A 288,358-nucleotide genomic window follows, 5' to 3' on the forward strand; every position below is an offset into this window, starting at 1 on the left:
TTAGAAACTATGCAAGCCTCAAAAAATAAGTTGGAAAGTATTCCTACCTCTTGTATTTATGGAAAAGTTTGTGTAGGAGTGGTACTACCTCTTCTTTAAATGTTTGGCAGAATTCACCAGTGAAGCCATCTGGGCCAAGAGTATTCTTTGTTGAAAGGTTTTTAACTATGAACTCAACTTTTGAAATAGATTATAGGACTATTCACGTTACTCATTTATTCTTGAGTGAGTTTTGGGAATTTGCATCTGTCAAGAAATTTGTCCATTGCATTTAATTTGTCCAGTTTATGGTCATAAACTTCCTCATAATTTCCTTTGTTATCCTTTTAATGTCTTCAAGGTCCATAGTGATGTTCTCTCTCTCATTTCTGCTATCGGTAATCTGGGTCTTTTCTCTTTTTCAATGGTCAGTCTAGTTAGAGACTTATCAATTTTATTCATCTTCTCAAAAACAAGCGTTTGGATTAATTGAACCAGGTTGTTTAGAAGGAAGGATTGGAAAAGGAAAGCTACCCTGAAGAAGTAACAATGAAATTAAAACTTGAATGAGATAGTACCAGTGTCCAAAGAGAAATAGTAGATGGGTGAGTCCTAGCAATAGTATTTTTTTTAAAAAAAGGGCCAATGTGGTTGCAGTGTGGAAAATAGAGAGGGGACTGTTGCAGTATGAGAGCTAAGAGAAAATTAGAGCCTATATAATACAAACAATACAGTCATGGTAAGGAATTAAGTGTAAATTTATACCAAAAGCAAATGGAAGGCCAGGAGGTTATTACAGAGCAGAATGACATGATCACTGTGTTTTGAAAAGCTCAGTCTGGCTATATTGTGGGGATTGAATTGGGGAGGAGGAATAGAAATGGAAAGAAAGATTAGGTGGTGACTACAGCAGTAGGTAGAGCTTAGACTGGGAGATGGTAGAGAAATGGAAGGGTTGAAATGATGATGTGTAAAGATTGGGACAGAATTGGTCAGTTGCTTGATTAAATTTTGTATTGGTGGTAACAAAATATTGATTTAGCAGTTACCATGTGCTAGCAACCAGTCTAAGCATTTAGGTGACTTAATACAAGATGGTGTGGCTAGGAAGACAAAGAGCAAGGCTTGAAGGCAGGCAGAGCCTATGCCCTAGGTCCTTGCTGTTCCTGCCTCTTGGATGATAGGATTAAAGAAAAGAGAGGATACAGGAGGAATCCTTGGGCTTTGGCTCTAACAACTGGGAGCCATTTATTAAAATAATAAATATTAGAGGAAAGCTATGTTTTGCAGAAGAATCATGAGTTTGGCTCGAGACAAAACAAAGTAGACATATTTATTGTATAACCTTAGAAAGAAATCCAAATCTAAGGAAGTCCTTTTTATGGTGTAATGGTAAAGGGCTTACGTATATAGCTTGAAAATTATTAAAGCACATTTAGTGTGTGTGTGTGTGTGTGTGTGTGTGTGTATGTAACATAAAACTATAGGACAGAAACAAAATGGTTTCTTTGGAACTCCAGTTCTGATACCTTGTATGGGAATGACCTATACTCCTGCGAATAGCAATTATGACCTCTGGACAAGATATTAAAAATTTTTTAAGGTAATGGGGAGTGGCCAAAAGAAGGCATACACTGGAGAGGGTTTGACCCTTGAAAAAAATGGAACCACACTGAGTGAAATACATACTTATTAGGCTTATCGCCTGAAGGTACTCGGCTTATACTACATTGTCTGGAAATAAAGCGGAAAGTTACAGTCCTTTAGATAAGAAGAGTCAGAAAAAGGTGAATGATACTTTCAGAGCAGCTGTAAAAGAAGAAGGAAACGTTATAAAGAAGGAAAAACAGACGGGGAAGCTAAAAATCTGCATATCAATTCTCCTGAATTCTTGGCTGATCCCTAAGCTACACATGCACAGTTGGTAAGTCAAGGAATTCAAGGGGAAACAATTTCTGGAAGACTGAAAGGCAGGAGCAGAATTTTCAGGTGCCACCCAGGACAGGAGTGACAGAGTTTGAAATCACATCCTTCTAAGTTAGAGGGACTTGGTAAACATCTCAGCCTTTTGGTGCAGACCCCGGAGGACTGTGCTTCAAAGTACAAGTTACTTCCCAGAATTTAAGGGATTCACTCTAGGACTAGGAAAGTATTGAAAATAGACCTACCTTAAAAAAGAGAAACCAAGCCTCCAAGGTAACCTGCCAATAATTTAGCTGTTTTGTCCACCATCACTTAACACGCTTTGGAGAAAGATAGCAGAACCCCAATCTCAACTACCCATCACCCTGAATATCCAAAACAGAAATCATTACACAGGGTAATGTGATGTATAGACAAGGGAAAAGTCAGTCAAAAGAAAAGTGCCAATAAATGAACAAGGAAGTTAAAATAACTATGATTCATATGTTAAGGAATGTTAATGAATATAAGTTATTCCTCACAAAAATAGTAAAACACATCTCCTAAAGTGACTACTAAATTGAACCATTTTATCCATATGTATAGTAAGTTCTGGTAACTTTTGCTAAATTTATCAAATTTACAAAAAAAAAATCTACAATTTACTGCACTGACACAGGCTTTTCCCTACAGTTTCAACAAACAGAGAAAGTTAATAGATGGTAGAATATAAACTGCAATCAAATACAAGCAGCAAGACTCAGAAACGCAATCATAAAAGAGTATCTCCAAAAAATAATTGTAGTAGAAATGACACAGTTACATTCAGGAAAAAAAGAATGAGATGGGGGCACCTGTTAAAACAATGGCATTTCTAAACAATTCATCAATTTTGTTATTGTTTGTTTATATTTCATGCTTTTGGTATTAATACTGTAGGAAAATTAAAATGAAGGGTATGACTAGATCATTTACTGTAGGAAGATTACAACAAAAGAATATGGCTAGATCATTACATTTCTAGAATAGTTGCTGATGAACCCTAGAGGATTTGGCCAAGAGACTACTCTTCCTGTAGTTAGATCTGGCCAATCCAAAGAACCAATTACACCATATATTCTTGGGTGTTTGCATAAAGCTGGGTTTATTTGCAACCCTCCCCATTCCCATTCCCACTCCCCCCCCCCCCCACTTCTGGGAGGTAAAGGCCAGGAAATGAAAGGTTATTTTCTGCTTGGAAGGTCTTCTAAGAGGAACTTGATAGTTTCACACAGAGGTGCCCCGTACATAATCACAACACCTAACAATGAACTAGCTGTTCTGAGCTGCTTTAAATGCAAATGGGAAGACTAAGGAACATCTCCAAAGCATTCCTAGCCCCCAATCTCTTTTAAAAATCAATTGTTTTCAAAACCCCTCCTTATGTTTCTATAGCAAACAGCTGCACAAAATAAACAGTGAAAAATCACACAGTATACAGACTCTGCAGAGCTTAGATAAAGAAAGCTACAAAAGTGAAGAATTCTTTCACAATTTCTAACACACAATACAGGACAAGAGGAGATTATACCAGGCGTTACACCACCAGGTCTCAGAGCTGCACAAATGATTGAGTCTGATTCCAAGGTCTTCCAGATCTTGTGATTTAGGCATTCTGCCATATTACTCAAACTATCCTTGTAATATATACATTTATACCATGTCCTTTTTGACTACTCATTCAAGGTATAGCATAATAAATCAGAGAAATTTAATTGCAATTGAGCATAATTGATACACAATTTTTTAATAAACTCAAATGAAGAGATAATCCCCTGGTATATTCTTTCTTTTTAAATAAGCAGTAAGAGAAGTATATGCCTAACACATTCTAAATGAGGCATTTTATTACAGCTGAATTATTATGAAAGGCTTCTTTTCATGTCCTCATACCGGCTTCAAACAGCAAGGAATCTGTGGCTCACTAATAAATGCATGATAATCACATGTTTTCTTATTTTCTAGATGACTTCATGGATTACTTAATTTTAAATGTCCTCTACACTTAAAGGTGACTGAAAGCCAAATACTGCAATAACATGGAACAATGCATTCTATGGTTCATGTACTATGCTTACTTATAGTGAGATGCTTTGAAATATCTAAGAAACCTAGAAAATGGGAAACCTTATTGAAACTACAACTTTAGTCTTGAAACAATCAGGCCACAAGACCCAGTGCTGGTTGAGGTGGTGCTCATAAGCTTAAACTCCCCTTCCCATCTCCAGTCATATGACTCCTGTTCCTTCTCTTGTTGTTCTTATTGTTTTATCTTCTACTTATTTTATTTATTTTTTTCTCTTTTTATGTCTATGCCTTAAGATTGCCTGCCAGGGGATTCTTAAGCATGATATTCTCCCTTGTGGCCACTTCAGCTAGAAAAGATGGTGAAGTTGAAATACTTTGATCCTCTGCCTCTTGATTCATTAATTTATCCTTTCATTCAACCTCTACAGCAAAACTGTACCCTGCCATGACACGTATGTGTAACTATTATCAAGTAAGTAAGCAGCCTCAGTGATCCTACACAACTGAATGGCCAGACGGTCCAAAGGTCTGATGGCTTGTGGATGGCCATTGCGTCCTGTGTCTTCACACGGTCTTTTCTCTGGGCCTCTTTTAGACAGTTATGTGCGTGATTCAACTTTGTGTCCCCATATACCTCACCCCATGCCTGGCACACAGTAGTGGCAAATGAATATACATTAAATAAATGAATTTACACTTTCCTAGGTGCTTTTAAGCTCAATGAAGCCTACTGATTATTCTGTCTTCCTCTTTAAACTGTTTCTTCCTTTAATAGTAAAATATTTAATTTGGCCACATTGTAATGGTTAGTTTGAGCTCCTTCTTTCATATCCTATACTGATAAATTAGTATCCATGTATTGTGAAGTCTGATGGTTTTTTAAAACTTTTCTTCTTTCTTATATATAAGTCAAGTTTTTAGGGCTTTTTATTGGTGTTTTTCTATTATTCTAGTTTAGGGGAGGAGACTGTATTGTCTTGATTTTTACCAAATATACATATATTTTTGAAGACCAGACTCACGTATTTGTGTAAGTCCTTTTCAGCATATATTGTAAATATTTGGCAGACGACATCCCAATAGAAATTCTTACATGAATTCAATGGCTATTGACCATTATAAACCCAGGAAAATCATATTGTTCTATGTGGCACGTTGTTAGAAAGGACCTAAGAGAGCTTTAACTAAGGGGCCAGGGACATTACTATGCATTTGTCTATTTAACCTTGATTCAAGCAATAAGAGCATTATAAGCATTTCTATGGAAGCTCAACCACCCAACATAAAGCCTAGTAAGATAATAATAAAAATCCTCATCTATCTCTACAGGCCTCTTAACACCTGCCACCCAGCGAAGATTCCTGTGGTACCCAACTCCCAATTCCCTCCTCACATGCTTATTGTCGCTTACAACAAGGTCCATGAACCATTCTAAAGATGCTGTCCACCCTTTACTATCCTAGACAACCCTAAATTGTGCACAGCTGAGCCATCAGCAGCTAAGGAGAAGGTTCAAAGAATAGCTATTCATGGTAAAGCCACAAGATGCAACATGAGGACCAAAGGGCATCCAAAGAATGAAGCCGCAAAGAGCAGACTGTTGGAGTGAGGCAGAGAGGCTCTTGAGAGAAAAGGAAACTTTGAGAGGGCACTTTTACAAAGGATTGAGACAAGTGACCCTGTTTATCCACACAGAGGATTGCTTCCTTTAATTAGATTTCTCAACAGGAAGAATTTGTGATTCTGAGGACATCACAAAGGGCAGGTAATATTCAGATACATCTCTTAAGCCTCCTGAAAACCTTGGAGTATCCGACTATAAAAGCAACTTTAAAAAAAAAAGAAGAAGAGGAAGACAAAGAAGAAAGAAAACCCTGAGAATTTGTCAGAGGCGGAATTTCTGCCTGTTTGCATTCACCCAGATAGTTTCAGTGTATGTAGTTGGTATTTTACTACATCTAACTGTATATTGAATTCCATGTGATGTGTTTTTGAGGAATACAAAGTAGTTGTTCAATGATAATAGTATTCAAACTGCACCCTTCCTTCAAAAAATGTATGTGCCACAACAAAACCTGAGTATAAGTCGAGCACAGACCTAAATGCTTATGATTTTACATGCAGTCCATTGAACATTAATCATTCCAGTGACAATAATAGTAATCCTTTATTTTTATTACACTTTACAGTTTAAAAAGTATTTGGAGCAGGTGAGTTTCATTTAAGAAACAATATTTAAAGGAATTTCACAAAATTTTACAATGATTATATCTGATGGTAAAAACATGTTTTTTAATAAAAAATGTTTTTTTATAAAAAAAACATGGAAGAATTTAAAGAAGATAATTAAAAGCACTTTAACACCACACACACACACACAGAAACCAACAATAAAATGTTGGTAAATTTCTTTTTCAAGCATATCTCATATAATAAATTATATAAGTATATATTATAAAACACACACACAATATATAATTCGATTACTTGATAATCTATTATATGAGGTATTTAAGCTCCAATTATTTGCTATTATTAACTATAATCCCCATGCTGTACATCACACCCCAGGGATTATTTATTTTCTACCTCCAAGTTTGTACCTTTTGACCATCTTTACTCATTTTATCTGCCCCCACCTCCCACCTCAGGCGACCACCAATCTATTCTCTATATCCATGAGCCCAGGAGCTGAGCTCTTTTTTGGGGGGGATTCCACATATAAGTGAGAAAGTGAGATCATAGCTATTTGTCTTTCTCTGTCTGATTTATTTCACTTAGCACAATACCCTTAAGGTCTGTCCATGTTGTCACAAATGGTAAGATTCACTTTTTTTATGGCTGAAATATATTATTCATATAATATTATTATTTATATATGTTATATGAAATAAAATATATATATATTTCTATCTCACATCTTCTTTCTATCACAGATATCTATATCTCACATCTTCTTTATTCCTTCATCCATCAGCGGGCACTTAGATTACTTCCATATCTTCGCTATTGTAAATAAAGCCGCAATGAACATGAGGGTACATGTACACTTTTGGGTTAGTGTTTGTGTTTCCTTTAGATGTATACCCTGAAATGGAATTGCTGAGTCATATGATAGTTCTACTTTTAATTTTTTGAGGAAACTCCATGCTGTTTTCCATAGGGGCTGCATCAATTTATATTCCCACCAACAGTGCCTAGGGTTTCCTCTTCTCCACACTTGTTATTTCTTGTCTCTTTTATAGTAGCCATTCTAACAGGTATGAGATGACATTAGACTACAAGTTCTATAAGGGCAAGTCTCATGCCATTTACTATTCGAGCCAACACTTGATGATAAACCCTGGACCATTTTTCTGAGAGCATATACTAACAGGGGCTTCCAATTGTAAATCCTCCCTCTGTCTCTTTGAGATGTATGGGTGGTATCTCCTGAAACTTAGGAGTGTCTTTCTCAAACACCTTCTCAAATCCATTCCTTTAAAATGTAATCATCAGCACAGCAAAGGAAACAATCAGAAAAACTAAAAGGCAACCCTTGGAATGGGAGAAGATATTTGCAAACGACATATCAGATAAAGGGTTAGTGTCCAAAATCTATAGAGAACTTATCAAACTCAATACTCAAAAAACAAATAACCCAGTGAAGAAATGGGCAAAAGACATGAATAGACACTTCTCCAAACAAGACATCCAGATGGCCAACTGACACATGAAAAAATGCTCAACATCACTGATCACCAGGGAAATACAAATCAAAACTACAATGAGATACCACCTCACACCAGTCAGAATGACTAACATTAACAACTCAGGCAACAACAGATGTTGGTGAGGATGTGGAGAAAGGGGAACCCTCCTGCACTGCTAGTGGGAATGCAAGCTGGTGCAGTCACTCTGGAAAACAGTATGGAGGTTCCTCAAAAAATTAAAAATAGAACTACCCTACAGCCCAGCAATTGCACTACTAGGTATTTATCCAAGGGATACAGGTGTGCTGTTTTGAAGGGGCACATGTACCCCAATATTTATAGCAGCACTATCAACAATAGCCAAAGTATGGCAAGAGCCCAAATGTCCATCAATGGATGAATGGATAAAGATGATGTGGTATATATATATACAAGGGAGTATTACTTGGCAATCAAAAAGAATGAAATCTTGCCATTTGCAACTACATGGATGGAACTAGAGGGTATCATGCTAAGTATCACGCTAAATAAGAAAGACAAAAATCATATGACTTCACTCATATGAGGACTTTAAGATACAAAACAGATGAACATAAGGGAAGGGAAGCAAAAATAATATAAAAACAGGGAGGGGGACAAAAACATAAGAGACTCTTAAATATGGAGAACAAACAGAGGGTTGCTTAAGGGGTTGTGGGAGGGGGGATGGGCTAAATGGGTAAAGGGCTTAAGGAATCTACTCCTGAAAGCATTGTTGCACCATATGCTAACTAACTTGGATATAAATTATAAAAAATAAATAAACTATTAGATTATAACAATAATAATAATAAAATACACATTATAATTTTTAAAAAATAAAATAAAAAATAAAATGTAATCATTGGGACATATAGGGCCTGTGTATCTCACCTCTGTAGGAGGATAGAATCCCAACTTTGATAATTGCCAGCTAACAGACACAACTGGCCAAATCAGCATTTACACTAACCAATTCTTTGTAATTTTTTACTTCCCCTACTCTACTGAGCCCCCACTCATCCCCTTCCTACTCCCTCATTCTCTTTAAAATGCCAGGTCAACCCTGTACAAATGAAGTTGAGTTCAGTTCACACTGGGCCCTCTCCGCTCTTGCAATAATATATTTCTATTTAAAATCTGTCCTTATCAGAAAACCTCCAAAAGCATGAAGGTTAAAGAACACCCTACTAAAGAATGAATGGGTCAACCAGGCAATTAGAGGAGAAATTTAAAAATATATGGAAACAAACGAAAATGAAAATACAACAATCCAAACGCTTTGGGATGCAGTGAAGGCAGTCCTGAGAGGAAAATACATTGCAATCCAGGCCTATCTCAAGAAACAAGAAAAATCCCAAATACAAAATCTAACAGCACACCTAAAGGAAATAGAAGCAGAACAGCAAAGGCAGCCTAAACCCAGCAGAAGAAGAGAAATAATAAAGATCAGAGCAGAAATAAACAATATAGAATCTAAAAAAACTGTAGAGCAGATCAACGAAACCAAGAGTTGGTTTTTTGAAAAAATAAACAAAGTTGACAAACCTCTAGCCAGGCTTCTCAAAAAGAAAAGGGAGATGACCCAAATAGATAAAATCATGAATGAAAATGGAATGATTACAACCAATCCCTCAGAGATACAAACAATTATCAGGGAATACTATGAAAAATTATATGCAACAAATTGGACAACCTGGAAGAAATGGACAAATTCCTAAACACCCACACTCTTCCAAAACTCAATCAGGAGGAAATAGAAAGCTTGAACAGACCCATAACCAGCGAAGAAATTGAATCGGTTATCAAAAATTTCCCAACAAATAAGAGTCCAGGACCAGATGGCTTCCCAGGGGAGTTCTACCAGACGTTTAAAGCAAAGATAATACCTATCCTTCTCAAGCTATTCCAAGAAATAGAAAGGGAAGGAAAACTTCCAGACTTATTCTATGAAGCCAGTATTACTTTGATTCCTAAACCAGACAGAGACCCAGTAAAAAAAGAGAACTACAGGCCAATATCCCTGATGAATATGGATGCAAAAATTCTCAATAAGATACTAGCAAATCGAATTCAACAGCATATAAAAAGAATTATTCACCATGATCAAGTGGGATTCATTCCTGGGATGCAGGGCTGGTTCAACATTCGCAAATCAATCAACGTGATACGTCACATTAATAAAAGAAAAGATAAGAACCTTATGATCCTGTCAATCGATGCAGAAAAGGCCTTTGACAAAATTCAGCACCTTTCTTAATAAAAACCCTTGAGAAAGTCGGGATAGAAGGAACATACTTAAACATCATAAAAGCCATTTATGAAAAGCCCACAGCTAACATCATCCTCAACGGGGAAAAACTGAGAGCTTTTTCCCTGAGATCAGGAACGCGACAGGGATGCCCACCCTCACCGATGTTGTTTAACATAGTGTTGGAAGTTCTAGCATCAGCCATCAGACAACAAAAGGAAATCAAAGGCATCAAAATTGGCAAAGATGAAGTCAAGCTTTCACTTTTTGCAGATGACATGATCCTATACATGGAATATCCTATAGACTCCACCAGTAGTCTGCTAGAACTGATACATGAATTCAGCAAAGTTTCAGGATACAAAATCAATGTACAGAAGTCAGTTGCATTCTTATACACTAACAATGAAGCAACAGAAAGACAAATAAAGAAACTGATCCCATTCACAATTGCACCAAGAAGCATAAAATACCTAGGAATAAATCTAACCAAAGATGTAAAAGATCTGTATGCTGAAAACTATAGAAAGCTTATGAAGGTAACTGAAGAAAATATAAAGAAATGGAAAGACATTCCCTGCTCATGGATCAGAAGAATAAATATTGTCAAAATGTCAATACTACCCAAAGCTATCTACACATTCAATGCAATCCCAATCATAATCGCACCAGCATTCTTCTCGAAACTAGAACAAGCAATCCTAAAATTCATATGGAACCACAAAAGGCCCCGAATAGCCAAAGCAATTTTGAAGAAGACCAAAGCAGGAGGCATCACAATCCCAGACTTTAGCCTCTACTACAAAGTTGTAATCATCAAGACAGAATGGTATTGGCACAAAAACAGACACATAGACCAATGGAATAGAATAGAAACCCCAGAACTAGACCCACAAACGTATGGCCAACTCATCTTTGACAAAGCAGGAAAGAACATCCAATGGAAAAAAGACAGTCTCTTTAACAAATGGTGCTGGGAGAACTGGACAGCAACATGCAGAAGGTTGAAACTAGACCACTTTCTTACACCATTCGCAAAAATAAACTCAAAATGGATAAAGGACTTGAATGTGAGACAGGAAACCATCAAAACCCTAGAGGAGAAAGCAGGAAAAGACCTCTCTGGCCTCAGCTGTAGCAATCTCTTACTTGACACATCCCCAAAGGCAAGGGAACTAAAAGCAAAAATGAATTACTGGGACCTTATGAAGATAAAAAACTTCTGCACAGCAAAGGAAACAACCAACAAAACTAAAAGGCAACCAACAGAATGGGAAAAGATATTTGCAAATGACATATCAGACAAAGGGCTAGTATCCAAAATCTATAAAGAGCTCACCAAACTCCACACCCGAAAAACAAATAACCCAGTGAAGAAATGGGCAGAAAACATGAATAGACACTTCTCTAAAGAAGACATCCAGATGGCCAACAGGCACATGAAAAGATGCTCAATGTCGCTCCTTATCAGGGAAATACAAATCAAAACCACACTCAGATATCACCTCACGCCAGTCAGAGTGGCCAAAATGAACAAATCAGGAGACTAGATCCTGGAGAGGATGTGGAGAAACAGGAACCCTTTTGCACTGTTGGTGGGAATGCAAATTGGTGCAGCCACTCTGGAAAACAGCGTGGAGGTTCCTCAGAAAATTAAAAATAGACCTACCCTATGACCCAGCAATAGCACTGCTAGGAATTTACCCAAGAGATACAGGAGTACTGATGCATAGGGGCACTTGTACCCCAATGTTTATAGCAGCACTCTCAACAATAGCCAAATGATGGAAAGAGCCTAAATGTCCATCAACTGATGAATGGATAAAGAAATTGTGGTTTATATACACAATGAAGTACTACAGGGCAATGAGAAAGAACGAAATATGGCCTTTTGTAGCAACGTGGATGGAACTGGACAGTGTGATGCTAAGTGAAATAAGCCATACAGAGAAAGACAGATACCATATGTTTTCACTCTTATGTGGATCCTGAAAAACTTAACAGAAACCCATGGGGGAGGGGAAGGGAAAAAAAAAAAGAGGTTAGAGTGGGAGAGAGCCAAAGCATAAGAGACTCTTAAAAACTGAGAACAAACTGAGGGTTGATGGGGGGGTGGGAGGGAGGGGAGGGTGGGTGATGGGTATTGAGGAGGGCACCTTTTGGGATGAGCACTGGGTGTTGTATGGAAACCAATTTGACAATAAATTTCATATATTAAAAAAATAAAAATAAAAATAAATAAAATAAAATCTGTCCTTATCACTTTAGTGTCTGGCTTCATTCATCTCTGACAAAGCTTATCCTTGTCTTCTCTATCATTTCAGCTACTATTAGTGAACCAAATATCCTAACAAAGGTAGTTATAACATGATTCTGTAGAGTTTTATAACAAGGGTATCAGTCAACTGGCATTTTGCGTGTGGTTAGATATTTTCTTGCTTACGTCCCCCCAGAAGCATTGAGCTTACATGTGGTTATAAATTGAGTAACGCGTTAGACAACTATTTCCATGCATGAAACCCCAGTGGCCATTAAAAGTTATGAAGATTTTCTAGCATGTGCCTCAAACTTTACTATCAGTCTCTTCATCTGTGCCAAAAAAGTATATTATCTGTTCCAATCGAAAAGATACCAAATATCAAGACCATCTTTTTGAAGTTTTTCCATATTACATATTCCTTGTTTTCTACATCTGCCTTTATGTTTTAGCTGTCCACTGAAACATAGCAATAAATGGCTACCCTCAGCGGATGCCAACAGAGTATCACGACCTGTTCGATCTGTTCGAGGTGCTCCATGTGCTTCCTCTCAAAACCTACGACAACACAGTAAGACTGCTGTTCTCAAAGACAAGGAAACTGAGGCTCAAAGAGGCTCAACCAATTGCCAAAGATCACAGAGCCTGTAGATAACGGAGCTGTGATTTGAACATGGATTGTTTGACTTCAGAGTCTGTGCTTCACAACCTAAGTGGATATAGTCATACATAGATTTTTGGCTCTTTCATATTTCTCATCTTTAATAACTAGCATGCAGTCAAAACAAAAGTGAATATGAAGGAAAATTATATACAGAAGAAATATTGTAATTATAAAGAAAGAAAAGAGAAAAAGAAGAAAACAGTCAAGCTGTGGCAGAGCAAACTCCAAAGCAATCAAGAGGCTTCTACACCCCTAGTTTTCTTTAAAGGAGATGTATTACATTCCTTTGAAACTCTTGCTTTGGAATGAAGGTGGCATACTGTGGGGAGACCAAGGAAATTAAACTTTTTTAATCTTATTGATTCCTATTCCTTTCATTCCATCTGTTTCCTTGGCATGGCAAAGGGGGTGACGATCAATGCAGAGTAAGTCGGCTCTGTCAGTCAGAAGATGGGAGCTGACAAACCAGACACAGGCTTGGGAAGGCCTTCCATGAAGGAAAGAATCTGTGCCAGATGACAGGACTCACGGAGAGTCTGACAAAATGTTGCAGACAATCAGGAAGCGTCTGATCCAGATTTCATAGATAATAAGCAGACTCTTTCCCGCGTGCATGCGCATAGATTTGAATATTTCTGGTCAAGTGCCTCATTTTTGCATAGAACAGGAAGTAAATAGAACAGTAAAAAATAAAATGAAAGGGGACCTGAAGGAGGGTCAAAAATAAAGGAACGACAAACAATTAAATTGGTATCATACAGAAACCTTGAGTATTTGGGTTCATGGTTTATAATATAATGGTGTGAGGGGAAAATGCCTCATAAGTTAATATTTCTGCTATCATTACGAGAGCACAAACACACTGGATTTCAGGAGTTTTCTAATAGATTAGAATCTTCTTTAAAATCATATAGCATTCAGTTGCTGTTCTACCGTACAGAGCATATTTTGCCGTTTCTATAAAGTTGTCTCCAACATAAACTCTAAAATAGCCATTAAAAATGATGACTTTTGCACATGAAAGAATCTGAAGCAAATCCCCAGACAGCCTTGTGATTAAATTCTATTAAGAGATATAAATTCTATATGTCCTTAAGAGCTTCATGCAGAAGGGGCTTCTACTCTGGCAGAGAAAACACTAAAATGGAAAATCAGTTCATCACGGGAAGTTCATTTTGTTAGGAGCCAGAAGACCCATATATGGCAAAGCTGGAAAATGAATCAGTTTTACCATTTTGTTGCTCTCCTCTCCTCACCCTCCCTGTGAAGCTACTATCATCAACAAAAGGCATAATGTTATCTCTTTGCCTGCTTTCTCCTAGAGTTGGAGACTCTCATCAAAACAGATAAGAAATGTCAAAAACCGTAATCCTCTGAAAGCACAAGACTAATTTAGAAAATCCGCAAGTGCATAATTTGGTTATAAACCCCTTGATCAACCCTCACAATTTAACTGTTATGGGTTGAATTGTGTCCCTCAAAAGAAGATGATGGAGTCCTAACCCACAGTACCTCAGAATAAGACCTTATTTGGAGATAGGGTTTTAACAGAATGAATGAAGTTAAGATGATGTCATTAGAGTGGGTCCTAATCCAATTTGATGTGTGCCCATATAAAAAGGAGAAATTTGGATGCAAGGAGAGGTGTCACATAGAGAAGATACCACGGGAAGAGAGAGAATATGGTTCTTCACAAAGAGAACATGATGACCTATGGCCACAGAGAAAGGCTTGGAGCAACCCCTTTCCTTACAGCCCTGAAGGAGCCAACCCTGCATTTCTCAACCTCAGAACTGTGACACAATAAATTTGTGTTGTTTAAGCCATGCTGTTTGTGGGACTTTGTTATGGCAGTCCCAACAAATGAACATAGATTGTAGTATTGGGCAGTGGGGTGCTGCTGTAACAAACAGCTAGAAGCATGGAAGTACTTTGGAATAGGATAAGTAGAAGCTGAAAAAGTTTTTAGGTGCAGAAGACAAAAATGCCTTAATGGCCTTGAAAAGAATGTTGCTAGAAACATGAATGCTTGGGGCACCTGGGTGGTTCAATCAGTTAAGAGTCCAACTTCAGCTCAGGACATGATCTCACAGTTCGTGAGTTCGAGCCCTGCATCGGGCTCTGTGCTGACAACCCAGAGCCTGGAGACTGCTTTGGATTCTCTGTCTCTCTCTCTCTCTCTCTGCCCTTCCCTGGCTTGTGCACTCTCGCTCTCTCTCTCTCTCTCTTTCAAACATAAATAAACATTAAAAAAAAAAAGAAGAAAGAAAGAAAGATGAATGCTCACTGTGGAAACGTGGAGCATGGTATTAGAAACTAGAGGAAAGTCGGTCCTTGCTAGAAAGTGGCAGAGCACTTGGCTGGATTGTGATCCCTGGAATGGAAAGTACAACTTAAAAGTGATGAACTTGGATATTTAGTTGAAGAGATTTCTAAGCAAAGTGTTGAAGGCACAGCTTGGTTTCTCCTTGCTGCTTATAGGAAGATGCAAGAGGAGAGAGATAAATTGAAGAAGCAAAAAGGAACCAGAACTCGAAGATTTGGAAAATACTCAGCCGATCCATGTTGTAAAAACATGACAGCATGCTCTGGAGACAACTCCAAGAGTGCCACTGGATAACCATTTGCCACAGAGATTAGGCATGTGACTTGTGGATCTAAACACCCATCTCAGTAGAAATAGTGCCAGCCTGGTCTGAAGGGGACAAAGTCAGGACAAAATGAAAGAAGGCTGTCAGACTTCTGGGATTCTACTGGCAGGAAATGGGGTGACAGACCTATCCCACAATGAACATGTGTTCATGTTCAAGATAGGGAAGAATGCCCCAAAGGCAGTTCAGAGGCCCAGAGGGCAGGCTCAGGAGGTGGGGCTGTCTCCTCCTTGGTGCCAGAGGGCAGGGCCACCTCCTCCATTCCACATGGCAAAAACCAGCCTCCTGTTCATTTTCAGCTCCCCCGCTCGACTTCCTGGCTTCTGTGGTCTCACTTGCAGTAACCCAAGTTCAAAACCTGTCATCAGTGACCCCTTTCCTTTTACTCATACTCAATTAGGCATCTGGTCCCGTTGATTCTTCCACTCTTCACAATCACTGCTGTTGCTAAGGACTGTACTTTTAGTAATAACATGCATTCTTGGCTCTCTCTGCCATCTTTCCATGCCACAATAGTGGTGCACATGAATGTCCTAGCAGATGTTCTCAAGAGCATTAACAATGCTGAAAAGAGAGGTAATGTCACTTTCTTATTAGGCCATCGTCCGGTTTCTAACTATGATGATGAAGTATGGTGATTGATGATCACAAAGCTGGGAATATTGTTGTGAGCCTCACAGCCAGGTTAAACAAATGTGGAGTGATCAGTCCTAGATTGGATGAACAAGTCGAAGATCTAGAAAAATGGCAGAATAATCTGCTCCTGTCCTGCCAGTTTGGTTTCATTGTACTGACACCCTCATCTGGCATCACAGACCATGGAAAAGTAAGACAAAAACACACAGGAGGAAAAACGTTGGGATTCTTTTTCTAGAGATATAATACATATGTGCAAATACAATGCGTTAATGGGCAAAAAAGAAAATACATTCTTAACTAGTTTTATAACATTGTGCTAAGAACTTTATGTGACTTTTTTTCTTTAATCCTTATAACCATTTAATGTGATGGTGCACTATTCATATTCATTGTATAGGTAAGGAAACTGAGGCTTATAGAGGCACCGAATAACATATATTTGCCCAAGGTCACGCAGTGAAGAAGAAGCATCTGAGAAGCAAAACTTGAACCAGATCTTCTGGAGCCCTGAATCACACTCTTAACTGACACACTCCCTCCTTTAAACATCTCTATTTGTTTCTTCCTTTCCACTCCACAGTTGCCAACATAGTTTCATAACCCCTTTTATTCATAAACCATTACCTCACCCTTTTATTACTGCAAAAATCTCCTTGCATTTCTCCCTTACTCCAATCTATCCTCCTTCCAAATGGTCTTTTTTATCTCATATGAAAAAAAAAATTGTCTTCAAGTTACTTCTTAGTTCAAAGACTTACAGTGACTTCTCATTGCCTGTAGGACAAAGCTGAAATATCACAGACAGCTATTTCATAGTATCTTTACTCATAACAACACATGTTAAAATCTTGCCCACCTACAGGTGCCTACGTGGCCCAGTTGGTTAAGCATCAGACCCCTGATTTTGGCTCAGGTTGTGATCACATGGTCATGAAATCGAGCCCCATGACAGGCTCCATGACGGGCTCCATGCTGGGCATGGAGCCTGCTTGAGATTCTCTCTCTCCCTCTGCCTCTGCCCCTCCCCTATTTGCTCATGCTCTCTCTCTCTCAAAAAATAAATAAATAAATAAAATAAAAATCATGCCCACCCAAATGCCCAGACTCTTTGTGAAAATTTACCTATTAAACTTCTATCTGAGCATTTACTAGACAAATGCTTACAATCCTTGAAATTCTATCATTTTTAATATTCTTCTAAACCAACCTCAGGTTTAATATGCCAACCACAGAGCCTATGATCGTCATCTTCCCTCAAAAGTTCCTCTCCCAGAGTTCTCTGTCCATCTGCAACTACTCAACATTCACCTGAAACCTTATGCTGCTTTTGACTGCTTCTCTTCACCTTATCTGCTGCCAAATCCTATTTTTTGTTCTGCCATTAAAGGTCTCTTCGATCTGTCCCTTTCTCTCCATTGTCACTATCTCAGGGTCTCATTCATGCCCTTTGGACTTGAGAACATAAAAGACCTACCACTAGATTAAATTTCCACCCTAAAATGAGCAAAGATTGACAAGCCAGAGGGGCCAGAGGAAAGAGACTTGGGAGAGAGATAACAGCCTGCTTGGAAAGAGCTAGGCCTACAGAGAATGAAGGAAAGATAATAAAATCCAAACAGTTGGCATAGGGGTGAATCATAGGAAGTGCTAAAAGCTTAAAGATGAGGACTTTGAGGAGAAGGAAAGCCAAGGTGGGAGAGAGGTGGCTGTGATTAAGAATCAGTTCCTTTTTATTTACTTTGGAGGACAAGCAGAGTTTGGTATTCAGTTTAAGTCACATTTTGGCTATTAATATTGTGCCTCTTTGACATAGCTGTATTCTCTGAGCCAAGGTAGAGAGTCATTCTAGCTCTATCTTCTCTACAGCTAGCTCTTGAATGTCTACTACAACTACTTCTGCAAGGCATTTCAGGCTGTGAACCAACAGCTCCAACCCACCAACTGGCTCTAGCTCCCTCGCCCCGCCTGCCCCATCACTGTGCCCCCCAACTCCTTCTGGCCCAGTCACTGTGCCCCACCCCTGTTCCCTCCTCACCATCCCCATCACTGGTCCCTTCCCCCTCCCCACAACCCTCTCCAGCCCCATCACTGCATCCTGCCTCCCCTCCCTGCCAGACCATCACTGTGCTCCCCCTCCCCACGGCTGGCCCCATCACGGTGCACTACCAACAGCTTCCTTCTCCATGGGAGTCATTACCCATGCTCTTCTCCTCTGAGACTGCCTGCCTCTCAAAATCTTCTCCCTTTCCTAGAGTCTAAGGAAAATGCCACCCTCCCCAAATGCCTCATCTGGAATGCTGTTGCTTCCTGCTTTGAACACAAACAATACTTAGGTTTAAAAAAAAAAATTAGCTCTGTTTCTTTTCTAGCCCTTCTTGTCTCACACTGGGATATTCACCTGTCTTAGCTTCCCACTACTATGTACACAGCCACGAAGGTAAGGGATAGGTTTGCTTATCTTGCCACATCTAACCAAATATTGTACGTAAGTAGATCTCCCATACATATTTATCAAACTCAATGGCTTTTAGTCCCACCGGCCTTCTTTATGTTTGCCCCTATTAGGCAATGAGAGTTAGGTGAGTTTCCACTACATTTCTGTGTGAGAAAACTTCTCATGGAAAATGTTAGCCTCTTTGTTATAGATGAAGCATCAATTAAAAAGCACAAGGTGACACAGTCTGACCTTAGAATATATCCTGGGGCCCAGACCAAAGAAAGAGACAAATTTAAAGTTGTACAAACCAAGAGTGGGAGGACTGTCTATACTTAGTGACTAGTCTGTCAGAGTGAAAAACCTCAAGTGGGTTGTAAATATAGGGTTGATTCTTTGGGAGATTTTTCTTCTATTTGCTGATTCAGCTCCTACAATCAAGAGATTCTGTTGTTGTTCAATTTTACTTAAGGCAGACTAAATCAACTGATTTCATGTTTACTCCTGAGTTTTGTTTTTCTTACCTTGGCTAAACTCTGTGTTTTACAAGGCCCTCTTCAGTTTCCATGATCAGAAATATGCTTTCATCCTTTAATTTTTTTTTAAGTCATCTACTTCTTTGCTTGTGTCTTCTATGGAACACCAACTAATTTGTTACAAAATGTATTTTTTTGTTTTGTTTTAATTTGCAGGAATCCACAGGACTCTTGCCTTCTAACATTCTGGTTGGTGATATTGATGGATTTTCTTCCCAGCATTCATTAGGGCCCACTATGAATTCATGTCTGCACAACATTTAGATGTCTCACTGGTTGGTATGAAACAGTTGTTTAACATTTTGTATTCCCAAATATATCAGTGTAACTCCTTTCATGATTCTCATTCCTTAGAAATAGAAGGTAATATTGAAGGCATATCTTTCAAAGGACTGCTCATTTCAGAAAATCCAGTCTACCCAGTGTTTACTTACGTATGATGACCTTAAATGGGGAAATTAGCAAAACAACAATGATTAAAGTTTCCCAAGCATTGATTGGGCAGAGATTTTAAAAGGCTTTCTCCTAGAGCTACATGATATGGTCATTAGGCTTTTAGGGGAATAACTAGAAGATTAGACAAAACAGACCAGCACTCCCCTCCACCAAAGTTCCAGGCTAAAGAAAGAAAAAGAAAATAAAAGAAAAGGAAGAGCTCTTTTGGGTCCACGATGTGTTAATTACCAACAACCCATATTCTTCTTGAACAGTTTCTGACTTCCCCACCTTTCAACCATCTCTCCAAACTACAATCTTCCATACCTATGGCTTTGTTTTTTGATGCTCTATCCCTACTGCAGGCACCCACATATGCGGACACACATATGCACACGCATGCACACATTCACATACACACAGAGTTTTTCTTTCATATTTGGCTTTGCAGAGGGGTCAGAGGAAAAGGGAGGAAAGACTTAAAAAAAAATCCTCCAGTAAGTTTGATCTAAACAAAATGGTTATTCAAATGGGTCTCCTACTAATTTCACAAAGATGCGTGATAATACCCAACATATGGCTTTAACTATGTTTTTTAATATTAGAAATTGAATGCACATTTTAAGACACAAGTTTTGCTGATATGCTGTTGATAATATAGGAGAACTATTTTCCATTTGTTTCTAATTATCTTAAAGACAGCCTGGGGATCATTTACCCATGGTTTAAGAGCACTCAGATAAGTCCACAGATGCGACAGGCAGGCCTATGTGTCAGCTACTGCAGTGGGGCTGTGCGAGGGTGGTTTAGCAAAGACTATCTTCTTATGTCTGAAACCACTAGATACGGTTCCTAAGGTCAACCAGTACTGAAAAATAAAATCCTTCCTTTGTCAACATTCTTAGGGTGTGGGCTCTCGAGCCAGACTGCCTGGCTCCGCCATTTAACTGGCTGGGTAAACTTGATCAAGTTAGTTAACCTCTCCTTGCTTCAATTTCCTCATCTGAGAAATGGGGATGCACCTACATCATATGACCATCATGAGGATTAAAAACCCAGAATGGTGCCCAAAACATAGAAAGCGCTTGATACTTGATCTGGCACCAGTTTAACTCTCTCCTTCTTCTGTCTCTGCCTCCCCGGCCCCCAACTCCTTTCCCTGAATCTTGCCACCGAGATTTCTTCCAATTCTTGCAACACACTCTCCCTCACCTCTCCTGGAACACTTTCTCCTCTTCTGGGTAACTTGTGTTCCTCCTCAGGTCTCAGGGCAGACAGCACTCCAATCTGAGTTAGGTGGTCCTCACCTGTGTGCTCACAGCTCCCCAGGTTTCTACTATCATGGGTATATAACATACCATTTTAATACATATTGGTATAGCCCACTGGACTGTAAGCTCTGAGGCAGGAATTGAATCTGTTCTGGTCATTGTCATTATTCCCACCTTGCGAAAAAGTGCTTTACGCTGGAACTAACTGGATTTTTTCTTTGCGAACAAACAAAAAACCCTCCTCTATCGGTGTACTCATCTAAAGTAGATCATAATACAGAGGAAGTAGGGGGAAATTACATGCTTCCTTGAGAGCATTTTTAATATTAATTCTTCTTGAGACTTTTTGACCCATTTCAATCTGAAAACTCAAGTGTTTGTTCAGCGCAGGGACTCACACACATACACGTGGGCATGCACACACGCACGGGTGTGTCCGTACACTCACTCCCGTAACTGCTTCTTTTCCATTTCGTACTTTCTCTCCTTCAGGAGGGGTTATTAGAGCTCCTGGATTTGTCTTTCTTATTTTTTATCCCACCTTCTCACTCATGAGTTTTATTTCTTCCACTTTGTTTCTTTGCTATTTGCTCGAAATTGTTCTTCCATGGGAGCTTACAGATCACTCATTTTGTTTCAGTGGGATGGGTTCTTTCTCCCTTCCACTGGCGAACTGTTCCGATTTGAAAATTCTGGTTCTGCTGTCTGGTTCTAGAGCATTTCCCAAAGCATTGCTAAAGCAATCCTCCTTCTTTTTTGTTTGTTGTTGTTGTTTCAGTTCTCTTCTTTCTTAAAATATTCCCCCATGCATGGCAGCTCAGTATCTCATCTTCCAGTGAGACCCCTTTGCCTGCTCTGCCAGCTCATGTCATGGAGTAGGTCCGCCAGTAGCAAGCGGCTCAGGCTTCTGGAGCCAGGGCAGGGCGAGACTGGCGGACTGTGGGAAATAAGGGTGGAGTTTCTCCTCCAGGAGGCCTCTCGTGGAAGTGCCAGCAGGCGGCAAGGGCCTCTGTGCTGACAGCAGGGGCCTCCTGCAGTAGCCACTGGGTCTGCCTTCTCCTCCCAGGGCCTGGCAGCAAGGTTCCCCGCCACCCATGGCACTGGAAACATTAGTGCCCTGCACCTGCAACCCCCTCGGCCCCAGGTCCTGACCTTCTTCTTAAGGATCCCAGATCTAGAGCGGCTGAGTTTCTTTTCAAGCTGAGTATATCGTGTGGGGGTCCCAGGGGTAAGACGGTGGTCATGGGTAGTGTAAGGCTGCCATTTCCTCTTTTTTCTTTCAAAATTATCTCAAGGGATGAGAGTCCGTGAGGACTATGACAAAGCTTTCACTATTAAAGAAAGCTTTTTTTACACTCAAAAAAGTTGAAATGTTCAAAGCTAAAACAATCAGTGAGGAGCAATGCCCAATTTTTAAGAGAAAACTACAAAATTAAAACTCCTCTGAAGTTTAGTAAGATATCCTGCAAGACACCCAAATTCATATGGGAAAAATTAGCCTCAAAGCTTGATGTACTCTTTGAAATACAGTGTGGCTGTCCTGAAACACTGACTACAGACGCGGTGCGGTGATTAAGAACACAGACTTAGGGTGTGTTTCTTTCTCTCTTCGCCTCAGTTTTATCATCTGTAAGAGGGAGTTAATAATAGTACTCACCTCGCAAAGGTTTGTGAAGATTAAATGAGCATTGACTCACTTGGAAAGGGTTTAGCATAGTACCTGCTATAGAGTAAATGCGACAAAAGTGTTAAATAATATAAAGTAGAATAAGATAAAATAAGTATAAGATCGGTAGTTAAAGCTGTGAACACCATAGCAAATTTTGATATCCGGGATGTCATGGAATTTTTTTTAATCCTTTAAAATGATCTTTGCCATCAAAACAGGTTCACCATTGCCTATTTGAAAATGATGCTCTGATAGACGTGACACAGACTGTGGCACCGACAGTTCTGGAACGCCAAGAGTTTCCAACGAGAGGAAGGGTGAGGAAAGAAGTGGAAAGTATCAGTTTAAAATGTTTATTCGGGCATATGTTTTCATTGGAGTCCGTTTTCAACTTTATGGCAGAATCACACAGTCTTTCTATCAATTATCTAATATCAGAAATAGCCTGAAGTCTCACGTGTTTTAAGGGTTGGTATACTCTCGAGACACAGCGGAGGTATATTTTCCAGGGCACCTGTCCCTAAGCATGCCCCACACATTCACACGGTTGCTAACACTCTAACAGACATGCGGATACAAGGCGACCAGCCCGCTGCCCCTTTCCTACCTCTATAGGCACAAAGATGAGAGGAAGAGGAATTAATTATCAGGATCTGAACAATGACAGAAATGCCCCAAATCCTAGCACAATTAAAATTTTTTATTATAATAAATAACGAGCGCTAACATTCACAGAGGCACCTTGATGCCCACTTTACGTGCATTATGTCATTTGATTTTCCAATAAGTAGGGTCTATTTTACTTCTCTGATTACCGCTCAGCTCTCCGAGGTCTCTCAGGTTAGCTGTATCTTTCCCACTCCTACAGGCTAGGAAAGAAAACAATGAAGTCCATTACTTTAGTTTTAATAAATTCGATGAGCCAACTGACAGCAGAGTTTTGAGATAAAAATGTGTTTTTGATCTGTGCAGAAGAAGGGTGTTAGGTTGCAAGGCATAAATGGCTGACTACGAACGCTGAATAAGCTTCAATCAGCTGTATAATTCACGCAAAACATTCAGCTTAATCCAGACAATCGAGGACAATGCGGGATTTGATCCTCCTTGATCCAGAGTGGAAGCATTGACTCCTTACATTTACTGTCAGCCTTCTATGTTACTTAATGTCATGAGGAATCCAGTTCAAGGATAATCTTTTGGTAACATTTTTTCGAGAACAGCTGAGGCTCATGCATTCGAGAGAAAACAAATGCATGTGACACGCAGAGCCAGGGAGGAGGTTGAGTCAACCGCAAATTTGGATTTTCAAAGCTACACCATTGCCCAGGTCTTGACCCTAACCTTCTGTCTCCCACTGGCAAAGAGAACCAGAGTGTTCTGCCTCACATAACACGAGAAGCCACTCTTCTGTGTGAAATTCCCCATCAATTTTGCAGAGGTTTTCTGCCATTATCATAGTCCAGGTAGGCAGTTGTCACGAAGCATTAGAGCTGAAAGAGGCTGACAGCATAACTGCGGGCGAGCTCAGGGCTTAGCCGGGTCCAGCACCTGCCGCCTGCTCAGGCAGGAGTGTCCTCTGTCAAGACACAGCCTGGCACGAGGCTTCAGGAATCACTTTGTATCAGTGCCCTTCATTGACAGCATGCTGGAGGGCAGCCTGTCTAGCAAAAGCAGGACAGAAACCTTTGCCAGCCACCTGCCTGCCCCCATATGGTGGCCATTTAAAAACCCGTCACTTTTATAAAGAAGCTCTCGAATTATTCATTCATCAAGTGCAGTTTTGACTGGCCCAACTGCCTCAATGTATGATCACCTGATTCTGTAATTTGAAGAACTTTGTTTTCACAGGACTACATGTGGATGTCACTAAGGAAGAGATTGCTTAAATATAGCTGGGGGAACAAGGCAAGTCCATTCCACATTCTGAGCTCCCACTGCTCCAAGAAGGGCATTCCTGGGGAGCGACAGCACAGTCACACCCAAGTGGATTACAGTCACATGCCCAGGAGCCTCATTCGGGCCCATAGAGGGAGAGTCTGAGCACTCTTACAATGTCATACCTTGTTTCCTCCTTCACCTGAACCAGAGGCAGACAGCTATTAGGAGAGGAGGTGGAGGGAGTCTGTTCAGAAACCATAACAACAGCAACAACAACAACAACAGCAACAACAAATCAAAGGCACCTAAGTGTTCACCTGGAAGGTCAACAGATTCCAGAAATTTTACCAACTGAAACATACTTTAAAAGGGCCCAGAAATCCATTACTACTTGCACACATGTCAAAATTCTACCAAGTCTTTTCCTTTTAATTAAATTCATGAGATAATGTAGGTACATGGCAATATCTCAGTGGACATGCTGAAATTTTCTTGCTTCCATATTTTTTTATTATCTCTCTCCACCACCATGTAAACTCCACAAGATTAGGGGCCTTGTCCATCATGTACCACTATACCTTGAGGGCCTGAGCAGTACTCGACGTATAAGAGGTGCTCAATGAACATTTAGGAGGAAAAGTTGACAATCAAAATGCAAAAGAGAATGCAAGAATGAGTGAATGGCATCTGGAGTAAAGCACATGGCTTTTCAAATATTTTGCTGGGGTTGTGATAGTAGAAGTTGAGTACAGTTGAGTGATGAGAGTAATAAAGATTTTTTTAAATTTTAAATTAGGTTTGATACATTTTGGTTGAACATTTAAAATTAAAAAAAAAACTGGAATAATAAAGAATGAATGAATCAGTCACCTGAGAGTTGGACATAATTCTCTGCTGTTTGAAAATAAGTTTCATTATACATATCCCACCTCACAATGGAGTGCCTTTGAGAAGAAAAGCAGGTGAGTCTTTACATCCTTTCTTCTAAAACCAGCTGCTAATGCCCTGGTTCTTTTTCCTCACTCTCTTCCTTCCAGTCTCATCTTCTTTCTTCCACTGACACCTGTGCTCAGAGGATTTCTGCCCTGAGGTTTCCTTGTGAGATTGAGCCCCTTCCATGTATCTGCCTCCTAGGCCTCAAGCTCCACTCGGGGGTGGGGGGTGGGGGTCCCACAGACTCTCAAATGCAACAGCCCCAGACTGAGTTCCTGACTATCCTCCCACATCAAGTCCTCCTTCCCTGTCCCACATCTCAGGGAAGCTCAATATCACCCAATCTAGAACTCTGGAGACACCCAGGATCCCTCTTAGATTCCACTTCCCACACCACATCCAATCAGTCACCAAGGCCAATGGATTCTATGGCCTTAACATCTCTCTTTTCCATCCTCCCCTCCCCCTTACTTCAAATACTACCTTAGTTCAGGCTTTCACTATCCTTTCTGAGATTACTGCAATAGTCTCTCACTGGTCGCCCTGCCTCCAGTTTTGTCTGAGTGATTTTTACAAAATGAAAATGTGCACATTACTCCACCTTTTCACCCAGGTTGGCTTAAAACCTCTTTATGGCTCTGCATTGCCTGATGGTGTATGGTTGAGCCTCTGTTACATATGGCCTAGAAGAGCTTTTGTGATCTAGACACTGTCTTACCTCTCACCAAGACTCTTCCTTTGCTTCCTCTGCTCCAGCCACATAAACTACCCAGTTTCTCAGTGGGTAGGGTTGTTTCATCCATCCATCCATCCATCTACCAGGTAAGGCTCTTGCTGATGCATCTCCCTGTAATCCAACATGCCACTTCTGCCTTCAGCACCAAATGAGTTAGGCCTTGTAAAGGAAAGGCAGCACTCCAGAATGGAACTGTCCCCTCCCCCAAGGTGCTGGAATATGAGAGGTAGCTGAAGAGAGAAACATGGCCAATATTGGGACTGCTTGCTAAGAAACCCCACCAGGTACAACAACCCACAGAAGGCCTCCATTGTTCTTTGATTTTGGTGTGAGAAAGTATTGGTCAGACTCTCACGATTTCATGCCTGGGTCAGAAAAATGCCCTCTGAAGTGTCTCATCTTCAGTCCTCCTAATCCATCTTCATACTGCTGCCGACCATCTTCCCAACCCTTAAGTAGGTTCCCATGATACTCCAGCTACAACATCTTCAGTAGCTCCTCATCTTTGACTTGGTTCCTGAGAATGTCTCCCACATTCCCAGTGCACTACCAGGCATGCTCAACAACTTCCTGTTGAATGTCAGTGTTTTAGAAACTTGAAAACTGACCCAACTGTTTCACTTTTGAGTGAGAATAGACAGATTTAAAACAACAACAACAATAAATAGTGGCCAGTCAGAGTCTGTGACTCTGTGACATGTGCTTAGGGTCCATGGTTGAGTTGCAGACCTTGTCTCCTTGCTTCTCCCAAACTTAAGCAGCAGGAAGTGGGTGAAAAACTATAGGCTTTGGATGGCATGGACATGGTTCAAATCCTGGCCCCACTGCCTATGTGTGATCATGTACACATGTCTTACTGTGAGCCTTCGTTCCTCATCTGTAGGTGGAGATCATAATCCCTACATCATACGTCAAGTGATAATCATGTCATTTTCAAAGGAAACCTAATTCCTCTTCTCTACTAACACAATATGGCCACCCATTCTGATTACTTACCTCAAATTTAGAAGGCACTATGGTTGTTTTCTAGTTAAATACTATTGTTAAAATGAAATAAGCAAAAAATATAACAACAAGAATGTTTACACCACAGCTGGAAGTAAGATTCTGAGGCTTTGAAGGATAGGCTGGTTTTTGAATTCTTTCTCTTGCACAGAGGTTGGGTTATGAGTGGCTGGCTGAAATGGGTGCTACAGAGAGATCATGTGACAGAAGGAGTGGACTCCAAGGGAAGGAAAACCTTGTTTTTAATTCTTTTAAATTCTTAAGGTCAGCTTCAAATAGGGATTTGGAATAACCTACCCAAATTCGCTGTGACTAGGAAGTGACCCAAGCCAGGGAGCAAATTACTAGCTAGAAGAACCAAGTCACCTTTCTTGCAACCTCCAGCTGAGCTCCAGCTTTGTCTGCCTGTACTGACGCAGTGGAAAGTGTGTCCTCAGAGGGACCACCTCCCACAGAGGCCAGCTCCAGTTTAGGGTTCAGATGGAAGGTATTTAGATAAACTAATAATTGCACAGGGATGTGGTTTGCTCTGGAGAAGTCAAAACTGTGTTTAAATGTCTGAAATTCCTGGTGTCGCTAATAATTGTAACCTCTGCTTCAATAAAACACACAAATGATGTTACTGAAACATTTCCAATCACAAGGTATTATTTTTGGTCTAAAACAGATGCAGCCCTCGGTGCTTAAAAGGAGGATGTCTGGATGGATTTACCTCTGCTTGAAGGGAAACAAAACTCCTGGAACTTTGGCCAAGGCCCCAAATTGAGAGGCGTCTATTGGAGTGATGGTAGCTTAGCAGTGTGACTGTGGTGCCATTTCCAGCACGGTAAGTAAGGATCACATTGGGAGATCTATTTAAGGTGCCAGAAGGAATATAAGTCAGTAGTTTGAAGGCAAATGAACTGGCATTTTTGAACATTTAGTTGGCAGACTGGGCATTAATTAATATGGATTATCTCATTTAATCCTCCCAGCAACTCCATTTTACAGATGATGAAATTGAATCCCAGAGAGGCTAGAGCATGGATTCCAAGACATCCACATATTAAGCACAAAATTGGGATTTGACCTAAGGGCTCTCTATTCATAAAGCCTATGCCCTTTCCGTTCTATCATGTAGCCTGCGTCGGGGATTATAAAGAGCAGACACCAAACAAATGGGTACCTAGAGTCAGACTGTCAGGGTCCACATCTTTCCCCCATCATTTGCTATCGCTGTGACCAAGGCATTTAACTTCTCTGCCCTTCAGCTTCCTCATAATAAAATGGAAGAGAATACTAGGATCTACCTAATAGTACCATTAGGCAAATGAAAAGAGATAGTAAAGATACAATGCTCAGTGCTATGCTTCTAGCACTCTTGTACCAATCCGGACACTCAGACATCAAGCCATCAAGCAAGCAAACTTCAGCCCAACCCGCTAGGGATAACCCCTGTGTTAGCCCAGAGACCAAGGCCTAGTCCAACAGAGGACCTAACCTGCCACTAATTATCCTGCAGACAGCCATGGTTAAAAGCCAAATGCTTCATCCGCCACAAGGCAGTAGGTGTCTCCCAAGTTTTACATTACGTTGCCCACCTAGGCCTATCCTGAAGAACACTCCCCAGACTCTTAGCCTAGTTGCAGTCACACATATTTCTTTAGGATTTCACATCGTGCTGGAGTACACCAATAAAGATCTGCTGGGCACATGTGGAAAACATTAGTTGCTATGTGGATTCAGGCAAAAGGTAGTTAGTATCCAAATAAATCAGATTGATGCTTTATCTTACAACCATTAAAGCAAAGCCTGAATTCAACATGTTCTGGCTGTGGACAAGGCTTAATATAAAAAAACAATCACCCCAACTGGAAAGAACTAAAGTCTTTAGGTACGGTAGTGCTCTCTCTCTAGCCAAAAATTCATGTACACCAATGTTATACAAGTTAATATCTTGCATGGGATATATTAAACAAAGATAAGGTACACAGCAATTGTACGGAATTATGAAAAATTAGGCAGTGGGGTAAAAGAAATTCTTCCTTTTTCAAGTTAATCATTAACATTTCTCCAGGAAATAAACAACTGAGACTATTGTCTTATTTCCAAAGGTTGCCCAAGGGTGAGCAAAAAAACTAATTTCATTAGATGCAATACATAATCCAAGGGTGGTCATACAATCATTGCATGCATATGTGCCTGACCATAAAAATACCTCAAGGACTAGGAAGTTTCAAAGTAAATGTAAAAGTAGGATACATAAGGACACTTTCACACAGTGCTTAAACATGTATCTGCTTCAATAAAATGCACGAATAATGTATTCATTGTTTAAATACAGCCAACTGGCCATTATTCAATATATGTCAGGTGTTAGGAAGGCAGAAACTGACTTCCTCTTCAGTCCTGTTTCTGCACTCTGAGAAGGAGAAGTACAGACTCAGTGAAAACAGTACATCATACAAGGCAATCAAGTAAAGCAGCAGAGGGGGGAAAAATCAGAATGTTAAGTTTTTAAGTAACCAAGAATTTTTAAAAAAGCAATCTTTCCATATTTATTCTCAAAGTCACACAGTCAACAAAGTTATAAGTTTTTCACCACTACACATAATTATTCCACTAACTTTACAACGAGTGCAGGGTTCCATAATGTAAGGAAAGCACTTAGCACAGTGCCTGACACGCATAAGAACTTGGGACCCTTATTAACTATTATGCATTCCCTTTTCCTGAAATTGATCTTAACAACGATGTGTGTGCCATATTTTTGTGTGTTTCTTTGGATGTTTCTTTATTGAAAAGCAAACATTAAAGGAAGTTAGCTGCCTCCTCCTCAGGATAAATCCTGGAAAAAGAGATTCAAATCACGTTAAGTTGTAAGGATACACTTGACTTGCGCTCACAGGCTGTGGCCACACTCATTTGTTGAGGCTCCCGATGTAATAGAAACGCTGCAACAGGATCACAAAATTGATAGTGAATCCTAGATGTCGGCCCTTTGCAAATTTACATTTTTGACATAAAAATTGCAATGGCAGTGTGCCATTCACAATATCATGACATGGTTTACTTTTAAGAAATTGAAATGTATGGCCCTGTGGTTGGAGAGACATTTAAATTTTTCCAATGCCTGTTGTCCTCTCTCAATTCCCAAAATGGTATGTAGACCCTCAGAGATCCATCCAGTCTAAATATGAGGACATATTTAGGACATATTGAGGACATTCCTGGTGTTATGGTGTTAAATGTGTTCTTCTATAAAAAACATTAAAAAGATACATTGAAGCCCTGACCCCCCCACCCCAGTAAGTCAGGAGGTGACCTTATTCAGAAATAGATTCTTTACAGAATTAATTAGGTTAAAATGAAGTATGATGGGTGGGCCCTAATCCAGTATGCCTGGTATCCTTATAAAAGGGGGGAAATTTGGACACAGAGAGAGACACACACAGAGGGAAGACAATATGAAGAGATACAAGTAGGACACCATGGGAAGGCAGAGGACAGGAGTGATGTATTTAATAAGCCGTGAAGGCCAAAGATTGCTGGCAAGCTATCAGAAGCTAAGAAGAGGCAAGGGAGGATTCCTCGGTTTCAGAGGGAGCATGGCCCCTGCCAACACCTTGATTTCAGATTTCCAGCTCCAGAACAGTAAAACAACAAACTTCTGTTGTTTTCAGCCACCGTGCGTGTGGTACTTTTTTAGGCAGCCCTCAGGAACCATACACCTGGGAATTTGAGGCCTTCATGGTAGCTCTCGTGGCCTCTTGCCCTGCTTTGCTACCGACCACGGGATCCCTCCCTCAGACACATGAGGCAGCACGTGAATTCAGTCAATGCAACCTGACTCCAGCAATGACACTGGACTTTGTCTGCAGTGTTATGAGATGTGCTGTGCACGTGAACAGAACTAGTAGCTCGTAAGTTTATTTTTGTATATTACAAAACGAAAGTCCAAAAAGAATGGAGGTAACAATCCTCTGTTGTATGTTCACTTTAGTTATGAGGTTATAAATTGTCACGAGGCAGGTCTTTGATCTTTCTGTGATGATAAAAGTTAACATAATTTTATAAGGTTAAAACAGTTTCACATGGAGAGTGTGGTCAGAATATAGAGAGATACATGTCCACATCCCAACCTATGTCAAATTCATATGCTAAGCCAATCAGTTAGAGTATATTTGAGTATACACTCGGTTATTCATTTTTCTTCTTTTTGAGTAATTTTTACATTTCCTTTTCCCTTCAACTTCCTCTGCCCTGGAAAGAGTCCCTGGATCTGATAGAATAATGATTATAAGAACAGTGATAATAGCTCATACGTATCACGTGCCACCCACCGTGCCGGATCTTTTATGCACTTCCCTGCGTTTAAGCCTCGTGATGGTCTTTTGAGGTAGATACTATTATTTTTGCAGATGAAGAAACAAAATCAGAAGATAGAAGTCACTTGCTCAAGGTAAGAAGGTGAAGGAACAGTAGGGGCCTAATCTGAGCCCTGGTTTGTTGACCTAAAAGTCCCATACTCTTCAACACTGTACAGCCCCTCCTCTGCTAGACATTTCCACTTCTGATGTCATTTAGATGAGGCTAAGTGCTGTGACAAAGATACTTGGATGCTTCCTGTTTAGACTGAAAGCTCTCCTGCTCAACCAGTCCACCTGGAGTTCTGAGCTCTGCGTAAATCCCAACAAAAATCGAGTCGTCACTGGGTGGTGTTCATCCTTTCTCCACTCATTTGAAGTACTTCATTTCTAAACTCTCACTGAGTCCATTGAGGTTATTTACAGCATCATCTGATAATTTATATATACTTAAAAGCACCCAGAGAGTTCGTTTTGACTTCAGGCCAGCTATAGGTATTAATTAATAAAGTTACCACTCTCCTCTATGATAAAGGGCTCAAAATAAAATTTACAACAAATGCCCAACAAATACCTTACATGTCCAGGTCTCTGTTGATTCATGACATCAGGCCAACTCTGGATCTATTTAACTCTGTTGTACAGAAATATTACATCTATTGGCAGTATACTTTGATGGGAGGTTCTTTAAATAGGAATAAACAATCCAACAAAACAACAGGAACACCATCGGTCGAGTGCCTACTCTGACATTGGTTAAGTACCTACTCAACCAGCGTGCCAGACCTAATACTGGGCATTCTGTGTACAAAACTGATCATAAGGGGGCGCCTGGGTAGCTCAGTCAGTTGAGGGTCCAACTCTTGATTTTGGCTCAGGTTAATGATCCCTGGGTCATGGGACTGAGTCCCGCATTGGGGCTGCTGCTGAACATGGAGTCTGCTTAAGATTCTGTGTGTGTGTGTGTGTGTGTGTGTGTCTCTCTCTCTCCCTCTCTCTGTCTTTGTCTCTCTCTCTCTCAAGCCCTTCTTCCCTCTCCCTGCTGCTCTCCCCCACCTGTCTTTCTCAAATTAAAGACAAAAACTGATTGTAAGTTTCTCACTTTATAGATAGAGAACCTGACGCCCAGAGGATGTCAGAACTTGCTGGTAGGTAGCCTCACAGCCAGCAAAAGTCAGCACTAGAATTTTAGCAGAGGACAGTCTAACTCTTAACCATCTTGGTTCTCTAGCCACACTGTCAGGTGTTCACCTGGGGGACAGATAAAAAAGTAGTTTAGTCACCCAGGCAGCATCTGGAGTCCTGCCTCAAACTCCATTTAAATCATTTTTTCTATCCGGAAATATTTTGGTCTAGAGACAAAATGAAGAGAAAAGTTACCATCAATCATGCCTGTAATTTTCTCATTAAATAATCCTGCATCTGGAAAATCTGTGAGTTTTAAATCGAGATTATCCAAAATGACCAGAAAAATCACTCAGTTCTCCTCATTCATCATCTTCCCCAAGGACAAATCAGGAATATCACTTTGAGGGAATCAACAGTAAATACGTTTTGATGGCAATATCAAAAGTAATACTTTCATTAGTCAAAAACACATTTACTCCAAAGTGATCCTTGGGGCTGTCACCACATCAGTGCTCATCGAGTTATTTTGTGGATGCCACTAAACTCAGATTCGGTTACCTACTACTGGCCACGTCACCCCAGAAAAGGCCCTAATTGTCTCTATGCCCAGTTTACCAATTGGTAAACGATACCTGCCTGTTTCAAGTGTTAATATCAACAACTGTACACATTTGAAGTGCTAATACCACCACCATTTCCTTTTCCTTTTATTCTCGTTAATAATAACATAGCCCCTGTAGTCCACCACTAAATACTAGGAAAGTACTATTTATTCACATATTCTCTCATTTACTTCTAGTCGCACCTCAATTAGAAAAACTCAGCAATTTCTTTTCCTGGACCTTCACTCTGCCGTTCTTACCAGCCAGCACAGAGCCATCCATTAGTAATGTGCCTTCCCCACTCCCCACTTTGCCTCATCTACCTGGTAATAAACATACCTGCAATGGAAGCCCTGTCATTCTTGCCTTGCTAAATACTGTCATAGGGTTACATGTTAATTCCTCATCTCCATTACCTGTGAATTTCTTCCATTTAGTATGACTGACATCCCTTCTTACTGAGAAGAAAAACCAGTTAGCTCACTTTCTGCTTTACATTTATTAAGTGCATTCAAGTTTGTTTATTTTTAATTGATAGAGCCAAATCTCTCTAGAACCTCCTTTAACTTTTTTTTCCTTTTTTTTTTTAATGCTTTATTTATTTTTGAGAGAGAGAATACAAGCAGGGGAGGGGGCAGAGAGAGAGGAGAACAGAGAATCTGAAGCAGGCTCTGCGCTGACAGCGGAGAGCCTGATGTGGGGCTTGAACTCATGAACACTGAGATCATGACCTGAACCAAAGTTGGATGCTCAACCAACTGAGCCACCCAGGTGCCCCTTCATTTTCTCCTTTCGATGAAAAGGTAGGAAACTAGATCAATTACATCTATTCATTCATCCTTTTCTGACAAATAGCAATTATTTCAGTTTTGGCAAATCACTCCAAGTGTGAGGCTTACTAGCTAGTTACTCAGAGCACTAGTTCTCAAACTTGGTGGCCCACTGATATCACTTGGGGAGCTTTAAAAATGCCGATGTCCAGATGCCATCCTCATAAATTCTGATGTAATTGGTCTGGTGTGTGGCCTGGGCATTGGGATTTTTAAAAGTTCTCCACGGGATTCTAAATGCAGTCAAGTTTTGAAAGCTACTGATTTAGAGCTTTAGAAAAGCTAGTTTGAGTAGATTTAGCAAGTCAGGGGAGAAAATTCTGATAATAATAGGGATGAAGATATCTTGCTTTCTCTCCAGTAGGGCACAGACTTGGACTGGCAATTCCCGATATATTCCAGTACACAGTCGTGCAAAGTCAGAGGTTTATACTCCCTCTACAATTTCCCTAATAGCCTCCTTTCTTTCGGAGTTTACTCCTTGGCTTTCTTTGATTTTTATTTAGAGTGGAGATATTTTTTAAACATTATTGAAATCAATTCTGATCTTTCTTTTGCAATTCCACAACTTCTAATAAGGAAGATCAACTTTCAAACAACGTTGAAGCAAACAAACCCTTCTGTTTGAAGTTGCTTAATAAAAATTCTTCTAAATACCAATCCCAGCAAAGAAAACAGAGAGGACAACCTGAGGGAATGGGGATCATTTCTCTCCGAGTTGTGACTAAGTTGCTGAGTGTCAAAATGACAAGCCAAGAAAACACCAGGTGAAGAAAGAATCCTGGTCGGTAACGCTCACATCAATGTGGCTAAAAAGGCAGTGTGGTCCTGAATGTTTGGACTTAATTTGGAATTTCCTTGTTTTGGTGAATTTAAATCCTTAGCATTAATGTCATGCAGTTATTTTTGTATGGTTTATTTTCTTTTCCTTCTTTTGGTCATTCAATATTCAAAACAACATGAAATGTACATTCTTCTTCACACGGAGAATGAATTCAGCAACAACTCAAGCACATAATTCTTCTCTGCATGGAAGGAGATGCTGGACATCTGCTCACCCTAGATCTATAAAACACGGAGCATGGAGGAACTGAGGGAGGGGTCTCCTGTGAGGTTCCTCGCACCACACATTTCAGGAGAGAGGCAAAATACCGGCTATATTAGAGGTAAAAAGCCTATAATTACCTGAGTTTTTTCAAAATCTGTTTATTATTTGTCTGTCTGTCCCCTTGAGAATGAAGGTTGCAAGAGACCTGTATAGTCTGTTCAAGCTGTATTCCTGGGCTGAAATAATGCCTGGCATATAGTAGATACTCAATAAATGTTTGTTAACAGCATAAAGTGTTTCCACTTCAATATCAAATTACGAAGATGAAGAAAACTATGTATTTCCTTCTTACTCTCACTGCAAAGAAATGGGATTAAAACGAGTGTTTTCCTCCCAAATTCCATGGACAAGTTTTTGCGCATGGAAGGGCACATATTCTATTTTCTGTATACATTCTGCAGGCATCCTCCCTGGCCCGGGCAGTCTCAACCACTCTCACATCCCATCCAAGAGTGATCTCTTGGGGTGGACAAGCTTCCATTCAGAGCCCCAGTCACTCCTCCATGCTCTCAAAGAGAGCCTGCCTCCACTCTATTCCTGACTCGCCCGGACAGTGGTCCTCTAACATTACTACATGTCACAATCACCTAGAGGGCTTGTTAAGAAACAGTCCTGGAACCCCACATTCATACCACAACGGAATACACCTATTCAAGTCCTGCATTTGCACCAGATTAGGAAACCGGTTCCTGTTTTGTGCCTTGGCTCCTGAGTTCCCACCTGGGTAATATACTTTCACAGCAATTACTCCCAGCGTGGCTTTCATTAAGCCCCTTAACTTCTCTGAGCCCTGAGTCTCAGATCTCTCAGATTTCTTTGATATGGATGCATTTCTTTAAAAAAAAAAAAAAATTAATACAGAGAGGGAGACAAACCATAGGAGACTCTTAAATACAGAGAACAAACTGAGGATTGCTGGCGGCGTGTTGCGGGGGGGGGGGGGGGGGGGGAGGGGGGGGATGGGCCAAATGGGCGATGGGCATCAAGGAGGACCCTTGTTGGGATATGACATTTGTGGTATATGTACGTGATGAATCACTAAATTCTATTCTTGAAATCATTATTACACTATATGTTAACTAACTTGGATTAAAATTTTTAAAAAATATAACTAAATAAAAAATAAATAGACTGCTTTTTAGAGCAGTTTTAGATTTACAGAAAAATTGAACAGATAGTACAGAGTGTTGCTATATACACCTCCCCATACACACCCTCCCTTATTATTAACCTCTTGCTTTAGCATGGTATATTTGTTATAATTAAGGAATTGTTTCCATGTTCATTAGGGATACTGGCCTGTGATTTTCTTTTCTTTTCTTTTCTTTCTTTTTTTTTTTTTTTTTTTTTTTTTTTTTTTTGTGGTGTCCTTGTCTGGTTTTGCCTTGTAAAATGAGTTTGAACGTGTTCCCTCCTCTTCTACTTTTTGAAAAAAATTTGAGAAAAAACGGTATTAACTCTTTTTAAATGTTTGATACAATTTACCAGTGAAGACATGTGGTCCTGAACTTTTGGTTGTTGGTAGTTTTTGACTTACTGTTTCAAATCCTCACTAGTAATTGATCTGTTCAGATTTTCTATTTCTTCATAATTCACTCTTGGTAAATTGTATGTTTCTAGGAATTTGTCCAGCTTAGAAGCTGTCCAATTTTCTGTCATTTAGTTGTTCATAGTCTCTTATGATTCTTTGTATTTCTGTGGCATTGGTTGTAACATCTCCTCTTTCATTTCTGATTTTATTTATTTGAGTCCTCTTGTTTTACTTGGTGAGTGGAGCTAAAGGTGTGTCTACTTTGCTTACTTTTTCAAAAAAAACAGCTTGTAGTTTCATTGATGTTCCCTATGGTCTGTCTTTTAATTCCTATATTTAGACCATTCACATTTAATGGGATTACTGATACAGTTGGATTAATATCTGCTACATTTCTAATTGTTTTCTATTTACTGTTTTTATTTCTTTTTTATCTTTTCCTCTCCTCTTTGTCTTCTGTTTTTATTTGAGCATTTTATGTGATTCCCGTTCTCTCCTCTCTTAGCAGATCAATTATATTTCTCTAAAAACAATGTTAGTGGCCACTCTAAAATTTGCGGTATACATTTACAACTCATCTAAATCCACATTAAAGTAACATTTGGCTTAATAGTTAGTACAAGCACCATATACCATGAGTGTTCCCCATCTCCCCTCCCATCTTTTGTAACATTGCTGTCATTCATTTCCTTTCTCCAGGAGCCATAATCACCCAATGCATTGCTGTAGTTTTTATTTTGAACAATCATCTGTGCAAGTAATTTAGAATACTAATGGATTTTATTGTACCTTCATCTATTCCTTTCTTTTTGTAAATCTGAGTTGCTGATCTATACCATTTTCCTTCTCCCTAAAGAACTTCTTTTAGCATTTCTTGCAAAGTGGCCGTACTAGTAACAAAATTTCTTCACTTTTGTCCCAGAAAACCTCTATTTCTTCTTTACTTCTTTTTACTAAAGTATAATTGACATACAATATTATATTAGTTTCGTGTGTCTCTCCTTCACTTTTGAAGGATAATTCCATTAAATACAGAATTCTAATTTTTTTTCCTTTCAACACTTTAAATATTTGTCTCTATTCCTTTTCTGTTTGCATAGCAAGTCGGATATAATTATTATCCCTATTCCTCTATAGATAAGGTGTTTTTTATTCTTTGCCTTCTTTCATGATTTTCTTTCTTTCTTTCTTTCTTTTTTCTTTCTTTCTTTCTTTCTTTCTTTCTTTCTTTTCCTTCCAATTTGAATATGATATGCCTACAGGTAGAAATTTTGGTATTTATTTTGCTTGGTGTTCTCTGATTTCCTGGGTCTGTGGTTTCAAGCTCCTCAATAATTTTTGAAAATTCTCAGCCTTCAAATATTTTTTCCCCACCTTTATCTCTTTCTTGTCTTGCTGGTATTCCCATTATCAGTATGTTACACCTCTTAGAATTGTCTTCCAGTTCTTGATATTCTCTTTCATTCTTTTCCTTCTTGTTGCTCTTTGTATTTTACTTTGCAAAGTTTCTGTTGACCTGTCTTCCAGCTCAACTGATTTTCCACCCCCCTTAGGGCCTGTATTATCTAGTAAGGAACCCATGAAAGGCATTCTTCATTTCTATTACAGTTTTTTGATGTCTAGCGTTTCTTTTGGTTCTCTCTCAGAGTTTCCATTTCTCTGTAACATTACCTATCTGCTTTTGAATGCTGTCTACTTTTTCCATTAAACACTAATATGCTAATCATAGGTGTTTTAAATTGCCTATCAGATAATCCCAAAACCTGTGTTATATCTGAGTCTGGTTTTGATGGATGTTCTCTTTTTTCAGACTATGTTTTTCCTTTTCTTTTCCTTTTGGCATGCCTTGTAATTTTTGTTGTTGTTGTTCATGATGATGTTGTTGTTGGAAGCAGGACACAATGTATCTGATAATAAGGACCGAGGCAATCAGGCTTTTAGTGTAGGGTTTTATGTTCATCTGGCTAGTGGCTGGCTGCGAACACTTGGCTGTGGTGATAGGTGCCAGAGACCGCAGTTTCCTCTGGCTTCTTCATTGTTGTCTTCCTCTCCTTGGTTGTCCCTTAAGCTTCCCTAAGAAGCTCTTTTTCCAATAGAGTGTGTGTCTCTCAGCTCTCTCAGCTGGAATCACTGTTATTATACCACAGCCCCCTTGGTAGGGTGTCAGAGACGGGGGGCATCCTACTATTCTATAATTCAATCTCAAGTTTCTCAGGGGGTCTGAGGCCCTGAGCTGTGACATTCAGAAGAATTTCTTAGCCTTATTTTTTTTCTTCCACAACGTAAAACAAGAAAGCTATAGGAGGCTGGAGTTGTCTAATGGTCCTTTCCCTGATCAGATAAGGTCAGAGAAGGCTCCAGTCAGGTAGTTTCCCTAAAGGGGCAGGCCTTTGTTATGGAGAGTGCTCTGGGCATATTTCAAAATGGCTATTTTCCCCTCCCTCAGCTGGAAGCAGGAGGGAATTTTTCTCCCATCTTCACCTCAAGAACCTGGTAGAGGTTTTTTGGGGGGATGTAAATCCCACAAAAGCTTTTCCTTTCTCCACCAGGTCTGGGCCTCTGGGGGTTTTAAATCAAATCTCAGTCCACGTTCGGTCTCCAGCAACTATTCCACTGCCATTAACGTGTTCCTGTCAGTTGCTGGCCCAACTGCTTCTGTTCCCAGTAAGGTCGTCTGAGCTGTCATTTTCTGCATTCTCTTCTCTTTCTAGTTTTGTGGGGGGCAGTTTACCCTGTGACCCCAATTCTTTGAGGAATCTAATAAAAGTCATGGGTTTTTAGTTTTTCTTTTCGTGATGACTCCAAGGCCTTTACATACTGGAGACAAACACATTTCTTAATTCATAATACTGTTGAGAAAACTGATGACATAATGTGTATAAAAGGCCCAACCTGATGGCCGTCAAATAGCAAAGAATAATAATAGTAGACAACCACTTTCAAAAATACTTTACATGTCTTAACTCAATTAATTCTCAGAGCCATGTAATAGAGACAGAATTATTACCATTTTCTACCCGTGGAAACTGAGGTACAGAGAGCTTTTATACCTACTCAAGGATTCGAACCTGAAAAGTCAGGCTCCAGGACACAGGCTGGCATAATCAATCCCTCCTCTCCAGCCACACCTTCACCAGACCCTGCCTTGTCCTGACCAGTCACCCCAGGCACTGGACTCCTGCCTCTGTGTCTGTCTCATGGCTGAAGTCCTACTATTGCGGCTAGATCTCCTCAACTCTGTTCAGATCCTAAGTGGACGACTCTAGAGCCTTACTAGCCTTTCTAGATCCACCCACCAGGCACAACGGTCCCCTGATCTGTCTCACACCCCTGATTAATGGTCTGGAATTCCCATCCTGACCTCATTCAAGTTACAGACAGAAGACTTGACAAAAGGCATTTATATACATATATATATATATATACATACGTATATATATTAAGTGGGGCTTGAACTTGTAACCCCAAGATCAAGAGCCACTGGCTCTTCCAACCGAGCCAGCCAGGCACCCCTGACAAAAGACATTTAAAAGATGAGTTGTCAATTCACAAAAAATACTGAAGAGTATTGAAGAGACTGTTCAGTCACAGCTTTCCTGGGACCAGGGATGATAGAATGTGAATAAAGACAAACAAGGTAATTAATTTGACATAGCATTAAATTAAGGGTCTTAATGTTCCTGCCTAATTAGAGCCTGATCTCCTCTCCAAGGTGAAAGGGAAGACACTCTTGTTCAGGGAGAGGCTCCCGGTGATGGTGAGAAGACAAGGCCTCCCTGGGACTTGCTTTTCCAGGCCAGCCGACCTAATGGCTTCAGCAAAAATGGCGTTTACTTGCTTCTCTCATTGTGGATAGCACATACTTTCTGGGAATTGTTCTTTCCTGGGAACTATAGGGGAGAGGACCGTGTTCAGGAACTCCGCTGTGTTCACTCTTCCTTGCCGCCTCCCTGGCACATGCTCTCACCAAGGAGGGTTCTGGAAGAAACCACCTCATCTCTCCTCAGTGCCTCACCCATTGATCTAAACTGCCCTTTGTGAGCGATCAATTTACATCAGGAGATCAGTATTCTAGCATTGCTGTTCATTAGAATTCATTAACAGCTCAAATCAATTTCCCATTCTGTGACTTTTATGGCCCTGAAATCATCTGTCCAGCATAGCTTTCTAATAAATTTGATTCACTTTAATATCTACTATCCTACTTTTGCACTAACAAAAACCAGCAATGTCCAACCAGGGGTGTAGTGGTAAATGTTTAAAAACCAACTCTCAAAAAAAAAAAAAAGGGGGGGAGCACTGATTTGTAGCATTTGCCAATTTGTATGATATAAATACTGCCACTGTGACCAATTTCAAACTACCAACATGACATCACCAATTGTAGACTTGGGGAAGGAAACAAACAGTGCAGCATTATATAGTATTTCCACCATATATAATTCCACCAGTATATTATTTCCACCATACACACTGTGTTCCACATACACAGATGGAAATGACTCAAGAGCCTAGGTAACACTGGACAATAATTACGTGGTGATAAGTTTTGAGTATAAATTTATTTTAATTCATTTAATTGTAAGTTTATATAATTTAATTTTTAATAATGGCTATGTTTAGCCACTAGCTCACAGCATTCCAAAAAATGTAACAGCCATTAAGTTGGTTTGAGTTAGGCTCCCACATGCCATTGAAAGGCAGCATGGAGGAGGAAAGGAACAACCATGGTGGAAAGAAGGGCCCTAGAATTTAGCAAAGAGATCATAAGTGAACTGCTTAACTTTTTGGGCTTTAGTGGCTAGAGAAGGTAATCTCTTAAAATATATCCTATTCAAAGGGTGCCTGGGTGGCTTAGTGGGTTGAGCACCTGACTTTGGCTCAGGTCATGATCTCATGGTTCGAGCCTCACATGAAACTCTTGTACTGACAGCTCAGAGCCTGGAGCCTGCTTCAGATTCTGTGTCTCCCTCTCTCTTTGCCCCTCCCCAGCTTGTGCTCTGCCTCTGTCAAAAATAAATAAGTAAATAAACATTTATATTATATATATATATATAAATGTCCTACTTAAGCTATAGAACCCTGATTAACAGTTTGCCATCACCACCTCCAAGAACTCTATTCTTTTGCCCTTTGTACTTTATACTTGTAAGTTCCTTTCTACCCAAACACAAATGAAATTAATGAATAATAGTTTTCAATAATAGTTCTGTGTGCCAGAAATATTAACTTATTAAATCCCTACAACTCATTGAGATTGATACTATGACTACAACTATTTCAAAGATGATGAGTAAATGAATATACTGAGAGGTTCAACAAATTTCTGAACCTGACCTCTTTGGTTTTAATATTTGCACTCTAAATAAATACAGATGACATTTCCATTATGGAGAGGTCTTTTTTTAGGAATATCTGGAGTTAGGATTTCTAAAGGAAAACCTGATAAACAAGAAGGGTGTCTCTGGGAGCAGGTACACAAAAGGGTAAATTTTTTTAATGGCTCAAATTTTGAAAAATTTATTAGCATGGTGCATGGCCCCTTTGTTTTTTAATCTAATATCTATAATAGTTCCTGACAAAGGAAAGAACTCTTTATTAATTTTTAAAAATACTCCCTTACTATACAAGGAGAAAGATGGCAGCATTGAGTAACACAAATTTCCATAAACAAATTAGATATTCCTTTACCCCCCAATAAAATCTTATGAGAAACCACCAATTACTGTGAGGATTATCTTCAGTTTAACCATGTGGTTCTTCTGAAGAGAGAGACTATATGCACATGAGCCTGAGAACAAGACAGAGAACTGTTGTTATCTTGATATATTGCAACATGTGAAAATAATTGCTTTTAGTGTGGTTGATATTCCTATCACACAGAATACAACTTTAGGGCAAAATTCTTGTGTGTGTTCCATATAAATAATTTGACTCCAACATTCAAGTCTCCTTATATGTACAAAACTGACTAGACATCCTAAGACTGACTTTATTCTGCATAAAATCTTCCAAACTAACTTAGTAATGAAAACTCATACACAAGACAAATAGGGAGTTAGTCTATTTCCATAATATTCACGAACATGTAATTTGAGTTTCAAAAAAAAATTGATAAAAAATGTGTACTATCTGTGCTGCTTCTTCTCTCTCTTCCCTACAGTTCTATCCCTCACACTCCACTGCCCTGCCCTGTGCTGGAAGGGTGGCCTCTACTGTTTTCATCATCCAGAGCCCTCTGGCCACTGGCTTCAAGTTGGAACGGAAACACAGAACAAGTTGGAACTGAAACACAGAACAAGCACCCCATGCTTTGGTGTGGTCTAAGGGACTTCAGCGTCTGAGGCCAAAGATCCAGCCACACAGCGCCTCTTACCCCTCCACGCCTGGTCTCTTAAGTACCTACACATGGTAACAGCTTCCCCTGCTGCTCCTTGCCTGCGTGCCCAGCATCGCTTCCTGGTTCCTTTAACCGTAACCACCCCTCGATAAACAGACCCTTCATTAACCTCATTTTAGTTAAACACTTTGCATGTGGCATTGGTTCCCTGCCCAGATATTCATGGGAACACCATACTTCAAAGAAATTAGATAGGCATATCAAAAATGTTTTAAATGGTGGGCTTGATTTTTTGTTATATATGATAACTTGTCATTTATACGTGGGTGTGTACATATAGATATACAGATTTTCCCTTCTCAGTGTTCCTTTAAACAGAGCACAACACCTGAGTTACTCGATTCAGGTGAAACTGACTTAAAGCAACTTTTCAGGAGACACACTTGTTGCACCAATTGAAGTAGCCTGGAAATTCAGATTGTAGTTAGATGTTAAACAAAAAAATTAAAAATTAAAAAAGAATTGTTTTTTCTTTAACTACAGCTGGTCTCCAGCCATAGTTTTTGGCTACTAAATGGCTACTAAAACCTAGAGTCCAGAAGAAAATGGGATCCTTTGTATTCCACTGTATAGGACTTTGATTTCACCGTTTTCCATTATCACCTCAAAGAACTTTCTTTTCCTGCCTTTTGCACTTTATATCTATGGATTCCTTTCTAGTCAAACACAAATAAAATGAATTAATAATCACTTTCAAAAATGGGAATACCTAACATTTATTGAGTCAAATATTGCATATGCATATTAAAATTTGTTTATCTGAAATTAAAATTTAGCTATGTATCCTGTTTTTTTTTTTTAATGTTTATTTTTGAGAGAGAGAGAGAGACTGTGAGCAGGGAAGGGACAGAGAGAGAGGGAGACACAGAATCTGAAGCAGGCTCTAGGCTCTGAGCTGTCAGCACAGAACTCACGGCTCTAACTCACAGACCGCGAGATCATGACCTGGGGTTGTTGCGGGTGGGAAAGAGGGGAAAGTGGATGATGGGCATTGAGGAGAGCACTTGTTGGGATGAGCACTGGGTGTTGTATGGAAACCAATTTGACAATAAATTAGATTAAAAAAAAAAGACTGAGCCACCCAGGTGCCCGACTATGTATCCTGTTTTTAAAATTTTTTTTTTTTTTTTGTTAATTCTGGCAACTCTACACATGTGTAAGGAGCTACCACTTAGACAATGCAGACATAGAACATTTCTGTCACTGGGGAGTTTTGTTCTAGATTATTATGAGCTCGGTTTACATTATGTACTTGTTAATAGAAATCAACAATAACGGTATGTATCATCCTCTTGCCATCTGAAGAGCAACACATTTTGGTAAAAACAGACCTTCATGTGGTTGAAATCTTGAATAATTACATTTTCTTTATTTGCTTTGGGGTGAAATAGCAACTGCACCTTGACTACCAGCTCTCAAGTTAACATTTTAAGGAGTAGGGCAGTCATTTTCCCTCAAATTAACCCTTTGAGATAGTTTTCCTTCCAATATCACACAAGGCATTCTTCCAAAAAAAAATGTATTGCAAAATACTATCTCCATACATTAATGTATTTAGTACATTATTTGTATAATTTCAAAAATAATAGTAAGTCTTGGCATTCCTTTGTGGTATGTTAGAGGCTGGTTGCTCTTATGGGATCATTCCAGTTTCTTTCCTTATAGTTTTCTAAATCTGGCCAGAAATATTTTTCTTATGTTTTAAACACCCCTTCAATCAGTACCTGGTAAATATGTTGTTAGAATCCTCAATAAACTATTCAGAAACTAAAGAAATAGGTTGTATTAGAGGAAGGTATTAAGAAAATTGACCTCTGTTTCTCTAATAAAAGTGGGAGAGACAGGATCTTTCTCACCCAATCAATGCCATTAATTGGTTATTGGAGCAAATAAATGATTCTCTTTACCTGTTCTCCCCCAAGTTTAAGAGGAACTAATCTGCTCAATTAACCTTTGCCATCATGGATTTGAAGCAATTTGGAAAAAAGGTTATTTTTCATTCCCCTGGGCTATTCTTGTGTCCCATGCACTTTAAGAGAAAACTCTACCCAAGACATTCCAACAAATCCAGAAGGAAAAATTCTGATTCCCCTGATGCTTGAGAAGTGAGAATCACAAGCAGGCCTTGGGCCTTTATTTCTGGAGGGAGACAGCTGGAGCTAGCTCTCTCTGAGGGGCTAAGAGCATCTTGCTCTTTATTCGGCTTCTCTGATCAGGCCTTCAGTTGGGCATCAGTTTACCCATTGGTAAATGGAGTTGAATAATATATACTTACCACTCCATAGTAAATGAATATTGAAGATCTTTGGCTAAAGAGGGCTATGAATATGTAAAAGCACTGTGAATACAAATCAAGAATTCATGACTTAGTAAAAGCTCAATATGTTGATAAATCTTGAATTTTTGCAAATGCTGAGATGTTTCACTTTTATTCAGAATATATAATAGTTAGGGATTGAGGTTTAGCCAGAGAGGCTTTATGCAAAGGACACATATGTAACTACATACAGTAAAAAGCTGTACATCTGGCATGTTGGGGGAAATTGGAGGCACCAATCAGTCAAAAGTTCTGACTAACAATTTTTTGTTGCTTTTGGTAGCTCTCTTGTTTCTTGGCCTCTCTACTAAAGCTTAGAGGCAGAAAAAAAAGGTGGAGGTTCTACTGAGGCAAAGCTCTGTCGTAGCACAGAGTCCACTGACGCAGAGATGTAGCTTGGCCTCACGCCCATGCAAAGCCCAAGGCAGCCTGGGAAAGCTCCCTGCTCACAAATCACAAGATCTCTAGGTGTGGGATTCCAACATCAGAGGATAAAAGTGGACCCCCACGTGTGAATGGATTTGTGCGTGAGTGTGGGCAGAAGCCTTGGCGGCCCATTCTACACCTTGGTGCTAATTAGAAAGAAGGGCCTCTTTCTCTGGATGGAAGCAGACCACATAACAGAGCACACGGTTTGTGGAGCCTCCACCTGCCTCCTTACCTGGATATACAGCACGCCTGTGCTGTGAACAACCCGCATAATCATTATGAGGCAGTCCCGAATACGAACTCAGGGATTTCTTTGGTCGCTCCAGAAGGATGGATCTACCTGTGTGAAGACATTTCATTGGTTTTTAAATAACTTGCTACTAAAAGCTCTGTCCTCTCTAAGTTCAGGCTGCCGGGTAATTTCAGGTGTCACCTGCTTCCTATTTAGAGGTAGAGGGTTAATTCAGTAGCTACGAGTAACGTTAGAGTTCACTCCGAGCTTCCTAGTATCTAGGGCAAAAAAGGCAACTCAAAAAGTTCAATTGTGCTCATTATCAGCAAAAGAATATAACGTACCCATTCCACTGGAGGGACAACAACTTTTTTCACTTGCAACTCTAAAGGAAATTTCTCAAGTGGAATTTCACTTGGTTGCCAGGGACAGACATTACAGGCAACAGCTGCATCATTAGTTTCACAGCAAAAGAAATGGCACGGTCCACGTGGCAGTGGTTTCTTGTAACAAATCTTGATACCAGCAAAGCACAGTTGAGTTCACCCTTAGTAGGCTGAGCTCAGTTTGGTTTAAGTATGGATCTTCTAGTGCCTGTCTTAATCAAAAGGGTATCTGGGGAAGTAAATACCCAGTGTATTCCTCAGACCAGCAGTTCTCCAAGGTCACCTGCAGTCAAATTCTGGGCTGTGATAGAGTTTTCGCTGTTCCCCCAGAGAAAGAAGAAAAAGAAGACCAAGACATATACATTTCAGTGCAAATTGGTTAACTTTCCTTATACTTTATTCTCAGATTATGCCTCTCCAAATTTGATAGGGGTTAAAATTCTTTCCTCTGATATAATGTTGGTACAGCAGCATTGACCAGAATGTTGGTCATTTTATATTTAATATTGTTTGTTGAATATTTCATTTGCCAATATGAACTTGACAGCTCTCTATTGGTCCCTACATCTTGGGGCATTGGGTCATTACTGGTCCACAAAGTCCTAGTGTCTGGTGATGCCACCATGGACTGTCTTCCCAAAATAGCATTTTCCAAAGTAGCAGATAGTTGAGAGGCATACTTGATGAAGGCTTGACATAAGTCTTCCTGTTCTATGCTGATGTTGAAAATCGCAGAGTTTTCCCACTTCCCAATGCAATAGGCCTCCTCACTGGCACCAGAACTGGGCCTCAAGACCACCTGCAGCAACTTTGATTACATGCAAGTATTTTGACCCATAATTGGTTGAAACCCCATTGTTCCATTGTTTGAGTCTGGAGGCTTTCAAAGCAGTGTCTTTGATCTAGAGAAAGTTCTCTTATTTTTTGATGATCCTTCTGATGTTCAAGTACCCAAACTCGATGTTTGCCCACTATGGAATTATTTATAAAATGTGTTCCCAGATACTCTAATGAGCTGGACTTCAATTGGGAAATATTTAGTAATATCCAACTGAATACATAAAAAGGAAGAAGACTGATCGATGGATGTGATTTTACCCTTGACCAAGTTCACACTCAGTCATATTTTACAGTAATAAAATATCAGGACTGAATATAATTTGAAGCCACTCCTGGTTTCCACTAATAAAAGCAAACATCAGCACCTTGGGGGACACTGACCTTCCCATCCACAGTAGAATAAGTAAGTTGTTCCTTCTTGGGTTTTAGTATTTTGAGGTTTACATGTTACCTACCCACTGACATTTTTCTTGAAGGCAAAAACCATGACTTCCATAAACATTCCCACATTTTACAAAATTGGCCACTATACCAGGCACCATCCTTGGTAATATTAATACTAAGATATTGAGAGAAACTCATCATTTACAGGAAGACACTATGCTTTAGATGCTTAACTTTGATTCTCATACACAAAAATACTGCAAAGTAAGTATTATTTTCCTCTTTTTATTGATGTGAAAACTGAGATTCAGATTAAATAATAGCCCAAAGTCATAGAAAGCTAAGAAGTGGAGTAGTCGGGATTCACAACAGATCTTTCTGATTTCAAACCAAACACCATGTTGTTTGAATAAGACACAGTATTCTTTCCTCAAAGAGCTCATAGTCTAGCAGTCCCATTTGGCATGCTTTTCAGCCTGGAGTACTTCTGACTATGTCTCCTACATTTGGCGAAGTTCCCACCTATGAATCTATAGTTCCCCAAGATAGAAGACAGACATTCACATTCCCAATCCTCCCTGCACGTGACTTAGACGCCTTCAATCAGTTACACCTGCATGACACTTTGATTTGGAAGGGAGCACAATAACAAAAAGCATGCCATGTGGATTCCATTCTGTCAAGGGAAATGGTAGAGTCATCCAGCCTTCAGAGGCAGGAGGCACAGAGCCTCCACAGGTAGCATCCATGCTCAGGATCAGGGGACCAAGTCTTAACATCTGTGTCCCATGGGGAAGCAGTGTGGTCTCCACTAGAGAAGTCTGGAACATTGACTCTAACTTCTAACCCTGATTTTCTGACTCTCCCTGGAATTCTCTGAGCACTGTTAAGGTCTTCTAGTAAATTCCTTTTTCTGCTTAAGTAGCTTGAATTATTTCTGTTGTTGTCAACTAAAGATCCTAACTTTGTTCCCCTGACAGTGACTTCAATGTAATAGACATTTCATAAATTTGGTTTGTTGGTTGATGAATAGGAAGAATAAATTAATGGAAAATAAGCTTTCAAGGCCCTTTACCATCATGGTTACCTTCTGTCTTCTGAATATACATCCATTTACCAATATTTTTTTTTCCAAAACACATTATCTAGAACTGAGATAATGTTGTAATGTGGCCTGATTAGTTTGAAGAGGGTAGGATGATCACTTCCCTTGATCTAAGCTGTATTCATATGGTTTGAATGACATCAGCTTCCTGGATAGTCACATCACATGATTAATACAAGAAACCTAAGAACTTACGGGATTTTGCTCCACCATGACCTCAAATATGTGAGGTGATTACTAGGAGAGCAAATGCAGTCTTGGATGGCACCAATGAGAGCTCAGGGACAGAAGGGCTGAGCAAAGGTGGAATGGGCTGATTCCCAAAGGCCTTAGCTCCTAACCAGGGAGGGACAATGCTGCGTGGCCTCAGGCCAACGAGGCCTCCAACGTGAGAAGGGATTTCTGTTTGAATAAGAGGATGTGCTAGACAGCAAAATCTGTGCTACAGTGATTCTATCTTCCAAGAAAGCAGAGAATCACAGACCCAAATGAAGTACCCGGATGTGGGCTTACAAATGTCAGCCTTAGAGCTTCCTGAGGTGTCAAGTACCCTGGTAATGCATTAAAGAAATATTCAGAAAGGGGCGCCTGGGTGGCTCAGTCGGTTAAGCATCCGACTTCAGCTCAGGTCACCATCTCACAGTCCGTGAGTTTGAGCCCCGCATCGGGCTCTGGGCTGATGGCTCGGAGCCTGGAGCCTGCTTCCGATTCTGTGTCTCCCTCTCTCTCTGCCCCTCTCCCGTTCATGCTCTGTCTCTGTCTCAAAAATAAATAAAACGTTAAACAAAAAAATTAAAAAAAAAAAAGAAATATTCAGACGAAGTTTATCTCTATAGAGTAATTTAAATCCTTAATCCCCGCTTAAGCTCAAAATTGAAAAATCCAACTAGATAAAAACTATGAAATGTACCCCACTTAAACATTTATTGGTTTAAAAAAAAAAAAAACAGGCTCTGTGTCCTCCTGGTATTTTCATTGGAGTGAAACAACTGACAAAAACATGGAAAATAAGTAAATTATAGATTACGTTACAAGCTATGAAAAAAGTAAAGTATGATAAGATAAAAGGGACCCAGAAGCAGAGGTGGGGGCGGTTTGCAATTTTATTATTCTTTTTTTATTTCTTTAAAAAATTTTTTTAATGTTTATTTATTTTTGAGAGCACAAGAGAGAGACAGAGTGCAAATGGGGAAAGAACAGAGAAAAAGAGGGATTCACAGAATCGGAAGCAGACTCCAGGTTCTGAGCTGTCAGCACGGAGCCCGATGCGGGGCTTGAACACATGAACCGTGAGATCATGACCTGAGCCGAAGTCGGACACTTAGCTTAACTGACTGAGCCACCCAGGCACCCCATTATTTTTTTAATTTTATTAAAAAATTTATTTATTTATTTATTTATTTATTTATTTATTTTGAAAGAAAGTGTGTGCACAAATGGGGGAAGAGCAGAGAGAGAACCTTTAGCAGGCTCCACCCTTAACATGGACCCAACACAGGGCTCAGACCCACGACCCTGGGATCATGGCCTGAGCCGAAATCAAGAGTCAGACACTTAACCACCCAGGCTCCCCATAATTTGAAATAAGGGAGTCGGAGTACTCCTCACTGAACAGGTGACTCGTGAGCAGACAGCCGGGAATGGAGGAGCGAGACATGGCTATCCAGGGGAGGAGCTCTCAGCTTTAGCAGAGAAGTGGAAAAGCGAGGGAGAGAGTCAGCCTGCGTATTTCAGGCAGTGAGGAGATTCATGTGACTGGAGCCCGAAGCAGGGGGAGAGTGGAAGGGAAGGAGGTCAGGGAGGGTCAGATCAGGTAAGAGGATGATGGCTCCAACCAAGCTTGGAGCAGTACCGAAGCTGAAAGGTTGTAAGATTGTGAATATACTTTGAAGGCAGACCCTCCCAGGAACTTTGCTGCCAGATTGAATGTCGGGTGTTAAAGAAACAGGATAAAGAAGAATTCCAAAGTTTTGATCTGAGCAACAGGAAGCTTGCAGCTGCCATCAGCTGGGTGGGGCACATTTGGGAAGAGAAGGAGGTCATTTTGAGCTGTGTGAAGTGTGCCATCCAAGTGGCAGTGCTGAGTGGGCAATAGAACCTAACAATTTGGAGATCTGGAAAAGGTCTAGGCTGCAGAGACACACTGGGTATTGTCGGCATACGGGTACCCTAAGTATCAAGGCGGTGAATGAGGGAAGAGTGTAGATCCAGGAAAAGGAGGACCAGAAAGGAACCCCGCAGTACCCTGGCCATTGAGGCACTGGACAGAAAAGAGAATCAGCCAAACACACTGAAACAAGCAGGAAAGTAGCAGGAGGAAAACCAGAGCTGGGTGCCGTCCGTACTTCGACATCTATCTAATTCTGAAGGTTTCAGAAGGCTACTGACGCATCACATTCAGTTTCTCCTTAAGAAAGAAAACCATATTCCAGCTCTTGACAGAAAGGAGAGGGGAAAGGAGGCGGAAAGGGAAGAGGCTCCAATAAATGAGAATGGAGGGAGAAATGAGAGACAAAGCTGTCGCACAGTAGCCTTTAGGCACAAAAGCTTGAGATGGGGTAACAAGGACTTTTGAAAATATCAGAGTGGATCCCACTTTCGAACTCATCTGAATTGGCTTTAACAAGTCCTTTATAGCATTTTATAGTATCCTGCTTCTCTCTTTCTCTCTTAGAAGAGTGGAGGAAAGAAAGAAAGAAGTTGTTGTAGATGCTTCTACCTATTTAATAATAACAATTCTGAGATACACGAATGATCAGCTCCATTCCCCACAGAGGAAACTGTGGGTCTGAAAAATAAGCTGCAAAACCGGTGACAATAGGTACTAGGACAGTTCACTGCCCCCTCACAATCAACTGGAGACAGGATAAATTATAAAGAATTTTCCCCTTACGTCTTTCTTAAGCTGAGGGAAGGTCCCTGGGACTGCTCATTCCAAAGCTGTCACTGAGCCTCCCAGAATTCCTTTAGTCTCTGCTGTTTTATGTTAAAATAGGATTATGCCTGTTAATGGATAGTGAATAAATTATAGTTCCCTCTTTAATTAATCATTGCTCTGAACTATTTATTACAGTGTTAATGGGATAGTTTTGTAATTATTTCTCGATATGTGAAGGTAACACTTTAAGCCTTTCAAAGTGTTACCGAAGAAGCTGCTTCTAGATTCTTCTGGGGCAGTTTTAGTAGCAGAGCATGGTGGGTTTTTTGTTGTTGTTGTTTTGTTTTTTTAATAGAGCTTTCTTTCAGAACAAAATTCCATCAGAAATGTCATCCTCAGATAAGATTATGAAAAAGTGTGTAAAGAGAAGTGAAAAGGCCATGTCATATAAAGTATGTTGGCCAACAAATTGGTGTTCAGTTCATCCAGGCTTTCTAGGACATTCTAAGACATGCAGTGAGAGGTGGTGTGAGATGAGGGAGAAAATGCAAGCTGTGGAAGCAGGCAAACCTGGCCTTCGATCCCGGCACTGCTGTTTCCTGACAGCGCTGAGTCGGCAGCATTCGAAGTCAACATCCCTTTACTGCACATTTCAGTCTTCATTTCTGTCTCTGACTCAAGAGGCCAGTCCTGGGGACATGCTCCTCCAGAGAAGACACCGTCACACCTATCGCCACAGGGCCTGTGTCACCTCCAGCTGCCCACCCCTGTCCTCTGCGTGGGCAAATGCAAAGAAAGACTTCCTACGTTCCTGCTGAGCAAGCACGGGACCGCAACCACAGTGAACCGCAAGTTCTGGGACAGTCCTGTGACGGTGAGATACCCTGGGAATTCTGTGAACACACAGAAATTATTTGTAACCACACTGGCAGAGCAGATGCGGCAGATCAAGAAGGGTTTCCTGGAAGAAATGATGCTTGCTTGGGTTCATCCTTCAACTTGGCCAGGGAAAGAGCTCAGGGTGGTGAGGAGGAAGACCTGCAAGGTACAGCGAGTAACAGCAGAGCAAATGGGCCGTTTCACTTACCTTCCTGCTATCTATCGTGTCCAGCAACTTCCCTCACACCCTCTGCAGCAAGAGGCTGTTAGCTGCCTACCTCGATATCCATCTCTCCTTCCTTTTCTGTGGCATTAATAGAACAGCTAGAAAGATTTACTAGTCTCCCTTGCATTCAGGTGTAGGGCTTGAAGAAGTCTCCACAACAGAAAGGCGGTACGCCATTCTTTACTCCTCCTTCCATCTTGGTGTCTGGAAGGTGGGTGTGATGGTGAGAGCTCTAGCAATCATTTTGGACCACGAGAAAGAAGAAACATGGGAACACCAGGAAAAGTGAAGTTGGCAGTGTGTGAGTCCCTGACAACTTCATGAAGCCAGCTTACTTCAGCAATTTCTTTCTTGTAAGAAACAGGTAAACTTTTACCTTGTCTGTATCAATATTTGTCATTTTTTTCTGTTACATGCAGCCGTTCCTAAGTGATCCACCTTTCAGGACCATTCCAGCTCACACAGAGTTATCATTTTCTTTTCCAAATTCACAGCACGGGTTTGTACTGCTCACTCAACAAATACATCTCTGAATAGTCAACTACCGTATGACTATTTTACTTATATTAAACCTTTCCAACAAGTTATAAGCTTCATGAGGGGAGAACATCAAGTCACATATTTTCTCTTGTCACCTCAGTTCCTAGAAAATTATCTGGCATAGAATACATGTTCAATAAATATTTACTCTCTGATTATGCCATCATGGCCCTGTAGAAAAAAAAAAAACGCAGGGACTTTGAAGTCTTGGTTCAAACCTTTACAGAAAGGGGAGTAACAGTGTAAAGGAAAATACCTCCTCTAAGAAAAATTTTAAAAAGACAAAACTCAACCCATGAAGTGATGGCTCTGAGGTGCTATAATACGACGACGCTTTAAGTCAAGAAACCTCTTACTCTTTCTTGGGAACAGAAGTTGCTCTCACAGAGCCCGCCTTCTAGCAGAAACCAATCCATGTGTGGGCAGAGCCTCTTTCTCTGGAGTTTGTCACCTATGATGAAGTTTGACCCCTAAAAACACAACCTCATGCACACAGAAGCTACTTGTGCCTCAAGTCACATCCTCTCACACGTGCTTTCAAGTCTGTATCCCAAATGCAGAAATCACTCCCATTTGCATAAGTAATGTGTTTTGCTTTGTATTGAGCCTCTAATTTTTCTTTACGAACCTTCAGAACTCTGTGCTTTGGGTCTGTCTGCTTTTTTGCAAATATCCAGCATCTGTCCGTAAAACCTATCTACATGACCTGTGAGCTGTTAAGTATCATGGAATAAAAAAGTATTATGGCAAATGAAACTAAGGAAGAAAGGAAAGAAAAATTACATCTGTATGTTAACCAAATGCAAAACACGCAGACACACACACACACACACACACACACACACACACACAGAAAAGACAATTTACAATATCAAAAGAAAACAAAATCACTTTTTAATTGACTTTCTCTTTGCCAGTTCTGAAGTTAAGCACTTGCTCCTTCCTTATTAACTTTAGTCTTTTGAGCAATATTTTCCATTGTAAGCACTTTCTAAAAAATCATTTTCACACATTTCTCAGATACATCAATCCTTCCGGCATTCCTCTCTGTGCACATTATGGTACCCCAGCTCTAAATATAAAAGACTTTTATTATGTCCATTAACCATGGACATATGTGCTCCAAAAGTTTCCTGACACGCAGTCATTTGTGGGTTTTTAATTATAAACAGAAAATATTCACTAGAAAAATAAAGAAGCAAGCCCATAAATATATCTCTATACACTGGAGTTTTGTTTGTATACGGCAAAACGTTTGGATACACGGCTTTCCCCCTGGCCAGCTTCAGAATGCGAGCACACATACGTTTATAAACACACAGACATGTACGTAAATTCACATGTACAACTAAATCCATGCATCGTACAGGACTCAAACATCTGCAGTTACGGGTACTGCTGCCTTATTTCTAAACTAAGGGAGCGAATTTTTCTTACACTCACCAGGTCTCACTCCACACGAAAGTTTAAGTGGGAAAGAAGGCAATGCCCAGTAAAATACTTGACAAACGAAGTCATATTTATTGAATGCGTTTTATTTTAACAACCAAAAAATTCTAACAGCCTAACAATGCACATAAGTTAAAAATTAATTATCACTTAGTGATAACAAAGATAGTTGATTTACATGGAAAAAAGAACATTTACAATATGTTAATCCTTATTCACATTGTTGATACCGCAATAAAACACAATTTGTTTTTTCATTTCACAAAAAAAAAAAAAAAAAAAAAGGCGGGAAATTGTGCTTTGTCAAGAGGCACTACAAGAGAAAGTTTCTTCTTCCAAATAGATATTATATGACAGATATTGAATAAATAGACATATATGCATTGTAATTCGCAAAGATCTGGCAAGACCACAGGCTAAAATGCCCACAGATTCACTTAGAATCACTGCAAACTTGGCAGTGAAATTAAAAAATAAAAGGCAAGACTTAGCATTGAAAAATACCTAACAAATTTTTGGTTGAAGTGTAAAAGATACCAAATGCGGATGCCATCGATAGATGAACCACCTTGTAAGAGCTTGGCAACATCAGTTTCCATTACATGTACAGAGTGACCTTCAGCAACAGTGTAAGAAGACAATTTGGAAAGAGTAACTCGGAGATCAGGAAGCAGCAAGCGTGGACTTTCGGATTAAAGCTGCAGCATACTACGGCAGCAGAAGGATGGGCCCGGGGCTTAACTGCAAACAACCATCCTTTTGCAAAGGTATGTGACGCTCGTGTCAAGATAATTTTTTCAACATCGTTATTTGAAAAAGTACAGGAAAATGTCCCTTTAAAAACTCCAGAGGTTACTGAGCAGCTAGAATTAGCTTGTATTGCAACATGTCTTCTCCCTGTATATTGTAAGTTCTGAGTTAATATCTACACATAGAGGTTTTGTTTTTTTTTTAACTCCTACCTTTTATACCTTTCAAATATATAAATAGTATTAACAGTTATATTACAATGTCTGTGTAGTAAACAGAAAATAACTTTCAAAGTGATATTGCATGAGGTCTTTGACAAGGTTGCATGAGAGCAGAACTCCAAAAAAATCCAACCGTGTGGGACTGTCTGGCGGCCAAGGTGAAGCACGGGTTAGGTTTGCAAGGCCAGTCCTGCAGGTGAGGTCACCTCTTGCAATTACTCTAAGTACAAGTGGGAAGAAATGCTACTGGTGCTTCTGACAGGAAGCTACAGGAGGTTTGGAGAGCTATAGTAGGTTGCAGCTTTAATGCTCATTCCACTAAACAGCCAGTCGGCATTAGTTCTGCTTTACGTAAGGTAATTGCTATGTCGGTAACTGAGAAAATGTTTCCGTTTACGATGAGTAGGTGATTCCACCGAAATCGCTTCGCTTACTCTATTGCCTGGAGCTGCACAATGATTCAAAGAAAGGTTCTTATTAGGGCTGCCATACCAGGGAAGGGATGAGGCATGTGAGAGCAGAGACTCTAGAAGTTTGGTCAGGTGGATGGAATGTGGACGAAGAAGAGGAAGCCCAAAGTGAAACAGAAATAGGAAACATCTTTTGGGAGATGGAAGGATGGAGGTTTATTTGAGAGGGAACCCCTTTAACTGGGCGGCAACTTCTTTTCTAACTTAACATTACATTGAACTATTTTCTATTAAAAAAAAAAAAAGGAGAAAAAAGAAAAAGAGAAAACAGCAACAACAAACAACTTTTAAATGAGCAGGCTTATTCATTTTAAGATCTGAAGCCACGAACAGGTAAATAAGTTTCACAATAAAATGTGGCTCATACTATGAATTCCATACGTCCAACGTCAAAACGTCATTTTATCAAGACAAGTTTTCTCTGTACTGAATTTCAGTTTTACTCATTTGGAATTCCACAGAAATGCATCTGTTCACTACAGTAATGACAAGTTGAATAACGGAACACGTCGAGTCATTTTAAGTGTGCATTGTGTCTTAAGAGCAATTTGACTTGTATCATTTTAAGGTGCCCTGATTTTTTTTTCCACTTTCCTTTCTTCTTTCTTTTTGGCAGTGTTGATTTATTTTGTTTAAATACATACCTCAAAAATTACCCATCAAGCTGCCAGATAGGAAGCCATAGAATTAAAAAAAAAAAAAAAAATCAGGGACAAACACAGAAAATAAATAGGAATTCAAAAATAGTCACCCCACCCTGAGAGCAGGCCGCAGTTTATCAAAAAGCCAAAGCGACTCACTGTGAAGTGGTTTTTTTTTAATACATAAACAAGTCTCTTCTTTAAGAACTCATTTCACAGTCTATTCTTTCAGATTGTAAAGTTCTCTGTCCCATGCAATTTAATATATATATGTAAATATATAGATATATACATATACATATACACACACACTTGTAGCTTCCTTCATTTGTTTCGTAGGTCTTTTCGTCCTGGAACTTGCCTGATGTCTCTTCCGTAAGTGCAAGGATAATGAAGGCAGAGTTTCCTGTGATTATAATTACTATGATCCAGTCAATTGTAAAAGTGTAACACTTTAGTGTCTTTGCCAAGGCGATGTCTGATTCGGGAATACTGAACTTATTCAGTCTATAGGTGTATCCTGTGCAACAAAAAATGTCAAAAAAGGTAAGAAAAACAAAACAGACAAAAATAAAATAAAATAAAGCAAAAAAAAAAAGTTTTTAAAGAAATTAAAACAGAAAATCCTTGGACCGATGTATTGCTTTGCCTGGTAGGAGTTCACATTATCTCTGGTCGATTTCAGCAGGCGCGGCCTTGCTCTTTTCAGCATTTTCCTCCTCGGCCTCTACTTTGTACATCTCCTCAGAGCCTTCCTCACTGTCGTTCTCCTCGGACTCTGTCAGCAGCTCCTCGTCCTTATACTCAGCCACGTCCACCGCGGAGCCCAGGTGTTCCTTGAGCTTCCCATGATGCTTCACATGATACCGCTGGTTCTGGAAGAACTTGATGATGGTGTGTTTGGGGAGATCCAGCTGAGCAGAAAGCGTGTGGATAGCTTCCTGATCAGGGTACAGGCCCACATCATGAATAAAGCTTTGGAGGATCCCCAGGGCTTCCAGGGAGATCTTTGTGCGAGACCGGGGCTTTTTGGCACAACTGTCTTCAGTCGGAGGAGGTGGGGGTGGAGCTTCTTCTCTGGGAGGGGAACTCTCCTTGGCTGGCTGAGACTGCTGTCTATGAAGGACCTGATAATTAAAATTAAAAAATATATATATATTAACATTTGACGCAGGATTTTACCTTTCAAAAGCCATCATTCCTCTGAAATTGTGTTGTCTATCTACCTTTGGAGTCACGTAGTCATTTGGAAATTCAGGTCTTTTGGAAACATAAAAGAATTTCTGGTGATTTAGAGTCTCATTTACAAAACAAGAGGTTAAAAATAGTTTGCTAACGTGTATATTCTGAGGCGCAAAGAAGTTAAGTCATTTATTGCCCAAGGTCATTTGCTTTCAAACAATCTGGCTCCAGAGCCTTCCCGGCTGTTAACCAGCATGATAGGCCACCTCTCTAAAGCCTAAAGGCAAAGCAGTTGGACTCCGTGAGAAGTACTGGCTCTCCCATCAGACCTCATGGGTTCAAGTCCAGACTCTTTTGCTTAGTTGGATATCCCTGTATAAGAGAATAACCTCTTTAAGCCTCAATTTCATTACCTATAAAAGAAGGGTAGGACACTGACTTCCTAGGGATGTTGTAAGAATTAAATAACAAAACGGATGTAAAGAATAGTGCTTACCTTAAATCAGAGGTTGACAAACTTTTTCAGTAAAGGGCCAGATAGTAAATACTGTAGACTTTATAGGGCCTTACAGTCTCTGTTGCAATGACTCAACTCTATCTTTGTAGTGTGAAAGCAGCCATAAGTAATATACAAGCAAATTAGCATGGCTGTGTTCCAATAAAACTTTATTTACAAAAACAGGTGGCAGATCAGATTTGGCCATGGGCTACAGTCTGTCCACATCAAGCTCAGGGCAAACATTCAATAAATGATAGCAATTATTACCATCAGCCTCATGATTACTCAAGAGTATAACAGAGGAATAGTTGACATTTTGGCCAGAAAAATCAATACTTCGTAAAATTAGAAAGAACTTGTGTTTATTTTCTTTTAGCCCTGATATTGACCCTTAAACATTAATTTTTTTAAAAACATTTTTTTTAATATAAAAATGTCCAAATTAATTTAAAGATACAACATTTTTCTTAAATTAACAATTTTAAATGACTTTTATACTCTCATAGATGGGCCTTCTTAATATCACTTTATAAACTATTAAAATTCTGTTTGCACACACTCCCTATTTTGTTTTTTTAATTCTTAACGTTAAGGTTTTCTAGTTGTTGTAATTAATTTAAATTTCTCCTTTATATCTACATATCTCCCACTCATTTAAAAACAAAAAACAAAGGGATGGCTGGGTGGCTCAGTCAGGTTAGCCTCTGACTTAGGCTCAGGTCAGGATCTCAGGGCTCTTGAGTTAAAGGCTCCTGTCAGGCTCTGTGCTGACAGCCTGCAGCCAGGAGCCTGCTTTGGATTCTGTGTCTCCCTCTCTCTTTGCCCCTCCCCCCAATCACACTCTGTCTCTTTCTCAAAAATAAACACACACACACACACACACACACACACACACACACACACATAAAATAAAAACAAAAAACTCTAATGTTTAAATAAATTTCTAGCCCCCAGATAGAGATGCTCTTGCCTGTGATGCCATATCAGCCGACTGAACTTCCCAGTTCCCGTAAATGCTCCACTTGACCAGAAGCACAGTACACGGTACAGTGGGCCAATCCCCAAACCCAATACTCTATATTTATTTTCTTGTTCTTTGACCTTTCTAAATAAAGTCAGATATGCAACCCCAGACAATCACGCTCTGTTTTTTTGAAAATTAGATTTTCAAAATCTAGAATTGCCACTTCTAATGATCTGTATAAGCTGATCTTGCCCGAATGCCTCAGGAAGAGTGTTCCGCTGTTTGTGAGGCACCGTACTCCCCCAACCCGTGGATTGTTTTCCTTGCATAAAGGACACCAAACTCGTTATTAAATCATTTTAGTTTTGCCATTTGACACTAGTTAGGCAAGCTTATTCTTGATCTTCAACATCATCTTTCTGCATGACATAATTTCCCATTTTAATATTAACTTAATGAACTTCAATCTGACCGAAGAAAGAAAGCTATGCAGAGGAGACTGTCCCAACGACTTGCTCCTGCTGCCATCATAGGCCCATGTGAGATGGGCTCCTTGGACAGGGGAGAGGATCACTGGATCCTGGACAGGAGCCTAGCCACTGCTCGGACATTATAACATCAGCAACAATAGTATAGAATTAAAAGGCTACTGTGATAGTCCCCACTAAAAAGCATTATGTCAACTCCAAAGACAAAGACCACATTTCCTATACTCGGATCAGTGCCTAACTTTCTGGGTCCTCCCAAAGCCTTTACGGAGAGTGAGTTCCCATTTTAAAACACACACATTTCTCTTTTACTATTCTCTCATATTTTATGCAGTCTCTTTCAATGTTAAAGCAACAAATTAAACATTTTCCAGAATTCAGGGGGAAATCAATCCGATCAGCACACAAGGACACATGTCTGGTGACATTAAAGAATCAGTGGTACCACCATCCCCAGCACCCCTCCTACGACCACCACACACTCCTCATATGACCCATTCTCTTCTTCTCGGGCTAAGAAATATCAATAGCAAAGCAAGAGTTTAAGGGAAAAAATGTCTGCCATCTATTTCAGTCTCAGAGACCACCTGATGAAAAAAATAACTTCTTACCAATGTGACAATGTCAGCCTTTTATATGGAATTTAATAAATATCAGGACCCATCAAGTTGTTACCTAAGTAAGGTAACAACAAGCAGAAGAGGATGAAACTTTTCAAATAATAATTAGTAATCATGTAACAATCAAGATAATAATCAAAAGGATAATCAAAAGGAAATAAGAATATCCATCATAATAAGCTGACGGCTGGTGGCAGAAAGAAATCTAAAATACAGGACCATAAAACAGTGGCACTAAAGGTCCATATAATGTTGGCCAATTAAAATGAATGTTCTTGGCATTTTCTTTACTACTTTCAACTAAGAGTAAACTCATGTGGTCTGCTGTGGTAAGCTGGCATCAGCAAAAACATGAGAGCTCTGTTACTTCAACATCCTAATTATAGCCGGAAGGGAACGTAGAGCCGTGCTGTGGGCCTGTTCATGGCACTTTGATGGCAGAAGATATTCGCTCTGAGGTCATAATCTGGGCCGCCCGGCCATTGTCATAAATGAACCACTATGTCAACAGGTGAGGATTTGGGGGGTTTTGGTGAGAAAGAGAAAGATAGACACTGAAATTATATATGAAATATGTACTCAAAGAACATACATATACTCAAGCACGAGTACCCCCTATTAGAGCAATTGTGTTAATTGGAAAACAAAAGAGAATTAAAATGCCCCATTTTCTAAATTATGCTTGCCTTCTGTAGTAAAAGTCAGCATAATGGTTCCATTTAGTTAAATAATTAGATTGGTTCTTTAGGGGTTTTCCATTTTGCACTGGTTAGATTTAAAGAGATTTTCCAAAACTATACTTTGAAGTTACTATAATCTTTCTGCATGATAGGGTTTGTTCTTCTCCTGGGTCCAACCCACAGGCCTGCTTCACCTCCCCTTTCCCGGACTCTAGCAGTCCTAACGCACACATGTAGGGAAGCCACACATGAAATAGCGGAACAAGAATAGCTACCGCTTACTGAATGTTACTATGTGCCAGGCGGTTCTAAGAACTTTACACAGATCAGTTTATTCAATGCGCACAGTTCCTCCTGAGGGTGCTATTTGGATCAAGAATAACCTGGAAACATGCAGCATCTCAGGAAAACCCTTTATATTGGAAATTATACACATAGGGAGCTGTCAGCGTGAGAAAGCATGTGTCCAAGGGACAGTGGCAATGCCACTTTGGATCCTGTCTCTCTTTCTCTCTACCCCTCCACTGCTCACTCTCTCTCTCTCAAAAATAAAATAAAAATACAAAATTAAATTCTTTTTTTAAAAAGAAATGATATATAAAGAGAAATGTTTTATTTCAGGTCAGACAATATTCTATAATGAATTGGGTGGCATGACAATATTTACATGAAGATTAAGTGACATTTCTAGCATCTTGAAGCACAAAAGGAGAGAGCAGTCAAAATAGAGAATGACAAAGTGAGAAGTTTTCAAGTGAAACTGTCTCACAAGTTACCAAAAGGGCCTGAGTGAAGTTTTTCAGTCACACTGCCCCTTTTCTTTGGCTGTAATTCTCTGTCAACCACAGTATGTGTAAGACCTGAGACAAAGATACTCCAGGTTGTGTCCTAACTATCTTCATTTCCCCCAAATGTTCTAATTACTCCAAGCAGAAAGTTGTTTGTCTCTAGACAATTTTTAGAAAGAAAAAAAAAAAAAAAAAAACAGAAAAAAAAAAAAAAACCTGCATAGATTTCTGCACTAACCAATTGCAAGGGCTTATTATTATGACAATTAAGGAATTTTTTTTAACACTCATTCATTTTTGAGAGAGACAGAAAGAGAGAGCTTGAATGGGGGAAGGGCAGAGAGAGGGAGACAGAATCTGAAGCGGGGTCCAGGCTCTGAGCTGTCAGCACAGAGCCCGACGCAGGGCTTGAACTCACACACTGCGAGATCATGACCTGAGCCAAAGTTGGACGATCAACCCACTGAGCCACCCATGTGCCCCAACAATCAAGGAATTAATGTCATGCAGTGCTTCCTTCCAGTGGTGTTAAGTACTCTAGACAAAAATAGAGTAGAGCCTAATGCTTATAAGACAGTCTTTCTGAGACAAGGAGATCAATACAATCCTCTCTTAAAAACCTCCCATCTAAACAGCAGGGGTAGGAACTTTTCTTCATTTTCTTATATTTTTTCACCATTTTATTTATTTTAGAGAGAGAGAGCATGAGTGGGGGTGAGGGGCAGAGAGTGAGAATTTTAAGCAGACTCCATGCCCAGGGCAGAGCCTGGCATGGGGCTTGATCCCACAACCCTGAGATTATGACCTGAGCTGAAATCAAGAGTCAGCTGCTCAACCGACTGAGCTACCCAGGCATCCCATTCATTTTCTTACATCTCAAGTAAGTAATGTCAACACTTCTAGCTTCTTTTTCGTAGGATAGGTTTCTGAATTTCCGCTTAACTGAATTTTAGTTTTTCTGTTTGAAGTTCTCAGCGATGCTCAAAATTCCTTGTTGGTTAACTAGATGAATCAACTCTGGTTCCTGTTTCAACCAAGTACCCTTAGTAACTTGAGTGTGAGGCCAGGCCACTGATTCCTGCTTGATGGACATAGAAGTTGTCCTGATCCTCAGCTCATTTGACAATTCAGGCATCTATTTCTGGCTGATGATTTTTTTTTTTTAAACCACAAAATTTATAATTACTTTAACCAAGATGGAGAATGCCCTGCCAATTGAATAGAAATCTATGTTCTTTTCATTTATTTTTTACGTTTATTTATTTTTGGGACAGAGAGAGACAGAGCATGAACGGGGGAGGGGCAGAGAGAGAGGGAGACACAGAACTGGAAGCAGGCTCCAGGCTCTGAGCCATCAGCCCAGAGCCCGACGTGGGGCTCGAACTCACGGACCGCGAGATCGTGACCTGAGCTGAAGTCGGACACTTAACCGACTGAGCCACCCAGGTGCCCCAGATCTATGTTCTTTTCTAACGAGTTCTTCACACAACCACATTATTGTTTCCTGGGACTTTTCTTTAAGTTAGGGTTAATGGAGTATCTTCCCAGTATTTATATATATATTAAAAAAAAAAAAACAAAAAAAAACAAAAAACTGCCCAAGTCCACAAACTTTCCAGTCTTATCCTTTTTCCTCTTTTACAAAATGGGTCCAGTAGTTGATTGTTTCTATTTGTAACATCCACCATCTCTCTTCATGTGATCTTCCTAAATAACAGAATACATCCTTCTGTAGAGACAGCCGTCCACCCCTTTACTCTTGACCTTTGCAAACTGAAGCCTTACCATTCATTCTAGCTCTATTTCGGTTTAGATTTTTCTCCGTCACAACTGAACTGAAATCAGTCTAGTCAAGAATTCATTTCTGATAATTTCTCCAAAGGGTTTTAGTTCACAGTTTCTCTTGTGGATTTTTCAATATGACAATTAGTGTTCATAGCACTGAAGTGTCTAAGTGGTTGCAATAATAATGGTGGTGGTAGTGACAGGAGTAGCAGTAGTAGAACTCATATAAAGTGCACGAACCAAACACTGGCCTAAATGCTATCAATGTTAAGTTTACTTATTTTACAATAATCCTGCAGGTAGGTATTTCACCCCATTTTATAAGAAAACTGGAGTTCAGCAAGTATAGCTAATTTGCGTGAGGCCACATAGCTTGTGAGTGGCAGAACTGATATTCTAAAACAGATCCGTCTGATTTTAAATCCCATGCCCTTAAACATTGTGCTCTCCTGCCTTCTACTGAACAAAGTCTCTAGACTTTGAGACGACAGAACAGAAGTAAAATATCAGGAAGTAATAAATTCTATGGGCAAAAAATTAAGTAATGCATAAAGAGGAGAACTGGGGAGAGGAAAAGTCATTTTTGATATGGTGACTCAAGGAAGCCTCCTTAAAGACGCAGCATGTGAGCAGAGGTCTGAAGGAAGTGAGGAACAAGCCGTGCAGAAGAACGTTCCAGGCAAAGGCAACAGCAAGCAAAAGGCCAGTAGGGAGGAATACACTCGGTGTGTCTGAAGAATGTCAAGGAAGGCAGCATGTTAGAGCTATACCACCTCGTACAGCAGCCAGTAGCCACATGTGCCTATTTACATTTCATTAATTAATTAAAACTAAAACCAGAACAAAATAAGACTCAGTTCCTCAGTCACATTAGCCACATTTCACGTGCTTGATTACTGCATTGTGTAATACCATATTGGACATTTCCATCATCACAGAAAGTAGTACTGAAAAGCCCTATGCTAGAGAGAAATGACAACTGTCAGGTGGCCAGGGCCAAAGCACGTAAGGCTCTGCATTCTACCCTCAAGATGACGGGATGCCCTCACAATGAAATGCAATCATAATCTGATTTAGCCAGAAATATAGTAGAGCTTGAAACTGCCACTATTACTAGAGAAAAGAGAAATGTTCATATAGTCACATACTAAGTAAGAAAACCTCAGCTTGTAATATATTTCTGGACTTTCAACAGACTATCACAAATAGCAACACTATCATAAAACAACTAGAAGGATGCATTGGTACTTCTGTCTTCAAGAGAATAGTTAATTGACATTTGCCTGATGGCTGCCTTCCTCAGGCACCTTCTTCAGAGGTGCTTATCATGTCTAAAAGGAATTATGTTGAAGACAATCCACCCTGGGTTAAAAGAGTAAAAAAAAAAAAAAAAAAAAAAAAAAAAAAAAAAAAAAAAAGTTGATTTATCAAGTATTTATGGAATGTCTATCATATTATCATGTTTGCATGTATTAATTTACAAAGCTTTCTAAATACATACTCCTATCTCCAACAATTATGTGTTGATGAATAAGTTGTGGATAGGATATGAACAAACAGAAAGTTAAAAGTCTAATAAACTCTTTATTTATTTGCTGAAATCTCTTTAGGCTGAAATATGACATACATGTACATAAATGGACATAAAGATAGTGATGAAGAAATAAAAGTTGTAAATATATTCAAAGGAGACATCAATTTCAAAATAAAACCCCAAATTTCCTAGCCCCGTGACAAAGCACAACCATAATATGGGCACATGTCTTTTCTCTGCCTTCAAAACTGAAAAGTTTGAAAACACAAGGACAAAATGGTACCATGACAAAAGTCTACCAAGAAAAGATAAAGCAGCTCTTCTTAAACCTCTCAGTGTTCAAATAGGTTTTGAAGGCCTCAATGAAAACCAGCTGGGAGCCATGTGTAAAATATAATGGTTTTTGCCTGCAGGGAAGGAAGTGAGATCTTAAATGATTAAGTTCAGGAAAGTATATAATTCACTGTATCATTATGGGGTGAACTGGATTACTTATAATAAGCCAAGACTTTGTGGTCTTTTTTATATAGAGAAAATGAGAAATTATTAGGAAGGTGACTGTAGAGGGTGGCTGATCCAGGGTGGTAACAGGTTAAAACAGAAGCTTCTCAGATGCACACATCCACCTCTCTATGACAAGACTTACCCAGAGGACTGAGCCTTACCCAGAACTTCAGGTCCTAAGTGGTGATGCTCAACAACAGGAGATGAGAACACGAACAAGATGACTTTTGTCTCCATTTATTTTGAGTTAATATCAGAATTATTTTTACTTGTCTAATTTGCCTCATCTATGACAACAGAATATAAAATATTTGATCCAAAAAAGGAAAACATGCTTCCACTAAAAGTCCTGAGAAAATATATTTCACAGGCAACGAGAACAATTGGTTGGAACAACTGAAAAGTCCCTGTGCCTAACTCAATTAGAATTTGTTAAGTAAATAAATGAATGAGTGGTGCTATTTAAAGAATAGATTATATATAAAGTATCATGTAATGGAGATATTTGTCTCAAGTTTCAACAACCTAGCTCTACCCCCTAATATTCCCTTTTCCCCTAAATCAGCATTTAAGACAATTAATTTTCTCAAAAATTCAGTGGGAAGAACTTAGCATTAATGACTGCTAACTAATATAAATATTAATGTAACCATTATACATCTATCTCACTTATTAGGTTGTGAGCTACATATCAGCACACCATACGTCTGGCAGACAGTAAGTGGTCAGTATGTCTTTGTTCGGCTCTTCTGGATTAACTCCATATTCTTTCTTATTTTCAGACCAGTTATTATTCTTATTTTGCATAACTTGTTATTATTTTTCTTGTTATTGTTCCATTTTAGCAAAACTACGTTAAAAAGTAAATAAACTGTTATTCATTATAGACACATATCTAGTGGGTATCTGAGAGAAAATATGTATATTTTTTTTACCATTCCTTCATTAAAAAAAAAAAAATTTAAGCACCGTATAACCCAAATGATGGCATGATATGTAAATTGTGAGCAGGAGCTTGGGGGGGGGGGGGGGGGGGGGGGGGGGGGGGGGGGGGGGGGGGGGGGGGGGGGGGGGGGGGGGGGGGGGGGGCGGGCGCGCGGTCACAAAGTTTTGGTTGTGAATCCAAGCACATCTGCTTACTAGCCTTACAATTCTGAGCAAGTTACTTTCTCTGAGCCTCCCAATCTGTAAAATCTTCCTTCTAGTGTCATGAGGATTCAGTGAGATGATGTATGCTAAGTACTTAGCAGAGTGCTTGTCATAAGCAGGATCCCTGTAAATAATAACTACCCTTAAACAATGAGAGGGGGATGTAAGAATCAGTAGTATAATGCCTTGTGTATTTTTCTATCAGTTATGTTTATTATAAAAATTAGCAACAAATTCAGAGATCTGTCTGTACTTTTCACTCCAAAGATTGAGAGTTACAAATGGGCATGTCTACCGGTAAGTTTTCTTACTTCTTTCACTTATATTCTACATACCTCTTCATTCTTTAACATGACACCTAACACACGGAAGTTGCCTTTTAAGCATCTGTCACGTGGAATTATCTCTCATAGTCATAGATCCGTTCAAGGTGACACCTTCTATATGCACAGCCTAGGATCCTTTTAGGAAGACATGCTTTAACAGTGGCTCTCAAAATGTGATCCACGGACCGCTGGGGAAATCCTGATTCCCCACCAAGAGGTCTAGGACATCAAAAAGAAGACCGTATTTGCTTGTTTTGGTCATGCTGAAATTTGTACTCATGGTACAAAAGCAAGGGTGGGAAAACCGCTGGCCTGTTGAAATAAATGAAGTCAATGGCACCAAACTGTGCTGGTGGTTGTAGGTCTTCACTGCCATATGCACACAGTAAAAATGCCACTTTCGTTTAAGAATGTCCTTGATGATGCAGTAATATATTATTGATTATATTAAATCTCAACCCAAGTATACCCCTTTTTAAGAGTTTGTGTGAGGAAAAGGGGAAGTACACATAGAGAACTATAGACAACTGCAGTGAGATGGCTGTCGCGAGAAAGAGTGCTTGTGTGAGCATGTGATACGCGAGCTAATCAAGACACCTTTGTCATGGAATATCATTTTTACTTGAAAGAACAACAGACAAACTATGGTTATTCAGACTCGAGTATCTGGCACACGTTTTCTTAAAAATGAAGTGATCCTGCCACTTCAAAGAAAATAACCTGGTAGCACTTTTGCCAATGACAATATTTGACCTTTCAAGTGAAAATTGGAATTTTGGAAAACATGTAGCTGCTACTATAAGCTTAACAGCTCCCAACACTAAAGACGCTCCTGATGATATTGGTGGCAATTTAACAAAATTTTTAAAATATGTCATACTAATGTGTCAGCATTTGGAAGGTCTGCATCATCTGGCAGATCATTATCTTCCAAATGACCAACGCATGACATTAAAAAATCACGAATAGGTAAAAGATCCATTCAAAGTGCAAGGCAGACCAATGAATTATAAAGTCTGAAAGTTTATCAATATGAATTTACATTCCACTTTGCAACTAACTTTTTTTAACGTTTATTTATTTTGAGGAGAGAGAGAGCACACTCGCATGCGAGAGCAGGAGAGGGGCGGAGAGAGCGGGAGAGAGGGAATCCCAAGCAGGCTCTGTGCTGACAGTGCTGACTCTGAGCCTCGATGCGAGACTTGATCTCACAAACTGTGAAATCACGACCTGAGCTGCAATCAAGAGTCCAACGCTTAAGTGATTGAGCCACCCAGGCACCCCTGATTTTTAAAAACTTTTAAGAAACTACCACTGGCAAAGTTTTCCTGTAGTACCAAAGAAAAATATCACATTTACCTAGAGAGGCTATTAAAATATTCCTCCCCTGGGGCGCCTGGGTGGCTCAGTCGGTGAAGCGTCTGACTTTGGCTCAGGTCATGATCTCACAGTCTGTGAGTTCGAGCCCCACGTCGGGCTCTGTGCTGACAGCTCAGAGCCTGGAGCCCGTTTTGGATTCTGTGTCTCCCTCTCTCTCTGCCCCTCCCCTGTTCATGCTGTCTCAAAAATAAATAAACATTAAAAAAAAAAATTAAAATATTCCTCCCTTTTCTAATCACTTGTCTGTGTGAGGCTTGACTTTCTTTTACTCCAACCAAAGCCACATATTGCATCAGGTTAAATGCAGAAGCAATTATGAGAATCCAGTTGTTTTCCATTAAGCCAAACATTCAAAATATTTGCAAAAAATATATATAAACAATGGTACTCTTCTCATTTTTTGTTTTGCATACACAGTTATTTTTCATTAAAATGTCTTGTTTACACATATGTACATATATTTACAATCATTTTTAAATTAACATTTTAGACTTTCTCAGAATTAATTTCTAACGTGGCAAATATTGATAGATATATATTACTACTGGAGTCCTCAATAGTGACAGTGAGAGGGGATACTGAGACCAAAAAAGTTTAAAAACTCTGAACTATATGAATCACACTCAGTATAGCCCTGTCTTTCTCCTAATGAAAAGAAAGTGTTTAATATAAAATGCAAAATGTACCCTACAGTTAAAAAACATCCTTATTTGAGCCAAGACACCAAGGAAGGTCTTAGAGAATGAGTATAAGAGAAATTACATGTGCATTATGATTTGTCTCTTGATTTTATCAAAGACATTTTCACAGGCAAAACATTCTTTTGGATACACAACTCAGCACTATTTCTAACTTCAAATGATGTGACTTGAGTTGACTCTTACGGTTGTAATTTCACATCCTAACACTATTGTAAGACTTATTAAAAACCATGGTTTAGTTTTGTTGCTTTTTTTGGATTATACAGTATCCTAAGGTCAAAACTCAGGAAATCTGTTATTAAAAAAAAAAAAAAAAAAAGTATCCATGAAGTGATGACAAATTGCAGACTACAGGTGTTAGATTACATTTTGACTCCAGGCAGGTTTAATATAAGTTGGTTTCCTTTTACAATTGCTCTTAGCACATACAGCTATAGGAAAGGGATTTAAAAGAAAAAAAGAGAGGGAATAAGAAAAAAATTAAAAAAAAAAAAAGTGGTGCTCAATAAAAGAAGACCACGTCAAGAGAAATCAATACAAACAAGCAAAATGGTAAGAAGTTTGACATGGAAATATGTGTTCAATTTCATCCAGCCTTAGTCTGCGTTTCCTTTAATATTGTAACCAAGATGGTATTGGAACATCGTGTATGTTTTTAATGCAGTTTAATAATTGTTTCTCAAAATAAACACTTTGGTCAAAGATAAAAGCATAAAAACGCTGTGACACAATAATCTGTTAAAATAAACTTAGGGGATGGAGGAAGCATAGTTCTTAAAACAGCCTTTGGCTTATATCATTTCCTCTTTGGTAACAAATTGAGAACAACTATACCAACAACTCTGGTATGGTTTGCGGGGAGTGGTGGGGAAGAGTGTTGCAATCATTAATATGACTATTGGGAGTGGCCAGAATCTGCAAACACTGAAGAGGTGGCTGGGTGAGCTGCTTCTTCAATATAAGGAGATGAGCTGACAGAGAGTAAATGAAGCAGGCTCCAGATGACTCTCTCATTCAAACAGACACCACACCAATACAAAACAATCATCTCTCCTGTCAGAATCCAACAAAGGTAAGATGTGGCCATATATTGAACCTAATGGTAATGATATCTTTCTCTTCATCATTATTACCTGTTGAATAAGTTTATTTGCTCATTTAGGGCCGAACGTGACCCAAAGCATTCTGGAAACGTGACAGATATAATCCATGAGAGGTTCCAGGAAGAACGAACTCTTTAGGATGGTCCAGTCCACAACTATGTGTCCTTCTGGCTGGGAGAAACCAGCTCCCAGCCCATCCACCCCAATCTCATTTGACACTCATGAGCATTCATTTCCTCTCTGTTCCCATACACCTCCACTACTTTTCACAATGTATTCTCGAAACACAAAACTTAGCTTAAGAATTCACAGAGATGGTCTATCTCTTACAGACCAGATTCAAGGTACAGGTACTAAAGTATCTTTAGAGACCTTATATTTGAGTTACAATGAGATAAGAGTAGCATGGATGTGACCAGAGCTGGCAGTTACCTCTGGAGTTCTGATTTTTAAATGAATGCATGATTTGTCTCATTGGTATAATCGAGAGAGTGGCTTTTGCACCAGCACAAATGAAAGAGGAGCTTAAGTCAGGTTAAAGACACGAGGGTAACTAATTGAAATGGGTAAAAGTTAGGATGACCTGAGTACCAAGAATTCATAATGATATTAAAAGAACCAACCTGGAAATTCATAATACCTCATCAATGGCAAAAGACCAAGAGAAAAAGATGTGCAAAGGGTCCAAAATAAAAACAATCCATTAAAATTCTTAAACTAAGTCTCAGGTAAAGTAAAATGCAGCCCAAATGAAAACAACTTCATCAGATGCCAGGAATACATGACCCAGGGAGATCTGAAATTTGATTTTTTAAAAGAAATTCAAGGTAAGCTTAAAAGAAAAGGTTACAGACTCTTTCAGATAAATAAATATCAACCAATAAGTTTAACCAGAGCAGAGTTCTGATTCCTTTTAAGTGAAAACAGGTTAAGTTAAATGAAGGTAGAGAATAGACGTACTTTGCAAGAACAGACACCATGTAGCCAGCCAAGGACTATGTCAATGAAGACTTATAGAATGATTCCTAAGGTAAAGCACTAGAGTAAATTCAAGCCACTTCCAACAAACTGAAATAAAGCCTCACTCTTCCTTGACTTACATACAGATTACATAATGCAGCTTGGTAGTCATATGTCAAATTTCTATAATTCTTTAAATCCTGTAATTTTGATATTATCAAAGTGCTTACTATCTTTTGGACTTCTTATTTATTAAAAACAACAAATTAATCTCACAATGTCGATGGCTACCATTGCAATTATTTTTCAGAGGAGGAAATGAATATATGAAATTGAGATCTGACCCCCAAATCACAACCCCTGAGACTAACATGTAACAAACATGCTTCCTGCTATTTAGCTGGTAAATGGAGAAACATGCAAAACTATGTTCTGTTTAAATGAAAGTTTTAACACAAATTCGTGTTAGTGTGAATAAATGTCTAATTGAAGTATAAAAACGACACTAAAAATGGCGGAAGATACTACCGAAGTTTTCAAGTGTAGAGTTAAAAGTAAAGACAAAGAAGCTGGGAAAAATTAGAATACATTATGGAGAAGTTCCTCTCCTAAATGTTAATTTTGCATGGGTTATAAAGGGATTGTTACCTTTTTTGTGTGTACCATTTTGAAAAAGCACATACCCAATTTTGTCAAAATTTGCTGGTATAAAAAAGAGATACTCTTTCTCACAAAGTTCAGCCAGGACTTGGTTTAAAATTAAAAAAAAAAAAAAAATCTCCTTAATTGTGATGGCATTTATGTGTTAACACAACTCGTGACACTGCAGTTATGTTGTTCTCCAGTTTCTGAAAGAAGAGGGTTTAAATTACTTATGGAGAGAGGGTGTATGGATTAGATTCTTAACAAGTAGGGGGAAGGGGGGAAGAAGAGAGAAGGTAATCCATGTGCTTGAGGCCTCACATGGGCTATTTAGAATCCTATGATAGGCCACATTTTGTGTGTAATTTTTACAGTTGGGGCACTCAGAAGTCAGAACAATCTGACAGTTATGGTTAGTGAAAATATTAGATGTTCGCCAATAAAATACTACCTCAGCATATTTTTTGCTTTCTGAATGTAACCACTTAATAACAGGACTTGAGAAAACTGTACTGTGTGAATCAAACACATAAAAGTACAAATATTCCTTTTATAGAAAGCAAATCTTAAGTAGTGCATTATAATCAACCATTCTGGTAAAAGACAAAATATCTAGCATTACCACACCACTGACATGTTATGGTTTATTATACCCTAAAGTCCAAACTGGGTAAACAAAGTCAAATGATCAAAGAGGGATTTTTTCTCCTCAGACTGTGACGTGGAGGCCATTGATCTCTACGGAAAATGCCTTGTGGTTTACCCATGAAAAGGTGTCAAATGAGAGCTTATCGGACACCTTAAGTTTTCAACTTCATTTATTTAATTTCATTGGAGATTGGCTTTCCTTGGTGTTATTTTCTTTCAAGAGAAAAAGAATATGGAAAAATTAAATGATGTGAGGTAAAACTTCCCAAAGGTCAATTCTAGAGTATTCTTTTAAGTTCTAAACCACTTATAATCCATTACGAGGACACTGGGTTTACATCCTCCACATTAATGATCTTACTAACTGAAACCAGGTATGGGGAAACTTTTGCTTCTAAACTTTGTGGTAAGTACATGGGGTGAGAGGTGGCAAACAGACAGGACCAGGCACTCTTATTTAGACAGTGGTTTCCTCAAGAAAATAAATCTGTTCCCAGAATACCAAGGATGGTCACTGGGAAGAGAAATCACAGTTCCTAATTCCCTGGGGCGAAGTAACTAGATTGGCAATTCCTTTTCCCACAAGAAAATTCCAGTCTCCAAGCTGGGGAGGAACCATTATATTTCCAGAAGCCAGTCATGCAGCATCCTTATCTACCCAGATTCACAAAGCAACTCCAGTCTTGTCTCTGTGTCACATGGCCTTAGCTTTCCTAAACACACTCGCTTACCTCGGTGTAGGTCGTCCTCAGACACGAGAACTGTCAAATCATTATACTTTCAAATGTGAATTTGCTTAGAGGAGGACTTACTTTAATAGCTGAAAACTCAGTACAAAACAAACATACTTACAAATGACATTCACAGGGAATTAATCATTAATGCTCTCAGCTGGTGCCCTAAGACCTCCTCAACCCAAGTTGCCTCAGCCAGGATCTGAGAGTTCTTGCTGACTCTTCCCCCTCATCTGAAATTCCACATCTAGTCAATCCCATGTGCTGTTGATTATTGCTTTTAAACAGTTCTTGGATTATTTTTTCCTTCTATGTACCCCATTGCTGTTATTCTGTCCTTTATAATCTCTCTTATCTGAATTACTACGACTTCCTCCCAGTAGGTCACCTGCCATGGCTAACAGAGCATCTTGCCAAAGGCCTTCAGTGACTGTAAGATGGGTCAAGGCCTCTTGCACATCCAGGAGGGCTCTGTGACCTGACTAGCTTTTGTTCCTGTTCCTGTCCTTGTTCAACCCTCGCCTTTTGGGCAGTGCTCTAAAGCTGGAGCCCCACCCTCTGGTCCCTCTGATCTCTGTGCCCTCACTTCCTCATGTCCCCTTTATCCAGAAAGCTCCTCTCATGAGGAATTCTCTAAGGGACCCTGAGTAGCACTACTCCCCGGGAGCCTTCTGGCTCCTCCTGCTCTCCAACTAAGGGCAAACATGGCCCCCTGTGCTTTTTTTCTCTGTATTCACACACTGTATTACAGTCATCTGTCCTTGTACCTGTCTCTCCATGAAGCTACGTGTTCCTTAGGGGTAGAGTCTGTGTTACGTTCATCTGCACACACTCAGCACAGGGTCAGGCACTGTGTTTTGAGTGAGCAGTTGAAACCTAAACTTTATCCTAAAATGTCCAGAATTTGTCTGTATTGGTAATAGCCAATTTGGTTATACAAACCAAAAGTCTTCTTAAAATTTGGAACACATCTAATAGCTCTAAGGGTTTGGAAAAAAAAGGGGCAAGTTCACACAGGCACTCATTAAAAAATGGTTATTACTGACAAGAGTTGAATTCCAATAGTTTGTAGTAACGCATTAAATTCACAATACACTTTATATGGCTAACAATAGCATAAAGTGGCTCATGTTAGTTCTTTAATTTCCCCCAAATCATCTGAAAATTACTAACAGTCAGAGATATACCTTTAGTGGGTTACTAGTCTCAAAACTGATATATTCATCAGTTTGCTTCACTCTCCTCCTCCCCAATCTGTAGAATATTTCTACTATCAATAGAATTCAAAAGGTCCACAGCAGTTTCTATGGCAAAAAAAAAAAAAAAAGTTGCTAGAGGGGAAAACAGCAAATAGCAATGAGAGAATCCATACAAAAGTCAAAGAAGGGGAACCTTTAAAAAAAAGAATAGACAAAAACTAGGTATATTTGCTTTAAAACAGATCATATGTATCACAAGAAAAGCCTGAGACAAAAATGGCTATTAACTGAGTGAAATGTGAAAGAATGTTGCCTATCTACAAAATACTACTGAAAGCACTATAGGTCTTTTTTTTTTTAAATCAAATACAAAAATGATGATCTTTGGAGTATAAGGAATGACATTAACCCACGTGTGAAGAACCAACAAAAAAAGTAACAAAATCAATTCAAAGTCTATAATTTTGTCCCCACTTTGATTCAATCTTTGTAGCTCCAACACCACACAATCCAAAGTAAGGCAAATGGTTTAAAGTTCAAGCCAGATACTGCCTTTGCTGTTTCCTACCCGCTTTGGTAGGCTTATTTTAGATTTTGTTAAAATTTGTTTTTAAAATATTCAACTAAAACTGGGGCACCTGGGTGGCTCAGTTGGTTAAGCATCTGACTGGCTCAGGTCATGATCCCATGGTTCATTAGTTTGAGCCCCACATTGGGCTCTGTGTGGACAGCTCAGAGCCTGGAGCGTGTTTCAGATTCTGTGTCTCCCTCTCTCTCTGCACCCCCATGGCTCTCACTCTCTCTCTCTCTCAAAAATAAATAAACATAGGGGGCGCCTGGATGGCACAGTCGGTTAAGCATCCGACTTCAGCCAGGTCACGATCTCGCGGTCCGTGAGTTCGAGCCCCGTGTCAGGCTCTGGGCTGATGGCTCGGAGCCTGGAGCCTGTTTCCGATTCTGTGTCTCCCTCTCTCTCTGCCCCTCCCCCGTTCATGCTCTGTCTCTCTCTGTCCCAAAAATAAATAAAAAACGTTGAAAAAAAAATAAACATTAAAATAAATAAATAAAAATAAATAAATAAATAAATAATAAATAAAAATATTGAACTAAAATTAAATCAGGGAAGTATAGAAAATCTAGAAGCTAAATATAAGGCTGATATCACACTGATACTTATGGAGACCAAAAAGCATTCGGCTCTAAAGAATGTTTTTTGTTTTAAGGGGTAGTGTTTAAGGTAATACATAATCACCCTTACTAAAAGTATAGTTTTTAGCTTTGTCAGGGTCTCTGTTGGAATTATAATTCCAGACTGAACAAAAAATTGTATCAAAATTCTCTTATCATATTAAAATACTTGATCATGTGTTCCCTCAAGATTCTCAACTTTCTATTTCTGAGAAGAGAACAGATTTAATGAGATATTTTCAAAGTAGAGCTGGTAAAGGGAATATTTGTGAAAAGCACTGCCAAAAGACAATTCATTTGGTAGACACAGAAAAGGCAAAATTTACCACAGATACTGGAGGAATTAATACTGGGTATTAAATAATCATCTCTGAATAAACTCTACAAATCAATATGGGCCTTTTGGTCTAAACTAAAGACGGCATTACCTAAAGGAACTCTCTAAGGTCAACCGGCAATTAACTGAAAGGTTTTGATTGAAAATGCTATTGACTGCTTTCATATCAGACAGCTTCCTGGCTATTATACTTCATGGGCTAAGTAGGTGCCAAGACATTAAACTGTCAATAATCTATTAATACTGGATGGTTACGCTCACTCTCCCTGAATCTGCAGGCTAAGATACTCCAGCCAAGTACCTGCTTAGAACTGATGCAAATTCCCCAACCCTGAGAGGAAAATCATATCTTTATTACCTCCCAGCTTAAATGCCTACAAGTGTTGACAGAGTGTTAAAAAAAAAAAAAAAAAAAAAAAAAAAAAAAAAATCCAGATAATAGATGCTTATTCAGAGGAGTTAAACTAACATTTGTTTTTCAAAAAATTGCTAAAGGGATGGTGAACATGTCCTGGAATCTGACTTTCTTTCTAAGCCATATTTAACAGTTTCTAAATTGAATGTAATAAACACTTTACAAAGAGGAATGAGAAGTTATTTAAAGTGAGGCTCATAGGTCCCTGCCACTCAGCATCTGGAAAGCAGTTATACTTGGGGGCTGGGGGGGGGGGGGGGGGGGAGGGTGACTTTTAATGAATTTAATAGAGAAAAGCACTTTAATTAAATGCTGTCAGAGTGGATTGTATTAATGACTGCACACAGAGGAATTTAAAGCAAGCCAAGTTTATTTAGCAAATAGAAACTGGGCGCTCGAGGCCTGCAAGTATTTATGTTTCTGCAGTTGCTGTACATCTAGAAGATGATGGTGGTGCCAGATGAAACCACTGAGTTATTAGATATGATTTTATTTATTGTGTATTATTAAAGTTTTGAAGGCCTCGGGGGAATGGATTTCATTTTCAAAATGAAATACCACATTTGATCCGAAAGGGTTAAGAAAGGAGAATATTGTCCCCCAATGTTTTCTGTGCCCTGGACTTCTGATACAGCTGAGTGGTTAATGGGGATGACCTTTTCTAGGTTTATCCAGTCAGAATTCACTCCACTGCACAGTAGTGGGAAAGAAATCGATGACAGTATTTCTTCTATGACTTTTTCTAATTTTTTTTCTTTTCAGTGATTTGCCACTAAACATAATTCATTCTTTTACACATAGCAATAAGCTGAAAAATGACCAAAGCTCCTAAAAATCTCCATGAAAATTTGGCTGCCATAACTTTCTTAATGAAAAACATGAAGAGCACAAACTTCTACAAAGGAAAAGGTATTGAATGTTTGACTTGGGGCAACAGGGAAGAAGGGGTTTTCCTCAGTGTCTTCTATTCAGAGGCTGACCACAGAACAAGCCTATTATTAATGATAATATTTTAAAAATAAACAAAGAAAATACGAGCCTTAATGCATGAAAGCTGTAAAAGATTGAAAAGCTGGTCTGGCTGGAAAATACTATGTGTGTGTCAAAATGATTTTCTCTACCGTTTGTAAAAATGTAATTATCCATGATATGCTATTATCCATGATATGCTACAAGGGTAAGGGATTTCTAGTAAATCCATTGGAAGCTGAGGATTCGCCTTTGGTCTTTAGTTCCTGACACCACCATGTCTGTGAGATCACAAACCACTGCCATGATTTACCACATCCTTCTTGCAGTTATATATACACTCTTTCAGTCTGTCTTTAGATTTTAATTCAAAACATGAGGAAGGGGGAGAAGGGAAACGTGAGGATGGGAGAAAAAAAACAAAACACAAAACCCAGCACCTATTTCCTTTCAAGAACAGAGTAATGATCACAAATGAAGACTTTCAACTTTCTAAATAAATAATCTAATTTTTAATCCCCCCCCATCCAAGCTATTTATTAATATCACATGTTAGATCTGTGTCTTTGTAGTTCTGGAACTTATAAAGCAACTCTGCATTTCCCATCTGTGCCAAGATGTTTCAGACTAGTCTTTGAAATGCTGCAAATGCAGATGAATACGACATAAAATAGGAACTGATTACATACACATTCTATATGTGAATAATGGCAACACAGAACACAGATGACAGGACATGTTCACATAGTGTATTGTACAATTCTGCTTCATATACGCAAGTATGTAGGGACCATCAAAGTACAGCCTGCTGTCTCTAATACGTCTGTTCTAGGAGCTCCAAATAAATTTGTTGATTTCTTCTAAATAAAATGACAAGAAAACTTCTTCTTCCCTGGTACATCAGTAGTTCTAATATGAAGTTATATTAAAGAATCATCAACTGATAGAACATACCGATGCATTTGATCCAGATGTGTTTTACAAGCCAAAGAATTCGTCAATTTGCTTCTCTCCTTTCATTACTAAGTACATGACTGTATTAACTACACACACTGCTTAACTAGTTTAGCTTTACCTCTCCGGGAGGCTTTTGTTTCACATGATGCATAAACTCAAATAAGGATTTCTCTCAAGAGTATATCCCTTAAATCATGCCTTACATGGAACTATTTGACATTTGTCCACCATAACTCCTTTCTACTCTTCTTTTCCCACACTTTGAGTATACTGTTGACACAAACTGTCCAAACACTGAAATGAGAAAAACTATATTTAAAAAATTATTTGCATGTAGATATTGTACTTATATACTATATGCTCACTTTAGCACATTCTGTTCATTTAGATCACAATAGAAGTAAGAAGATCTTTCCATATCCATATGTATTTCTTTAGGAACTCACATCATGGATTTCAGATCCATAATTTTAGAGTACCTTTTAAAACATAACTAACTTCCCATTTTGAAGTAAAGCATTCAGTTTATCACATCTAAGAAATTAACTCTGTTGAAGGGGAAAGAGTAGAAACAACGACTGTCTAAACAAACTATTTTTTATATCTGGGTGATCAAGTGAGCTGTATACTATCAATCAGCCATTCAGTTCTGGAAATACCTTTCTTTCATACAATGCTTTTTTGGTATGTCTTTATGAAAAATAAATACATGGATATCCACAGGGCTTTAAAAAAAAAAAAAAGTTAATTGGAGTCTCTTCAGTGTTGTACTAGTAAATGTGTAACAATGGGCTCTCCAGAGAAAAAAGCCCCGGTTGGATCATTCGCCTGTTCTCATAGTGTGAATAATCCCACCATGGCCAGCTCCATTCTAGTAAAGGTGAGACAAAATTTGAAAATTCCTGAAAATTCAACAATCAGCACTGCTAGCCAATTCAAGCCTACTCCAGCACACTCTGAGTCTGCTATAGAAAGTGATACCTGTCCCTTTTCTGCCTCCCAGACTTGCTCACTGGAGCTCCTTTGCCTGGCCTTACTTACCTGTCAGTTTCCTAGCCCCAAAGTGATTAGGATGATCCTGATGTGACACACAATTCAATAAGAGACTCCATATCAAAAGGTGAAGGGTTATATGGTTTGCAGTGAATTAGATCTAGAAACAACTTGTGAGGAAATTGAACTTATGACCTCAGAACTGTCAAATCTATCCAGTTTGCTTGATCTCCCATTTCTAGGGTTAAACTGAGTAATAATAAAATAAATGAATTTCAGAACTTTGGCAGTTTTCCTTTAATTGAAAGTGTGCTTTTCTATCATTACAAGGGGAAGTTCCAGACTTCAACTTAATAAAAATCAGCAGTAGTTTTCAGCCACATTAGATTTCCACACTAAATAGAAACAGCTGAGAAGCCACGGTAGGTAGGTTTGGTTACAATAGTTTAAAACTCAGTGGCTGGCTTTCTCTTGCAATTGCTATAACTATGAATCATAAGAAAACCAACTGGATCTCTCTGAGCAGATATAAGGTGTCCATCATCTGTTATTTTGTTGCTACTTTGTTTTTCCAAAACGCATTTGATCCTCCCAGGAGTGATATGGTTTTATTTTTTGTTTTCTACATTTTCATTAAAATACTCAAATGGGAATCAGAAATAAATAAACCAACTCATAGAATGAGTGTTTCAGATAGAAAGAGTCTTTGAGATCCCCTAATCCATGTTATAACAGTTTACAAAAAAGTAGAAGAAAACTAAGGGATAAAACCAATCATCCAAGGTCACATGCCCAGTCCCAGTGACTAGAGTCTATGTCACTTGCAGGGCCCTTTGCTTTACAGTATCTTTTTACCCATTTTATCAAAACAGTTCATTGAAAACAGAGATAGAAAGTAGTTTTTATTCTTTACAAGATGCTCTAGTTCCTGAGACAGTGAACAGGAAGTCTTGGCAGGTAACAAACACAAACAGAAATATTTTAAGTTTTTGAGAACTTTTTACTTTAATGCCATACTACACTCAGATTTAAGCAAATCCCAATCATCTATTTTAAATGTGTTTTAAAAAATTATAACCAGAAGGCCCTGCTTTCAAATAAAGAATTTGTTTGTTTCTACCATTATGTAATAAGCAAGACATCATGATTTTTCAAAATTAAAATCAAATGGTTGTGTTTATCATCAAATTCTTAACCCTATGATTTTCAATCATGGGGCCATCACTTATGCATTTGTTGTGACCTGCACTTCAAATAATTTGGTACCATCAAGAGCAAAATTTATAAGCATTTTACTTTTTGTCTTTTGTTTTTGGTAAATTAGAGTTGATTCTATATTCCTTCTACAATGACACTAATCATATATACTTTCACCCTTGTTTACTTGCATATGTGGGAGGGAAAGAGGTAGAATTCCAGTTAGTGATGGTAGGAATTGAGTCACTTACATGAAAACCACCCATTAGTATTTTCAGTATGAAGGACCCACTAAAAAGTATGCTAAGATCTTAGAGAATTTTGCATCTCTGCTCAACATATCATTACCTAGCCTGCTCTGCAAAAGTCTATATTCATTTCCCTGCTGGTCTTTAAGCAACTCAAGATCAGATAAAATTTATTTCCCCTTGTTTGAGTCCATTGGAGGCCAGTACAGAGCTGCTGATGTGGCAGATGCTTACTTAATACTAGACCAAAGAAACTCAAACATCATCACTGCATGGCATCTTCACAACTCTGTGGATCCTAACATGTTGCAAGATAAGAAGGACAGCAGAACTCCCAGAGATTATGCAGAAGCAGAGTGGTCTTTTTGCTTTTTTAAGCTTAAAAAAAAAAAAAAGTACCAATCTACATTTGTAATATCCAATTGCATTTAAAAAAAATTTTTTTTTAACGTTTATTTATTTTTGAGACAGAGAGAGACAGAGCGTGAACAGGGGAGGGGCAGAGAGAGAGGGAGACACAGAATCTGAAACAGGCTCCAGGCTCTGAGCTGTCAGCACAGAGCCCGACGCGGGGCTCGAACTCACAGACCGTGAGATCATGACCTGAGCCGAAGTCAGATGCTTAACCGACCCAGGCGCCCCTCCAATTGCATTTTTTAATCCCTAAAGGGATTGTATTCAGACCTGAGAAGAAAAGGTCTCACTTACTTTCAAGTAACTTATAATGACTTTTTTAAAAGAGTTTGGAAATGTAGAAAGATCAGGTGAAACCAGACAGCTCGGAGTTTCTCAGTCTGCCCCAAAACAAGTGTACAATGTGTACACAACGGAGGCAACGCACGCTCTCGTGTCTTGCTAGTTACAGAATCATATGCTGACATCATCCTTGGTTCAACTCTGAAATCTTCTGGGCAGAATTATACCCTTATTCACTACTCTTCTGAGTAGAATTCTCTCTCTGAGTAGTATTATTCATACTAATAATGCTAAGATACCATTATTATTTCTCAGGTGCCTTCCATGCAATCCCCTTCTCATGTAAATCTCAATCCTAAAGATTTGGGATCGTTGCTGTTTGCAGAAAACTTAAGTGGTCTCTGCAAGACCAGAGTGCTCCAATTCCAGTGGTGGCCCTGGAATCCGCATCCAGCTCTTCTGTCGGTCCAGGGCCCCCTCTCCTCAAGCTTCTGGCAGAGCCATGGTTTCGATCAACTCGGATAAGCTCCTTGACAATTTATATCGCTTATGTTTCAAAAGAAAGAAAAGGAGGTTAAAAGAAATCTAACTTTCATTTGGATATTTTACTTTCTACTGAAATATTTTTGAATCAGGCAGCCCAAAAACTTACAAAAATGGCTGTATTAGTGTATCTGTGGGTCAAGTTTGTCGGTTCCATCAGCTTCCCAGCATGAAGCCTCTTAGTCTCAAAAAGGCCACTGGGACCGGGCTTTCCTGGCCACCCTCATACCCTGCTTCAGCTGCAACTGCCTTCCAGATTTATGAACTTGTTTGAGTGATTAGGCCCAAATCAGAGTATGTGAAATGAGCACGTCTGCTCTGACCAAATAAGGAGAATTTCATCCACACGGGGAAGCCCTTCTCTGCACATGTGCATACCTGTTTCCTCTGTAAAGATGATGAATACCTCTCAAACCAACAATTACGTATGAATGAGAAACACTCTGGTAGAAAATTTAAGGAGAAAATGTGAAGCAGGCTCCTAAAACTGTATGTGTTTTATGCCACATTAGCTCGTTATTAAGAGACACTTGACACTCCGCAGACCACAGCTTTATCAACACATGCCCAGTGAGCGGTTCAGTTGAAGGACTCGGTTCAAGTACTAACAATGAATTAGCCCACACCCCACTGCCAATAGGGTAGTTACTTGGAGAAGTCGCCCTAGGCAGAGACAATGAACATGACCAGGGCAAAAAAGGAAGTGTGTGTCTGTGTGGTCGAGGAGAAATTAAGGAGGAGTGGTCATCGTATTATCCATTCGTTTTCCACCAAAACCACATTGTAAAATGCCACTCAATCACTAATCTACATATATAATTCTTTCTAGAACTATGTAAATCACTTCAGACTCTAGAGAATAGATTCAGAAAATCTGCTTTGATACTTTCAAAAAGCCATTTTTTTTAAGGTAATATCATCTCTGAGAAGCTAAACATGTTTTAAAGATGTTATCCAGTACATTCTGGAAACAACTGGAAAAGTTGAAGAGATGGTACCCAAAGTCAACACCAGAGAAAGAAACAGAACCTATGGATCCCATTAAATCATAGTCTTAATTCTAAATTAAGTTAAGGTAGCCAGAGGGAAAACGAAATCTGTTTAAAAAAAATGCAACTCTGAGTGAAGGAGAAAACTGCTCAATGTTGTGTGAAATTTTATATGTTTTATTCACTGTTGTACACGTGGTGCCTAGAATTAATACCTAGCATGCTGAAGGAGCTATACAAATACTTGTTAAATAAATAAGTAAAAATGTGAGAATAAAAATAGCCAGACTTTTCAATCATATCTATAACTTGAGGCCTGAAAACACTTTTATCAAACAATTTTAATCATCTTTACCAAAAGCCAGACTTAGCTAGATATCTACAGAAGTATAAAGGAATGTATTTTCCTTCTCACAGATCAAGTGTAATGAGGCCCTTGATTAGAACAATGACATATCGATATCCACAAGTGCCTTAATGTTAGCTTAAGTTTATTGTTTTTTGCGGGTGGAGGAGAAGGGAGGATGTGTTCCAATACACTACCTTAGGCTATTTATTTTGTCTCCTTCTTTCTCAGTCTGCTCCACATTGCTCATATTTAACCAGTCTGTCCCTTCACAAAATTAGCCACTGCCCCATGTTCTTTCAGATTAAAAAAAAAAAAAAAAAAGAAAGAAAAAAAGCGTTTCAGATTATTGAAAAGAAAAGAAGGAGGGTAGGAGGGAAGAAAGGAGGGAGGAAAAAATAGTCACAATGAGTTGGCTAGTAGAATAGCAAGAATATCTCCTAACAAATGCCACAGCAATATTTTTAAAAAGACAACTAAGCTTTATGTTCAAAAGTATTATCTTTAGTCTTATTTTCCTATAAGAACATCAAGTATTGGCCAAGGTGCTAAAGGTTTTATATTATACCTCATTTCATTTAATATCAGCAGAAGAAAAAGACTATGACAATGTGTACAAAGAGAATCGTGCTGTCCCAAAACTTGAAAAAAACAGACACAGAGATCATTTACATTAGTGCTTTTAGTGGTTTCTGAGTGTGAGCACTGCAGACACTTGTATCAACAAGGAGCTATTGTACCAATGGAAATGACACGGTCGATCCTTTTTCTTCCCTTTACCTATCGAGCAGTGTTAGGCAAAGTGCCTTCTCTTCAGTTTCAGCATCTAAAAAATAAGGGCTGTATCAATAACCAACAGCATGAGCTGAAGGGACTGTGCTGCCTCTGAAAAATGCAAAATATCAAAATTAGGCTAGTATTTAAAGAAACATAGCAATCATAGAAGAGCAAGCTACTACAGAGACCAAGGTTCTCTATGTTCCCACAGGGCAGGAAAAGACTGGAAGAAGGGGAACCCAGCTGTTTGACAATTCACTTCAAACCAGTAGCTAACCCTGGACATTTAATTTGGAAGGCGGTGTGTTATTAAGGTTCAGCCACTCATAGGGAGAGCTCTGCTTGGCAAAAACACTAGAACAACCCCACAAAGAATGAGAAGCAGTAAGCTAACTCCAATTATTAAAATCATAAGCCTAGTAAATTGTTGAACCCACTTTAAAGACATAAACAGGAAGACCCAGATTACTATAAAATTCTACGTTTAATTTCTATGAGTATCTATAGCACAGTGCCTGAACGCATGGAAGGAAGCACATGATAAATGTAAGACAAACTGCAATAAAATAAAAAGGCATAATACTTTGGTATACACAGAACTTAAAATAAATCTTAGGCATTTGTTTCCTACTGCTTATATGTCTATAGCATTTCACATTTAAAAAGTCATATAAATCTCCCTTGATATCAGAATTTCATATGAGACTTGTTAATCATTACTACAACCATCTACTCTGATAAATGCAGGGTCATAGGAGCCGTGATCTACTAAAAGGCTCTAACTTCCTGGCCCAAGGGCAACCCATTCACAGGTCATGTACAGATGGTCTATAGCCAGTTAGCTTTCTACTTCCCATTCTTTTGACTTTATTCTAATATTTTCCCAAGCAGAGTTCCTCCTTGAAAACGCAGTGCCTTCTAAATTAAGCACTGGTATTACTATTTGGAAATGAAATGTCAAGACAGTTTGCCTTCATGAGGGTAAGGTGGACCCGTTAATTTCTCTTGTTATGAAATTTTAAAGTGGTAGTAAATATAGAGTGGGCAAAAAAAAAGCTGGATTTGATAAATAGAAAAAACTCAGGAGGTAGAGCAGAGGTCATGGATGGGCAGGTCAAGTTCTGAGGAGGCAGAATGATAATTCAGAGAAACTGTGAGTAGCAAATAGAAGTTATAAAATAGATAAAAATATAAGTGATAAATCAGATAACGATGGGAAAGAAAAGCTTGACAACAGAAGGAATCTGACATGGGGAAGAGGTGTGTTATATAAAGGATAGCAAAGGAGAGGATGAGCCCATGAATTTCCATGAGTGCTGAATTCCCAGTTCCAGGTGTAGAGAAACCTAACTACATTCCTAGCCCATACATCTGAATTTTCAGGTTCTATCACTGTCAATTTCCCTTAATATATCTCCAAAAATTAAGCCGGAATTTCTGTCTTGACACACACACACACACACACACACACACACACACACACACACACACACCACACAAAACCAAAACTTTAAGAAACTTTTAAAAAGCAGGCAACGAACTTACTTAAATCTCTAGAAAAGAACAAAGCCATAGGTAATGTCTAATCTACTCGCTTAGCTACCAACTCTAATGAGCTTCTTCAACTTTCTGACATCATTGCTGAAAGAAACCTTTCCACTATATTTTGAAAGAAATGGTCTCAAGATGGAAATGTCCTTTTATCTAGAATAAAAAAATTGGTTGTAAATGACCTCCAAATCTCTTTATATTCCTGAATGGCAAATTGAAAACTTTGAACATGGTAAAAAGCTAGAATGCTCTTCAAGTTGAGGGACGCCTGGGTGGCTCAGCTGATTAAGCATCTGACTCTTGATTTCAGCTCAGGTCATGATCTCATGGTTCATGGGTTCAAGTCCCACATCAGGCTCTGTGCTGACAGTGTGGGACCTGCTTGGAATTTTCTTTCTCCCTTTCTCTCTGCTCCTCTCCTGCTTGTGCCTTCTCTCTCTCTTTGTCTCTCAAAATAAATGAATAAAAACTTTCTAAAAATGCTCTTCAAGTTGAATAAATACATGCAGGATGACATAATGTTAATATGAAAAAAGTTAGTGTGGCTCCTCATGGATGTTAAGAAACTCCAAAAGTTCTCCCAAGGGAGGACCCACTTAGAACCAACTGCTGCAATATGTCATTAAAAATGGTGCAGCGTTCATGTTCATCTGTCCTCAGGCCTACAGTAGGGCTTCAGAACTCTGGGCCGCCCTTAGCACCCCTTGAATAGCAGCTTGTAAGGAACCCAAGAGGGGAGAAATTCTAGTAACCTGGCTAGAGAACTTGCAAACATCCTTAACTGGTTAATTAATTAGCCTACTTATTTTGTAGAAGTTGTTCTTTCGGAAGCAAAGATATGGCCCATACAGACGGAGTAGAAAGGCATGATTGAATTCACACAGCTTAAAGATAGATTTCAAGTACACTTACACATTAGCATTGAGAGTCATGTTCTAAATAAAGCTATCTCAAAAAAGCTGATGAAAACTGCAAATTTCAGTCACGTCAGTTCTGTGACATCACACTAGTGAGTTATAGGTTTCACTGTGTTAAGTTTCCCGTAAAGAAGAAAGCTCACAAAACTAAATCTATTCAGTAGAATGCTTAGAAATTAAATGGTATACATAAACGGCTTTGCCTAATACCAGACACCTAACAATATGTGTTCAGGGGATGCTGGTTGCTGTGTGTTGGCAGTTCCTTCCAGCACACAGATACAAGTCAGACAAGTGTGGAATTAAGGTCTCACTTTGAGCACGTTACTTAACTTCTCTATGCTCCAGTTTTTTACATGTGAGAGCAGGCAAAAACCACCCTCCTCTTGGTTTTCCATAAGGTTAAAAGAAGACATATACAAATCTCACATTTTGAGAGCCTCACACCCAAAAAGGCTAACTGCTGCCAAGGAAGAATCAGAACCATCACCGACACCATCATCATCCTCATTGTTGTTATTATTCCTGGATTTAATACAGGAAACACAGAATCATCCTCATAGGTACTTATAGTTTTGCCTGTTTGTCTGTTTTATCTTATGGTGTTAGGCAATGAGTGGTCTATCTATTCCAGAGTGTCCCCACCCCAGCACTACTGACACTGTTCACAGATAGGTCTTTGTTTTAGGGGGCTGTTCTGTGCATCGCAGGGTAGACGGCAGCATTCCTGGCCCCCACCCAGTAGATACCAGCAGCATCTCCAAGTTATAATAACCGAAAATGTCTCCAGATGCTGCCGAATATCCCATGAAGGGCAAATTCACCGCTGGTTGAGAACCACTGGTTAATACCAATGACAAGGGATTGTTGGCTTCGAAAATGCTGAGAATTCTCTTGAGTGGGCGGCAATCCAGACAAGCAGAGGTACAATACTGGTGTCAGCTGTCACCCACCAGGTCTCACATTCTTACTCAGTGTATTGCATGGAATTTTAAAACAATTCCTTGTCAGGAAACCACACAGCAGCAAGCTCAGAATTCCTGAACTTACAAAATAAGCCATGGAAACACTGTGGTGGAAATATAATAAAGCAATAAAGCACAAACTACACAGACATGAACAATTTGGCAAATGTTCCCCAATCAACCCCACTCAGTGACCTAGTCATAGCATGAGCAATGTCCTTTCTTCTTTCTGCATTAAAGGGGGAGTGTGGTCAGAGGAAACACTGGATGCCAAAAATGCCTGTGTTTTCATTCAGCTGGCGAGCAAGGTTCAATGTCTCCGCTCTAGTCTTTCCAACTGTAAAATGGAGTTGGTAATAAAGAATACCCTGACCTAACTAGTTTTTGATTCTAAGTTGAGGATATCCATTCACTATAGGGCCTCAGGTCATAATAACCACCAGGGGGAAAATCACTATAACCATAAGAAATAATTTTGTCTCTGACCTTTTAGAATGAAAAAGTGGAATTTATTTCATCTTTTTCATGGAATGTTTTACTTTCCCATGTCATCTCACCTATATTGGTCTTCTCACCATATCTATACACGGACCGAAAACATTATGTACATCAGGATTTCACAACCTTTTTTTTTTTTTCATTATTAACCACTGAAGGAAACTTCTTAGGCATTCCCCCAACCCCCCAATCATCTCCCCTGCTTCATGGAATATTCAGGGATATGCTGAATATCTCTTTATTTACTGTGTCCCTTGGGAGGGCCACAAACTATTGTAAAGTGAAGATGTCTATGCTCCCCAAGAATCCATTTTCACTCCCTAAGGCAATATTACCCCTCCTGAGGGTCATGATAAAGACGGACAGATCTAGTTTACAACATGTGTTCAGGGCTTGAAAAGTCACCTTTTACATAGCAGGGACTTTCTTTTTTTTTTTTTTTTTTTAAGTAATCTCTAGTAGTCCCAGTGTGGGACTCGAACTCACGACCCTGAGATCAAGAGTCACATACTCCACAGACTGAGCCAGCCAGGTGCCCCTACACAGCAAAGATTTAAATGAGTTTCTGAAGAGGCTTAGAATACTGGAAAGAATATGAAGAAAACAGGTAACCCCATATGACATCAAAGCTGAACCTCACCTGGAGAGGTATAGATTCCTAACCTCACTCCTCTAGGACCACAGTGCCTTAGGGCTGACAGCACCCCTAAATGGCCCCAAGCCTAACTTGATCTCAGCTATAACCTAGCTTCATCTCTGAAGGAAAATTCCATCAAACACACATCTCTTGGTAAACATGCAAAGGATTCTGTTAGGTATTAGAATTATAAAAATAAATGGCATATAATGGCTACCATGGAAGAAATCAGAACCATGGGCAAAGGCATGTGCAGCTTTAGTTTGGCACCTTTGGGTGTAGAGCTGGAGTCACAGAGGCAAGGTGGCCTTACCGGGGCAGACATGACAGGAGCAAGGTCTAAATGAATCAAGTGGACAGGATGTGTGTGCACATACACAGTGTGAGCAAGGGGGATCTTGCAGCAGGAGAGTGACTGTGTGTCTTGCGTAGAGAGTATCAGCTCCAGCCAAGTGGCCTAGTGGGTCAGATCTGAATTTTCTGCATTGTTACACAAAAGCTGGATTTTATGTCAAATCTCCTGATGTGGAAGTGTAGGCTTAAAATTTTAAAACCTTTTGTGGCTTAAAACAAAGAAACACAACTGCAGGCAATATAGGACTATCAATATGTAAACTATTTGCAAACAAATGACAAGAAAAATGTCCTCACTTCCTTGAGCAAAGAGGCTCAGATTCTAAGGTACTTCTCACATCACAGAAACCACTGAATGCTGATCTGAAGCTCCTTCCTTTATCTAGTACATCAATGAGGCCCTAATTCAACAGACTAATCTGGTGGGTAATTATGCACAATTGGTCATATCTTTACCATTTAAGAAAAATCAAGGAATGGTATACCCTAACTACTCATAAAGAAATTTAAATGGCACCCTTCTCTAACCACAAGTGGAGTAGACTTCTGCATGATTTTAGTATATCAGGAGCTCTTCATAATCACTGATTTCACCTATACTTAACGGTTTAGTGATGGTGCATTTTCTGCCTAGACAAAGTGTAACATCACAAAACTAGTATTACCCTATGTATGCATTTTAAAATTCCCCAAACATGTGAATAATTATATTTCCCTAAAATTTTAGTTGATATAAAGGCACAAATGAATCATAGCCCTGGGCCCAATGGCTTAGCTTTTTCATAAATATAAACATTTTTTAGTAGTTTGAAATCTTTTAAAATACAGTCCCTCCTAAGTCACAGCAGCTGTGCCAACTGTATTCTCCAATCTCGGGAGTTCTGCCAGTTAGTTCCATTTATTTTTCTTCATTTTTTATACCATGACTGTAATATAAAATTAATCCAAAGTTTTGTATTTTGCTGACAAACAAATGCAGGATTTCAAAGCAGTGTCACTGAGAGACTAGAACGATGTCAAAAAAAAAAAAACCACAAAAAAACAAAAAAACAAAACCAAAACAGTAATGTATTGAAGAGTTTTATAGTAGTTATGGGATCAAGATCAATGGCCAAGACAAAGTCAATGCAGAGAAAATTACCTTATTTGTAAACTCTTTAGCTAAGATCTGAATGATAGGAATAGCCTTTTATATAATAAGTGAATTCTCTTAGTGATATCAGAACTTAATGTTAATAGCCGCGAAGTGCTATTACAGGAAAATTACAAGCTGACTCTTTCCTAGTCATTAAATATTGTTAGCACACTCTAGTTTTGACATACTAACATAAAAGATAATAAAACTCATAAATCAATTGATGGTCTGCTTCTAAGATTTACTTTACTCAAATTGGTCAGTTAGAATATTATACTGAATATCCTTTTAGCTACCTAAGCATAGGGACCTCATAGAGATGAGAACTTCTGAACAAAGAATGGAGAAAGAAGTGTATAGGAATCATCATCCAAATGAAGGGAGATCCTTAATTATAATGGTTTTAGAATTTTTATCTCAAATTTCTCTAAATTTCCAACTGTTATCTTATGATAAAAACTGAATGCAATAAGTGTCTACGATCAATCAGTTTTTCACTTCTGCTCTGTTTCTACTTCACCTAGACTGAACTAAGACGGACCCTGAATGAAAAGTCCAAAGTTGGTAGTTCCCTGAAGCTAGTCCTTGGCCTGTGTTGCTTCAACACAGAAGTTTTGACTAGTTCACATCAAAACAAGAAAAACAAGGGTGACAGGAAGTTTTTCATATGGCTGAATTTATATAGTTTGTAAGATTTTTTTTTGTTCTGAGGCTACCCTTTTCATTAATTTGTTGACATTAAAAAGTTTACTTTATAAAATGATATGGATAATAAATTGGAGCTTCCCTTGAATTTTTCAAGTGAATGTATTTTTCAAAAGACAAGGTTGGTGAACTTTTATTGGCTTTCTCTTTAATTTTAATTTCTACTAAATCTCAAAATCTAAAAACCACTGCTTTGTGTGACTTAGGATATTTGTCTAATTATCTATAGGAAGGTACCCTGGTGCTTGGACAAGGCCTCTGCCAGGAAAGGACAGGACAGGGAAAGGGGAAGGTGGGTCCTGAAGGGTAAGCCCTGGGGCTTACCTCCAGGGAATGAGTTGCCCCCAGCCCAAGTCTAAGACCAGGACAGCGGGCTTCACCACTTAGCTGTGTATTCTTATCACCCACCTGCTCTGAGTTCACTGTGACCATGTTAAGAGGCTGCTTCCAGGTGCTTCTAGTACGAATTCATGAGTCTAATCATTTGGGCAATTCACTCTGTGACTTTGGAAAATGACCAATGACAGCATGAAAGCACTGACTGAGATGTCAGTATTGGGATGAGAAGTGATATAATGGACCCGTTGACTTCTGGCTTCTCCTCCAGGCATGTGAGACTGAATTGAGGTGAAAGGAGTCAAGGAGACCTCAGGGTAGAGCATTTTGCCAAGTCCTTGACCACCTCTCCTTTGATATCTTGATCAAGAAACACACTCCATGCTTCCTTCATTCTCCTCATTTTCTCTTCCATTCCACACACACATGCATGCATTCCTGCTTTCTTCTTGCTACACAAAAGGAGGTTCAGACAGAAACCCTGCAGGGTCCTCTTTGGTGGTGTTTGAGACTGTGATAGGGACAATAGGACAAACCTCAAAACCTACAAAAATTTGTGGCCAAACTCAAAGGTGTCAGACCTTGGGATATTAACCTAGTTAATATTTCTTCCTAAAAGTCACTGATTCTAGACTGCAGCAAGACTCAGTGGCTAAACTCAACTGCTTTCAGAAAGAAATATTATTTCTCTCAAAGAGAGTAAATACTAACCAAACAAAACATGCAACCCAAATGAACACAGATTGCTAACAGAGAGGAAACCAAAAACAGCAAAGACTCAGCATAAAATACTAAGAACCTATCATAATTTCTCAAAGGTTCAGTTGAGTTCACTGGTATTTTCTAGCTCAGGTGGATATATCTCTTTTCCTCAGCCTAATCAACCATCCCTTGAGGGATTTCAGATTAATTTATTAGCTACTTCAGATTTTTTTTCTTTAAAAAAATAAACAAGCTGATAGAAACTATGAACTCTGTTTCCTGATTGGGAGACTGAATTTGCCACATGTGCTCTGGCTTCACAATCCCACAAATAAAACACACCCAGGAAAGCAGCTGCCTCTGGATTCGACTCCTCACCCATTTTTCCCCACATGAGCATGTGCACGTGTGTATGTGCACACACATGCACGCTGTGCCCACTGCGAGAACAGGGTGCCCCATCTTCAGGGACATGGCAGGAGACACCTTCCAATGGGAGGTGGCATGGTGTGTCCCTTGACCCTTGACATTTGCTGGCATCAACAGCCTCGCTCAGGTTGGGGGAAGAAAGGGGTGCTGACCTGTACTGGCTCAGGGGGAAGCTGGACCACGTGCTGCATGCGCTCGCTGTGGTGATGCCTGGACTCTTCCTCATAGATCACATCCCTCTCATGCTGGGGAAGGTTCAGGAAGCGACGGATGGTACACAGGTTCTCCCAGAGTGTGCGGTTCTCTGGGCTGGGGTTCTCCTTCCAGCGGAGCAGTTCACACAGCCAGCCCTAGAGGGAGAGAAGGTCACTTGAGTTAATGTGTAGGGTGCAGAGCAGCAGAGGATAGCCTGACTGAGGTCACAGTCTGACAACTCTGAAGAACCAACCAATGACCACACAGGTGGTTACACCAATGCCCCAAAATCTTCATTCTTGTTAATGATCTTATCACCCTTCCTACTGAATATATTTTCAACTAATTTACAGTTCCTTTTTGTAAAAGATACTCAAGCAAGATTACAGTTATCTGATTCTCAAAAAAAAAAAAATTCATTTCATGTTGATCAGCTACAATTTTTAAAGACTGCCCAATTGGATACTTTCCATTCTAAGATGAACAAATATGTATTGACAACATAGTGAATTCTAAAGAAGGAGAAACATTTAAGTGTAAATAGCACCGAATTCTCTAGGAAGGAAATAGTCTTAGAATTATCAATAACTCCACAAAATAAAAACAACAACCTTAGCGAGAATGAAAAAGTTATATGTGTTTTCAGTCTCTGAATGCCTTGGGCCCTAGGCCCACTTAACCATCACCGTCCCGCCACAGCCACACCTGCAGGAAGGTAGGCAGTTGGTCGGGTCACACCTGCAAATGTGCTCCCAATTCTGGCATCCGGATGTTCTCTCGCTTGAAACTGCACGAGAAAGAAAATGTAATGCAAATAATGATGGATTATATGAAAATAATACAGAGGATGCTGTCAACATCGCTCACTGACTCATGTCAAAATATTTTACCCAGTAGCTTTCTAACCCATCATTTCCAAGCTACATCGCTAATTTTAAAAACAAGAATTGTCCCACATCATGCCTCTTGCAAAAGAGTAAGAATTTTTCTGAAAAGGTGCATAAAGAAACACAAATGACTTTGTAAAAATTAAATCCCGAATCCCAACAAATTCTATATCATAACTTGTAAGCCAATGAAAGTTCCTGACATGCATTATAAAAACCCCATATAATATCGTAAGCTGTTGTTTGTCTAACTCTCCACTGTGTCTTCTGCCTTTACCCAAAAAAAGGCAAGATTTGATTATCTCCGCTGCATCAGCCAAGACAGCAACACCAGCTGTTCTCATTGTGCAGCCTCTTCCTCGCGGCCTCCATGTTAATAACCTGATCATTCCATTTTCTCCTTCAACTGCCGGCTGCAGCACCGCGAAGAGACAAAAACCCAGGCCCATCTGCAGCAGCTGTAGGCACTGAACTGTGAAGCCACTGGGGATTTATAAACTAATCTGTAACACAACACTGCCTTGTTTTTACAAGTGAGAGGCCACATTTGCGCAGACCTGATCTTTTCTTGCAATAAACTGGGAGCTGGGGAGAGTTAGAGGGTTAGGAAGAATGAAAACAAGATATCGAATCATTTGCTTGGAAATGTTTTTCCAAGTATTTCCATAGATTTCTTTCAAGTCAATTGAGAGACAGGTAAATGCTGATTTTCAAGGTGCAACGTGTATGAAAACTGAAGACAATTAAATTTTTTATCCCTATCAGGAAATAAACTATATTTTTAAAAAGTCTCCTAGTCCCAAAGTGTTTCCTCAAGGGTTTCTTTGTACAAAGGAAAGAATTCTTGAAATGGAAAATAAACCATCTGTGGAAAACTGAGCTCCTATTTCTCTATCTCTATACAGATATGAGTCTCCAACCGAACTCTTTCAAATGTTTCAAACAGGTATGTTTAACATGTCCCAGGGGAGGCTATAGCATAGAGACCAATCATTTAACAGAAAATAAAAACAAAAACCTACATCTGTTAAAAGATGAAGTTCTGAGATACCCAGACCTTAAGGAGGACACAGCACCTGCTGTTCCGCCTGAGGAGTGAATTGCATTGTGGGAAGCTGCAGCTTGAAAGGAGACAGGTGACAGCTGAGTGGTATCTCCACTTATGATACTCGGAATGTCTCGCACAACATTCATTGCTGCATTTGATTTATATGCGCTGTTATAATCTGCACTCATTACAATCACTTAGAACAAACTACAGGCCTCGTTATGGACTGTGCGCTGTCTGCCATCAGTCTTTAAGAAGTGTGGTGCTCAATTTGCCCACTGACATGCAAGGTCCTGACCTTGAAGCTATTAGGGAGCAGATTAGACACAAGTGTGATCATGTGTGCAGGCATAAGCAAACCAAATTAATTTCTGGCACAGGGAGGTAGCCAACAAGACCCTGTTCTTAGGGAACCAGAGAACTTCCTCAAATCCCTGATGGAGCTGAGCTAATAGCATGTTTAAGGGAACCCGGTTTTGAAGATGAAGCACATTCATGGTATTTAGAGGGTTATTAATCTAGTTTCCCCACAAAGTGTTTGCTTGGCTGATCAGATTAAGGGATGGAGCCTTCCACAGTGCACCCCCACCACAGCAGGCCCCAAGAAATCTGTGATACTTCACAGCCTTGGACATATTGCACCATGTGTACCCAGCTGCTTCAATAATTAGCTTATGAATGTATCAGCTGGTTCTGTGATTTTTATAAATAATAACTAACCTACAGAGCAGAAAGACTGTCGAGAGCCTTACAGTAGCACAAAACTGCAAGGTGCTCCTAACTCTGACTTGCTGTTCCACTGAACGCCGATATCCCCTACTAGTGGGGCTCCTGTAATGCCATTTATAAATATTTATTTTGCATTTGAAATGGCCATCTATGTGTGTCAGTTTTCTTCACAGCAGCCATAATTTACTTTCCTTTTGCTCTGGCTCACCACTCATTCCACATATTTGTAGCCTTACCTTCCGAAAATCTATTCTCCCTCCCCACTTCCCATCTCACCCTCCATCTTTTTATTTACTTGATCCTTCCACCGACCCATTCGGGATGCCTATCTCTGTTTTCTCAATGGGGGTCTCTTATTAGCTTGTTTAGTGGCTAATGAATGTGTGAGAAAGTGCCATGTTGCTGCATGAACACACATGTATGAAACTGTGAGTGAACCCACCACAGAAGAGATAAAGAGTCCCCACATTGGGATTTTTTTTTCATTTATATAATTTTTGCATGCCGTCCAAGAAAGTTTTGCAGTATCAGGAAAAAAAAAAGTGTAAATGTCAAATAAAACAGTGACAGATGACAGTATTCTCTATTGAATAGCACTGTTTCTGTCGTGCATGTTCAATGGGAACTCATGAATTATTAATAAACAAATCTCCTTTTTCTGTTAAAAATCTCAAGTAGGTTTTTTGTTGTTATTCCCTGCTGTGTTGTGTGGAGAATTCCAGGAGATTTATTTTCATTTCAGAAATGCTGATACAGAAGTTTATCTGATTTCCAGTCCTGGTCAGCACTGGGAGCAGGCACCATGAACTGCAGGTATATACCTATCTGTAATTTCTCTTTTAGTCTGGCTGTAAATTCTGACCAAAGGTTAGTTACATATTCATATAGTCAGGTTAGGCTTTCTAGTATGGTAAAACTGAGGCTAAAAAGTGAGTTACGGCCAGGAAGCTCAGAGAATTTTCAACTTTGAGCCCTGAGACTAACTGCTAAGTTCCTGGTCTGACATTAAATGATTGGGTTACCGTTGGGCAAGTGGTTACCCTCTTACAGCTTCTGGAATATAACCGCAAAAGGAGGGGTTTACAAAAGATGGTCTCTAAGTTCCCTTTCCAGCTCCACATTCCATGGTCTGTTACCTTGTTATTTGTCAGAAATAGCAGATAATAATTAGCCATCAGGGTTAAAGTACAAAGAAACCACCTTAAGCGGGTGATTAAGGGCAACATCACCAGTGATAACATATGGACATCATGAATCCTGTGGTATGACGCACTCCAAAGGACACAACACAGTATCTGCAGAAGTCTTGCCAAAAATGCATAACCCCAGTTGAATCATGACAAACCCAAATTGAGAGATGTTCAACAAAATAACATATCAGTATTCTTCAAAAGTGGCACTGTCATTAAAAAAAAGAAAGAAAGAAAGAAAAGAGGAGCGCCTGGGTGGCTCAGTCGGTTAAGCATCCACCTCTTGGTTTTGGCTCAGGTCATGATCTCACAGGTTCGTGAGTTTGAGCCCTGCATCAGGTTCTGAGCTAACATCGAGGAGACTGTTTGGGATTCTGTCTCCCTCTCTCTCTGCCCCCCACCTTGCTCATGCTATATCTCTCTCCTTCAAAATAAATAAAAATAAACTAAAAAAAAAAGAAAAGAAAAAGGAAAGACTGAGGAATGGCCACAGACTACAGAAAACTCAGGAGAAATAAAAACCAAATGCAGTGTGATTCCTGGATGGGATCCTGGCACAGAAAATGGATATTAGTGGGAAAACTACTGAAATTAGAATAAACTTTTTAGGTTAGTTAATGGTATTAAAACAATGTTAATTTCCTGGTTTTGATAACTGCACTGTGGTGATGTAAGATGCTAACAACAGAGGAAGTGAGGGTTATATGGAAACTGCACTATTTTACAACATTTCTGTGACTCTAAAAAATTTGTTAAAAACAAAAAATGTCAAAAAAAACTTACGTAGAAAAATATCCATGGAGTCTAAGTGTAATGATGACAAGGAATTTATGATTAAAACTCTTTTACCTTCAAACTCTGAATCCAGAGAAGGAATAGAAGTTTAAAGTCTGCATCCTTGTAATCAATGGTTAAAGAGTTCCCAAGCATTCAATGCATAAGTATCTATAACATCTCATTTTAGCCATCTAATCAGCCTTTTAAACAAATGTTTCCTTCAGTCAAAAACACAGCTCTGACCACCCTTTCCAACTATGCAGGTGAGGAGACACTCATACCATTCAAGATATAGTTTGTTTACAATCCATATGTTCTGGAAAAGTTGCCTGCCAATCTAAATTTACAAAGCAAATCATGTTGTAAATGTATTAGGAATCTTTACTACTTGAAGGAATGTGCCATTGTTTCTTTTTAAAAGATGAATAATCCCATAGTTTATCTTTCAGTGAATGGACAGTTTTAATTAAAGATCTACTTAAATGAGACATCCCTATTTCCCAATTCAAAAAGCATTTAAAAAGGCAACAATAAGAACCGTCATTTGCTCCCGTTTTTCCTTCATGGTCTCGTCTCCTATCAATTTCTCTATTGACTTTGTGCTCCAGCCATGGTGAATTACTCCCAGACTCTGAAGATATTTGGTATTCCCACCTCCAGGCATGGGCTGTGGGGTATATACCTACCCATCTGTGATTTCTCTTTGGTTTCAACCAATGGCTGGCTGTAGTTGCTTGAGCATTTTTAGTATGGCAGAAGGGAGGCTAAGTGAATCATAAGCGTTTTGAGCACAGCTAATATTGCTCATGTTACTCCCTTGGCTGGAATGTCTCATATTCAACCTTCTGTCCCCCATGAGAAGGTACATGCCAAGGCTCAGCTGACAAGGCCTCACCTGATCTGTGAGAACTGTTTAGTCACTCCTGTATGACCCCAAACCATGTTGCTTATACTCTTCTACAATTTGATGATGATGATGATGATGATGATGATGATAACGGTCAGCCTCTTGGGGTGCCTGGGTGCTCAGTTGGTTAAGTGTCTGACTTCAGCTCAGGTCATGATCTCACGGTTCATGAGTACAAGCCATGTGTCGGGCCCTGTGCTGCCAGCTCAGAACCTGGAGCCTGCTTCAGATTTTGTCTCCCTCTCTCTCTGCCCTGCCCCCTTCTCATGCTCTGTCTTTCTCTGTCTCTCAAAAATAAATAAATGTTGGGGGCGCCTGGGTGGCTCAGTTGGTTGAGCGTCCAACTTCAGCTCGGGTCATGATCTCACAGTCTGTGAGTTCGAGCCCCGCGTTGGGCTCTGTGCCGACAGCTCAGAGCCCGGGGCCTGCTTCAGATTCTGTGTCTCCCTCTCTCTCTGACCCTCCCCCATTCATGCTCTGTCTCTCTCTGTCTCAAAAATAAATAAACGTTAAAAAAAATATTTTTAATAAATAAATGTTAAAAAATTAGAAAAAGAAAAAAAAAGAATTGTCCGCTTCTTGATGGGGGCGGAGGGAAAAAGTTGGTTTCTGGCTCATTTTAGCATTTTCAGAGCAGTGTGATCCTTACACAAAAAAGACACTTTATAAATGCTTATTAGATGTACTGAAATTAGCTGAGTGCATAGAAATTAGCCTACTGGCATGTTTTACAGCCTCAAATTCAAAGAGGTATCGTTGAAGAGGGGCACTATTTCTCTGAAGTTACCCTGTCAATGTTCTGAAGATTGTTCTCCCATCTCTAATGCATGAATACAATAAAAATGGGATGATCCAATTTACATTATATATTAATGTGTTATATATAATATATAAATGCAAATAATGACAGGTCTCTCAGAATATTAATTCAGTTTGTAATCTTATACTGAGCACCCATCTACTATGTGCCATACAATGTGCTGGTATGTTACATACATCATTTGTCTTGATTACTTTTATTAAAAAGGTGAATTGAGATCACCAGCAAGGAAGTGAGTATTTGGACTATGAAGCTCAGGAAAAATATCATCATAGAGAATATGACATGAAAGGTGGATCTTGAAAGATAAAGATGGATTTCACTAGGTGGGGAGAGGAAGTAATCAGAAGAGATAACATTACCAGCAAATGCATGGATTTAGAAAATTATCACACCCCAGGAATCAGAAGAAACTTTGCAGTCTAGAAACAGAGGTGGGGTCAGATTATAAAGAATAACATGCAAAGAAATTTCATCTTAATCGTATGGGCCATGGGAGCTATAGAAAGCTTCTAAATGATATGACAAATAATTAATCTTTCTTTCTTTTTTCTTTAAAGTTTATTTATTTTCAGAGAGAGAGAGAGTGCGTGTGAGTGGGAAAGGGACAGAGAGAGACATAGGGAGAGAAAGAGAATCCCAAGCAGGCTCCACACTATCAGGGCAGAGCCCTCCACGGGACTCAAACCCACAAACCCTGAGATCATGACCTGAGCTGAAACCAAGGGTCAGACTCTCAAACAACTGAGCCATCCAGGTGTCCCTTTTCTTTCCCTTCCTTCCTCCCTCATTCGTGTCTAACAAGAAGTCCTTAGAGAAAAAACTATGATAAATAAAGTCAACATCACTTATCCTAGCCTAGATATTTTTTTTTTCCCTGACAGTAAAATCAGGACTCACAATGACCTGGTAATGGTAAAGTACATAATTCATATGTTTCACCCAATAGGAGTTTTCATTCTCACACAAAAAATGACATATATCATAAATACTACACTATATCAATAATTCTAAAAAATCTGTTCTCATTATTCTAACCATTTTCCTTTCTCTCCGTGTGTGTTCTTATTGTTGTTATTCACATGAGAATTTTTTTACATCTTTCTTGGATTAAAAAACGAACCAGGAAGGGCAGTATCTATTTTACTTATAGAACATTTTAAAGTTTTAAAATTTTCAGGTAGACAGCAACAGAGTGACATTCTGCAAACTGCATACCAAAGGCTGAGAATGTCCAAATAACCAGGGAGGTCTTTCCCAAAACAATAATATGACCAGTGTTTGAGTGTGGACCCCAGTAGATATGGGTTTGAATCCCATAAGCTCCAAACCTTCCCTTGAAGTGATGGGGGAGGGGAAACAAAAGGGAAGAGCAGTGTTTCTGTCCGTGGTACTGAAATGTCACTGTGTACTGAGTGATTTTCCTACCCCAGGACACTGGTAATGACTCCAACTTCTCCCAGGCCCCATGTTTTTTCCTTTAAAAAGTCTAAGTTTTAAAAAGTTTAAGTGTTGATGACAACTTTCCTAGTTTTTAAAATATTTAAGAATAAATACAAACCAGCATTTGCTTAGCAACAAACACAAGTTTACAGCCTAGTCTGATCTACAAAGAGAGAAAGTGAGTGAGTAAGTAAGTAAGTAAGGTTGTATTTGCCTTGAAGACAGGGCCTTGTCACAGTCATTCTGTTGTAATGTGCCCTAGGGGCCTAACACAGAGCTGATAAGTGAATTCAGCCTAGAAATAGTAAGAACCCCCCAACTGCCACCACACCCCCCCTTTGCCCCTCTAGGAACTCCAATGAATGAATAAGTCAGCAAATGAACAGTTCTTTAGGAGAATGACTCAAAGCTTCTTGCACAGAAATGTAAAAGGCCATTTACTCACCCACATCCTCAATACAGAAAATGTCAGCATATGTAACCAAAAGGAAATGTTTTCTGAGTGTCTCAAAAGAAAATTCATATTATTAACCACAGACAGTCGCTTTCTAAATGGAAGCACATAAAGTCCCCAAACAAACTTTTGTAACTGTGAAAGGATTTCTCTTCAGCTGGTTGAGACTCTTCTGAAGTGTGAAATGAGCCAGATAATATTCAGCTCTTGTTTCTTAGTCACCAAATTCTCTTTTCATGAATCCAATAAGTGTCTATTAAAATAAATAAACCCCCTAATGATTCAAGATAACCTAATCAAGAAAACTGAAATGGATAAAAGGCTAACTGCAAGGGAGACTTGTCAAGGGCTTCAGTGACTCCCTGACGAGGAGGTCATCTAAACCCGAGAAAGGTTTGTGCTTAGCATTTGGTTACAGTTCAAGGTTAATTATTTTATACCTTGAATGTGGTAAGTAAAAATGATCTGCTTCTTTTTGTATTTTTCAAAATTGTACACTAAGTTCTAAACTATTTTCATGGGGACCAATTTTCAGCTGTCTCTGGGCATGTCTCTCACATTTCTATGGATGTGTTTGTAAAGATTGAATCTGTAATTGAGAGTAATGAAAATTTTATTTCAAAACAACTCCTTAACTTCTGTTACAGAGGACTCAAGACAAAGGGGGATTTCATAAAATCTCCCTCCTTGCCAAAGATGCATGGGAGAAACAAAGCTATATAATAATGTGGAGACATGGTATGATTTTATATAAATATGTACACACATACATACATGCCTACATGACAATATGCACCTGAAAAAGCCATCCATATCTGTCAAAAAGATGAATGAATCTGGAATTTTCTACTTCTCCACTTAAATACCAGAAAGGTATTAATAGCAAAATGTTCTAGGCTAAAACATCAAGCAGAAAAGAACCAAAATATTTCAAGTCCCTGACTTCAGGTCCAAATTCCACATACCTGTGACATAATACTATATATTTTTCAAACTGCCTCAAAAATTTGTAAGTGCAGGGGCGGGTGGAGGAGGGGAACCCAGACACAGAGGAAACTGGGAATAAGAATTTTTTTTTTTTTTTTGAAAGATCAGAGCTGGGGCCAGAGTGAGGCAAGCAAACAACTAATGCACAAAATTTAAGGAGTGCGGCTCTGAAAGTGTGTGCCTCCTTCACATTAATACCTAGGACCCAGCTTGCTTCACCCTGGTCTTGGCCCTGTGAAAGGAAGATGATTACACAGTTTCTACAGCAAAGTGGTAGGGGCTCTTCATAGGCACAAACATTCTCCAGCTATAAGAACCCTGATTTAACTCAATGTGCTCTTTGTAAGAGGGCTGGAAGAGTTTGGAGAAGTAGTTTTAATAGGTCAACCTGATTTGCTTCACAAGCAAGTTTACAAAGGTGACATGCCATGAACTGGAAAAATAATGTAACTCAAGGATTTCTGCAGTAGATAAAGATGTGCTTAAAACTTGTACAAAAACTTGAGCCATGGGTAAAGGTATCTGACTTTTAAAAACTGCCTATGAACTCTGTGATTAATCTTCATTGATATCTAAATAAAGGCTTCCTTAAAAGCTACTTTTAGAGCATGAAACATTAACATAATTAATTGTGGGTTGGTAAAAAGAACCCCATACTATAAGATTGGTACAAAAACTGAGACCTTGAGGGAATTTCTGCTGATAATCTCAACAGAATGTAATCTTTTGAGATTATGCTGAAAAAAAAAAAGGCAGAGAATGAAGGGCTCAATCTGACGCTTAAACATCATTGTGTTGACTGCCTGCTTTAATCTGGCATTTGAGAATGTTGAGAAATCTAATTTCTTCACTACTTGGCATAGTAACTTTTTTCAAATGGTAATTGTAGTGTAAATACATTAATTTTTTTCTATTTGAATTTGGTGGATACGCCTGAAATTGTAGTAAGTGACAATTGACAAAAGTAGAAAGTTCTCCTTGATAGGCTGTCGATATGACTGCATTACTGAGAAAGCAGCCTGGCAGGAAGGGGCGGCTACTGAGGATGGCTACATGCCACGTTTTAGCCTGCCTTACATGCTAAATAGGAGATAGCAAAATCATTAAGAGTGAGACTGAGACCACCCACTCACATGGCTACCACTTCCTGTCACTTTTTATGCCAGAGAGATGGCGCAGCCAAACATGTACTCCTGATAGCCTGAGATATCCCAGCTCCAGTAAAGCCATTCCCATAAAGGGAATGTAGTAAGTTAAGATAAATGTCAAACATCTTTTTGAGCAAAGTGGCAAAACCTTGATCTCTGTGTGATATTTCTGAAAGGCTAAGAAACTAATGATGAGATAAAAGGTAGTATTTTATACTTTGTAAATTTACTCTCCTACATGAAAAGCTGGGCTTAAAAAAAAAATTATAGTTTTAACTTGTCTTACAATTACGTGTTGTACAGCATGATCTCAATTAGGATATAACATGCATGTGCACATCCACACACACACTACACATTAGAAAGAAAGACTCTAAAATGTTAATAGTGGGGTGCCTGGGTGGCTGTCACTTAAACATCTGACTCTTGGTTTTGGCTCAGATCATGATCTCACAGTTCATAAGTTTGAGTCCTGCATCCGGCTCTGTGCTGACAGTATGGAGCCTGCTTGGGATTCTCTCTCCCTCTCTCTCTGCTCCTCCCCTGCTTGCGCTCTCTCTCAAAAAATAAATTTAAAAAAAATTACGATGTTAATAGTAACTACCCCTGCACTGTAGAATTACAGGTGATTCATGTTTTTACCTTTATACTTTTCTTCATTTTCTAAATTTTTAAAAATAAGAATGTTATTACTTAAGCAATCATAAAATAGAAGTTTTTGCTTTAAAAAAAAGAACTATGTACAACTAAATTGTGCCTGGGCATTTTTAAGAGACACAAAAGCAAAGGTTAATGTGATAGCCCATGACTAAACGAAGAAAACATCTTAGTACATATACTGAATGTGATGTTTTTCTTTATGTAGAGGTGTCTATCTTTCCTTTGCTTTTGCTTTATTTTAAAAGGATCTGTCGTAAAGAGCTGCATATTTTAATCATTCAGTGTTAAGCAAATTAGACCATGTATAAGGGGAGATTTTATGATAGGAAAGAAAGTTCATAAAATCTGAGTTTGTAATCTACATCTAAAGCTAAGTAGCCTTCTACTCAGGAATACAATTTATTAAGTCAGTAGGAACATGGAATATAATTTTGTTGGATAGAAACATAAGTAGTAAGGAAGGAATAAAGGTCAGTACACAAAATCTACTTAATCCTAATGTACATAAAGCGTAGAACATACTGAAACCCAATCACCATGGAGCACACAGCTTCTATACGGAACAGGATTTCAGAATTGTGTACTGGAGGCCAGAAACTCATCTTCCCCAGCTATAGTAAGATCATGATTATGGCTCCCTCTCTGACTTCTCCATGCAGTAAGAATAAGGACTTTCCTATCCCTGATCCTAGTGTTAGCTTCTGTGGCTTGTGGGAGTGGAGAAGTGTGTGTGGCAGGGAGGGGAACTCCAGGGTCTTTTAACTCTTGGTGGAGATGAGGACATCCTATGTCATCTCACCAGACAGCCCCGTGGGTCCCTGTTTGTTCCCAGATGACTCTCTTTCTGTTACCCCAGCAGCCTCTGGGGTTGGCCCTTCCATTGCCACCATCTGAGATTTCACAACCAGGTTATCTATCTCTCCTTTTTGCAGTGCCTCAGCAGCTCTCTACTTTCCTAATATAGAAAGCAAGCCCTCACCACCACCAAAAAAAGGGAAGGAAACCCAGTGCCTTGTTAAAGGTTTTGTTCATTTGTTGTCTTTTATATTTTTAAATGGGGACATGGGAGAAGAGAAATTAAAATAAGCCCCTTCCCATCTTTCTACCTACTCCATTCTTACCCAAACATAGTAGGAAAAGGCAGTCACGTACATAGAGTTGGGTCTCTGGGTATACAAATAATAAAGAAAGACTCACTCTCTTTGCCAAAAAACACCAACTTTAGATCATCCTCAGCATTCAATGAGCTGAACTACTGTAGACTATAAAAAGGAAAAGAGGTCAGTATATGAGAGAAACAGTAAATTCATTCCTGGGGAAAGGAACAGTTGACGTCAAGGGAAAGAAATGTGGCTGAAGATGCTGTCACAGAGCACATGGTCAGCCCTGGAGGACTGTAGTGGGCTACTGTGCTTCATCTCTCTGGATTCCCACTTCCCAGATCATGTGTGATAGGTGCAGTTGGGGACAAAGGGAGAAAGCAATCCCACGGAGTGTAAGAGGAAAAAGGAGAGTACAAGAAGCAATGGAAGAACAAGGAATCCTGTGGCCACTCAAATTGCACACCGGGGCATTCATTCCCTGGTGGCTCTTTGTATGTAAGGGTCATACTGAGGTGACACAGAAAATGTTCTGTATGATTTTAAATGATGGTTCCTACTGAGGACCCCTCCTACTAAGGACTCATAATTCACAGAGAACTTCAATCACTGACCAATAATAAAGACCATCAACAATCTGAATATTCTGAAGAAAGAAAAAAAACAAAAGGATAACCCTCAGGATTCTCTCTCTCACACACACACTGATCCTAAATTGAAAATGAGGTGAAATAAACATATGCATAACCATACCTTTCCCCCTGATTTTTTTCTTCTGCTTTTCCTTCTTTGACTCCTCTCCAATGAAGAGGAAAACAAGGTCAGATAGGAGACACTCAATGGAATTCGATGATAGACTGGTCATGCATGACAAAGGAGCTAGAGCTGAACTGGAGAAAGAGGCCTACAAATGCATCCTGACGTACCACACAAACATACTTCCAGTAATATATTTTTGCCAACAGGACCATAGACAAACTGTACGAGGTAGTCACCCTTTCAACTCCTTTTCTGAACCCCTCTTCCCATTGTGTCCCTAAACACTTACAGCCCTCAAGGACCACCCTAATCTCTCCAAAATTCTCCTTTCTTTGTCCCACTTCTCATTCAAAGTTTGCCTAACACAAAGCTTTAGGTATTATTCTTAATAGCTGATGACAGCAATTCAGAATAGAGAGTGGATGAGGTTTAATGGAGGGTTCACTTCTACTTTAAAAGAAATTTAAAATGGAAGGGAAGGGGTTGCTCTGCATATTTGAACTGAGCCTTCACAAGGTTCCAATCTGACTCCGGTTCATAAGAGTTCCTAATTAAAGGTCTTCTAATTTTATCTCCAAGACAATAGAGAGCCCTTGTTATTTTTCTGCTGCTTTAGTCACTCCAAGAACTTCTGATCCCTCCAAAGAAACATGAAGGGAAGAAAGGGAATGCAGAAGAGGAAATGAAAATCTCTGTATTCTCAATCTTCACAATCCAATAAAGAGGGCGTGGCCACTTCCCACTGCAGCTTGGAGTGGTTAAGTATTTTGGCCACACACACACACACACACCCCTTATGGATGACATGCCAAATATATATATATACAAGGTACCAAATACTGCAATTAGTTTCACTAAATATGCTCTTTACGAAGTAAATGATGGTATTTACAAAAGGGAGTGAGTATCTTATATCTTATGTTAAATTGCCTTAGAAACTATCAGGTAAGTTCACTTTGTTTGGGGGTACCGTTTTTATAAAATCTTAGAACCTGATTTGCCAGTCTAGTCAGCTATCTACAATAAGGTTCTCCATTCATAATTGACAATGAGGTTACTGTCCCAACGAAAACCAGAAAATCCTCAAAGCAACTTATCCCCACTGAGGCTCAATCCTCAATCTTACCCTTTAGCATATTAATTCCCAGAAGTACATTTTCCTCCAGATTCTACAAAATCAGGGCTACTGAGTTCTTCAGGAGGCATCAAAAATTTGGAGAGCCAAGCCGTGCCAACTGGCAAATACAGCTTCCAATCAGCCACCTGAATTATTTTGGGAGGCTGGAGGCATCACCATTTCCAAGAGCCATTGGTGCCAAGTGAGCAGAAAGGTTACAGGCAGTTTGAATCAAGCTCTTAGACTATGGGTTTCAGTTTTTCTTCAAAGCTGCTTATGAAAGAAGGACTGAGTGAAACGTTGATATTTACGTCAAGTCACAACTAAGGGGAAGGTTTGCAAAATCAATTGTGCAGCTTTTATACTCACTGCACACTTACCACATATGTCCTTTATTACACAGTGGAAAACCATTAAATGCACAGTAGTTTTGCCAAGTGGCATTATGCATTTAACAGCTTTATTCGTTTAACAGCCCCAACTCTCATTATATTTTGCCATGTGGTACATGGGATTTTATGCATTTAACAGTTTAAGAAGGCTCTATGGTGTTTTCTTTTCATGTATTTCATACTATGGTGGACATCGTATCTTAGCAAACTGTATTTCAATGATTTCATTGGTGAGCGAAGAGAAAGAATAATCAGCAAAAATGACTATCCTTAAAATAAACAGGGAAATGAATATTTCAATCCTCTTCTAAATTCCTTGATATTCTACTCCGTTCCCTTTATCAACATCTGAAAAATAAGTAAGGTTACTGCGAAACTACAGAAAAAAAAAACAACTATACAGTATTTAACTATCATTTTAAAAATGGTAACTGAATTTTCATTGAAAATCTTCCTGCTTAATAGAAATACAATATTCAGTAACTCCTTTTCTTTACAGCACACAACAGAAGATCTGTTAAGGAGATGCTGGACCATTATACCATTTACATATGTGGGATGAAAACATTTGTCATGCGAGGCCACAGAGGAAATCAAGCTCAGAATCAAAGGATCCTCAAAATTATGCTTCAGCTAACTTTTGTTTCCTCCACCCTGCACTGGATAATTATTCATCCTAGGGATAAATAAGTAACCACCTCAACCTAACCCATTCGAGGATAGGGTGGTAGTTGTCCCTTTAAACGAATTGAGACAGATAGTGAGTCCCATCAACTGTTGCTGCTTACAGAAATAAAAAACCTAAGCATCTGTCTCCCCTTCTCCCTGGAGTATTCCATTCCCCACAATCCCGACACTGAGAAACTGTACTGGATAAGCTTCTATGTTTTTCTGTTATGAATTTTAGCACTCATTCTGGACTCCCCCACCACCCCACACATGTGTTTTTTCCTGGAAAAACAACTGTATTCTACACATAAAAGAAACACCTGACATGGCAAGGTGTCTCTGGGGCTGGAGAAAAGAGGTTATTATAACAAAGTCAGCAGTTCCCCTGGTGGGAATAAGAGAAGGGATGAGACAAGATTCCAACTAACTGAGTCTCAGGAAGATGCTATTTTGTACATGCTAAGTTTTGCTCAACATAGAAAGAAAGAAAGAAAGAAAGAAAGAAAGAAAGAAAGAAAGAAAGAAAGAAAGAAAGAAAAAGAAAGGAAGAAAGAGAAAGAAAGAAAGAAAAGAAAGAAAGAAAGAAAGAAAAGAAAGAAAAAAGAAAGGAAAGTGGATACACAGCAGTGCTTAGAATTATGAGAGAAATCATTCAAGGTTGATTCTATTTGAAAAAAAAAAAATCTTTAAAAGAAAAAAATCTGGATTTTAACTTAGTCTCTATTTTAAACTCCAGTGGGAATAAAAGCAAACCATAGAGCAAAAGGCAGAACATGACAGGTTCCCTTGGGATTATTATTGTTATTATTATTATAGGAACAGATGTATTTTTATTGGTGGGAGGAGAATGGTCTAATTCCAGCCCTCGCTTTTGCTCTTTTAAAAAACCACTCACCTGACTTTTATTTGCAGCCACTTTGGCAAACAGGGCTTGAGACACCTTGGCCCTTTTCATCTCCTGTTGGATCTCGTCATAAATGGCAGCTGTGATGTTGACGTTGGCGCCATCCACCTTAATGGGGAGGTCTGTTGTCGGTGTCGAGGTTTTGGCCTACCAAGAGACCATGAAAATAATAATTTAAAAAGTGCTGCATTCAGCCCAGCCATCTGTGCAGAAATTATCAAAGGATTTCAGTCAGCTGATGCCAAACTGCATTAGCTACAAAGGGACACTTCCTGTCCATTATTCTAATCAGGTTAATTGTGATTGGAAATAATTGCAGTGCATTCCTATAGGACATGCAGAGTCCTGTCAACCCTGTTCTTTTCCTCACGGTATCCTAGACGGTTCACAGGTACGATGGCTACCCCAGGTACCAAACTATAAGAGATCACCTAACTGGAAAACAAGCATGCAGAACACACACAGAGTTACCTCTTTCTTTCTAAAAATGGCACACCTAGGAGGAAGAGTCAATTCTTCCAGAAAAAAAAAAAAATGAGTAAATGGGTAGAGGTCTCTAAATAATAAATTATTACTCAATTTAATGCACTCCCCCGAGTCTCGCTCATTCTTTATTAAAGCTTTACATATGTCATTTGAGTATGTATGGTTTCCCATCACTATCATCATTATGCTACCCAGACAGTCACCTAATTTCACCTAGGAAATCAGTGGAAATGAAACAAAATTTCATTTCATAAAACTAGGCTTCAGAATGCCTTTGATGTGCCGTTTTCATTTTCTTAAACTCATATTGTGGTTTTATGTATTCTGCCGTGTTCGTTTTAATTGAATGATTTCCCATCAGCTTCAGAGACAAATGAAGGACAATATAGAAGGTGTTTGTACTTCTTGGGGTTGAGATAACCCTAAAACATTTGCATCTCCACGATCCAAAAGACTGCCAGAGCATTTCCTCTGGTGTGTAATGAGGGGTGGGGAGGGGGCAGGGGGCTGGGAAGCCTTCTCAGAACCCCAGGGAGCAGGACTGTGGGCAGAGTGGGCACCAATTTTTGGCACCTGAGCACAGCTGGCTGATTTGAACTAAACTGAAATTTTTCTGTCTGCACTCACCCTAGAATCCCCAACCAAGGCAGTTGTCACCAGATCATTACTTTCCTTCTATGGAGGCCCTGAGCTACTCCCCCACTGATTTAAGCAGCACGCAGATTTGGAGAGGGACACAGCATGCAGTCTGGATACTGTGGGATCATTCTCCGTAGCATCTTGAAGCCCAAGTTAATGTCCTAAGTTTCTATGAAGGCTTTAATTCATAAGATTGCTCACTGATTTTTGCATTCTCCTCTCTCCCTGTCTCCCTAAAACTCTAGTTACTGCAAGGTAATAATAACTGTAAGGTATGTGATACTTTTTATTTGCCAGGCACTCCAGAAAGTGTTTTTGCTTTTGTTATTTCATTTAATTATTTGAAGAACCCAGTACATCAGACTTTATTATGTTCATTTGACTAAGGAAGACAAGTGAAAATAAAAGAAGACACTTAACTTCCTGGAAAGACAGCAGCAATTGAAGGAACCATGATCGGAACTCAGGAGTTTCCAGCTCCAAAGCATTGGCTGGGGACCACTGTGCTATCCCACCTCCAAAATCTCCAGTGTAGACTGGATACTGTTTTTACAAGCATGTTCTTGCTTTCTAGTTTGGGGTCTTCCCACAATAATCCAATTTTCTGTCATTTTTTTTTTCAAGAAACTCCTTTTTCTTCTCAAAATTTCTAGTTTAACTTGCAGTGCTTTTCCTGCTAAGTGCATATTTTAGCATATCATTTCTGCCTTTCCCAACTGAAATTTCTTCATTAGCCTCACTGACTATCTCATCTTATTAGACTGGTCAAATCTCCTCTAGAACCCTAGAGGCTAAAGAAAAACCTCTCAGGGCACTATAATATATGGTTAGGAGCCCAGGCCTTGGAATCAAAATAATCAGTGATCAAATCCTAGCTCTACCACTCAATCATGTGACCTTGCACAAATTACTTAACCCATTAAAACCTTAGTTTCCTCATCTGTAAAATGGGAATAACAACACAAAATGGTGAGGATTGAATTCATGCAAAATGCTTACAATACCTGACACACAGTTAGTGCTCAGTGTGATCGTTTTTATCCTTATGCTGTTGTTTTGTCGTCATTAAGTACATCAAGAAATACTGGCCAACTGAAAGATTATAAGATGGGGCTCTGAAGATTTGATTTTACATTTTAAATTTCCTCCATTTGTTTTAAACTGGTAATAAAATGTTGATGGGGTCTAGGAAATATTCTCCATCAACCTACATGGGGCTGCCTGGGTATTTTAGATTGCTGGCTCCAACTAAAAGCTTAATCAGTGGGTATTCCTATAATATTTGTTCTCACAAATGAAAGCTTTACTAAGGATCTTTACTATTGAGATATGTATGTAAAGAAGTTTAAGTAAGTAATCATGAAATGTTTTAAAAGACTTTAATAACTTCCCTTTCTCAATGTTTAACAGAAAAAGAAAGTTCCAGAGAATGTACAAATGCCAGTGGCATGACTATATTCTCAAAACTATTTTGAGAAGAAGATTTTATATTTATATTCAGAAATCTCAAAACTGTGAAATTAAATGATCAATTTCCCTGTTATTCTTGTCCCCAAAGGGCACTTCTACCTGGGAATTTTCTAGATGAGATTTTTCTGCTGTTCAATACAGCAAAATACTGACCCTGGTTGTTTTGCCTGATAAATTGGTCTGGCTCTGAAAGCTTTCAGGTCTTTGAAAAGGTGCCTAAGATATAATTGCATTAGAAAAATATTACAAGGAAATGGAAAAACAACCTGGACTTATTTTCTAACAAGTAGAAATGACTTTTTGAGAAGAGCTGGTTAAATGGCCATGAAGCATGGCTGGACTCTCTATAATGATTTAATGGGCTTCAAAAGTGGCAACAATATTGGTGAATTTAATAGAAGTAAATATTAGTGCAAATTAACAACTCGTCCAACTCCATAGCTCAATATATATGCCTCAAGATTTTAAAAAAATAAATAAAAAGAAAAATGTTTCATTACACTCATCCAAAGTAAGCAGTCAAGAGACTTATTTTTGGTTTAACAGTACCTAAAACTCATAATTCACCAAAGACTAAAGTGAAAGTATCACAATTTGGCACTACATGACAGAAAACGATCTTCAATTAAAAATCTATTGCAGAGTTAAAAAAAAAAAAAGTTATGACGTGTGAAAAAAAATGGATGTACTTGAGAAAGCTCAAGTATTTCTACTAGAATAAAATCTCCTATGTTTAATCAGTTCCTTGGAACTTACCAGAAAACACTCATAACACCAAAACTAAGCAAAACAAAACAAAAACAAAACAAAAAAACAAAAAAAACTTTGGTTACAAAGTGCCCATTTTTCTGATTTGTACAAATGCATACTTGTTAAGTATTTGTTTTGAGACATAACTTGCAGTCATCCTGGCAACAGCGAGTCAGATGGTTTTATCGTAAATCTATTGACCAGTAACAGTTTGGGAGAAGTAAAAAGTAGGCTAGAAATGAATGGGCTCAGACGTGAAGTGGAAAGGACACTTGGCTGACTTGAGATGTTGACCATTTAGTTAGGATCGCTGACGCTCACAGCATTACCAGACATGTGAATTTGCAGAAGGACCTGAGAACAGAATGCTTTTAAAGTGTGGGGAAAAAAGGAGAGAAGGAAAGCTGAGTCACTGAGTCCTGTAGGGAGATCACCCAAGGAAGGAAAATCATTAAGGTCTGCATACCTTCCCACTACCATTTTCTAAGGGATCCCTGAATGATCGCCCAAACATTCTGATCCAGCCGCTCCATACGCGTGCTTCAACCATACACAGATTTCTCCTCCATTTTGTCTTTTTCGAAGTGCATAAACAAGAGCTTGGATTGCTCTCCTTGTCCCTGTCCCCAGCCCTAACCCACCCCCCTCCGCCGATCCCCGCTTCCAAGCTAATATACAGTTTAAGGAAAGTAGTGTTCTTACTACGTAAACTCAGCTTCAATTCAAATCCCCTGACTCCATCTTAGATAACTAAGTAGCTGTGTGTAAACAGTCTGGAGCCTACCTATCCACCCACTCCTGCCCTTTTCTGTGTGGAAGAATGGTACTTTCCTCAAGGGACAGAAATACCATATGACACAGTAAAAGATAACCATTCTTACATGGTCAGAGGTTCACATTCTCAGATCAACAAATCTTTGAATTATGTCTCTTAGTTTTTGAGAGAAACGCAGTATCAGTGAAGGCAAGATGTTTCCAAGGCCAAGACTGAAAAGTCAGCGGAGCAAAAATATCTCACCTGAGGGGTTCGGGAGGAGCTGGGACTGCTAGAGGCTGACGAGACCATGCTCACATTGGGATTCATGCTCCGTTCCCTCTCGTCCTGGTAAATGCGATCCCGCTCCACTTCCGGCAGATTGAGGAAATTCTGCATGGCCCTCAGGTTTACTAAAAGAGACTGAGAGGCTGTCCGAGGGTCTTCTTCCTTACGCAAAATCTCAGACAACAATCCCTGATTAAAAGGAAAAAAAAAGAAAAACAGGCCAAGTCATATCTGCAGGTACGTGTGTGGTTTCCATCATCTGCCCCCTCCCCCTTTGTTGGTATTACCAGCTGGCTGTGATGTCAAGAACCTCAGTCTAATTGCTGAGGGTTCTTCAGCAGTAAGATTCTGTGGGACTGTGCTTGCCTTCCAGGGCTTTGCCTTAATCTGGACCGTTCTATTCTGACACTTTATCATCACTGTAATAATCGTCAGTGTACAGAGATGCCAGCTAGCAAGGTAGGCGCTCGGAAGGCTTGTGAAACTGCAATTACCACCAGGTGCCTCCTACAAGTATTTCAGGAACTGTTAGAACTCTCTCTGCTTGAAACTGGGAACACTTGGCAGTCCTGCTCAGCTTTACAAATCTGCCAAGTTTGGTAAATTTAGTTCCGACATTTAAACAGCATGGGAGATTTACATCGACTTAAAAAAAAAAAAAAAAGTTTGGCTGAATTTCTGTGTGACCGGCCACTGTTTTCAATATAGATGTTTCTCATGGCAAAAAGAAAAAAAAAAAGAGAAAAAAAAAGACACAAAGCAAATGGCCATAACTTGTGTTAACCCTCTGATAGCTTCTCAATCCACATACATAATTGGTATCCTCGTATATGTACCAGAGGGCACCCAAACTTTTTTTCATGAGATGCCCTCCTTGGGGCAGCTCTAATCCCACCGTCGTTAAAACAATGGAAATACAGGCACAGCTGGTGAGGGGTCAGAGCACACATCAGAGAATGCCATGTATAGACTCAGATAATTTCTGAATATGTGACTCATCCAAAAAGCTTTAAATAGGAAATTGGTGTTTTCATGTGCTCGGATGGCAGAGAACTCACAAAGGAAAGGAAAATGTTGACAAGTCTAGAGAAAAGTAGTATACACGTAAGAAAAGGGCTAGAACCGGAGTTCTAATCACTGAAGTAATCTGGGCAAAAGCTAAACAATTTCCATTCTGAACTCTTGTTAAATTTTCACAAAGAGACATCACTTTCCACCTTCCAATTCAGGGTGTCTCTTCTCAGGGCAATATGAGACCAGAGTCTAGGATCATCCTCCAGGAAGAGCTGAAATGCTAACTTCTGTATCTTAGAACACACGGGGCAACCCAAAATTGCGAAAAGTAGGTGCCAAAGACATTTCCACTGAGGGAAATATGAATGCAAAGAAAACACTATCAGATTTGTAAAGTATGGCTTAAATATAAAAAGGTGTTAGATCCAAGAAGAATATGCCACCTCTGGTTGGAAAGAAATCTTCAGGGTAAGGTAGGCAAGTTTTAAAAATAAGTAATGCATTTGTAATGTAGTGAAGCAAATATCACAAGAGTGTGCATCACACAGCTATTAGCACTTTAAAGAGGTAATCACCACTCAAAGTATCATGCAAGACAATTTATAAGGATGTACACGTAGTACGACATATGATAGTTCTGCAATACGAGTGTCATGTTGCTTTGATTAGAGAAGTCTTTGCAAACAAGAATGAAATAAGCCACACAGTGAAGCCAGAAGAAATGTTAAGTGCGTGTCTGTGTGCATGCATGCCCAAGGAAAGGAAAAGGTAGGACATGAATGTGAAAATACTGTATTGGTAAAATGAGCATAAGAAAATCTAGATGTATCATGCTTTTAGAAGCAAGAGACATTTGTCTTCCAGAAAATGTTACACAATCTAGGTATGGATTCTTTTTTGAAATTCAAAGTCAGTTCTGCCTTAAGTTATCCTACTTTCCACTTGCATGAAGCAACTTGAAATATTAATAGTGAATTTGTTCTAAGATAAAAATCTCTAAATTAATATGTAGAGAGACAAGAGGGAAGTGGATTTAAAATCAATACCAATAAGACACTAAGATTGATGTTTTCTGAGCTTTCTTTAATAATGAACTCAGTGCATACGGGATGAGTCGGTCCCCTCCTCCTCCTCCTCTCCTTTCTCTCTCTAGCATAAGCAACTTTAGCACTTTATTAAATCTCAGACTGCCAAACTGGGAGGAATTTTAGGGGTTGCATGGATATAGTCTTTACACTAGTTATTACAACGATACTTATGGTACTTCAAAGGCAGTTTGTAAACGTATTCTTCTTCTGTGAAATTATTTTTGAAAGTGGAGTACATTATAGTAAAGATCTTACATACAAAATAGTGAAATAACAAAAACTATTGTTCTAATGGACCACATTCAAAATAGCAAGTTTGTTCATTCATAATCAATAAAAAAATTATTGCAAAGCATAGAGGTCTTTTACTTGTTTCTCTTTTTGGCTTGGTTGACTGTTTTTTTTTCTTCCCCCACCCCCACCCCCTCCCCCACCCCTACACTGAAATCCTTCCCCTACATTTTTTACATGTTGGACAACCTTATGGGGAAATGAATCCATCTCTAAGAAAAATCAAGACAAAGCATCCTTGTAAATGATTGCTCATCAGCATCGTTTCTGAAGTGAGTGGGACACGATGTTTGTGTTTTAAGGGGCTGGTGGAATATACTATTGCCTCTGTTTTATTTGCCTAATTGAAGATAAAGTCTCAAACCAACAAGGTGGTCAGTGCTGCCTCCGCTATTGCCCCAGAGAATGAGAACACTGTTCTAAATTATTTACTTAAAGTCTCATCTGTGTAGCCATGGTTCCAAAGCAGATTCTTTTTACCTCAGACATTTTCAATAACAAGTGGCTAACTGGTGAGCACAAAAAGAGTTTTAGTTGTTTTGTTGAGTCTTTTACATTTGGTTATTTATGTGCTCCTCGCTGTTTAAACTTGAATTAAAAAAAATATATAGTCCAAATTCTGCAGGCTCATAAATGTAGAGTGAGTTTATTTAGTTAGCTGAAAATCATCATGGCGAAAAAAAAAAAATCCAAAGAAAATCTATGGCATAATTTACACTACAAACCACCTTATCTAATTATCAAGATAAGTAAATGTTTATCATATTGAAGCTGTCTTGAATAGAACATAAATTAATAATTTATCTCACATAAATATTTCTAAAGCCCTTGCCACTATGCTGTCTCGCATTTTAATTATCAACCGGCCAGGCGGGAGGTGTCACTTAAACATTCCCAATATGCAGCCTGAGATACAGAGAATGTGGCATGGCACCTGGGCACTGAGGGGGGAAAAAAAAAAAAGTGTACTTTTATGAATAGAAAGATCATGAATATTGAGAATGTGAAAATTGAGGGAAATTAATAAATTAACCGGGATATTGCTTATTAAACTTTCATATCAGTAATCACATTAAAACATATTGCAAGTATTGAGTAAAGTGGTCATTAAGAATTTCTCTCATTGTAGGCAACAGAGCCTTCTCAAGGGAGAGATTATCACAATTCCCAGCATGGTGTTAGCTGAGGTTATGTAAGACCAGGAAACATGTTGACTGAAAAGGAGTAGCGTGAACATCTGCACAGGAAAGAAAGCCACCTTGCACAACAGCTCTTGGGTTACAAGTCACTGAAAAAAGAACCGAGGTGGGAAAAAGAACCTCAAACTGGCCTTCTTCCTGGACTTTTAATGGGGGATTTTGTATATGATGTTGGCAGAAAATTCAATAAAAACAAAATAATTGAAAGCACAAGAGATAATATGATGCCATCTAGCTCGGTTGCTACTAGAGGCTATCTCCACAAACAAAACAAAGAATTTGGGCTGATTTTTAAAATGAAAAATTGATATACTTATTATTTTGAGCACTTTAAACAATATTTCTATGTGGCAAATGAAATGACCTTATAGTTTCTGAATCTGCAATTTCTGTTGATGAGCTTTCTTGTTTACATTATTATGATTTCCATATTTCTTCAACAATTTATATAGTTTGCCCCAAATTGTTCCTGTGTAAAATACATGCTGATAACTCAGAAATGCTTGGGAAACATTACCAGGACTGGCTCCCTAAAATTTAGTTCTAAGTTCCTGCACTAGCCCTTGCGGCCTTGTCTGGGACAGGTGAGAAACTGCTTATGCTGAGCGTTAATTCTAAGAGAGCAAGAAGAGAACCAAAACCTGGGCCAGGTTTTACAAACGCTAAGTCTGAGCCCCTCAGACCTTCCCAGGCAACTCCAGAACTTACAGCAACACTGGAGGTCATTGCTGCCTAGATTTTAACAGACACTTGTTCTGGATATCTCCCAGACCTTTAGTAATTCTGTCGGATCAGGCTCTACTATCCATTGCTCATCTAGGAAACCCCCAAACTCAATGTACCCATTACCAAAAAATGACAGATCAGTCTATTAATTCATTTCTTATTTATGACTTGGTATGAAGCTCAGAAAGGAAAGAAAAGATTAAGAAGACACAGATTCTGCTGCCAAGGAGTTCACTGTATGATGGTTTATAAAAACACAATGTAAAAGATGACAAGTGTCATAAATTCCAGATAGAATGAGTGCCGGCTCAGTTCAGAAGAGGGTAAAAGTATTGCCAACTCAGGGAAAACATTTTGGAAGAAGTGGGACTTAACTTGGCTGGGATTTGAAACATACATAGTACATAGATATAGAGACAACGATGAGACTAGCCAAGGGAGGGATTGGCCAGTATTAAAACCCTGGAAGGAAAAAAAAAAAAAAACAGCATGGCTGATCTAGAACACCGAGAGAAGTGTCCTTTTCCTTAAAAGCTTTAAAAATAGGTACAAAAACTGATAAAGTTTTGAAGTGAAACTACTATAGTCTACATTAATATAATTCTGAACTACTGGAGTATACACAAAATAACCAGCAAACATTACCCCCAAAATGAAGTGATATTAGATAATCTGTTCAGCCTTTTTGTCACCTGCAACAAATTAGGCTTTCAATATGCAAAACATCTTCCTTCCAGAAAAACAAATGATCATGATTCCATTTAATTGTAATTTAATGAGGCATAATTTATTTTTTAAAGTGATATATACCAGGTGTGTACTGAGGAAACTGGCCCAGCAAACCCCGGTGCTCCCCCTTGGAAAAAGCTTCAAGCTAGCTGGAGACTGTTTTCATTTCTGTAAATTACATTTCTGTTTGTGGCAGTTGAAGTGGGAGGTATAAAGGGTAACTTGCACTGTTCACATATTTATTGTAACATATACCTTTGAAGTAACTCAACCAAAAAATGCTCATTTATCATCTAAGCAAATAGTTTCAAAGTGTTGAGTTCCAATCTGAACAAAGATAGATTTTAGAGAAAATAAAGCCCATCCCCTAATAACGTTTTTTAATTATGTATTGTTGGATGTATGAACAAAGTATATAAGCTATTTAATGATGATCTTCAGAAATCAAGCTACAACTCTAAGGATACATGAATTGAGACATATGTATTATGCAATGGTGAGTCTGAAAATATATTTAGTTCATATTTATATATTGCTTTAAACAAATGATGTCCTAACCAGTCAGCAAGGTCCAAAGACATGTATACCCCCATTTTACAGATTAAAATCATAGAGGGTCAAAGGTAGAAAGGATCTTGTCAGTCATATCGGCCAACCCTTCATCCTACCCCTGAGTATGATCTATCACATACTTCCCTTTAAAAACAAAACAAACAAAAATCCTCCAAAGGTACTCTTCACATCTCAATCTTCACGACTTCCCTCTTCATGCTTGCATGCTCATTTGTCAGCCTTACTTTTCACACAATTCTGAAATGTCTGGTTCCAGCTGACATGAGAGCCAAAAACTGGTATTCTTTTGTGAAGACCAGGTAATACAAAATTCCCAGCCTAATCATACAAAGTGAGCTTTTCTATTCCAGGGACTAACACACAGTTACAGAAGCTGGGGAGCCAGCTGCATGGCTGTAGAAAGTGCTGACATCCTATAGTCAGAAAGCGGACCTAACAGAAGTGATTCTTCCCTCATCTCCAATCTCCTTTCCTTCTAGACACTCCTGAGAGGCATTTCCCCCTCTGCTCACGAATATAAACAGGTTTCCCTGGGTTCCATATTCATAATCCACAGCCCCACTATGAACCTGTATGCTGAAATTCATTTGTGTAATGCTAAAAATACTCACCCTCCTTTCACCCCCTAGAGTACTGCTCAGCCATGGAGCCAGAGTACTTAGGCTGATTTGAATAAAAGGTATACAGGGCACAACAATGACAATTTGATTTTTATTATTAAAAATGATGTGTTAAATCCTCAAAGAAAATGTCGTTATTGCATTAGTTTAATAAAACCTCCCTTTATTACAATATTTCTTTATTAGGAGAGGCAGCCTATGCATGTAGCATGGTTGTAGGATGGGGGTGGATAGAATTGAGCATCTAAAGGGAATTAATGTACTCTGCAAATATAAATGCATATACAAAAGTAACATTTGCAGACAAATGTTGTTGCTGTAGAAATGTATTCTGTAATTCACTAAAATACTATGTACATATGTGTGTATGCATATACGCTGCAGTTGGCAATAGTCTCTCCCTCCTTTGAACTGAGATGGCACTCGTTCTATCTGGCATTTATGACACTCATCATCTTTTACATTGTGCTACTAGAAAACCTCTTCTCTTCATCATACAGTAAACTCCTTGGGAGAAGAATCTGTATAATTTGTGCTTAGTGGTTAGTTGGGAATATAGAGGGATATAAAGCTCTAAGAACGCACCAAATGCATTTTTAAAAACTGGTCTGAGATGGGGGAGTCCTGTGTTTGCTGAAACGCCAGGAACAGGCCCTGTTGGACCACATATTACACTCAAGATCTTTTCATTCAACCTATTGTAAACACCAAGATAGTGGAAACTGAAATTCTTGGCCATGCAGACTCCACTTTAGACCAAATATTTCATCTACTCCCAATCTGCAATTCATTAAATAAAACACTTCCCTCAAAGACAGCTTTCTTTCTAGGGGACATAATAAAACTATACTGTGCTACCTGACACATCAGAATATAGTACATGCAACACAGAGTGGGTCCAACAAAACATTCTTGAAACCAAAATCACCTGTGCTCTCCTAACAGCAATCCCCTCGTCGGAGCCACTCCTGAGCACATACAGTGAAGGAATTTAGCCAGAAACAGATCTCTGGGAACTTTACTATTTTTACCTACCTAATCAATGCAAAGATAGATGCAATTAGATGAACAGTTTTTTGGTTTTTTTTTTTTTTCTTTTTATCCCTTCCATTTTTGTCTTTAGAAACTCTTAGGTATTGGAATGGGGGGGGGGGGTGCAGGGGGCGGGTTATGCACAATCCAAGCCAAAATTTTCTAAACACATGAGTACAAAAAAGCAAAATCAAATAGAGAACTGAACAGGTTCCCTTTAGAAACATTTACCAGTGGTGTTCTCAGCTCTGGGCACATACATGGTTTCTACTAACACCTCAAGTACCTGGCACATGACTATTGCATTCACAAAGTTCTGGGCCCTGGTTATTTCTAGTTTCTATGTGTATTGTGTGAAACAACTGTTGGCAAACTGCCCCCAAAATTTACTAGCTTTGGCTACTTTGTCAAAACATTGGCAAAAATAGTACTTTCCCAAAACAAAACAAAACAAAACAAAAACATACATTTATTGAATATTTATATCTCAAATGTATCAAATGCATTCAGATATAAAAAGTAAAGCAGTCTGTTAACATATGAGTTGACTTTGTCCTGAAACAGTTATAAAATATCATTTTTTTTCCTGCTGAAATATTTCTGCATTAACTTCAATCACCTCCAAGGTCAAAAACATGTGTTCTCACACAGTACATGTAACATATCGCAGTACTTAATATACCACAACAGGATTACTGGTTTGAAAGCCCGTTTAACCCCTTCAACCTCCTTGAAGGAGAAATTGTATCTTTCATGTTCTGTTCTATGAGATCAGAAATAATTGAGAATAAAGTGGTCGTGAATGTGAGTTCTAATGTCAAAATTTCTGCATTCAAAATAGGGCTTCAATTAGCCAAGGATTAATTCATCTTCCTATGGCACAGTTTCCTCACCTGTAAAACTGATAAAATAATTTTACTTCCCTCATGGGATTCCCTAGAGCTTATAACTGATACATGTTAAGTGTTCAATAAATGTTAGCCTCCATTAAAAGGTCTACCATAGTTTCTGAATGCTTAATAAACATTTGTTAATTGAATATAGAATATACAGAACTATATCAAATAAATACAGAACTAATACACAATACAATTCTTATTTTAAATTTGCAACTTCAAATTTTCATGGCCCTCCACTTACATTTTGCTGTCTTCCCGCATAGAAGGCAGAAAATGTAAAGGATACATTTCAGGAAGAAGAAGAATTAAAATTATTTGGAATAGAGGAAATGTAAAGAAAAATTTAACTAATTATATAAACTGGAACGATCATATGGTAATCCAGCATGTCACTAAACCAAGATACTCTTTTTATACCTCAGAAAAGTAAAACAACTTTTCCTCCCTAAGTAACTCTGTAGTCATTTAAAATAAGCATTAATTTGCATCACTGTTTAAACATGGGTCATAACTATTAGTAGATGATAGATTTCAGTAGATCATAACTAGTTCTTTTATAATGACATGCAATTCAGTAGATTGGAAATTACCAGGGTGTTTCATACATGGTACAAGTATTATTACCCGAAGCTTTTTTTTTTCTTTCATGAAGGTTTTGCTTTAGAATATACAGATAGACAAAAACACAGGTTGAAATGAGATGGAACTCCAGACGGACATACACACGTATGTGCACATGTGTGAGTGTATGTACCAGCTCATGATGTAAAAGGTATTTCTCACTGGGTGCTGCAGTCAAAGATGTTTGAAAGTAAATGCTGTGATGTACACTGATAATTTTAGGTACAAAACTTGTAGACAGAATGTAAACAACGTTGTAATCTCCAACTGACTTCAAATTGATTCAGTTATATTTTTCTCACAGCATTTCTGGCCTTTAAACATAATTCGTTTTATTTGAACAAACATGCACTTAACCCCAGGCCAAATGGTCATCATTTCAATCAATGGCCATGAAAGGAACACTCCTTGTGTATTTTTTTTATTACTTTAAATAAGCAATGGTGAAAAGTATATAAATAATGGGATCTAAAGCTAGTGTTCCTTGTATTTCTTCTATAAAAATTCTACTTTAATTGTAAACATCACCCAGGATTGGAGGAGACTAAATACTAAAATAAACCTTCACACTAAAAATATAAGTCTATATTGAGACACACTCACAGGAGGTAAAAGAAAGTCCTTATTGAAGGAAGAGACTCCTTATCTGTGTGAAAGGAGCTGATCACCCCTTGTCAGAAAAAAAAAAAGTGACAAAAGCTTGTAAAACCATCCCCCAAAGGAAGACTTTTTTAGTTAAAATGGAGAAAACTGAATTTTTTATAATTAGTTCAGTAACTAATTTCTAAGCACTTGGACACTGGTCAGGGATAGGAAAAGACAGAATAGGGCTCTGTCATCTTTGGTTCCTCTGATTCTTTGGTACCAGTTTTGTAAAGGGGCGGTGGGGTCTTTATATATTCTTTTACACAAAATTTTCTATTTCAAGTAGATATAGGAATGAGGAGACAGTTATTGGGGCACCTGGGTGACTCTGTTGCTTAAATGTCTGACTCTTGATTTTGGCTCAGGTCATGATCTCCTGGTTTGTGAGTTTGAGCCCTGCATCAACCTCCCCTGCACTGACAGTGTGTGGCCTGCTTGGGGTTCTCTCTCTCTCTCTCTCTCTCTCTCTCTCTCTCCCTCTCTCTCTCGCTCTCCCCCTCCCCCCCACATGCATTCTTTCTCTCTCTCTCTCTCAAAATAAATAAACATTTAAAAGGAAATCTTTACCAAAAAAAAGTAATGAGGAGGGGGTTATATATGTTTGACAGTTACCGAGTCAACCTTCTCTTTACCCAGAACACAAAGCCAGTATCTCCTCCCTCCTTTTCAGCTGGAATTGCCTAAAAGGTGCTAATTAATGATAGTTTGTATATGTGCAAGAGGAACTAAAGTGAGACCACTAGCAAGAGGCCATCCTTAAGACATCTAAGAACTTGGAGACACTGCTATACTGAGAGATATTAATATTATTATAATCTTTAAATCTATGAATTCAAGCCAGTGGTTCTGAAATGAAAGACTGCCTATTTTATGAAGCAAGCAGGGCCATCTTTTCCCACTTTATTAATTTAATGTTGAAATCAAAAGAGGGTGTATTATTTGCTTCAAAACCCAATAACATGTTCATGCCTGATCTGCAGCATTTCATATATACAGGCCACCTTTCAGTGGATGGACTTCCTTTTTCTCACAGGCTTCCTTGTCATTTTATAAGCAGCTCACTGGACCATGGAGTCAAGACCCCTGGGTTTGCATTGTGTTCCACTCCTGTATGACTTGTGGAGTGCCGTATCTCTATTGCATAGTAAGAAATAATGATGACTGAGACCAGAGGTTGGCCGAGAAATAATGCTGAATATCTTGGAAGTCAAGTTTTCTACAAATATAAACTGTATGTATAATTAAATCATGCCTATCTTTGGCTAACAATATGTATAAATCAAACGTAAGACTTTCTCCTTCCCCAAATGGACTGGTAACCCACTTAAGTTCAGATTTCCAAATATTTTGGATACTAAAATGTTCATGTTGTTGCTACATACCCCTTCCTAACTGTGCCACTTCGAAGTATACCGTTTAGCAAGTCCTTAGTCACTTTTAACCCAAATAACACGGGTGTGTATATACTATAAACATGGTATCGATAAAGCATAAAAGCAAAACCCATGTCATTTCACACACACGTGTACATTTCTAGCCATTGACCTTACTGCCAACTTTCCTGATGCGTTGTTCAATCTAATTTTCCAATCTGTTGAAAACATTCTCCAGTTGCTGAGTCACTTTATAAAACTGTATTTATGACCCTGGCCTTAAGTTTCTTCAAATGATGTGGCTTTGATGAGTAAACAGCAGACTCTTTGCAAAATCTCATAAAAAAAAAAAATTGTCAAATAAGGACAGGTCCACCAAATGACTTCCTGAAGGATTTTTTAAATCCTCTTCTCTATCAGATAAGACCCACGATGAACAACTTTCTCAAGCAAAGCCTTTGACAAAAGGTTGCAAATTGTGTAACTCAGTGACTTTTGCATCAAACAGAAGAAGGAGCACGATACCAAATTAGAGTCCTACTGGTACAGAATAGCACATTTTGTGAAACACATCTGTGCATCTACTGAAAACATGTTTCTAAGAATTGGTTCAGGAGAGCTACCTGAAACAGAAAATGGACCTGAACTTTCTGCGTTATGATGTAATGTGCTAGAGGAAAAAGAACTCTATTATATAAATAATGAAGGTGGAAAAAGCCTCATTTCCAAACTGTAGAAACTTCTTACTGTTGATTCCTTATGTAAGGGTATTTCCTGAACTCTACCACCAAGGAAAGGGGATAGTGATGCAAAGAAGGAACATGGACCACAACTAACTTTCCCTTTCTAGCATTCTAATGCTCCCATTCACATGTGGCAGGGCAGCCATTCCAATGGATTTAGCCTAGTTTGGATCAAAGCTTCCTCTACTTCATTTAACAGATTTGCTCAGATGGAAGGTCTCGGAGGAGAAACAATGTTAGTAAATGAAGGATTTCTGAACATATGAATATGTAGGTCATTGGATTTTTAAATAAATTAGAGAATAGTTTATCTATTCAGGAAGAGTCATTGTACATATTTTATGAAGCCATCCTTATTATAGGTCAGTGGGCATCCCACAACCATTCCTTCGTAATATTGTCTTTTAAAATACTGTCATAAACCTTTTCACACTGTCACAAGCCTCTGATTAATATTTTCAAGTCCATAAAGTGACAAGGGGCAAAAGAACACTTAAGGTTAGGATTCATAATCAAACTGTCAAAAAAGCACAGATGTGAGTAAACACAGTAAATAAGCGACTTATTTAATGTCCATAAGCCTAGGAAGTGAAAGTATGCCAACACTAACATAAATTTAGGATATTAGCAAGGGAAAATGAACTGCAGAAGAAAAGAAAAGAGAAAAGGGAGGGAGCAAGGGACAAAAGAAGGAAGGAAGGAAGGAAGGAAGGAAGGAAGGAAGGAAGGAAGGAAGGAAAGAAAAAAGGACAGAAAGAAAAGAAAAGGAGAAGAAAAGAAAGGGACAGAAAGGGAGGGAGGAAGGGAGGAAGAAAGAAAAGGAAAAGAAAAAAAAGAAAAAGAAACTAGATAGAGCTCGGGTCCTCTTATTTCTTGAAATTATAAGTCCTAAAAACACCACTTGCATCACTGACAGAGCACTGGGCAGAGCGAAGGAACAAAACTACTCTGAAACTCACGTGAATTACATAATTCACCATTTAGACTTGGTAAGGGTGGTTTTCATTTAAGTCAAGTTTAGAAGATCTCATAGGGCTTCAAATCCAGTGTCCATTTCTGTTTCATTCCCTCTCTTTCTCTTTCCTGTATTTGATAACCATAAGTAAATCTTCCCAATATCAATATCAGTCCATTGAATTCAGAGGGCTTTAAACAATAATAGTGCTGATACTTTTCAAGAGAAAGTAGTACAGTAAAAACATCTATACTATTCCCATAGTGATATCTTACTTTATATTTGGAACGTAGTAAGGCATAAAATTGAAGATAAGTTTTATTCAAACTACTACCCCATAATATAACCAAAAGCCTATTTAGACGAGCAGGGGCACTGATCTATAATCTGGGATAAAAATCACATCTTGAGATAAAGATTCCTGTGCAAGTGATTTATTAAGGAAGTACAAAGGGAAACTGGTGAGGCAGTGGGAAAAGTGGGACAGGGAAGGGAAGAAACCCAAGCAGTCCCTGTCTCAGCCTCATCTGCAGAGAGCTCTAGAGTAAAAGTCACACTTCAGTGCTGTCCCTACTACTGGAGGCAGGGGAGCTGGCCTTTTACCCCCCTGCACCTATCAGACATTGGTTAAGTATTACCAGCTCTCTGCCTGTGTGAGTAAAGCAAAATCCAATAGTCCGAGGAAAGTCCTTTGAATGAAAAACTGACCAGCAGTCACTAGCTTCTAGAAGTAAAAGTATAGGGGAGTACAAGTGGGGGAGAAATAGAACACCAAACACAGAGCAGGCATGTTATCTGCCTCGGCTTACTCTGGTGTAATACCCACAGCACCTCACTTTGTGACCATAGGTAATAGAAACACTTAGAAATATATCACAGGAATTTCCTGGAAATTAATGACCAGGCCAGAAAACATCTGATCTCTCATTTGTCATAAAAGTCTTCAGAGACAAAAAAAGTGGGGTTAACCTTTTCTTCCAAAAGACTAGTAAAGAAGAAAGTGACAATGCTCAGAATGTATTTTCTGCAAGGTCATAATGACAAAAACAGGCTTCTATCATCCTGATGGCACAGACAGGATGTGATGCTCTGCTATACCCTGCATCTAGAACTACATTACTACATTAGTCTCGTGCCCATGCTGATGAAATGATACCCTGGCATTGCATGATCTCAAGACACACTGATTAAAATAAAAATGTATTAAATGCAAGCTCTTGAGGGGCGCCTGGGTGCCTCAGTCAGTTAAGCGTCTGACTTCAGCTCAGATCATGATCTTGCGTTTCATGAGTTTGAGCCCCGTGTCAGGCTCTGTGCTGACAGCTCAGAGCCTGGAGCCTACTTCAGATTCTGTGTCTCCTTCTTTCTCTGCTCCTCCCCCACTTGTGCTCTGTCTTTCTCTCTCTCTCAAAGATAAATAAAAACATTAAAATTTTTTTTAAAAAAGCAAGTTCTTGGAAATATAGCTCTATTCCCTCGATTGTGTTATTTTATATCACCAAATGATATAGTGGCAATAGATCAGATATACAGAGTAATTAATAGTTTCTCCTTGGAGAACTGGCATTTTCAAATGCTATTTATTATGAATTTCAGTTGTTCCTCTGGAAGTTTTAAACATGAAAAACTAGGCCGATGTGGTTGTTTTTTTTTTCCAGCTTTAGCTTCATTTATGAATGTTATACATGTGATTTGTTCTATACGCACACATACACACTGTCTCTAATTACTAGTTGTTCAGGGTCCAATCACTGAGCACAAATCCAGAAATACAAACTATAGGATGACAAACCAAAGTACTTTTTATTGAATTTGATAATAAATGAATAATAGAGATCATGAACTATTTCTAGGAAATACTCAGTGTACTGAAGGTATATTACATCTCACTAAAGCAAATGGACACAAGATTGATATTGGCCTTAGGTATTCATCTAAAATAAATGGTTCTGATCCTGTTTGCTTTGAGGAAAAAAATGGTGAGATTCCTTTCTATCCAAAAATTAATACTTCATTTACGTTGTTATGTATAAAGTTAATTTTTGTTTATTATAGCCGGCAAATCATGATATCACCCATAAATGTCTGATTCCACTCAAAAAAGCCTAACATTTGGAAAATCCATGGTTGGTTTCACGGGGCACAGTACGCCATGTTTTCCATTTAATGATGCTGCTGGTGAAACCCAGCTGTCCAACCTTGCTGTTAGCAACTACAGTATATACAGCAAAAACAATCTGCCTGCTGACCTCCAGCTTAAGTTCAAACTATGTCATTCTGTCAATACCATCTACCTTGATTAGGTTGGGCTTTATACACAACAGGTTATGATCCCAGAGGGATGAAAAGCTTTCCCAAATTAAAAGCAGAATTTTAAAAGGAAATACTCATACATTCCTATGCATTTTCCATTTGATATCCTCAAGGCTGGCCCATGAACTCAAGCTCATGTTGATTGAAAGTGAATGTTCCTTTCTGGGTGTAGCCATCTTACAAATTTAATGGCAGGAGGAAAATAATAAAATGTGTTCCATGCTTCAATTAGACCTTTTATAACTTGGCACTTGAACGATGGCAATGCCAAAGAAAAATCATTAATCCATAAAAATAGACAAAAAGGATTGTGGAGGAGAAGACAGACCTCCAGGAGTCTAGGGCCTTGGCAGAGCATTCTCTCACACCAACAAGGTCTGTCTTTTGTCTAGCCTCTCTGTGAGTCTTCTCTCAGGCTTCATGCTATTTGGATAAAATATATACTGTATTTGATTCTAAAATCCAGAGTAATACAACCATGCTTTCAATTTTATCCTTAGCCAAAGGAACTGTATATATAACCAATAAAATGTTGGCTAGCTATGAAATGCCTATTCATGCACATGAATGATACATGAAAGAACACACACACATACACATGCGCACACACACACACACACAACTACACATATAAACACAAAATAAAGACTAAAAGATGCATCCTTCCACTTTGTATTTAGCAATAACATTTAGTAACACACTGGCTCAAAAGCACCAGAATTTTTCATAGCCCTAGTTCAGATAACTGTGGACACACAAACGCTGCTTTAGTACTTTGAGTCAAAAAAGAAATCATAGAGTGCTATCTGGAACATGTGCAGACCTCCGTGGACCTCCAAACTCATTTTCAAATGCTGTAAATGGAGTCTGTCAATAATAGAAAGCGTAAATCAGCGAAGTCAAGGGGGCAGGAGATCTCACCCTCTTGGTCTCCTGCCACACCTAATCTTTCAGCACCAAACCTCAAACCATCCCACTGTGCTTCTTCCCTGCTCCCACTCCTCTGGTTCCAGCATTCCTGAAGACTGTTACCAAACCACAGTGCTTGGTTCCATCACTAGTTCATGCCTGTTAACTTCAGCTGAGATCCCAAACTACTTCACAATTCCTTCTATCTCAGATCGACTCCCTATCACATTCAAGCTGTCAACACACTTCTGACCTCCTTTTCAACACCAAATTTCGGAAAGAGTAATTTGCAGCCCCTGCTTCTGTATCCTCAACAGTTAGTCACTCCTCAACTCCTAAATTCTGGCTCCTGCCTTCTCAACTCTAATGAAATTACACTCTAGGTTTGCCAAAGGTCTCTCCCAACCAATTGCCAAATTTCATGGCATGGTTTCAAGCTTCTCATGCCCAGACGTCTTAGTTTTGCTCACAAGGACAAGTCTCCTTCTGCAAACTCTTTATTCATGTTCTGTATACTCTCACTACTACCTCCCTATTCTTCCATCTCCACCTGCTCCCATCTCTACTGGCATTTCTTTTACCTCTTTTCCTGGTGGGAGTAGTGGTGATGGTTTCTCCTCTTCCTTCCCTCGACTCTCTAAATCTCAGGCTCTGTCAGTAAATTTCTAATCTTTCTCTAACCCTGAAAACTCTTTTTAGCACCAAACTCATATTTTGAATGACTTCTGAATACCTTCATTTGAACAAATCTGCCAGTACAGGGTGCCTGGGTGGCTCAGTCAGTTCAGCGTCCAACTCTTGATTTCGATTCAGGTCATGATCTCATAGTTCGTGAGTTTGAGCCCTGCATCAGGCTCCATACTGACAGGGCAGCGCCTGCTTAGGATTTTCTCTCTCCTTCTCTCTCTGCCCCTCCCCCACTCTCTCAAAGTAGATAAATCAACATTAAGGAAGGAAGGAAGGAAGGAAGGAAGGAAGGAAGGAAGGAAGGAAGGAAGGAAGAAAGAAAGAGAAAGAAAGAAAGAAAGAAAGAAAGAAAGAAAGAAAGAGAAAGAAAGAAAGAAAGAAAGAAAGAAAGAGAAAGAAAGAAAGAAAGAAAGAAAGAAAGAAAGAAAGAAAGAAAGAAAGAAAGATCTGCCAGCACTTCGGAGTCAAAATAGCCTGATCCAAAATAATCACTAAACTTATTCCAACTATCTGTTTCAATGTTCTTTTTGACTCTCTAAATAATTACAGATTTATTCTCAGCCACAAGGCTCTAACCTTGGCATTATCTTTATTGTCCATCCCTCTTTATCCATTCAGGTGGTTGCACTTTCTGTCAATTTTACTTCCACAATTCTTCTTGATTTTGTACTCTCTATCCCACCACCACCAGCCTAGTTCAGAACTTCTACACATTTCAGCTGGATATTTATGGCTGCCTTCTAAATGATATTCCTACCTTCTTGCTATCATGAGAGAGAAAAAGATCTTCCTAAGGTCCAATTCTGATTATTGGATTATAGCATATTCCTACATAAGACCTTCAATGGCTTCTAGTGCCTATTAAATAAGGTTCAAAGTTCCTAGCATGGCCCTAAGACCTTTTTTGATCTATTTCCCCGTTTAAGTTTTATTATCTAGCTTTGCTATCAACTACCAACTATTCCCACACATGCCTGACTCAGCACTTTTCTTGTTAATTCCTTTAGCCTAAAGTACCCTTCTTCTCCATCTTTGCCTGTTAAATTCTATTTATCCTTCAAGGTCTAACTCCCCAGAAACTTAATATTCAAGTCAGGTATTTACATATGGTGCTTGCCTATGATCTTTTTCATCTTTGCATCTGCACTGAGCTTAGCTTCCTGCCTTGCATTTAGTAGGGTGATCAAATTTAAACCTACTGTCCTCTTCAAGACTCACTATATTCATCCTACTATAAGTATTCCTTACCCCCAGCTCCCCATAGATACCCACTACAACCATCATTATTCTCCTACACCACTCACCTTACTTCACATTTTACTTTTGTTATCTGAATATATTTTGGTTTTTTTACTACTAGGTCATTAGCTCCTTGAGATTGGCACTTTTACTTTCTAGTTACTCATGTAAGGACCAAATTAAGGGTTCTCAAAATATGGCTACCAGACCAGCAGCACCAGAATCACCTGGGACCTTGCTACAAATGCAAATTTCTAGGTCCTACCCCAGACTATGGAATCAGAAACTCTGAGGTGAGGTCCTCAATAGAATAAGATCTACATAGATAAACTGTTTATCTTTTTATTGCTTGGTATTATACTGGCATGTGATTACCTCAAAATATTGAAAAATATGAGTAAATTATCCATTACCACCTTAACAATATCTTTTTTTTTTAATGTTTATTTATTTTGTTAAAGAGAGAGAACATGAGCAAGCAGGGGAGGGGCAGAGAGAGAGAGGGAGAGAGAGAATCCCAAGCAGGCTCCACACTGTCAGCACAGAGCCTGACACGGGGCTCAACCTCATGAACAATTAGATTACGAAGTGAGTTGAAATCAAGAGTCAGATGCTTAACTGAGTCACCCAGGTACCTCCCCCACCCCCACTTTATCAATCTCAACTCTAACTTGTATATTTTGAAAAACTTAAAAAATTATAGAAATTATGACATACAATGATATTCTTTTTATACAGTTCAAAAACAAAGTAAATAGATTGTGCGTACGTAAGTAGTTTTAGAACTAGTTTTTAAAAAACAAGTGAACGTTAACCACAAAATTCAAATCAGGGTTATACCTGGGGAAAAGCAGATGAGAAGATAAGGAAAGAAAGGAGCACGTAGGCCCAAAGCATTGATAACGTTTTGGGTCCTGAGTTGGGTGATGGGTTCACAGATATTCATTATTTACTGAAATTAATTAATTATGGCTATGCACGTATCAAGTATTTCCTGAGCTAAGGATTACTAGTTAATTCTGTGTGCTCTGGGATCGATAAAGTTTTTTTGAAGAGATAAAGAGGATGTCACAATTCTGTCCTTAGTATCATTTCAACCACCAACTATCATGTGCAATGCTAAGCATACCTGTGTGCGGTTGAATGCCACTCTTGCAAAGACAGCTTGGGACACACTGGCCCTCTTCAGCTCATCTCTGACTTGCTGGTAGATATCTGGAGAGACTTCTACAGAAGAGTTGGTTGGCTCTGGCTTAACTGCTCTGGGAATGGGTGGATGGTTCAGGAACTGCTGGTTGATGGCTTGAGGATGCTGGTGAGCCAGGAGCCGGCTAACGGCAATCTGTTGGTTTATCAGATGGGCCATGGCTATTTGTTGCCTAACAAGTTGTGGACTGAGCTGGGGAGAAAGAAGACCAGGGCTCATGATGGGCTGTAACGCGGGCACTTGGTTTCGGATTGGAGTACTGTGGTGGATTTGGCTATGAGGAGACTGTTCGTTGGTTTTCCCCAAGGATGCCAGCTGGTTCATATTTGGTAAATGCATTGGACGCTGGCCCAGAACACAATAGTCTGAAAGGTTTTCTCGTTCCACTCTTTCCACTGTTAAGAGATAAAAAATGAAAATCCATCATTATTTTCATTGGTGCAATTTATTGCTAATATATGCAGTACAAAATTGTCATATTTTTGGTATATTAATGACATAAACTTTTTTCATATGAAGCTGGAAGCCCAAGAGTAAAAGTGAGTTTTCCTTCCTTGAAAAATGTTATAATAATTTTTTCATAGGTGATATGAAAGCAATAATATTTACTACTTCATTTTTCTTCAGTTCCTAAAAGTAGGCATTTTATTGAATAACTAAGACAGAAACCACTAAGCGTGATCAATTCTAAATCCTCTCGTATTCCCAAGCTCTCTCATCTCCCTCATCACCCTCTGTTATAAAAACACCAGCTGTTCTCATCTTCTGTAGTTTGTGGTTAATGGTGTAGTTCATGGTTATCAGGAAATGACAAGGACAACATCTCCTGCCAAATTAACTGCTACCTCCTAATAAAAATCTCACACAATAAGTATTATACAACTATGGGAACATTCATAGAAAATATGTGCCATGAAGTATATCCTTTTATCTACTCACTTGCTATCTTTGGTATAGGAATATTTCTGTAAAAATTGGATATGTTAATGATTGTTCTATGCACAAGGATAAGGAAGAAACAATATTTATAACATCTTCTTGACTTTTCATTAAATAAGATGCTTCCTCCCCGCTACCCCCCAGATAGCTACCTTATTACATTTTATTGCACTTTACTAGTGAAGATTTAAGGAATAACCTGGAAAGGCAGAAGTAAAAGAAAGTGAGTATCATATATGTTCAAGCATGAGGCAGAATTTTTTCCTCTCCCAAGAATATTTCCCAGGAAGGAGTGAATTAATCACCTCATAGTTAAATCCTTGTCTAAATCTCTGTATTATGTTATTATGTAAAACAAAGGTTTGTTTGGAGAAAACACATTTAAGCTGAAACAACCTCCATCATTCCTAGTTTTAAATCCTTGCAGATGTAACTTAACAGTATCTGTTTTTTAAAGTAAAAATTCCAAACAGATTTAGTAATTATTTGTTAGAGTTGCAAATGTTAGATATGATCATGCAAAAGACTATTAAGACTTTAAAGAACACTACTTTATTTTTTTTTTAATTTTTTTTTTTTAACGTTTATTTATTTTTGAGACAGAGACAAAGCATGAATGGGGGAGGGTCAGAGAGAGGGAGACACAGAATCTGAAACAGGCTCCAGGCTCTGAGCTGTCAGCACAGAGCCTGATGCAGGGCTCGAACTCACGGACCGTGAGATCATGACCTGAGCCGAAGTCGGCCGCTTAACCAACTGAGCCACCCAGGCGCCCCTAAAGAACACTACTTTAGATGGTTACATGCTGAAAATAAGAAGTAGTCACCCACAGGACAAATTTTTAAAAATAATTGTCCCATTATTATGTAAATGATGCTGTAGTTTGGTATATGGTTTGGAGTGTCAGAATCATATTTTTATCAAAAAAGTACTAAGTCTCAAAAAGAACTTTCACAGAAATGGTGTGTGCTAGAAAATCAGGTGACTCCAAACACGGGTTCTGTAATGGCAGAGACATGAGTGCCAAATCACATGAACTTTAAGGGTGGAGAAAAGTAGTATTTTTAATTAATATTCTATGTAATATGTGATTTTAATATACATAGGTGGAAGTTAATACATTAAAATATAAGTAAATATTTGACCATTATCCATATGCCTAATGGTTATTTTATATATTCAAAACTTCTCATTTGGGGAAATAAACATTAGTGTCTTGGGATCACCTTATATTGAGACATATACAGTATTTATTACTGCTTTGCTTAAAAAAGCAAAGTGATTGCTTAACTTTCCTATGAACCCCCAAGTAAGTAAAGTTTACCTCAGACTTCTTTAAAGTCTCAGTTGCTAACTTAATCTTTTCAATGTAATTCGTATCATTGTATTCACCTTTCCTTCACATCGTTCAAGGTGAACAAATTATGTTAATCTTATCCTTTAAATGTAAGCATTTTTCAGTCATTGTATTAATTAAACTTTAAGGTATACAATCCTAAAACCAAACCAAGCACATGGTTGAGAGCCTTCAAAAGGTAATCTAACACAGTTTGCCCAGGACAGGAATCACTCTTATGATTCCTTTACTAAAAGAAGTGCAGAAACCATGGACTGCTTCTGAGTAAAACTGTACTTTATAGACAGAAATACTTGGCCCTAGTAGACACTTGGTTCGTTTTTGTTTAATTCCTTTTGAATTCAGCCAAAATAAAGGCAAATTAAAATACTAAATTATGTGCTCAGGTACTTAAGATGTAAAACTCTTGTCCATTTCTTTTTCTACTTATATATAGAACCATCCTCTTACAGCATGCATTCTTTGACCAAAAGCTAATTTTCCAAAATTTCAGTATTTTCATTTCTCAATGGCTTAATTGATTGATTTGAGTAACTCAACTTTGATTGAGTTACTTTCTTGAAATATATCTAAATCACATCATTAATAAAAAGCTCTATTGACACACAATTATAGTGTTATAATTATGCACACAATTAAGCATTAACATCAGAGCTCCAAGAAACCTGTATGAATTGGTGCAATATGAATCTGAATAATGTCATTCCATATTCCTTCAAGATTATGCATAGTATATTCCTTTTCTTATGAGTTCTCAGATCCTTAGAAATTCATATAATTAAAAACCGGACTGTGGAAGTGTCCTTACAGACACGTAGTAACACCATGAAGTACTAAGTACTTAGAAAACCATAATGAAGGAATTGCAAAGGCAAAGGCCTACACCTCCAGGTGGAGGAAAATAGCCAGAGAAGCCAACCGCAGAGGCACAAGGGGAAGTAAGGGAAAGCCTGCCCCGTCCAGAGGAAGCAGACACTACCTTGCCTCAGCCAGTTTTTGTCTTTCTCATATTGTCATTTCTTCAGATTTTTTTTCAAGAAAATGGAAAATCTGGATTATTACATGATAGTGCCTATTATTCAAGCATTGGCAACTAAATCCATTTGCAATAAACACCAAACAAAACATTTCTGAAAACCAGACACTGCCCACAGACTACGAGTCTTAAAACGTTGCCTATAAGACAAAAGATACCCCTTAAGTTGTTAAAGAAAAAAATACTCAATGGCACTCATTAAAGGTGGTAAGGCAGACCTCATCCAGGACCATCGCAGTAGGTAAAGGGATGCCTGCAATGGGATTTTATAGTGGGGGAGAGAGAAGGGGTTTAATCCTAAAACAGCATAAACACATGGGAATTTATAGACAAAGAGCAAGGTAGGGATGGGTGGATGGAAAATTACTAAGAGGCAACATCAGGAGTAAGGGGAGTTCTGGCTAAACTGACCTAACCTGCTTCTTTGCCAAAAACAGGCCAGGGTGTTCAAACATCACCTGAGGGGGATGACAGGAGATGAGGAACCCAATTAGATATCGAGGGGTGATCAGATATCAAGGGTGGGGGTTCAGGTTAAACTGACTTAACAGGGTTCTTGCTCAAACTGGATTTTACAAGGAAATGCACAGATGGGCCATGGAGAAGATTTAAAAGACTGAGTAAAATTTGGTCAAATGAAGAACCTTTGTCAATGCTTTTCAGTCCCTGATAGCTCTACAAATAAAAGCCAGGAGAGAAAGAACAAAGGGGAGCCTGGGTGGCTTAAGTTGGTTAAGCCTCTGACTTAAGCTCAGGTCATGATCTCACAGTTTCTGAGTTCAAGCCACGTGTTGGGTTCTGTGTGGACAGCTCAGAACCTAGAGCCTGCTTCGGATTCTGTTTCTCCCTCCCTCTCTCTGATCCTCCCCTGGTCTCTCTCTCTGTCTCTCTCTGTCTCTCTCTGTCTCTCAAAAATAAATAAATAAACATTAAAAAAAGAAACAAAGAAACAAAGAAACAAAGAAAAAAATCATCATCCTCACTTTTAAGAAGGCCTCACTTTTAAGAATGCCTAAAAATCAAATACTCATCAACAAGCTACATCTCCACTGACCAGAGCAGTAAATGGTTTCAGTAAAAATTTGTACAGACTTTGCTAAATTTGAAAAGCTTTTTCATTTTTTTTCTACCACTCTCATAAAAATATCATAATAATATTTTAGCCTCTAAAGCCACAGCAGGTGAAAGACAAATGCTTTAAAAAAAAAAAAAAAAAAAAAAAAGGTAAGAGGAGCATCACAATGCACAAGACTCCATCTAAAAATTGAGTTTGGACATTCATTATTTCTTTTCTATTTCCCTTCCTTCCTTCCTTCCTTCTTTCCTCCTTCTCTCCTAACTTCCTTCCTTTTCTTCCCTCCCTCCTTCCCCTTCTACCTTTCTCTTCCTTCCTTTCCTTTTTTAACATTTATTTATTTATTTTGGAGAGACAGAGGGAGACAAAGCCCAAGCCAGGGAGGGACAGAGAGAGAGGGAGACACAGAATCTGAAGCAGGCTCCAGGCTCTAAGTGGTCATTACAGATCCTAACGTGGGGCTCAAACCCACGAACCGTGAGATCATGACCTGAGCTGAAGTTGGACGCTCAACTGACTGAGCCACCCAGGTGCCCCTCTCTTCCTTTCTTTTTAAATTTATTTGAAAGTAATCACAATGGCTGAGGTGTAGACCTAACAGCAGTATGTGATTTTATGTTTTTTTTCTTTACTCTAAGGAAACATAATATTAAGTCTGTCTTAAACTAAACCAAATTCAGAGACAACACCTTGGCTCTGAGGGTCCATCTCAATGTCTGCAATATTTAGCTATGGGAAAAAAAAAAAAAAAAAACCTGAAAAAAAGTGAAGGACAAATGGTAGTCCTGCCTCTGATGATGAAAGCAATGTTCACATTCACAACCAAAAATCTTCTCAATAGAGCCAAACTGCTTACTTATTAAAGAGACATAAAACACACCACTTCTAGGGCTTTGAATCAGAGTTGTAACTTAATTCACAATGAATTTGATTCTACTGTTGCCAAAGTCCTGAAGGTGATCTGTGTGCCTGGGAAGGAATCATACCTCCAGCTTCAAGTTCAAGTTTCTAAGTAGGATGTGGCTTGAAGAAAGAACTGTCAAGGCAAGTGGAGCTGAAATATTTCTATACCTGGTAGCTTTAGAGGCTTTCTGTAGCTCTTCTAACCTGTGGGAAAGGGTCTCCGTCTAGGGGCCTTGCAGGTGAACAGTTCAGATCTGGAGTCAGCTCAAGTTTCTGAGGAACTCAGAGTTCCAGGATATCTTACAGATTCCTCTGAGCTTTCTGTGACTGAGTTTAGGGAATGCGAAACCATTATCTAACCACTCCCTGAGCTTCTGGGATTCCATTTAACTCTGAAGTAGGAAAGCCCTTTGTAGCCCTGCTTTAGAACTGGAGGGGTTCCTAAAGCCTCCCCAAGTTCACAGAGTTGATGTTCTAACCAAGTGCACCATATGAACAGTAGCTATTTAGTGGCCATGATTGCTGGCTGCGATTGGTTGTTCACAGACTAGAAAGTCACACTCCTCCCATGGAGTCTGCATTACAATTAAAAGATATTTGGTGCAAAAATCTCATTTTTTCAATGTTTATTTATTTTTGAGAGAGAGAGAGAGAGAGAGAGGGAGTAAGGGGAAGAGAGAGAGGGAGACACAGAATCTGAAGCAGGCTGCAGGCTCTGAGCTGTCAGCACAGAGCCCAACAAGGGGGTTGAACTCACGAACCGCGAGACCATGACCTGAGCCGAAGTCTGACGCTTAACCGACTGAGCCACCCAGGCACCCCGCAAAAATCTCATTTTATTTCAAGCGATTTTACATTATATCCAGGAAGTCAAGTATTTAATTATAACAAATCCCTGATATATACTTATGTTTTATATACATTGTGTATTTCAGGTCTCTGCTGTATAGTCCTTGAACCATCAAAATCCGTATCACCTGGAAGACTGTTAGAAACACAAATTCATGGGCTCCAAATCAGAATCTCTCCAATGATTCTTACATACACGAAAGTTTAAGCACCAACATCTATATCATCTTTGTTTTTACTGATTGTCTTTTTTTTTATGTTTATTTATTTTTGAGAGGCAGCAAGACAGAGTGTGAGCAGGGGAGGGGCAGAGAGAGAGAGGGAGACACAGAATCCGAAGCAGGCTCCAAGCTCTGAGCTGTCAGCACAGCCCAACACAGGGCTCGAACTCACAAACTGAGATCATGACCTGAGCCGACGTCGGATGCTCAACCAACTGAGCCACCCAGGTGCCCTTGATTGTCTTTTGAGATGGGTAATTTTTATGTATGCTAAAGTTTGAGACTCACTGTTCTATGTTGTCTTTGCTTTTATACTGTTGTCTTTGAGGCTACACCAGACACTTATTAACTGTCAGTCTGTTGTCCTGTATTTTTTTCCTCTAATCTTACTTAACATTCACTATATTATAAATGTATAAGCATTTAAAAAACTTTATCTGGGGTGCCTGGGTGGCTCAGTCGGTTAAGCATTTGACTTTGGCTCAGGTCATGATCTCACAGTCCGTGAGTTTGAGCCCCGCGTCGGGCTCTGTGCTGACAGCTCAGAGCCTGGAGCCTGCTTCAGATTCTGTCTCCCTCTCTCTCTCTGCCTCTCCCCCACTCATGCTCGCTCATGCTCTCTCTCTCTCTCTCAAAAATAAATAACCATTTAAAAATTTTATTATCTGTGAAAAATCTTTAGTTTTGGTTGATGATAAATGTTATACTGATTGGACCTGGTATTAAAAAGCTGTACTCAAATCCATACCTCTTATTAGCTGTGGGGCCTCCTTGTGGGGCAAGGTGGAGATTCTCTGGACATCAGTCTTACCACAGGAAAAATATTACTATCTCAGAATTGTATCAGTAAAGTTTAGATGATCAGTATCTATGTGAAAGATCTTTGTCAAAGCACTACTGTAAGTTTCAGAAAATCTCTGTATAATTATGATTAACAGATTAGGCTTCCCATTTCAAAACTTCCTGATTAAGACACGCTGACAAACATCTGCTGTTTCTCAAAGGTCACCTAAAGAACTGCAATCTTCTCTTGTTTTCAAGTCACTATGCCATGTTACATCATATCACTTTTAAAAATAATTCCTATACTTCAAAAGAATTCATTATCAATACAGAATCACATGGCCTCACACAGTATACACAGGGATATGTTGCTGTTCAGTTTCTCCAAATGAGGCTTAATAGTTCATATTCTGGCCTTCAAATTGGGATGCAGAAGAATAGACGGGAAATAAAATGATATAATCTCACAATTCTTGAAATTAAACTTATAGAAATGCTACGCAAATACAGCTTTAAGTTTCAAAAGTTAATATAATAAAAATGAAAAAAAAACTTAAGGAATAAAATATGCTCTAAATGTGTACATGTTACACTTACATCAACCAAAAGAAGGAAAATATATGTTCTACAGTATTTTTAAAAAGCAAATGTTTAATGTCTTATTTGTATTTCCCGGGGAATAAATAGGCATCGAAAATGTCCAAACTTAAACACACACACACACACACACACACACACAAGTTTTCCTCTTTAGTTTACTGCTTCTCTCAGTTGTATTTCATTGTTTTTATTATGTCTATTTGTTATAGATGTTATGTAAAGTAAACCTAGTAAAATTTCAATATTCAAAATATACTCCATGACTAACTGCCCCAAAATATACTCAGAATTTAAAAGTCAAAGGAGAAGTGTCTGATCAGCATACATCAGACACCTGTCAATCACAGCAAGCTGGCATAGGATAGGTGTCAGAGTAAACTGGGGTTTTTAAGGCCTGGGTTCTAACTTTCTGAGCGATATATAGATTACCTATAAAATAGGGAGGATTATCTGCAAATTGGTTTTAAAGCAACCTTCCAGGTTACTTACCTAATAGTGTCTTAAAGAGAATTGCTGCTAGGATTTTCAAAACAATTCCCTTTCTCAGAATACCTGCTTCTGCTTCTTGACTCTTTATGGCAAGAATCTAAGACTTTCCTAAGACATCTCTCTTTGCCAAACTCCCTATTGCAACAAGAATAATAGCAGTTTATGTAGTGACACTCACGGTAGATGTAGTATTGCAGGTTTATCTACCAATACTGCTTAAAAGACTGATACAATTTCCAGAACTATGAACCTCGTATTTTAATGCAAACCTTAACACAGTTGCTTTTGTGAAATAACTCTTGGGGTCTGTCCATACTTAGAAAGCATACAATGAATTGGGTAAACGGTTTTGCACTGAGAAATTTCTGGCCTATGGATTTTTTTCCTTAAACTATTAAGATGCTTATGCAAATGTAAACGGATTAGCATGAATGAGTGCTAATAGATTCCCTAATAAGATAACACTCCAGTATTCCCTAGAACCTCTCTTAAAAGCCCTGGGTAGAAGAATATAAGCCAAAGAAAGCGGGGTGGAGGGAATGGCAAAATTTCTGTGACTCCTTCAACTCAGAAAGTACTCTGGAGTTGATTCTATAAAGGTATGACACAGGTTTGCCCCTGACACTCTTGGTAGAAAAGTTGCCAATCAAGTTGATAATTTCGAATTGGTACCCAAACCTTGGAGTGTAGACAAAAGATATTCCTGAATATATCACTGCTTTGGATTTCCAAACCTCCACCCCAAGTTCCTTGCTCCCCAACCCCTTAGCCCCCAAAACTTGGAGCCCAATTTTGAGACAATGATCCCAACTAATATCAGAGAGGTCAGGTGATCTGTTCAAGGTTGAATAGCTGTCCAAATGTAGATAAGTATTTAGAAATATTCAAAATGATTACAGCTGCTGGCTCTGAGCCTCATAAACATAACAAACAAACCACATGACCAATAAAACCTAGTTTTTTCTCTTTCTCTGCATAACTCAAAGTCAACTTCTCAGGGCCTAAATATGTCACAAATACTTTTTAATAAATTCCCTTTATAGGAAAATGTTTATGATGAGTGCAGAAATTCTCATATCTATCTTGCTCATGTACCTCTTTTACAACATACTGGCATTTCAGGCAACATGAAGCCCTACCTTTTATACAGTAGCTGAGGCACTGACCTAAGCCCTGGACATATCATTGTCATTGAACTCTCACAATAGTATAACACAGATATTATTATGACCACTTTATTGAAGAAGCTGAAGCTCAGAAAAAATCATATCACATACGTATTAAAGAAAGAATCACATTCAAACCTATGTCTTTGGGACCTTAAAGCCTTTGTTCCACGGCTTCTGCTAAAATGCCCAACTGGGGGCATGTGGTTATTATTAATTGTAGGATTTGAGTCAGGACAGATCTACTTTCCTACAGAGAAGTCCTGCTACTCTATTTGTATGTGTACACACCCTTGCACGAGGCATGTACACCCATTGGCAACATGAGGATGGATGGGCTATCTGAATGGTAAGGGTGCAACCTGATGCCTCTAGTATATGCCTTGTATACCCTTCTGATGTGACAGACTGAAAAAGTGGGTCAGTTCTAAAAAATGATGAAATCACTGATTCCTCAACAATTGAAGTAGCTAATCACTAAAACAGGATTATTCACACTTGTTTATTGTTTTAATTCATAAGTACCTATTAATCAACTGTTATGTGCCAGAAATGATGCCAGCGCCTACAGATACAGTACTGAGTAATATTGGTGTTACATAGTCAACCTATAGATTTGCTTCAGAAAATTTAACTGTTTGGTACACAGATGGGCCTGTAACACCTGCCTATAATTTAAAATGCATTTCTATGTGATGATAAAACATAATTCCATTCAATCCCAATTTTATTATTAGCAATTTATTCTAGTCATATATATATGTATACACACACACACACACACACAATACATACTTGTATCATAATACAAATTCACACTCATTATACTTATTTTCACGAATCTGCAATTCTTTTATTTTTCTTGAAGCCAAAAAAGTTTTGTCCCAAAATGAGTGTCATCAGTATGGACTCCCACTTGACTGATGAAAGACATGAATCACACAATTGAGAGCTTTGGCAAGTACTCTTTATAAACTCTGTAAATATGAAGTATTTCTTCGAAACATGTAAACAACAAGAAGTAAAAGGGGGTATACATAGTCACATAATACAGGTAAGAACCTGAAAACCCTGAGCAATCACAATAAATTCCTATATGATTGAACTATATGAAATTGGCAATATCTAATTTTAATCTATAAAAATAGCAATTTCATGTGGTTCAACCTGCTATTTACTTTGACTCTTCTCTCTGAGGTGGGTTACATATTATCACTAATTAACCATACTATCCACCCAAGTCTTTCACTGACTTAAACTGTTTTTAAAAGGTGTCATGACACTAATTTCCCTGACAAACCATAACAGCACCCCTATGCCAATACTGAATATATGCCCAATCACTGAAAATATTTCTGATTTATTCTGTTCTAGGCAGTAACTGAGGTACAAAGTCCATTTGTTATACAAAATCCATTTTCTGTTAACACATACAGACATGATTTCCAGAGCTAAAGCTAATATTCCATATATATCAAATGTAAATCCCACACCATTAAAACAAACAAACAAACAAATCTATTACCAGAAGAGTTTACTGAATATAATTAAAGAAAAATAGTAGGAGCTTGAAAAGACTGAAGGGTAAAAGGGGGAAAAATAAGCTAAGTTTTTTAGGACTATGAAAGTTAAAGATTTGTTTTTCTCTAAATTTGTTAAAGAGAATCTGTCTCTGGGTTGAGAACTTGCTTGCAAAGTCTCTGCCTAGAGCAAGATATTCAGAGCCAACTTGTTAACTCCTAATAAAACAAGGCTTGGAAGGAAAATGCTTCCAGCCCCATAAGCGAAGTATACCAGCCGGCATTGTGATAATACCATATGACTGGTTTTCTTAGGTGTATTTTCCCCTTATTATCAACTTCCTTTTTCCATCATATTAAGATCCACAAAAACATATATATCTACCATAAAGCACTTGAAGCCGGACACCTTGGTGTTTTGGCAAAAAAAAAGCTCATAGGACCTATTATGTTCCATGGAAAAAGTGAGTATTATCCCACCTCTACCCCTACTGTAATCTTAGCTGCCCCCTCCCCATCTGAACACTAGTGTCCCTTTTGGTTTCAAACAATGCTTTATCATAGTTTGATAACATTGGTCATTTTGAGTATTCCTGTAACTCTCTGTACAGGTTAAAGTAAGTTTTATCTATTTATTTTTGTTCTTTATTTTAATCTGAAACTATAATTTCAGAGGTGAATATACCATGATAGAAAAAAATTGCATTTCAATAACTTTATTGTTTAGGAGCATTCTCCCTTTGCCAATTGGCATTCTATGTGTATTAATTCTTAAATTCAGACTATTAAAGAAAAGTTAATCAAAGAAACAATAAACCCATAATTCATTCTTTTCCATTGGCCATTGTGTTTGCTTTTACAGGACTTAAATGTCTTAGGCCATTATTTTAAGGAAAATATTCAATAAACTAGCTGGAAAAACCTTAAAGGGATGCTTTCTGTAGGTCTCTAATTTTTACTTAACAAAGGTGTTACTGTCTCTTTCAGTGGAATTGACTATTGCTAAATCTTTACTTCAATAACTAATTAATACAGAAAAAAAAGAATGATTTTAACCCATTACTAATTTGCTAAGGGCACTTGTAATACAAATTAAAGGCAAAGATTGTATTTTTTCTCAATTAAGACATCAGATAGCAAATAAAATTAGTCACAATATCATATGTGTAAAAACAAAACTGTTTTAAATGCATACGTTCAAATAAGTTCATATATTAAATTCAATTCTATTATTATTTAACAAAATAAGTATCTACAATGTTCAAAGTCCTATGTTCACAGGGCTTTTGAGGAGGGCACAAAATGGATGTGTTCCTGAGACGTTTTTTCAAAAAACTTTTGGTCTAATAGGGGCATTATTCAAAAGTAAGTCAAAATTACTATAAAACATGAAACTTAGAAAGATGACAGCTTGGAAAGTCCAATGTTAGAACTCATAGCCTGACTTATATTCTGAGTCCAGATTTGTCTGTTCCCTTGGGAGTTCAGGATTCCTATGTTAGATAATCTCAAATTCTTGAAAAAGGTGAAATGAATGCCTATCATCATCAGGTGAATAGCTTGTAAAACAATGTCTAGCATAGGCAATTATCACGTTAGACCTAACATCTTACATAGTACTTGTACTTAGCTTTGAGCACCTCGTGAACTTGATAAGTGCTTTTCAGCTTTTAACTTTGTATATCCTCCAAGGAAAAACAAATAGTTTTTATTTAATTGATCTAGAAACCAAGAGAATTCTGATTCTAACCCATTGATTTCCCCCAAATAAGATGATGTCACCACAGTCATACGAGATTTTTAATCAGCTAGACACTTCCCAGTCTACATACAAAAACTCATTTCACAACTGTAGATTCTTCATTCAGCACCACCAGATCTATCTTTGTTTTTGAGTTTCTCATTTTGTTTCTGGGCAGGACAAATGGAAATCGGAAGCTTTGAGAAATCTAAAGCATACCGTAAGGAAAAGGTAAGAATTAACTGAAGAGACCTGAACCACTGTAAACCCTTAACTATGTCACCTTGTTCGGGTCCCAATGCTCCCATTGTTGCCTAAATATGGTTGGTCCAGAACCTATTTCAGGCATTCTCCTCACCAATCCCCATCCCAGCCATTCTCTCTTTTACTGATGGTTAATCACAACAGCTACCTATGGTATGATTTGCTTCATTCTTTACCTGTCACTCCATCTCCAAAACCTGTCTTCTTGTTCATCTCCTTTCCTTTCCTGCAGATTCTAAAGAAGATATGGCTATTTCTCTTTCTTTCAAAGGCAAAGCATCATCTGTGCCTCAGATCCCATCCCTTCCTAGTTTGAGAACTCTTGCTTAGCACTCTTCTTCCTCTCCAGAGTCTTTGGCCTCCATTGGCTCCATCCTCTTTCTCCTGAATACTGGAGAGGAGGTGGGGAGTGTAGTTTACACTTATTCCTAATGCTGTAGTTAGCTGCTTTTATATCCTTTCCTAAGTCAATATCTGCTCTCATTTCCATGCCATATTCCCTTCTGAGATGCATATATGTTCCCTTTGTTATCACACTACAAAGAAATGGCTTCCTCCAATGTCATTATGGTCCCCTTTCTGCCAAAGCTAAGAACCTCCAAATATCTCTTCTCCTCTTCCTGGTACCCTTGATAACATTTCTCCACTAGTAACCCATCTTGCCTTGGCTTCCATGAAACCTCACTTTCTTCCCATCTTCTGAACCCAAGGCCATTTTCCTTTCAAAGCTTCCAATCCCCTCGTGTTCTCATTCTCTTTTTTTAGAGAATGTTTTTGGTTTTTTTTGTTTGTTTGTTTGTGTTTTTTTGGTGGTATTTTAACTATCATGTCGAAAACATGGGCTCCAAAATTTATCCTCTGGTCCTGTCCTTTGGTCAGCTGGTTCCACATCTTGAATGGCCCAATGGATATTTCTACCTAGTTCATCAACTCTCACTGAAGTACCCGCAACCTCAATTTATATTGGCCTATTTCTGTCAAAACCATCAAAAGTCACTTATGCTCAAAACCTTGGATTCTACTTTGATTTCTTTTTCTCTTTCCCACACACATATTGCATTGGTCACTTCTCTCTTTTTCACTGCTGCCACCAAAAGCCAAGGCCACACTTCCCTATCTTCACTTCCATATATGAATGCAATAGACTTTATTTTGCCAACTTCCTCCCAGTTGCACATACTGCCCTTAACCTTCCCACCTACCTCCTCTCCTGCTATATACACTCACCCCCACACATAGTTTTAGATTAATTCTAAAAGAATTTATTTTTTTTTAAGTTTATTTATTTATTTTGAGAGAGAGAGAGAAAGTATGAGCTGGGGAGGGGCAGAGAGAGGGAGGGAGAGAGAATCCCAAGCAGGATCCATGCTCAGCATGGAGCCCAATGCAGGGCTCAATTCCACAACCCTGAGATCATGACCTGAGCTGATATCAAGAGTCAGACACTTAACCAACTGAGCCATCCAGGCTCCCCTAAAGAAATTTCTTTTTTAAACCACCATTTCCATCATATCACTCCCGATGATGGAGTGTTTTCACCAATTCTCAATATACCTCAACTGAACTTTCAGAGTTCCCCAAGGTAAGGTCGCAACCTTATTTTTCATCATTATAACACAAATGTTCCCTATAACCAGATCCTAAAAAAAGCTTTGCTTGTTTCCTACTGTTTGATGCTATCATTAACCCCACACCTAGCCATGCCCTACCGTTTCTTTTTCACCAAATGTTAGCCATTCTGGACATCTCTTACATGACAGTATCATGATAAATGTACTGTCATTCTAGAGACACTGGACAACCACCCATAATTTTCTAAATATCCCTGCTCTTTTGCACCTCTGCATCTATGCCCAAAAACTTGCAGTTGCCTAAAATATTCTTCCTTCTCTTTTTCTCCTTGCAAAATCCCACTGTCCTTAAGGTATAACTCATGGACTGCTTTTCAAATTACCCTCACCCACAACCTAACACTTATCAGGTAAAACTTATGGACCATTCTCTGCACTACCACTATATTCACTAGATAGAGGGCTACCTCCCCTGCTAGGTTGACAGCAATACAACCAGAGGTAGGAAACATATCTCATGTGTTTCTAGACATCTCTTGTTGTTTCTGGAACTGAAAATGGCCTGTCACAGAAGCACTCACTTAACATTTGTTTAATTAAAATTAGTCATTTAACTGTGACTGTAATTTTCTTACAGGGAGGGACTATGTAATGTTCCCCACTTAGAATCCTGCCAGGTACATAAAATGGATGCTCAGACTAATTTTATAGATGTAGGCCTTTGGAAACCAAGAACTGTATCTTCTACTTCTTCAAGCAATAATTATATATGATAGATGGATGGATGGATAGATGAGGAAGGAAAGGAGGGAGCTAGAAAAAATATCATTTCACCTTTCCATCCTTTTTTAAGCATATGTTTAAAATGGCATTATAAATAATATAAGCAGAGGAATGCCTGGGTAGCTCAGTCGGTTAAGCATCCGACTTCAGCTCAGACCATGATCTCATGGTTCGTGAGTTGGAGCCCAGCCCCGAGTCAGGCTCTGTGCTGACAGCTCAGAGCCTGGAGCCTGCTTCAGATCCTGTGTCTCCCTCTCTCTCTGCCCCTCTCCCACTCGCACGCGTGCGCGAGCTCTCTCTCTCTCTCTCTCTCAAAAGTAAATAAACATTAAAAGAAATTTAAATAAATAATATAAGCAGATAGGAAATTTGTTTCTCTTAATCTACAAACCACATTGTTGACAAATGACTGTTTTACATTTTAACATTTATGAACATTTAAGAACAAAGCTAAAGCCAAAGAAGCAGCTACCAATACAGCTAGAATGAGCTTCTTAAGATCCAAGTAAGGAATTGGCCCACACCTGAGCTTGGGTAGGGTCCATGGCATTTCCCACCCGCCATTTTTTCACTTGTTGACACGACCAATAAACTTTTTTTTTTTTAATGTTCATTTATTTTTGGGAGAGAGAGAGAGCAAGTGGAGGAGGGGCAGAGAGAGGGAGACACAGAATCTGAAACAAGGCTCCAGGCTCTGTGCTGACAACTTGACGTGGGGCTCGAACTCACGAACTGTGAGACCATGACCTGAGCCGAAGTCAGACGCTTAACCTGACTGAGCCACGCAGGAGCCCCACAGCCAATAAACTTCTAATGGGGGAGCCAAACAGGCTAAAAGTGATTGATGAATGCACATCAATGATTATCAGAGTAAAAAAGCACAAGGTTCTTCCAAATGTTGGGAAACCAGTAAGTGGTTGGTTGTGGAAGTGATGTTTCTATTTCCATGAATATTCGTATAAAATTTATATAAGTTCCAGGATTTATATAAAAGTCAAGGATTTGATGTTGGCATTACTTTAAGCAAGATGCAGTACAGGCAGAGGAACAAACTTCCTTGCCGAACACCTTCATTTAGATCCAAAGCTGAAAGAAAATTTCTTTCATGACTCAGAAAAATTAGGTAGACAAAAGTAAGCTGCTTTTACCTCATCAGAGCTAAACAACAGCAGAGGCAGAAGTACCGGCAGTTGATTAAAGGCATTGTCCTGACCACCGATACCACCATGGCTAAGCTAGGGCTGCCTTACGGAACCAGGTCAGGGGACATTGATTTCTCTATTCAACTCTGAGGCACCACTTTGTAAATGACACAATCATTTCTGGGTACAAGAGGTGCTTTAAATGTGGTAACATTATATCATTTCAGCTATAATGATCATAATTACTTATTTCTTTTAATCACAACCCACTTAACCACTTTAGTACAGAGGACTAGTTCAAGGAGTTTAATTTTCATTCAACATCTAATCTTTGTGTTTACTGAAACCCTTCACGGGCTTTGTTTACTGTCTGCTTGCTGGCCTGGACGTTTGATCTTGCAAGACTAGATCAGACAGGGTCAGATAAAATACTGATTACTAGAATAAACCAGGCTTGGAAAAGTAACACTGGTTTTTAAAATCCTCATTTCTCCCAGCGTTTTAATATTTTGCAAAATAAGTTCAAATAAATAAAATTAAGACAACTAACAATCAGGGGGTTCTTGAGCAATGATTAAGAAAAGAAAAGTGATGAGGATAATTTTGCTTTCTGGCCAAAATATGGGGTTTGGTTAGATCCATTCATTCTAGTGGTATTATTTTATGACACAAATAATTTTACAATATCCACTAGTATTTGTGTGAACTTTCAACGACCCTTAATTCTTATGACACATTAAATAGTTGAGATTGACCTCAGCAAAGATGACACTTCATTTTGCTTTTGGTGTCAGATGAAAAACACTTTAGACATAACATTATTTTCTGCTAATTCATTAATTTTTAACTAGAACACATTTAAAATACACGAGTCCTTCTTTGTTAAGGCACTTTCTTATTCTTATAAGATCCCCTGAAGAGTGGATTGCTATAGGAGTGTGATTTCTGATGATACTGCATGTATAACTGCCACTTAGTTTCACAGAAATGATGAGGCAAGTTTACATCTAAATAGTTAACATAAAAGAATTAGGCTAAAAAAATAAGTGTTTCATTAAAATGTGTAAACTTGTGAAAGAAAAATCGAAGGGTTAAATTCCACATAATCCAAAGAATTCTTGAAAATAACTTTGTAAGCATGACATTTCCAGGTGCCTGTGGATTATCCTTGTGTCCAACATTAAAACTCCTACACACTAAACAACTGCTAATATTGGTCTTTTCTTTCCCCCTGCTTTTATACAATAGGTACATTTTCTTTTCTTATACTTGCTTGTGAGCTCTTCACTGTAAAATCTAGGCCAGAAGCAATTACAGTATGAGATGAACAGCAATAAAAAATGCCATCTAAACCAACCTACTACCCTATCTACCCACTTAATTTTATTCAATTATCAAAATTCCCTGGGAAGCAGGTTCATAGTTCTAGACCTTAAAACCAGAGTATACAAACTCTCTCTCCCCATCCATCCTGAATTAACACTAATGTTAACTCAAATATGTCTGTGTCAACCATGATTGTCTTTGAAATTAAAGAAAAAAAGTAAACAGAATGTACTTTGTTGTGATCACTGGGGAAAATAAAGTTAACATGCTAAGCCAAACTAACTTAGGACTTTTTAAAGAAGAAGTGTAAATAGTTTAGCTATAATAACAACAAATTCAAAAAATGGACATTAAAATGTTTACTTCAAAATTCAGACAATTCCATTTGTATATAGTTTTTACATCTGTTTTTAATGATATCAAATTATTGATTGTTCATTTTTCTCATATTTATTTAAGCATTAACTATAGAATTTGCAATCTGATCCTTTTTTTTTAATCCTTCCAGTGGACTTTTATTTTTGCCAGGTTTTAGTCATATTTACTTTGATCTTCCAGAGTATATAATTATTTTACTGTTTATTTATTTCTATGAGGAGGGAAAAAAATTTGACTTAGGAGATCTATATGTGGCAATTTGTAACAGAATCACATAGCTTATGTCAGGAAATCATGGTTTTGATTAAGAAGCAACCATTTAGTTCCCACTGTTTTATTAAAACAGACATTAGCAGATAATAGGAAACATATTTAACAATGTAGCTGCATTTAGTTTGGGACATTAGTAAGTTAGCATGAGATTCTCTTCTACACATTATATCAGCCGGGATACATGTAAATTGGTAAGGTGGGGGTGGAAATGGGATGGGTAGGGGGGCAAGGAAGGCCATGGAACTCTTGACTTCCTGGGTTCTCAGGCAGAACCCTAAGGTAGAGTTCTGATGTTGCTACCACTAATTTCCAGATTTGAAACTCATTACTTCTTTTTCTCATTTTGAAAATGGATGGACACAAACAGAAATTTTACAAACAAAATCACTCCTTTCCCATGAGAAGTGGATTCTACTAGATAGGAACTCCCACAGCAACATCTATTCATAGCACAAAGCTTCTATCAAATGAAATGTGCCTGTATAGGTCCAACACTTCCTTTTCACTGAGGGTCGAAAGTTAATAAAATGTACTTCTCTGGGTGTTTATTTTCTGTACACCATTATACCTGCCATGAATTCTTTGTTTTTCCTCCCACTCCCTTGGTTGATGAATCAACACCACTTGAACTGTTTTACGGCAGCTTGTGTTTACTTCACACATACCTTAACCTTCCCTTTTCTCCTCCTACTGACACACACACATGCACACACACACTTTTCAACAGCAATGACTGGCTCCATCTCCGAATAGCATGTGTGCACAGTGTCTGGCAGCCTCTTCAGGTGTGGATCCTTGACCTCCTGATTGAAATCAAGGTCTCAGGCTGCTTTTACGGCACTTAAGATTTAACTGTGCATTTACTATCTTGAAAAAAAAACAGAGCTTAAAGAATTGAATCTCTAAGAAAGGAAGAAAAAAAAGTAGAAGATATAAGTGTTAATGTGTATGTGTGTGAACAGAAACACATGCGTGCACGCGAGCACACACAGACACACACACACACACACACACACACACACACACACACACACACATGGATTCTGTAGTGGCAATTCTGAAAACACTAGAGTGAAGAGTTTCCAGTCTTTCTGAATCTGGAATTATACTCAAGCCTATTAAAAGAGGACACTCTCTTCCTTTTCTCTTCTAACAGCAAGTAAATGGGATCTAACAAATGACCTTGAAGCTGCATGATTCTTTTGATGTTTAGCCAAAGAGGATATGTTCAAACACTTCAACAATCTTATTTTAAAAGAAAAACTTAGAGACAACGCTTAGAGAAAAGAAACCCTTCTGAACTACACAACCATGTCTTACAATGAGAAGGAGTTATTCATCTTATCCTGCATAAGAGTTAATATTAATAATATTCTAAAGCAAGTGCCCAAACTGGAATCTAAATGCTGCTAAGAATTTTAGAATTTGCGGAAGAGAAACGGATCTTAATTCAATTTTCAGTGTACTTAATTCCTCCTGGGTAGTTCAACATCTTGACTTTCCTGATAAAATGGGTATTTAGCATAAAATGCGCTCAGTCTTTTGTAATCATAAATGTTCTGTCAATGCTTGTAAAGTTCATTTCGTCAAAAGGTAACCTTGTAAACAAGCTCCCAAATACTCAAACACCAATAAGCATTACTTCGATACTGTCTCCCGAGAGGAAACCTGCAGGTAGTAAAACAAATAAACTCATCTTTTACTTTTACCTACCCACCATAAATTGTCATTTGAACCTCATATGGGGGCAGAGAACTGTCAGCAAGGCTATGAATACCTATAATAAAGTATGATGGATGATGTCATAATCATGCAAAATATAGACTGGAAGGACCCTTGAACATCAAGCAATTATGTTACCCAAAAATTCCCCAAATCCCCTCAGGGGCTCATAGCATTTCAACTTGAATAGCATTTGAATTGGGTGAGAACACCAGAATGTTTCCAACATTGACATATTTGCAAAGGCAAAATATCACTGATACATTTCAAGGGCTGGATGGTCTAAAGAACATGCCATTTATTATATAAGAGGCTATATTTTCAGGACCAGACACAATTCCACATTTAATATATGACTGCTAGTACTACTACTAGTAATTATCAGTATAGCATTATAGTATTATAGCTATTATTTAAGAGGCTTCCTTATGCCAGTATTAACTTATTTAGTCCTCACAGCTAGTGAGCGATTTAAAGACTTTTATTGTTTCCAATTTTCAGATGAGGAGATTGAACCTTGGTGAAGTTAAATACGTAATTTGTGTAAACACACAAAAACATGCTAGCAAATGGAGGCTAGAGATTTGAACACAAGTCTGCTTTACTGCAGAGTCCCTTTGATTTAACCACGCTCTGGAATTGTCACCAAATAAGCATGTCAAAACTCCATTTCTAAGCAAAGATTTCCTGCTACCACAGCATCATTTCAATTTTTTAATTGGTACTGCAACTGTAAGTGCTGATTTAACCTACAATGACTGCTTTTAAATTTCCATTAATATATTAATGGAAATGATTTATTGATTGAGTTTTTTAAATAGACATGCCTATCTGAAATAAACCACTTCAAAATATTTCTAAAAATCTTGGTCTTCACAGATGTGTCTTGTAAAAACTATAAACTTCATATATTATGCTAAGAATTTTACTTTAGTTCTAATACCGTCTTTTGTTTTGTTTTGTTTTGTTTTGGAGACAGAGAGACAGAGTGCAAGCAGGGGAGGGGCAGAGAGAGAGGGAGACATAGAATCTGAAGCAGGCTCCAGGCTCTGAGCGGTCAGCATAGAGCCGGATGTGAAGCTCAAACCCACAAACCGTGAGATCACGACCCAACCAACTGAGCCACCCAGGTGTCCCATAATATCATCTTAGTTTTAAGGAAGCTAATTAGGATCTCCGGATGGGAATATTAAGAATCTTACCTTTATAAAAATCATATATAATTTTATAAACATTTATAGCTAAAATTAGCATAAACGCCAAAGAACCAACAACTCATTGACCTAAGAAATTAAAAACAAGCTCTCAAAACAAAAAAGTCAGTTTACCTTTAATCTTCTTGTACTTCTTATACCATCTCCCAAACTCCTGGCACTTGGTTGCTGACACGTTGGCATAATATGTGCTATTTACAATGGATGAAATCATACTCTGAAAAGGAAAAATATATATAATAGTTAATTTTTTTCATAAATGAGTACTCCTTTTGGGGGATAAGAAAGGGCAGATTATAGCCCACACCAAACTCTGTTGTCTTTTAAATCTGAAGTAGTCACCCTCATGCAAACTAAACTATTAAACATCAAATACGACGACCCAAATTTACTCTTTCTTTAACTTGTACGATGACAGTGCCTTCTCCAAAAAAAACCAAACTGGGGGCAATGTCAAAGATGGAGGAGGCAGGACATACAGATAAAACACAAGGGGAAAAAACAGTTGTGTTTTAGGAACCAGAGTGAAAGGTGAGATCAGATGCTCCAGCATCGGTAATTCAGATAATGTCTTTCAGATGTTTCTGTTCTGCTTCCAACGGCAACAAGCTCACACAGCCAAGAATCTGAGAACATCCGTGCTACACACTGCAGAACAACATTTAGGGAAATAAGTTAAATTAATATAATTTATAGAAACGTGTGATTAGCACTTGTGTGAAAATTCACCAAATGAAAAAATTAACAGTGCTTATTTTAGAGCAGGAGAAACTAAACATAACACTTGCACTGTGTTTCAACCAAAAATGAATCAAAGCTAAAACTTTCTGAGTGTTTAAGTACATGATTCCTTCTTGCTCTTCATCCCCTGTCCCTCCTCAGGTCTACCCTTTAGCTGATTTGTAATCGGGATGAAAAGGAAAAGGAAGAGCACATAACCTGACCTACTGCTAAAAAATTAAATTATAATTGCACACCTTGAGTGAAATTTCCTACAGATATGTTTTCAGTCAATATGGCATGTTTGGACCAACATTTATGACAGATGTTAACTCACACCTGAATTGACTGTGATAATACAGACACAGATTTATACATAGATTTTTACTTCAGCAAATTCTGTCTAAAAGCAAATGGACATAAACTCAAGAGATCCAAATGACCTCTGTAAAGTTTTATATCTCGCCTTGAAATCCCATCTTTTTTCAAAAGATATGGGTGGAGCAGCTGAGCAAAATCTCAAAACTTCTAATGATATTTTTACAAAGTAATCGAGATAAAAAAGATAACAATAAATTGAGGCAATAGTAAGTTATTTACCAAGAGGTTCAAACATCAGCAGACAGTACTGCATAGACTCCCATTTAAAAGTTGTGTCGGTGAGCCCACAGAGTCCTTCTTTTTCAATCACTGTCCAGTACTGGTGGGGGAGGGGAGTCCTAATTCAATTTACAGAAACCTCTTTGGCCTTTTCTACATAGCAGATGGCTAACCTCTCCCAGTTGCTGATCTCTAAATAACAATTCTGTTCTCTAAGTGGAGATAGTTAGGAAAACCATTTTTATCTGAGGATCTGAACACAGCCCTGGAAACACAAAGAGCCAGTATCACCTGAGTGTATCACAGAACTACCAGAGCCTTACCTACCGCCTTAGAGGATCAGTGGAATCCTAATCTTCCTGAGGCAGGGTTCTGCTCTGTGTGTTATTAACAAAGAAGTAAAGATGTCTCTTGGCTAGCTGGGCTAGTTTCCTCTCTGGGCTGGGCTGAGTTTTTCTCTTTGTCTGTGAAACCCTTGAGGACAGTGACTGTGTCTGTTTCATTCCCCGCCTCCCCCCCCCCATGTCTAACACAGTTCTGATGTGGGACATCTGAGTCCCTGAAATAGAACAGATGAAAAGGGACAGAGATGAAAATTTAAAATGCCAAACTGAAATGTCATAATAATGAAAATTTTAACATGAAAGCAGCCTAATAATAGATGCACTAGCCACACTGGTGTATAGGAATAATTGCAAATGTACTTGTCATCTTTGTGTGTTGTTTATATGAATGTTATCTTCTAGAAAGGCATAGGATATATGGCCGTGATAGGAAACTGAGCTAAATCTTCTATTGCAAAGTGGTCTGGAAAGCAGACTAAAATGCAAAGTGTCTCAGTTACTACCTGGAGCTGTACCTCAACTTCCTAGCCCATAAGACTAGGCCACAAACCCACATCAGTGTGGCCCCAGAGAATCCACATTTCCCTCAGTCTTTAGCCTATTTTGTCCTTGCTCCAGATGCATTTCATTGACACTGCACAAGGCCAGAGTCAATCTATGTCGCAAGGAAGTTAATATCTGGGCTATCATGGTCTCCATCACCAGATTCTATGCTAGAGTCAGGTTCACACAATTCATTTAAAAAAGGAGAAGTTGGCTATCCAGAGCCTCAATCAGATTTATTCTTTTCCCCAGATTACCATAAATGAGTTTCCATCTCTACAGACCACATGGGGGAAAAACAGATTTAAAATATGAGTTGAGCAAAGGAATCAAGTAGCAAATAAAGAAAGTTTCCTAGATAATGAGAATCTTTAGTCACTCAAAGGTCTCTCTGAGTTTGTGGCACATTTTATTCATATTAATTCCCTGCAGGTCTTTACATTTAGTTGACACTCAAGCTAGTTCCACTGATAAGAATTTTTGTAATTCATCTTCAGTGAGACTTCAAAACAGAAGAGGTACACCTGGGGGATATTTTAGACAAAAGGTCATGTTACTTCTTATTATTCCATTTTCAAACATGGATATTCTCTAACCCTAAATTAGACTACTACATTCTCACAGTCAGTTTGAACCATTGGGCCTCACTAGAATATTCTGGATACATATTAAGGTCATCTTAGTGTCAATTTGTTTGTAAAAGATCAAAATTTACTTCATTATACACAAACTGAAAGGAGCTAACACAGACCCAGCACATACTTTTACTCTACTCGGAATATGTTTTCCAGAGGTCCTAGGGCAGAGAATCTGCATTTACCACATTTCATCCATTCTACAGTCACATTTTTAAAATACTTCAGTGTCACTGAAATTGGGATGCATCTTACAATCAACAGCATCTTAGACCTGATGAGATACAGTTGCTGCAAAAATGGGATGAGTAATGATTAAAATCTCCCCTACTTTCCACTCTGCCAAAAAAATCTAATTTCCATTTACTGCTTTTTAAAAATATGTATATAGGTTTGTATTTTATATTGCTCTTTTATGTTTTCCAATAATTCTAGAGCAACCACACAATTGGACTTTTAGGATCCCCACTTTTTTTTTTTTTTTTTTTTTTAACATACGAACAAAGATTTGAGTGGGCTTTTTCAACCAGGAATGTAACCACCTCCTGAGCACACAGGTTTTATAAAGCGATGCTGATACAAATGACCAGAAAGAGATGCGTATTATTCTTTTTAATACTTAAAGTGATTATGTTTTACTGAGGCTTACATTAAAATGACCTTGCATTTACTGAGCAAGCTTCACTTGGCAAGGTGGTGGGCTGTGGGAAGGAGACGGGAGAGCACACATACACTGGGCAATCAGGCAGCCCCTTCAGGTCCTCGGTCACAGCCATAAACACTCCATGAATGGTAATTGTAGACCAAGCCATGCTATGAAAAATATTATGTGTTAAAATAAATAGAAGGTTTAAAATGCCTTCCCAACTACAGAAACTTTTGGAAAATTTCAGGCTCCTTTGTAATTAATCATGAAATCTTAAATATGAAGATTTTAAGTGAAGAATAAAATGTAAGTTTCCTCATTTGCAGTCACTCCTACACATAGTTTTCCAGTTATATTTGAAAGTTATTTAAAAAAAAAAATAATAAGGTATTTGAGGAATTAAAATATACCAGAATCAGTCACTTTAAAGTTTACTAGCCAATTTGAATTTCCAACACACCAAACTGCAAGAGAATGTTATACTGTTTTAAACAGATATTGTTTAAACAATAAAATATATTGCTTTAATACTTATTATAGTTAGACTGCCTTGTCTAAAAAGAAATTTTCTTTTAGCCTCCTGAGACAAACTTTAAACTCACTTCTTTGTTTTTGACTAGCTCGGAGAATAGATGTCACCTCTGATATAGTTCCATTTTCTAAACTGAGGGCCAAGAAGCTCAGAATGAAGAAGCATCTTGCTCAAAGTAAAACGGCAATGGAAAACACCATAAAAAGACACTACCACCAGGCCACATTATTCTAGGAGTCTCCGAAAAGAGAAGTTAATTAACGAAAGAAAGGAAATATTCACCACCACCTCCATCAGCTAGTACAAACTCAGTAGCAGATACTACAAACAGACTAAGAAACAAGGTGACAAAAACAAAACATAAAGCTGTGACCACAGATTCCTTAGAGGGGCTAATTACGGAGTTTAGAATCAGATAAAACTAAAGAACCTAAAACCGATTTAGGGGCACTTGGGTGGCTCAGTTAGTTAAAGGTCTGACTCCAGCTCGAGTCATGATCTCATGGTTCATGAGTTTGAGCCCCGTATCAGGCTCTGTGCTGACAGCTCAGAGACTGGAGCCTGTTTCAGATTCTGTCTCTTGCTCTCTCTCTCTCCCTCTCTCTCTCAAAAATAAGTAAACATTAAAAAGAATTTTTTTAATAAAAAATAAAATAAATCTTAATAGGAGGGGCACCTGGGTGGCTCAGTTGGTTAAGTATCTGATTCTTGGTCATGATCTCACAGTTTGTGAGTCCGTGCCCCGCATCAGTCTCTGTGCTGATAGCATGGAGGCTGCTTGGGATGCTCTCTTTCTTTCCTTCTCTCTCTGCCCCTCCCATGCACATGCGCGCGCGCTCTCTCTCTAAGATGAAATTAAAAAACTTAGAAAAAAACTTAATAGGAAAAGCAAAACATTAAACACAGGTTAAAATGATTTGTACAACACACTTGGAAAGACAGAGACCTGACCACCCCCTTTTCCTCCCCAAGAAAAGAAAGGTAAAATAATTGGATATCCTTTACCACATTCTCCTTGGCTTAGTGAGATTTATTTGTTTGAATAGCAGTGTTATACTAAGAGCAGCTAAGCTGCAGACACATAATACACTTGCTATAAAAAAGAACATCTTAAAACCAAAGTGAATGGTTACACGTCTGTCAGTAGGAGTGCCCTGTCTTAGCCAGAGGAGCACCCGAGTGGGGGGAGCGAGGCTGCATCTCATAGCTTCCCTTTCCATGTCTACACAGCAGAGAGCATGATGCAGGCAATGAATAATATATGCGTTCTTTGCTCATTTTCAGCTTTTTTATTCTGCTTTGCGGTATGCTAAATTACATATTAAACATGAGATTATAATGATACTTCAATCAAGTACACTAAAGCGAAAAAACTGATTTGGAGGAATTACTTTGTCATGAAAAATTCAGTTAATGTTATCTGGCAGCCTTTTGCTCTCCCTTTCTATCGCCGCTTCTGAGCTATACTATCAGAACTGAAAACTTTGCCATTCTAGTTGAAGGAAACACTTCCCCTGGGCTTTGGAGTAGGGCAGGACTACCTCTGAGAGCTCCTCCCCTGAGGCGCGGCTGAGTGGCTTGCTTATCTGCTAGTGGCCCCCTCGAAGGTGAAAGAGGGATGTTGCTACCTGCCTCAGAGGGCTGGAAGGATTCAGAGAGATGATCCGAGTAAAAGGCCTAGCACAAGAGACAGACTCAATGAGTGTCTGCTCTCTCCTCTCCATGCAATCATTTCATACATTGAAGGCAATCACCCAGTGAGGGATTCTTTTCAAGCTGTCACTTGTAAGCCTCCATCAACAAGAGTCATGAGGTTGGGCCTAGAACTAAAACAAACTCACATGAAAACAACTTAAAGGGACAGTTGGCAACTGGTTAACACAAGGCAGGATGCATCCCCACTGCATATGTGAATTGAAGATTAAATGAAAGGGACAGTTGGCAACTAGTTAAGACAATACAGGTTCACACAGGTGATCAGCCACTTGACTGTAGATGAGCACATAGTCAGTTTGTGTTTTCTACCAACCCAACCAGCTGCTTGAGTTCAATGCCCGATTATTTTAGCATATTGCAGATTTGTGTTAGTCCTTTAATGATCCCCAAAAGAGCAAGGCTTGCTCAGGATGACAGAAATAATTATCCTACAGTCTATGTCTTAAAAAGACTATAAACACTGTATCACCATCATAGTAGAAATCTAGTAACATTTTCACAGTTCAATAACTTGTGCCAGTCATTTTGTTCCTCAAATATTTAGCCATAAAACCTCAGTTAAGGGCATGGAACAGAGCTGCTTTATTTATTTTTATTTTTTAAAGGGAAGCATTTAATTATTTATTTTAATGTTTGTTTATTTTTGAGCCAGGGGAGAGAGAGACAGAAAGACACAGCATGAGCATGGGAGGGGCAGAGAGACAGGGAGACACAGAATCCTAAGCAGGCTCTAGGCTCTGAGCTGTCAGTACAGAGCCCAAGGTGGGGCTCAAACTCACGGACCGTGAGATCATGACCTGAGTCAAAGTCGGACAACTGACTGAGCCACCCAGGTGCCCCCAAGAGCTACTTTAAAAAGATATCTATATGTTAAACAAAATAAGCCAGATAAAAAGACAAATATTCTAGGATTCTACTTTTATGAGGCATCTAGATTAATTCATACAGCCAGAAAACAGAATAGAAGTTACCTGGGGATCTGGGTGTGTAGAGGGGAATGGGGAGTTATTACATAATGGTTACAGACTTTGTGTTTGGCATGATGTAAAGTTTTGGAAAAATATAGACGTGAGGGTTGCACAACACTGTGAATGTAATTAATGCCACTGATTTATAAACTTAAACATGGTTAGAATGATAAACTTCATGTTATGTATTTTTACCACAAAAATAAGTTTAAAAAAATATATCTAGAGTCACAGAGAACATGTGGATGTTAAAGGGGTTGCAGGAAAGCACTGGAAGGTATATGCATTTGCAAATTACTTGTTCTTTCGTTGCAATTTTAAGTTAACAAGAGTCTCCTCAGTCTTTCCATTTGATCAACATAATAACCTATGAGGTGGACAAGGAAGGTCCTGTTAGCTCTACTTATTTTAATGGATCAACACCCAAAGGACCTGGGATTTTTTCTTTTAACTCTTCCTTGAGTAAAAACAAGTAAGCCACAGAAAGATGTGTTCATGTTTCCAAACTGGAACAGTTAAAGAAGACTATCTAATAAGAGACCTATGCCTAAGGTATGGTAAGTTAGGATGCTTGGGACAGACTATATGGCTGAAGGGAGAGGCTGCAAGTGGTAACTCAGGGGGACATCAGAGGAAAAGGATGAGGGTGTCAGCACCTAAGCACATTTGGAAAGCTGAAAGCAAAAATAAATACACAGATACACAAACACAACCTATCTGGCCAGACAGAGAACAGCTAAATCATGACTTCCCTCCCTTTAAATATATATGCCTCAGCCTGTAATTGTTGCCCTTTTATGGACTTTTCCATTTTTCTTTTCTCCTGCCTTCAAAGGCTGCTCTTTTGAACTGCAGGACACTGGATGTTCAAGAAAATGGATACTGGCCATTGAACCATCATTCCTTTATACAATCACCACATCTGAGAGAGGAAATACCTAATACAGTTTGGCCTGGGGATAATGAAAAATTATTTCAAAAAAAGTCGTTGTTTTTTTTTTACTCATGAGCTAAGTCTGTTTCACACAGTCCACTAACCTACCTTCTGCTTTGAAGTAGGTAGTATTGGATACTCCACTCTCGTCTTCCTAGGTTGAAAGCTGTATTCCTCTCTCATCTTTCCCACTGCATCCCCAACCCATTGCAAAGTGCCCGACTCCTAACTAGGACCCCAGTAATGTTGATGGAATACATTGTTGAATTATGTTTCACCTTCTCAGAACAAAAATGCATTCTTTTTCACATTACATAGATTGAACCTTAAAAATGTATGCACCTGTTCTATGACAACTTCAAACAAACTAGGTGAGCTTATTTCCACCCTGAAAGGCAACTGAGCTATGCAATTTAAGTGAATAATCTGGACTGTTTAAGGGTAATAACTGTAGGACTGATGCTGGGGCCCATATTATATGTCCATGCTCACTGAGGACTACTCCAATAAGATGTTCCATAATCACACAGCATACCAGAACCCTAAATCAAATCTCCCCCCAAATTTAAGTAATAGAATTGAGACCTGTTTGACTGAAAATGTACTGGCCATCAACCACCAAATTACTGTATTCAGTGTTTCTAGTTCAAAACATTTTAGAGCTGCCAAGAACACCATAAAAATAATAAAACTTTGCCGTTTATAGCACTTTCTAAAACATTTTTATATTTAATTCATTAAACACATTACATCAGTGGTTCTCAACCAAGAGTGATTTACTCCCCTCATAGGACATTTGGCGATGTCTGGGGACATTCTGGTTGTCACAACTGGTAGGGGAGGGATGGTGGCATGCTACTGGCACCTAGTGGGTGGAGGCCAGGGATGATGCTAGCCATCCTACAACACACAGGACAGCCCCCCACCACAAAGAATTATTCACTCCAAGATAAACAGGGCCAAGTTGAGAACTTGTGCATCAGAATAACAACTACTTGCAAGGCATATGTTGTGCTGAATGCTGAAGAAGTGCTGGTGGACGAGAGATGGCTTCTGCTTGCGGGGCAGTCCAGCAAGTGATGAGAACCAGCAGGTAGCACTGATAACAGTCTGTGATAAGCGCTGTGACAGGGGTGTATACAAAAGTCCACCAAGAGCAGAAGCAACTGCTTCAACCAGGAGGTCAGGGTACTTCACCAGCAGTGACTTTCCAGCTTGAATTTGAGAGATGACTTCATCAAGTACAAGAGAGCACTGCATACTAGCCAGAAGAAATCATATATGTAAAAGCAAGCAAGGATCAAACTGAAGGACCCTAACAACACCAGCATTGTGTACAGGGCTACCAAAGCCAGACATTAGCATGGTGTATCTCCCTGGAAGGCCAGTCTCACATGAACAGGAGGAGAAGTACAGGTAAAGTGATTTTTATGGCATCAAAAACAAATATCAAAAACACAGGTATATGGAGCAGAATATAAATTTTGCATGATTTTTTAAAAATATCACCAGAAGTTGCTTTGTTAGACTTGTAATGCTAAGGGTTGCTCCCACCCTCAGGAATATTTTGGGGACATTAGAGCAATGGCAAATGTTCTAAAGTAATTCATTCCATGTGTCTGGAGTACAAAGAGGATGCAGGTAAAAAGGGGAAGGTGGTGGCTCCGGTGAGAAGTCAGGCTGGATGGTGTCATGTGAACAATTCTTCTAGGCTATGTTAATGCAGTCTGTACCTCTTTTGGGCAGGGCAGAGGCAGTCACTGGAGGCTTGCAGAGGAGGAAATGGCAAGTTCTCAGTGTTGGAAAAGCAGATGATGGGACAAAGGTTAAAAGGTGGTTAAGTCTAAACGAGGAAATGGCACAAAGGAGGAAGATTTCAGATATGAAGGCAGTAGAATCCACAGGATCAAACATTAGAGTGATAGAGAAGAAACTTTTCAGGCTGGGCAACCAGCAGGGGTGGAGGAGGGGGTGTGGCGGCAAGTAATGAGAATAGAAAATGGGGGGGGAAAGAGGTTTTCATGGTGGGGATAAAGGTGGTCTCAATCAAACCTCAAGACAACCCTGCAAATTATGTGAAATATGCATAGATAACAATCATGCCCAGTTTACAAATGAATTCAGCGAGGTCCTCAAGGCAGGTGGGCTTGCCTGGGATCACACACCCAGCAAAAATAAATGAATGGGGGAGATGGCAGCTAGGGCTCTCAGCTCCCAGTCTAGGTTCTTTCCACTCATGCTGTCTCTCTAGCCACATATTACAGTGATAACTAAACTTGATAATCATGATAGATCAGTGATGGCCAAATTTCCATTGGCTCTAACAGCCCTGGATAAAATTCTGAATTGGTAATATTAAGTTAGGAGCTTGTCTACTTCCAAGTAAAGCCCATTTTGACTTCCATATAAATCCAAGAAACAATTAACTGTGACTGTAAAAGTCAGGACAAATGAATTATTTTTCCTAACTCTTCTTTATCCAATACCTGTATATGATCAGAATAACTTCAAATTTTTATTTTTATAACTACATAAGCAATCACACTGGAATAAATGAAAATCCTAGCAATAAGTGTTAGCACCTGGATACATACCTACAGGTAAGTACTGAAGTGGCCTGTGTGAAAGCTGTAAGCACAAGATTAAGTACATAACTGATGGTCAAGAAATACCAGTGTTCCTTTCTACCTAGCTACCTACTACTCAGATACATACCTTCTTGAATATTTGGGGAAAAAAAAGATTAATAGCATCTCAGAGGATTTAAATTCTAAAACATGCTCCACAACACACATGAAAAATATTCAGTTCACACCAACAATATCATGTCTCAATAATAATGGCTGATACTGGGGGTGCCTGGGTGGCTCAGTCGGCTAAGCATCTAATTCTTGATTTCAGCTCAGGTCATGATCTCACAGTTCATGGGATCGAGCCCCATGTCAGACTCCCCACTGACAGCACAGAGCCTGCTTGGGATCTTTTCTCTCCTTCTCTCCTTGCTCTTCCCCCACTCACTCTCTCTCACTCAAAATAAATAAACTTAAAAAAATTTTTTTTAAATAATAGCTGATACTGTTTATGCAAAATCATTGTATGCCAGACACCAGGCCAGGAATTTATGTGATTTATCTCATTTACTCCTCATTATATGACTTAGAACTATTACTATCCTGGTTTTACTGACAAAGAAAAAGGCTTGTAAAAGTGAGGTCATAGAGGCCTGTAAACCAGGACATGAATCCAGATCTAACTGATTCCAGAATGCATGCTCTTAACCAGCAGGCTTCCTGCTTCCCCCCAAAGACTCTATTATCCTAGAACACAGATCAGGGCACATCAAGTTTCTACATTCTTGTCACCTTCCCTTGAACTTGACAGACATGTAATTAGTCCATTGTCTTAAATCAAGTGTAGCAACTCACACAGGAAATGGATTTCCATTCATAGCTTTAAACAATGTCAACCCGAGTTCATTTCACAGCAGTCCTAAGCCGCTGACCATAGCCACCAAAATATTACCGCATCATTAGAAAAAGTGGGTCCCTTGCCCATGAACACAAATGGAAAAGGCAGCCCTTTCCCACTCTGTTCCTTCCTTTGATCTTGTCTACCTCTTATTTTTGTGCCTTTAGCTTCTCATCGCTTCACTAAAAATGGAATACCTCTTTTTCTCATGATATATTTTCATGTGGCAGAATCACAGCAGAAACTATACAAGTGTATGTGATGTAAAGATCATCTTTCTTTGCTAGCCAGGGGAAATGCTCAAAAACTAAACAAAAAAAAATTAAGATGGGTCTGACATAGTTGACTCACTCCGTTGACTAAGTAAAAAAATGAATGGTCTGGAGCCTGAACCTTGGGAGGGGAGGTCTGGATTAGGATCTCAACTTGCCACTTAGCCTACTGAGGAAGCCTGGGAAGGCAAAGTGCTTCTCTGAGTCTTGGTTTCCTGATCGATAAAGTGGAGACACTGATACCTACCTCCTGTGATACACGTGAGAAGTTAAAGACTGTGAATGTGAAATGTTTTCATGTATGCCCATTACATCAAAGCTCTCGGGAAGTGAAAACTTCTACGCTAAAACAAAACAACAAAAACAAAAACAAACACCACAACCTCCATGTTTTTTCCACCTAGAGTGCAGAGTAACTATAATAAAAGATAGAGGACAGCTGTCTGAGCAGGCGTGCCCCTCTTGCGAGAAAGTCCACCAGTGGCTTTCTTCGTTTCCCAGAACCCCACCTGGATATACTGACCTGGGAGAGAGGGCATTCTTTGGCTAATGTGCTCTGGTTCATCTCTTTGAGCAGTTCCTTTAAGGCATTGCGGACTGTGGCATGATTCCACTGCTCCGCAGGCAAGTCTTCCAACTTCGAACAACTGGGAAACAGAGCAAGAATGAACACCATGCAGACCTCAACAAAGGGCCCTGGCTGCAGGGGGTTCTGAGTGTGGCAGTTGCTCCTGGGTCCTGTGCCAGCAATAGGAAAAGTGCTAAAGATCAGGGTCCCGTGTGGGCCCTACATGAGGGAAGGAGAGCAAAACTGCTTCTCTAGGACTTGGACAAAGCCCCACTCGGTCTCTCTAAGAAAAATAGTCACTTCAGATATGAAGAACTGTTAACGATTTAAAATATGGCTTTTCCAATCTGTTGATGGGAATGGCATGGCAATGTGATTACAAACTTCCACAATACAAGTTCAGTTATTGGACATCCCTAACGTTAAATGTAAACAAATGTTCCTTTCAATTCAAAGCGTGAAGGCTCACTCTTCACTCTCATTGAACGATTCAGAGATGTTGCTTTCCTAACCAAAAAATAACTTTTAAGATAGGACACTAAAGCATTCCTAGGCAAGGATGGGGATGTTGGGTCCCCATTAAAGTACAGATTCTCCAAAATGAGCAAATTCAAAACCCTTACACTAAAGGACAACATCTCTTAAACCATATGACTTATAGGCATTACAATACAAGACTCTGCAGAGAACCTCTAGATTCTTTAGAGGCATAACTTGCTCTGGATGCTGTACCTGAAAAAATAAAATCACTTCCAGAACCTCTGCAGGCCGCAGAGTGTGCTTCTTCGAGGCAGCCACCAGAAAGGGAAGAAAAAGATGCCCAGTGCCAGCACCTTCCTGGGAAGCCTGCTACACTTGCACAGAAGTCAGCCCTCAAAACGCAAACCCAAAAACAGCAGAAGTGTTTATTCTTCAAATTGTATGTGCTAAGTGTTTAAACAGAGAACCCATTAAATTAGGGGCTGTGGAAAGTTCCCCTTTAAGGGCCACAGATTTTTAATGATTTATCAAGCTTCCCCTAGGTTACCACTTCACTGCTTCTGAAAACAAAACATAAAACAGTTGGAATGTGGACTATAAAGATGCCTGGTGAAGGGTCCCTCCTCTCTCTCCTTTTTTTCTCATTTCATCCAGTGTCTAGAAATCAACCAAGACAGGACGTGCTAATCTCTGCAGTGACTCTCTGAGTGACGGAGCAGCTCCACGAGTGCGGAAGGGCAGATGTTCAGAGACACCCACCTTTGTAATTGGATTTTCAACGTCACAACATGATAGACATCTTGCAGCATGTCGGCCACTGTTGCGTCGGGGGCATCTGTCACATAGCTGAGGGGGAGAGGGTTCCACCTCCCCAGCTTGATTATTCCTGCAAAGAGAAGAAAAACATAATAAACACATTTCTGCTATTTATTAAACCTTCTCATTGTTTGTTCAATGTTAAGAAGGTCATTCGATAGTCAACATTCAAGGCCCATTCAGAGATATTTTACAACCCAGTGCAATAACCTATTTCTTTCTGGCCGACAACTGAGTTAACTATACAGGAAGATGAGAATGAAAGGATTGAGGTTTAATCATGGACAATCAGTTCTTTTATGTTTTCCTGTTTCTTAAATTACTTAGAAAACCATACGGATACTTCCTTCCCCCAAAGTCTTGTTTCACATTCTAACTTAAGACTGATGCTAAATATACCGGACTGCTGATTTCATAGACAAAAAAAAAAAAAAAAAAAAAAAAAAAAAGCAAGCCTTAAGTAAATATAAGATTTGGTTTTGAATTGTACAAGAAAATTCCTGTGTGTGGGCTCAGCACACACACAGTCACATCCTGACTGTGGTGTGATCCCCAGTGCAAACAGCATTTGGAGCTGATGAACCAGTTAGAGTTCACTTCCAGATTCGTGTTTCACCAGGCAGAGGGGTTATTTTCCAATAGCACAATGACTGACCACAGATCAGAAATAGCAGAGATGCCTTCAGCTTCCTTTTTTTTTTTTTTCAATTTTATTCCTCTGCTCTTTTTAGAGTGACAATGGTTACCATTTCCCTGTGGGTTTCCTGCTGCATATGGTAAACATGCATGACAATGGAGAGAGAATAAAAATCCTGGTCAAACTTACACTATATAGAGCAGTGATTTTAGGAATACCCTTGTGACAAGAAGATTCTTCCGATAGCTTCAGCAACACGTGGTGAAAATGCTAACTTAGTCATAAGATGGACGCATCTTATCTGGTCCATATATCTGTGTCCATAGGGCACATATAACATTGATGAAGAAAAATAAAGAAAAGATCAAGAAAAACCCATTTCACAAACACAGAGGGACAAAAATTTTATTTGTATGCTGTGAAAAGCCCAATGGTCCCCAAGGTGTCAGAAATTGTCATACATACATTCCACTAAAACAGTTGTTTTGGTGAAAGAAAAGAAATAGAAATTTTTGACAATACAGGTGGGTCCAACTACAGTGTTCTTTCAAAATATTTTTTATCATCAAAGACAGAGAACACCTGTACACCCAAGTGAACTTTTAAAAGCTTCGCGAAATGATGCTTTATAGCTCTGGGGTAAAATTCCAATAATAGGAAATGAACTTTCTGGTCAGGGCGTGTCCTGTCCAAGATGAAATCAATGAATGCGCAATGCTTGACATAATGCTTGAAAACAGGGAATAAACAGAACAAAAATATTAAAATGATGCACTGTTTCAGTATTAAGATTTAACAATCTGGTGCTGAATATGCTGCAGTATAAATAGTGCCTGGACTCAGATCCAATAAAGTAACACAGCTCTCATTCATAGTACCGTATGTCTGCAGTTCTGGCTCCTTAAGTCACATTTCACTTGCCAAGAAAAGCTGTTTTCTTGTGGGGATAGTTTTCCTAACATTCTCTCTCATGACAATGAAAAGTGCACAGCAACGCAGCATAAAGCAGTCTCGTGAAATGAACATCCAGGGCTCACTGGACAAGCACCCATCAGAGCCTGGGTCTGCTTCCTGGCTTCCTTTACTCTTTCTGACATTTGAAAATACTAAAAAAGATAACACGCAACATGGCTAACATATTTCCTTTTTAAAAAATCACTACATTATTTTAAATCCCTTTCAAAAAATCATTATCAAGATAGCCCACGAGTTGAGTATAAATTGACCATGGTCTAAAGACACAGTATTTTGTCATAAGCAACTGGAGGGGAGAAAAGTGAGGTCAGCAATTGTGCCCTATGATAGACATGACAAGTGGAGGAAGCCGATTTCGTGGGTATTTTGGTGACTAAGAAGACAAAGGTAACATGAAGCAAACGACTCTGGAAGTTGTCATTGTGCAGTGCACAACTCTAGGGGAGGTTCACCCATTCTGCAGTGTGTATGTCACTGCTCACTCCTTTTTCTTGTTGAGTAGTATTCCACGGGAAAAATATGCCATAATCAAGTCAGACACAACAGAATATCTCTGTAAGATTTAATTTATATAAAAATACAAGAACAGGCAAGACTACAGGACTAACCTATGGGATTGAAGTCAGAAAGCGGTTACCTCTGGACGGCAGGGGCAACTGACTGGAAAGAAACATAAGGGGATTTTCTTGGTTTGGCTGGTGGTTGCATGGGTATAAAAATTGTCAAATTCATCAAATGCAACGCTTAATATGCATACATTTTACTGTATGTAAATTGTACTTCAATACAAAAAAGGGTATTGGGGGAGGGATCTCTGCAGGATATGATAGACAAATCACTCTCATGGAAATTAGGTAATCTAATCTCCATTTAGGTAAATTCTACCTCCCCCCCCCCCCCCCCCCCCCCCCCCCCGCCCCCCACCTTGATGAGCCGGAAGAAGGCTTGTCTGGGCTGGAATGAGGCACACACAGGTGTCTTTGCAACACTTAATACCTCCAGAGAGAGCAGCTGCTACAGGTTGGTTTCTGCATCTTGAAAGAGAGCTGTTGAGGCATGCTACATTCAGGCAATGGGAAGTGGCACGTGCTCCTTTCTCAACCATATTAACTCACCTGCATGGTCCCAGAAGTCACGTTCTTTGCTCTACTATCTACCAGGGTCAGTGCATGCAAGGTCTGCTGGGACAGCCATGTCCAGAAGGCTGGTCTCCTTGGAGTACCTCTTTTTCATAAGCCTTCCCCCCAAACAGGCACTTTGTCTGATGCATTAACCCTCTTTGGAAATACATTCCTTAGATACAGTCTTCCTTCCCCAATATAAAATAGATAAAAATATTTCTTGGGCTAGAAGTCAAATGTTAATTGAGGAAATCAAACTGGGAAGCAGTATAACAGTGACTAAGAATGCAGGCTTCCAAGTGAAATTGCCTCGGTTCACACCCTGGCTCTTCCACGGGCGATGTAACCTCAGAAAGTTACTTAAATTTCTCCATACCTCAAGCCTCTCTATATAAAACGGAACAACAGAAGTAGTGGCCACTTTGGAATACTGTGAAGATTGAATGAAAAGCCCTGACTTAGTACAGAGCCTGGATATAATTAATCTCAACAATTGGCTGTTTACAGTAATTATTTAGACATTTTTAACGCTTCTTTAAAAAAAGACATTGTCAAGTTATTTTTACAAATGTTGACTCAAAGTTCTTTTTTTTTTAATGATTTATTATCTTTTAATCTTTAATTGGGTCATAGGCCTGTAGAAGACGCTCATTATTTTTTAATGTTATTTATTTATTTTTAGAGAGACAGAGTGTGAGCAGGGGAGGGGCAGAGAAAGGGAGAGAGAGAGAGAGAGAGAGAGAGAGAACCCCAAGCAGGCTCTGCACTGCCAGCACTGAGCCTGACTCAGGGCTCCAACTCACAAACCATGAGATCATGACCTGAGCCAAAATCAAGAGCCAGACGCTTAATCAGCTGAGCCACCCAGGCACTCCAAAGGCCCTCATTATTTTAAATCAAAAAGGGAGACTGCATATGAATTATGTCTCTCCCCTCCTGTCCTATCTTATTCTACCCCTCCTCCCCTCCCTACTCATTTCTTCCATCCTTGCTCTTCAGTGCCTCCTTTCCTTCCACCCATAAGTAGGTTCAGATCTCCCCTACTTTAAAAGTAACAAAAACATTACAACAATCTCTTTCCCTTCAGTCTCTCATTTTTTGCACCACCAGATACATCGGAAGTGCATCTCCAATTCTCCATCGGACCTTCACCCCTAGATATCTATTTTCAAAACTCCAAGGGAAATGAAGTTCAGAAGGGTTGCATTACCATGGGTGGTATCACCAGGCAATCACTAAAACCAGATTCACTTCAAATACCATGCTCTCACTCTTCTTAGAATCCTGTAAATCACAATGGTTCAGGTATGAGGCACAGAAAAGACTGGAAAACAGCCTGGTTCCAACTTTGGAAGGCCTCGAATGCCTGACTCAGTAACACATTGTGTAGGTCAGAGGTCAGGAGCAAGTCCTAGAGTTGGTGCAGGCTCCTTTGCCTGGTAGCTATGAGACTTTGAGGAAGTTGTGTAGTCTCTCCAAGTCTCTGTTTGCATTATCTGTAAAATGGGGATAAAACACTGTCTGCCCTTGAGGGGTGCCACAAGGCTTTAAATGAGAATGAGAATTTAGCACTGGGGATTGACCCACAGTGAATGATTAGTAAATATTCGGGGAAAATAGATCCTTGGGAGTTTTTTAGTGTAGATGTAACATGACCAAAGCAAAGTGATAGGAAGATTAACCTATAGTGAGTGCAGGTGGATTAAAAGAAGGCACCATTCTAAGAAGGGAAAAGAGCTGAAAAGTCCAGACAAGTGTGTCTAAATATAACCACTAGCAGCCTCTTCCTAGCTCCCCCCCACTGGGATACAGACCCCACTGACTGTTACAGTGCAGCAAAGGAGCATGAGGAAGAAACAACAAGCCATGTACCTCCTGGGGAGATCTGACTTGCAGTGTTGGAGAAAAACTGCATAACTGTAAGTATACGAATAGAATTGTCAAACCTCATGCTTTATGATTAGGTTTTACAATCCCTATCTGAAAAGTGAGAAAAACTTATGATTCAATTAGATAGTGGTATATGCATGCGGGGCACATGTGTGCGTGCACACACACACACACACACACACACACACACCCCTCAAGCCCAGCCAGGCATATAGTAAATGCTCAATAAATGACAGTTCCCATTTTTTCCCCTGAATACATTTCACACTCAGTCTGAGTACGGATCCCCAACATTCACTTCAGGAAATCATACACATTCTTCAAATTCTCCTTGAAAATAATTCCAACCCTGATCAACCAAGCCTTTTCTCTACATAGCATTGCAGGAAATATTCTTGGTCAATCTGTGTATCTTATAAAGAATTTACTTTATCATAATACCCTTTTATGTTACTTTACAGTTTGTGAAGTTTTTTTTTTTTTTTTCAAAGCATTAGTTCATTTTCATGAGGACAGCAAGGGGTTAGTGTTATACCTGGATGTGAGCTGAAGAGTGACTTTTCAAGCACATCAGTGGATGACAGCCAGGACTAGGTCTGGGCTTCATCTGACAAGTTTTCTAGCTACTGGACCAAAAACCTTTCTTCTCAGCTCTGCTTATGTGCCAATGTTCACACATATGATGGGCCTCTGAAGAGTCTGGTCAATGGTTCATCCACAGTCACACATCAGACAGGGACTTGATATTTAATGTTAAACAACAGAATATGTAAGACCAACGAGCGAACAGGTGACAAGCACAGAAGACTGAAAAGCCAGCTACACTTGAGACTTCTCTAGAAGAAAACGATCTCCCACGACAGTGCCATTTCAGAGACACCATTTCCCAAGTCTGTCTTTCCTATTTCCAAGGAATTTATCATCTGCAAACATTTGCAAAATACCTGGTGCTGAGGACTATTACAGATGCAGTTTCAAGGTCTTTGAGTCACAAATTATGGGACTTTATTTGGGGTTTTAAATTCATAAAAATGTTAATGTGACTGAATCGAGCACAATATAATAAATAAAATTGTTTCTATCCAGACAAGTCTGCTCGCTAAAATACAAAGGATCTACACACTCTTTGTACAATGCCTTTAGACCAAATGACAAAATTCAATTGTAGGTAAATTCCCATTACTGACATAAAATTAGGTTGGAAATGGAGGCAATTTTTGTCTAAAATTAAAAAGATGCAGTAATGGAAACCAGTTTTTTTTACTCTCCCGATGGAGTATTCTGCCAGAGTCAAAGAGTTGACCTATCTCAAAAAGAAATCTCAAGAATGCTCTTTGTGTTCACATTTGTTATTTTTATCAGTGTGTAACCTATCTCACAGAATCCACATATTCTTCTCAGTGGAAGCATGCTCCATATCATTGGTATTATTTACCTCTAACTCTATGAAAAGAAGAATGGTGATTAATACACAGTATAGTTCATCAATATTTGATTCAAGTTTTCAGAAAGTCAGTCACTTCTGGGGATAAAATAAAATGTAGTGATAATACAATATAATCAATCAAATAGAAAATTTGTACTAACCACAAATCATCCATTCATTCAACAAATTTTTCTTTTGTTTCCCCAGCACAATTCACTATGATGCAAAGACAGCCCTTATACACACTATCCCTGTAATTACGGAGCTCACAATTGAGTAGAAAAGCTTATTACCACTGTATATATAGCTAAGTGAAACCACTCTTAAATTAAACCAAAGAGATAGCTTTTACTCCCCGTGCCTCAAAAATGAGAAATATTTACTTCATGAGGGCCTGCGACAGATTGCCCGGAAAGAACATGAGGATAATTCTCGTGGTTTGCCATGGCACATAGATGGTGCTGACAGAACAGTTATACATTGGGGGTACTCTAGAATAAAGCCCACAAGTCAATCTATGAGACAGATACACGAAGCCAGCACGATATCGGCAGTATTCTTATAAAACAGCCCAATAAATAATTTTCTTGTATTCTAGGTGCATTTTAACATTAAAGCAAAGTGAAAATTCAGCATGGGAAAAAACGAGACATTAGCTTTAATATCTAAAAGCTGGGGCTTACATACCTCATAACTCCCTGCAAGAGATCTCAGCAAAGGAGCATCAATAAAAACCCCAACCTTGGAGCTAAGCCTTGGGGCTTCTGATTCACAGTATTATTTCCACAATACACTAACTGCTGATGGAGCCCCTTGTAAAAACGGGAGAACTCATGACGTTGATTGCATCAGTTTATCCTCCTCGGTGGCCGTGTCCCTGTGGTACAGCATATAATTTTCTGTTGTTCAGCTATGCTTTGTTAAAGAAATTAAAAACTGTCTGTGCCATATAAGAACATAGAATTATTTATCCATAAATCAGTTCACACGAAATCACTACCCAGCAGTATGTAATAACTCAGCCTGGGTTTCTAACCTGGGCCTGACAGTGGTATATCATCAAATTGTAACAGCATAAAGGCATAAATTGTAGCTATTATTGTTAAACCTGTGGTGGGAATGACTTCTCAATGAGGAAAGAAAAAAAAAGGCAAAACAAAGATGGTTTCTGAAGTGTCCATGTCTTCTTTTGTAATGCATGGCTTAGCTACACCCCAATAAAATTTACTGGAACTTTTCTACACCTTCTGCTTAGCTTTTATTTTTTTTAATTTTTTTTTTAAGTTTTTATTTATTTTTGAGACAGAGAGAGACAGAGCATGAGCAGCGGAGGGGCAGAGAGAGAGGGAGACACAGAATCTGAAGCAAGCTCCAGGCTCTGAGCTGTCAGCACAGAGCCCGACGCGGGGCTCAAACTCACGGACCGCGACATCATGACCTGAGCTGAAGTCGGACACTTAACCAACTGAGCCACCCAGGCGCCCCTCTGCTTAGCTTTTAAAGACTATCTGTATTCCCAATGTTTTGCGTTGGGGTAAAAGTAAATGGAAAATGAAATAGCATTCCTCTGGCATTCGACATTATTTCAGGTACCATTATAACTTACACGAATTAATGAAACCTCAAAACATACTTGTCTGGGAACCTACAATACACTTAATCCCGTGTTTGTAATAATACAAAAGGAATCAACAGACAAAAATAAATAATTCAACAATTCAGAATAAATGTTGAAGCCATATTGTTATATAAATTTATCTAAAAATCAATAGATACACACATGCACATGCACACACACATGCTGAAAGCTCTACCTGGAGCAATTCAGGCATTATTGACAAACACAAACAAGGTGGGGTTTTTATTCTTTAAGAACATTAATTTTTATTCTTTTATTCTTTTTTTTTTTTAAGTTTTTTTATCTATTCTGAGATAGAGAGAGAGCATGTGATCAGGAGAGGGGTTGAGAGAGGAGAAGAGAGAGAGAATCCTAAGCAGGCTCAGCACTGTCAGCATGGAGCCCTTTATGGGGCCCAAACCCATGAACCTGTGAGATCATGACCTGAGACAAAAATCAAGAGTCGGACCCTTAACCAACTGAGCCACCCAGATGCCCCTAACTTTTATTCTTAAATCATACCTGTATCTTTCAGGAGACATTATTATCAGGAACATTATTAGCACTAAACTCTGAAATATGGGGTGCCTGGCTGGCTCAGTGGGTAGAGCATGAGACTTTTGATCTCAGGGTCATGAGTTCAAGCACCATGTTGGGGGTAAAATTTACTTTAAAAAAAAAACAAAAAAAAACAAAAAACCCTGAAATATGAATTCAGAGCATTTTCTCAATAGACTATAGTGATACATAGCTGTCTACCAATCTTTTCCGGAGCTGATCACCTCCTTCTGCTACAGAAACATTCTACTTAAAAAATATATACAGTACCATTTGGTGCCTTGTAATTCTATACATGGTTTTTACATTTCGCAGCATAAAGATTTTGTCTCCTGTAATAGATGCTGCTTCACATTTGGGAAACGTTATGTTATAACCCTGACTTTTATTAGATTATTTAATATAAGCACTAAGTAACTAGACTAAATTAATAAAGACCCTATTTAAAAAAAAAAAAAAACAAAACAGAAAGAGAGAGAACAAGATTATTCCACAAATTAAATAAAACTTTCTGAAGTTGGTATTTTAAAAACCTTTATTTAATTTTCAAAATTCCAATTCTTCTGAAAAACAGCCAAAATATTGGTCAGGATATGAAAAAAATATGGTTGGCATTTAGTTATTTGTTTCATAAGAGTGCCATTCAAAACTATTACATGGGGAAAGAGGACAAATGAGAAAGAAAAGTGTTAGGAGAAATTATTTGGGATCAGTTCTAAGCTTCTGACACTGGTTAAAAATTACTTCATCTGGCATATATTTTCTTATTATTGTTCTCAGTTTAATCACTATCTAAAAGAGTTTCAAATTAAAGGATTAATTTTGGCAGGTAACACAACCTTCTCTTTTTTTTCTCCCTTCTATTCAGGAATACATTTGCATAAAGAAATTTCCCTCTAGCACTTGTCCCCCTAAAATATCTTCAATAATCGAAGGCACAAGGGAAAACATATACTCTGTTAAACATACTTTGCTACATTCTAGCAGATGCTATTCATAACATGTTTAGCCAGTGTTTCTGCATCCTCTGGGGTAAGAAGTATCCACTGAAGATCTAAAAATACAGTTGCTGCACATATTTCCCATCCTAATTAATTACATGTACTCTTTTCAGATGGGAGCTCCAATGTTGCAGTAAGTTTTCCCGATGACCTAGCTTCCCATCACTGGACTCAAGACCTTTGGAAACCCTATCAACTGCATGCTCCCAATTATATATTCCAGAATTGCTCCTCAGGCATATTCTGTTTCCTATAATTTAAGGTTACATAATATCTGATCTTAAGGGCAATATTATGATGGCATGTTGATTATCAAAGAAAATGCTGCCATATAATATGCAGAAAAACATATACTCATTTATGTTGTACATTTTTATTCATGTGCCAACTAACCTGATTTCACAGTAATTTGTTAAGGAACTTTAAGACATGGAAGCAAATATGACTGTAACTATTACGAAATGGCAACTGCTTTTGGTTTGAAGGCTTTTTGTTTTGTTTTGGATCCTTTAAGAACATTTTAATAATTTTTACTTTCCATACATCTTCATATAGACTCTACCATTACATCTTTTTTTTTTTTTAATTTGTTAATGTTTTATTTATTTTTAAGAGAGACAGACAGTGGAAGTGGCAGAGGGGCAGAGAGAGAGGGAGACACAGAATCCAAAGCAGGCTCCAGGCTCTGAGCTGTCAGCCCAGAGACCGATCCGGGGCTCAAACCCACAACCGGCGAGATCATGACCTGAGCCAAAGTTAGATGCTTAACCAACTGAGCCACCCGGGTGCCACTACCATTACATCTTATAATGTACATGGTTTACAGGTTTCAGAGAGCTCACCTTCAAAGAAGTTCTGAAAATTCCCTGATTTCCACACTTGTGAGAAATGAACTATTTAAAGACAGCAAACCACACTTTTAAATATGGCACTACCATTTTAATGGCTCCGATACAGAAGCCAAGGATCCTATACAAAGGTGCTTGCTCATTAGGCAAATTTTTGTAATGTTTATTTATTATTTATTTTGAGAGAGAGAGAGCATTAGCAAGGAAAGGGCACAGAATGGGGGGAGGGAGAGAATCTCAAGCAGGCTCTCCATTGTTGGCACAGAGCCCAACACAGAGCTTGATCTCACAAACTGTGAGATGAGCTGAGCTGAAATCAAGAGTCAGATGCTTAACCAACCGAGCCACCCAGGTGCCCCTAGGCAAATGTTTTTTGAATCGAATCCAAAGTAGATCAGCAGTCACAACATACATGGTGATGAATAATGACAATGGTCTATCTGAGCCCCCTAAAATATTTAGCCATGTTAGAAAAATGCCATATGAATCAATGGGCAACTGAACCATGGTAGAGACCTAGCAATCATTCCTGACAAGATGCCTAGTTATCCCATGATAGCTAGGCCGACAGCTGGAGATGACGACCTGGAGGGGAGGTGAAGGTCAGAAATTGATTATTTTTTCCCCCAGGACTTTGCAGTTTAGGGAGCACTGTGCTATTGAGAGTGGTCAGATTAAGTGAATGGGTTCTAAATTCATCCCTAGAGCAGTTGTGGGCCCCACCCTGACTTCTAGAACATAAAGCTCCAGGGGTAGATGCCGGGAAATGCTGAGGATGAACCAAGTTTGAGAAGCACTGCCCAAGATGTCCAGTAAAAAGCATGAAACAAATCAATCCACTGATTTTCAAGAGAAGGGCAAACAGATCACAAGATTCCCAGGTTCCTTTTTTCCAATTTATCAGCAAATATTCTCATACTTGTCAAGTATAGTAAGTGAAGAGAAAAGAGAAAGTTATGGCATATGAGAAGAAAAAAATGGGGTCAGGACTACATTGTAACAGTTTCTTTTTAAATTTGCAGGATTTGGCATAGGCCGAAAGGTAAAAGCAGAAGAAAATGGTTCCCCATCTATGCATAAACTCCGGAACGTCTTTATCTTATTTGAACTATATACCACCAGAAAGCAAGGGCCATGTCATTAACTGTTTTATACAACTCTAGCTACAGCCCCATACGGTACAGCAGTCAAGTATCAAGAAAGCCACTTTGTTGGAAGAGCAGCAGACTGAGATCAGGAAATGTAGGGCTGGTCTTAGATCTGCCCCTGTCAGTGCAGTGCTGCAGCTCTGCACCTGTGGGCAGCCCATCTAACTTCCCTGGGCCCCTATTTTCTCTTCCATAAAATGGGAATTTAAAAGCAAAAACAAACAAACAAAAACCCACCACCACCAGTAATAAAAAATTCCTCTTGCCTGAATCACAAAATGGTAATTATAATAAAACATAAGCTAAACGCTGAAAATTATAAAGCATTGTATAAACATATGCTGGCATTCATGAATTGCAAGTTGACATAAGAGAAGAAACAACTGCATTTTTTTTTAGAATGCTTTTAAGGGAAAACTTCCTTTACTTAAGCAAAAACGTGAACCCTCTAAAATGTCACTGGCTAAGGTGGCAAGTCATCTGATGCAATCAAAAGAATCTGGAGCAAGTCACTTAATCTCTCTGAAGCCTCCATTTACTGTCTTCAGGAGATGCTGCCGTCTGGGAAGTGTCAGCAGTTCCATGTTACCACCCACATTCTACTGCACAGCATCCCAGAGATGGATGGATGGAAGGGTGGGTAGGTAGGTAGGAAGGAAGGAAGCAAGGAGGCAAGGAAGGAAGACAGAGGGGGTTGGGAGGGAAGGAGGGAAGGAGGCTGGGCCACTCTGCCATGATCCATGGGCAGCACTAGCTTACTTTGCAGGTTCACCCAATGTTCCCTACCAGGACTCTGTCCCCACCATCCTGCTAACCCTCACCAAGCAGAAAATTGAGCTCGTACACTCCTAGCACCTTGGATATCCAGGAAAACCAGCACAAGAGACATTCTAGACAGCGGCTGAAGACACAAAGAAAGGTCTGAGGGGCTAAAAAATCCTCAAATCAAACTTTCTCATGGAATCCATGCCACCCCCAGAATCTTACTGATGATGTCCCCCTTGTAGCTCTGACATTCTAAATCAAAACACCGCTTGAATACTTTGGGGCCCAGTAATGGTGGCTTTGATTACTGTCATTTTAAACACGCATTAAGCCTTCAAAACTGTGAAAATAAACTCAACATTGAATTGGTGGGTTGATTTTTCTTTCATTAAAATTCTACTTTTCTATTAAAAAAAATGGCAAGCACCCAGCTTTTTGTTTCTCAGGGAGGGCTCGTTTTTAAACTTTCAAAGTATAGTAAACAACTTCTAAATTCAGGATAATTGAAGGTCTGCCAGTTGGTGAACAAAACAACAATGGCTTTCATATCAACCAAAAAAGGGAACATGGCTCAATCAGGATTTTTTTCTAACTGAATATCATTTTGCCAACTGTACTTCTTACTAAAATAACAAAAGCTGCTGCCTACAGACTACTAATGGACTACTACTTGAATAAATACAATTATGTTCATTAGTTCTTTACATTCAAATTATTAGCTAAGAGTGACTTTCCCAGAGATTCTTTTTTAATGAAAGACAATAACATAATTGTTAGCACAAGATACTTTCGGATCAATTTTGTCCTTCCATAGCGCCAAAGAGAAGAAACAAATTGGTCACATGCTTCCACAAATAAGTAATTTCCTCATTAAAGATATATTTGTACAGATTTTTCTCGATTTGCAGTGGAGTTATGTCCCAACAAATGTATCATAAGTTGGAAATATCCTAAGTTGAAAATGCATTTACTACCAAACATTAGAGCTTAGCCTAGCCTACAGTAAATGTGCTCAGAACGCTTACACTGGCCTACAGTTGGGCAAAATCCCCTAACATAAAGCTTATTTTATAGTAATGTTAAATATCTCATGTAATCTATTGAATAGTGTACCGAGAGTGAAAAACAGAATGGCTGTACAGGTATACAATAGTGGTAAATGTGTCAGTTACTTGCCCTCGGGACCTCGGGGCTGACTGGGAGCTGCAGCTTGCTGTCATTTTTAGTTGCTCAATAGTGTATTATTATATTGATGTTATAATGATCCATTAAAAAAACTGGCTGTTTATTTTATGCTTATCATGGTATTGCTATGTTACTACACTAGAAGAAAATAATTACCCAAATTATCCAATTAAATTATCAACCAAGTTATCACATTAAATTTAATTTATACCAGAATCAAATAATAAGTTATTAGCTTTTAAGTTCTGATACAACACTTTTCAGTATGATTCACAGTAAGTTAAACTTAAGTTAAATGCTCACAGACATTTATTTACCAATTTGTGGTTCTTATACGCTTGGAAACATCTCAAAACCAGCCATAATCAATCAGGGACTATCTCATTCATCTGAATGCCCTAGCCTTGTGACTGACACTTAGTAGAGAAAGAACAGAACATAGAAAGGAAAGGAAAGGAAAGGAAAGGAAAGGAAAGGAAAGGAAAGGAAAGGAAAGGAAAGGAAAGGAAAGGAAAGGAAAGGAAGAAAGAAAGAAATTCTTGCATAATATTATTGAAACATGATTATGTTCAAAGAACTATGAATCCAATAATGATTGCAAACTTCTTCCCCAGCCACATCTATGTGACATATAGTTTAAGCATTTGATCTGTATTTGTCAAGTAAAATAAAGAAATTAGAAGGAAGAGCTTTGTAATTCTCATCCCTGCTACTGAATTACTTGATGACACAAAATATTGGACTAGGGTGGTGCATGTAATAATGCTTATAATAAACCAGAATAAGACTCCTAAAAACAAATCTTTTCCTCATCCATAAAGCACTCCATGTGAAGCAGACTCATGTAAACAACTTATTCTGGTACTGTATTTGGGGCACAGCTACTTTCTCTGTCCTATTCATGATGATGTAGGCTATGAAAACTGTTTAATAGGTTTCTTGCCCCTCTATTGGCAAACAATAATTTGAGTTACAAAATGACATCATGTGAGATATCAGCCATGTTAAATACCCAGCAATTTTCAACATGGGCTTGATTTAGACAAGCATGACCCTGTTTTCTATAACGGTTTTTTATGCACCCAAACCTGGAGATAAAGCCCTAATTCTTTCTCCTTGAATTTCCAGTTCCTGCTTTGTTCATACAAACCTTTTATTCTTTTCCCACAAAATGCAGTCATTAGTATCAAAATATTTTCCCAAGATCTGCTCTAATAGAGTCATAAGAGATGCTTGAGATTTATATTTGCTGTCTCTATTATCTTTTTGGAAGACAATTACAGTTTCACCCCAGGGCATTCAAAATAACTGTTGCAATAATACAAAAATTCAATTGCCCAGAGTGGGTATCCTTATACAAATACTCATTCTGGACAATTTAAGGTACTTGCTTTTGCAAATGTAAGGCCTACAGATGTGTTTTACAAAAAGCAACAATAACATTTTGCATCTGGAAGGCAGAGGAAAATGACCTTTCAAAGTCACCACAGCACAAAGGAAAAGTCACAGTCCCACCCATCTCAGGAAAGCCCAAAGTACTCCAGGAGAAGAAGCCAAGTGACAGTGCAGAAATCAAATGCGCAGGCTAGTCTTCCTCATCGACACTGAGACACTTGCCCACGTGTAACCTGACCCTTAGTTGTTAGTAAAAATATCACCTCTATTGTTAACTTACTCCCAGCAAATACATTTCTGCTTTAATGGAAAAGAAGATCTGGGTTCACACTAATCAGACCCAACGGAAGGCCATATTAGCAATTTGGCAGGTGCCTGAGGGCCATACCTAATCTGCATAAAATGAAGCAGATTGCAACCGCCCTCATCTTTTTTATTTTTAAACTGGTTTTTGAAGCCGAGCATACATAAAATCTCAGAGGGAGAGACAAGGAGATGGTAGTGCATACATTTTCCCTCATGCCTTGATTTTCATTCTTTTTGTACAAACCATCTTCCTGAATGGCTATTTACTGAAATCAAGATAACAAAATAAAAGGTGCTAGGAAAAGGAGTAGGCAGAGATCACAAATGCTTTAAAAAAAAAAAAAAAAAAAGGTCTTATATCTTGTAATAGATCTTCACAATTCTCCCTAGTATAATTTAAATCAGTTCGAAGCTGAATTCAATGTTCTTATATTGTATAAAGACATGCTAAATGGAACTATGCTCTGAATTTTGGAAACAGGCTGCAGCTAACAGAAATTATAAGACTAATAATTATTTGTAAACCTATGATCTGTCTAATGGAGAAAAACATTATATTAAGTATTACCATTATCATCTCAACACTGGTTTCTGCTGCTCATAGAATAATTTAAAGTGACAGTGCTCTTTACATCCTAGGAATTTATAACCAAAGTCATTACGTTCAAGACTGGGTGAATCTGAAAAACAACTCAGCAATAATGAATGGTAACGCAAGCCACCAAAATCTGGAAAAAGAAGAATAAATGCACAAAGGTAAGTGTATCAGACAATTTTTAAAAATGAAGTTAATGCAGACATGGAAGTCCCCAAAGAAAGCCATGATGGAAGAATTTGGTTTCTATTGCTTTAGAAAGACATGTATAAAGTGTTTAGCAGGATGCTAGGGAGCACAAGGATGTTACAAGAAAATGGTTCTACCTCGGAGAAGCCACATCATAAGTATTAAGGTCAGTAAGGTCAAAAATAGGAATGCCAGGTGGTTCTGAGGAAGAAGATAAGAGGATTTTGAAGTTGCTTCATAGGGAAATAAGAAGCCATTGTAGAACATTAAGAAATGATTGAGTAATACCAATCTATCCGTATCAACCAAAGGCAGGCACAAGCTTCTCTCGAGCTACAGAATCTAGGTCAGAGGAGACTGCTGCATAACCTGGACCATACAGGAACTAAACAAACACTGTTGCACTAGAGCGAAGAGAGGGTGTCCGCTGACCACCGTGGAAGGAACAACGCCATTTGAAGACAGGCAAAACAGAAAGGCAGGTATGCCCTAAAGTGAAAATGACTGGATTAGAATCCGAAGAATGAGTCACATACCTCTCAGTCCCTCTCAGGCTCCGCCCAGTAAATAAGCTCACAAAGGTCTCCATCCTAAGGACTATTGAAGGCATTAAGTGAGGTAATAGGAATTTGGGTTCTCTGTAAATCCTAAACTGCTGGCCAAAAGTATGTTGCATTGTTGTTGACATTATAAAGAGTAAATACAATGACAAAGAGTTTCAAAAGACTGATTTTTTTGTTTAGAATCTTAGAGTCAGGAGGACTTTATTTTCTCTCTGACAGTGAGTAAGAGTGAAATTTCCTAAAGAGCCAAGGAAATGTTCTAACACAGCTTGAGTGGTGATGAACAGCCAATCTTTGAACCTTTAAAGACAAAGATATAGATAAGATTTAACCAAGTAAAAAAATTTCACGTTTGACCAGGAAAAGACATACAATTATGTACTCTTAGGAATGGAGGTTATTTTGTAATTCCCTATATAGAAAAAAGGAAGACAAAATTCCAGTGGCTGTAAAGAACTCACATTAAGTTCTTACTATGAGCTGAACACTTTATATTAATTTTCACAAAAATCCCATGACAGAAATATGAGTGCTTCTGTCTTAGATTAGGCTAGATAACTTGCCTAAGGTCACAAAAATGTTAAATGGCAGATACCAGAAGGCAGGGTTGCCTGACTCCAAAGACCAGATTTCCCCACACACATATCATGGCACCTCTTATCTTCTGGAGAACTCCTTTTTAGCCTCTGAGATCCACATCAAATAATACCTCCAGCAGGAATAGAACTTTTCCTACCCAATCTCACTGCAAATATATTTATTTGGAAAGTAAATAACTGCATAGTTCATGTGAAATCTCCTTTCTCCTTAAACTGAAGGTTTCCTTTCAGTCATCCTTATAGCTCTAGCACTAAACTGAGCACCTGGCATAAAACAGGCATCCAATAAATATGCAGTGAATGAATCAACAGAATTTAAAGAGTCCAAGTTGCTACTGAGTAACTTGATACCAACTCTTTCACACTATGATTTTTATTAATCACCCCTACTCATTTATTGAGGGTCAACTATGAGTCAGGTAGAGCTGCCCTAGCTGTCTTACATCAAAACACTTATTTAATCCTCAAATTATTTCTATAAAGTAAGAATTATCCCCATTTCAAAGATTAAGAAATAGCAGCAAAAAAAGATTAACTAACTTGCTATAGATGCACAGCTTATAATAATACCAGGAATTAAGTGCCAATTTTGTTTAAAGCACAGCACTAGGATTTAACATATATTATCTCCTTTGATCTTCACAACAAACTAATGAGGTAGATGCTATCAACACATTTTGCAGATGAGAATACCAGGGGACAAAAAGGTTAAGTAGTTTCCCAAGATTACACAGCTAACAAACGGCATAACTACTATTTGAACTCGGGTTTTTATGACTCCAAAGCCCACATTCTTTCCACTATATCAAGATCCTTTCTACCATGTTGTGTTGCCTAAATCTATTTTAAATACCTGAGATAAGCACTTGAGATAAACTAAATCTCTAATGGACTATTTAAATCTAAGTTGGTCACATTTATTACATGAGTCGGTCAGAATTAAAAATAACATATCCCGGCCAAAAGAGGTCCAGGGATGTACGCCTGATTTAATGAACTAATCAGTTGTATTTTGTTGGACCCCAAATACCATATATCACTTTTGAACATAAAGAGCTGTGTAATACTAATATCCTTCAAAGGTATCATTACGTTTCACTCATTCATTTGTTTTAACATTTATGGGATGTTTCCCCAGATACTACCAGTACAGGGTGGTGAACCAGATTGGCTCAGTGCCTATGCTCAAGAAACTTAGAGTCTACCAGGTCTAACCAACAAGCAAAGATACAATTAAAAATTTAACAAGTGCCAGACATGAAAATAATAGGATGTTATGAGAAAGAATAATCAGGTTGTCAGGGAAAATGGCCCAAGGGATGAAAAGGAACATGCTTTGCCATGAGTGATGAAAAGAGGGTGTTGCGCCAAAGTGGGAAAAAGGATTCAGGATGCTTGTGGGAAGGGGAAGTGTGGCCAGTCTTAAAGAAGGCCAGCATGGCTGCGCACAAGAATGGGGGGCGGGGGCATGGTGAAGGATGGAGGACAGATTAGAAATACCTGTGCAGGTCACAGCGAGAGTGTTTAGATTTTACTCTGAATTACACAGAAAACCGGGGAAGGGTTTTAAAAAGGTGACTGGCATCTTTTGGTTTGTACTGAAACCACTACTCAGGCTACCGAGGGGCCACATGGGTGAGTTTGAAAGGACTTGGATCAGGAGTAAAAGGCAGAGAAGCCAGTTTAGAGGCTGTTGTGGTGGGGTCGGTGTGAAAGGATGCTAGACTGGACCCAGGGGAAGCAGTGGAAATGGAACAACTTAGACATTTCCAAATCTTCCCCAATCCAGTATCACAGAGCTCCTCTCATTTAAAAAAAAAAAAATTATACTGAGAAAACTATGATGAGGTTTCAAAGGTCCCGGGGGTGTTCTTCTATTTCCTAAGCAAGGTAGTGAGTACAGGGTGTTTATTTTATGGTTTATTCTTCAATGTTAAACATATACATTATTCATGTAAACATGGCATATTTAATAATGAAATAATTAGAGATTATGAATGCTATGAGTTTTAAATGACTACTGTATCTTAGAATACTCAGATGCAGCAGTCTTATAATTTCAGGCATCCTTTATAAATTCTTTGGTTGACCCGTAAATCGGACAATAAAGCTCTCTACCAGCCCAAATTCTCATGAAACAGGTATTTTCTAACCCCAGGTTAGCTGTAATAACAAGAAAACCGTAAGTTAAATTTAAAATCTAAAGTTCGGAAAATTTAACACCTTAAATATCAGTGAAAATCATGGATTTGTCAACTGGGAATATAATCTAGAATTTTAAAAAATATATTGTCCACTATCAATGTGTCATAGAAGGACATCCAGATGCAAAGATATTTATGAAAGACTTATCAGTGGGGTGCCTGGCTGGCTCAGTTGGTAGACCAGGTGACTCTTGATCTCAGGGTTGTGGGTTCAAGCTCCACATTGGATGTACAGATCATTTAAAAATAAAACCTTCAAAAAAAAAAAAAAACACCCTGATATTGTCAATTTCTTTAAAAACAAAAGTCATCATTAAAAATAAAAAAAAAAAACTTAAAAAAACCTAAATGCCTAAAACAAATAGGATGGTTAAACAAATTATGGCATACCCACACCATCAAACATTAGGAAGTCATTAAAAATTAATGCCATGGGAAATATTTGTTATATTAAGTTAAAAAATGTTATATATAGATATAGTTCTGTGCCTATGAGGAGGAAGAAAAAAGAGACTACAAGGGATGGCAAAAAGACTATTAGCTAAGAGAAGAAATATCTTGGGCCATACGTGACATCAAACAGGAATCTTACTTTATCATTCATACTGTTTTGTATTGTTCAAATTTTCTACAATGGGGGCATTTATTACTGTTAAATCACTGTGCTTTCCTTGCAAATTATTAAGCAAAGCAACCTACACACAAAAAAGAAGCTATTTGCATTCAGAAATCTCTGTTCTTTTATAAATTCTTGACTATTTTCAGATAAGAAACCCTCCAATTTAGAAACCTTTAGATAGAAATATGAACAGTTCTGATGTTGTTAAAAGGACACTAAACAAGAAAGCCCTGATTTTCAAAGTGGCTAGATAGGAACACCAACAAATTAAATCAACCTGGTCAGTGAGCAGAAATTAGGTCCTCTCCTACTCTTTCTCATTTATTCAGCTAACGTGTACGCAGTGCCTTCTTAGAAGGCAGGATACCACACCACAGGGATATACGGAGAACCAGAAGGCAATCCCTACCAACAAGGGGTTTCTTACCACCTGGCTGGAAAAAGAGCAGGCAATTCAAGACACTAGTGACAAATCAGCAAGTAAATGATCCCCATGCAGGCTCCCAGGGAAGGCACAAAGCAAGGCTTCTGAATGCCACAGAGAGTTGTGCTGGATGAGTAACACTTCCTCTTCCAAAACACTAAAGAAGATCGCCAAAAGGGACAAGCAATGAAAGCAATGTCAATACCAAGACAGGGAAGGAGATTAAAGCACCCATGTGAGAGTCTAGCACTCCAGACTCCGGATATGGACCCGCTTGCTCTGATTTCGCTCACCTTCCCCTTTGTGGGCTGTCTAAGGAATAATTATTATGTTAACAGATAGAAGACAAAATATAACTGGCAGCTCTAATTGACATAACCAATAACTCTCAGTTAATGGTTCCTTACCTTAATTAAAATAGTGCACATTATTTAGAAGAAAGTTTTAACATACCACGATAAAAAGCAATTCAGGATATAAAATAGCTCAGTATAATTTGGGGTGCAACCACAAAAGAAAAATATATGTCATTTAGGCCAGAGATTATTAATTTACCATGTATACTGAGCATAAGGAAAGCATATGCATTTAAAAAATAAGAACACTGTATTTCTTCAATGCCATGTGAGTCTTTTCAGGCCCCCCAAATAAATAACATTTATAAAAACACTGCTTTAAATTAAATGACATTTTAAATAAAATCACACAAATCTCAAACAAGTAATTTTTTTTGAGTATTTTGGCATTCTTTATTTTTGCTTCCAATGTATTCTATTACATCAATTAGAATGCTGGACTACCCATTCTTTTTCCTTTTTGGTTATGCCTTTAAAATAACTGTGATGCTACCATAGCTAAGAGCTTTACACTTGTAAATAGCCCCTCCCAGAAACCCAAATCTCCATATCTTAATATCATGAAAGCTGGAACTGTAAAATAAAATCTGTTAGCAGCTGAAATCTTAATGAGGTTCTACAAAGAAGCGGCTTTTCTGCAATGACTCAATGCATGGAAACAGTTGAGTAATTATAAATGCATGGGCTGAATGTGAGTTGGCAAATATAATACCACAGAATGTACCCAGAACCAGGGTTGTCCCAGTTCAAATGAGACTGTATTCCTTTACCAGTGCAAGCACACAACTAACCTGAAATGTCTTTGGCTGAGAGATAGGTGTGAGCCTATAAAATTATGTCCCTTGACTCCCCATTTACATGGTGACAATCTGTTCTGGCCCACCAGCAGCCTGTTCTTAAACAACAAAGCACTTCAGAAGGAACACTGCATAACGTTGGTTTCATCTTAATAGAAGAATAGACTTAATAGAAGCCAGTTAACAATTGGACTAGAGAGGTGGTTCTCTTAACTTGGGGACATGAGACCCTCCCCCCATAAAGAACTTATGAAAATGAAGATTCTGGGATCTGCCACCAAGGGACCAGATGCACGAGGCCAGAATGGGCCCAGGCAAATTGCACTTACATAAGCACCCCACAGCCAAGTAGGCCTCTCAGGGAAATACTAGAATAGGGTGCATCCCCCTAAAGTGGCCAGGGGGATAATACAAGTGATGGGTGCAGAGAGAGAGCCACTTTACTATTTTTTTTGAGGAGGGGGAAGTACTCCACCACTATCAATTTTTCAGGAAAAAGGAAAAAAGTTTCCTTAAAAGTATTCTCTGAACCTTCACACATGTAACTGCAAACTTAGAAAACGTCCTAGAAATATTTTAGTTCACTTTGTCATGGTAAAGCAATCAAACTCCACATGCTTATTTCTAGTTTTATACACATATATATGTATATGTATATACACACATACACACACACACACATATATGTATAGAGAGAGATATATAGATATATATATAGAGAGAGAGAGAGATACTTAAAAAGGAAAAAAAAGAAAAAAAATCTCAGGACCAAACTCTCTCAAATCCATTCTCACTTAAGAATTCCAAAAATTTAGGAATGTTTAATTATATAACTATTGCATAGTCCACGGCAACTACTATTATTTATTTATGGCATACTGCAGATAAAAAACACACAAAATCTTTACAATGAACACACCTAATAAAGTAGGAGGTTAAAATGTAAACACAGTGAAACCCTGTATTTTCATGATTATGTCTCCACAATTCTCACTTTTTCCCTAAGCCCACTAAATTCCAAGCCCTATATGCTAATGATATATTTGGTTATCACAACATTCAGTCCTTTGTGAAAAAAACCTAGGAAAATAGCAAAATCTTCAACTGACAATCTACCCCCCTGAAGAAGAGACCTTTCCACAGAGCTTGTAATATCTGGAGTGCTGTAGGCTGCTCACCCAAGTCATCTGGATGATGGTATGTGCCACGACAAACACAAGAACATCTCTCTGAAGGTGAATTCTGCTGGGCTTAAATCACAGTAGACTTGAGAAATATGAAGCAGTCATAGCAGTCTCAGGGATACAAAAGCCGACTTCTGATGTTGACAATATAGTTTAAAGACTTTAACTAATCTCTACTCCCAACGTGGGGCCTGAACTCACAACCCCAAGATCAAGCTCTACTGACTGAGCCAGGCAGGCACCCCAACAATATAGTTTAAGAAATGGTGTTCTTAGAAAGACATATGTATTCTATACGTTAGAAAAGCAGACATCCAAAAGATGAAAAGAAAGGGTAAATGGGTTGGTTAAGCATCTGACTCTTGGTTTTGGCTCAGGTCATGATCTCACAGTTTGTGGACTCAAGCCCCACATCGGGCTCTGCGCTGGCAATGGCACACAGCCTCTTCTCTCTCCTTCTCTCTGCCCCTCCCCACAACCTCTCAAAATAAATAAATAAACACTAAAAAAAAGATGAAAAGAAAAGAATGGGTGTGTTTCTACGGATAGAGTTGTTTTAGAGGAGATGGTTTAAAAGAGTTGTGAGGTTGAGGTGCCTGGCTGGCTCAGCCGGTAGAGCATGTCATACTTGATATTGGGGTCATGAGTTCAAGCCCTACATTGGATGTAGAGATTACTTAAAATGCAATTTAGAAAAGACTTGTGAGGCTGTGAAAACACTTGTATAGTCACAAAAATGTGAAAGAATATGAGTAAGCATATTCATGAGAAATAAAAGAAATAATAGTAACACACCATCACTTTTTGGTCTAATGACCAAAAATGGGCCCATTTTACAGATGAAGCATAGAGAAATTAAGTAACTCCCAAGGTCAGATGCCCTGGTAAGGAATGAGGCCAGAATCTCAACATTATCCTAAAAATCCTTCTGCGTGACTGCTTAGGAAGGTTTCCCATGAGCTTAATTTTTTTTTTTTTTAATGTTTGTTTATTTTTGAGACAGAGACAGAGCATGAATGGGGGCGGGTCAGAGAGAGAGGGAGACACAGAATCTGAAGCAGGCTCCAGGCTCCGAGCTGTCAGCACAGAGCCCGACGCGGGGCTCGAACTCACAGACCGTGAGATCATGACCTGAGCTGAAGTTGAACGCTTAACAGACTGAGCCACCCAGGCGCACCCATGAGCTTAAATTTTTAAGGCTCCAAAAAACTGTGGAAAGTGGAGCAGAGAAATAAACAGGAATCTCTAAAAATTTTATCAAAGAGGTCATAGCTCAAAAGACCTAGAGGACAGGAAACCTAACTTTAACAAGGCTTTTAAGTTAATTCAGGGACCAAATGATGATCTAAGAAAAGACAGGATAACTGTTTAAGGGACATAATAGCATGTTAAAAAGATGAAAAGACTGGAGGCAAAACTAACCAATTACCACCCTATCTCCATTTTATTTGCTAAAGCAAAAGACACTTCAAACCAGAAATGCTAGAACAATGGCTAAGAAAGCCCTGAAAGCTAATATAGGAAATAAAGCCATAAAAGAACATCAGGCTGCTATAAATAAGTGTTAAGTCTACTGGCCCAAAGAATTTGTGTCCCAGGGTATTAGAATTTGTAGAAGTGATATCTGATGGTAAAAATAATTAAGTAAATAAGTAAAATCAGGAAGAAATAGAAGAATTCCAAAACAAGTCAATTTTTAACCCGAAGTTCAAAATTTTAAAAGTAAGTAAGTTCAGTCCACAAAGAAAGTGTAACATCAAAACTAAAATCGTATCTTTTATTTTTTTTTTAATGTTTATTTATTATTGAGAGACAGAGAGACAGAGCTTGAGCATGGGAGGGGCAGAGAGGGGGGAGACACAGAATCTGAAGCAGGCTCCAGGCTCCGAGCTGTCAGCACAGAGCCCAACGCAGGGCTTGAACTCACAAGCTATGAGATCATGACCTGAGCTGAAATTGGTTGTTCAACCAACTGAGCCACCCAGGTGCCCTGAAACTAAAATCATGTCTTAAAATAAACACAGAAAGAAAAGAAAAGAAAATCATGTCTTTTGGTCAAATGTACAAGAATGGCATAAATGAGAAAAATCTTTCATGATACCGTAAAGACATGACAGATGGTGCAGTTATGTAGTTTGGGTCTCGTTGAATAACTAGTATCAAGGTAAACAGTCATCCTCAATGGTGCCCCTCAAGGTTACGACCCAGTTCTGTCTGGCCCTGCACATTCAATATTGTGTCAATGATTTGGATGAAGATGCTCATAAAATGTGTAGAGTGCATGAAGCCAACAGACTTAGACTCAAAATTATCTCAATGGGCTACTAACACATGACTAGATAAAACAAAATGAAATTTAACAGGAATGAATAATAGAATACATATATAATTGTTTATATTACCTAAATTCAGGTGAAAAACAAAAACCAACTTGCTTATATTAAGGTGACTAATATGAGCCACTGTTGTGAATATCTGCTAAACATAATGCATTTATAGAATCAAGATCGCATGTGAGATAATGAGATGAGTTAGCTTCAGAGGGTCATGGATAACTAGAGAGCAATCAGATACAAGGGGAATACAGAGAATGAATGGATGGAAACAGGACCAAATGGACACACAGATGTTTGTGGTTGTGTAGCCTACAAAAATGGAAGTCTTCGAGAGGGCATTTTATTGTTATTTTCCAAATATCTGAGTTGTCCTATAAGCAAAGAGAGTAGTGTTAGTACACTTTGTCTGGAGACTATTTCCTTCACAATGTTCAGGAATGATGAAACTAAGGCACATCTATAGCCTCACAAAGAAGTGAAGTCCCTGTCCCTGGAAGTAACCAAGTACAGGCTAAATAATACTCTACTGGAGAAGTCATGGAGGAGATTCCTCAACATGGTGGGGACAGGAAGGGATGATGTTGTATGACTCAACTATCATCCCAACAGTCCATTCCCATTTTTCTCTTTCCACAGCCCGTCCTATACACTACTCAGCTGTGTTATTTTAATGGTGATCTACAGTCTACTGGAGGGTAGGGAATTTATAGTAGACTTATTGATGTACAAAAGGCAATGAAAAAAATAATAGAAAGCTGAATTTATTTTTTTTGAAAGTTGGATTTAGATAATGTGTAAACCTCCAACATTTTACAAAGAGATACATACATTGCAAAAGAAAAGCTTTTTCCACAGATAGGATGGTGAATTAACACATTTATCATGGCTAACTTAATCTGTGCCCTACAACTGTGCCGCTTTTATATTTTCAATACCTTACTTTAAAAATCAAGATGAGGGTTTTCTGTGTCATGGTGTCATAACACCACCTGCAACAAATGTCAAGTTTTCACGAAGGAGGAATCTTTGCCTGGAATATGCATGCTGTTTAGCATTGTTTTGTTTTTAAAGATTCGTCACAGTGCAGATGCCCTTTCTACTGCAGGGGGTAATGTTAAGAAATTCAACTTCAAAGAATCACTAGCTCATCCTTACAATGCAATGATACTGCTTGGTTAGTCTGGATTCAATTACAAGTGTGCTAAGGATGAGGGAGAAACGAAGTTTGTCAGCACGGCTCCATCCCTCCATCCCTCCATCCCCACCAACTGACTTTTTTTTGGTTTGTACACACTCTGTAGCCCAGAATCATTCATAAGACTATTACAGAGATTATGAACTGCCCTTTCTTTGTGTGTGTGTTAGTTTAGCATTTAAGGCTATTTGAGGGATTTTAAAAGCACTATAAGAACAAAAACCTTTGTTAAAAAAAAAAAAAAAAATCCAGAGTAGGTTGACTTGCTTGCTCCCTGAAACTTAACTAGCACTCCTTGAACTCTGCCCTGAGAGGACACTTGGTCAGCCAAACCTAATCGCAGGATCTGAGATTAGTTTAATGATATTTGAGGCAGCTGGGATAGACCCTGCTGAATTTTGTGGTCCTGTTGTAAACTGAGTCATTGTTCCTTGGGCAGAGTATGCTCACCTCAATCAGTATTTGAGTTAACCGGCTATTACTCATTCTTAGTGCAGACAACTGGACAATCAGAATAAAACTGTATTAGTGTCTCATTTATCAGAACTTCGGTATTTACCAGTATCACTTGTAAACTTTGCTTCTTTCCAAAGAATTGGACAAAGAATGCTGGGAATTATCGTCTTTACCAATCTCCAATCTTGAAGTGAGATTACAACTGAAAAATTGACCTCCCTGCGCATGTTGCTGTAACTTTAACTGTGGAATATTTTAGGCTGCAGTTCAAGAAAAATGAATGCTCCATTATTTTAACCAACTGCTCAGGGTGGTCACTCTACTTTTTAATGCAATGTGCTACACAGGAATGACATCATAAGGCTATCATAAAAGCAAGTGTTAAAACCTATGATGAATTTTCCTACTATAACTAAGCAGTTAATTAGTGTAAAAGTAGATCAAAACATACACTTATGGCCTGGTAAAACATTTACATTCACCTTTGTAAATACAAAAATAAAAAGTTTTTTAAAAAGCCATAAAAGCCCCTTTTGCCTCTTACTTCTAAAGCTCCATTAGTGATCTTAGACGCCTGGAGACTGTTGTTCTAATTAAAGAAGCCCAAATAGTAATTTCTAATAAGTGGCATTTCTTAATCTTGGGTAGTTTCTTTCTTCTCATGATAGAGATCTCATTTGGGCCACATTACTATGTATCAAATTCAAATCACATTGAATTACCTACTGTACGCTGCTACATACATTCCCTTTTCATTCTCTAACAAAGCTTCCTTTGCCATGTCTGACAAGGCTTCCTTCCAAGTAGCTCTTTATGTCTAGAGAACAATTTTTTTTTCTTCTCATCTATGTCATTACACTCTTACTTAAAACTTAACTGCATCCTTACTGAGTGGAACTTGTCACCCAGAAGCTTCCCAAGTCTATAATTGCATGATGACCCCCTTTATTTTTTCTTGCTTATATTTACGTCAAACAATATGTGAAAGAAGAGGGAGACGGTGTTACCATCATATGAATATTGTTCTACTTATTAATATATTTTAAAAATATTCTTTTAACATGAATATTACCACGTTTTAGACCATTTTATCTTCACAACACTATGAGGATAGGTACTATTTTTATTTATAGACATATAAACTGAAACTTACACACTTACCCAATGGCACAAAGCAAGCAAGTGGTCCAGTCAATATATGAACTCCTGCAGTGTGACTCCAAAACCAGTACTTTAGCCTTGAGAATGGTTAAAGTGTAGCATGGACAATATGGCAAGCAGTAGTTATGAACAGAACATGGTCCCTAGACTAGAGTAACTCACAGATGAGAGGACAAAAGACAAGTATAATCAATCGTGCTAATTCCTGTTGCAAAGATAAATGCTATAGGAACATAGAGAAGGAAGCAACTACCGTGATTCCGTGACCAGGTGTGGGATGACAGGAGCATGCTTCCCCTAGCATACTTGTAATCGGATCTTCCGTGTTTCAGGTGGGCCAGAGAGGGAGCAAGCATTTCAGAAAGTGCACAAGGACAGAGATTCGTGAAAGAATACACTGCATCTGAAGAACAATGGGAAGCTCAGCTCTGAATGAGGTGGGAGGTGCAAGCAGCAACATGGTTGGAAGAGGATGAAAAGGAAGACAAGAAGGATTGTGCGGCCTCTGAATTTGGTGAATAAGAAAGCACTGTTGATCTGAGGTTGAAAAAGCAATTTGAGATGGATGAGAGCTACACTGTAAGGATGGTGTGTGGTGCAAACTTTGAAAATACTTAACAAGGAAAAAATAAAATAAGGTGGTGGCCTGAGTCAGGGAGTAAATACTGAGAATTTCTGTTTCAGTTTGGGGCAGTCTTTAGACCAAACAGAAAGAACCAATGGAAAGGCAGAAATCAAAGACACGAGAACTCTGGAAACAAATGATAAAGTGAGGGCCTGAAGAGGCGAGGGGCCATGGTTGAGTGAGCAAGGAGAGAACACAGCACAAGGTATAGAGAGGACACCTCATTGAGCTGTACTCTGCCACTAACCTGTGCAGCACGCAAAGAGAGCGCCTGCTTCAGACTTCATTATTTGGGCTTTGGTGCCCTTCTCTATTTGGCTCTATGGGTCTTTGTATTCTCTTACCAGAGCTAGAGTAAGTTCCTCCAGAGTAGGGGCCAAATTTTATATTTTTTGTATCTCCCTCCATACTTAAAACAATGTGGACACATCTGAGCTAGTCATATGTGCCTTATCATGGTGGGTTGAGGAAGAAATCAGGGACAGAGCAAGAGACAACACTTCTAACGGGGACAAGTCACAGATGAAAAATAGAAACCGTATCTTTGCTTTATATGGTAAGAGCTGCCCCAGATGGAACGTAAAATACATGGAGAATATAATTGAGCTATTTATCAGGAAAAGACTGTGTAATAAATTGTCACATTATAAATAATCCTGTTAGAGCTGGGGCTTGAGAGAAAATCTGCTATCTCGTACTTTCCTTATAGTAACTAAATACAAGTATCGTTGATAACAGAAAATGCCAAAGCCATGGAGTGTTGTTGTAAAAAATGTTTTGAAAATTCGATACATGGAATACTTCTGCTAGTTCTTTGGTTGGTTCCTCAAATTAAGAGAAAACATTTTTTAAAAACTGTTTATCTTTTTATAATCTGTGTGTTTATCTTTATAACTTACTCAGTGTTTAATGTGAAAACACTAGTCTAAAGCACATATGCAATCATTTCTTAGCTTCATAGATCTGGCCTCACAGGTTTTGAAGTCAATTTTACAGATAAGAAAACTCAGGTTCAGAGAAATGACTTCTTCAAACACATGCATGCTTAACAATGATGCCAGATTTAAGGCCTAGTTTCCCTAACTCATTGTGCCATAGTCTTTCATTAAACAAGCCCAAAATTCAAACCAAACTCTGAAGTTATTCTCTCTGAATCTAATCAAAAGTCCTTGCTGGCACGGTTAGCTTTCTGTCCCTCTGCACGCAGTCTTCCCTGATTTCCCATGATAGAGTCACAAATAAGCTGTGGCCAACACTGCTACTTATCTACCCAATACCCACTCAATACCCACTCTCCCCTTCTTAGTTCCTAAAGAATCCTTCCCCCCACCCCCCGAGCTGCACTGTGTCAAATAAAAAACTTGGTTTCCCAAGCTCCTCTACACCTGAAACTGAGCTAAATGACATAGTGCCTGGGGGAAGATGTTTCTTCTGGAATTATAAAGACAGAGCTTCCTGAGGAGAGGCATTTCATCTTTTGCTCTTCTTCCCCACCCTCTTCCTGCCTGGAATCTCAACTGGATGCCTGGAGATACAGCAACCATTTTGCAACTACAGGAAAAGAGCCAGAGTCCATGTCCCTAGCAGCACTGGGAAATACTGTATTAGCCTGGATTGGGTCACCCATGTGAGACCAACAAAACACCTATTTGGTTAAGCTACTGCGGTAGAGTTTCTGCTACACGTAGTTACTTGCAATATTAACAGATTAATACCTAAACGAACATCTTCCTGTGCACTGACATATCTCTAACCTGACATAAAGAAAGTCTGAAGCAGGAGACCACTAACTAAAACATGAACTCTTTAACCTGGCATGCAAGGCTCTTTTCGATAGACCCTTGAGTACTGATACCTCCTAAACATATCCTGCATACACCATCCAAACAGAACGCCTTGCCAGCTGTCTGTCTCACCTCATCTCTGCCCATCAAAATCCTACAGCCTTGTCAAGGCCCCTCTCACACATCGTTTCCCTCATCAGCCTAAATGGATCCCTCCAACCTGGTGACAATTTCTCCCTCTTTTGAACTCTCAAAGCAGTTGTGTTTGCCCCTCTCCTATGTCACTCTCCCCGATGGACACGGTGCTTGCATTCTCTCCTAGGCAAGAGGTAACCTAGTGGGCAGGACCTTGTCGTTCTAGGATGGAAAGCCTCACCCCACGCCCGGCACAGTGCCTGACACATAGCAGATGATTAATAATCCCTTCTTAAACTGAATTAATAAACACTTCCCCCTCTCCTAATACATCTCTGACTGATCCCGGAAAGAGTCCACGCCAACACTCTAATGACTTAGGAGGGAGCATTTGTGACAGCAGGAGTAGGCTGAGCCGCAGTGGAAACTGCTGTATTGTTTTGACACCAGCGCAAGTGATAATGGGCTGTTACTCGGTGTGTCAAAGCGTTCACTCAAGACTCCCGCGCCAGTTTCTCCTGCCTGTCACAAGCCCCCTTCTGCAAAAGCCTCTCCTTGTGAAACACCATGTGGCTTCTGCTTAAGAAAAGCCTCTAGCTGGTCACTCCTCTCCCCAGGGGTCACAAATAAAATAGAATAATTCCAGCAGGTGCAGGGCCCCAATGGCATCCGTCAACACACACCTGTCCCTCCAGAAATGATCCCTGCCAAGTGTGTGAGAGAGGGGTAAAGGAGCCGGATGCTGGCAAGGCAACCGGACACAAGGACAGAAGAGCAATCTTCTTGCTAAGCAAAGGCTATCCCATAGCAAGACTGAGGAAGCATTCAGTTGGGATTGCAGAAAGCTGGAAATAAGAAAAGGAGTAAAATCTAAAGGGTGAGAGGCTGTGCAATTTGAATACAATCTAAAAAACAAAACAACTCAAATAAGAATGAGAGCCATAAAATTTACATATTCAAATACAGGACCTGATGTGAGAAACAAGCTGTTCTTCACAGCAGAGTGATAAGTGAAGGGGCTCCAGACCTGAAACTCCCAAAAGAAAAGGTTACCTTCAGGAACAGAATAGTTCTAAGTTTGTCGTCTACCCCCTGGCCGAGGTCTCAAATAAACAGTTGTTCAAAAGAAGCTAAAACAAAGTAACGGCTACATACACAATTAATTGGAATGGAGGCTGAGTCATTAATATTATAAGTCTCCGAGAGAAGTTGCTAATAACTGCCCATATGAATCACTGAAAGTGCTACAACTTATTACGTGTACTATGTGTACTATGATTTAAAATGATACTGCTTTAACAAGCATTTAATACTGATGACACACTCTGGTTAGAAAATAACTGAGTGAGCATTAATAAGAGCATGCGTACGGAAACCGAAGTTGCATTAAAATGCTATAAATAAATTATTTAATTTGAAGTGAAGGTGAATACTTCATTCATGAGAAATTAGATTAAATGAGTTAATCCCTCGCTCTCCCGCCGAGATTGTGCTTGCTGGGTGCCCAGAGGCCCACTGCCTCTCTCACACCTTCCCACAAGGGTCGGCTGTGGTTACATAAACCTTTATAATTAGCAGCTAGCCCTGTGGTGCCTGCACTGTGCCCTTCCTGGTCCGGTCCTTCTCCTTCCTGACATGATGCTCCACCCTAGCCTCTAAGGCCTCTGAGGGCGGCCTCCTGGCCCAGCACCGCTCTCTGCAAACTGTCTGCGGGGCTGCCCCAGCCCCAACAAGCCCCTCTGCCAACCTAGAGCACTCCCACCGCCCCCACCACCACTGCAAAAGGCCACAGGGTGAAGAAGTAACTGTCATATGCACAGGCTCGGCAGGGTTGAGTACTGGGGAAAGTTAAAAATAGAACAACTGGATCCAGAAAGGAGTGGGCACCAGGACTTGGCAACAGTTACATTGTAATATTTGGCAGAAGGAACGTTATATTTCTATTTTAGAGTGTTTCAGTTATTTCCATATAGGTGTGGTTCTATTATACCAAAGTGGGTTATTTTGCCTAAGATCTAGTGGATTGTACTGTGTGGGAAATAGAATGAATTTTAAAAATGCACAATTTTAAAAACACTACTTTATATACAAACCCTATGAATGGCTAATTATCAAATAGGAGACTATCCACTAATAATTATATTTGACTTTGAGGTACACCATGCAATTTTTGATACAGATTTACCTTCGTAATTATACTTTTCTTAGAGTATTATTAGCTTTCACTTGGTAATTCTAATATTAAAATAAACACACACCAAAACACAGTGGGACCACACATCTACTGGCTGGCAGCACAGAGGTCTTTAAATGCTGTTTTCCCGCAGGTAATTCACACTATTTTTTTTTTCTTTTTAAGAATAGAATATTGCTCAAAAAAAAAAAAAAGGCAGGGAAGTGGGGGGAGGCAGGAATATTTTAAAAACTAAGAAAAAGGAGAGAAACAGTGAGAATGGACTGCAGAGGTTAGAGGAAGGAAGTCAACACATGGGAATAAGTGAAATCCACTAGCCTGGAGTTCGCCCTTTCAGTTCTCATTGCCCCCTTTACTAGCTAGTAGCATTATGCTGGCACATAACTGAATGGACACAACAGGACCTAATGGCTTGATATCTAGTTGGGCTTTTCAGTCACAAAAATATTACTTTTTTTTTTTTTTTTTTTTTTTGCCATGGTCATTTAGTCCAGGTGAAAGAGCACTAGGGTAACGGGATTCAGCCTCGAAGCTATCTCTGGGAGAGGCTCTGGGAAGGGGAATGAAAAGAAGGAGCCCTGATGCAAAGGTGACATTACATTCAAATTTCCCAGAAAACAAATACCTAATGACAACGAGTCCTCAGGGGAAAACATTTACATTCCTTCCGCTCCACACAGTCCCAGATTTGCTTCGAGGCAGCTCCACTAGTGGAACCACGTCAGAAGAGCACAGATATGAGCAACTGTTTTGGAGGAGGAATGGAAGGGAAAATAGTCTGGTTTTCAACACAACTGTGGAAAAAGTGGTGCTAAACAAAATGGCCTCACTGTAGTTAAGTTACATCTGTACTTAGGTTTACTCAATATTTAGAACTCCATAGAAGGAGAAGAAATTGAAGAAATGCAAAATATTTGTCACCTGACTAAAAAAACTAGCTCATTGGGGACACCTGGGTGGCTCAGTCGGTTAAGCATCTGATTTCAGCTCGTGATCTCGCAGTTCGTTGAGTTCAAGCCCTGCATCGGGCTCTGTGCTGACAGCTCAGACCTGGAGCCTGCTTTGGATTATGTCTTCCTCTCTCTCTGCCCCTACTCTGCTCACATTCTCTCTCAAAAAAATATAAAAGTAATAAAAGCATTGAAAACATTATTAAATAAATAAATAGCTCACTGGATTACAAAGCCAACAGTGAAAATTTAAATTTCCATTTGTCATTAATCATAGCTATTTCATTTTTAAAAATACACAATTTCAACCAGATGACCTGGGGGAAGTTCTGTTCATTGTCAGCATATATAAAATATATATTAAATGCTTTGAAAAAAACTGGAAAGAGGCAACGTAATACAGAAAGTTCTGTCCATAATAAAGAAATCAATTCTTTCCCAAGTTAGCGAAGAGCCATGCAATAGGATTTTGTTGATCCAAACACATGAATATCAAAGTATCTATTCTTTCTATACTCTACAAAAATCAAAAGGATAAAGAAAAAAAATCAGTAATTCACATCCAGTAGCTTTGAATGAAAGGCTTTATAAATGGAAGCTACAGAAAACAAAAGAAATTAACATATCATATCTAGCTTCTGCATTGTAAAGTAATATTGACAATAATAATTATAATAGCAACTAATGTGCAACCAGCCCTCACCCTGTGTTAAGCGCTTTGTATGCATTAATTTAATCTTCCTAACAACCCTCCATGGGAAGTATCATTACCCCTATTTTACAGATGAGGAAACTGAGGCAGACAGTCATAGAAATGGAAGTGGTATTAAAAGCCCAGCAGTCAGATTCCATAACACCCAACTGCCACTGTTACAACATGTTACACAGCTCTCAGCTGATCGGACAGAGGAGTTAAGCCACCAGGATCGACTGCCCACCATGACCAATTCCTAACTGACTTGAAGAAAAGAAACTAGCAAGTCAATATGCTTTTAAACATTTATGTTCATTAGGTTGGAAATTAAATATATTTTTTTAAAAAACTAACGTACAATTGTGAAATTTTATCAGTGACTTTTACTTTCAAATCTTAGTCTGCTTTTACTTCTCTATTCTCACCATGTTGTACAACGCTATTGGTTGTTTTATATGCTTTGTTTAATAAATTCTAACACTTAACCTGAATAACCGTTTTCAGCCAACTTTTCGTTACACATGATAGAAAATACATCTAGGGAAAAAAAACATGACATAAAGATTCTAACACAAGCCCCACCAACACAGAATAACATCTCCTATGGTCTGAACTCATTGGGCTGTAATCTGATACAAAATTGACTAAGATGTGCCTTACGGGGTTCTGTTTTTATCTTTGACCCAGTGATCTGCTCCCCACTACTGCTCCTGCCCACCCATCATCGCAAATTAGCTCTCATGGATCACAAAGGGGACCAGGTGAGTGATTCTGGCAGACTCAGTGAAAAATCCATCACTGCCCAACAAAATCCGGTACCACCAGCAATCAACACGTATCAATCTCTCCCACACAGAAGATGACACTCTTATTTTTCCAGAATCCCTGGTACTACAAACAGAACTATTTTGGTTCCACATATTTCAAAGCCTTTTTTTAAATTTAGGACAAACAAATGACTGTGGCAGCTTGGGGACACAGGTTCTTTGAGAAAAGCTTGAACTCACAACATCCAAATTTTGAGTTTTAGCCTTAATACCACCACAGAGACCTCCGACAACACACTCTGTTTTTAGTCCAGTGGAAGAAAAAAAAAAATTCTTACTCAATCTTGCTATGAATAAATTACCCTCCAGAAGAAGTCAACACATACCTTCCAGGAAACTATTACATGCACTTAAGAAAGAATTTTCTAAATGCCACCCCCAGTGACCTAAAAATGGCCCATTCTCTCTACAGGATGAAACAACTTGTTTCTGGAGAGTAAGTTCATGGCAAAGAAGGCCAATTAAAAAGATATACCTGCATTCCACGACTTTAGAAGTTCAACCTGGGCTGTGCTTGACATCACGTTTTAAAAAAAATTTTAGTGTGTGTTGTAAATCAGCTCGGGATGCCCACGTGAAGGCAGTGCTGCCTGGGAACAGTTTGTGTCATATTGTGGCACACTCAGCTGCTCCGTCCCCACAAATGGCACTTGTAATGAAAACACTGCCATATATCTTGATTTGTCAGAGAACAAATCAGTTTTATCTGTTCATTTTGTGGTTTAGTGTCATAGGTATTTTAGAAAACATAATTTATAATTCTTCATGCAATTATATATGAAATTAAATCATCTCACTTTTCCAGAAGCATCAAAATATTTCAGATTAAGTAGAATGCACTTGTAATGTCTTTAAAGTCTTCATCTCCCAACCTACTACGAGAAGAAAACAAAATAAGTAAAGGCAAAAAGGGGGGGAAATATGTAGCATTTTAATGAGTTAGTCTAGTCATATAAGTCAGGCCTACAGAAGCTTTTACTTCTATTCACTATCACAAGGATGCCTAATCATGCCACAGAAAGGCAGGGGTGTGGTGGCTAAGCCACTGCTTCAAGCAGCAGAGTGCCTGGGTTTGAACATTTGAATGCTGGCTCCCTCACTTAACTTGCTGTGTGCCCCAGGGAAACTCAGCTAACCTCTCTGTGCATCAGTCTCCTTAGCTGTGAAATGTAGGTAACTGTACCTATGTCACACATGGTTTGTGAGCATTAAATGAGTTTACATGTGTAACATACTTAGAACAATGCCTGGCACACAGTAAACTCTGTGTTTGCTAGCATTATAATTAGCCGAAATGGACACTTCTTTTTTTTTTTTTTTTTTAAGAATTAAACATCCATGAAAACACAAGACTATGTCTTATTGACTAATACTAAGGCATTTCCATGAGAGACAAAAGAAGTAAGTCCTACTGGTAGGTCCTCGGATGGGTGATAAATTAGTTATTTTAGTAAACTTCAAGACAACGTGGCCAAGATCCCCTCTTCAGCACTGACACCTCAGTCTCCCAGAACAGCACACCAGCCCCACAAGTGTCTTAATTCCACTGATTTACAACGGAGTTGGGCCCATTCTTTTTTAAGTAATCTCTACACCCAACATAGGGCTCAAACTCATGACCCCAAGATCAGGAGTCGCATGCCCTACCAACTGAGCCAGTTAGGTGCCCTCCCCACCATTCTTTTCAATTTACCTGCTGACAGACCCAGACAAATTCATAATCTTATCATGAGTCACAACAGGACTCTCCTCTTAATACTAAGACAGAAAAGCAATTGTTGATCTCCATTGCATTAGTTTAAACTGCAAATGGTACACTGTAATATCCATCAGGGTTTACAAGTACAAAAGAAATACAGCAGCAAATTATAACTTAATCTGTTACATAAGCCATCTTAGATTTATGCATTTATTTTTATCATAATGAGACACTGGTTTCATAATTAAAACTCTTTCATATAACTTGGTATTTTGATCACACGAGTACATTTCAATAGCTAATCTGAGTTACAGAAATCCTCACCAATCTTTGCTATGTCTATTATAAAGCCCACCTGAATATTTATTGAAAGCAAATAACTTCTCACTATCCAAAGGCCACCAACAAAAATCACATGGGAAGGAAATGATCCCTACCTCTGAGGACAGGAATCAGTGTGGGCTGAATGAGTCCAGAAAAGCACAGAGGAAGATGCCGATCCGCATGGTGCCAATGATACTATTGGGAAGGCGTGCAGGGTAGGTGGCCAAATACATGTGAATTCTAACTAGACTATCTCACACCTGCTAAGCTACAGGGAAGACTATGGAAAGAAGTTGGGTCAATCTTACAACCTTAAAATACAGAAGGGAGAGAGACAGCTGCTCATCTCTTTTCCACGCCCAGCGGGATCTGAGGCCCACTAGAAACAAACAACCAAGAGGGATCACAACCCACTGCTCCTGAAGGTATGGGAGCATTCATGATTTGTTTGACAAATCCCCTACCTCCAACAGAGGGCTATACTAAATCAATTCAAGCACAGGAAAAATCTTCCCTAAGAGTTTCCCCCAATGACTCTTTCATAAAATCTCCATCCTACTGCACATAGCAAAATCCAGAAGCTAAAAAATAGACAAACTGTCATCAGTTATTAATTCCTGGACCAAGGGACATCTTTAACACAGGACTGTCATTGTAAAACTAGTAAGCACTCAGTAACCAGCCCACACAATGCTGTGTATGTGTTTTTTTAAAGAGGAGAAAAGACCAAAACATGGGTAAGAACAAGACTATTATAAAAACAAAACATGAAATTAATTAACTGAAGTTTTCTGAATGACACAATGTCTTTTTACTCTTGTACCACATTAAAAAACTTTACCACAAGGCAAAGGTAAAAAGAAAGCAGGCCAATGTCAATTTCTTTTTTAATAACTGGCCTTTCACCTCCAATGAGCCAAGTAAGACAAAAATGATATTCTCACATAAATGTGGGAATAAATTATTCTGATTGTCCAGCCACTGAACCAGGCATTGTCTATACCTAACACCTCCTAATTTACTGATGGCTTCTAAGTCCTTCTAGATAATCAAAAGAAAGCTAATGTTTTACATTTGATTTGAAAACCAAAAGCTTTACTATTTTGCAGTACTAAAAGCAATAAGAAATATGTAAATCATACATTATAATATTCAGGGAAAATATTGCACATATACAACCCAACTGTGCAAAAGAATGCCTTAAACCATAACTGGAGGGGAATGCCTGCAAATGTTACCTACATTTATCTCCAGGTTGGTCCGCCAGCATTTTTTTCTTTTTTCTACTTTTCTGCATTTTTTAGTTTTCTATAACTAACAAGCATTGGTTTACTATTAGAAAAAAGTTTTTATTTTAATTTGTAAGTTTACAAGGCGCTTAGATATACACAAATGGGGTCTCATAAAATAAGTTCTCATAAAATGCCATCCCAAGACAGCAAGTTCAATTTTGTTATTTAAACTCAAAACAAGCTCCCCACTCAATTTAAAAACATGTATGTTCAGTTACCAATTCCAAAATGTCAATCTTTGGTTCATGCCTGTAAACTATAGTTAGTATCAGTTTGAACTGTAGAATAAATTCACAGACTAGAAATATAATGCTGTTAAACAGGATGCTGGTTAAGTACACATTCCCTGGAGCCAGTTTTTGGTGTCAGCCAAGCTTTTTACCTCTCTGAGGTAAATGGACCTCGGAGTGTCTCTGTTTCCTCATTGGTAAAATGCGGACAATGATATTATGTACTTCATGGGGTTATTATAAGGATTGAATGAGTGAATACATGTGGAGCACCTAGAACAGCGGCTAGTACAGAAAAAGTACATAATATTGGTGCTTAGTACCTATTAATAATATCAATTTTATTAAATACATTTGTAACATTCTATCACGTCAAAATGTCAGTTGCTCTCAAAAAAAAAATTACACCATGGCTTAATAATAAGCTAATTCTGATGATATTACATTTATCCTATACCAAAAACGGAACAGTCCACACAGGTAAATTTTTCAGAAAACCGAGATTTCACCTTTTAAGTGCCCACATCATTTTATTTTTAATCCTCAAACCCCATTCAAGATCTTCAAGTTTGTTCTGGCTCAGGAGAAGCCTAAATTTGCCAAACTCCCTTACAGACAAGATGGGGAGAATAAGGTCAACATAGCATAATATAATGTCAGGTCCTACCTAACATGTTATTATATATTTATGGTTTATTTTTTATGTCCCCTACTGGAATGTACCTTGAAGACAGGGGCATTATGTTTGGCTCTTTGCTGTGTCCCCAACACTTAGAACAATGTCTGACACAAAACATTTGTTAAATGAATGAATGACAAAAAGCGGAGAATTAAGATGTGATTTTTAAAACTTTCTTTGTAGCTTTCCTCTCCATAAAACGGAACAGTTAACTCAATCACATTTCTTCCAATGGCGCCCAAGAAACTAAAGATCTTACTAAAGAGCTTTTTTTATTTTTCCAAATAATTCTGATATATTTTCTACTGCAGAGTATCTAAAGCAGGCCCCCTTTCAAAGAAGTCTTTTCTCCACCCCACAAGGAATCACTGTATTCTTAATAATAAAACAAGACATTTCAAATTGTTATTTATTGCTGTGGCTGTGCAGCATATTCTCAAGAAGAACCACCATCTGAAGTTGGTAAAACTGCTCAGAGCTTTTGATCAAGAACAGACTGCCCTCTTAATCTGCTCCCACGATGGTAGGCCCAGCTTTTATCTGGGAGGTTATTAGACTTTGTAGAGCCAAATTATTGAGGACAGAGGTTTGCCTGGGCTATGAACTTTCCAGAGTCTCATTCTCTGATTTACAAAACTGACAGAAGGAATATGTCGGATTTATCTCTCTGCCGAAAGCGAGGGAGAAACTGAGAGGAACCTTGGGCACGATTTGCATATAGCCTGCAGCAATCTTTTCAAACCCCAGTAACAAGCTTGTAAAACAGTAGCACAGATTTGCTGTTCTGTCCTGGGTGATATTTCCTCATACCAAAACTAGAAAGGCAGAGGTGTCTGTGTCTTCTGTCATTGATACACAAAAAAATTTGCCAATTACTGCTTTTGAGCAACCAAATGGCACTCGCTCTGGAGCTCACAAAGCTACCATAAAAAAAAAAAAAAAAAATGAGTTGCAAAGTGATGGGTTTTAAATGCTTATCACAATCATGTGAAATCTATCTAGCACCTTGGAAACAAAACCAGGGTGGCCAGAGTGACCAAAAGACCAGCAGGATGCTTTTCATCCCTGCCTCCCACCACCACCGCTGAACCTGTCCTCTATCACACTGCAGATAAAAGAGGTCCCTGACATCTCAGGGTACCACTTCGTGTGCCAAGTACCTCAATAAATAATGAATAAACTGCCTGCTAACGGAGGCTACGCAGATGAATGAATATTGAGTTGAACTCTCACCATAATCTTAAAATACAATAATAGTGTATCTGAGAAAATTTGGCTATCCAAAGTACAAATGTAAAATGTACACTAATATAAGTAAAAGATCTACCATTCTGAAATTTCACAATTTTGCAAAGAATTAACTAAAATTATAAGATGTAGATGACAGAGCTCTTATCCATTCAAAAAAGAAAAAAGGGAAGTACGGAATTTTAAAAAAGCATTTTAATATTACAAAATGCTGTATGGACAAGAATTTTTTATTGTCTATCATGAATGTCAAAATAGGCTTTACTTAGAGTTGAAATATGATGTTATAGCACCAAGACTGAGATTCGTATCAATAGAGAACTTTTCATATAAAAGATCTACTGAAAAAGTAATAGCACTATCTATTGAAGCATTTGTAAGTGAATTCATTTAATGAATATGCTCTTTATTAAATGAGTTTCTTGAATAGAATCTATACTATATCTGTGCTTCTTAAAGCACAGAAGGACCCGAGTCTTCAGGAAATGACTACCTTACATTTAAAATCTATATATTGGTAAAAGACAGTTATACTTTAGAAGGAACAGAATAAAAAATTAATCACAATATAAATTGTATCACACTATCACCAATTTTAGGTTGTAGCTTTCCTACTCATAACTCCTCAAAGCTATATATTTTTAATGACATATACTTTAATTATTAAATAAAAGCTGTATATCACTGTAGGTCAATCTGTTTAACCTAGATCATTTTACAGGAATGCCAGAACATGGAACTCAGATGATTAGCCCCCTTCGGCTCATGGACATTAACACCTAAAGTCTAAAAAGAGGGATTTAAAGCAATTTTAAAAATACACCAAAGCTAACGGCCACCATGGCAAACTGCCCAACAAATAGCTGACTAAAAATACTGCTAAAAACTTCTCTCATCATGGAAGAAATAATGAGCTAGTTTTCTAAATGAATTATCTTCACTGATAATGATTTTTTTTAATGGATGTTCAAGTAAAAATTGTAAGGTCAAAGGTAAAGTGAGATCAGATAATTTTTTTTTTTTTTTTTTAATTCACTGCCCTTAACAGTTCTAATCAAGTACTTCCTACTCAACTGCTAGACGTCCTGCATATCAAGTCCAAGTCCGATAGGGTCTTCATCCTCTACAAATTTACATATAGAAAGTAATTCCATCAGTTGACCTATATATTTTAGATAACACATATTTGTGCCAATATAAATACGAGGAATACAGAACTATAAACATCTATATTAGATATTCATTCTTAAATATATATTGGACAAGGAAGTAAAATGAGCATTACTCTTCCTTTGGCATTTAAAAGTAGTGTTTCAGGTTTTGCTCTTTTTGCAGGTAAATAAGCATATATGAATATTTAATTTTATGTAGTAGAGGAGGGAAGAGCGTAGGGGCGTTGTTAGAGATTTGTATCGGCACAGGCAGTGTTTTATATTTTGGCCCAGTCAGCTCTAATGAGGGTTGAGACATGGTTAACAGCAATTTTGGGTAGCTTTTTTAGCTCTCTTTTGAGAGCCACAGAATTTTTTAAAAAGCAGTTTGTTTGTTAAAAGATTGCTCCAAGGCCTAAAATTTCTAAATATGCACCTTTTTTCAACATTGCCCTTATAAAGAAAAAAACTGCTAAGAGACTCCCAAACATGAGAGTTTAATTAAAGAAGGAAAAGTGGGGAAAAAAAGAGAAAGAGCCAAAGAAAGAAACCAAGAAAGCAATACAAGGCAAGAGATCATTTTAAACATTTTCAATGGGGAGAATGTCAAACTTTCAGAGCATAAAAAAATCTTTCAGCTCCAGACAACATATGCCTTTTAAGCATCTTCCCTTACAAAAAAAAAAAAGAAAAAAAGTGTGATTTTTCTGAATTCCATTACAAGGTTATAATTGAGTTTACTAATTGTTTATTTAAATCATAGTATTTGCAGTCATTTATAAGGTTAAGGTTTTCATTAAGTTCAGCAAAATAAAAATAATTCTGAATTAACATGACAAACATTAGTTTTAGAAAAGAATTTTTAAAAATTCAAGAGGATGAGAGAAAACACGTCAGCCAAGTGCAATATATAGATCTCTATGGCTTCTGATTTGAATAAAGAAACACTAAAAAGAAAATAATAAGATAATTGGGAAATTTTTGAACCTTGATTGGATATTTCATAACATTAAGGAGTTTTTTAAGAATCATGCTAATATTTGTGGTTATGTTTTTAAGATAGTCCTTATCATTAAGAGATACTTAGTAAATATTTATGGATAAAATATGAGGTTTAGGATGTGCTTTAAAATAATCTGGGGGGGGGGGAAGATGTGGGTAGGGACAGAGATGAAACAAGACTGACCATGAATTCCTAAATGTTGAGGCCAGATGATAAATTCACGAGTATTTATTTACTACTTTAATCTCTCTATTTTGTATATGTTGCATGTTCCCAGAATAAACATTTTAGAGAATTAAAGAAGAAAGCATTGCAAGCACCGAACAATCTAAAATGAAAGTATATTTATTTCTAATGTTAAAATTTACCCAAAAAGTAGCTTCTTTGTAAAGTTCTTCCCAATAGTATGTTGTATAAAGCTAATTCCCTGAAAAGTATATAATAATAAATGAATGAATAATATACAAAACAATAATAAATAAGTAAAAATAAATTAAGGCATTCCTTTAAAACATATCCTTATTATTTTGGTTTTAAATCTTATTCTATTTATTCTTATTATTGTTTCTAGTTCACAGATGTAAATTGTTCTCCCTATACAGAACGCCTTCAAAGATGAGGTCTGGATAAATACTGACAAAATACCTCTAAGTTTTGATCGAAGAATTTGGATCCCAGCAATCCCATAAGTGTCTTTTGAATAAGTAGCTCTTTGAGTCTAAACATTATTACTAGAAGTGCTTTGGCACCATGAGTATAGATAAAACATCACTGCCTTTGGAATGATGACATGGAAAAATCTAGAAATGACGATGCTGATCACTAAGGAATCAAATTATATTTTACTTCTGATAAAAATAGCTAATTCATGAATGGGAGCCAACTTCACAATGACACACAAGGAAAAAAATCTTCATGGATAGTTTAGTAAAAATGAACCTTAAAAATACCTGTTTTCATTGTCAACAAACATTTATTGAATTCATGTAGACTTCACACTGTGCTATGTAACGCTCGGTTTTAAGGGAACAAAACAGTTTGTAGTTCAGAGCCCAAATCTAATTATTGATGACATTAAACTGGCACTTTTTAGAACTGCATGTATTTCTCCAGGGTAATAAATAATACCTTCAATCCATTTGTTCATTCTTCCAACACTGACTAAATGCTTACCACAGGTGCCACTGTTGTGTTCTGAAAAAACGGGCCTCTAAGAACATAAGAGTTTCATCAATAAAAAAGCCAACAACAGGGCTATCTTTTTTTTTATTTTTTCTTTTAATGTTTATTTATTTTTGAGAGAGAGAGAGTGCAAGCAGGGGAGGGGCAGAGAGAGAGGGAGAGACAGAATCTGAAGCAGACCCAGGTTGTCAGCACAGAACAACAGGCCCTATCTTAAAAAACGGAGACAACAGGGGCGTCTGAGTGGCTCAGTCGGTTGGGCATCCAACTCTTGATTCCGGCTCATGTTATAATCTCACGTTTTGTGAGATAGAGCCCGAGTTGGGCAATGTGGTACCTACTTGGGATTCTATCTCTCCCTCTCTCTCTGCCTCTCCCCTGTGCACACTCTCTCAAAATAAATATTTAAAAGTAAAAAAATAAAAATAAAAAATGGAGACAATGGTGTACAGAAGTGGCAAAAAAAAAAAAAAAAAAGTTTTCCTTTAAGGAGATAAAGCAAGGATTTTTTGGAAGTTTTAACCCATATTTTCCATTTGGCCATGTACTTCCAAAAACTGACAAGAAGAGTAATTCTTAAGTATTTTTCAAGAATAAAACTAACATTTATTTATAAATTAGCACTAAACTATAAATAAATTTTATATGCATTTCGATTCTCTGAACCTCAGTATTCAACATTTCTGAGCTCAGAGGATCAAAAATCAACTAATAATCCACATACTAAACTTCTCTTATGTTATTAAACTACCAAATGTAAGCTCCATGAAAGCAAGATTTTTTTTTTCAGTTCTTTATCCCCAGAGCCTGGAATAATGACAGGAACATGGTGGGAATTTAATAGTGCTGATCAATTTGAAAATCAGAATTGCTGTGGAATATGCTTTATTTTCCTATCAGGAATCATTTAGGCTTCCTAATAAGCAGGGACAGTATATTTGAATTACTTAACCTACTATAGGCCTTGTATCTAGTTTTAGGAATTGGCTTCAATAGACAACAATTCTGTGAGATTTGGTTTTTTTTGTTTGTTTTTAATGAAGGCTGTCTCATTTGCCTAAAAAAGTATCTCTATGTATAATTTATCTTTATGGAATAAGTATAATCATTATGAAATAAATATAATCCTTATGTGTTCAGTAAGCACCCAATCTAAAAAGTCCCGCCTTTCAGGGCTCATGTCAAAGAGTAAGGAGCAAGCATTAAATAAGAATTGATGCCTACCCCAACTCTAAACTCCACTGATCAGGTCTATCACAGGACAGCTCTGTGGTTAAGAACCCTGACTCTGGAGTTGGATCACTGGGCTTCAGGTCTCAGCTCTTCCTTCCAAAGCCCTGTGTGCCCAGGAAAGTTACTTCTCTTCTTTGTTTGCCTGTTCCCTTATCTGTGAAATGGGGAACATATGATTTATTTCAAAACGCTGTTGTGATATTTAAATAAGTCAGTACATGTAAATCTCTTAGAATAGTGCCTGACATATTATAACTGCTCAGTTAATATTACTTAGCACTGTTAAAACTATAAGAAATTCCTTGGTTTGTTTATACATCATAGGGACTCATTCATGACTTATTCTTTTTTTTTCATTTTAAACTGAAAAACAACAGAAATACATCTGTATCATGCACAAGTTTTCACACTTACAGACACATTAGAGACAAAGGGAACTGCTTATCAAAAGTGGGTAATAAGGTAGAACTAACACATTCACACTTATTAAGAGCATTCATGGGGCACTTGGGTGGCTTAGTCAGTTAGGTGTTCGACTTTGGCCCAGGTCATGATCCCGAGCTTCGTGGGTTCAAGCCCCACATTGGGCTCTGTACTGACAGCTTGGAGCCTGGAGCCTGTTTCAGATTCTGTGTGTCCCTCTCTCTCTCTGCCCTTCCCCTGCTTGCACTCTGTCTCTCTGTCTCCCAAAAATAAATAAATATTTTTTTAAAACTTAAAAAAAAAAAAAAAAAGCATTCATGGAGGGGAGCCTAGGTGGCCTGGTGAGTTAAGCCTCCGACTCATAATTTCTGCTCAGGTCTTGATCTCACGGTAGTGAGATTGATCCCTGCATCAGGCTCCATGCTGAACATAAAGCCTGCTTGGGATTCTCTCTCTCCCTCTCACTTTGCCCCTCTCTCTCTTTCAAAATAAATGCATAAACATTTTAAAAAGAGAGAGACAGAATTCATGGAGAAAGTAGAATTTCATACTTTATTTTTAAAAATTTTTTTAATGTTTATTCTTGAGAGAGACAGAGTAGAGCAAGGGGGGTGGGGTGCAGAGAAAGAGAGGGAGACACAGAATCCGAAGCAGGCTCCAAGCTCTGAGCTGTCAGCACAAAGCCTGATGCATGGCCTGAACCCACAAGCCGTGAGATCATGACCTGAGCCAAAGTTGGACACTTAACTGACTGAGCCACCCAGGCACCCCAGAATTTCATACTTTAATCCTACTACTCACACTATGATATTTTAATAGATTTCCTTTGTATTTTTTCTATGCATATATGAATAATTTTATATAATTGAGACTGTATTTGGCACTCTGCTTGATTCACATAACATGGTATTAAATCCATTTTTGTGTCGCTTTTTAAAAATATTTTAAATGACTGCATAAATTTAATTATTCCAACATAAGCAAGAAAAAAATGGTAATACACCTTCTCTTGAAGCCATAATTTTTATATACTAATGACCCCAAAAATAGCCAGTCAGAAAAAATTTTTGCTTATTTATCACTCAGCCTGTTTGTTTTCATTATTAAAAAAATTTTTTTTTAATGTTTATTTACTTTTGAGAGAGAGACAGTGAGAGCCAGGGAGGAGCAGAGAGAAAGAGAGGGTGACAAAGAATCTGAAAGCAGGATCCAGGCTCTGAGCTATCAGCAAAGAGCCCAATGCGGGGATCAAACTCATGAACCATAAGATCATGACCTGAGCCAAAGTCAGACACTTAACCAACTGAACCCCCCAGGAGCCCCATTGCCTGTTTATTTTTGAATAAAATTTTCTGGTCAAAAACAAATTTTACAATCTTAAAAAAACAAAAACAAAGCTGGAAATAACACACTCCTTATCTCAAACTACAGTACAAAGCTATAGTAAACAATATGGTATCAGCATTAAAACAAACATGTAGGGGTGCCTGGGCGGCTCAGTTGGCTAAGCATCCACCTCTTGATTTCAGCTCAGGTTACAATTTCACGGGTTTGTGGTTTCAAGTCCCGCATCGGGCTCTGCGCACTGACCGCGAGGAGTCTGCTTGGGATTCTCTCTCTCTGCCCCTCCCTCTCTCTTTCTCTCTCTCTCTCAAAATAAATAAACTTTAAAAAAAATTTTTAAAAACAGACATATAGATCAATAGAACAGAATAGAGAGACTAGAAATAAACCCACGCATAGATGGTTAATATACAATAGAAAAGCCAAGAATATACATTGGAAAAAGCACAGTCTCTTCAATATATATGTTGGGAAAACTGGACGGCCACATGCTAAAGTATGAAACTGGACCACTAATTTACACCATCCACAAAAATTAACTCAAAACGGATTAAAGACTTGAAAGTAAAACTTAAAACCATAAAACTCTTAGAAGAAAACACAAACAGTAAGCTCCCTGACATAGGTCTTAGAAATGATTTTTTGGATTTGACACTAAAAGCAAAGGCAACAAAAGCAAAAAAAACAAGCAGGACTACATCAAACTAAAGAGTTTCTACACAGCAACGGAAACCATTAACAAAATGAAAAGGCAACCCAGTGAATGAGAAAACATATTTGCAAGTTATATATCTGATAAGGGGCTAATATCCAAAATATATAAAGAACTCATAAGATTTAATAGCAAAAAAACAAACAATATGATTAAAAAATGGGCAGTGGATCTGAACATTTTTCCAAGGGAGACATATAGTTGGCAAGGGGTACATGAAAAGACACTCAACACCACTACTTATCAGGGAAATGCAAAACCACAATGAGATATCACCTGACACCTGTTAGGATGGATATTATCTAAAAAACAAGAAATAACAAGTGTTGGCAAGGATATAGAGAAAAGGTAATACTCGTGCACTGTTGGTGAGAATGTAAATTGGTGCAGTCACTATGGAAAATACAGAGGTTTCTCAAAAAATTAAAAATAGAACTACCATGTGATCCAGCAATTGCACTCACTTCTGGGTATTCGTCCAAAGAAAAGAAAACACTAACTTGAAAAGATACATGAACAGCCATGTTCACTGCAGCATTATTTATAATAGCCAAGACTTGGAAATAATCTATATGTCCATCAGTGGATGAATGGCTAAAGGAAATGTGGTGTATACACACACACACACACACACACACACACACACACACACAATCACTGAGCCATAAAAAAGAAAGAAATCTTGTCATTTGTGACAGCACGGATGGAACTTGAGGGCATCATGCTAAGAGAAAGAAGTCAAACAGAGAAAGAAAAATACCATATGATCTCATTTATAAGTACAATCTTAAAAAATTTTTTTTAGTTTCAAAAACCAAGCTTATAGATACAGAGAACAGATTGATGGTTGCCAGAGGTGGGGGTGGGCAAAATGGGTGAAGGAAGTCAAAAGGTACAAGCTTCTAGTTATAAAACAAATAAGTCACAGGGATATAATGTACAGTACGGTGACTATAGTTAATAATACTGTATTGCATATTTCAAAGTTGCCAAAAGAATAAATCTTAAAAAGTTCTCATGATAAGGAAAAAAAATTCTGTAACTACATGTGGCAATGGATGCTAACTAGACTTCCTGGGGTATTTCACAATATACACAAATATCAAATCATTACGTTATATACCCGAAACTAATATATTTATGTCAATTATGCCTCAATAAAAATATATATAAATAAAATTCTAAAAGTTACTTTAAAACTTACAGGACGCAGAAAAGAGAGAAGATGATCACTTACAAATTTAGTCAAATGTGCACAGAGAGGAATCAAGTCACCATCACTGCCACTTCCCCAAATCCGCCATCCACATTATCAACTATGAATAGCTACTTGATCAGTATGATAAAGAACACTCAATGACATGGAGAGATCCCTAGCTATTACCAAAAGCGTTATGGGGCAGAACTGAAAGAATGAAAAGGAAAGAAGAAAGAAGAAAGGGAATGAGTATAATTTGAGGGAACAGTTCCTAAGTTAACACTCTTCTTCCAAAACTAGAAGACTTTAGATTCAGAGATATGGACTCATGATCCACCATAAACTGTGCCTGCTGTTTATTAGATCTTAGGCTACCTACTGTAGGAAAAGCAAAACACCTGCCATCTTTTGGCTTTTTGCATATGCAAAATAGCAGGTCAGATGTGTCCTGCATCTCTCATCCTTGAGAATCACAGAGAGCTAATGGTATGTGTCCTGGGAAATAAACAGTTGGGCTCAGTTAGAAACACTGTGCCCGTCATTTATAACAGTATTTTTTGCCCTTAATTTCTCAAGTCCCAATATGTGGCTTCAAATAATGCCTGGAGGATGTGGTGGTGGTGTTGGAAATCCTTGAATTGCATTTTAGTGGAATTTCTGTCATCCTTTAGAAGCAAATATCTTTCTTAATAAAGCCTCTTCAGCTCACTTGGAGGTAATGCCTTCTCAAAAAAAAAAAAAAATTAACTATCCCATGCTCACAAGACCATGGGTTCATTACCTTGTCATTAGGATAAGGTATCACTCCAAAATAATGACATTGCTAATATATTTTCTCTTTTCAAGGCAATCTGAGTACTATCTAATTCAATTATTGAAACTCTTTTCTGGTCACGTCACAATAAAAAATCATGTTTCAAGAACCTCAATTTTTAAAATAGGCTCAAGCAACCCACTCTCCTTACAGTTTAGTTCTGCCCAACTTTTCTAACACAGGAAGAAGAGGTTCAGAAACGTTCAGTTTCTCCACTGCAGATGGATTTGCTAGGTCATCCAATGACATCCCTATCTTGGAGAAATTATCTAAACAATGAACAAACACACAAACAAGACCAAAACAAAACAGAAAACTAGATGCATAGAAAGTCAGATTTCGAATATACGGTTATATTTTGTTCTACCTCCTTTTCTAGCTTTCTGTTGCTCTGCTGTTTGCCCAGCACACAAATGACCAGTCTCGTGCTGCATTCTGTTTGGTCTATAATAAACATGCAACAAACTGCATACGTTTGATGATCTAAAAATGACAACAGAGATCTAATACAGTCATTTCAAAATAAACAATTGCCAAGTTCTTCCATTTACCCAAAACAGAGATCAGCAGCCTAATTTAAAACTAAACAAACAGCATTTTTCCCCCCTCTGAAATTATAGTACAAGACCTGGTGCTAAAACCTTTGTTTACCTACAAAATAAAGTACTATCTATGATCTAGAGATATTGAGATCTTCAGAATGTTGAGAATGTTGAGTCAACTTTTTAAATGTATAATATTCAGTATTTTTTAGTCCTGGTTTTCAAAAACTTTGGGGAAACAAATATTTGCTTTTGACTTCTCTCCTGTTTAATCCTCCACTGTAGGCCATATCCCTTGCTAGTGTATCTATCTCACCTTGGTGGGCAGAACTCTCAGTCCACATCACTGAATGGAACAGTGTGGCTCCCTAGTGCAAATTTCCTTAGAGTCCCTTCCCTGAGCATGTGCCAAGAATCAAATCTTGGCCACTTAGTGCTCTGTGCTCCACATGTGAGCTCACGGCGCGTTGAGCAGCCGTGCTAACGGAGATGGATAGCCCTGTCAAACAGGAAGCTGGCACACCAGGATGCAAGCAGTGGGATACAGTGACCTTTACATTCAGAAAAAAACATCCTTAAAATGGCATGAAAAGTTTCGGAGGGGGGTGGGGGGCGATGGGGGGATTCCTTTATTTCATTCAGGCAAATAGCATAAAATAAAAGCAGGGGTGCCCGGTATGGAATTTGCTCGGGATTAAATCTTGAATCCCTTACACAAGAAAAAAAGGAAATGAATCATCCTTTATCACACTGCTCTGAAAGCAGTGCGCTGGACAATTCAGCTGTTATCACTGCACCCGACAGGCCAATCACACAGATTCAGACCACACTTAGACTTCCAATAATCCATGGGGTACCACCTGCCCTGGGAAAACATTCTTGACCCCTGGTTTCAGATGGGCTGCTTTCCTGGTAGAATTACAATCTAATTTAAAGACTGAAACATTTTTCAAACAGTGATGATCTGCTTACAGAATCGGTCAAGAGCTTGGATACTAAATCCCATGTCCTCGGTTGCCTTACCTGTAAACTTTGTATGTACTGTTTAATCTCTCATAGTTTCCTTATCTGAATAAATGGAGGCTTTGACAAGGGGCTCATAAAAAAAAAAAGTTGCAAAAATCTGTGGCACATATACACAAATGTTAAGTAAGAATAGTAATATAGAAAATGAATATGCAAAGCAAGACCTGGAGGTAACCTATTGCTTTCCTTCGGTTATAAGGATTATCATAAACTATAGGATTCAGTCATTTGAGCTGAAATACAATAATAATCATTCCACTGGGTCAAAAAGTTTTCTTCCATTTTCCCAGGTTTGGGGGATGTTTTTGTTATTTATTTATTTTTTTTTTTGTCAGTTCTCTGCCATGAAAGAACAATGGGCTATGCTGCAGAGTGAAGCAACAGAAACTCACAATGTGCTCCCCAGTGCTCTACGATACGTGCAGAAATGATGATGCAATTTTAATACTTAATTACATAGATACAGTGAATTGATCACAAAGACACTGAGGGGAGTTTTTTTGTTTTGTTTTGTTTTTTTGTTTTTTACTGAATGTACTACACTAAAACTACAGAGCAGTTTTCAAAGATAACGAAAGTATGATAAAATGTACCCATTTTTTTCTACTTAATTAAAAGCTAATTGTAAAGTGCAGAAGCTATAGGCGCAAAGCAATAAATAAATTTAGAAAACTGAAAGCTTATAAATCACGTATTAAAGTTTGGAGAAGTTAGGACCAAACATCTCAACGCTCTGAGAACACCAGTTTCGGGACTTAGAGAAAGTAACAGAGCTTTCAATGCCAAAAAAACCCCTATGATGATCACTTTAAAATGCAAGTTTATTTTGGTGGCTCTAAAGGTGCCGGTCAAATATTTCCCAAAGCAACCAGAAAACAAAACTTGGCAAGAAACATTCTGCTATTCACTGTTTGGAAAAGATGTTAAATCTGACCATTCTCCTCCAACCCATGTTTGGAGAATTATTTCAGGAAACACATTCTTCCTCAAATCCTGACACAACAAGGCGTGGGGAGGAGGAAGGGGATATGCGTTAATACCTTGTGCCTGAGCTGCGGAGCTGTGGGAGTACCCCAGGGCCAGGAGCGCGGTCTCCACCAGCTGGCTAAAAAGCACATCTTTTCGAACCAGGACAAACTCTGCATGTTCTTCTCTGTTGTCATATTCAAGAGAGCCATCCAACTGCTCCACCACACAAAAGACAGGAATCATCAAACCTGGAGAGACAAAATTCAAGAGCAAAACACAAATATTACAAAGCAAATCTCAGTCACCATGATGAGAAGGGAAGAGGCAGTTATAAAAGTTACTCATCTGTGATCGACAATGGTTTAGATTAAACAAGCCTCTTAGTTGGATGGGTCTAATGGGAAAGCTGGGGATGTTTTTCCCCTTCCTTATTACTCTCAGACTGCAGCAGAATTGCCTCGGGCGATGGCAGAAGCCCTCAGATTCCAGTCATTAAAAAGTGGAGTGCACCAATGAGGTGTCCTGACTGAGACCCTAACTCCACAGCCGGCATATAGCTGAGGTCAAGGTGACCTTCTAGACCCTTACATCCTTCATGTCTATGGTTTCACCATTAACTGTCAATCAGGACTAGTATTTCCAGATCAGATTTGCTTCTGTCGGTAAATATAAAAGACCTAGTAGAGAGGCATATTTGATTTCACGGTCTAAGCTATCATGTAAATATGTACAAGAAAGTCAATGGGAACTTTTTTTTTTTAAGTTTATTTATTTATTTATTTTTGAGAGAGAGAGAGAGCACACAAGCGAGGGAGGGGCAGAGGCAGAGAGAATCCCAAGCAGGCTCTGCACTGTCAGCACAGACCCCACGTGGGGCTCAAACCCATGAACTGTGAGATCATAACCTGAGCCGAAATCAGGAGTCAGATGCTCAACCACTGAGCCACCGAGGTGCCCGTCAATAGGAACTTTTTAAAAGTCCCTTTTATAGCTTTTATTTTTCTACATCTTGGTAAATAGGGCATCAATTAGCCTGAAAATACCCTGCTCCTGAAAATCTTAACTGACATTTAACTTGTATCAAAATATGCATCCACATGTAAAACTCTGTCTTTCTTTTAAGTTATTATTTTATATATTAACACCAGTTACCACTATAAAGGGAACTATCTCTTCTTGTGTTTTCAGGGAAAAGAAGTAAACTACCCTAAAGAATAAAGCAAATTAGTCTAGTTGAAAATCTGTTGAAATCTGTTGTCACTGAAATATTTCTCTGCTTTGTATCAAAGTGTGAAAAGCTAAAAAATGTTTAATTCGCCAAAGATTTTTTTATAAACTGTTTTTTATTTTTAAAAAAGTCATACAGGCATTTAAATCTAAACATAGCCAAGGCATAAGAAGATCAAAGTTTTACCAACATACAAGTAATAAACATGGACTCTGCCCCACGTAATTCACACAAGTTAGTACTTTATAGAAGAAGATCTGTTCTGGGTCTTCTCTCTTTGTGCAAAAAAACACAAAAGTTATGAAGAATAGGTGGGCAGGCTGAGAGATGGGGTGGTGGACAACGAGCTGGTCATTGCTGAAGGCACTTTACAATAAAAATAAGACTTCTGGGTAAATGAGGTATGGGAGTCCCGCCTGTGACACCAGGACTGCACAGTTCTTCTAGAAGCCCCTCCCGTTGCCTAGACCCTAGAAGCCTCCCAACTCACTCTGATCTGGAAAGCAGAGGGTGGGAGCAGACACTGCAAACTACCAGCTCACAGATGTAGATTTTTGTTCTAAAGATAATACAATGGTGCCACTGGTTCCCATGTGCTAATTATTATTATTAAAGATAATAAGTATAGGGTGTAATTATTAAATATAATCATTATTAACAATAATAACACTCATTAAGAACTGTTATCACTAAGGATCATGGTAATTATTATTAAGCCAGCACAACAGGCTAACAAGTCACACCAAACTATCCCCTGGACAACTACAGCCTCTGTGTTTGCCCTTAAGAACAGTAAGGTAGCATTACTGTTTGTAGCAAATACAGTATCCATGGTATAGATTTATGGAAAATAGGAAACAAGGATGGAGCGAACTGATTGTTTTAGACGAACAAGGGAATTTAGCCTGGCCACATGGTGCCTTATAAAATATTTTTTAAAGCTGTGACCAGTAATGGCCTATCAAATGTTCATTTATGCCCAATTTATTCCTAAATATATGTAACACATGAAATGAATAATATAAATTAAATTTCCTTCAAATTATCTTTGTGCTCATTCATTTATCCAATTTTTATTCCCTGGACACCTATTGTGTGCCAGGCATCCCCTGTGGCTTTAGGGATACAAGTAAGAACAAGTCTGACGTGGCTCCTGCCCTAAAATCTTCCTAAGCAAGCATAATGGCATTTTATAGGACCTATTCATCAGAGTCCTCACCAGCAGGGAATAGCCCCCATTTAGACCTTGTAACTCTTACAGACTGGTATATGATCTTTGTCCAAGGAAGCAGGTTGATTTCTATTTTTAATGATTTAAGCATATGCACACATAGGGCCATGTAGTCAGTGGTGCCACAAGCTATACTTCACCACTAATACCTATGTGTACATAAGTTTCAGTGCTGAAAATCCATGTGCAGTTCCTAATGTCAACATCTGAGTGTCACACATCTGGGAGTCACAGATAAGGCCTTTAAGTGAATCCAGTTGCTCCATAACCTATCATGTATCCATTACTTAGGAACCATAAATCTTCCTCAAGTCTATGGTCAACTGCAAAAGACTCAAGACCCTATCAATTTTTAGAAATAATATTAACAGTTCAACGAGTGAGATACAAAATATGACATTAGAGCACAGGGGTCTCTACCATTTAGGAACTTACGTTTTGAAAGTGTCAGTTACCAAAATATTTCCTACACATTTTAGTTCTGTGATTAAAGAAAGCAATTGTTATCTGACATGATAGCAATAACTCTTTACAGTCAAAAGGCAAGCACCCATCCATCACAGGCATCACCTACTTTGAAAGAAAGAAAGAAAGAAAGAAAGAAAGAAAGAAAGAAAGAAAGAAAGAAAGAAAGAAAGAAAGAAAAAGAAAGAAAGAAAGAAAGAAAGAAAGAAAGAAAGAAAGAAAGAAAGGAAGAAAGAAAGGAAAGAAAGAAAGAAAGAAAGAAAGAAAGAAAGAAAGAAAGAAAGAAAGAAAGAAAGAAAAAAGGACTTGGAGGTCATTTATAAAACAAAACAATATTAACCAGAAACATATGACAACAGAATTTACTCTGAAAGCACATATATATGAGACACTAAAAAATAAAGAGGTTATATTTAACCCCTAGAAAAATGTACATTTTTACTTGAATTTCATAGATCTAAGCAATTATGAAATGTTTACAATGAAATGCAATTTTTACAAAAGAAGAGGAAACATAGGTGTGGTTACTAATGACAATGACAAGAGAAATAAAAAATAGTAAAATAGTACACTTGGGGTCAAGTGGGAAGAAGAAGAAAATTAAGGCATAGGTTTTAAAAACTTAAAAACAGCAAATCCCTGGAAAAGAAAATGATAAAAGAATATATATATATATATATATATATATATATATATATATATATATATATATTCCATTTTTCCCCCTGCCAATGCCACTTACTCCAGGCAAAAAGAGAGAAGAAAGAAAGAAAGAAAGAAAGAAAGAAAGAAAGAAAGAAAGAAAGAAAAAGGGGAAAAGTAACAATGGATAAAAAGGGAGACTATTTGATAAGCAATTCAAAAAATAAATTAAGAATAGGAGGGAAGAATTAAAAGGTAAGTTTCAATAAAAGAATTAACAACATGAAACGAAAATGCATTCACAACAAAATTTAGAAATGATCAAGAAGAAAAAAGAAACTCTTACTCTGGCCCTGTATCTGGAACTTATGGCATTATTTTTCTTTTATTGTAGCACAGACCCATTTCCAGATGATCAAGTAGGGAACTTTGAACCTTTTGATTATAAGCCTCTCTAAGCCTTTTACAATTGTGGCAGGTGAAGCAGGTAGTTTCATCTAAAGGACAGGCACAGGGTCCCAGCCTTTTGCTAAAAATTAAGAGTTGTTCTGACAATTGGGATGAATGGTGAATTCTGTTGTCACGGAGGCAAAATAAGCATGGGACTCCTTCCACTAGAAAAACGCATTTCCCAATTGTCATTAGTTCCAATGCCCAATTTGTCACTTCCATCGTGACATTATTTCTGAAGAAGCGTGTGTGATTATAAAGGTAATCTAATCTTCACCACGACAGCCATGGGAATAGAGACGCACGGGAGATGGTCACATGTGCTGGTGACTAACACCGTGTCCGGAGGCAGGCAGCTCTTGGATCAAATCCTGGCACCGTTATTCTTTACCTATTGTAGTGACCTCAGGTAATTTATTTGACCTTCCTGAAGCTCAAATTCCTCCCAGTTAAGATGCAAATAATATCTACATCACAGAGTTGTTGTCAGGATTAAACAATGTGAAATAGTTAAGTTGTCTGGCTACCCCCAAACAACAAAACCTATTTGTTTCTCTTTTTTCAAAATCAGTATTAATACCATTCACTAATATTAATACAGAGGAAAACAAGAAACCAGTAATTTTTTTCAGGGTCCATAATCAATGCTCATGATACTTACTAAAAAGCATTTCTTCAGAATAAAAATGATACTCATAATCATTGAATTACTAAAGATGTTCAACACGCCCCATGGTAAAAGGGTGAATGTGTTAAAAACACATACTTTATACTCCAAAACTGCTTGTCCAGTATGGAAGCTACTAGTTATATGTGGCAGCTAAACACCTGAAATTGACATATGCTTGTAAGTACAAGATACACGCTCAATTTCAATGATTTAATACCAAAAAACAAATAAAATACAAAGACATCATGAATCATTTTTAACAATCGCACAGAGAAATTTTTTGGATGCACTAAGTTAAATAAATTATCAAAATTTATTTTGCCTATGTCTAACTTCTTTTACACAAAGCTCCTAGAAAATTTTAAATTATACATGTGGCTCATACTATATCTCTAGGAGAGCTGCTCGAAGCAATCTGTTGACACCAACATATACAATGGTTTTTCTGACACAGGATAAAGTCATCACAAACTGATAACTAAGACAATTGTGCAATTGTCTTGAGCATTTCTTGGATGCCCCTCAGTTATCTTCCCTCTGTGTTCCAGATCTTAGGAGACTTGAGGACAGATGTACTATTGGTTAAACTCCCAAATCTAATGTGGTATCTTCTCTGCATCATCGAACAAAGTGTAAGCCATTGTTTTATTCCTAACCACATTAATCCAAATGTTTTATTAAGGGAAGGGCTTCCCCCCCCCCTTCCCTTCATTTTATTTATTTATTTTTTAATTTTTTTAAATTTTTTTAAAAAATTTATTTATTTTGGAGACAGAGCATGAGCAGGGGAGGGGCAGAGACAGAGGGAGACACCGAATCGGAAGCAGGCTCCAGGTTCTGAGCTGTCAGCACAGAGCCTGACGCGGGGCTTGAACTCAGGTACTGTGAGATCTTGACCTAAGCCGAAGTCGGACGCTCAACTGACTGAGCCACCCAGATGCCCCACCCTTCCCTTCATTTTAAAGAGCAATTGCAGTTTTCAGGAAATGCCACAACACTGGTGTGAAAGTGACCGGAGGCACAAGTATTCTTTGATGCCCTGGATGTCTAACCTCAACAAGGAAAGATGAAAGAAGATCCAGTGGTCGGGGTCTAGAGGATAGGATTCCATTGTTTTCCACCAAAGTCACACCAAACAAACCTCTCCCTTGCACAGCACCTCCTAACTCATCACATACACACTCTAACATACACAGGTACCTTTATCTTTCTCCGGGCCTTTACCCTAAGAGGAGGTATTATTATTCTCATCCAATAAATGAAGACACAAACTATGGGAAAATAAGTAACATGCTCAAAGAAACAGCGAGGCACAAGTAGAACAGTTCAGATTAGCCAACTCTACATCTCAAGCACACTGCTTTCTTGGGGGTGGAAAAGTACATTGGAAACCCACACCCTCAGAGATCTAAACGCTTGGCCTGGCCCCTGCACCACTTGTGATGTCCCATGGGTGACATGCATTGCTTAAAAGTAAATTCACCTTTTGACATGAGGTACTGTGCTAGGCAGACAGGAGGAATCAAACGCAGTTCCTACCCTTTAGTCACTCATAGACAAAGAAAGGCTCAAATAATGAGCCATACTCTAGTGTAGGTGAGAGTGGGCTCCAGCCTCTACCCCAAGCCCTTTGTCTCTTGGGTCCACCCTCATTCTTGGACCTGCCTCCTGAATAGCAGCAGCCAGTCTGAGATGATAGGAGGCCAACTTTTCTTCTCTCCTTCCAGGGGCTCCTGAAACTATCTGTTTCCAGAAGGAAGGCGGCCATGGGGCCCACTCCCTTCCCTGAAGCTGGCAGTGTATCTGGTTCTATCACCTGAGAAGGTCCTAGGGCTAATTGAAGATTACAAAGGCTTTAGGGCAGAGCCTCGCGTATCTGTTCTTTGTATAAAACTGAACCTGGAGTAAAGCACCACACTTAACAACCACCGCAATCAATAAATCATAGAACCCTGAAACACTGAAACAAATTCTACCAAGTAAGCCAAGCAAGGACAGGCTCTACCGGAGGACTGGGAGAGAAAGGAGTGAGGGGTGGCAACTATCCTAGTGCAAATGTATTAGAAAAACAAAACAATTTACTTTCTCTACAACCTCATTCTCCCTTCCCTTTCCTTTTGTCTCTCCCTTTCTATTTCTATCACACACATGGACACACACACACATACACCGAGTCACACACACAAGAAGAAACCTCAATGTTAACCCCCAGTATTAACTTCTAGACACTTCCTCCCACTCTAACACAATAGAGACAACTCTGAGCACCAAGACTGTGGCAGGAAACAGAAAGGAAGAATAGGGTGCCCCTCACCTCCTTCTTGGGGTCCCACGCAAAATTTCAAGATGGATCAAGTGTGTCTTTCTTACCGTCCTCTTCTCTGTCCCTGCTGTCCCCTCCCAGGCACCCGACCTCCTGAGCCGTGGTAACCAGAGGCTCCACATTCCACCACTCCACTCCAGCCTCCCAATCCCCCAGGGGCTGAGCTCGAAAATTCCAAAGAGATTAATAGATAAAAAGATGCTACACTTTGCTATTTGAATGGTTTAGCAGTCCTTTAATCTCCTTAGATATATTTTCATTGTAAAATGAAACACATTGTATCCCACATTAACTTCTAATGGAAAGAATTTCAGGTGATGCAATTAAAAAAACAAAACAAAACAAAACATGTTTTCACCAGTCTTGGCATTGTGGGGGTGGGAGGGGAAGAAAAAATATTTGGGGGCAAGGGAGCCATCCACAGATGGACTGGAGATCCTCTGAGCTCCCCTAAACTGCTTTACTTTCCAAAGTTCCTCTCTGACCCTTGCTTGTGAGCAAAGATTCTCGGAAGGATTAATTCATTTGCCATTGCTGTTGGTTTTCTTTCTTCAGTCTCACTAAAGAGGAAGCAAGAGCTGACAGAGGTGGGTGACCTGTGTGGTTCAAAGGTGGAGGAACACAGTTAATCCTACAATGCTGGAGAAGGCAACATTTGCCTAATAATTAGTCTATGGGCAAATGAAGCCATATATGCAGAAATTTGATTTCATGTTCATCCATGACCCAGGTGTTTGTAACTCAAGGTTAAGCCTCCAAATAAAAGTTTCAACCATAGAGCTCCTTGATGCCTCTCTCCCCTTGGGGAAGTAGGGTGAGGAGGTAAGACTATCAAGAAATACTGTATTCTCAGAATCCCGTCTAGTAACACCAGACACTACCTTGCAGCCCCTGAGGCAGATCTTAACTCTGGAAGATAAGAACAAAAATAGGCCAGGGGTGGGGAAGCCTCGTGAACTCTAGTCCTCTCTTCCTTACCACCCCAAATGTTCAAGCTAAGCTTCAAGCGGTAGGGGAAAGAGCCGGGTTCTGGTCTCCCAAGCCTGTCCCCAGACTGAGAGATGGAAACTCAACCTGAAGTCAGACCTGAAGTCTGCAGGAGAAACCCCACATCTCTCAATACTCTTCATTTATAGAAATGTGGTAGCAGGATCAGGTTGGCCAGGCAGTTTGCAAAACAGGATTTCACAGGCACACAGAGGCACAGTGTGGCTACTTATCTAAACAAAAAAGCCTGAGCTACACCTGGGAACTGGGCCATAGCAAGCCTGACCCAAGGAACTAAATTCCCTGATGTCGGGAATGTCCAGTTAGAGTGAATGAGAGGCCTGCCTTTACGTTCTCCAACATGGGCTGCATTTAGATAAGTCTTCTTCACTCCCTCACTCCCCACTCCACCCCTGAGCCTGTCTTACAGCAAGTCCAAAAAAAATGTTAGTTCAGTTCAACAAAAACGCTAATTCTAGCTAGAGGTTAATAACCACCATTAACAGGCAATGTCAGTTCTGGCTTTTTCCTGTGACTTCCCAGCTGAGTCTATCACATCACTGTAGCTCACTGCACCGCAGTGAGCATCGGCGTGCAAGAAAAGCTTTCTAAGAAACAATCCACACAAGTAGCCTTAGGAGCTTGCTCCATGTTCTCAAGGGGGAAGTGCACCAGACCTCAGGGCTGTGTGCAACCACTGTGGACAGACATTGTTAGTTTATCACTAGGAAGGCATCACAGTCCATTGGTGAAGACTCAAGTGGCTAGCAGCACTGTGCTCTGTGACTGTACGTATCCTGGGACCCTGGGGGTCTTACCTGCCATCCTACATGTTCTGCATGGAAGGACTGCAATATCTTTTCTAAATCAGAGCCACAAAATGTTCGGTGATCGTGAATTAAGAAAAAAAAATTTTTTTTTTCTTTTAAGAAAAAAGTAGAATCTGTAAGTTTGATTATCACGGAAGAGTTCAAACACTGTTTGAATGTTAAACATTGTTTAAGTATCCTGTAGTTCAAAGCTAAATTTTTAAAGTTCTTTTCACAGTGGGTTATAAATGCATGTATTAAGTCTCAAGACTCGATGCCATGTTAAAACGACTATACTATAACTCATTAAGATTTCTGTCCTTCGTTGTATAAAATTTTATTCTAGAAGTTTCTGAGAAGATAATATTTCAGATAGTATTTAAGAGGAGATGTATTTGCTATTCCCCTCTCATTATCCTTTCTGGAAAAGCTATTTGCAACTCAGAGTCCCAAAAGTCAGAAAAAGAATCAATAAAAATTGCCTTCATAGTAACCATTGCTTCCTCATCTCAGGTTTTGAGCTTTGCCTAAATGTTGTTCTATCTAATTTAACAATTAAAATAAAAAATCTTTGATTGATTTCTCCAGTGTAGTGTTAAGGAAAGGTTAACTGTACTGAGGTTCACTAGCAAGAAATTAATAAAGGAATCAAGCACTCAGCTCTCAATAAGACAAGACTACCCAGATTTCTAGTGGGAATATTTCATAGCACAAGCATGTTTTCTTTGGGGAGTTTAACTCACCAAAATTATTAAAAATTGAGATCAAACACTGGTGCAAAACCCCAAAGGAAATCATACTAGAGTGGAGAGATTTTTATCAAATAAAAACCTGAAAAGGTGAAGTTTTTATAGTAAAAAATAAAAGGCTTCTCCTTACAAAAGGAAATCCTACTATGTTTAGGGATCAAACAGCAAAACATGTATGGATGTCTAATGTGTAAAAATCATCACTGTGAAGTGAATGCAGATTTCACAAAGCCAAGCTTCAAAAGACAAGCAGCCATCACCTAGACTAAAAGCCACTCTCATTCTTGTACCCAATAAATGCATCCACCGAGAGGTAACAGCAACCAAGCCCTGGAAAGGACTAACACTGGGGAAAGAAAAAGAAAAGAACACAAGGAGAGAGCAAGAAAGTCAAAAGCATAGTGTGTATTCTGCAGTTCCCTAAGGGTACACTGAGATGTCTGGATTGCAATACATAGGATATTATTATTGTGACTGAGATGAAGTTAATAAAACCCAGCATACAGACTGGGGAAACTCTGGTCCCCACTGATGGAATACTTCCCAGACAAGATATTTTAGGTATATATGTACCTCCGCAATTTACAGCAATCACTTAAATGAGAAAAAGAGAACAGAGAAAACTCATATGTTATTTTTTCACTTTATGAGTCTAAGACATCCCCTTTGTAATTTATATAATTTCCAAGAGAAAATATTAAATTTAATATTTAAAAACCTAAAGAGATCACTTAAGCCACAACATATAAATCCATGAAGATCTTATTTTCATCCTTAATGTTATCCAAATGGTATCATCCAGCCATAGGAGGAATGTTATTCTGCTTTTAACAATCTTTGAGAAGTGTCATCCAAGCCCAAAGTGATTTTCCTCCCAGGGGAAAAAAAAAAAAGATAAATGATAAATCACAAAGGACAATACAACTTTCTACCTTCATTAAAGCAAAAGACCCTGGTAGAGTAGTGCACCTTTTTAAATCTGGGGTAATCCCAGGTATGAAACATCTCAGTCTCAACGATTCCACTTCCAGATCCCCTGGATTTGTAATTTCTTTAACTCTCAAATAACTTGAGCCACAAAATCAAGCATATTTATGTAGCCTCTGCCCCACCCCGAAAAGGCCACAGTTTCAAAGCAGACCCAATCTCACAAACTCAACACGAAATAACAGAAGGACGAGTCTTAAGATTTTTTTTTCAAAATCCACATTAAAGGAGAAAGGGGCTCCTTCTGGGGTGAACCCCAGTGTGGCCATGGTGCCCTGCCTGTCATGGTAAGAGCGGCCACTTTATCTTGGTACCACCACTGCCCGCATCTACATGAAGATGAAAGAAACTGTACCTAACAGTTCCCGTGAATATACATGCATCTCTTTATTTTGTTAACAGAAGTAAGATGGACAAATGATATGTTTTCAACGAGCAAGCCTGTGTTTATTATATATCTGAGAGGCTGGCGACAACAAAGACGACTTCGTGAGTTCTATCAAAGGGAAAAGAGAGCTGGACCCCAGAGGCTTTCCTTGGGTAAAGAGAACTGTCTCCCTCAAACTTGTTTTCCAGCTATACATCAATCTTCAATATAATTATGTTTGACAGAATATAAGCTCTTGGCAGTTAACTTGTTTACAATAAACGCTTAGTTTGGGTACATGGACTGTATTTCGGTTTTATAAATATCAAACACAAACCTACAACAGTTCCATTATGGGGCTGAGAATTATTTTGCTATAAATCTTTTTATTGGGGGGCCAAGGGAATTACTTTGCAGCTTGTTTTCCACTAACCACTTGGAATAGTGTGAAAAGAGGTACATTTATACTCTGACCCTGTGCTAATTGGAATTCTATACATTTCCATGGGAGAGCATACAGTATCAGTCCTGAACATGCAGGTTGCCCCCCAACCCCGACATTGTTGTCATGATGGTAAAAAAAAAAAAAAAAAAAAAAAAACACATGCAAGCAAAATGGTTCTTGCTATAGTTTTCATACAGTTCTGATTCTCCTCAAAGTCTCTTGGGAACTAATGGCCATTTGTGACAGCACTGGCAGGCCTTCAGTGGTGAGCTCCAGTTTGGGGGGGTTTATAAGTTAGCTGTAAAAATGTGCTTAAGGCCCAAACTGACTATATGAATGGGCCTGTAAAAAGAGTTAGTTTTGCTGAATGTTACCTGGAGATTCATTTGAGAAGGGAAAAAAAAAAAAAAAAAATCAGGATCACCTTATTTACTCTTGTAAAGTGCCTTTACTTGGGTCTTAAATGTGTGTATAACTTACTTTCAGAGAACAATTTGCTCCTCTTATACCCCCTCGAAAATAAAGGGTGTTCAGTCTTCTAATACCACACCTGCCACATCTATAGCACAAAACCTTGTCTGAATGGAGTCTGGGAAGCTGAACGCCAGACAAAGCTTCAGGGGTACCCTGGCTTAGCCCCACTCCGTGAACACTCTTCTCCAGCATGCACCTTCATTAGCAAGCAGCATGCCTTCTGGGGTTCAGATGAGGACGATTCGTCCTTGCAGAGTTTCCTCACTTGTTTTTGATTTCACAATGACCTTGTAATCAGATTCCTATAATAGTTCAACTCTAATACGGTACTAATATTCAGAAAATACTCATTTTTAATTTTCCAAAATACCTACTACTGGGGAATTCAGGCACTTTATTGTTTAACAGTGAGATTCCAACTTCTTTCCTTCTAGTCAATGCTACAATTTCAGGTGACATAAAATAAAGAATTTTTTTGTCTCTCCCCTTCTGATAAAGACCTGAAACTGATTTATAAGTTTCAAGAGTCATCAAATAGGATTTTATTAAAAATTTTACCACATAACTTTCATACATGAGAAAGAGAAAGAGGAAAAATATTTTCATTGCATTATCAGCCCCACAGGTCTTTCTTGTTAATATCAAAAGCACTAGTTTACAGTGTGAACTAATGGAAAATTGTTAAATTCACCTAAAATAATCAATCTTTTTTTTTTATTATTTAAATAAGCCCTTTTAAGACTTTGACTATTTAACTGCTATTTACTCGGGGAAGGGGAGACATGGAGAAGGAGACTGTACAAAAAAAGAAAAAAACTTTTTTAATTGTACAACAAAAATTCCCTCCAAGGCAAAAAGACATTATGCCAAGTTCCACCCAGAATTAATGTTTAGGTTTAAATTATAAAGTCCAGAAAAAAACAGAACCACTAATAGACCCTTAAAGCTCGTGGCATTCGTCGCCGCTGTTAGGTTATGTAGATGCTAAAATTGAAAAACCCTTTGCTGACAAAAGTATTTTAATGAAGGTGCTATTAAGTAGACTCTCTGAACTGAATTTAAACAAAACAAAACAACAACAAAAAAGCCTTTTGAGCTGTTTGATATAAATTCCACTCTAAAGGGGATTATGCTTGGGACAGTTCTGGGATTATGAGACCTCCACCAGTAAGGGTTTACTGCCTATCTTATTCCTTTCATTTTAACATTCTCAGAAAGATTTTTAAATATTGAACCCAAGAAAATTCTTAGCTACAGATCAAAGAAATGTTCTCCTCTAACCCTGCTAAGGTTGTCCAAACTTTGGGCTCCAAATACTCTGATGGCCAACATTGTTTGTGGTTTTAGCATCCCCGCAATGAGCAGGGGTTAACTCCACTGTCTGGCTAAGTCCACTGTCATCACCAAAGTTGCCAGGAGCTCACAGTTTCTATGAATAGAGTAAGAAATACAGCCCAGAATGAAAGAAAACTAGCCACTGATTTTGGCTGCTGCCGGCCAGCTCACTCTGAGTTGCCAGAAGCTCCACTCTGGGGAAAGAGGCAGGGAGGTTGAGCAGTGTGAAGGATCATGGACTTAATAATGGTTCCGATGATGGCCAATGGAGGCCAGAGCCTATATATATATCTCAAGTGACAGTCTATGCTGCCTGAGTGAATGTCAGTGATGTGTACACATGGAAACTCTGGGTCCCCCCACCGACCCCATGTGTGCTGAGAAGAAATAAGGGTGCTCATTATCCACCTTCAACTCTCTCTCCCCCTTCAGCCTGGTTATGCCTTCCAGAGGAGGAACAGCAGGTCCAGGATGACACCTAACCTTTACCAGGGCAAGCTCCGTCATCGGAGAAACAGTCATCATGTTTGTCTTTCATTTACAGAGGTTTAAAAGAAAGGTGGGGGAAGGGAGTTATACCTCAGGTAGAATATAAGAAAATGTGATTGCCCTTCTCAAACTGCATATAAAGACAAAATCAACGAGCACTTTTAATTGTCTCCTGAGCAACCACCTCCCAGGGGCTCCTTTAGGAACTTCCCAGGGAGGAGAAAGAACAAAATGGTCTCTCCCAAAACAGATTTTAGCTAATAAACACAGCAAAGTAAGTGAAAAGCATTTCAGTTATTCTGCATCCTCTCCAAGACTAAAAATTTGTACATTGTGTGACAGGTCCACCTCATTTTTCTTAATGATGTTTTTATTATTCTTTCACTCAATTAAAGCAGAAATGGATATTGCATCTTCTGACTGTATAATTGTTATTGTAATCTGTTTTCGATCACTGCTTGGGAAATGGGTCCAAAACAACATAAACTCTCCACTGCCTCAGAAGGCAAGTCATTTTCTTTTACTACGACACTTAAAGAGACATTTATCATGCTGCTCTGTTCACATCTTTGGATTATGATAAAAGAAAGTTCTTGTTCTGTTAACCAAAAAAATATAATGTTTTGAAAACACTGCTATGTAAACAGTTTTGACATGAATGCGTTTTCCTAATAAACTATCAATTTTGCCTTTCCTTATACATATAAAGAATTGGAACAAATGCAATAAAAATATGCAATTTTAACACAGGGACCAATCAGGAAATTTGAAAATCAATCATATTCAGTTATAAAAGAACTGATACACTCGTTTTCCAGCCAAATAGAAAAACAAATAAAAAACAAATTTTTTTAAAGAAAGAAAAAGATATCTCTGCTTAATGTGATGAAATTAAAATTGTTTCTATGAAAAATGCAAATCACCTCTGTTAAATCTTAGTGTTTTGGAAACACTTGCTCTAACCAGAGTCTTATTATTTTTTTTTTTTTTTTTCATATCTGTGCAAGTCTTCAACACATAAAGTCTCTGAGCTGCTGGGCACATTTCAGTAACTGTGTAACCATAAGTGGGCACGAAACAGTCTGGTGAGAAATGCATACTTTTTGATAAGCTTGCAGTGTTTCCTCTGAACTTTCTAATCTTTGTTGTTATGTTAAATGCTATCATTTAATAACCCACTGTGCTAAGACAGAACTCCATTCCAATGATAAGACAACTAGTGAAGGGCAGATCCAAATTTGCCTTATACCGTGAGCAACTAAAATTGAAATCTACTTCCCTTAGAGTTTTACTATCCTAATGTGTCATAACCACAAATAAAGAACATTCTTCGTACAATATGACTGCCCTAATTTGCTGATAACTTCATTGCAAGGTTCAAATTCTTGAAATTTCTATTAATGCTTTTTTTCTTCATCTTAAGCATTTGCCAAACTAGTAACTAAAATATTCACTAGTTTATTTTTTAAGTTTTAAAGGTACACACATCAGTGAAAATGGAAAAAATACATCCCATAAACCCCACTGCCATAATTATATGTCTAAGGCAATTTACTCCATATTAGGTCATTTTTACCTAGTTTTTAAAAAAAAAAAAATCTGGAAGAAGTAAAACTTTGTAGGTGAGAAGAGAAAGACAGAAGTGGTGGAAGACAATTTCTGATGCAGGCTTTCACTTAATTATACTGATTTTGCCACAATTCTTAAAATCACTTGCTATTAAACAGCAAAACAATTCTGCTAATTGAAAACAACAACAACAACAAAATTACAGAGATACAGTTCCATGCTTTTGAAAACTCCACCATGGAACATTTTTACATAAACACTGTGTAGCATGAAGTGCTTGTGAGGCTTGTTTCATGCAAAAGAAGAAAATAAATGTTTGGCTGATCACTGACAATACGGGAACCAATGTGACTTCAGAAAATGGAAAATAACATGCTATAGGGGCTCCGTCTGTGCTTTTTTGGAAGTCTGTAAGTACTCAACTGGCTTTTGTTTTAACTCATACCTCAATTCCTCTCAGGGCCGTCTACTTGGACTTTGAAATATCTATTGCGTTACCCGTAAGTAGTAGGATGATGAATCCTTTGTATATAAAAATCCATTTTTAACACATAGACATTCTCAAACCTCTATTGCACTTTAAAATAAAAGGAATTCACAACTCTCTTTACTGGCACCCTAAATTAATGCTAGAGAGCAGTGGTGATTGGAAGTGAGAAAGGCCCCACATAATCAAAGTCAGCAGAGGGAAATCACTCATTTTAAAATCACTATAAAGAAAAGAATGGAAGCAAAAAAGGCTAACTCTCTTCATTTGCTGAGCTATGCATAAAGGTCTTCTACTTGAAACCATTTTCACTTGTTTCTTTCTCTTTTTCCTTTCTTTCTTTCTTTCTTCCTTTCTTTCTTTCTTAAAAAATAATGAGTTAAAATGTATGGGTTAGATCCAATATTTCACTGCTGTTCTTACTCTTGGGGAGTAGGGGGTGGGGTGGGGAACGTGCTGCCAAAGCTTCTGAAAAGAGAGTTTGGGCTGCTAATTTTCCGTTCACAAAATCTAAATTCCCCTTATGCATCTCACACAACTCATGAAATAATATGAAACAGTATTATATCACTGCAAATTGAGACATTTTTATCAAAATAAAGAGTGATGATGCCAACATTTCATTTGTCATTCCCCACTTGTCACTTTTCACTGACAAACTGTTACACATACAACTTTTGTCAAATGCTCCATCTTTAAATATGTTCCAAAATGCCATTGTATCTCAGCACTCTTATAAGGAAGACAGCAAAAACCACTATGTTACCACACATTAGTTACATAGGTTAAAAAAAAAAAAAAAACCCTACTTATTAAATAAAAGAAGATAGAGGATTTTTTATTAATTTACATGCTATGTGGGATAAAGTTTAGATTCCTGAAAAAAAAACAAAAAAAAAATTATGAATGTATTTTATTTACCTAATGTGAGATTATTAGTTACAAGAAACTTTGTTAATGGTGAAGAATAGGTTCCTTTTTAGCAACAGAAACCTAAACTCTCTAAAATGACCTAAAAAATAATAGAGTTTAGAACTCATCTAGCCCTGTTAATGTCTTTTTTACAAATGCATGTAAAGTCTCTACACTGAAGTCTCTTTTCAAAAAAAGAAAACTAAAGGTTTTAAATGATCAAAGTAGAACCACTACACTTGACTGCTTATGAGATATATTTTGCCAGATATACCAAATAATTACCCTGCCTTTCCTGGACTAAAACTGATTTCCATATTCTTAAAATAATGCAAATTCATATTCCTAGACCTCTAATAAATGATAATAAGTCTTTTTATATATACATAAATATAATATATATACAAGATATCTAAGACGTACAGACTGATTCTAGTCACAACCCCCTGGGAAAAGATTATATTGCTTATTTTCTACAGGGGTTAAAAAACAAATGTCTTAAGGGACATCTATGTAGTTCCAACACACACACACATACACACACATTTCATTGCAGATGATCTTGAATATATAATGGTCAGTGGGTTTCTGCTGATGGAACACAAGGCTTCCAAAATTACTTGAAACATCAAATTATGCTCAGGACTTTGAGGGGCGGATACCCTATGTTCTGTTTAATGTGTATGTTCCATTGCATATATTTTTTTAACCAAGTATATCTTTATTTTAATAACAGGCCAAGGACTAAAAACACTTTAGAAAAGGGCTATTTTTCTACCTCAGCAAAACTACAGAGGACATGCTAGATTGTTGGATGACCCCAAAGCCTAAGTTCATTCTATTTAAAAGATCTCAAACCCTTAAAAAAAAAAAAAATGTAGAATGTAAAAGGGAAATACAATCTTTTCTCTTTGGAAGTAATAACATGAGGCCTCCCTACAAGCAAAATGGTGTTCATCCTTGGCTAAAATGAATTTAATGGGTTTTCGTCATTTTACCCAGGTTGACAATATGTGTCTAAATTTCCAAGTATTTTATACATTTCAATACATCAATATCTATACTCTTTCATAGCTGTACTCCCTTCAAAGAGTAAAATGTCTGCCTACACTGCTAATATGGTGACTGCACCTGACCTGAACTGCATTTCTTTTAATCTAAAAGGAAATGTTCCACATGTAGACAATTAAACTAACTGTTGTTGTAGACAATGTTCAGCTCTAAATGAGGCCCTGCCCAACAATCGTGATCACATTTGCTTCCCTATTTGAATACATCAGTGTGTATTGCATAATGATTTTTTTCCCCTTGTAACAAGACAGTTATGTTCTTCAAAGGGCTGCCTATTAGCAAGAAGAATAGGCCTACTTTGGGTCAACTAGTTATAAGACAACTTTAACAGGCAATTCCTCAACAAGATTAAATCATGATTTTAAAAACAAATTATTTTTCAGGAAAAAAAAAAAAGGAAATTTTTTTCAAAAAACAGCAACCATCTCTAAAAGATATTCATGGTGTTCAAACATTTTCCCCCCAAAAGCCTAGAACATTTAACACCAAAAAAAAATGATCAAAATTCATAGGAAAATGAAAAATATCAAAAAGATTTCTGATGTTTAATGCCTCCTATCAGCAAATACACCATCTGGTATACTCAAGCGCTGTTCATTCAGTTTAAATAAAGCTGTCTGAAAGTTTTTCTTTAAGCCAAACATTTAAAAATGAAAATGCTTGTGTTAACAATGAATGAAGCACAATAATTTATTGCTATTAAAGCACAACTGGCCAGCGCCTTTCAGCAGTCCAGGAGGAAAGCAGAGAGCTTCGCTTCCTCTGCAAACTTGATTGGCATCACTTTCATTTTATGCTGTAGGTTTCGTGGCTGAAGCATTACACACAGCAGAACCTTTTAGGTACTTATGTTAATGGTGGCAAAAAGGATCATCTGATTCTTATTTTCGTCACCCTTAATAATCTTCTCTTTTTCTAAATCTTCAAATAGATCTGTAAGTTTTAATCAACAATTTCACAAATATAAATTTCCCCACCATTAATCATCCTTTTTCAAAATCCTTATGGAGTGAATTACTAGCTGAGAGGGGACGCCAATTCTAGTAAGTGAATGTTACCCAGCAGGGATATAAAGCTGTCAACACCACGGTGCTCTTGCTTGCTCTAAACTCTCTCCCAGCCTTCCTATGTTTTTTAAAGAGATATTAGCCTTTTTTTTTTTTTTTTTTTTTTTTTTGCCTAGGGACTTTCTATAAAAGCTGACTGTCATACACATCTGAGCACTTATTTTATTACATACATGCTTTAAAACATAACTTAGATAAGAACAAACACATCCTAGAAGGTGTTGGAAAGACAAAGCAAAACTGATCTATGTTCTAATAGTCTTCTAAAGCTAACCACATTGTAAACAGCACACTAACTTTTAAGTCCCCTATTAAAACGCAACCTTGAGGACTGTGATAGTGTATCTACCACCTCAACTAGTCAAATCCAGACACTAAAATAATTTTTTTTAACAAACACATTCTCACCAAAAAACATACCAAACTCTCTGTCTAAAACCGTAGAATAAGGGCAACAGAATTTACTATTACAACTAAGGCATTCAGAAACATTTATTCACCTCACTGTTTATCAAAAGCATGGAAGATAAACTGCCATATTATTGGGCAACCAATTAACTTAATGATCTCCCCATTTTTAGAGGGAAAGCTTTTAAGAAAGAGAATCACTAAAGATTAACAAATGCGTCCTATCAAATTTTGAGCCCTATTTTTAAACCATCTCCAAAACATTGACAAGACTGCAATATATCTGAAAATGGTAATAAATGATATAGAGCTATAAATATTTTGTAGTTGTCTATGTTTATTATATTGCTTCATAAAGAAAATTTAAACAAAAGAAGGTAGGGTGATAGAAATATAATCTATTTTATACTTAACCTGTTCAAAAAAAAAAAAAAAGTCTTTCAATGACAAAGAACTTCTAACTAGAAATGTATTTTAAACATTTTTAAAAATTTTTAATTTTTTTTAAAGGCTTTGCTTTTCTCCCATCTATATACATGATTAAAAGTTACAAAGAAATGAAATTGTTACCAGCTCAACATACATTAGGAAACCATATAAACTTAAACCCCTCCAAAAATATTAACATTCAATAAAAAACTTTACACTGTCAAAATTTTATGTTCTTATATTTTAAAGTTTTCTAAATTAAAATCTTTCTAAATAATCTACTATGCTATACAGAATACAATCTTTCTATAAATTTTTTTAAAACTCACCATATGTAAACTCTTTTAACCACTTCACTAGTAAGTATTAAACACAGTACTTACTGAGACAAGCTAATAGCATCTCTATTTTCACTTTGGAAAGCAACTAATAAGGCCTTTGACATGACTACATTAAAGCTCAGTAAAAGTGACGAAAGCAGCTTGTTGAAACAAACCTATTATTCCTCTTGAAGACTTAATTTCACTTTATACCAGATTTATAATAAGTGGTCAAATGTGAATTATAGTCTCAGAAAATAAGAAACGCTACCACTGTTTCACACTAAATTTAGGTATTCCTGGTCAACAAAATTAGGGAGTTTCTTTCACAGTTCAATATGATGTAGGAATAAAGAAAACACTTTTTTTTCTAAGGAATCACAATTGTTAACAATTACGTTCTAAAATGTTTAGAGACTTCTTTCAATTCAGTGAATTTTAGCAGGTCTTCAGAAAGAAACCAAAATTCTATGTCCAAGTTTTTTCTTTATGCATAAGGCCACTTTGAGAACACATCTCCTCCTCCAATGATTTCCAAGTTTTTCAATCAAATAGTATCAGCACTCGCATCATCTTACACTTGGTTTTACCATATTTGCTATATATTTTTCTTTCTCATATGCATATACTAAAATGTTACAAAAAGTCTGAAGTTATTGTTCCAGTCTCAAGATAGCACAATAAACACAAATTTTAAAAAGTGGGTCACAGAACTATCAAGTTATCTTTTGCTTCATCGAAGTGTATCTTTAAGCCCCTAAAAATAAAAGGTGCATAAGCCACAATGTATAGCCAAATCATTTTTTAAAGCTTTAAAAATTGTGAGAATGGGTGCTTCTCAAGGGAGATGATTAATATAAGGAACTAAGGCAAACCATTCTGAATGTCTACGGTGAAGAAATAATAATAGCAAACTAAGTAAAAAATAGAAACGTGTTATTTTATAAAATGTCTTTTAACTCTTTAAAAGGGTATGGACGTTTAGACTTAAGTCTTTACTTTGAAATACAAACTATGGCTATTTAGAACATGGGGTTGGAGTTTATCACTAAGTTTTGCCATGGTTTTGTATCATTTCAGGTGGGCTCATATGAAGAATTATGTTAAGTAAGCTACTGCTGAAAATATTAGGGGGGAAACCTCTAGAAGCAAAAAAGATTTAAACTAGTGATTTATCTCAAACACAAAAAAACTGCATGCCATGTTGAATTGTGCATTTTGTATGCCAAAACAACTAAGCAAACAGCACATAAGCCTCAACATATTTTAATAATATTTAACTTTCGTACATATCGCTTTATAAAATTATTTTTCCTGACCACATTAAAGGAAAGTGGTTGTTTAAGTAGTAAAATCTCCAAAAAGTTTTCTTTAAATAATATTAAATTCTTGGAAAGGTAAACAGCATGTAGCCATTAGGACTACTTTGCTATTTTTTACCTGTTCTGCTGTAATTCATAACAAACCTACAAACGCGTAGGACTTTAAACTGTTTAGAAAATGGTGACCTTAAAGCTTCTAAGGGCCTGGCAGATTTCATGATGCTTCTTTATTTCCCACTTGAACTGTGGCAGGAAATATTCCCAGTTGTTACTAATTTATCTCGAAGGACTGTCCTAACTACAAAGTAACACCAACACTCCTGCTCCTGGGCATTAAAGACTAGTCCACAAAAGCGATCGCACCTCAACTTCATCTCTACAACAGATACTCTGAGGCAAAGCAAAAGAGTTAAATCACTAAAAAGCTCTCTAGGAAAATCTAGAAACAGTTAGCTGGCTGTGACATAAACCTGCCAACACCTCAGCACACAGTGGCAAAGTGCCCAAAAAATGCCACCCTCTGGGTAAACCACTTTCTTGTTTTAACTCTACATGAAGCTACCAGTTGCAGATGAGAGGCGACGGGGGCATTATTTGGCAACCTGGAATTCACTTCCTGTAATCCTACACCGCGACAGCGCCTAATCAACCTGAACCCTGACACCCGGGCCATTATCGCCGGGCCGCGGGGCTGCGCGCGCCTCCCCGCTCCGGGCTGTTACCTCCCACGGCCTTGGCCACGGCGCCGTTGGGCCTCCCGCGGGCTCCCATGGGGCTGCCGTTCTGCTCCAGCCGGGCCACCTTCACCGGGGGAGGCCCCTTGACGTCGGGGCTGCCGCTCCGCCGGTCGGGGCTGTCCCGCAGACACGGGCTCTCGCTCCGCCGCTCCATGCTGCTCCGACTCGGAGACAAAGTTCCCACCGGCAGGTCGCAATAAAACGCGCAGGGACCTAGGGAGGGGGCGGGGGGGGAGGGAAGGGGGAGGGAAAAAAAAAGAGGGAAAACCGCTCACACACGTGATAGACGTTCAGGCCAGTGGCAGAGCGCTGCACCAAGCCACACAAACTTCCTCCCACGCTGCCCGAGGGGCCCGAGCCGGGAAGCGGGTCCCCACATTACACTGGGCGGCCAAAGGAAGCTCGAGGTGCTGCGACACTGCCCAGTTGCTCTCCAGAAGTTAGCCCTCGGTGACGGTTACCAGGCCAGCGCCCAGGGGCGCCCAGAAGTGGCCCATTCATTGGGACAGGGTTGGCATACGCCGTTCTCAGATGAGACAGCCTCGCCGTGTGGGGGTCAGTGTTGCAGAAGAAGTGAACTTCATAAAAAGGCATCTCACCCACTCGAGGAAGGGATAGGGGATGTACACAAGTCCGTAAGAAACCGAATTAACCACATGATGAATGTGCCGTGAATGGCGGGGCAGGAGCCAAAGGCCTGCCTTAAGGACTCCTTGAATCCCTGCTTTTTATCTTTACCGAGCAAGTCTTGAGACACAAACACACTTTGCACAAAACCAACCCTCATTCCACATTAATAAGCATCCCAAAACATTTGGAGGTATTCACCAGAATACTCTCCAGAATAACCTTCATCACAGTGGAGGGGGCTACAATCATTATTTTGGAATGTTCTTATCTTCTTCCGATCCTAAGTGATTTTTTAAAAAGCTCTTCAGCATAAAACACAAAAGCAAAAAGCATCTAAATTATTAGGTTAAGAAGCAACCTTCATCAACCCCAATTTAAAATTTTTTCCAAAAAGTTTTCCTCTGGGTCTCTTGGCTGGCAGTGCGCTCCTCAAGGAACCCGCAGATCTCGGCACCCCTGGATTTTTTTTTGGGGGGGGGGGCGGCAGAAGAGGAGGAAACACCTGATGAAACTGCACTCACATTGTCACTGACATCCCCGAGAAGCAGGAACCCTGCACAACAAAGTGCGCTAGGAATCCTCGCGGGCGGTCTCGCCGTGGGAGAAGCCGCATGTCAAGGAGACATGGTGGGGGTGGCAGAGGGGAGGTGAGAGAAGAGACGCGAAAGATGCAGAGACAGAGCGGAAGGGCTGCCCTACTCCCTCTGCTACGCTGTCCGAGAGGGCGAGCGCTGCCGGGAGGGAACTTAGCCGGACCCGGGGCTTTCCCCGAACTCCCGAGCTTGGAGTGGGAGTCCTCGCCCGGCGTACTTACTGCTCACAGTCTGTCTGTAACTTGGCTGGCTGAGGCTCTGTCCATGGAGCAAAAGTAGAGAATCCAGGGTGGAAAGTTTCTGGTGCGTCGCCTTGCAGTGTTCTCCTAGTCTTCTTTCCTCTTTACTCCTTCCCCTTTTCCTCTTTCCCAGGTCCTAACGTTTAAGGTCCTGGGTCAGGGTGTCTTCTAGTGCAGAGATGGTTGTTATGATGATGATGATTGGGGGGGGGGGGAGGGGGGTAGGGGGAGGAGGAGGAGAGGGAAAGGAGGGTTCCTCCAAAGGGGCACCCGAGCGAGCGGGGGAGGAGACGGCGGAGGAGGGGAAAAGAGGGAAGGAGGCTGAAAAAGCCTTTTCACACCTTCGGGAAGGAGACCCGTTCTGGAGAGAAAGGGCTGAGGACTGGGAGGAGGCGGAGGCGGGCCGGTGCTGCCGCTTCGCAGGTCTGCTAGTTCGCGAGGAGGCGCGGCCGGAGCCTTAGGGCCGGTGTCACCCAGAGCCAAGAAGGCGCAGGGACCCGGGACCGCACGCGGGAGGAAACGCGGCGGCTGCCCAAGCTGTCACCTCCAGCCTCTCCCCTCTTGGCCGCCGCCGCCAGCAGCCGGAGCCGGACTCACTGACAAGCCGCAGAGAGAGATACACTGAGAGGGAGATGATTATTAGTTGCGTTGAGTCATCAGGCAAAGTGAGTCCTTTTGGGTTGTCCTCGGTTTCCGATTTCTCCCCCTCCCCCTTTCCGTCCCCAAATCTAGCGCCTTCAAAATAATAATTTGGGGTGGGGGTAGGGGAAGTCTCTGGGTTATTTCGGGATGGAGGTTGGGGGGGAAAGATCTAAACCCAAGCCAGACTGGTCCACCGCAATGAAGGAGGAGAGTGGGGGGCGGGGAGGAGGGCTGGGGAGGTTGCGGGGGGAGGGGGGCCCCGCCTGGCAGGAAATTAAACATCAATCAATCAATCGCTGTGAGCCCGGCGACCCAAACAGCGGCGGGGCTGCGGAGGAGGCAGAAGGGACTGGCGAGGGGCGGGTGGGAGGCAGGGAGGAGGGTAGAGAAGGAAGGGGAGAGTCGGCGTTGGCAGAGAGGTGGGGCGAGGACCGCGCGCGTCGGGCGGCAGAGGACCGATGGCAGAGAACCGAGTGCCGCGCGAGGCGGTGGCCGAGGCCGGTGGGTGCGCCCGGGTGCAGGCGGGCGCTGGGGCTCGGGTCTGGTCCTCCTCCTTGTGGCGGGTCCAGGGCGCGGCCGCCTCGCCCAGCCCCGAGGCGCACTCGTCCCGGCGCGGAGGCGGCGGCGACACGGCAGGCGCTGGTTGCCTCGTTTCCCGGCAGAGGCGCAGACCGACGCGCAGTAGGCAACCACGGCTGCCTCGGCTCCCGGTTCGGCTAACTGCGCGGAGTACTTTCGACTTTGGAGATAGGAGGGCTATCGCCTCCCCCACCCACCGCCTCCGCCCACCACCCACCGCCTCCGCCCCTCCGAGCAACTTTTCCCGATGCCTGTGAGCTCCCCCTTCGCGCAGAGCCGGCCGTCCGGGCCCGCCGCGCCGCCGCACGCGCGGGGAAGGCCGCTTCTCTCTCAGAGCCGACGCGGCTGTGGGTCCAGAACAATAGCCCGGGTGTCCTGAGTGGCAGGAGTACCAGCACTGCCCGCCGGGCTGCGGGTGGGACAGGAGAGGGGGCTGCGTGGGGGGCGCAGGGCGGGGGGCATCCCTGGATGACGTCCCTGGAGCGCTCGCAGCGCCGGCGACATCTCGAGCAGCTCAGCCCGGGCCGCCTGGAGGCTGTGACGCGGAGGCAGTGAGGGCGGTGGGGCTGCCTGTCCTCCGGCTGCGGGTCTGGGACTCCTGGGACCCCAGGCGGCTCAGGCACTAGGCTTCGCGCGCGGGCAGAGTGTGCGGTGAGGACCCGGTCTCCTCGTCCCGGGGGAGGCCGCGCGGGGGCGTCCACAGCAGGTCCCGCGAAGGTGTAACTGAGCCACAAACTTTTGCCGACTCCCGCGGCCGCAGCCGCCCGCAGCCCGACTCCAGCCGCGGTGTTCATTTAAGGTGGCGCGAGCACTAGCCGAGCAGGCCGAGCTCCGTCCGCGCTTTTGTCCCTGAGGTCCCGCTTGGGCGCGGGACCTCCTTAAAGAAAAGCACGTGGGCAGGGGCCGCGGCCCCCGCAAGCCGCCTCGGGCGCCGGCTTACACTCGCAGTCCGGACCTGTGGCGGGAAAATGAGGACGCGTCCCCGCCCGCCTTGAGGCCAGTGAAGCCCCTCTGCTGGCGGCACCGCCAATCCCTACCGCACACCTTGTGTCTCCTACCTAAACCCCCGGACCCGGAGGACTCCCAACCATCTCGCTGCCTGAGCCGCCAGTCCCCCTTAAGAAGTGTTGGCTGTACGGCGGCGCCAGAGGGCCAAACTAAATTCGTTTTTGGGAAACGCGCTCGGGTGGTAATTCTGGAAATCTTGGGCTAGTGCACAGACAGGGGGAAGCCGCGTCAGCCTAGTGTGCCCGGAGGTAGGCCGCCGTCCACTCGCCGCACCTACCCGGTGGGCGGCGTGCGCGCAGCCATTCCCTCAAAAGCAGAGGCCTGGGAGGCGGGGGAGCCTCTGGAAGAGAAAGGGTCCCAGAAACTAAACCTGCCCCGGCCTCTGTCTCAACGCCCAGATCCCGGAGAATCCCGCACCCAGGCGCCGCCCACCAAGTTCCAAAGGAGTCCTAGGCGACCCGGGAGGCTGTCGGAGCCCAGCCGAGAAAGGAAGTGAGGCTTGATAGTAAATCTTCGGGGAGCCACCCTGGGAGTTTTAGGCAGCATTTTCTTTTCCCTGCTTTTTATTCCCCAAATCCCATCTCCCCCACTTCCCTGAGCGAACGGGTTAGAGAAAATGCACAATTCGAAGTCTGTGAGAACAAAGTGGCTCGAGTAAACCAACTCGTGGTAGCTAAGGTTTTTGGCTGCAAAGAAACAAACTGTAAGTTTGATCAACAAACTTTTTTTTTTTTAATCTGTAGTTTCACGTCGGAATGGGAAGGGGGTTTTGCAAAAAACAACTACCACTGTCAGAGTTTGAGCCCATTTTCAAAATGGGGAAAGACGCAATTCTTACAAATATCTTAACAACGATAATAATGCTGTTTCTTTCCTTACCTTGGTGTTGAACTGCAGAATCCTCCTCCGGATCAGTGTCCAGGAACTTAGAAGAAATGGTGATATTAGGACTTCAGTACTTCTGGAAAAAAAAAATGCAAATGGTTTAGCCAGGATCTTTCCTGTCTGATTCGTCACTATTATTATATCTGATGATGCGAATGGTTGGAGCGATTCAATCTTAAGTCATTAATGAGCTATTTTATAAACACCACTGTCTGAAGATCTTCATTTACATTTTGCGAAGGATCACTTCGCTAACCTCACATGCTTATGTCAACAGCATGAGTAGGAGACTTCAGTCACACTCATAAACAACACAGCGGTATTGTTAATGGGTTAATATTTTATAAAGCGTAAATATTTTATTATGTTTTGAAAGGAACTATTGATTCTAAATTATTAAACCCCTGAGAAGGGTGATTTAAATAAAGTATACAATTAAGTACAATTAAATGTACATTGTGGCTAGTTTGTTTTCAGATTCTGCACCCTTTTTAAATTAATTGATTTTCTCATTAGTGGAGTTTCTTCTTGTCCGTTTTTGATAATGAACAAAGCTATCATTTTGGGCAAAAGAACTCAACACATAAAGGTGCATTTAACATAAAGGAAAATACCAAAAACTATGGGTTATTACTAGAAATGTATTTTGAATATTTGTAGATTTATATTTAGTAACACATTTTACAAATTTCTTTCAATTAAAAAAAAGAGAATTCTAGGAAGTTTTGTGATATATGCCCCGTGTGCGGGGGTTTTTTTCCCCTTGAGTTTTGTCCCTAATAAAGGCCTTTTCTGTTTCAAATTACATAAGCTTTTTACTGCACGACTTTTGTATTGACCTAATTTCGACTGAAGTAAGCAATTATTTTCAGCATGTTTAATTTTTACAATAAGAAATTTTAAATAACGTTTTTATCTTTTGCTAAAATTTTCCACTTTTTAAAACTAAATAAATTATGATTCAAAAGTTTTGTTTGGTTTCGTTTTATATTCCTCAAGTAGTTTACTTCCAAACATTTTTTAAACAAAATCACACTCAATAAAAGAATTGGTTTTCATTACTTTTTTTAAAAATAATTTTATCCAAAACGCATTTGTGCACAGATAGTTTGCTCCAGTGCTCAAACCATAAAGTTCATGTTGGGGGACATTTTTATCCCTCAACTTGCTTCTCACTGACGTTTTTTGTCAGGAATCTACTACGACGTCTTCCCCTCTCCTCCCCCACCCCCAATTTTTTCATATGTCATTTAGTCAAAGGTCGCCTGTCTTTCATAATCACACGGAGATTTGTTATTTTAAAAATCAACGGATCTTTATGCGCTGGGCTTAAATATGCATGTTTTTTCTAATTTCCATGTTCTCCCCTTTTCTCTCTATCTCTTGTCAGGCCTTTCTTCTCCTTTTATGGCCTGCACTTTTACTGACATTTCTTGATTTCACTCTCTCTCCACACCGAGGTTTCTCCTGCGCTAGCTCTTGACTCTGGCCAACATTCCTTCCCCAATGACCGTTCAGGACGGCCTAGGCCCGACTGCCCGGGCAGAGGGTGCCGGCTGCCCGGCATGGGACACCGGCTCTCGGCTGGACTACCCAGACCTCTGAGGGCCCAGCATCCATCACCAGGCTTCCTGGATTTCAGGTCTGGTCACCCTGGCAAAGAGGCCCTCCCGGCGTTGCGCTGCTTCTTAGAGAACACGGGGAAGTTGTGCCGCGTTTCTCCTCCATTCTCGCACACACAGGCAAAGCTCTACGGGAATTGCCAGCGTCGAAAGCCTTCTATGGCTCCTAGGAACCCACGCAGGCCTGCCTCTCCCGCCCCCCTGCGGGCCCCCCCCACCCCAACCCGGGCTTGCTCTGCTGGGGGCGAAAGGAGGGCGGGAGGGAATCGTTTCTCTCAAATGAAGCCCACACCAGTTCTGAAGCCAATTTCCGCCGCGGACTGTCCGGGGAGAGTTGGGCGACCAACATTTTCACGAACCGCATAACTGCCCCAGGCTTGGATTGGAAACTGGATGTGCCAAGGGGACTAGGGCCCGAGGCCAGAACGCCCCAGGGGAATGCGCCTAGAAGAGCAGATCAACTAGGGTGGGCTCGAGCCCTTTCCCAGACTGCTCCGGGGCGTCTGGGGACTGACCAGAGCGCAGGGGGCGGGGGACACTTACTTCGTTATCCGCACGCCTTCCTCTTTGGCATCAGAGCCGGGCAATCCCAACCCGCGCCAGGCAAAGATAAATTACTCCTGGCTCCCGCAGCAGCTCTGGGGCCTGGGCGGGGGCGGAGCGGTGCGGAAGCCGTCAGGCCGCCTAAGGTAGGGGTGGTGAAGGTCCTGCTCCCATCCTCAAAGGAACGAGTCCCTGTGGCCTGGCGGAGAGAAGCGTCCCAGGGAGAAGACTGGTTGGGGATGGGTGTTGGGCAACTAGTTTGTGTTAGATGGTGAGCTGAGCACCCAGGAGGTCGGAGGATCCGGAATCGGGAACAGACAATGCAGAGGCCCAGAGGGCGGGAGGGGACACGCGAAGGTCTGCCCTGGAGCTGCCTCAGGCGAGGACTGGAGCTCTGTGCACTGAGGCCCCAAATGTCGGGGGTGGGCACCGCCTGCCCCGGGTGAGGAAAGCGAAGGGACTTGTCTTGAAGGTGAGGGAGACTTTGGTTTGGAGGTGTGGAAGTGCTTCCTCCGCGGCCGCGGGTTGAGAGGCCCGGGAAGGCGGAGGGCCTGCGGGCTCCGAGCACAACTCCAGCGACACAAGACAACGCCCCCGAGCTCTTGAATCCTTTCACTCTTTTTCAGAGTCAAGAGCTTAATAGCTGGATCTCCTGCAGCATCTCAAGGAGATGAGAATGACTGCCCCGCTAATCTAGTTTTTTAAAAATAGAAATCGACTTTAAACGACCGGGAACAAGGCAAGGGGGGACAACACGAAACGCTAAAGGAGCTGCGGCTGCCGCCCCGCCCCCACCCCCCGGCGGCCTGGGTTTGAGCCCGGAATCCCGCTCCAGACTCGCTGCGTTTTCTCTCTGGAAACACCGAGCGAGGAGAAAGGGGTCTGCCCCATCTCTAATCCCGGGGCCCAAGGTAGCGGCGAAGAACCCTGCGACCTCGACTCGTCCTTACGGCCCCGTCGCCCCGGACCCCGGGTCAACGCCAGGGTCCCAGACCGGAGATAAGGCATCCTCTCCCGACAGCGCCACCGCGTGGGCTGCGGCCGAAACCTGCGGCGCCCGTTCATCCCGCTGCTTTCCAGAGCCGGCCTTTCCGCGTAGCCTCAAGTCCACAGGTTAAGGATGCGGCGGAGGCGGGGGGGGGGGGGGGGGGGGGGGTGGAATGGGCAGGTCTCCGGCCCAGGCAAACCCGGACCACCCTACACAAGCACCCGCCCGCCAGGCAGAACCTCGGCACCCCAACCCCTTGTAATGAAAAAGCATACCTGGAAAGTCCAGGCCACGGCGCCCCACCCGTACCCCAGCCTGCAGGCTGGGCAGCCTGTGTGCTGAAATTCTCGCCCACCCCTAGCCGGGGCCAGCCAGCCCAGGAAGCCGGGTCCGAGGCGGCCCAAGCTAGCTCTAGCAGCTCCGGCGACGTCTAGCGACATTAGGTCCGCGCTGCTCTCGAACAGCGCGGGAGAGAGCGAGAAAGCCTGCTGCGGGACCCGAGGTGCCAAGCACTTACTGGGACAGAGGACGAAGCGGATAGTCGGTCTATTTGGCGGCCCAAAGCTGTCTGGAGTGGCGGGGACCCTAGAGGGTTTCCTTGGCTGGTGACTCGCCTGTTCTCTCCATCTCACGAAGCCCCACGGAAACCCTCTTAGTCCGTCAAGCCTTGACCCCCGAGTTAACGCCCGGGTGTCCGTGACATTGGTGTTCTGGAGCTCGGTTCTTCCCCGCCCCGCGGTGCCTTGCCTGGGGGCCCCGCGGCCAAGCCCAGCAGAGCCAGGCATCACCTCGAGCTGCCCCGGCGCTACGTCAGGATTTGAGAGTCCCCACGTCGGGCTCAGAGGACTTGAGTGGGTAGGCTGGGGCTTATTTTTAATAAATTCAACTGTTCACACGCGCGCGCGCACACACGCACACACAATTTGGGGACTGCCAGCTACTGAAAGGGACAACGACCCGGAAAGGTGCAAATTCACCTGGTGCCTGTCCAATTACAAAACTCCGAGCCCCGCACAAAATAGGGGTGAGCCCTGGAGGCCCGAGCAGTAACGCCTGGCGGCCATCAGCCGCACTCTTGCAGGACTCCAGCCTCGCGGCGAAAACACCGCGCTGTCGCGGGGGCCGCAGGGGCCGGTGCCCAGCCGCACCCGCCGCGGAGCCGCGCCGCCAGCTTGCTGAGTTCCGGAGCTCCGTGTCCGCCTGGCCTGTTCACCCGCACCCTCATCACTGGCTACCTGTTCGCTTCCAAACCCTAATACCCGTAGGCCATGCGGAGCTATCTCCAAGTGTGCCAGGCCCGGCACTCGTGCCAAGTGGCTCACCTCAGCGGGCTGCGCCTGCCTTTGCCCCCGGTGCCAAGTGCCGAGCGAGAGGCGGCGGGTCAGGACTCGGACGCCGTCTGCTCACCTCCAGGAGCCGACAGTGGGTGCCTGCGGCGTCGCTCGTCCAGCCCTGGGGCTGATTTAAATAACTAATAAGCTCAGAGAAATTTTACGAGGGGAACTTTTCCTTTTAGTATCAATAAAGCCTAGTAATTGGGTTCGTTGGTTACCTAAGCTCGAGTTTCCCAGTCTGTCTCTCTCTCCTCTCCTCTTCTCTTCTCTCTCTCTCTCTCTCATTCAAAAGCAACGTTTAAGAAAACCCGGCAACTGCGTGTGTGCGTTTGTGTGGGGTGTGCAAGTGTGAGTATGTGAAAGAAGTTGTTTGTTTCAAAAGTCCTTCTCCTGGAGAACAATCGTCATTGTCGCTCTGTGGTGAAGAGTTTTCAAAGGTGAACTGTTGTTATTTCAGAAGAGAAAAATGTTAACAACAATTCGTCTCGACACAAGTACAGCACAAGGAGGGAGGGTTCTAAAGATTTTTCCCTATGGATGTGACAAAGACATTTGCAATGCATCCCTAATAGTTTGCATTTTAATCAACTTTTACTATATTTTGACTTCCACTCCTAGAATTCTGGTGGATTGTAGTGATATCTGTTGTTCTCTGTAAAGACTTCTATACTATCATGCATTCCAAATTTTTGGTTCAATTTTCTAACCTTTTTGAAAGCATGTTTTTAGTCGTAAAGAATTTTTCCACCTGGGAACCATGCCTCAACTTAAACATATAAAAGAACTTTCATGAATAATAACTGCAAATAGCCCATTTGTCTGTGTCCACGGAGTTGTTGGCGCCTATACAACCTCTCAGAAATCTAAAAGCAATCTAAGCATGTTTCTCTCCAATCGTATAGAGATATGTGTGTTTTCATTAGCTGTATGGAAGTTTTAAAAAATCGCTTAAAAGACTTTTTCGAAAAGCATTAAGCTCAAATCTAACTGAACTTAAATTCCCTACCAGATACAACATAGCTAGTGCCTGCCAACGTCAATCTAACGAAATGAAGAGTATTTCTGAATCAGATTACTGTGGGGGTCACAGGCTAGTCAATGAAAAGCGATGAGAATTCAAGTTTGCAAACCGTGGAGGGCAGAGGGGGCGGCTCCCCAAGTTCCCAGGAACACACCCAAACCTGTGCGCTCACATCCTCAGTGTTTACATATTATGGAGAACTTCTCCTTTTCACTTTTATTTAGAAAATCGATGAGCTCCCCTTAGTTCGTCTTGTTTTAGGCTGCGAGACTCAAAGTCAGCTCGAGGGTTGCTTTCTGCCAGGTAACTTCCGGAGGCCCAGTTATTCGGAGATAGACCCAGCCCTTTGCACATTCCAGGCAGAGAATGGCGTCCCGCCGGCCCTTCCCAGCGCCAACGCCGCCACTGCCCCAAGCTCTCCTCCGCACCCGCGGGCTGACGGGACCGGAGCGCCTGACCCTCGTCTAGCTTCCTGAGCTCGCGCTACGGTGTCGGCACTTGGCTGAGGAGGGAGTGAACCTTGAGCTATGGGTGTTTACGCCCCGTTTCCCGCTTTTCCCAGAGGGTTACAGACAACTTCCCTTCCCATTTGCTCAGGCTGAGTTCTAGTTCCCATCCGTACTTTCTAGTCTTGCCATCACCAGGCTCCTAGTGCCCCACCGTAGTGGCTACGAGCTAAGGGCACTCACCGCGGCGACCCCGTGTCCCCCACGCTGACCAAGTTAAGGGAGGACGTGTCCTCTTGGCGCTGTCTTCCGAGTGCCGGAAGTCGAGAACAACGGCAGAGGCAGATGGAAGGATTGGGAAGGAAGGCGCAGGGCTGAGTGGGGTAGATAACAGCCTCAGCAAGGAGCACCTCAGCCTCCCCAAACAACCTGAGGCCTCCCCTTCCCTCACTGCACTTCCATTGCAGGTCCCACCCTGGTCCGGCGGGTCCCCACCGAGCTGCTCCATCAACCAGGCTGTCCCCTGGCTTTTAAGGATCTCTCACCCCATCCCATACCTTCTGGCTGTTTGGAGTTTTGTTTTCAGTTAAGCTGTTTTCTGAGGTCGAAGAAGCTCCACTTTTTCTTTTTCCTTTGCCTCATTTACACTCCTTTCTTTAAAGAGCATCCCCCAAGCCTAGCTTCTGCCAGACCCTGTGCAATCTCCCAGAGCTCTATGTGGAAGAGGAGAAGTGATTTGTCTGTTTACAGCAGGTTTAATTAAGACAGTTATGTGCCGTGAACTCCTTGGGCCCCAATCAATGCACTTTGATTTAGAAAGTCAAATAGAATCACATCTTACACTTGTGGGTCCCCTGTTGCCCGCCCAGGCTGGAGATGGATGCTGTTGTCCGTCCACACCGGCCTCACAGGACCTGGACGAGACTCCCCCAGAGTTTGCCACCCTGCTTGTCCCCATGGCTCCCAGTAAGGTCTTCTTGCAAGACCGAGGCCTTCCCAGTAAGGGCAAGAAAGGCTGAACTCTCAGAGCTCTCCTGGTGCCCCTTAGCTGAGGAGCCAGGCGCTGGATTTCTGTGGACCCGGCTTCCGGGCTACCAAAGCATTCCCTAGCCCCAGGACCTAGTCCTCTGCTCTCCCGGGCCCCAACCCCGCAGAGAAAGCCTGGGAGGCAAGTCTCTTCTTTTACCCTAGCCCTGCATCCAGTACCCTCCCCTCCCCCCAACTCTCTGACTTAGGTGCTGGGGCTGCAGCAGAAGCGTTTTCCTAATTTGTCATCATCGGAAACCTCAGACAATTGGACTGTAAAACTTTAAGGGCTTCAGGGAGACGCTGACTTCAGGCGCCCGATGGCAAAGGGGTGGGGAGGCTAAGGGTGGGGGACAGGGATGCGGGACAGACGCCCCAACTTGCTCTCTTGAACTTCCCTCCCTAGCAGCCTGGCTGCCCTAGCATAAGCAGTGGCCCACCCTTCCCTCCTCTCTCCTGCCTTCTACCCCCTCTATCTCCCCTCCTCGCCCCCATTTTCCAGAATATCACGCCACTTCTTCAGTCCTTGGCAAGGAAAGGGGCCAGCGTGTCAAAGGTTGCTCAGCCTCCTCACCTCCCCTTACTTTGTCCAGCTACCGGGACTCGTGAGCCAGAGCCTTATGTTGCCTGTGGTACCCGTCAAGACTCCGTATGGGGTGTGTGCGCCTCTTCTCTCAGTTCCCCACGTCCAGCCCCCAGAGATAGCACCCACGTTCCCGCTGCCCCTGCAGTTCTGACCCTCTCCCCCCACCCCACCCCCCGGAAAGCTGCGGACCTGCCATTAACCTCATCATACCATCTATAGTCGATCCCCTCGGTTTTCAGTAGATTTGAAATCCAACATATATTAGATCCATATATTTAGATAGGATTGGGGGGGGGGGCTAAAACATTCTGAGCATGCCTGCGGGGTGGGGCGGGGGGGGGGGGAGTCTCAGAGGAGTTGTCCTGAAAGCTGCCAGGAGCAGCCACCTTTGCTATAGCCAAGGCCTTAATGGTGTCGACTTTGGTGGGCTGTATGCGCTGGGGTTCCCAGGGCAAACCCCCTCCTCAGACTCCTCCAAGCAGGGCAGGAGACTTAGGTTAGAGGGTCGAGTTTTAGGGGACTTTTAAAAATTTTGTTTTTATATCTGTAAACGACTAGTCCCGGCACTAGACGGGTGCAGCAGTTGGCCCCAAAGTGGAATATGATTCGCCCCTCCCCCCCCCCCCCCCCCCCGTGTCAGGCAGCAGCGGGTGACAGCTGGCAGTAGCTCTGGTAACGCTGTTTGGCAGGGCTTTGGGCCTTGGCGTCCAACTGAGGCCCAGTAACCCCCATCGTGCGTGCATTTTGCCTAGGGTGCCTGTGCGTGTGTGGGGGGCGGGGGGGAGCTGGGCCAGGGCTGTATCCACGGTCGCAGCGCCTTCCCGCGCCGGGCTCAAGTGTGGACGCAGTGGATGAATCCGTAAATCAGCACCACAGCAGAGGGGTCGAAGGAACAGCCAATTCCGTTAAATGGGCTAGGCGGCTGCGGCTGACTGCCCCCTCCCCTCCTCTGAGCAGGCGTGAGGTGGCCCGGGAGCCTCGCCAGCAGCCCCCGCCCCTCAGGCGGAGCTCGGGTCCTGGCAATCTCTGCACTTTGTCATCACGCCCGAGTATTTGACATTCGCAATTATCTGCAAATACCCTGATCGGTTTGTATATGAAACACTTTTTTTTTTGCCTTAAGGTTGGAATCTGGTAAGTTTCAGACAAGTGGTTGCGGGGGGAGGTGACCCGAGGGACCGCGGGGGACCGGCCCGGTGAACCCGACTTGGCTAGGTGGGCGACGAGCAGGGATGGATCTGCGTGCCGCCCCCACCTTCCCCAGCTCCGCTTAGATGCAAGGCCGCGTGGAGCTATGGAAAGGCCAAGGCCGCGACCCTCGGGCCCTCTCTTAAAAGGAGCGCCCCCTAATCCCCGTGAGAGAAAAGCTGACTGGGGAGCGGAGATCCCACCAGAGGCAAAGCCCGGAGGTTAATCATCTTGATAATCGGAAAGGGCGCTGCCCGGCCTGGTTGCCGTCACCGAGAGTGTCAGTCACCAGCTTTCGACCCCGCCGCAGAATTACCTGCTCAAAGAGACATCCCACGGAGCCCTCCGCTCTGAGCTCTCCCCGCCCGCCGCCTGCGGGAAGTAAACCGCGCCCTTGTTCAAAAGAAGCGGTTGCCCCTTTGACCCTCCTCCTCCCCCAGATGGTTCCTAAATCCAGAAGGGCAGTGCCAGCCCCAGGATCTCTCACAACTCCTACATCGCAGCTTCCAGGCTACCTGCCTATTACACAGTCTGCGAAAAGAAAGAAAGAAAGAAAGAAAGAAAGAAAGAAAGAAAGAAAGAAAGAAAGAAAGAAAGAAAGAAAGAAAGAAAGAAAGAAAGAAAGAAAAAAGAAGAAGAAGAAGAGAGAGAAAGAAAGAAAGAAAGAAAGAAAGAAAGAAAGAAAGAAAAAGAAAAGTGATGGTAGGGGAGAGAGAGGGTAAAGAAGTGAGATTATGTGTCTGACTTTTGCTGCTCCCTTAGGAGCTTGATCCTGGCCCCTGGCTGATCTGAGGGCCCTCGAGCTCAGAGACTGGGAGGCCGACCTTCCTCCTGCGAGGTGCACACTGCCCGGGTGCTCCCGGCCCGGCGTCTTAATGGCCAACAAGCCCACCAACCTTGCTAAGGGTATAATATCAGCAACTTTGGAAACACCAAAACGTTCAGTGAAGCCTCCTCCTCTCGCACTCAGCTTGAAGCTCTGCTACAGACACTGGGCTAAGTTGCCTTTCACATATACTACTCACATTTTCCGGGAAAGGAGGTTAGAGAAAGCAGGTTAGAGAAAGGTGGGTGGGTGGGGGATATTGCAAAACATTCAAGAAAAATCGGGGGTGGGGGTTCAAAAGTCCGTCTTTGTAAGAGCCCAACCGTCAAAGCATTGGTATATTCTGAAAAGGAAGAGAGAAGACAGAAGCAGGTCGTAAACGAATCCCTCCACCCCCCAACTCCCTCCCTCCCAGCGTCCCCAGCCCGGGAACCCAGAGTGCCCTGAAAAGACATCAGCTCTCTCGGCTCCTGCTCAGTCCAGGTGGGCAAGGAAGCGCGGGAGGCTCGGGAAGGTCTTTAGGCTCCCGGGGTGCTCTTGACCCAGGAGAGACCCATACAGGAAAGGCAGCTGCGCTTGCAGCTGAGTTCACCTTCTCCACTCACGGGTCGCAACCCTTGCGCCCAAGGCCTCCCGGGAAGCAGGCTGAGACGCCGGAAGCGTCCACCTTTCTTTCCCCGGATTCCTAGGAACTTGGTCTGCGGTGAGGCCAGCTGCGGACACCCACCGGGGCCCTTAGGTTAGGCCCCGCCTCAGCCATGGATGCCAAGATTGGGCACAGGAGCCTCAGGCTGCACCAAGCTGGTGGGTTTCCGCCTGGGTCAGGGGGGTGGGTCACGATCTCAGAGGGGAGAGGCGGTGGGGTGACACCCACTGCACCTTATGCTGCCTCCAAGACAGCCTAGGCCTGCGGAGAAGGCAAGAAGGGCAAGATGCTCCGCGACGGGCCAAACGTTCACCCTTTTATATTTTTTCTTTCTTTTTTTTTTTTTTTCCATGTCTTTATCTTTGTTAGATAAGTGTAGGGCTGCTATAGTCCAATAGCTTACTCTACATAAAATGCCCCGAGGATTGGGCGAGACTTTGCAGATTTGGCTTCCCAGGTGACCGCTCTTCAGTATTCTGTTCCCTATCCACTCGCCGCTCCTGTAAGTACCCAGGGCAGCGCCCACTTTGGCAGAACTGATGACTCTTTGGACCCGGCCAAGTGCTCATCGCCCAAACCTGCGCGCCAGAACTGCAACCTCGCCGGAGCTCCTGCAGCGCGCACCCTGAACAAGCTGGCATCCCCGAGCACGTGCAAGCATCCTCCCACTTTGAAACAAATTCGGCCCGCGTCCGTCACCCCGAACGACTTTGCCTTCGGGCAAGTGCTACCGGGACCTAAGCCCCGGGCGAGAAGCCCCGAAGACGAGGGCGGGAGGCTGGAGGACTCCTCTGCTCACCTTGACTTGAGACACTCGAAGGCCCCAATTAACTATCGGTTGTATCGGGGCCGACGGGTGCAAAGTGGCTGCGACCCGCAGAGGCACTCGCTCCCGGAATCCGGGTCTCGAAGAGCATCTGGTGTCGGGGTAGACTGTACTGACCACCTGCAGCGCGCGCAGATCCCAGGCGGGAAAAAGAGCGCAGTGTAACCGGACGGTCGGTTACCTCTCCGGGGATCGGCCCTGACTTTGTTGGTAACTTAAGAAGCGCCTCTGAACTCGGGGAGCGCGTGATGGGGCACCTCCCTGCACAATCCCCCACCCCCTTCCTTCCCCGGCCTAGAATCTTACCATCCTGCCCCACCCCCCACGCAGCCCCGCCCGTTAGAAGCTCTCGGCGGGCACTCGGTTTACAGAGCCGCCGTTTCAGATGTTTATTCACAGCTAATTGCTTATGCAGGAAAATGCTCGTTACCCGGGCCGAGCGCTTCCGCCCCGCGCGGGTCGACCCCGCCGGCGGCAGCTCGCTGATCCCACCAGCGAAGCCACGAAGGAAACGGCGGCAGGGAGGCGGCTGTGCCACCCTGGGCCCGGCCACCAGCACTGCTCCGGACTCCCGGTAGGGGGAGCCTCCTCGGGAGCCAGGCCTCTTAGGTTGGCCTTGCAGCCTGCGGCAACCCGAAACGCGAAGCGCGGCGGCCTCTTCACCTGCCCTTCAGGGGCGCACTGCCAGCAGAGAGGGGAACTTAAGGGCTGAGCCTGTTCCTCATGCCCGGCTGTTGCACAGTGAAGAAGATAGACATGACTGAAGTGTATTCTTTAGATCCAAATATAGTTATGGAAATTTGTAGGTGAGATCATCTCCTTTGCCCATATCCAATGGCAAGAAAAAAAAATCTATTTTTCAGTGGTTAAGAACTGCTCTTGGTTCCACACATTTTGAGCTTTATTTTCAAAAGTTTAGGTGATCTAATTCCTTCTCATTGTGTTGCCCAGGCGTTTATTTCCAGGAGCATAAGATGGTCCTAGCACAAAACAGCAGCTCAGATGAGACCTGCTGGTTCTGCTGTAGTAATGTCACCAACGGATTCTCTCCCCTTCTGATTCCATATACTTAAGAGTTCAGAAGCTTTCATTTTAAGATACGACCAGTGTTTAGAGAACAACCCGAATCTAGGGTCAAGGGGAAAGAAGTTAGCTAGACTATGAACCCACAGACCACTCTACTGTGCTGACTGTGGCTGAACACCTGAGCTTGAGGGGCCAGAAACTTCCTGAATAATGCTCCCAACAGATAAAGCCTGCAAGCTCTCCTTATCCAAAAAGCCATTCTTCTCACAGAAATCCACAACTTAGAAGAGCTCTCCTAAGGCCAAGTCATCAAAAGCACTTCAAAGAGAATCGCATAAGCAAAGAATTTCACACTTGGAAGGAAACTTAAAGACCACCTAATCTAACGATTGTAGTTTACTGTTGAGCAACTTGAGCTGAGTAGAGGCAGATATTCCCACTGCATTGAGATTGTGATTCTCCTCTTCCGACCCTCAGTCCAATACAGTTTTGACTATAGGACACCAGAAATGCATTTCACTGTTGTCATTAGCCTTGTAAGTATTAATATGTTTCCACATATTTTAGGGTTCTTAGTAAGACATATTCCTTTAATAATATTATAATAATAGCAAAATCTGCAAGGTCTGTGTGAAAAGAATGTTACAGTTGGTTCAAAGGGAGGCTGAATTTTAGAAGTGAAGTTACATATAGCATTGAAACATTTCGGGGAGAGACTAAACAAAAATAGTTGCATTGTTCTGTCCCAATTTAAGAACATGGGATATATGCAAATATATGAATGAATAGACAAAATGGTACAAAAACAAGGATCATTGATAATTCAAGGCATTCTTTTTTTAAAAAGGCATTCTTCTAAATTGTGCAATTTTTCTCCAAAAATCAGAACTAATTTTGTGCAACTTTTTGTGTATGGGTTTTTTAACTGTTGAATTCTGATGTTGTTTTTAAGGACCAAAGGAAAATAATACGCACATTTCTAAAATCAGATTTGAAAAAATAAAAATCTAATTTCTTAAAAAAGTCAAGTTAGCCACAGTAGGGGAAATTTTTTTAATAAAATATTATAGGATAAGCCTAGAAAACACTCCCCACTGGGTTTGTGATAAACTCTGAGATATAAATGATATTTTATCATTCTCTCCACAATTACTTTCTTATTTTTTGATAAGGTCAATACAAAAATTGTTATTTACAAGGACACTCCACTATTCCTTTTTTATATCTAGTTCAAAAAGGCAAAGAGATACATTATCAAGTGGAAATGTCTCAGTCTCTTTCCGTAACTAATGTCTGATCTTTAGCAAATGGTGCTGTGATGTCATTGAAATGGGTATTGGACAAGGTACCAATTGATTTATTGATTTCCCTTCTTCAAAGTCCATTGAGAATTGGGGAGAAGAAGGCAAAACACAGGTTGGCTGAGATGTGCAATACTTATTCTATCACACACACGCAAAAATTTATTTGGCTGATAAAATCGACAATTCAGAAGCATTGCTTACAGAAATTCATAATGGAGTTACATTCAGGCCACTCAACTGATCCACCTGCCCCTCCCCCATCCTGTGTTTTTATTTGCCCTTCCAATTTCAACCTTTTAGAAGTCCAAAAAGACCAAGTTTTCAGTTAGCCTATATACAACAATGAGAGCAGGTGGAAAGAAAAGGAGGTTCGAGGGGCAGGAGATAGAAGAGGCACATCTGCTTTCAAACACGACCCCATAAATCTTGCTCCAGGGCCCGGACAGCTTGGCAGTATCCCTGAAGCCTGGCACTCGCTGTGGATCTCATAAGGGATCTACGTGGGGCTGGAGTGACCTCCCATCTGGGAGAGGCCAGTACTGAGACTTTCCTATGTCCTAAACCTATGACGGTTTATAGCAGACTAATGGCAATAAAGAGAACAAAGCTGCTCTGATGGTCTTTGATTTTGTAGGAGAGGATTTCAAAGCCAGGCTCTTTTTAGCCTCAATCACTTGATCGGTTTTTGAGGAGAAAGACTTTTTTTTTTAATGTTTATTTTTTGAGAGAGAGAGAGAGAGAGAGAGAGAGACAAAATGCAAACAGGGGAGGGACAGAGAGGGAGGAAGACACAGAATCTGGAGCAGGCTCCAGCCTCTGAGCTGTCTGCATGGAACCTGACATGGGACTTGAGCTATTGGACCCACAAGATCATGATCTGAGGTAAAGTTGGATGCTTAAACCACTGAGCCACCCAGGCATCCCTTGAGGAGAAAGATTTTTAATCCGAGTCCTGTTAAAAATGCCAGCTTAATCACCTGGAGAAACTCTACATTGTAACAGCTGCCTAGGAATTACCACACACAACAGTATCTACAGCAAAGCTGAAAATAAATGAATAAAAACAAACCTCAGACTTCCTCTCCCCTGGCACTCCCTATGGGTGAGCAGCATTGAATAACAGGGAAGATTTACTATGATGCATTCTAAACACAACTGCATATTAACTACTTTGTTTTTCCTGTTCCCTCCCCCTACTCCAAGAAAAATGAACATCTTTGCCTTCCAGAGCTTTCTATTCATAAAGCTCAATCCTCTGGGTTTAGCATCATGATCAAGGAAATCCCTGCTGGCTAAGGTGAGTTGACTTTGCTCTGCCTTGTGTCTACAGGAGAGGATGGTAGGATATGGTGAAGAGAGTCTCTCTTTCTCACCACTTCAGGAGAGGGGTATGCTTCCAGAACTTGTGGTTCATTTTACCCAAGTCATGCCCTTTCCTCCTGAGGCTGGATTCCAGGTATTCTCCAAGAAAAACTGGATGGGGATGGCCCTGAAGAAGGATCTGGAACACTGCCTGCATCCTTCTCCTGGTGTGAAGATGCTGGGGGAGGGAGTATGATGGAGAGAAAAGTAGAACTATGCTCACTTTTAAGGAGGTTACGCCAGTGTGAGCTGGCGCAGAGAACTCTTTTTTAAAAAATTAAATTTATTTAAACAATAGCATCCATCTTCCTGCAATGGTAAGTTTAATTGATAACTATTAAAAATTCTTAAAGTATTACTGGAAGTGTAGCCGAATGCCTCAGGACTTTACGCCTACAAGGTAGGTCAGTTCTGTCTTCGCCACCTAACAATGAAACCCGGGGGAGGTTAACTTACCTTTCTGAGCTTCATTTTCCATATCTGTCAAATGGGCATCATACCAACAGCTATCTCATAAAACTGTGAGGATTAAATGAAATACTACGTGTAAGTGGCTTAAAATAGTTCCTGCAACAGCAACAACTAAACATGTTCACTATATTATGATGTGGGAGTTGCCGATACAGTTGGCTCAGAGACTGTGTCCCCGGGTGTTTGTTGGCTGCTACGGGGACACATGGTGTCATACCACAGGGTGAGAACACCTTAGGCTTACTCTGAGAACCATCTCTCTCACCCTTCTGCATTACATTTGCCCAGGGATCAATATTGTTTTATTTGGTGATGACAAAATATTGTCATTTCCCTCTCTGTTACAATCATGAAAGAAAATGGTTACACTTTGCTAGGTTGGGCAGTTTTCTCCGCCCAGTGTATACATTCCTATGCTGTACTCGTTGTGGTCAGATTTTTCTCTGGGCTGTGTTCTTTTAGCTACACTGAGAGCAAGAGCAGCCCCAGAAGGGGGCAGTGAAAAAGCAGAGCATTCAGGAACAGCAATGCCGAGCCATTCCCTTCACTTACCTGGAAGACCAAGTGCAAAACAGGGGAATTATGCTCGAAGCCTCAGAGGAAATGCCTCTCCAGCTTTAGCAAAAGCAGAACAGATGGTAGGAGTTATCACCAAAGACCCACTTGCTCCTTCTTGTGGCTTTGTGTGTCTTTTTTCAAGGGTCTCTCAAAGTCCACACACTAAGCCAAATAGCTTTATTTAGGCAGGCTCATTATACACCTGGCCTACCACTGCCTTTGACTTAAGATGTAGGTATTAAAACGCAGAGTCTCGAGGCCCAGGAAGACAACGTCAGAAGGAAAACACCCAAGATACTGTCCTGTCTCGTTCTCTCTTTGGTTCCATGTTTTGTTCTTTGTGAGCTCAGCCTAGATAGATCAGTTTGAAACAGACAATAAAATTTCAATGACCTTCCAGATCGTGTTCACTCCCACAAACCAAACACAAATTGATTGCTTTTTACCAATCAGTTCTCTATTGCAGCTTAAGGGAAGATGCTACCAACACTCTGGTAACCCTTGTCCCAAGATGAAAACCCTTAGGCTCTTTGGAGTGGGTTGGGTTATTATAAACTAATGCTGACCTATGGAGCCTGAGGTATTAACTCTCTCTTCCCTTCCCCTTCTGCAAACCAGCCATTTGTTTTTATGTTTTTTGTAGATCTATTCAGTCCTGGGGAAGGGAGAAGGAAAAAAAAGGGGGAGGGATATGGATAGTAGCCACCAGACTGGATTGGCTGAAAGGCTCAGACTTCTTTTGGCATCAGGAATCTCGAAACACAGGTCTCTGAACCATTCCAACTCAACAAATACACTGAGAAGCTACTGGTTCATACATTGTATTGCTCAGCTAGCTTTTATTTCAAGAAATAATGAAAACAATCACAAAAATAATAGCAAAGAATGCTACTAGGCACTGTACATGCATTCTCTGATTTAATACAACCATTCTGTGAGATAAGGACTATTATCATCCACATTCCACTTTCAAAAGTGAGTCCAGAGGTTAAATAATTGGCACAAGGTCACATTGCTAATTAAGAGTGGTCTTTAACTAGCAGACCTGAGCTGCTCAGACTTCCTATTTGGTTCTCTCATCAGCTTAACAGACAGAAGTCAGAGATAAGTTTTTACGCATGTGGCCTTATTTAAAGATACCACTTAGCAAATATTTTGAAGTGTGTTTTCAGGCCAAGAACAGCCCCTGGCACATCAAAAATACATCATGTACACCTAAGAACTTATAACCTAAGATCAACTATTAAGAGGACCATACACTACCTGACCACACAGATGATGGACAAGGCTAAGCAAACCCATTTTATAGCCAAATACACACCGACACAAGTTCATATTTTGGAATGACAACCGCAGAGGCGTAGCCTATTTGGAAATCAAGGCTTAGAGAAGTGATCACTCTCTGACAGTATTTAGGGCCTGCTTCTTGGAGAAAGGGGTACCTGTGATGCTGATGTAATTGACACAAATGAACAGAGCTGTCCACAGTGACGGGGGGAGCAACTCAAAGTAGACAAAGAAGCTCACAATGTGCTGAGGATAGGAGATGGTCTCACCAGAGTAGTGGCCAGAACAGCCAGCAAGAGTCACACAGAGAGTGACTGGCTAGCAAGTCAGGACAAAGGCAGTGTTTTCCAAGTCCGCACAGTCAGCTTGTTACTGATACCCCATATCTGCCGCATTAGCTTTCTAGTCCTTTGTATTCATGATGACCATCCCTATGAAATCCTTCTTCAAATATTTTGTTGGAAGGGTGGCATGGTAGTCTGACACATGTTAAATCATTCAGCTAAGATGTGAATAAAGTTCTCAAAAATATATCAATGGGTTTCCAATTGTGTGTTTAGAACTATGCCAGATGGTATGAGAAAAGCAAAGAATTTATAAGATTACCCTTGTCCTCCAAGAACTTGGAATTCATTTAGGAGACAAAATTCACTCGGTTGGCAACAACCAAAAGGCATCAATTTTCCAGGGAGTGTGGTACCAACAAAATAAGACATCATAGAGGTGATAGATAAGTTTAAGAATAAAAATAGTCCAGGCAGGTGACATGTTAACTGGATCTGGAAAGATGGTAAGACTTAAATGGGCTGGGGGGACAGGGTGTGATGGGAGCAGAAGCTGGGTGCCATGAGGAAACTACAACAGCCTAGACAGAACGATCAAAGGAAATTATGTTTGGTAGCCAACATAAGTCAGTTTATGGAGGCCTCAAATATTACCCAAAAGGAAAGAGACTTGATGAGGAAGACATGAAAGCCATGGTAGCTCCCAACTTCACCCCCTCCAACTTCTGAGCCATTTAAAACTGCCTTCATCTCTTAGTATAAAAATCATACACGTCTATTGCAAAGGCATTTAAAAGGACCTGCGAGGAAAATTGCAGCTCAACAACAACAGGAAAGAATAAAAGAAACAGAAAACCACCCTAATAACTCCACCTGGAAAATTCTGAGGTAAAAGAAGGCTCATAGTGAGAAGCATTTTGGAGAATTATCACAATGACAATATGCAGGACAGCTTTGAGGAACAAAAGACGAGTGGCCAGGAGAAAAATTAGAAGGGCAGCAGGCTAGGAAGCTGGTCACGGAAACATGAGGGCCAAGTCCAGAGCAGTGGTAGTGGGAAGGGAGAAAGAAGGCTGAATCTGAAAAACTTTCTAGGGAAGGCCACCATCAGGCATTCTTCTGATGACCGAAATGGTGCGCAGAATCTCCCTAGCCTATTAGGGCTCATGCCACACCCCCCACGGACTCACTGGAATCCTTGCCTGGATTTCTCCCATCCCAATCATTTTCTTCCAGACCCTGGATTGCCTAGCATCTCCCAAAGTGGTCTGAGCCAAGTTAGGTGGCCCCACAGGCCAAGAGAGTGCCAAAGTTCTAGAAATGACTATTTTCTTGAGAAGATACTAGAAGCTGTCCTCCAGCTTTTCAAAAAAACCTTTTTTATAGATTTAGACTCTTGGACTGACTTCCTGAGGCCTCCAGATTGCGCAGGTGGCGAGGGGCTCCAGGTCAGTCATGTGCTGGATGGGCATCTCCTTTGGAGAAGGAAACGTCCCCCAGATGGTCAAAGCAACATATATATTTCATAATGCAGCACACTACTTCCTTGTTTGTTTTCTCTCTCTCCACCAGCAAATCACTTTCTCAGTTGCTTCATGGTTCTCCACTCATTTTCCAGCTCTGTTTTACATTAGTAATCCCTTATCACTCTATCACCACCAGCAACCACCTTTAAATTGCTTTTTAATCACAAACCAAAAACCAAACTGTTTTGAGAGTGGAGATAATCCTCTGTGAAAAGTGAGTGGATAAATCTTCAGAAATACTAGCCCTCATGTTAATAGCAGCTCCCTTGGATTTAACAGTAAAGAGCTTGTGACAAACCTGAGGTTTTCATCGAATATTGTCCGTTTTATTCTGTCACATGACTGCCCAGCTGAAGCCTAGGTTTCCCAGCTCCCCTTGCCGCTAGGTGTGACTATGCGACTAATTTTTGACCAACTAAAGGAGAGAAGGGATGGGTGCTACTCTTGGTCTTAATTTTGAAAGGATCAGGCACGTACCTTCTGTTCCCATTTGTCTACCTGAGAAGATACAAGAAGTGGAGAAGTCACTTTGAACCCAGATATGAGATTTGAATGTTGAGGATAGCAGACTGTCCTGCTAGCCCTGTATTGCCTACCTCTGGACTGTTGCACGAAAGAGAATCAAGCTTCTACCTTGCTTAAGCCCTCTACTTAAGAGTTATTTTGTTGTTTTAGCCAGCCTGGAGCCCAACTAGTGTTATCCTACTTTATCAGTAAGGAAACTGTGAAGTCAAAAAACTCCCTTAATACCAATCATACAATCTCCATGAAGATATCACAACAGGAGGAATAAATAGGGAATGGCATAGGCATGCAAAAGGCTTGAGAAGGATTGGGGGAGGCTGCATAGTATAAAGAATGAACTCTGGCCTGAAGGTCAGAAAAGTTGAATTCTAATTATAGCATCAGTTATGATTTATTGAATATTTACAATGAGCAGGTACTATGTAGTGCTCACATTTATTATCTGACTTGATACCCTTGAGGTAGATACTTTTTTTTATCTTTATTGTACAGGCGAGGAAACTAAGATCAGAAAAGTTAAATGACTTGCCTAAAGTCACAGAACAAATTGTTAGAGCCAAGATTTGTAGCCAAATCTGATGCCATTCCCTGTACTTTCAACCGTGATACTGATACGTCACTGTCTTTAGTTTTTATGCTAGGTCACTACTAGCTAGGTGACATTTGGCAAGGAATTTTCCATTTCTGACTCTCATTTTCCTTAATTATAAAATGAAGGCATTGATCATCAGTTGCACCTACTTTAATTCCTTCACTGTGTTGAAAGATTGTGGTTCTAAGTTTGGCTGTGCAATGATTTGCTGGGATCTAGGGGATCCGAATAAGTAGCTGAAACTATTTTTCCAACATGCACCATGTCAGTGATCACAGTGATCTGTTAACACATCACAAAAGTGTGGTCAAGTCCAACAAAATAATCTGCGGCCCTGACCCAGAGGTCATTCTTATTACTCCCCCAGCTCTCTCATTCCCTAACTCTTCTCTGCCTCATACCTCCTGCTTGTCGTTGGCCACCATCTCACAACTAACAGCCTGAACACAAACATTGGTACACACTGAAGACTTGTTCCAGGTCTTCTAATATTTCCAAATGACACCATACCCACCACACTTATCTTGGCTTTTATTCATATCCTCATCATCGTATCATCATCACTCTACCAATAGGAAAGCTCTTGTTTTGTTAGGCTTCCTCCTCTTCCACTGGTCCACCTCTGCAAGGGGGAGGCTTCTTGCCTTCTTCCACCCTGAAGTAGTGGGCTTTCAGCACCCTCTGCTGGGTTCTGCCTGCAGCTCAGAACCTCTCTCTGTGGAGGAACCAGCTGGACCTTTGTTTGAGACTTGGACCAGGGAGGTCTCCAGAGGGAATTAAGCAGAGATGCGTGGACAAGTGCATTCCTGATAAGTGAAGGCGGTGCTCCAATTTTACTCCTTCCCTGGATCTTCAACTGGCAGCTTTCCAAATCTCGACATCTGGGCCCATATATTACTTTCCTGATCTTTAAGGGGGCATAACCGTTTGAATTCAGGAAGCTGTGGGCCACCTCGGTGACCTCTCTGTATACTAGTAGAAGCCACCAAAGACCTGAAGCCAAAGTTTCCATTATATTGTTCATGATCCATCCCTAATTCTGTCATTTAACAGCTTTAAAATGCGGTCAAGGCAATTTTTTTTTTGGTTTCTTAGCTATAACATATGGATAAGAATCTATACATGCTTCGCCTGCCTCACAAGATGTTGTGACAATAAAAAGTGATAATTTGCTGAAAAGGACATTGAAAACTGTAAACTACTATGCAAAATCCAGTTATTCCTGCTTTGATATCAATGTCTATGCACTGATCTGCAAAGTCCATTTAGAAAAACAACAAAACAAATTCCCACAAATAAAATGTATTATCTGAAATTTTAAAATCAACCAAATCAATAGACTTATTAGCCTTCCCAAGCCTTAGTGGGACATTGAGCTCATACGGAAACATGTACACTCATATGTACCATGTACAGTCTGCATGTAGAACCTGGGATCGGAAGGTGCAAGGATCGCCCCAGAAGCAAATCCCAAGCCAAATCTAGTTAGAGCCAAAGAGATCTGCACCTGGTCCCTACTCCATTCCTCTGCCATGGGAGTCAACAGGAGGGGACTTCACCAACTGACTCAGAATGCCAGGGATGGGAGGAGAGTGGGAGTCCCTGTGCATTTAGCCAGGCTGCCAACCAGACACACAGGGCAGTCTTTGTTACTCCTCCCTGCACTGAGGCTATACTCTTTTTTTTTTTTTTTTTAACGTTTATTTATTTTTGAGACAGAGAGACAGAGCATGAACGGGGGAGGGTCAGAGAGAGAGGAGACACAGAATCTGAAACAGGCTCCAGGCTCTGAGCTGTCAGCACAGAGCCCGACGCGGGGCTCGAACTCACGGACCGCGAGATCATGACCTGAGCCGAAGTCGGCCGCTTAACCGACTGAGCCACCCAGGCGCCCCGAGGCTATACTCTTCTGGTGACATTGCTGCCTTTGCGGTCTCATTCCTTTGGCCCCTTTTCCCACGCACTGGACTACAGCGCCCTCTAGGGTGAGGTGTGTCCTCCTAGCTACGGGAGCTGAGCTGTTTAATAGCAATATAATGACATATACATAATTGAATTTTTTCTAGTAGCCATCTTTCTAAAAAACATAAGGACACAGGTATAATTTTAATAATAGATTTTAGTTATCCCAATATATCCAAAATATTTTCATTTCTACATGTGATCAATATAAAAATTTACCTGTAAGATCTTATGTCCTTCCCCCCCCCCCCCCCCACGATAAGTCTTTGAATACCAGTGTGTATTTTGTATTTACAGTCCCTCTTCAATTCAGGCTAGCCAAATTCCAAGGGCTCAAGAGCCACATGTGGCTGGTGTTATCAGATTAGACAGTATAGCACTAAAGTGTATCACCCAGTGCCATTTCATTTCCTATGTCCTCAAAGTCAAGTTTCCAAGGCTTCCAAAGTGCCAGTAAATAGCCCAATGGAGGCTGTGGCTCATTGGTTATAAGAGGAAATTAGAAGCATCCGGCGTCTCTGCTCTTCTTTTAATAACCACCACCACACCACACACACACACACACACACACACACACACACACACACCCCTATATACACACTTGAACCACTCAGGCTCCTCCCTCTCCTCCTAATAACTTAGGCTTTTGAATGAGAATAGTTGCTTAACCTAAAAGTATATTGCTGAGGTGAGGATTTCAGGTCAGTTGTGGAGAGAGAGTGGCAGATGTGCCGGGAGGCGGGGGTGGGGGGCTGGGGTGGGGGGGTATGGGAAGCCCTTGTAGGGTTCCTCAGAACAAAAGGTGTGGGTGGCTACCTAGCTTTTGAGTAGGGGCAGGCCTATCCAGTGCAGCGGCCAGGACAAGGACTAACCGAGGGTTCTGGTGATTTAATGACAGCAGAGCTCGTGAATGTAATCACCTCCAGTGTTTGTTGGCTCTCGATTTAGTTCAACAAGCATGTGTTGAGTACTTACCAAGGACCCTGCTAGACAGTGAAACACTCTGAAAATAGGACCATCTCTTCCTCATCTCCGTATGGCCAATGTCTCAACTGGTGAGTTTATACAATTTCAGCCAAAAGCAAAAGACATTTGATGTTTTCATTTTCCTGTGCAGCTTTATTTCAGACGAGTAAACATTTGGGAGGCTTTCTTAAACACTAAACTCCACTGGTGGAGTTTCATGTCTACCTAGAGCTCTCCTGGGTGTGTGCGGGAGGGAACTCCAGGGTGAAGACCACAATTCAGTCTCCATTGTCTGACAAAGGAGGGAACCAAGGCCACCAGACCTTGAATAAATCTATAAAGAGATTTTTACAATTGGGTACTTTTCATGCCGGTACTTTTCACGGGAGAAGAAGGGCGGGGAGTAGTTGGGCTATTGCTACAATTGTAACAGAATTTAGTCCACTTCATCTTTAAAGAACCCAGACAGAACTCCAGGCTGGGCTGTGGGGAAGTGGGAGTTGGAGAAAAGGAGAAAAGGAAGACCCAACAATCCCTATGCAGGGGAATCTGCTGCGTTTTATGACCCGAGTGGCCAGGAAGATATTTGTACTCTTAGAAATGTACTCTTAGAAATCCCTGAAAGCTGCCAAACTTTATGAATTATTTTGTAAACTACAAAATCATCAGCTTAAAGTATGAAATGGCCAGGCCAATCCGTAAAGCATCCTACACGGTACTTTGCATCTTGTTACACAGGAACCTGGAACAAAAAACTCCCTGGCCCAGGACACCTCCCAGGGAATTGCAATCGGAACTTTTTTTGGAAAACAGAAACATCTTGTCATCTGTGGTCCATGTGAACAGAGCTCAATCAGGAAAGGAATGTGCACAAAGGTTCATCTGTAAGTCCACTGTTAGCAAACCCAATGCATTTGCCCATAGACACATTGTTGTTGACTAGGGCCTCAGCCTATCCCGAAAGGACTGTTTAACCCACAGTGCTGCTGAAATGTGATACCTTTACAGTGAAAAACAGTGGGGTGTTATGTCATTGTCACATTAGGAATTAAGCACTAGAGGAAAATAAATACATTGAAAAAGAACTTGATATTCAGACTAAAATGTGAGGTCAGAAGGAAACCTCATCTATCACCTGTCCCTCACCCTCACAATAGAGTCTGTGAGCCAGAGCCCCTGCCCCACTGCCCCACTGCCCCACTGTGGGCTTGGGGCTGTTCCTTCCAGGCCCCCACTGCCTTTTCTGACCTTCTCCAGATGACCAAAGAATTTTTCCCCAGCATTTGCCACCTGACAAGTGCAGTTCCTTCCCCAATACTGCCCCCTCCTGGAGAAAGGAGCTCTCTCCCCGAAAGGCTGTCCTAGTTAAACTTGAACCATTCCTGAACAGGAGCAGATAGGAATCCCCTTGGAAAGAAGCCCAAACCAGGGAAGGGAAAAAGGAAGCCCTAAAATTATTTTCTGAGTGAATCTCTTCCTTGAACATGAGGAGGACAAACCAAGAGGGCTGGTGCTGGTCCCTCAACCTAGGAGTAGAGGAAATCAGGGATTCAGGAGAATTCCAGGTTGTTCAATAACAGAACATTTATGAACACTACATTTAATATCAATGAAATCAACACATGCTACATTTTATAATTATGTAATAAATCTGTGTTAACTTCAATGTTCTAGTTTTCTTTTCATCTACTGAAACAAGCATTTTTTTCAGATCTCACACCTTTCAGTAGGCCCCAGAAAAGCTAGAGCCCTCAGAATTATGCCTGTTTGCCAACTGTCCCTAGCCTTCTGGGCTGAGTGTTGAGCTTGTCCTTGGACTGATGTTAGCTTTAGAATGGATCTTGTCAAGACTCAAATGACTTTACAGTTTCAGGTAAGGTTTTTTGTTTCAGTACCAACCTCTGGAAGCACGTAGTACAATGGAACAGACAAACTGGAATGGCATTTTTCCATGCCAAAAAAAATGGAGTACGTTTAGGACAGCCCACCAATTCAACTTCCAGATCCACTGTAGAGAAACATTCGTAAACATATACAGAAAAGAGTGTACAGAGGTATTCACTGTTTATAATCTTGGAAATTTGGAAGCAACCCAAGCATCCTTCAGAAGGGGAATGATTAAATGACAGACATACATATTGCCGTGGAAGACGATTCAGCAGTTCAAGAAGAAAGAAGTAGATTTGTATTTAATGATGTGAAAATCTTTGAAGACAGATTTTTATTTTTTTTTAGGGAGAGAGAGAGACCGAGTGTGAGCAGTGGGGGGGGGGGGGGAAGGATGGATGGATGGAGGGAGGGAGGGAGGGAGAGAGAGAGAGAGAGAGAGAGAGAGAGAGAGAATCTTAAGCAGGCTCCATGCTCTACATGGAGCCCAATGCGGGGCTCAGTCCCAAGACCCTGGGATCATGACCTGAGCCGAAATCAAGAGCTGGAAGCTCAACCAACTGAGCCACCCAGGATCCCCTAAAGACAGATTTGTAAGGGAAAAAGGGCTTCAGAATAATCTGAGCCCAAAGATAAACGCATAAAACCATGTATTGTTTCTCTGTGTGTGGATGTGTGTGTGTGTACATGCATGCACTAAAGGACTGAAGAGAGATACATCTTACTTGGAGGAGGGGGAGTGGACTTTTTTTGCTTTTCAAGGAAGGCGTATGAAAGGAGCTTCTCAAGTCTTTGTGTATTTCTGTATTTATATATATATATATATATATATATATATATATATATATAATGGAAAAGTATTCATGTAAGAGTTGTGTAATTTAAAAATGACATGTAAATAATAACAAAAATCTGATAATATTATACACATAGTTAAGGTAGGCCCAGGCTAGAGCTTAAGTCTCGTCCCCTTTCAGGATTTGGCATGCCTGAGCATGTCCACTGGGGCAGAATTGCTTGGAATCTATTTTCGAGATAGACAAAGAGCCACCTGAGAGACATTTTGTCCCAAGGGAAGAGAGAGGCAGGCTCACATGTGTGGCCTAATAACTGGGGCTAAGTGGAGCAGGTGTGAGCCCAGCCATGTACAATTTACCATAGAATATGGGCAGGTGGGCTCCCCCATTAACTGATGGCTGGAAAGCAGGAAACGGCCATTCAGGGGCTTGGAGAGGAAGGACGCCAGACAGATGGAGGAGAGTTACCCCTCTTCCTTACTTCCCGAACTTGTGTTTCCTTCTGCACTCCTTACCAGGATAAATGTCATGAAGCCACATCCAAGTTTAAAAACATGCAGCCTGTTCCTCCCGTTCTATTGTCCCCACACCTAGGTCACCAAACCCTCTCAATCCTCTCTCAACATGCACCTCCTGACCATCACCTTCTCTCCATTCCTTCTGTGATGACTTTGTGCTGGCCAGGAGAACAGCAAAATCTTCCTGCCTCAAACTATCTGCCACACGGCTGCCAGTAAAATGTTTCTGAAACCCTGAAATGATTTCCCCTTCTTCAAATCCAGTGGCTCTTCCAAGTTCCTAAGAAAGTCACTTCTGTCTCTGAGCTGAGCCGCTCATTCGGCCAGTCTTTCCTCTCCTCTCCCGCTGCACCATGTTTGTGCCTCCTGTTCTCTGGGCACAGAAAAATGACGAGCTTCCCCAGTACCTGATGTTTTTACAGCCAAGCCTTCACACACACTTTCTTCTGCTTGAAATGTCCTCTGCAGACCTCTCCATTTGGCAAACTCTTACTCATCCTTCAAGAACCCAGGTGAAAAAACTCCACCCCTTCCTTCCCTGTGCAGAATCAGTGACTCCATCCTCTGTGCTCCCCTACATACCTTGTGCATGCCTCTATCACAGCATGGTCACACTGCATGGCCATGGCTGTTTCCAAGATTGCTTTCCGGTATAGATCAGAACTCTTCCAGGATAGGCTTCATTCATGCAACAAATATTTCTTATTTGCTATGTGACAGGCACTGTTTTAGGCACAGGGATTGTAGCAGTTAACAAGGTGAACAAAGCTCTTAGAGCTTCATTTTAGTGAGGAAGAAAAACAAAAACAAAGATGAATACTGAAAAGGGTATGAAGATAACAAAAATTAGGGTACGGGAAGGGTGAAACATTGGGAGCCTCTGCTACTTTTACAAGATATTTTGGGTCCGAGAGGACCACTGTGAGGCAGTGACATTTGAGCCGAGGCCCAAATCAAGTGACTGTCTGGAGCCAGGAGGCAGGGCAAGGGGAGGATGAGTCCATACAGAAGAAACAACTAGTGCAAAGGCCCCGGCTGGGCATGAACAAGGTGTATTCAGAGTATAGAGAGCAAGCTGGCATGGTTGGAGCAGAGTGAGCAAGGGGAGAGCACAGAAGGTAAGGAAGGAGGGAGGGGCAAGGGCCTTGAAGGTCCCAGTAAGGAGTTTGGATTTTATTCTGAATGTTGATAGGGTGATCTGATTTAATTTTTAAATTATTTTATTTTATTTTTTTAAGTTTATTTCTTTATTTTGAGAGAGACAGAGACAGAGTAAGCGGGGGAGAGGGCAGAGAGAGAGGGAGAGAGAGAGAATCCCAAGCAGGCTCTGCGCCGACATCACGGAACCTGATGCAGGGCTCGAACTCACAAACTGTGAGATCATGACCTGAGCCGAAACCAAGAGTCAGACGCTTAACTGAATGAGCCACCCAAGCGCCCCTGATTTAAGTTTTAGAAAGGCCATCCTGGCTGCTGTGTGGAGAACAGAGGGGATGGGATGGGAGTAGGTAGAAAAGGAAGGACAATTTGGGGGCTGCTGCTGTCATCCGTGGAAGAGAGTGGTGGCCAGACTAGAAAGGGAGCAAGGAGGAAGAAGCCAAAGGGTTCAGCGTTTAGGTTTTTGACTCAAGCAACTAAATGATAGGAAGTGAATTATCTTATTTCTTTCCATACATCCTCCTCATAGGGTATTGACCACACAGCAGGTTTTCAAGATATATTTGCTGAAATTTGCTCTGTGACTACAAGGTGCCATGACTTTCATCTCCACAGTGCTACTAATGTAGTCAGTCTTGGGATTTTTATGAATGATCTGAAGTCAGAAATCTGGTGCTTAGGACCCACCCTTCACCGGTGGCACTCACGTTCTGAGTGTTAAACCCTGTGTGTGTCCACACACGTGTGTGTCTGCACATGTGTGTTTATTCTCACGGAGAATGTGGCCAGAAGAAAAGTTAGTACCTTAGCTTTAGCTTGAAAAGAAAGGTATTTGGTTTCTTTATGGTGTTCCTCTGTTTTGAAAAGTACTTAACAATGGGGTGATGAGCGTCCAAAGCAGGCATGGGAAGAGTTCAGCAGAGCCTCTGAATGACAGATCAGCTTTTCTTCCCCCTACACCACCTCTCTCTCTCTCTCACACACACACCCCCAACTTCCTCTGGCTGAAATGCCTTTCATGTCCTCAGCTAACCTTACATGCAGTTCTCTGTCATGCCACATGTGTGACAGTGTGCTGAATTACTACAACAGAAACAACAATAATCTGAAAAAAAAACCCACTTTTCTAATTTCACCTAGAAATCAATCTCCATCTTCATCACAGATGATCAATTTTATCACTGCCTCTTTGTCGCAGCTTCTACTGGAAAGAACAAGTGTTGTTTGATGTAACGATGTGTTCTGCATTGGCACCAAGGAGTAAAATAAGACACGGGGCCTCCTTAAGAAATGCTAGGTTTAAGCGGAGGCCTGAACACTGAGTGAAGACCCTAAGATCATAAGCACATGAATTTACAGATGTTTCTGCTGTTATGGTGTGTGTGCAATGAAATAGTCCTGAAAATATCGAGTTCTGTGAAATCTTGCACTCAAAACCATAAAGTTTGTGGAGAAAATACAGTCGGCCCAAACCACTCAAAATCTATTGATCTTAATAATTAGAGCCTCACTTAAATCAATAAGTAGCACAATTTAAAATGAATATACCAGCATGATTTAAAATGATATAAATTCCTGGGATACCTGGGTGACTCACTTGGTTTAGCATCTGGCTTAACGTCGGCTCTGATTCTGGCCTAGGTCATGATCTCACAGTTCATGAGCTAGAGCCCATATCAGGCTCTGCACTGATGGTGTGGAGCCTGCTTGGGATTCTCTCTCTCCCCCTCTCTCTTTGCCCCTCCCATGCTCTCTTTCTCTCTCAGAAATAAATAAATCAACATTTAAAGTAAAATAAAATAAAATAAAATTAAATTAAATTAAAATAAAATAAATGTCTAAGTAAAAGTACTATAATAAATATGGAATTTAAGCATTAAAAAATAAAATGATTTTGATGAAAGGGTTTTTTGATAGATAAAAGATGGTTACACTTATTTCTGGCTATTCCTTGCATTGAGAAGTAGAGTCTAGTTCCCTCTGCTTGAATCTGAGCCCTAGTGACTTGCTTGGCCAACAGAATGCAGCAGAAGTAACATGCTAGGACTTCTGAGTCAGGTTGTAAGAACACTCGAAGCTTCCATCACAGACTCTGAGAATGCTGGTGTCGGGAGAAGTCAGCTGCTGTGTGAGAAGTCCAACCACCTGAGATCAGCATGCTGTGGGAAGCCTGAGCTATTCACATGGGAAGGGAGAGAGGGAGGGAGAGAGAGAGAGAGAGAGAGAGAGAGAGAGAGAGAGAGACAGACTCAGCCAGTCCCAAGCTAGTACACTGTGCACTGTAGTCATTCAAAGTGAGGCCTCAGATGCTGTGAAACAGAGAGCTGTTCCTCCCAAGCCTTGCCAAAATTGCCAGTACATGAGTAAATTAAATATTTATGTTGTTTTAAACCACTAAGTTGTGGGGATGGCTTGTTATACAGCAACAGATAAATGAACAGACCCGAAAGGAAGAGTTAAGGTTGCTGAACTATGGCAAACGATGCAAAACACAGTGATTGGCAGAAACAGCCAATCACATAAATGGAGACAAGGAGAAGACTATTGTGGGGGCTGTACTCACACAGCTTTGTGGCTTTGTGGTCTCCAGGCGTATTAGGTGTTTTAGTTTCTGTTGCTCTCATTTGCTGGTGTGAAATGCTAGGAAAAATTACATTTGAGTGAACACAACTTCCGCATTATACATCCTTAACCTAATTACTAATAGCATATGAGCCAATTCTTACTCAAAAAAATAAAGGCTGCAGAACAACAGATTGTACTTGCTTTGGAAGCCCATGCTGTCCACAGTGTAAGGAGTGAAAATGTCTTGACTGTTTCCTTGGATTTTATATTTCCGGTTGAATTCACATGAGTCACTGAGAGTAAATGACAGCAGGCAGTAAAAAGGTGCTGAAAACAGGACAGAGAGAGAGAGAAGAGTTCCCATACACAGATTTCTCTTAATTATAAGCAAATAGAGACTAGAAGAAAACTCCCTCAATCAGATAAAAGACATCTATGAAAAACCTTAACATTACATTTACTGATGAAAGACCAAAAGCTTTCTCCTGATATCAAGCAAAAGGCAGGGATTTCCAATCTCACTGCCTCAATTCAATATTCTACTATAGGTTCTAGCCAGTGTAAGATAGAAAAAAAAGAAGTGAAAGGCATGCAAATGAAAAGAAAGAACAACAGTCATTCTCATTCACAGACAATAAGATCCTTTGTGTAGAAAATCCCACAGAATCTACAAAAACTATTACAGCTAATAAACAAGACTAGCAAGGTCATGACGTATAAATTAGTATAAAAACCAATTGCATTTCTACATGCTAGCAGCAAACAATATGAAAGTGAAAATAAGAAAACAGTTTCATTCACAATGGCATCAAAAAGAATAAAATATTTAGGAATACGTTTAACAAAGTGTAGGACCTGTATTCTAAAAACTAGAAAACTTTGCAGAGGGAAACGAAAGAATATTTGAATAACCAGAGGGATGTTCCCTGTTAAGATGTCAATTCTTCCCAAATCGATGTGTAGATTTAATACAATCCCTACAACAATCCCAAGAAGGTTTTTTTTCTCTTTTAGGAATTGATAAGCCGATCCCATAATTTACTTGAAATGTAAAACTTGAAATAACCAAAACAATTTGGAAAAAGAATAAAGTTGGGTGATGTACACTACCTAATTTTAAAACTTACTATAAAGCCACAATATTCAAGATAGTGCATAAGGATAAAAGTATAGATCAATGGGATGAAATAAAAAGTCTAGAAATAAATGCTTACATTTATGATCAGTTTATTTTCTTTAAAAAATTTTTATTTTTTTATTTTTGAGACAGCGTGAGTGGCAGAGGGACAGAGAGAGAGGGACAGAAGATCTGAAGCGGGCCCTGCACTAACGTCAGTGAGCCTGATGCAGGGCTTGAACTCATGAACCACGAGATCATGACTTGAGCTAAAGTCAGATGCTCAACCGACAGTCACCCAGGTGCCCCACGATCAGTTGATTTTCAACAAAGGTGCCCAAACAGTAGCATTGGACAGCCTTTTCAATACATTGTACAGAGACAATTGAATCTCCACAAGCAAAACAAACCCACACTGACATCCTTACTTCATGCTATATACAATAGAATGAAAAGATAACTCCCCGACTGAAATAAAGTATTTGCAAATCATATATCTGACAAATAATTTGTGCCCAGAATATATAAAGAACTCTTAAGGCTCAATCATTTAAAAAACAAAAACACCCAGTAAAAAAATGGGCAATATTTTCAGAGACATTTCCTCAAACAAGACATAAAGATGGCAAATAAACACATGAAAAGATGCTCATCATCATTAGTCATTAGGGAACTGCAAACGGAAACCACACTGAGAAAGCAGTACCTTCTGGAATTACTAAATGAAAACACAGAACAACAAGCGATGGAGTTAATGTGGAACGACTGGAACTCTCTTACACCACGATACCACTCCGGGAAAACTGGTTGTCAGTCCCTTGTAAGCAATCCCTCACCACAGGACCCAGGCATCCCACCTGTAGGTATTTACTCAAGAGAAATGAAAACATATATTCTCACAAAAGCGCATATCTAAATGAGTTTAGCAGCTGTATTCATACTTGCCAAAGGGTAAAGGAACCCACACGTCCTTCAACTGGTGAATGGATAAGCCACCTGTGCTGTGGTACATCAATGTAATGGAATACTACTCAGGCACCCAAAGGTATGAACTATTGATACATACAACAATGTGGCTGAAACTCAAGAGGCTAAACATTGCATTACTTCATCTACAAGACACTCTGGGAAAGGCAAAACCGTAGGGATGGAGAGCATATCAGTGATTGTCAGAGGATACTGGTGAGGGAGAGTATGACTTCAATGAAGCAGCACAGGGAAATCTCTGAGGTGACAGAACTGGTATCTCATTTGTGGCAGTGGCTACGTGACTCTGCAATTGTCAACACCCACTGAACTATGCACCAAAAACAAAAACAAAAACAAAAACAAAAACAAAAACAAAACCCTGCGCAGGGTGTGAATTTAAAAATAAAGTCAAACAAATCTGGTAACATTCTTATTCCCTATCTATTGTATGTATGTAACTTTTTTTTCTTTTTTGGAAACTTTTAGAATTTTCTCTTGGTCCTGAACATTCTAGAATGTTACATTGTTGTGCACTGGTATGAATATTATTTTCATTGTTCTAAGCCCTACAAGGATCTTTTAAATCTATAAATAAATAGATATCTTTCAATTCTAGGAAATTTTCTTGAAATACTTCTTTGAAAATATCTGCCCCAATGTTTTTCATGTTCTCTGTTTGTACTTCAGATAATACCACTCCTGGGTTGATTTTTTTTTTTTCTTTTTGTTTTTCTTAAGCATCACACACCATAAAACTCACCTATTTAAAGTGTACAACTCAATGGTTTTTAGTATATTCACAGAATTGTGCAACCATCACCATAAACTAAGTTTAGAACATTTTCACCACACTAAAAAGAAACCACATAATAATTAATAGCCTCTCCCCATTCTCCACCCATTCTTATTTTGCATCTCTGCTATTTTCTGTAGATTTTCTCAGAGTGTACTTACTCTGCCTTCTACTGACTTTTAAAAATAAGGTTGGCTATTGTATTTTTAATTTAAAGGATGCAGCTGTAAGAAAGAATACAGAGAAATGCTATATTTACTTCACCCAGTCTCCCCCAATGATAACATCTTGCATAACTAGAGAATAATATCACCAACAGGAAACCGACATTGGTGTCATCCACCAGGTTGCAGACACTCATTTTCCTGTATCTTTAGTCCTATGTAATTTTACTCACCTGGGTAGATTCAGGGGACTACATCACATCAAGAAACAAGACAGTTCCATCATGCAGATTTCTCATGCTACCCTTTTATAGCCACAGCCACCTTTCTCCCCAACCCTCCCTAAATCGTGGCACCCAGCTATCTATTTCCCTATAACTTTGTCATTTTGAGAATGTTACAGAAAGGAAATCACATAAGTTTTGGGACTGACTTTTTTCACTTAGCATAATTCCCTTGAGATCCATCCAAGCTGTTTCGTGTATAGTTTGTTCCTTTTATTGCTGAGTAGTATTCCCTGGTATGGATTTACCACTATTTGTTTAACCACTCACCTGTTGAAGAACATCTGAGTTATTTCCGGTATTTGGAATATTTGCATATGGGTTTTTGTGCGAACATGTTTCTTTTTTCTGGGATAAATGCCTAACAGAACGGTGCAATTGCTGGCTCAGAAATTGTTACCCTCCTTCCTAAACAACCAAGCACTTGCTCTCTCTCTGTGCCTTAGTTTCCTCATCTGTAACAAGGGATGATAAGTAAAACGTTATGTGAATGTAAGTTATTATTGTAAACACTTAACTGTTAGATTGATAAATGTGTGTTGATGCATCACCAAAAATCATCTTGCATTTTATGAGTGATTGTATATTCTACACTAACTAATCCAGGTGGTCAATCATTCCCTTTCCCCCACCGCTGCTCCTCTTGACTGTGGTTCTTTGAGAAGTGCATTAAATCACTGAAGCTGCTAGAATACAATTCAGTGAGAAACCGCTTCTGCCCAGGAAGCCTCAGTTACTGCCATGCCCCAGTCCACGGGGATGAGCGGGAGAATCGTGGGTTTGCAGCGAGAAAGGGGGAGTGTAAGAAAATGTAGCACTTAGATTTTCTCACTGACCCCAAATGGGCTCTCAGGCAGAGAATAAGCGTAAAATGTGCACTATTTTTGGTCTTTGTTTCTCCTTAGCACCATTTCTAAACTTTAATGGAAGTTAACCTCCAAACTGAATTGGCCTTCTAGACTTCAAGTTTGTAGCACGGGCTCATTATAGGCTTGAAAGAGATACTGGCGGGCTGCTGACAGCCCGACTCCTGGAGAGTCATTTTATACAGAGGGAGTCTGACCCAGGGTCTTCCAAAAATAACTACTATACGTTAAATGCACCTAGTTATCTATAATGTAAGAATAGTCCCGTGATTTAACTGCTGATAATACTTGTTTTGTGGATGAGAGCCATGTTACAACAGTGTTTGAAAAAAATTTTAAACTAACCCTACTGTGGGCAGGGCCCTTGGTGGGCGCTTGAGTGCTAGTTTGAAGGGAAAAAATGTGTGTAAGAAGCATGTGATGTTTTTGCAGTGGTTTGAGGGCTGGGTTTGGTAATTATACTCTCGAATGCGAAAATCCAATGTGGCATAATGAAAAACACACCTCTGTTCTGCTTCCAAAACTAATTCCAAATACAGGACAGTCAGTCTTTGCCCAGGCTGATTGTGTTCCATAAAGTGTACATTTGCTCCATTTCTGTATCTGTAAGAGCACCAGCACAAAGATCAGAGACCATAAAAACGTGTGCCACCTCCTTCCTTTTGTTTCTGCGTCTTTTCCTCTAAGCGACCCTCATCATTCTTAGTGCTCAGTCTACATATTTGAAAACACACACAAAACCAGTCTTAATAGAAGGAAGAGAACAGTAGTCATGTGGGTAGTAAATCAACTGTGCAGTTCACATTATTATTACAATAAAATATTGTTCATTAAGTACCCTGCAGAGTTATAAAAAGGATGGTTTGTATTGGGTAGGAATAAAAAGCCAGCAAAGAATTCACAGAGTTCAGTGTGAAAGTCCTTTTTTGCTACAAAATTCTTACCCAGGCCCTTCCAGCTACATCAAACATTTAACGACAGGAATTCAAAGGAACCAAAATTCGCCTCATGAATTTTGAACCACATGTTATGGTCATTCATAACATCTGTCTTCCTTTATCTAACAGAGTTTGCCAATCAAAAAAGGAGACATTTTCAATCTTTTTTGTATGAGGATGAATGGGTGTAAAAACATCAAGCACTTCCCTTAGCTGCCGACACAGAGGGCTTATGTTGTTCACTGTTTATATGTTGCTGAGAGCCTTGTCAACTAGGTTATGGGGCATTACTCTCTAATGTATGGTTACTCGGTAGAGAAATTTCTCTCAGAACTGAGCATCAGGAATGATTGTCATTTTCCTGAACAACTTTCATGAAAAGATTTCACTCTTTTTGCTTCTGATGCTAAGAAGCTGAGTCAAAGTCCTGCCCCTATTTCACAATTTACACTAAACTTTTAGGTATGTATTTTGTGTGATAATGTTATCCCCAGCTTTAGCTCCTTGTCCTACTCTAATTTCCCTCTTCCCACAATTTCTTCACTTACTTTTTTCATCTTGCACTATGCTTTTGCATGTAAGCAATTTCACATCCCTTTTTGGAAAAAGGCACGGTTTGAATTTCTAAAAGTGTCTAGAAAAAGAAGTAATTGTATTTCTGCAGCAGTTATGCCAAGCAGAGAAGAGCTATGGCTTTCTTTGTGGTGTCACACATTTCAGAAGCTATCAGCCTGGTGGTCTGAAATTCTCACCACTGCTAGGTGGTCAACATGGCTGACAGGCTGCCACAGCCACTTTCTTGACACTGCATGACAGAGGCCCCATGACCTAGGTCACGGTGGTTGGAACTCATCCTGGGTTCAGAGCCTAACAAAGACTTTATCATGTAGTACAGGTGGACGGAGGGTAGAGACAGTCAACCCAACATCCTGGATCTATTTTGGTTCATCTTAAACATTCCTAGTAAGTTCAGGTAACGATGATAAATTACCTCAACACACTAAAATGCTGACTTTTACTCCTACTATTACCAGCTTGGTAATTTATTTATACCATCATCAGCTGGCAGTCAACCAGCTTGTTAATATTTAGGAGATGCCCAAGTACATTGCTAAGTGCACATCACTTCCATTTAACCTTCAGAAAATCCTATGAAGTAGACACTACTATTTTGCCTTTTCAATGTTGAAGGAATTGTGAGACAAGGAAGAGTTTAAGAACTTTCCTCATGATCATGTACTAGATTAGTGGACCTGGAATTTGAACCCACCTACGTCTCAATTGTCCATGCTCTTACCCCTGTGCTGTGGGCCACACACTTCACACTGAATACCAAGTGACATACCATGTCAGAGATCCAAGAAGGTCTTTTGTTTGGCAGGAACGAGGACAACACAGATGAGATTCATGTCCACAAAGCACTTGAATCTCATTGAGACAAATGGTCAGACAATATAGTACCTGGAAATTCATGCAAGTGCAGAGCTGAAATTGTCATAGCGAGTATGTGAGTTAAAACTAGGGGCACTTATGGGGCTCCTGGGTGGTTCACTCAGTTGAGTGTCTGATTTCGGCTCAGGTCTTGATCTCAAGGCTTGTAAGTTTGAGCCCTGCCTTGGGCTCTCTGTTGTCAAGGGTGGAGCACACTTCCAATCCTCTGTCCCCCCTCTCGGCCCTTCCCCCACTTGTGCACATTCTCTCTCTCTCTCTCTCTGAAAAATAAATAAACATTAATAATTAATAATAACAATAATAAACCTAGGGGCACTTAGGCTACTTTGAGAAGGTATCCATAGGAAAATTCCTTTGGTGGGGCCTGAAAAGTCAATATGATCTGTGGTGTCATTTGTTCAGATTTTAATGGTTCCTATTCCAAACTGGGTATTGCTGTCTATTAGAAAGCTACAAATTTTTAGCACAGTAATGTTGTAAACAATACACTGATTAAAGGTTTTATATTTTCTAATAGTTTTCCAATTGAATCTTTTTGATTTTCAGGTGCACAAACTTACTATCTGTAAAGAATAACTTCATCTTCCTATTTTTATTTCCTTATTTTATTGGTTAGAATTTCTATAATAACACTGAACAGTAGAAGATACTATGGATATTTTTGTTATGTTTTTTCCTTTAAAGGAGTTTTTAGTGTTTTACATTAAGTGTGATGCTGGGTAATCTGCAATGTTTAGAAAGTATCTTCTTCCAGTTTGCTGATAAACTTACCACAATTCACAAAGACCTATAAGAAGAAAAAGACAACATAGTGCAATGTATGTGAAAGAAGACTTTAAATAGGAATATAAACTAAGTTTCTAGATAGGAAGATAATTTTGTGGAAAAAAGTTTTTCTTCCAAATAATCAATAAATTTAATGCAATGCTAAATAAAATCTCAATTAAAAACAATAAGCAAGGAAGGTAACCTATGGAACGAGAGAAGATATTTGTAAAGCACAAATCTGATAATGGATTAATATCCAAAATATATAAGAAACTCTCACAACTCAATAGCAAAAAAACAAATAACCTGATTAAAAAATGGGCAAAGATCTGAAAAGACATGTTCCCAAAGAAGAAAAGGGCCAATAGGTACGTGAAAAAGTACACAATATCACTAGTCATCAGGGAAATGCAAATCAAAACCACAATGGAATCTCACCTCACGCTTGTTAAAATGTCTTTCCTAAAAAAGCCAAGAGATAAAAAAAAAAAAAAAATGCTGGCAAGGATGTGGAGAAAGGGAATTCTTGTATACTGTTGTTGGGAATGTAAGTTGGTCCAGCCACTGTGGAAAGCAGTATGGAGATTCCTCAAGAAATTACAAATAGAATTACCACATGATCCAGAAATTGCACTTCTGGGTATAAATCCAAAGGAAATAAAATCACTGTCTCTAAGATGTATCTGTACTCCCATGTTCATTGCAGCATTATTCGTTATTCATTATAGGCAAGATATGGAAACGACCTAAGTGTCTATTAATGGACGAAAGGAAACAGAAAATATGATACACACACACACACACACACTGAAGTATTACTCAACCATAAAAAAGATGGAAATCTTGCCACTTATAACAACATGGATGAAATTGGAGGGCACTATGCAAAATGAAATAAGTTAGAGAAAGATAAACACTGTAAGGAATCACTTGTATGTGGAATTATTAAAAATAAATAAAAAGTTAAAATCAGAAACAGAGTAGAATGGTGGTTGCCATGGGCTAGGGGGTGGGCAGGGAAATAGGAAGAGGTTGGCCAAAGGGTACAAACTTTTAGTTATAAGATGAATAAATCCAAGGATCTAATGTATAGCATGGTGATTATAGGTAATAATACTGTATTGTATACTTGGAATTTGCTAAGAGAGTAGATCTTTTTAAAAAATTTTTAAGAAACATATTTTTAAAAAAACATATTTTTTAAAAAAATTTTTTAAATTTTTAAAAATATTTTTGAGAGAGAGAAAACGTGAGTGGGGGAGGGGCAGAGAGAGACAGAGACATAAAATCCTAAGTAGACTCTGAGCTGTCATCACAGAGCCAGATGCACGCGGCTCGAATCCATGAGCCCTGAGATCATGACCTGAGCCAAAGTCAGACGCTTAACCGACTGAGTCACCCAGGAGCCCCTCTAAGAGTGTAGATCTTAAACATTCTCATAAATAAATAAATAAATAAATAAATAAATAAATAAACAAACAAACAAACAAACAAATAAATAACCATATAAGGTAATGGGTATGTTAATTAGCTTGATTGGGGGAATCATTTCATAGTGTATACCTCAAATCATATGTATGTATATATCATGTTGTACACTTTGACTATAAGTTTGTCAATTATACCTCAATAAAGCTGGAAAATTGATTAATTAACCATAGGTGCTCCTCAAAACAAATTTTTAAAAACTACAAGCAAGAGAAAGGTCAGAGCAAAAATGATTCTGAAGTTTATCTGGAACGAGATCGACCAAGAAAATATTTTAAAAAGAAGAATAATGAGAAAGACTGTTTATTTATTATTTACCCTATCAGATATTAAAACCCATGACTAAGGTAATAAAAGAAGTGGTGCATAGTCATGCAAAGGACAGGAAAGAATACCAAGTCCATAGGCCTGAATTCCTGGGGAGTTGCACCGTTGAAATAAAAGATGGGCCCCTTCTTTAAGGAGTCTGTTAGTGGGAAATATCATTGGGCAGGAGTCCCTGCTTCTAGAAGAGGTGGTCGTGCTGTGGGGACTAACATGAGGCAGAGGAAAAAGTAGCTGTGGGGTGGTGAGTGGGAGAGACTCGGATAAACCTATGGTAGAGGGCAAGAGGGTTAGTGAAAAAGAATTTTCATCAAGTTTCACTGCATGTAGAGATGTACAATGCCTTTGTCAGCATCCCACCAAATCCACCATGCTTTTCAATGCTTTTGGAAAAGAATATTTATTGGGTTTTTGTTTGGTGTGGATGATAATGTGATCAAATTAACTGTAAGGTAAAAGAGAAGGTCCAATATTCCTTAGATTACATGAAGATTTAGTGACTGATAAAGTTGGCATTTACTATAAGTGAGGAGGAAAATGGTTTGTTTATCAGTGGTGTTGGGACAACCAGTCTATTCTTATAGATACAAATGTGTGTGTCCTAATACTTTTTGAAATTTTTACCATTTATTCATTGTCATTTTAAAATATAATGATGCATCCTAGGGATGCCTGCGTGGCTCAGTCGGCTAAGCTCAGTCCACCTCTTAATCTCAGCTCAGGTCATGATCTCACGGTTCATGGGATCGAACCCCGCATAGGCCCCTGTGCTGACAGGGTGGTACCTGCTTGGGATTCTCTGCTCCTCTCCAACTCATTCTCTCTGTCTCACTCTCTCTCTCAAAATAAATAAATAAACTAAAAAAAATTTTTTAATAAAATGAAATATTCTCAAAGAGGCACAACTAAATGAAGTTTTGACTTCTGTTTTGTCTTTCTCATTATATGCTATATGTTACCTCATAGTCCATTGTGTAATTTACGATTGTGTATTATTTATATTATGATGTTATTTTTAAATATATTTTACTTTTTAGAGTAGTTTTAGATTCACACCATAGCTGAGGAGAAAGGACAAATATTTCCTATAGACCCTCTACCCCCACATATGCATAGTATACTCCATTATCCCCACCAGATGGAAAATTTGTTACGGTTGATGAACCTACATTGACACATTGTTATCGCTTAAAGTCCATAGTTAACATCAGGGCTCTCCAGGAGCACCTGGTTGGCTCAGTCCCTTAAGTTCCTGACTCCGGCTTGGGTCATGATTGCACAGTTCATGGGTTGGAGCCCCACGTTGGGCTCTGTGCTGATGGCTCAGAGCCTGGAGACTGCTTCAGATTCTGTATCTCCCTCTTTCTCTGCCCCTCCCCTGATCATGCTCTGTCTCTCTCAAAAATAAATAAACATTAAAAAAATTAAAAAAAAAAAACAAACATCAGGGTTCCCTGTAGTGATGTACATTGTGTGAGTTTGGACAAATTTATAATGACATGCATCAACCATTGTAGTATAATAAGCATAGTTTCCTATGTGCTCCTCTGTGCTCTGCCTATCCTTGTAATAATTTCTGAGATCATAGATCTGTGTTTTGTTCACTGTCTCTCATCACGTACTTCATCACAAGGAGGATATTCGGTAAGCCTGGATATCTTCTTCAATCTGTAGTTTTAGGAGAGATTTTTTTATGAAGAAGCATTGAATTTTGTTCAATGAGCTTTCTGAATCTATTGAAATCATAATGTGGCTTTTTTTTGTTTATCTGCTAATGTGGTAAAATCTACTGAATGATTTTGGAATGCTAAGCCAGCCTTGCATTCCTGAGATAAACCCCAGTTGGTTGCGATATATTATCCTTTTTGTATTTTGCTTTGATTTACATTGTTAATATTTTGTTAAGGATGAAGTGGGGAATTTTAATTGTTCTTTGTTTGTTTACTTCTACTGTACCAAAGAGAAAACACAAGTGACAGGAGGACTCATTTCCCTAGGAAACTGAAGTTACCTTTCACAGTCTCTACCAAATAAAATATCACCAAAATATAGCAAAGCAAACAAATAAGCAAAATCCCAAATACCAAGAGAGCAAATCTAAGATAGAACATCAGCAAAATATGTAATAAAAGTAAAATACAAGTATGTTTAAAACTATAGATGTTAAAGGGGCACCTTGGTGGCTCAATTGCTTAATCATCTGACTTCAGCTCAGGTCATGATCTCACAGCTTGTGAGTTTCAGCCTTGCATCGGGCTCTGTGCTGACAGCTCAGAGCCTGGAGCCTGCTTCAGATTCTGTGTCTCCCTCTCCCTCTGCCCTTCCCCTGCTCACACTCTGTCTCTCTCTCTCTCAAAAATAAACATTAAAAAAAATTAAAAAGAAAACTATAGATGTTAAAGCCTTGGGTAATTAAAAACATTTGACCACATTTATTGAAATATCAATCGTAATTGTTATAGATAAGTTAAGGGCCAAAGAGGGGGGTTTAGTACATTACTTCTCAAGTGTGAAAATTGTAAATTGGAGATCAGTCAGTTAAATAAACCATATATTTTTGGAGTCTTTCTTGGAAATGCCCTAACATCAAAAATTTATTTTGCAAATATGGTTACCTTTGGTTTGATTGGTTACTGTCTTCCCCAGTTGCCTTGATAGGATTAACGTTCCTTTTAACCCCACTCCCCCTTTCCCACACTTTCCTACCTCTTAACATATAATTGAATTTTTCTGAATTTTTTGCTCTTCTTAAGCATTATCTCCAAAGGCAAAACCATAAAAAGAAACTATAAGGCTAAAAGCAAACCAAACAGCAAACAAACAAAAACTCAAAAGCAACTCTCCTATCCTCACCAGCAATACCATGATAGACAAAATTAAAACACAAGTAATAAAATGAGGGAAATATCTGTAATATAATGATCACAGGTCAATTTTTCTTTAATATAGGAATACCTCTTAAGAGTGAAAAAAAAATCATGGAAGAAAAGTGAGTTAAAGGCATGAACAAACAGTTGACCAAGAAGAAATACAAATGAATAAAAAAAAGCATTAAAAATTATTTAAGGGGCACCTAGGTGGCCCAGTCGCTTAAGCATCCGACTTCGACTCAGGTCATGATCTTTCAGTCTGTGAGTTCAAGCCCCACATTGGACTCTGTGCTGGCAGCTCAGAGTCTGGAGCCTGCTTCAGATTCTGTGTGTGTCTCTCTCTCTCTGCCCCTCCCCCGCTTGCTCTCTCTCTCTCTCTCTCTCTCTCTCTCTCAAAAATAACATCAAAAAATTTAAAAAGTTATTTAATCATACTCATATTTAAAAATGCAAATGAAGACTGTATCGAGAGTGTTTTGCTTATCAGATTGGGAAAAAATGAAAAAGAGTTCTAAAACCTGATGGGAAAGTGGCTGAATCTTCCTGAAAAAAAAAATTGATGATGAGGATGAAAAGTCTATAAAATGTGTGTTATCAACTCTCCCCAGACCCATAAAGACACCGCATAGTTTGTGGCCACAAAGGGTGGGAGGCAACCTAGAGATCCATTACCCCCCCACCCCCGGCAATGAGTAAGTAAACACGTGCATACAGAGGAATGCCTTGTAGCAATGATAACAAATTAGTTGTATTTTCATCATACATGGATATATCTGAAAATCACATTATTTAAGTCTAATACGTAAGAAACAAAATGAGATTTTTTGGCACAGTGTCATTTATACATATTAAAAGCACATGAACACACAACCACCATGAATTTCTCAAGGATATATGTATTTCTACAAAGAAAAATAGACAATGAATTGAAAGAGTAGATAGTAAATACACTAGGATGGGCATGTGGGAGGGAAAAAGATGAGGAATGAGAATAAAAATAACATGAAACAAAATATGAGAGAAGTCTTGCCACGACTACAGGGCCATGAAGTGAAGTCCATGAGAAACTCAACTTTGGGCAGATAAGGTGCATCTCTATGGAATCAGCAGTTGTGCTATAGAATTACTCTAAGAAAATAATTTAAAAATCTCTGCTGAATTTCTACTTTTCAAAAAAATGGAAGGATAATATATTTCACAATAAAAAAAATCATAAACAGAAAGCCTGATGATTTTTCACACAGAGAACACACTCATGTAATCACCTTCCAGATGAAGAGATAACAATATTTTCAACTCCCAGAAGGTCCTTTGAGTCCTACCAAGCCATTACTGGCCTTCATCAAAGGCAACTGCCGTTTTGATTTCTCACACCATAGATTTATCAGTTTTTGATCTTTCTATAAATGGAATCATGCTATATGTATTGTTTGTGTCTGCTTCTTCATTCTCTGTTCTGTTTGGAAGATTAGCCAATGATTTTTGCAAAGGACAGTAAACTATTTTAAGGTATAAATATATCACAGTTGATTCATTCTATTATTGATGAATGTTTTGTTCTCAATTTGTTATAGGGATAGCGTGGCAATGAACACTCT

General features: G+C 39.7%; 1 protein-coding gene and 1 pseudogene across 4 annotated transcripts; one reads left to right on the plus strand and one right to left on the minus strand.

The window, feature by feature from the left end:
• The first annotated feature begins 16,002 nt into the window (after window positions 1-16,002).
• Window positions 16,003-16,355, plus strand: LOC107180795 (annotated as a pseudogene).
• Window positions 16,356-23,262: 6,907 nt separating this feature from the next.
• SATB2 (SATB homeobox 2) lies at window positions 23,263-241,953 on the minus strand. 4 transcript variants are annotated; one of them, XR_006220874.1, is made up of 12 exons: window positions 241,756-241,953; window positions 240,297-240,524; window positions 218,410-218,586; window positions 166,453-166,579; window positions 165,169-165,292; window positions 153,382-153,484; window positions 131,838-132,310; window positions 113,029-113,241; window positions 108,657-108,812; window positions 92,632-92,829; window positions 45,941-46,048; window positions 23,299-23,334 (listed from the first exon to the last, which is right to left on the minus strand). XR_006220874.1 is itself a non-coding variant. In XM_042995010.1 (11 exons), exons 2-11 carry the CDS (start codon window positions 240,463-240,465, stop codon window positions 23,302-23,304), a joined length of 1,773 nt encoding a protein of 590 aa, XP_042850944.1. In that variant the 5' UTR covers window positions 240,466-240,524; window positions 241,756-241,953; the 3' UTR covers window positions 23,263-23,301. The 4 variants fall into 4 exon arrangements, 3 of the variants coding, with proteins under 3 accessions (XP_042850944.1, XP_007094792.2, XP_042850943.1); XM_042995010.1 differs by lacking the exon at window positions 45,941-46,048 and having other exon boundaries at window positions 23,263-23,334; XM_007094730.3 differs by lacking the exons at window positions 23,299-23,334; window positions 45,941-46,048 and adding an exon at window positions 57,343-57,836.
• Between the last annotated feature and the right edge of the window lie 46,405 nt (window positions 241,954-288,358).

Source organism: Panthera tigris, chromosome C1 (genome assembly GCF_018350195.1).
Source record: "Panthera tigris isolate Pti1 chromosome C1, P.tigris_Pti1_mat1.1, whole genome shotgun sequence".
Lineage (NCBI taxonomy): Eukaryota > Metazoa > Chordata > Mammalia > Carnivora > Felidae > Panthera > Panthera tigris.

Excerpts from the sequence above, each read along its gene's own strand:
- SATB2 (XM_007094730.3), bottom strand. The coding sequence starts at position 240,465 with ATGGAGCGGCGGAGCGAGAGCCCGTGTCTGCGGGACAGCCCCGACCGG. Across the intron at positions 166,580-218,409 it reads CTCCGCAGCTCAGGCACAAG|GAATAATCAAGCTGGGGAGG; the intron begins GTATTAACGCAT and ends TTCTCTTTGCAG. Across the intron at positions 108,813-113,028 it reads GCTCCTCCCGAACCCCTCAG|GCCAAAACCTCGACACCGAC; the intron begins GTGAGATATTTT and ends GTCTCTTGGTAG.